The sequence below is a fragment of the Coregonus clupeaformis genome, unplaced genomic scaffold (assembly GCF_020615455.1).
Source record: "Coregonus clupeaformis isolate EN_2021a unplaced genomic scaffold, ASM2061545v1 scaf0226, whole genome shotgun sequence".
NCBI classification, from domain to species: Eukaryota; Metazoa; Chordata; class Actinopteri; order Salmoniformes; family Salmonidae; genus Coregonus; species Coregonus clupeaformis.
The window spans coordinates 91624-379981 of record NW_025533681.1 but is presented as its reverse complement, the minus strand read 5'-3'; the positions used below and the strand labels follow the sequence as shown (position 1 = coordinate 379981).

General features: G+C 43.7%; 3 protein-coding genes and 1 long non-coding RNA gene across 8 annotated transcripts; 2 read left to right on the top strand and 2 right to left on the bottom strand.

Moving 5' to 3' along the window:
* Nucleotides 1-69388: 69388 nt before the first annotated feature.
* Nucleotides 69389-81023, top strand: LOC123484203. 2 transcript variants are annotated; one of them, XR_006658429.1, is made up of 5 exons: nucleotides 69389-69487; nucleotides 79204-79241; nucleotides 79398-79540; nucleotides 79640-79754; nucleotides 80014-81023. It is a non-coding gene; the product is annotated as an uncharacterized LOC123484203 (long non-coding RNA). The 2 variants fall into 2 exon arrangements; XR_006658428.1 differs by having other exon boundaries at nucleotides 79640-81023.
* Nucleotides 81024-112422: 31399 nt separating this feature from the next.
* Nucleotides 112423-115394, bottom strand: LOC123484202 (transmembrane protein 121-like). Its single transcript, XM_045214266.1, has one exon. It carries the CDS (start codon nucleotides 114099-114101, stop codon nucleotides 112848-112850), a length of 1254 nt encoding a protein of 417 aa, XP_045070201.1. The 5' UTR covers nucleotides 114102-115394; the 3' UTR covers nucleotides 112423-112847.
* A 21977-nt stretch (nucleotides 115395-137371) lies between these two features.
* On the bottom strand, nucleotides 137372-212693 carry LOC121572372 (procathepsin L-like). 3 transcript variants are annotated; one of them, XM_045214263.1, is made up of 9 exons: nucleotides 212345-212693; nucleotides 211623-211710; nucleotides 153094-153216; nucleotides 152292-152450; nucleotides 151538-151759; nucleotides 151137-151302; nucleotides 150396-150495; nucleotides 137538-137667; nucleotides 137372-137410 (listed from the first exon to the last, which is right to left on the bottom strand). In XM_045214263.1, coding segments are annotated over exons 1-8 (966 nt in total). In that variant the 5' UTR covers nucleotides 212347-212693; the 3' UTR covers nucleotides 137372-137410; nucleotides 137538-137561. The 3 variants fall into 3 exon arrangements, with proteins under 3 accessions (XP_045070198.1, XP_045070199.1, XP_045070197.1); XM_045214264.1 differs by lacking the exons at nucleotides 211623-211710; nucleotides 212345-212693 and adding an exon at nucleotides 155201-155289; XM_045214262.1 differs by lacking the exons at nucleotides 137372-137410; nucleotides 137538-137667; nucleotides 211623-211710; nucleotides 212345-212693 and adding exons at nucleotides 149867-150066; nucleotides 155191-155317; nucleotides 155480-155532.
* On the top strand, nucleotides 159917-264268 carry LOC123484199 (phosphofurin acidic cluster sorting protein 2-like). Of its 2 annotated transcripts, XM_045214260.1 has the most exons (25): nucleotides 159917-160332; nucleotides 205920-206007; nucleotides 213519-213608; nucleotides 213955-214080; nucleotides 216466-216628; nucleotides 217744-217835; nucleotides 218192-218275; nucleotides 227115-227174; nucleotides 240025-240176; nucleotides 240645-240738; nucleotides 245412-245501; nucleotides 247402-247553; nucleotides 248503-248635; nucleotides 248765-248869; nucleotides 249434-249540; nucleotides 249852-250006; nucleotides 250338-250448; nucleotides 251550-251652; nucleotides 252143-252175; nucleotides 254850-254892; nucleotides 256278-256320; nucleotides 256708-256846; nucleotides 257517-257740; nucleotides 258082-258195; nucleotides 261384-264268. In XM_045214260.1, the coding sequence occupies exons 1-25, from the start codon at nucleotides 160100-160102 to the stop codon at nucleotides 261500-261502; spliced, it is 2853 nt and encodes a 950-aa protein (XP_045070195.1). In that variant the 5' UTR covers nucleotides 159917-160099; the 3' UTR covers nucleotides 261503-264268. The 2 variants fall into 2 exon arrangements, with proteins under 2 accessions (XP_045070195.1, XP_045070196.1); XM_045214261.1 differs by lacking the exon at nucleotides 252143-252175.
* Nucleotides 264269-288358: the final 24090 nt, after the last annotated feature.

Here is a 288358-nt window from a genome sequence, read left to right as displayed (position 1 = left end):
CGGTAGCAGAGAGCGGTAGCAGAGAGAACACCTCATTTAATGTGTCTCTCCTCAGGCCGGTGGTGGTTGGTCCACTCCAGGAGTCTGAGGTGCGGGAGGTTCCTCCACCTCCTCTGGACATCGAGGGGGCCCCGGCATACTCTGTCCGTTCCATCCTGGATTCGAGGCGTCGGGTGGGGGGCATTCAGTACCTCGTGGAGTGGGAGGCGTATGGTCCGGAGGAACGGTGCTGGGTCCCGGTGAGGGATATCCTCGATCCCTCCCTGTTGCAGGATTTCCACCGTCGCCATCTGGCTCGCCATGCTCCGCGTCCTCCTGGCCGTCCCCGAGGCCGGGGTCGGCGCGCTGCTGGAGCTGCGCGTCAAGGGGGGGGTACTGTCACGACTTCCGCCGAGGCTGCCTCCCCTCCTTGTTCGTGCAGGCTTCGGCGTTCGTCGTCACCGGCTTACTAGCCACTGCCGCTCCATATATCATCATTCCATTTGTCTTGTCTTGTCAATTACACACACCTGGTTCTTATCCCCTCATTAGTCCATGTATAAGTGTTCCCTCTGCCCCCCTTGTCCTTGTTGGTGATTGTTATTTGTGAGAGTAGTGTAGCTCGGTGGAGCTACTCGCACTTTGTATTGCCGGGGTAGATATTTCCCCTGTGCCTGTATATTGTTGGAGTATCCCGTACTGTGTATTGCCAGGGTAGATAGTTTCCCCTGTGCCTGTTTTCGTGTGTCGCTATCTAGCGCAATTGTCACGATCGTTGAACGGAGTAGACCAAGGCGCAGCGTTGAAGGCAAACATACTTTATTAACCAAAGTGATAAACACGAACAAAACAATAAACGATAACGTGACGTCCTAGGTTAAACACAACCAACACGGAACAAACCAAAAGGAACAAGATCCCACAACACCTGTGGGAACACAGCCTGTCTAAATATGGCTCCCAATCAGAGACAACCAGCAGACACTCGTTGCCTCTGATTGGGAACCACTCTGGCCAACATAGAAATACAAACTAGACTGTGCACAATGAACAAAAGCACATAGAATCTACACACCCTGGCTCAACATATAGAGTCCCCAGAGCCAGGGTGTGACAGTACCCCCCTAAAGGCGCGGACTGCGACCGCGCCTCAACATAAACCAAACAGGGGAGGGCTGGGTGGGCATTCCTCCTCGGAGGCGGTTCCGGCTCGGGCTTGCCCACCACCCTCCAATAATCCCCGTAGCGCCCTGGTCCGGTCTGGCCCCGCTGGCTGGAGCTGGACTGGACATCGTAGGAGCGGATTGCTTAAGCTCCGGTGTGGAGCAGCTGACCGGTACCTGACCAGGCACCGGTGACCCAGCACGGGTTGTGCCGACTGACGACGCCCGCACCCTGGCTTGATGCGTGGAGCAGGAACGGGCCGACCGGGCTGACGATGCGCACCCCAGGCTTGGGCGTCGGGCCGAACGGGCCGTACCGGGCTGACGATGCGCACTCAGCTTAGTGCGTGGAGCAGGAACGGGCCGGACCTGGCTGACGACGCGCACCCCTGGCTTGGTGCGTGGAGCAGCAACGGGCCGGACCGGGCTGACGATGCGCACCCTGGCTTGGTGCGTGGAGCAGGAACGGGCCGGACCTGGCTGACGATGCGCACCCCCTGGCTTGCGCGCAGTGGCAGGAACAGGCCGGGCCGGGCTGGCGACGCCGCACCGTGAGGCTTGGTGAGAGTGGCAGGAACAGGCCGGGCCGGGCTGACGACGCGCACCGTAGACTTGGTGCGTGGAGCAGCAACGGGCCGGACCGGGCTGACGATGCGCACCCCTGGCTTGGTGCGTGGAGCAGGAACGGGCCGGACCTGGCTGACGATGCGCACCCCTGGCTTGGTGCGAGTGGCAGGAACAGGCCGGGCCGGGCTGGCGACGCGCACCGTAGGCTTGGTGCGAGTGGCAGGAACAGGCCGGGCCGGGCTGGCGACGCGCACCATAGGCTTGGTGCGTGGAGCAGGAACGGGCCGGACCGGGCTGACGATGCGCACCCCTGGCTTGGATGCGTGGAGCAGGAACAGGCCGGGCTGGCGACGCGCACCGTAGGCTTGGTGCGAGGGGCAGGAACAGGCCGGGCCGGGCTGGCGACGCGCACCGTAGGCTTGGTGCGAGGGGCAGGAACAGGCCGGGCCAGGCTGGCAACGCACACCGTAGGCTTGGTGCGAGGGGCAGGAACAGGCCGGGCCAGGCTGGCGACGCACACCGTAGGCTTGGTGCGAGTGGCAGGAACAGGCCGGGCCGGGCTGGCGACGCGCACCGTAGGCTTGGTGCGAGGGGCAGGAACAGGCCGGGCCGGGCTGGCGACGCGCACCATCAACTTAGTGCGGGGAGCAGAAACGGGCCGGACCGGACTGGTGACGCACACCACTTGCTTGGTGTGAGGAGCGGGACTGGGTTTCGTCATAACCCTCCGCTCCCTCAGCTGCCTACACAGTTCCTCTCGCCGTGCCTCTACTCTCACCTTCTCCCTTATCGCCTCCAGTAGCTCCACCCTCTGAACCACTAACTCCTGCTCCCTCTGGACCACTAGCCCCCTTAACCTGGTGGCCTCCTCACCTAACCTCCTAATACGCCCTGTAGCTGGCTCCTGCTGCCCCGTCGCCCATGCCGTGTGCCCCCCCCCTAAAAAATGTTTGGGGTTGCCTCTCGTCCGTCCGACGACGACCCTGTTGACGCCGTTGCTCCTCTCTCCGTCGCGCCTCTACCGTCTCCTTCCATGGACGGCGATCCATCCCGGCCTGGATTTCCTCCCAGGTCCAGGACCCCTGCCCGTCCATTATCTGCTCCCACGTCCAGGCTGCCTGCTCCTGGACACGCTGCTTGGTCCTGGTATGGTGGGATCTTCTGTCACGATCGTTGAACGGAGTAGACCAAGGCGCAGCGTTGAAGGCAAACATACTTTATTAACCAAAGTGATAAACACGAACAAAACAATAAACGATAACGTGACGTCCTAGGTTAAACACAACCAACACGGAACAAACCAAAAGGAACAAGATCCCACAACACCTGTGGGAACACAGCCTGTCTAAATATGGCTCCCAATCAGAGACAACCAGCAACAGCTGACACTCGTTGCCTCTGATTGGGAACCACTCTGGCCAACATAGAAATACAAACTAGACTGTGCACAATGAACAAAAGCACATAGAATCTACACACCCTGGCTCAACATATAGAGTCCCCAGAGCCAGGGTGTGACAGCAATTGTGTACGACGGAATAAACTCTGTATTCTGTGATTTACCCTCCTGCGCCTGACTCCTTCTATCACACTCATCACAATCAGAGAATTCTACAGGAGAATGTCAGGCCATCTGTCTGTGAGCTGAAGCTGAAGCGCAGCTGGGTCATGCCGCAAGACAATGATCCAAAACACACAATCAAGTCTACATGAAAATGGCTAAAAAGCAACGAATGTAAGTTTTGGAATGGCCTAGTCAAAGCCCTAATCCCAATTGAGATGTTGTGGCAGAACTTGAAACCCAGAAATGTCGCTGAGTTAAAGCGGTTCTGCATGCAAGAGTGGACCAAAATTCCTCCACAGTGATGTGAGAGACTGATCAACATCTACAGGAAGCATTTGGTTGCAGTCATTGCAGCTAAAGGTGGCACAAACAGTTATTGAGTGTTAGGGGGCAATTACTTTTTCACACAGGAGAATTGGCTGTTGCATAACTTTGTTAATTAAATAAATAAAATAAGTATCTATTTTTGGGGTTATTTATAAACTCAGGTTACGTTTATCTAATATTAGGCTTTGGTTGAAGATCTGATAACATTCAGTATCAAAAATATGCAAAGATAGAGAAAATCAGAAAGGGGCAAATACTTTTTCACGGCACTGTATGATTGCTAAAGTATGGTTACAATTGCATTTGCTATGTTAAACCTTCTATTTGGAATGACTTTGATAGCAACAGTGAATATATGTATTTTTTAAGTGGAGATCTCGCAAAAATCATTCTCAAAATAGCACATTGATAATGGTCAGTGACAAATGTGAAAGCTAAACAGGGCTTGTTTAAATACAATTATTTGTATAATAAAATTACACTGAACAAAAATATAAACGCAACATGCAACAATTTCAAAGATTTTATTTAGTTACCGTGTGATTAGAACACTTCATTAGACCGTCTAGTTACGATTGATGCAACAGTCAGCGTTTGAGCTGGCCACACAGTTTTTTCACAGAAACATTTTGGCAAAAACACATTCTTTACAACTATTATGTCGTCAATGTGAGCAGTTTATTCTGGGATGTAGATGTTCAGACATTGAACAGCATAACACAATTGTCATCCAAATCGGAAAATGTAGGCTGCATTAGTCCGAGCGCTAACTGGGGAAAGAGTGAGCCAACACAAGTGGTCATATTTAGCTAGCTAACTCACGACTGACAGAAACCATAATATGAATGAGCTAATAGTAATTACTATTTACAATTTATCACATGATGGGTGAGCTCACCAGTGGTCGAAATAATTGAGTTAAACACTTTCTAAAAGTCGAAAGTAATCTGACGGTGGGTAGAGTTTGTGCGCCGAACATGTTTGCTTTACCACGTCAACCAAAGACAAGACAAGGTGACAAGATGAGTTGGGTCTGTTTGCAGTATGCATGTTGAAGGCGAAGGAGGCGTGTCGTCTACCATCATTCACTTCCCATCATTCACTTCCGGAAGTGTACTCGAAAGACGAGTGAAATATCCCTTCACCTCATTTTGCTATAACATCTTTGGTCTGACAGACGTTTACTTGACACCCAGAATGCATTGAATGATGTCAACAAACATAGCCTGTAAATAGCTTAGCATTAGCTCATCATAATCAGTACAACCTTCAAAAAAGTATATTACACACATCATATGTGTCCATTACAATCTATGCAAGAATCGGAAAACAGTAAATAAATAAATGATTACCACACTAGTGATGTGCAGTTCGCAAAGATTTGTTCTTTTTGGAGGGCTGCAGTTCGCGAACGATATTGTGCTTATCACCCTCACGGCAGTCAAGCAATTAATTCCGGCAAGAGTCGTTCACAATCTAGTCCGGTTGCGGCCACAACTAGACCTCGTTTCAAATACATCGAGAAATAATCTTATTTGTAAGCCTAACCAGAAACAAATGTACATTGTTTAAAGCACACTTTTACAAGTCTCAGTTACAAATGACAGCTTCAATAAGCCCCTTACGGTGAACGAGAGGCTTGTAGAATCATGACTCTATTGAGTTTTCAGTTCATTGTTTGCTGGCAGGGGGTCCTGCGTGCTCTGGGCATTACTGACTCACGAAATATTCATTATTTTGACTAAACGAGTTGAAAAGATCAGACTCAGTAAAAAGAGCTGAACTTCCCATCACTATACCACAAAAACTATTTTCTGATAGTGATTTATTGATACAAGTGGCGCGTGCCGGTGTTATGATACTGATGATTTGTCGCCACATATGGTCTGTTTACGTTTCTACCATTGTGGTTAGATCAACCTTTCTCCAACTGTTTTTGTGCTAGGGACCAGCAAGGCATGGCCTTCTTCCTCTGGGGAACGCTTTGGTAAAAAATTATTGACAAAAACATAAATTAATGAATCATGTATTTACTTGGCTGCCTTCATGGTTTGTCTATATGTCTGCCTCTCTGTCTCTGTACTCATGGGCAGTCTCTCTCTGTGCTTTCTTCATGGGCTGTCTTCAGGGGCTGTCTGTTTGTCTGTCTGTCTTTCTGTCTGTTTGTCTGTCTGGGCTGTCTTCAGGGGCTGTCTGTCTGTAAATGACAAAACAATAATACATTTAATTAAAATAATTATACCTGTGCTGTCAACAAAAACAATGTAAGAACCACTGAATCTTTATACACAAATAACTTTCTTTCCATATATACATTATTAAACTAATACAATAATACAATATGTTTGACTCACCTAATCAATGAGACGGGTGTGCCTGTCTCTTGGACACCAACAGTTCAAACCTCGAAGGGAAGGAGGAGAGGGACACTCAAGGTGTTTTCAACAGCCAGTATGTTGCAATATTTTGATTTTGTTGCCGCAAGAGTGGAGATGCTGGACATAAGTAGGTAGAATGAAAGGGGAATAACGTCTTCACTGCCATCTCGCTGAGTTGCGGGTATTCTCTGCTGCTGTACAGGCCAGAATGTGGACAAGTGCATCTCATTAAAACGAGCGCGCAGGCCTTGGGTCTCAGGACAGCTCCAACAATTGAACCTCAAGAACTGGTGACAAGCTATGAGTCTGTTCAGTGCTGGTGTACTGATCACGCATCCACTACATTCAATGGATCAGAATGTGACGGGATAATCCTCGGCTTTGAGCAGAGTTTTGCTCAGATGTGACCCCATCAATTTATGCATGTGATCCATGTTTACATCACCCTCGTCAGCCAGAGTTGAGAATAGGGGCAACATATAAAAAATGCCTCTATACTCCGTCTCTCCAGACGCGCAGCTTTTTCTTGAAAGCAGCAATTTTATCATTTTTTTTGGTAAATGTCACTTGCACATCCCTGCATGGATAGGTTGGGCAGCAGTCTCGTTGGTAGGCCTATGATCCCGAGACAACGGTCCAATCGTTATCCATGTCCCCTTATGTACTAGTTCAGAACACACAATATTTCACCTGTACTTGAATTTTGAGACAACTATTTGAAACAAAGACATTCTTCATATATGCAGAGAATATATACAAGAAGTAGGCATTTGAAATGTCAGTGGTCTCATTTAATTGTATTGCAAACCAATTTGATGTGAAGGCTCTTTCTAAAACCTGTGATTCAATATCATCTGCCATATCCTGGATTCTACGTGTGACCGTGTCATTGGAAAGTGGGATTTTATTTCACTGATCTTTGTAGCATCAGTTGGGCCTAAAACTTCTCGGCAAGCATCCACGACTGAGGGCATGACCACATTTTCAACTATAGTGAAAGGAGTCTGGCACTTGGAAATGTTATGAGACAGGAAGTATGAAGCCTTCAATAAACTCTCCTTGTCTGTGAAATTATTGTGCATAATTTTTGCTTGCTAAATCTGGTTCATCCTTTAATGTGGATTCTTTGTTTCGAAATGTCTGCGCATTTTCGATGGCCTCATAGCACCTTTGCTGAGGCAAGTCTGAGCAATCACACAGAGCGGTATTGGCAGGCAGCTGTTATTTTGAGAGAGAGAGAGAGAGAGAGAGAGAGAGAGAGAGAGAGAGAGAGAGAGCAGGCCTAGCTTGTGTGTGTGGTGTAGCTATACTTAGTCATGTCAACACAATTTGTTTACTGCGGCATGCATAATTCAGCGCATTGCACAAGTAGGCCTATAGCAAGTATTTATTGGAGTCAAATATGCCACGGAACCCTCCAAAAAACAACAATCATATTCAAGACAAATATGCCGCGGACCGGCAAGCATTCCACCATGGACCAGCGCCATTCCTCCATTGTCCGGCGACCGGTCCACGGACCAGGGTTTGAGAAAGGCTGGGCTAGATGGAGTAGTTAGTCCTACAACATCTAGTGGTCACGTCGGGGACAACAGTTGTTGACAACTGTAGCATTGTAGCTAACCCTAACCCTTTTCCTAGCCTTAACCTCATTCTCTTAACCTCCTATGTTAATTCACCTCACCTGCTGTGTTAGTTCTCCTAACCTGCCACGTTAATGATCCTAACCTGCCACGTTAATTATCCTTACCTGCTATGTAAACAAACCATCTGTGGAGACAAATCATCAGTATCACTACAACGGCAGCAAATCACGTCAGCCATTCAGTGTTGCTGTTTATGTATGTAGCTGGTGGGCTAAGCTTTAGCATGAGCAATGTCTTTCAAAAGGAGAACACTCACAAATGCGGTAAGTCTGGAGATTTTTGTAAATTCTTACTATGAATCTGAGTATGAAAGTGAGGAATCAGATTCCCAACAGTGAGCGTGAGGAGCTGCCTCCCAACTTTGTGGCCATTGAGAACCCTGAATCTGAGGACCGCTTGCCCACAGACTAAGTCACAGGTCCCGCTGAAGATGCTTGTGGTGATGGTGGTAGACCAACAGTGGGTGAAGTACAGGAGGTCTGCGGTAGCCAGCCATTTCACCCCTCCTGGCCCTGCTGTCTGGAGTGCAAAGCCCCTTGCCATTTCCATCTGAGGCAGAATGCTTCAAGCTTTTCTGAAAGAGGATCTTGTGGGAGACATAGTGGAGGAGACTAATCACATGAAAAGGTTAATGCTATAAAAAAAAAAGTATATTCCTAGGTGACTTTATCTTTGCCAGAATCTCCCAATTTTTCATACCTCTTCATTTTTTAAAGCACTGGACTCAACAATCCTGCCATTTATTTGGGGTTACCTGCAAATGCCCAAGGAAAGGTGAGTCTTAGGCCTATCCATCTTTAAATATTACTACTAGGCTGCAACTACCAGGGCGTTAACCTACTGGCAAGTGGGCTTCCCTGATGTGTTAGACACTGATGCCCCCCTGTGGCTAAATATGGAAGCCAGGACCACAAGAAATACCACTACTTTTATCCAAAGCAGAGTGCCCAAACAAATTGACAGACAACAACTTTGTTTTGAGAAACTCTTTAAGAACTCTAAACTACATTAAGCATGTTTATAAGGTGCCTGTTACCTCTGTATACACCCTAATATGTTTTAATCATTATTTAGTTCCATCCCCGTCTGATAAGTTATTGTTGAATGGAAAAAGAAGCGTCTGGACACAATTGAAAACCTATACATAGACAAGCAATTTGCATAATTTAATCAGTTAAAATAACACATTTGAACTCTCTAATTAAAAAATTTTCCCACAATTTACAAGTCAGACACTATATCAAAGGGAAAATTCCAAACTTTGAAACCATCCATGTGCAACCCCACTGGCCACACACTGGTTGAATCAACATTGTTTCCACGTCATTTCAATGAAATAACGTAGAACACCAATGTGGAATATATGTTGAATTGACGTCTGTGCCCAGTGGGACACTCATTTTATGACCTGTTAAAGCGCCCTCCCAACTCAGAACACCTAGTCTCCCAGTTTGTATCCTTTTTCTCCAACTATATGGAGGCCTCTACTAGTCATCTCGAGGAGACCTGGGGTGAAAAGTCAATATTGAGATTTTGGATGAGATCTGGTGTGAAGCCCTGTCTAGAATTTGCTCTTGTTCCAATAATGCCAGGTATCAATTGACACAATATAACACATGCACAGACTTCACTACTCCAAAATCTAACTACATAGAATCTAGCCCCAGGTTTCCCCAATATGTGACAGATGTAAAACCTCAGTGGGCTCATGTAAAACCTCAGAGGGCTCATCGACTCATCTTTTTTGGATCTGCTAAATGACTTCTGGGTGAAATGTTGTTGAATCGAATTCAAAGGTGTATGAGAGGGCCATTCAACTTGACCCACACTTGTGCTCTACTGAACTATACTCAAGATTGCTCTACTGCTCTAGTGGTATTGAGACCATTCTGTCTTTAACTCATCATGGTCTCAACTCACTGGGTCTGGATCTTGGGACCTTAGTCTTTGGTTGGTCTGTGTCTAGGTCTAAGTCTTGTTTTTCTGTATTTAAACTGGTCTTGGTCTGGTCATGGACTTCATACGCGGATTCAAATAGTTGGTGTTATTCATTGTGGCCACTGGATGGCGGTGATGTTGCCTTAAGCCATTTGCAAACCATAGGCAAACCAATTTGAAGAAGAAGACAATGCTCTTTGATCACTGGCTGATCGCTCCCAACCCATAGGAATGTATCTATTAATCCACCGTATTTCTTTACATTTCTTGAAAAAAACAACCTGATATGATAATATACATTACACACATAGATCATTATTTATATTTTGGATTATTGAAGGACAGGGACATCCGTAATGTCATGCAGTAAATTACAGCAGAGAGCACAGAAGCAATGGTTAAACCTTCAATAAACATGTGGTTGTCGTCATCACTATCTGATCGGGATTTGTTGTGTCATAAAATAGGTTTGTTATCTGCCCTCTGTGTCACATTGTGACCAGATTCCTGGGCCCCTCCCTGTATGCAAATTAATTCCAACCTGCCTTGGACCTCCCCTTATGACACAATCTGTTTAAATCAACAGAAAACAGCACACTTTCATAGTCAATAGTTGTAAACTCTCATCATTACAGCCTACTTTTGTTATCCAAATATTTAAGAATGGGTGTAATACTGTCCTGATAACCTGTCCACAGCTGTACAAATAAATATGCAGAGAATCTCTCCCATCCCTAAAAAGTCACCACTCAAATGAGCTGAGTATCTGGATGTGTGTAATCAAATCAAATAGCACATTTCAGACATGAATGCAACACAATTCACAGAAAAAAGAACAAATAAAAAACAATGAAAATATTTATTATACAACAAACATAAGAGGATAAATGTGCGGCCAGATTCTCTCTCTGTGCTTTGGCTCCAATAATAAGTACCTCAGTCTTGTCTTGATTTAGCTGGAGGAAGTTGTGAGCCATCTAAGTATTTAAATCACTAATACAGTCTAATAATTTATCTGTGGAGCTAAAATCCTCTGGTGACACAGAAATTTAAAGTTGTGTATCATCTGCGTAGAAGTGAAAATCAATGCTGTGCTTTCGATTAACGCTGCGAAGGGGTAACGTATATAAACCAAACAGTACCGGATGCAAAATCGAATTTGTGAAACGCCACGTGATATCTTTTTTCTCTGAGTTACGTTTACCAAGGGTGACAGAAAACTCTCGATCGGTTAAATAGGTCCTAAACCAATTTAGAACTGGACCAGAGAGGCCAACCCACCTCTCATGTCTGTCCAGAAGGACATCATGTCAACAGTGTCGAGTGCAGCACTTAAATCCAAAAGTACAAGGACAGAGAGCTGTTCGGCATCTGTGTTGGCTCTAAGGTAGTTTATCACTTTAACTAAGGCTGTCTCTGTGCTGTGGTGGACACGAAAACCAGATTGACATTTTCCTAAAATACAGTTGGCACTTAAAAAATAATTTAGCTGTTTGAAAACCATTTTTTTTAAATTAAGAAATATTGGAGATTGGCCGAAAATTGCTAAGAGCTGAAGGATCTAGATTACTTTACTTCAGAAGGGGTTTTACCATAGCAGTTTAGAGCAGTGGGGAAAGTGCCTGTGAACAGGGAGTATATCATCAAACTTCTCATCAGGTCTTGCTTGACTGATACCCAGCCTAATGTTTGTAATCTTTTCTCTGAAAATATGGTGCAAACTCATCACATTTAGATGTGGAGGAAAGTTCATATAGGTTTGTGGGGGTACGATTTATCAGACCATTAATGGTTGAGAAGAGCACTCTCAAATTATTCTGATTATTAGTGATCAAGTTGGAAAAATTAGCCCGTCTGGCATTTCTAATTGCCTTGTTATATATATCCAAATTGCTCTCTCAGAATATCATAATGGAACTGCAACTTTGACCTTCTCCACTTTTGCTTTGCCTTTCTGCAATTTCACTTTCATTGATTTGTTTCCTCACGCATCCAAGGGGCAATCCGTTTGGATGCTATACTGGAGCTATGGCATCAATGGTTGCCCTTAATTTGCTATTAAAGTTATCAACTAAATCATCACAAGAGGAAGACATAATAGGTGATGGTGTATTGTTCATACACTCAATAAAATCTGTAGCAACTGTAGTGTTTCTTAATAGTGCATTCAGTATTACCCTGTGCTATGGGCAACAAGGTAGTAAAAAATACACAGTGGTGATCAGATAAAGCAACATCAAAAACAGAGGTTATGATTGCTCTAACATTTAAAAGCGCCATATTCAATGAGTTTGGGCCACTGCCCGGTGGCATATGCCTCGAGGTGACCAATAGAATAACAACCAAATTATTTACGTTGCAACCATGATTTCTGACAGTCTCCAATCTATCAGAATGGTAAGAAATGACAGTTTGTATAAACTCACTAGAAGGTGGAGTTAGAGGAACCTAAATTGGGTTACTCACAATAACCATAGTGCCATTTCTATGGGTTTATATGCTTTCCAAGTCCTCTGTTGCTTATTCTGACAGGGAGGACTGGAGCGCTACCAGACCCTGCCAGTCAGTCTCTAAAACAGTTTGCGATGTTGCTGGAAATAATCCTGGAACCACTTAGGGTGAAACCAGTGTCTTTTAAAAAGTGCTTTTATCTCCCACAACAAATCAAAGTTGTCACAAAAGGAGATATTCCTGTCGTTGAAAAGTTTCTTCAGGTACTAGTTTAGGGCAACGAGTTGGCAGAAACATTCCTAACCCCTACAATATCATGGGAGGGGGCCAGAGATAATGGCTATCTTCCCTGTGCTAGCGAGCGTGTTAAAAAAAAAGGTACACAAGAGCGAGCTGGAGGTCAAGTCAAAGACAACACAGCGCAGCAGTGAAAAGACAGAAAGACACAGACAGAAAGACAAAGTTATTATGTGATTTGTTAAGCCACATTTTATTCCTGATCTAATTTAGGCTTACCTAAATAAAGGGGCTGAATACTGATGTAATGACTATATTTTAATCATGATTTTTGTTATCCCCCTCAAAATAAAAAATTACAAAGTATTTTGTGTAGATTGTTGACAAGAAATGACAAATCAATCCATTTCAATCTGACTTTGTACACAATCAAATGTGAAGAAATCCAATGGGTCTGAATACTTTTGGCTCACCGGCCAGTTTATTAGATACACACATCAAGTACCGGGTCGGGCCCCACTTTGCCTCCAGAACAGCCTGAATTATTTGGGGCATTCTACAAGGTGTCGGAAACATTCCATAGGGATGTTGGTCCATGCTGACGCGATGGCATCATGCAGTTGCTGCAGATTGGACGGCGGTACATTCATGCTGTGAACAGCCCATTCCATCTCATCCCAAAGATGCTTTATTGGGTTGAGGTCTGGGGACTGAGCAGGCCACTCAAGTAAACTGAACTCGCTGTCATGTTCCAAGCGATGTTGTTCCAAGCGATGTTTTTCCACTCCTCAATTGTCCAGTCTTGGTGATCGCTTGCCCACTGGAGCCGCTTCTTCTTGATTTTACCTGATAGGAGTGGAACCCGGTGTGGTCGTCTGCTGCAATTGCCCATCCGTGACAAGGATCGACGAGTTGTGCGTTCCGATATGCCGTTCTGCACACAACTGTTGTACTGCGCCGTTATTTGTCTGTTTGTGGCCCGCTTGTTAGCTTGCACAATTCTTGACATTCTCCTTCAACCTCTCTCATCAATGAGCTGTTTTCACCCAAATGACTGCACTGACTGAATGTTTATTGTTTGTCGCACCATTCTCGGTAAACCCTAGACCAGCGGTTCCCAAACTAGGTGTCGCGACCCATGCGGGGTCGCCTGATATGGGGTCGTGGGAGAATTTCTAAAATCCTTTAAAAACATATATATATACAAAAATATATCTAATATCGTCTTTGTATTTCAAAACCATTGTAATGTGGTTAACCTTAAAAATCTTAATGAAAATTATTCATATCTAAATGATACATTTCAACCAGAGAGCGCCCTTAGATCCTGGGAAAAGGCCACACTTGACCATTGCACTTGGATCATTCCTATGGTGAATGGCTAGGCCTGCTACAGTATGAAACCACTTGACTTTCTGTGTAACAAAAAGAAAATGTGTCTCCTTGCTTATGTAACAGGCATATATGGGAAACTGAATGCAAGCATGCAGTGAAATACAAAACATTCTACAGATGAGTGACCAAATCAGTGGATTCAGAGGAAAGAATTCTCATTGGACAGAGAGTCTTTCAAAAGCGAACCATGCCACCTTCCCTCAGCTGTGCATGTTTCTAACAGAAAACATCATTAGTAAGTGTCCCACACGAGTGATGACTGCTCACCTCCAACGCTTGGAGGAGCAGTTTGGGACTTACTTCCCAATCCGTTTGACCGTGATCCTTGCTCAGTTGGCATGCCGGTAAGTGAAATCGAACAGCTGATCGAGCTGTCATGTGACCGAATGCATTCACAGGTCACTACGGAGGAGTTTTAGTTCCTGACTCAAAGGGAATAAATACCCTGCCATCTCCTTCTGAGCATTAACAACTGGGAACTGGGAACTCTGACATTTCTGACTTCCAACTTCAGTGCGTTTAAGACAACTGGGAACTCTGAAAAAAACAAGGTCCGACTGGGAAAATTCATTTTGAACGGTCATCCAACTCAGAATTCCAACTCAAGAACTCGGGCCTCTTTCCAGAACACTGACTTTCCGAAGTGAAGATCACTGACGTCTTGATTTGACTGCGTAATTTTCTGAGTTCCTAGTTGTCTTGAAAGCACCATCAGTGCTCTTGTCTGCATTAAAACCAAATATCAATCCAGGTTGGATGTGACAGCAGAGATGAGGTACACACTGTCGACCAAGCCCCTTTACTTTGAGAAGTTCAGACGCGACATGCATCAAGCACACCCATCTCATTAGTGGTGGTGAGATAAGATACATTATGTCACTCTAATTTGCAATTGACTGTCATGACCCCACATTAAAAGTGAATGTCAGTTGAGAAGACCATCAGAAATACTGTTAGAATTTTTTTCAATTGACTGCCATAGCCCCAGTTACAAAAGTAAACCTTGGCTGTTAGTTACATAATTGTTTCACATGGTTGGGGTCGCGAGAATTTTCAGATATCAAAATGGGTCGTGGGTCAAAAATGTTTGGGAACCTTGCCCTAGACACTGTCACACATGAAAAGCCCAGGAGGGTGTCCGTTTCTGAGATACTGGATAAGCGCAGACAAAGAAATGTTCTAAGATTCTTCCCAATGAGCTCTCCAATCTCATAAAACATTTTAGAAATAGGCTCAGTGTCATTATTGAAAACAGGGATGCCAATAAGTATTACTTGTTTAACAAAATCTCTCAACAATTGTATTAGTATAAAATATAAATGCAAATTTTGGGGGGGGGGACCATACAATAATTTATAGCTCAGTATTGTATTATTTATTTTATACAGTCACTTTATCAAGGGAGCCAATAATTGTGTACCTTTCTGTAAGTGATTTCTGACTAACTGTAATTTAAATCAAGGTAAGACAGAGGTCCGCTGTAAAACCCAGGTGTTAATGACAGTGCAACCAGGTTTAGGAAATCACTAGCCCTGTTCCCAAAGATGTGTGTGTAAACTAGTGGAGACTGGTGGGGGGAGCTATAGCAGGACGGGATCATTGTAATGTCTGGAATGTGATAAATAGAATGGTATCAAACATATGAAACCATGTTTGACTCCGTTCCATTAATTCCATTCAAGCCATTACAATGAGCCCGTCCTCCTGTCGCTCCTCCCAACAGCCTCCTCTGGTGTAAACCCATTTTGAAGGCTCAAACGTAGTTACGCTAGCGACACTGCAATAGCCCCAGCGAGTGCAGGCATATTCATAGGCTGGCTAGGTGGTTTCATAACAATTGTGAGGTGCATTGTGTGTGGTTTTGTATGGTCATGTTAACATTGTAACACTGAATGAAAGGGAGTGCTCCTAATCTCAGTTTGTTACCTGTATAAAAGACACCTGTCCACAGAAGCAATCAATCAATCAGATTCCAAACTCTCCACCATGGCCAAGACCAAAGAGCTCTCCAAGGATGTCAGGGACAAGATTGTAGACCTACACAAGGCTGGAATGGGCTACAAGACCATCGCCAAGCAGCTTGGTGAGAAGGTGACAACAGTTGGTGCGATTATTCGCAAATGGAAGAAACACAAAAGAACTGTCAATCTCCCTCAGCCTGGGGCTCCATACCAGATCTCACCTCGTGGAGTTGCAATGATCATGAGAACGGTGAGGAATCAGCCCAGAACTAAACGGGAGGATCTTGTCAATGATCTCAAGGCAGCTGGGACCATAGTCACTAAGAAAACAATTGGTAACACACTATGCCATGAAGGACTGAAATCCTGCAGCACCCGCAATGTCACCCTGCTCAAGAAAGCACATATACAGGCCCGTCTGAAGTTTGCCAATGAACATCTGAATGATTCAGAGGAGAACTGGGTGAAAGTGTTGTGGTCAGATGAGACCAAATTCGAGCTCTTTGGCATCAACTCAACTCGCTGTGTTTGGAGGAGGAGGAATGCTGCCTATGACTCCAAGAACACCATCCCCACCGTCAAACATGGAGGTGGAAACATTATGCTTTGGGGGTGTTTTTCTGCTAAGGGGACAGGACAACTTCACCGCATCAAAGGAACGATGGACGGGGCCATGTACCGTCAAATCTTGGGTGAGAACCTCCTTCCCTCAGCCAGGGCATTGAAAATGGGTTGTGGATGGGTATTCCAGCATGACAATGACCCAAAACACACGGCCAAGGCAACAAGGGAGTGGCTCAAGAAGAAGCACATTAAGGTCCTAGAGTGGCCTTGCCAGTCTCCAGACCTTAATCCCATAGAAAATCTGTGGAGGGAGCTGAAGGTTCGAGTTGCCAAACGTCAGCCTCAAAACCTTAATGACTTCGAGAAGATCTGCAAAGAGGAGTGGGACAAAATCCCTCCTGAGATGTGTGCAAACCTGGTGGCCAACTACAAGAAACGTCTGACCTCTGTGATTGCCAACAAGGGTTTTGCCACCAAGTACTAAGTCAGGTTTTGCAGAGGGGTCAAATACTTATTTCCCTCATTAAAATGCTAATCAATTTATAACATTTTTGACATGCGTTTTTCTGGATTTTGTTGTTGTTATTCTGTCTCTCACTGTTCAATTAAACCTACCATTAAAATTATAGACTGATCATGTCTTTGTAAGTGGGCAAACGTACAAAATCAGCAGGGGATCAAATACTTTTTTCCCTCACTGTACATACGTGATGCTTCCTCTTCTGCAATGGCTTTCACAGCTCCATTCTCCGACTTCTCCATGGCACTATCCTCTTGGGGAAGATTTGTCATCATTTCAAATTATTTCAGATTAAAACCAACAGTATTAGTAGTACACACACACACGCACACACACACACACACGCACACAAAATACGTACCTTTCTCAGAGTTATCGCTATTGAGTGAGCTTGCTAACAGCGCGTCCACTAGAGAAAACAGCAGTAACACACTCTGGATCTTCATCCTGAAGCACATAGAGCATGGCATGTTAAAACACACACACACTGGGTCATCATCCTCTAGCAAATGAGATAAACCATGTTGTTAGGATGTCACATTATACAGTTGTCCACTAATATACTATTGTAAACAACAGTCCACCTACACCAGTCTAGCCATACACACCTGTCCACCTAAATACTCCTGTCCACCTGTATACACCAGTCCACCCTTAGACACCTATCCACCTGTATACATCTGAGAATATGCTCAGTGAAAGCAAACTAACCTCTGATAGTTGGAAGATGCTGACTGATTGATGCCTGGTTGTCTTGGTGATGTCTTCTGGACCTCAGTAGTAGATGAGTGTCTCTCTGCCCCTTGCAGTCCTGTCTTATACTCTTTCTGCAGCTTACTGCCCCACCTGGCCACACCTCTCACAGTCGAATAACAAACAAAATGACATTACAGCCGTGACAATAACCACAGTCACACACCCTGGAGTGTATTCCCTCCCTCCAGGCAAAACTAGGCTGAATCAACATTGGGGTTTCCTCGTAATTGAACTGACTTTATCAAAGTAATCATGTTGCATCAAAATGGCTAGTTGGTTGGATTTGCAAAAAGTATGAGTTGTCTCATTTCTACCAAGATTTTGAGCCAAATCAACGACAGGATTGAACCTATAAATGAAGTAGCTTGCAAGTTTACTAGATAGCTACAGTAGTTGACGTGGTAACCAAACAAACTGATTTGTTAGTTTAGCTAACCAAACCATCAATTCTAGCTTGCTATTATGAAAATCGAATTCAACAATACCATACTGTTTTCAATTCAACTTTTTCTTTCAAAAGCAGCTCAAACAAAACATGTAAAAACGAACTATAACCATTGATTTGGCGGATGCCAGGAGAACGCTACCTGCCCCAATACATAGTGCCCACTGTACAGTTTGGTGGAGGAGGAATAATGGTCTGGGGCCAGTGAAGTGAAATCTTAACGCTACAGCATACAATGACATTCTAGACGATTCTGTGCTTCCAACTTTGTGGCAACAGTTTGGGGAAGGCCCTTTCCTGTTTCAGCATGACAGTGCCCCCACGCGCAAAGCGAGGTCCATACAGAAGTGGTTTGTCGAGTCGGTGTGGAAGAACTTGACTGGCCTGCACAGTTCCCTGACCTCAACCCCATCGAACACCTTTGGGATAAATTGGAAAACCGACTGCGAGCCAGGGCTAATCGCCCAACATCAGTGCCCGACCTCACTAATGCTTGTGGCTGAATGGAAGCACTCCATATTAATGCCCATGATTTATGAATGAGATGTTCGAAAGCAGGTGTCTACATACTGAATTTTGTATGACATCAGTGGCCTAGTCAAGGAAGCATCATGCAAAAATATATTGGCACACCACTTAGACCATGGGTAAGAAATTAAACCAAGCAGTTGGATGGTTTAACAATCTGCCTTTGGTAGCCAAATTGACCTGTTGAACAAGTACGATTGGATGGTGGTTCTACCATTTAAGGTCTCTGATGGTTGATTTGGTATTTTGTTACCAGATATAATGATCTGCTCAGCTGGCCGTCCTCAGCATTGTGGCTTATTTGGCCAGGTTGGTTTATGAGAAAAGCTAACAGCTAGCCATTTTAGACCCATGGTCTAAGTAAAGGTTCACAACTATTGCCCCAAAGTGTTAACTAAATGCTTTTGTTTAGACAAAGTATCAAATCAGAACAAAAACATAAACAATGAAACCATAGGTCCTTAGTTTTAGCATTAAGATGATGTTGTAGTTGTACATCTGTTTGGGAGACTGGGGGCAATTGTACTTTTTCAGTCTTTTACTCTGTGGCTCAGAGACCTCTTAAAGTAGGGCAGTCATTTTTTGATATAAGAAACGTACATCTGTCTCCTAATCATTCATATCATGTATAGGTCTGTAGATAAGATGGTCAGATCACAATATTGATGTTAATCCGAATAGTCCTGACCTTACATTTGCCCCTGTGCCAAGGGTCAAATATAACATCTATAAAATAAACCAAATTAACTCAGTTAACTTAAAAAACATTCAAGTTCATGAATGATCATATTATCATAGACATATTTAATGATTTTGCAATAAATATTAGTATTTTTATGTACGTAACCAATATTTACAGTAAGACCCCTGTTTGTGCATGGCCATTCGGTTCCTCTCAATACATCTTGAATAGTCTGATGGTGCCCAGATCATACAGTGCCTGCAAAAGTATTCATCCCCCTTGGTGTTTTTCCTATTTTGTTGCATTACAACCTGTAATTTAAATGGATTTTAATTTGCATTTCATGTAATGGACATACACAAAATAGTCCAAATTGGTGAAGTGAAATGAAAAAAATTACTTGTTTCAAAAAATTCTAAAAAATAAATCATGGAAAAGTATTGCGTGCATATGTATTCACCCCCTTTGCTGTGAAGCCCCTAAATAAGATCTGGTGCAACCAATTACCTTCAGAAGTCACATAATTAGTTAAATAAAGTCCACCTGTGTGCAATCTAAGTGTCACGTGATCTGTCACATGATCTCAGTATATATACACCTGTTCTGAAAGGCCCCAGAGTCTGCAACACCACTAAGCAAGGGGCACCACCAAGCAAGCGGCACCATAGGGCGGCAGGTAGCTTAGTGGGTAAGAGCGTTGTGCCAGTAACCGAAAGGTCGCTGGTTCTAATCCCCGAGCCGACTAGGTGAAAAATCTGTCGATGTGCCCTTAAGCACTTAACCCTAATTGCTCCTGGAAGTCGGTCTGGATAAGAGCGTCTGCTAAATGACTAAAATGTAAATGAAGACCAAGGAGCTCTCCAAACAGGTCAGGGACAAAGTTGTGGAGAAGTACAGATCAGGGTTGGGTTATAAAAAAATATCAGAAACTTTGAACATCCACGAACACCATTAAATCAAAAATATATATTTTTAAAGAATATGGCACCACAACAAACCTGCCAAGAGAGGGCCACCTACCAAAAACTCATGGACCAGGCAAGGAGGGCATTAATCAGAGAGGTAACAAAGAGATCAAAGATAACCCTGATGGAGCTGCAAAGCTCCACAGCGGAGATTGGAGTAGCTATCCATAGGACCACTTTAAGCCATACACTCCACAGAGCTGGGCTTTACGGAAGAGTGGCCAGAAAAAAGCTATTGCTCAAAGAAAAAAATAAACAAACACGTTTGGTGTTTGCCAAAAGGCATGTGGGAGACTCCCCAAACATATGGAGAAGGTACCCTGGTCAGATGAGACTAAAATTGAGCTTTTTGGCCATCAAGGAAAATGTCTGGCGCAAACTCAACACCTCTCACCACCCTGAGAACACCATTCCCACAGTGAAGCATGGTGGTGGCAGCATCATGCTGTGGGGATGTTTTTCATTAGCAGGGACTGGGAAACTGGTCAGAATTGGAAGGAATGGTGGATGGCGCTAAATACAGGGAAATTCTTGAGGGAAACCTGTTTCAGTCTTCCAGAGATTTGAGACTGGGACGGAGGTTCACCTTCCAGCAGGACAATGACCCTAAACATACTGCTAAAGCAACACTTGAGTGGTTTAAGAGGAAACATTTAAATGTCTTGGAATGGCCTAGTCAAAGCCCAAACCTCAATCCAATTGAGAATCTGTGGTATGACTTAAAGATTGCTGTACATCAACGGAACCCATCAAACTTGAAGGTGCTGGAGCAGTTTTGCCTTGAACAATGGGCAAAAATCCCAGTGGCTAGATGTGCCAAGCTTATAGAGACAACCCCAAGAGACTTGCAGCTGTAATTTCTGCAAAAGGTGGCTCTACAAAGTATTGAATAGTTATGCACACTCAAGTTTTCAGTTTTTTTGTCTTAATTCTTGTTTGTTTCACAAAAAAAATATTTTGCATCTTCAAAGTGGTACGCATGTTGTGTAAATCAAATGATACAAACCCCAAAAATATCAAGTGAGAATTTGTATAATTAATGTATAATTCATATAATCTTAAAGCGTCAGAGGATGTCGTGACTGTACCCCCCCGTAGTGCCGGAAGACATGTGTAAACAGGGCCTCCGCAGTCTACAGGGCCGTTGGTAGACCGGGCAGAAGAAGGAGGCGGCAAGCTTTGGAAAAGTGGTCCACAACAACCAGGATAGTGGTGTTACTTTGAGAGAGGGGAAGATCAGTAAGGAAGTCAATACACAAGTGGGACCATGGCTGTTGTGGAACTGGTAAGGGCTGTAACTTACCCGCTGGGAGGTGCCTAGGTGCCTTACTCTGGGTGCACACCGAGCAGGAGGAGACATACACCCTCATGTCCTTAGCCAAGGTAGGCCACCAGTACTTTCCGGTCAGGCAGCGCACTGTACGACCAATACCTAGGTGACCAGAGGAGGGGGACGTGTGCCCAATAGATCAGACGGTCACGGACAAGAGAAGGCATGTACTGCAGCCCAGCTGGACACTGAGGTGGAGATCGCTCTGTTCGTAACGCCCGCTCTATGTCCGCGTCCATCGCCCATACTACCGGCGCCACAATGCGGGAGGCCAGGAGTATGGGGGTGTTGTCCATGGGCCTCTCCTCTGTGTCGTACAACCGTGACAGTGCGTCTGCCTTCACGTTCTTCGTACCCAGGATGTAAGATAGTGTAAAATCAAAGCTGCAACTTTGCCAAAGGCCCGGATAAACCTCCGATAGTAGTTGGCAAAGCCAATAAGGCGCTGCACCTCCTTAACCGTGGTTGGAGTCGGCCAATTACGCACGGCTGAAATGCAATCTCCCTCCATCTCCACACCTGAGGTGGTAATGCAGTATCCAAGGAAGGAGACGGACTGTTGGGAAAACAGACACTTTTCTGCCTTGGCATAAAGGTCATGTTCCAACAGTTGGGCCAGCACTTTGCGAACCAGGGACACATGCTCAGCGCACGTAGTGGAATACACCAGAATATCATCGATGTAGACCACTACACCGCAACCAAGCATGTCCCGAAGCATGTCCACCAGTTGATCGAAAGACAACATGGTGTCCCGGCAGGCTAGCTCCCTTCGGATGTCCTCTCGTAGATGGCACCGGAAGTGGTCGATGAGGGCCCGTTCGTTCCACCCGGACACAGCCACTAGAGTCCGAAACTCCAGGGCGAAGTCCTGCGCGGTCCTCGTCCCCTGCCTCAGGTGGACCAGCCGCTCGCCCGCCTCTCTACCTTCGGGCAGGTGATCGAAGATGGCCCGAAAGAGGCGAGCGAACTCCCCGTAGTTGTCCAACGTGGCTTCTCCTTCACTCCAGACCGCGTTGGCCCACTCAAGGGCTTTCCCCAAGAGGCAGGAGACAAGGGCGGACACCTTCTCCCGCTCTGATGGGGCCGTGCTTAAGTTTGAATAATATAGCTCCAGTTGTTGGAGGAATCCCTGGCAGAGAACAGCTGTCCCTTCGAAATCCTGTGGTCGGGATATATGGATCCCTCTGGGTGCTGGGTTGTGGGTGGCTGGATCCGGTCGCCCAGCTGGTCCCGACAGATCGGGTCCTCTCCTCTCCAGGCGTTGGACGACCTGGAGAACCCGATCCATCGCTTCTCCCAAGCTGGCTATTATCGTTGAATGCTCCCGGACCCGTGCCAAGACTCTAGGCATGTGCTCCTCTCCTGCTGACTCCATGGCGGGTGTGTGATTCTGTGATGGATGATTTGAAGGAGTCAGGCGCAGGAGGGTAAATCATCAGAATAACAGGATTTATTCTGGAATACAGAGTTATGCAGTAAAGCGTCAAAACAGTCAAGTGCGCAAAACAGGCGCACTGGAACCAACAACAAACACAGGGAAATTAACCTGGCGATACAAAATACAAGGAGCTCCACCAAGCTTCTCTATCCTCACAATAAACAATCACACACAAAGACAAGGGGGCAGAGGGAACACTTATACAGGTACTGATGAGGGGATATGAACCAGCTGTGTGTAATAAACCAGACAAAACCAATGGAATGATGAGATGAGGTGCGGCACTGGCTAGAAGGCCGGTGACGATGAACGCCGAAGCCTGCCAGAACATAGTGTGTATAGAGTTATGTATGCTGCCAAGCCGTCTTGTAATTCAGAAGGATGCCACTGAGTAAATAGTCCTTGGAATTTCTGTAGAAAATAATTAAGTTTAATTAGCCAATATGCAGTATGAGGGGGATCTGAAGTATGATGCAAATGCAATACCTGGCCTAGAGCGTGTTCTGGGCAGGACAACCTGGGGTAACTGTAATGTCAGGCCTGCAGCAAATATCATTCATTGGTAAGGTAAAGAAAGTGGTAAATATACTGTATAAATGAATTAACTTCACCACTGTTTTTATTTTACCATGTTCCCAGCATATAATGGGCCTTTGAAGACCACAACACTATGAACAGAGCCTCCGCAATCACATTAAAGACCACAACACTGTAAGGGCTTTCACATAAGACTGTTATGATCCAGATGGATTGTATCAACATCGATATGCAAAACAACATTTTAAAAAGGGGTGTTCTGGCCCGGAGCACCAGGTCCGGTGTAACTGTAATTTCAGGCCTAGCAGGTTGGCTTACTGGGAACTCATAATATTGGCTTATCTTGGCAGAGACCACGCTTTAGGCCAGGTATCTGCCTCCTACTGAACATCAACAAAAATACATTAATATATATATATATATATTTGCGATACTTCCCAGGACCGTTTACCGAGCAGCATCCTTCCTGTCCAAATTGAAAGACAACATGGATACATACAATTCTATGCACACAGTCATTAAAGCAACAGCGTGCCCAGCCTTTAGGTCCAGACCTGATCCTGGAAAGCTTCAACCTGTGAAGGCGGCCCCACTCTAAACAAACTACAACATATAAAGGATTTTATATAGCATATAAAATCTCTTCATAAGCACTAGATGTTTAACGAATCATCTAGTGTTGTTATACTGAATAAAGAGCACCTTTAAGTTTCCACTGCTTGTGGCATATGAACCCTGCTACAATATAGTTAATGGAGTACAGATTTATTGATTTCTTGTTTTTTATTGTTATTTGTGTACTTGTTTGACATTGTTGCTGCACTGTTTGGAGCTATTAACACAATAATTAAACTGCATCCGTTATAACATCTGCTAAACTGTGTATGCGACCAATAAACCTAGATTTGATTTATATTTTTGTGTTTATTTTTGTGTCTGTGTGTGTGTGTGAGTGTGAGTGTGTGTAGATGTGTATGTGTGTGTTAGGTGGGTGAGGGGATGGTGACTGGGCCCATCTTTGCGTCTGTGCATGTTGGCATTGAAGAATGAAGTAACTTGGTTTGAGAGATTCTTTGATAAATGTAGTCACAAACCACAGTTAGGTCACATGCCACTGTCCTTCCTTCCACTGGCATACTGTTATGTTCAGCTGATAACTGTTTTTATTTCTGTCATCTGGTGGTCAAACCAAGAGTGTTAAAAGTCTGGACAACCCCGCTCTCTCTCCCTCCCTCTCCTATCTCTCTCTCTCCATTTACTGTAACTAGCATCCTCACCCACTGAGCACCGAACGACACCAGATCTCCATGGACGTTGAAAAGTAGAAATTTGGTCAGTCCACCCTGGCCTTGATTTCAACGTCCACAGACGTCTGGACTGGCATTCATTTGGCCCAAACATAGACGTCATGTGTTTCACACATTTGGACAATACAGTACAGTACAGTTCAGTACATTACAGTACAGCAGAATACAGTACATTACATTACAGTAGAGTACAGTACTGTAAAGAAAAGTAGAGTATAGATCAGCACAGTAAAGAAAAGTAGGATAGAGTTCAGTACACTATAGTCAAGTGGAGTATTGTTCAGTCCTGTACTGTTCAGTAGAGTAGAATAGAGTAGAGCAGTTGCTCGCCAGAGTTCACGGGGGGTGGGGGGGGGGGGCGTGATCTCATTTGCTTTGAGGTCAAACATGCATAAAATGTTCCACTATAATTGAATTGTAAAATTAATACATTTAAAAATGTTATTAAAAATCCTATACTTGCAATGCCAAGGCCAATCTAAAACATGATAATAATGACAGAGAAACTTAAAAGCGGGAATTCCCCAGAAAGAGCTCAATCAGTTTCAGCTAGCAGCTCGTTTTTCCTGCAGTCAGAGCATCACTATTTTATGAATAAAACAACATGTCTAAGAAACGTAAAATTGCTGATGACTCATCATCAAAAAGAAAGTAAGGCTATATCTCGAAAATAATCTTATCTTCGGTTTTATTGAAGGACAGGACAGGACTCGGCCAGAATGTGTCATTTGTGGCGAGAAGCTAGCTAATGACAGCATGAAGCCAAGCAAAATGCAACGACACCAGGAAACAAAACACCAGGTGACTATTGGTGAAGGTCAGGATTTTTTTTAGAGGAAGAAGCAGTTGGCACTATCAAAAAGATCCACAGACATCAGAAAAGCGTTTGAAAGAGCAGGCAGTGATTTACACAGAGCCACGAAGGCGTCATTTGATTGTTCGCTATTAATTGTCAAGGCTAAAAAGCCACACAATATTGGAGAGCAGCTAATCAAACCCGCCTGCCTGAAAATTGTAGAGAGGCTGTGTGGCCCACAGGTGGTGGATAAAGTGAGACAAACAAGCGGATGCAGGGTCCTGAATCAAACGTCATGCAGTGCAAAGACTCTCTCAACGCTTTTGTGCGGAAACTGGAGTACAGAGTTGGAAAAATGTCAAAAGGGGAGCTACAACAATTTCCACTGCTGATGAAACAGTCTGGTGGCACTGTGCCTGCGTCTTTACGCACTGAGTTTACCAGGCATATGAACATGCTTCGGGAGGAAATTAAATCCTGTTTTGCCGATGTTGACGAATACTTATCAAAGCGTTCGTGGGTGATGGACCCTTATATTTACAGTCTCGAAGGATGTGGAATACCAAGGCTGTGAAGATGAGCTTGCTGACCTTCAAGCCGATTCTATGTCAAATAAATATTTCCACAAAAACGGATACAAAAAGTTTTAGATTGTCAAAGGACACATTGTTGCACCCAGACTGGCCAAACACGCAGCTACAAGGGTTATTCTACCATTCAGCGCTATGTACATGTCTGAGACGGCCTTCAGCGCACTTGTAACAATAAAAACAAAAGCCCGTAACAGGCTCAATGTCCACCAGGACTTTAGGCTGGCTGTCACTAGCATCACACCTGACGTCCCATCCCTGGTCAGAGGTATGCAGGCCGAAGGTGGCCATTAGTTTTTTAAGGAAGGAACAAGTTATTAATTGTAACGTACTGTTTGTTATTGTTACTTATTGTTATTTTTTATAACACATACATTATAGCTGTGTCAAAACCAGTGAATTGGACCAATTTCCTGTCCTGCTAAGCACTCAAAATGTAAGGAGTACTTTTGGATGTCAGGTAAAATGTATGGAGTAAAAAGTAAATTGTTTTCTTTAGGAATGTAGTGAAGTAAAAGTAAAGGTTGTCAAAATATAAATAGTAAAGTAAAGTACATATACCCCAAAAAATGAGTTCTACTTAAATACTTTACACCACTGATTTTAGAGTGGCCTTTTATTGTCCCCAGCACAAGGTGCACCTGTGTAATGATAGTGCTGTTTAATCAGCTTCTTGATATGCCACACCTGTCAGGTGGATGGATTATCTTGTCAAATTAGATATGCTCACTAAGAATATGTAAACAAATTTGTGCACAACATTTTAGAGAAATAAGCTTTTAGCGCGTGTGGACAATTTCTGGGATCTTTTATTTCAGCTCATGAAACATGGGACCAACACATTTTTATTTTTGTTCAGTATATTATGTATTTTTAAGGTGTCTAGTATGATTCAGATAAGTTTCATATGATCTCTCAAAATGGTCACTAGACCACAAGCATAAATCTCCATGGTGTACTTTTACAGACGAATTTGGCACCAGAAGTCTGTATTCAACAGCTTAAAAAACAAATACATTATTGAAATTTACAAATATTTTCTTTTTAAATATAATGATTAAAGTGTCTAGTTCACATACACCACATGACCAAAATTATGTGGACACCTGCTCGTCGAACATCTCATTTAAAAATCATGGGCATTAATATGAAGTTGGTTCACACTTTGCTGCACTGGGTCCTCATTTAAAAGTAGCATCATACGGCATCACAGCTTGCGGGATGCTGTGCAATGTTATGCCATGTTGGAGTGCATGAAGTCATTGTATTTTACTGTCAGCCATTGTTGCCATTGATGCTACAGTAAATTGACCACCAGAGGGCATCTTTGAGGGCGTCTTTATGCAGCTTGTTGGTGCTTGCTTACTTTTCCAAATAATCCTACAGATGTCCATGCAGGCCAGACGTTTTGATTGCTGTACCCTATCCAAAAGATCATATTCCAAGGTTTTTAATTAACCTAGTTTTGCCAAACAACACAAAATGTTTTACAGATGGTCTCTCTTTCAGCGCGAAATGGTGCTGAAATATTGCTTCAAATCCTATTATAACAATTGGATGACTTTGGGTGTTTCAGTAAGCAACAATTTGATGCCTTCAATTGCATTAGCCTACTTTATTCCAATATCTCTGTCATTCAGTGATATTTATTCCCATAGTAATTTATTATGGATCCATCCAGATGTGGTTAGAAAACACTGCATGTGGTGGGCTATGCGAAGAGATGGGTGAAGTGACGCCTCGCAAACCTCCATTAATAAATGTAAAGTCCCTAAGCTCGGCAAGAGTATATTGTCCTGCTGATAGCCCATCAAGGGTGGATGGCTTCTCTTTGAATTTCAATTTCTTGGAAAGGCTGATAAACCATTTACACCTGGCCCACAGCCTTGTTGCGTACTTACAGTACTGTGCACTTTCACTCCATTCTCACCCAGATGCTTCTTTCTATTGTTGTTTTCTATTCGGTAACATTCCACAAGTAAATGTAATAAATAAAACACATACAATAGCTCAGGTCTGGAAAATATGTTAAACCTTTTTTTGAGTTTTATTTATCTGTGCTTAGTAGCTGAGGCTTTATGGCTTTGCCATCAACTTGTTAATTTACATTTTTACATTTTCGTCATTTAGCAGACGCTCTTATCCAGAGCGACTTACAAATTGGTGCATTCACCTTATGATAGCCAGTGGGACAACCACTTTACAATATATGAATTATTATTATTATTTTTAATTTTTTTATTTGGGGGGTAGGGGAGGGTAGAAGGATTACTTTTATCCTATCCCTGGTATTCCTTAAAGAGGTGGGGTTTCAAGTGTCTCCGGAAGGTGGTGAGTGACTCCGCTGTCCTGGCGTCGTGAGGGAGCTTGTTCCACCATTGGGGTGCCAGAGCAGCGAACAGTTTTGACTGGGCTGAGCAGGAACTGTGCTTCCACAGAGGTAGGGGGGCCAGCAGGCCAGAGGTGGATGAACGCAATGCCCTCGTTTGGGTGTAGGGACCGATCAGAGCCTGAAGGTACGGAGGTGCCGTTCCCCTCACAGCTCCGTAGGCAAGCACCATGGTCTTGTAGCAGATGCGGGCTTCAACTGGAAGCCAGTTGAGTGTGCGGAGGAGCGGGGTGACGTGAGAGAACTTGGGAAGGTTGAACACCAGACAGGCTGCAGCGTTCTGGATGAGTTGTAGGGGTTTAATGGCACAGGCAGGGAGCCCAGCCAACAGCGAGTTGCAGTAATCCAGACGGGAGATGACAAGTGCCTGGATTAGGACCTGTGCCGCTTCCTGTGTAAGGCAGGGTCGGACTCTGCGAATGTTGTAGAGCATGAACCTACAGGATCGGGTCACCGCTTTGATGTTAGCGGAGAACGACAGGGTGTTGTCCAGGGTCACGCCTAGGTTATTTGCACTCTGGGAGGAGGACACAACAGAGTTGTCAACCGTGATGGCGAGATCATGGAGCGGGCAGTCCTTCCCCGGGAGGAAGAGCAGCTCCGTCTTGCCGAGGTTCAGCTTGAGGTGGTGATCCGTCATCCACACTGATATGTCTGCCAGACATGCAGAGATGCGATTCGCCACCTGGTTATCAGAAGGGGGAAAGGAGAAGATTAATTGTGTGTCGTCTGCGTAGCAATGATAGGAGAGACCATGTGAGGATATGACAGAGCCAAGTGACTTGGTGTAAATTTAGCAGACATCACTTGCGTACATTCAGTCAACACATACAGTGGGGAGAACAAATATTTGATCCACTGCCGATTTTGCAGGTTTTCCTACTTACAAAGCATGTGGAGGTCTGTAATTTGTATCATAGGTACACTTCAAGTAGAAACCGACCACAAACCATTGGTGTCAATCATGTCTAAGCCACTGAATGATTGTCCAATGAGAATCCAGAGAATGTTGATCAGACTGCAAAAGTATGATGTGAAGATGATCTACGTCGACATGGTCGTTGCATCACTTCCTGTGTCTTCTGAGAGAATGGCGCGATCAAAAGAGAGACAGCAGCTGACCAAACAATGACAGAGTTGAAATAAATAATACTGATAGGATGGCCTGCACAGAAAAACAACTGTCCAAGGAGAATACAGGATTACTGGATGTGCAGAGCAGAGCTTACTGTTGTGGATGACATAGTATTCAAAGGCAACAAGATTGTCATTCCCACGACACTATGCAAAGAAATGCTACAGAAAATATACGAGGGCCACTTGGGTGAGGAAAAATGCTAATGACGAGCACGAGAAGTAATGTACTGGCCAAGAATGAACCAGGAAATCAGCCAGACCACTGCTTCATGTGAATTGTGTTTGACCTACAGGCCAAAGCAGCAAGCAGAACCGCTAATGCCTCATCCAGTACCCAACCGACCCTACTGCAAAGTTGGAGTTTACCTTTTTGACTGCAATGGCAAAAGTCACACTGTTGTTACCGACTACTACTCAAACTACCCTGAAGTAGCAATACTGCCAACTACCTCCAGCAAAGCTGTAATCACCTACCTGAAATCAGTCTTCGCAAGACATGGGTTTGCGTCTGAACTGTACTCAGACAATGGCCCGCTGTTCTCAAGTTCTGAATTCCGATCGTTTGCTAACGACTGGGGATTCCGACACAACACCTCCAGCCCCAACTGTCCAAGGTCCAATGGCTTAGCAGAAAGTTCAGTCAAAATTGTCAAAGGTCTGATGAAAAAGGCACATGATGGAAAGGAGAACTTCCTAAAAGGTCTGCACCGCTGCAGAATGGACTTTCACCTCCACAAATGTTGATGGGACGTCGTATCAGAACCAACCTACCTATCCATGAGGACTTGCTAACACCCAGTGGTGCTCACAACGTCAAACTCGCAAAGGAAAAACAGAAAGACAGACAAAAACAGCGACACGACAAAAGTGCAAGACACTTACCTGAACTGAAACCTGGAGATCATGTACGACTCCGAGACATCACTACAGGAACCTGGTTGCAGCAAGGGTGCATGCAGAGAGAAGTTGCACCGCGATCCTATGAGATCCAAACGGAGCATGGATCACAACTGAGACGAAACAGAGTGGATCTAAGGCTTCAGCCATTCACTCAAGGGACTGAGGATCATCAGGAGGATACTGCTGAAGTGTCAAATGCCTTTACCAATGGACAATTCAGTCAGAACACCCTGACTGACAATGAACACTGTCCAACTGCTTCAGGAAGCACTTCAGCAGAACGACCAAATAGGACTGTCAGAGCCCCTGAAAGGCTTATTGAGAATTGCAACAAAACAAAAATATATATATATATGGGAGAAAAAAAAGGGGCTTCTGGATTGGACGTTTTTGTTTATGTGAAAAGAAATAGAGCCACAATAGATTATTGTTGGACAGAGACTGCATTTAGTTGAGAGAAAAAAGGGGAAAGAAATTTGTGTTATTGAAAAGTTGGAAGTATTTCTTGCATGGCTACACAAGGAGATTGCTAGCTAGAGTTTCAGTTTATTAGAAGTAGTTCAACCTAAGCCCCGGTTTGTCATTATTCAAAGGAACAAACATAACAGAAACATCACATATAACATAGTTATAGCTTATGCAGAGGGTGTGCAGTTAGTTCGATAAACATGGAATCAAGGTTTTATTACAGGCTAAGAGCAGTAAATATGTGATGAATATATGTACAAAAAAAGGTAACATTTAGCCACGTGGTGAAAAGAATGCATGGGACATTAACTGTAAATCAGAAAATGTGCTTTTATTAATTAATTTAAGCCTATAGGCTTTATACATATTTTCTGATTAAGGGATTGCCAATCATAACCCGAAAATGTTTGACTGTCGATTGTTAGGCTATGCCTAAAAGATGTGAAACGTGCCTCCCACAGGTGAGGAATGATTATGCATCGAGAGAAGGCAGCATTTTGACACTCCTCTCCAGTCAGCATGTACACCTTCTGACGATGTATCAAAATGAGTAGGGAATATGTCGTTTTGGAGAGCGTTTGCACATCGGCAAGACGACGCCGAGACGTCAGAATAGAATGTTGATGCCTGCCCAACGTATAAACGATGTAAAACTGTAGAATTTAGAATGTAGACATTCTAAATACATCTGCAAGACGTCTTGCCAATGTATCATGTATACATCGTGCCTACGTTGGGCAGACGTGTGCTATCTGGGTCCCAATTTCGATGTCTACACGATCTACGGCCAACTCTGTGATGCTAAGCGGCCATGTGACGGTACAACACGCATGCATTTTGACCTCCCACACTCACAGCCGTCCTCCCGCCGACCTTCTAAATGGAACGCGATCTACAAATGATATACCGCCGACGTTGGCGAGATGTATGTGTGCTGTCGGGGGGATTTATCACCACTTTAGTGCACCACTATCCCACAGCCGATAGAGGGCGGCTTGAGAACGTTCATAACAATGGCATGAAAATAATGCACACTCTAGAATGCCCTTCAAGCCAATAAGAATGGAATACTCAACAATGCCATGGTATAAGTACACGTATATATACATGGTATAAGTGGGACTTTAGTGTAGCCTACATTTCAAATATTTATTAGGCCTACACTAATTGTGGTTGTATTGTGAATCGAAGAACAGGCAACACGTAGTAAATTAATAATATGAAAGGAGCATCTTGGAGTCACTCAGAACAAAATACAGGCTATAGGATAGGCCTAATACAGAAATATGTGTCACTAGGAGGGAGGGACCAACTCAATATTAATGCCCATGATTTTGGAATGGGATGTTCGACGAGCATGTGTCCACATACTTTTGTATGACATCAGTGGCCTAGTCAAGGAAGCATCATACTAAAATATATTGGCACACTCCACTTAGACCATGGGTAACAAATTAAACCAAGCTGTTGGATGGTTTAACATTCAGCCTCTGGTGGCCAAACTGACCTGTTGAACAAATACGATTGGATGGTGACTCTACCGTTTAAGGTCTCTGATAGGTTGATTTGTATTTTGTTACTGGATATACTTATCTGCTCAGCTGGCCGCCCTCAGTATCGTGGCTAATTTGGCCAGGTTGGCTTATGAGAAAAGCTAGCAGCTAGCCATTTTTAACCAATCGTTTAAACCATGGTCTAAGTAAAAGTTCACAAGTATTGCCACAAAGTGTTAACTAAATGCTTTTGTTTACATACAAAGTATAAAATCAGGGGCAATTGTAACAGTAGCTGGGGTCATTTGTAACATCTACAAAATACTCAGTTAACTTAAAAAAGATTCATGTCCATGAATGATCATATTATCATAGACATATTATATGATTTTGCAAGAAATATTAGTATTTTTATGTACGTAACCAATATTTACAGTAACACCCCTGCTTGTGCATGGCCATTCGGTTCCTCTCAAAACATCTTGAATAGTCTGATTGTGCCCAGATCATATCTGTTTACAACTTCTTTGTATAATTAATGTATAATTTATACCACTTTAAGTTAAAATCACTTGTTTTCATCATTTGGCTGCTTGGCTCAGAGTCATTTTAACACTGCGTTACAATTGCCCCCAACAATAGCAGCCATGACAAAACCTCATGTGCCTAGTGAGAGACAATAATCATGACGTGTCAATCATGTCAATGTTTAGCCAAAATATAGTGAGGAAAATTATGCTAGTTTGAATTCATGGACATTAATACTCAGGACAGTATAAAACACATATAGCCGGTGGAAAAACCTACTTTCACCCTTTAAAAAAATAATTGAATGTCCATAAAACAAGCAAATAGTGAGATATTTGCCTGAAACCTTTCAAGCAGGGAGAGAACCTGTATAGCCATGTACTGAGTGAGATGTATCACTTTTCTTGTTTCTTTTTGGAGAAATTGAAAGTGTTACAATTGCCCCCCAATTGCCCCTGGTCTCCCCTACTAAGCTCAGAAAGGCATTCATAAATTAGATTAAAAAGTTGAGGGGAAATTACGTGAAAATGTTACACATTGCACCTTTCATGTGACTTAGAGACCACTTATAAATGTGGGAAGCCCTTGATTACATTTACATTTTACATTTTAGTCATTTAGCAGACGCTCTTATCCAGAGCGACTTACAGTTAGTGAGTGCATACATTTTAATTTTTTTCTCCATACTGGAATCGAACCCACAACCCTGGCGTTGCAAATGCCATGCTCTTGATCTCGCTTTTTGTGAATATCTATTTCCTCAATTGCTTTTGCAGACACAGTGTATCAGCCATTTTGTTAGAAATTATTATTTTTCACAGGAAACGGGAGGGAGCTTGGTCAGGAAATATTAGGATCCCGGTTTCTGGCATTAATCCCTAGTGTGCATAGAGTTATGTTTGCTGCCACGTCGTCTTGTAATTCAGAAGGATGGCACTGAGTAAATAGTCCTTGGAATTTTCTTAGAAAATAATTTCAGTTTAATTAGCCAATATCCGGTAGAAGGGGGATCTGAAGAATGATGCAAATGCAGTACCTGGCCTAGAGCGTGTTCTGGGCCGGACAACCTGGTGTAACTGTAATGTCAGGCCTGCAGCGAGTTCTTTGACAAGATCAGCAAATATCATTCATTAGTTCCCAGAAAGTGGTAAATATACTGTATAAATGAATTAACTTCACCACTGTTTTTATTTTACCATGTTCCCAGCATATAATGGTCCTTTGAAGACCACAACGCTATGACCACAGCCTCTTTCACATAAGACTGTTATGATCCAGATGGATTGTATCAACATCGATATGCAAAACAACATTAAAAAAAAGGGGTGTTCTGGCCTGGAGCACCAGGTCCGGTGTAACTGTCATTTCAGGCCTACCAGGTTGGCTTACTGGGAACTCATAATATTGGATTATCTTGGCAGAGAACACGCTTTAGGCCAGGTATCTACCTCCTACTGAACGTCGTCAAAAATACATGGGCCGTTTACCAAGCAGCACCTTCCTGTCCATTGATACATAGCATTCTATGCACACAGTCATTAAAGCAACAGTGTGTCCAGCTTTTAGGTCCAGACCTGATCCTGGAAAGCTTCAACCTGTGAAGGCGGCCCCACTCTAAACAAACTACAACATATAACATATTTTATATAGCCTATATAATGTCTTCATAAACACTAGATTTTTGAGGAAACATATAGGGTTGTCATACTGAATAAAGGGCACCTCTAAGTACTGATTTCTTGTTTTTTATAATTATTTGTGTACTTGTTTGACATTTTTGCTGCACTGTTAGGAGCTATTAATACAAGAATTCAGCTGCATCCATTATAACATCTGCTAAACTGTGTGTGTGTGTGTGTGTGTGTGTGTGTGTGTGTGTGTGTGTGTGTGTGTGTGTGTGTGTGTGTGTGTGTGTGTGTGTGTGTGTGTGTGTGAGGGGGTGAGGGGATGGTGACTGGGCCTGTCTTTGCATCTGTGCATGTTGGCACTGAGGAATGAAGCAACTTGGTGTGAGAGATTATTTGATACATGTAGTCACATGGCACTGTCCTCCCTTCCGCTGGCATACTGTCATGTTCAGCTGATAACTGTTTTCTTTCTGTCGTCTGGTGATCAAAGCAAGAGTGTTAAAAGTCTAGACAACCCCTCCCTCTCCCTCTCTCTCTCTCCCTCACTCTCTCTCTCTCCCTCTCCCCCTCTCCCCATTTACTGTAACTAGCATCCTCACCCACTGACCACCAAACGACACCGGATGTCCATGGACGTTGAAAAGCAGAAATTTGGTCAGTCCACCCTGAACTTGATTTCAACGTCCACAGACTTCTGGACCGGCCTTCATTTGGCCCAAACTTTGACTTTGATGATTGGTTCAGATTTGGTTCGGAACAAATCTGAACCAATCATAGATGTCTATGTTTCACACATTTGGACAGTACAGTACATAACAGTACAGTATATTTCAGTACAGTACAGTACATTACAGGACAGTAAAGTACAGTACAGTAAAGAAAAGTAGTATAGTTCAGTACAGTAAAGAAAATTAGGGTTGAGTTCAGTACAGTAGTGTTCACTATAGTATAGTCAAGTGGAGTATAGTTCAGTCCTGTACTGTACAGTAGAGTATAATAGAGTGGAGTAGAGTACAGAGTAGAGCACACTAGAGTTGAAAACACTATAATTGATTATCCTGTACTGAACTCTACTGTACTGTACTGTACTGAACTATACTCTACTTTACTATACTATACTGAACTCTACTGTACTGAACTCTACTGTGCTGTACTATGCTGTACTTTGATGTCCAAACTTCTGATTCATAGTCGTCTCTTCAATGGCTGTGCGAAGTTGCTGGATATTGCCGGGAACTGGAACACGTCGTCGTACACGTCGATCCAGAGCATCTCAAACATGCTCAATGGGTGACATGTCTGGTGAGTATGCAGGCCATGGAAGAACTGGGACACTTTCAGCTTCCAGGAATTGTGTATAGATCCTTGCGACATGGGGCCGTGCATTATCATTCTGAAACATGAGGTGATGGTGGCAGAAGAACGTCATGACAATGGGCCTCAGGATACCTCTCGTCACGGTATCTGTGTATTCAAATTGCCATCAATAAAATGCAATTTTGTTCGTTGTCCGTAGCTTAGGCCTGCCCATACCATAATCTCACCACCAACATGGGGTACTCTGTTCACAATGTTGACATCAGCATTCCGCTTGCCCACACATCTGCCATCTGCCATCTGCCCGGTACAGTTGAAACCGGGATTGCAATCAGGTCAAGACCCTGGTGAGGACATTGAGCACGCAGATGAGTTTCCCTGAGACGGTTTTTGACAGTTTGTGCAGAAATTATTTGGTTGTGCAAACCCACAGATTCATCAGCTGTTCGGTTGGCTGGTCTTAGACGATCCCGCAGGTGAAGAAGCCAGATGTGGAGGTCCTGGGCTGGAGTGGTTACACGTGGTCTGCGGTTGTGAGGCCGGTTGGACATACTGCCAAATTCGCCAAAACGACGTTGGAAGCGGCTTATGGTAAATAAATGAACATTCAATTCTCTAGCAACAGCTCTGGTGGACATTCCTTCAATCAGCGTGACTATTGCACGCTTCCTCAAAACTTGAGACATCTGTAGCATTGTGTTGTGTGTCTAAACTGCACATTTTAGACAGTGGTGGAAAAAGCACCCAAATGTCAGACTTGAGTAAAAGTATAGATACCTTAATAGAAAGTTCCTCAAGTAAAAGTTACATTCACCCAGTAAAATACTACTTGAGTAAAAGTCTAAAAGTATTTAGTTGTAAAAATAGTTACAGTAAGTATCAAAAGTAAATGTTATTGCTAAAATATACTTAAGTATCAAAAGCAAAAGTTAAAGTATAAATCATTTAAAATTCCTTATATTAAGCAAAGAAGACGGCACCATTTTCTTGTTTTTTTAATTTATGGAAAACTTGGTGCACACTCCAACACTCAGACCTCATTTACAAAAGATGCATAAGTGTTTAGTGGGTTCGCCAGATCAGAGGCAGTAGGGATGACCACATGTTCTCTTGATAAGTGTGTGAATTGGACCAATTTCCTGTCCTGCTAAGCATTCAAAATGTAACGAGTATTTTTGGGTGTCAGGTAAAATATATGGAGGACAAAGTACACTATTATCTTTAGAAATGTAGTGAAGTAAAAGTAAAAGTTGTCCAAAATATAAATAGTCAAGTAAAGTACAGATACCGAAAAAAACGAGTTCTATTTAAATACTTTACACAACTGATTTTAGAGTGGCCTTTTATTGTCCCCAGCACAAGGTACACCTGTGTAATTATAGTGCTGTTTAATCAGCTTCTTGATATGCCACACCTGTCAGGTGTATGGATTATCTTGGCAAATGAGATATGCTCACTAAGAATATGGAAACAAATTTGTGCACAACATTTTAGAGAAATAAGATGTGAGTATGGACAATTTCTGGAATCTTTTTTTTCAGCTCATGAAACATGGGACCAACACTTTACATGTAGCATTTCTATTTTTGTTCAGTATATTAAGTATTTTTAAGGTGTCTAGTATGATTCAGAGAAGTTTCATATGATCTCTCAAAATGGTCACCTGCCACAAGCATAAATCTCCATGGTGTATTTTTACAGACGAATTTGGCACCAGAAGTCTGTATTCAACAGCTTAAAAAACAAATACGTAATTGAAATGTACAAATATTTTCATTGTAAATATAATGTTTAAAGTTTCTAGCTCACATACCCTACATGAACAAAACTACTTACTGTGCATTCGGAAAGTATTCAGACCCCTTGACCATTTCCACATTTTGTTACGCCTTATTCTAAAACTTATTAAATAAATACAAATGCTCATCAATCTACACATAATACCCCATAATGAGAAAGCAAAAACAGGTTTTCATAGATTTTAGCAAATTTATAAAATATATAAAATACAGTGGGGAAAAAAAGTATTTAGTCAGCCACCAATTGTGCAAGTTCTCCCACTTAAAAAGATGAGAGAGGCCTGTAATTTTCATCATAGGTACACGTCAACTATGACAGACAAAATGAGAAAAAAAATCCAGAAAATCACATTGTAGGATTTTTTATGAATTTATTTGCAAATTATGGTGGAAAATAAGGATTTGGTCAATAACAAAAGTTTCTCAATACTTTGTTATATACCCTTTGTTGGCAATGACACAGGTCAAATGTTTTCTGTAAGTCTTCACAAGGTTTTCACACACTGTTGCTGGTATTTTGGCCCATTCCTCCATGCAGATCTCCTCTAGAGCATTGATGTTTTGGGGGCTGTCGCTGGGCAACACGGACTTTCAACTCCCTCCAAAGATTTTCTATGGGGGTTGAGATCTGGAGACTGGCTAGGCCACTCCAGGACCTTGAAATGCTTCTTACGAAGCCACTCCTTCGTTGCCCGGGCGGTGTGTTTGGGATCATTGTCATGCTGAAAGACCCAGCCATGTTTCATCTTCAATGCCCTTGCTGATGGAAGGAGGTTTTCACTCAAAATCTCACGATACATGGCCCCATTCATTCTTTCCTTTACACGGATCAGTCGTCCTGGTCCCTTTGCAGAAAAACAGCCCCTAAGCATGATGTTTCCACCCCCATGCTTCACAGTAGGTATGGTGTTCTTTGGATGCAACTCAGCATTCTTTGTCCTCCAAACACGACGAGTTGAGTTTTTACCAAAAAGTTCTATTTTGGTTTCATCTGACCATATGACATTCTCCCAATCCTCTTCTGGATCATCCAAATGCACTCTAGCAAACTTCAGACGGGCCTGGACATGTACTGGCTTAAGCAGGGGGACACGTTTGGCACTGCAACATTTGAGTCCCTGGCGGCGTAGTGTGTAACTGATGGTAGGCTTTGTTACTTTGGTCCCAGCTCTCTACAGGTCATTCACTAGGTCCCCCCGTGTGGTTCTGGGATTTTTGCTCACCGTTCTTGTGATCATTTTGACCCCACGGGGTGAGATCTTGCGTGGAGCCCCAGATCGAGGGAGATTATCAGTGGTCTTGTATGTCTTCCATTTCCTAATAATTGCTCCCACAGTTGATTTATTCAAACCAAGCTGCTTACCTATTGCAGATTCAGTCTTCCCAGCCTGGTGCAGGTCTACAATTGCGTTTCTGGTGTCCTTTGACAGCTCTTTCGTCTTGGCCATAGTGGAGTTTGAAGTGTGACTGTTTGAGGTTGTGGACAGGTGTCTTTTATACTGATAACAAGTTCAAACAGGTGCCATTAATACAGGTAACGAGTGGAGGACAGAGGAGCCTCTTAAAGAAGAAGTTACACGTCTGTGAGAGCCAGAAATCTTGCTTGTTTGTAGGTGACCAAATACTTATTTTCCACCATAATTTGCAAATAAATTCATTAGAAATCCTACAATGTGATTTTCTGGAAAGAAAATTCTCAATTTGTCTGTCATAGTTGACGTGTACCTATGATGAAAATTACAGGCCTCTCTCATCTTTTTAAGTGGGAGATCTTGCACAATTGGTGGCTGACTAAATACTTTTTCCCCCACTGTATAAATACCTTATTTACATAGGTATTCAGACCCTTTGCTATGAGACTCGAAATTGAGCTCAGGTGCATCCTTTTTCCATTGATCATCCTTGAGATGTTTCTAGAACTTGATTGGAGTCCACCTGTGGTAAATTCATTTGATTGGACATTATTTGGAAAGGCACACACCTGTCTATATAAGGTCCCACAATTGACAGTGCATGTCAGCGCAAAAACCAAGCCGTGAAGTCGAAGGAATTGTCCGTAGAGCTCCGAGACAGGATTGTGTTGAGGCACAGATCTGGGGAAGGGTACAGAAACATTTCTGCAGCATTGAAGGTCCCCAAGAACACAGTGGCCTCTTAAATGGAAGAAGTTTGGAACCACCAAGACTCTTCCTAGAGCTGGCCACCAGGCCAAACTGAACAATCGGGGGAGAAGGGCCTTGGTCAGGGAGGTGACCAAGAACCCAATGGTCACTCTGACAGAGCTCCAGAGTTCCTCTGTGGAGATGGGAGAACCTTCCAGAAGGACAACCATCTCTGCAGCACTCCACCAATCAGGCCTTTATGGTAGAGTGGCCAGATGGAAGCCACTCCTCAGTAAAAAACCACATGACAGCCAGCTTGGAGTTTGCCAAAAGGCACCTAAAGAACTCTCAGACCATGAGAAACAAGATTATCTGGTCTGATGAAACCAACAAAGAAAAATAAGTGTTATGTAAAAAAATAGATAAGTAAAAAATTCAAAATAATTAAAGAGCAGCAGTAAAATAAAAGAACAGGTGGGAGGCTATATACCGGGGGGTTCCGGTACCGGTACGATTCAATCTTAGTCCTGTATTGACGCTTTGCCTGTTTGATGGTTCGCCGGAGGGCATTGCGTGATTTCTTATAAGTGTCCCGCTCATTGTTAGTGGCAGCTCTACCGTTAGCTCAGTGCGGATGTTGCCTTTATTCCATGGCTTTTGGTTGGGGTATGTACGTACAGTCACTGTGGTGACGACGTCATCGATGCACTTATTAATGAAGCCAGTGACTGATGTGGTGTACTCCTCAATGCCATCGGAAGAATTCCGGAACATATTCCAGTCTGTGCTAGCAAAACAATCCTGTAGCTTAGCATCTGCGTCATCTGACCACTTCCTTATTAACCAAGATCCTTAATGAAAACCTGCTCCAGAGCACTCAGGACCTCAGACTGGGGTAAAGGTTCACCTTCCATCAGGACAACAACCCTAAGCACACAGCCAAGACAACGCAGGAGCGGCATCGGGATAAGTCTCTAAATGTCCATGAGTGGCCCAGCCAGTGCCCGGACTTGAACCCGATCGAACATCTCTAGAGAGATCATAAATAGCTGCGCAGCAACGCCCCCCAGCTGCAAGTCTCTTGGAGTATGTCTCAATAAGCTTGGCACATCTAGCCACTGGGATTTTTGACCATTGTTCAAGGCAAAACTGCTCCAGCTCCTTCAAGTTGGATGGGTTCCGCTGGAGAACAGCAATCTTTAAGTCATACCACAGATTCTCAATTGGATTGAGGTTTGGGCTTTGACTAGGCCATTCCAAGACATTTAAATGTTTCCCCTTAAACCACTCAAGTCTTGCTTTAGCAGTATGCTTAGGGTTATTGTCCTGCTGGAAGGTGAACCTCCATCCCAGTCTCAAATCTCTGAAGGACTGAAACAGGTTTCCCTCAAGAATTTCCCTGTATTTAGTGCCATCCATCATTCCTTCAATTCTGACCAGTTTCTCAGTCCCTGCCGATGAAAAACATCCCCACAGCATGATGCTGCCACCACCATGCTTCACTGTGGGGATGGTGTTCTCAGGGTGTTGAGAGGTGTTGGGTTTGCGCCAGACATACCGTTTTCCTTGATGGCCAAAAAGCTCAATTTTAGTCTCATCTGACCAGAGTACCTTCTCCATATGTTTGGGGAGTCTTCCACATGCCTTTTGGCGAACACCAAACGATTTTGCTTATTCTTTTCTTTAAGCAATGGCTTTTTTCTGGCCACTCTTCCGTAAAGCCCAGATCTGTGGAGTGTACGGCTTAAAGTGGTCCTATGAACAGATACTCCAATCTCCGCTGTGGAGCTTTGCAGCTCCTTCCGGGTTATCTTTGGTCTCTTTGTTGCCTCTCTGATTAATGCCCTCCTTGCCTGGTCCGTGAGTTTTGGTGGGCGGCCCTCTCTTGGCAGGTTTGTTGTGTAGTAGAGACTAGCACACACATAACCCGATTAAATAATGCTTTCCCCCAGAGTTATTATGGCCCCTGCCAAACTAGCATGTTCATTGCAGTTCTCTAACGAGTCATGCGAGTGGTTTTTACAGAGTACCGGTCTGTGCTAAGATTAGGCCTCGCTACTAATCCTCATGGCTAACACCAGCTAGCTAACCAGTCTGGCTATTGCTAGCTTAGCTCTCATATTTAGTTAGCCTAGAATTTAGTGTGTTGTGCTCACTAACTGAACCGGCCCCGCTATGCGTTGATCCAGTCCTTGAGATGGCTTGAAATATACTAGCTTGGCTCTCAAGCATAATTCACATAATGCTTACTTACCTGTGCTTACTTACTCAAGTTAAAGCTCTTCTGAGGTTCAAACAGAGGCTGGGTGAGTTAAATGTCAGTCGCCAACAAGCACTGTCCAGACTCCGTGCCTAACAGCACTGTGCCTCCAGAAATACATCTCTCTCTGTCCCCTCGTAACAGAGGAACATGCCCATGTTATTTCGATAAAAGTGCCACTACACTACCTCTGGTGAGTCATCAGGCTTGTGGACAGCTCTTTCTCATAGCGGAGAATTGACACACATAAACAGTTACTCCCTAAGGCCTGTCTACTATTACGAGGGGATACAAGCTTCAGTTCGCTATAAAATCACCCATTTTCTACTGGGTTCTATTCCATGCGGCAGAAGTGTGCCATACGCATGAAAGAAGGCAAAGCTTTCAACTTCTGCCTGCAATGCAGACTCGGGCCCTGTGGCAGCTCGTTGGTTCCTGCATCTTGCCCCAGCCTCACAGCTGGAAGGGGGCAACAAGCTGGCCTCCAAAACTCAGGCTAGGCCCCTGAAGCAGGACAAACCTGTAGGGAAGCAGTCTTACGCTGAGAGCCCCTCTAACCCTCCTAAGAAGGGTTGGCCAACCTAGGCACGGCTCTATGCCCTACACTCTCTCTTCAGGTTTAATAGTTGCTACTCCTTCACCTCTCAGAGTTTTGCAGCAATGGGAAGGCAGGGCTGCGTTAAGAGAAAACGGAGAAGACGCACGTTTTGTTCCTCCAGAGTCCCTCCCTCCCTCAGGCTTTCCCCCCGGCTCCTTCTCAGGTTTTCAACCAGGGGCTTAAGTCAGCATGTCAGCCCTCCCTCCAGTCTCATGACTCACGGAGCAGGACAGGAATCTGTCTTTCTCCATCCACTGTGGCCCTTTTTCCTCTTGCTTATGGCCCTTTGCCTCTGACTGCTATGACATGGGCTATCACAGTCAAGACAGTTCTGGTATGCGCCGCTCCGGTTTTCCCGCCAGAGGGTGCTGCTACTCTGTTCTACAGGAGGACAGGTTTCCAGGGCTCACTGGTGTTTTTTCCTCTACATGGCAAAGACGACTTGGCTCTGTTATGGAGAACATTCTCCATTTAGCTACAGATCAGTCAGTATAGTAATTCTGGATCTTAGGGAAAAGGGTAGTGGCCTTTTTTCTTCTTGTAAGATGAATTAAGAGCAGACTCTGAAAATCAGAAAAGAGCAGGTTTTGGGTCAGGTTCAGTGGCCCTCTCATACACCTTTGAATACCATTCAACAACATTTCACCCAGAAGTCATTTAGTAGTGGGCAGAGCCAAAAAAGATGAGTCGATGAGCCCACTGAGGTTTTACGTCTGTCACACATTGGGGAAACCTCGGGATAGATTCTATGTAGTTTGGTTTTGGAGTAGTGAAGTCTGTGCATGACTTTATATTGTATCAATTGATACCTGGCATTGATGGAACAAGAGTGAATTCTAGACAGGGCTTCTCCCCAGATCTCATTCAAGATCTTAATATTCAACTTTTCACCCCAGGTCTCCTCGAGATGATGACTAGAGGCCTCCGTATAGTTGGAGAAAAAGGATACAAACTGGGAGACTAGGTTGTCAAGGTAGATGTAGGTGGATGTGGGTGGAATCAGGCGCAGGACGCAGTACGTTAGTCCAACAGACTTTAGTGAGGCACAGCAAAACAAACACAAAATAAATGCCCTGAGGCAAAAGCTCCGCACGTAGGCGTAAACACAAGCGCACAAACAGGTGCGACAAAATACTCCAAAAACTAAGGAGCAAACTAGCTCAACCGAGCAAACAGTAAATATCCAGCCTACCGGCACGACAGTAAAACAATCACACACAACACCTGACAAACACAACGAGAACTAAATAGGACACTAATGACACTAAATGATAACAGGTGTGACAACAATCAGACAAAAGCAAACGAACATAGAAACATGCAACGGTGGCAGCTAGTATTCCGAGACGACGAACGCCGAAGCCTGCCCGAGCAAGGAAGAGAGGCAGCCTCGGCGAAACCGTGACAGTACCCCCCTTGACGCGGCCCCCAGACGTGCGCCCGACTCCGGCCTCGGGGGACGACCAGGAGGACGCGGAGCAGGATGCGTCGGGTGCCCACGATGGAATTCCGTCAGGAGAGACGGGTCCAAAATGTCTCTCCTCGGCACCCAGCACCGTTCCTCCGGGCCGTACCCCTCCCACTCCACTAGATATTGGAGACCCCCATCCGACGTCTCGAATCCAAGATGGACCGCACAGAGTACGCCGGTGCCCCTCGATGTCCAATGGGGGCGGAGGAGTCTCCTGATCTCACTTTCTTGGAGTGGGCCAGCTACCACCGGCCTGAGAAGAGACACATGGAACGAGGGGTTAATACTTTTCCATACTCCACAGGCAGTTGTAATTTGTAACACACCTCGTTCAACCTTCTCAGGACTTTAAATGGCCCTACAAACCGCCGACCCAGTTTCCGACAGGGCAGGCGGAGGGGCAGGTTTCTGGTAGAGAGCCAGACTCGATCACCAGGTGCGTACACCGGTCCCTCACTGCGGTGGAGATCGGCGCTCGCCTTATGACGACGGATGGCCCGCTGCAGGTGGACGTGTGCAGCGTTCTATGTCTCCTCCGAGCGCCGCACCCACTCATCCACCGCAGGAGCCTCGATCTGGCTCTGCTGCCAAGGTGCCAGAACCGGCTGGTAACCTAACACACATTGGAAAGGGGTTAGGTTAGTGGAGGAATGACGTAGGGAATTCTGGGCCATTTCGGCCCAGGGAACGTACCTTGCCCACTCCTCCGGCCGGTCCTGGCAGTATGTTCTAAGAAACCTACCCACATCCTGGTTCACACGTTCCACCTGCCCATTACTCTCCGGGTGGTAACCCGAGGTGAGGCTCACCGAGACCCCCAACCGCTCCATAAAAGCTCTCCAGACTCTGGAGGTAAATTGGGGACCTCGATCAGACACAATATCCTCGGGTACCCCGTAGTGCCGGAACACATGGGTGAATAGTGCTTCGGCAGTTTGCAGGGCCGTAGGAAGGCCCGGCATGGGGAGCAAACGACAGGCCTTAGAAAACCGGTCCACAACGACCAGTATAGTGGTATTCCCCTGTGAAGGAGGAAGGTCAGTGAGAAAATCCACCGAGAGGTGAGACCATGGTCGCTGTGGAACGGGCAGGGGTAGTAACTTACCCCTAGGCAGATGTCTAGGCGCCTTACACTGGGCGCACACCGAGCAGGAGGAAACATAAACCCTCACATCCCTCGCCAACGTGGGCCACCAGTACTTGGCACTAAGACAGTGCACTGTCCGGCCGATACCAGGGTGTCCAGAGGAGGGTGACGTGTGAGCCCAATAGATCAATCGATCCCGAACCTCGAGCGGAACGTACTTCCGACCCTCCGGACATTGAGGTGGACTAGGGTCGGTGCGTAACGCTCGCTCGAGTTCAGCATCGACCTCCCACACTACCGGTGCCACCAGACAAGACTCCGGCAGTATGGGAGTGGGCTCCACGGACCTCTCCTCCGTGTCATACCGCCGAGACAGTGCGTCTGCCTTACCATTCTGTGACCCAGGGATGTATGTGATCTTAAATGTGAACCGAGTCAAAAACATATTCCACCTCGCCTGGCGAGGGTTCAGCCTCCTCGCTGCCCGGATGTACTCCAGGTTACGGTGGTCCGTCAAAATGAGGAAAGGGTGTTGAGCCCCCTCAAGCCAGTGCCTCCACACCTTTAGGGCCTGTACCACGGCTAACAGCTCCCTGTCCCCTACGTCATAGTTTCGCTCCGCCGGACTGAGCTTCTTGGAATAAAAAGCACAGGGGCGGAGTTTAGGTGGCGCGCCGGACCGTTGCGAAAGCACGGCTCCTATACTGGCCTCTGACGCGTCTACCTCTACCTGAAATGGCAAAGAGGGATCCGGATGCGCCAGCACCGGGGCCGAGGTTAACAGGTCCTTCAACCTCCCAAACGCCCTGTCCGCCTCGGCTGACCACTGCAGACGCACCGGACCCCCCTTCAAAAGAGACGTTATGGGAGCTGCCACCTGTCCAAAACCCCGGATAAACCTCCGGTAGTAATTCGCAAACCCCAAGAACTGCTGCACCTCCTTCACAGTGGTTGGCGTTTGCCAATTACGCACGGCCGACACCCGGTCTACCTCCATCTTCCCCCCTGACGCAGACAACTGATAACCCAAAAAGGAGACCGACTCCTGGAAAAACAGACACTTCTCTGCCTTGACATACAGGTCGTGCTCCAACAGCCTCCGCAACACTCTGCGCACCAGGGCCACATGCTCGACTCGGGTAGGCGAGTACACGAGAATGTCATCTATGTACACGACCACCCCCTGCCCCTGCATGTCCCTGAAGATCTCATCAACGAATGATTGGAAAACTGAAGGAGCGTTCATCAACCCGTATGGCATGACAAGATACTCGTAATGACCCGAGGTGGTACTAAAGGCTGTCTTCCATTCATCGCCCTCCCTAATGCGCACCAAGTTGTACGCGCTCCTGAGATCTAATTTAGTGAAGAAACGCGCCGTGCAATGACTCCGTCATGGTCGCAATCAGCGGGAGTGGATAACTGTACTTCACCGTGATCTGATTGAGACCACGGTAATCAATGCACGGGCGTAATCCTCCATCCTTTTTCTTCACAAAAAAGAAACTCGAGGACGCAGGGGAAGTGGAAGGCCGTATGTATCCTTGTCTCAGAGATTCGTCTATGTACGTCTCCATAGCTCTCTTCTCCTCCTGAGACAGAGGATACACATGGCTCCGTGGGAGCTCAGCTCCTGCCTGGAGGTCTATCGCACAATCTCCCTGCCTATGGGGCGGCAACTGCGTCGCCCTCGACTTACTGAACACAATAGCCAAATCCCCATACTCAGGGGGAACGTGCAATGCGGGCACCTGGTTTGGACTCTCCACCGAGGTAGCCCCTATGGAAACGCCTAAACATCGACCCACACACTGGGCAGACCACTCCATCAGAGCCCTCTCCTGCCACGAAATAGATGGGTTATGGGTACTCAACCAGGGCATGCCCAGCACCACCAGATACGCAGGCGAGTCGATCAGAAATAGCGGGATCATCTCCTGATGACCCCCCTGCGCACACATCCTAAGTGGCGCAGTGACCTCCCTGATCAAGCCCGCACCCAACGGACGGCTATCTAGGGCATGAACGGGAAAGGGAACGTCAACAGGGAGAAGGGGAATCCCTAAGGCTAAACAAAACTTCTTATCAACAAAATTCCCTGCCGCGCCTGAATCTACCAGCGCCTTATGCTGGGAATGAGGTGCTACCTGTGGAAAACGCACAGATATACAGAAATGTGCAACAGAGAGCTCTGGGTGAGTGGGGCGCCTACTCACCTGGAAGGACTCCCAGTGCGGGACCTGTCGTCCTCTCCCCGAGGAGGCCATCCCCAGCACCTAGCCGCGGTGTGTCCTCCCGACCACAGTTGGTGCAGGAGATGGACCCCCTCGTAAGCCGACCCCTCCTCTCTCTAGCGCCAGCGCCCCGAGCTCCATGGGGCACGGCTTGGAGGCGCTGGAGGGTGAAATGGACGGACCCCCTCGGAACGTCCGCGGGTAGCTAGCAGGGTATCCAGCCTGATGGACATGTCGACCAACTGGTCGAACGAGAGGCTGGTGTCCCTACAGGCCAGCTCCCTACGGACGTCCTCGCGTAGACTACATCTGTAGTGATCGATGAGAGCCCGCTCATTCCACCCCTGCATCCGCCGCTAGGTACGGAACTCCAAGGCGAACTCCTGGGCACTCCTCTTCCCCTGCCTGAGGCCGACCAGACGCTCCCCCGCCGCTTTCCCCTCCGGGAGATGGTCAAACACCGCCCTGAAGCGGCGGGAGGACTCGTCGTAGGTGATGGTGTTAGCGTCGATCCTCCTCCACTCTGCGTTGGCCCATTCCAACGCCTTCCCGGAAAGGCAGGAGATCAGGGCGGACACACTCTCGTGTCCCGAGGGCGCCGGGTGCACAGTGGCCAGGTAAAGCTCCACCTGGAGAAGCAATCCCTGACACCCGGCCGCGGTCCCATCATAGGCCCTCGGGAGCGCGAGTCGAACTCCTCTGGGTTCCGGAGCGGGAATGGGCTGAGTGGCCGATGGTGCGGGCAGGGAGGATGGCGGTGGAGGAGTCCCTCGGGTCTCCCAGCCTCGGATGGTGGTGATCACCTCCTGCAGTGCGGACCCCATCCGCAGGATCTGGTCATCCTGCTCACGGATCCTGTCATCCAACGTCGCCTGTGCTGCTGCGGCTCCCGCTGATTCCATCGAGTATGGTGTGTGATTCTGTCAAGGTAGATGTAGGTGGGTGTGGGTGGAATCAGGCGCAGGACGCAGTACGTTAGTCCAACAGACTTTAGTGAGGCACAGCAAAACAAACACGAAATAAATGCCCTGAGGCAAAAGCTCCGCACGTAGGCGTAAACACAACCGCACAAACAGGTGCGACAAAATACTCCAAAAACTAAGGAGCAAACTAGCTCAACCGAGCAAACAGTAAATATCCAGCCTACCGGCACGACAGTAAAACAATCACACACAACACCTGACAAACACAACGAGAACTAAATAGGACACTAATGACACTAAATGATAACAGGTGTGACAACAATCAGACAAAAGCAAACAAACATAGAAACATGCAACGGTGGCAGCTAGTATTCCGGAGACGACGAACGCCGAAGCCTGCCCGAGCAAGGAAGAGAGGCAGCCTCGGCCGAAACCGTGACATAGGTGTTCTGTGTTGGGAGGGCGCTTTAACAGGTCATAAAATGAGTGTCCCACTGGGCACAGACGTCAATTCAACGTCTATTCCACATTGGTGTTCTACGTTATTTCATTGAAATGACGCGGAAACAATGTTGATTCAACCAGTGTGTGGCCAGTGGGGTTGCACAGGGATGGTTTCAAAGTTAGGAATTTTCCCTTTGATATAGTGTCTGACTTGTAAATAGTGGGGGAGTTCAAATTTGTTATTTTAACTGGTTAAATTATGCCAATTGCCTGTCTATGTATAGGTCTTCAATTGTGTCCAGACGCTTCTTCTTCCATTCAACAATAACTTATCAGACAGCGATGGAACAAAATAATGATTAAAACATACTGTATTATTGTGTATGCAGAGGCATCAGGCACCTTATAAACATGCTTAATTTAGTTTAGAATTCTTAAAGAGTTTCTCAAATCAAAGTTGTTGCCTGTCATTTTGTTTGGGCACTCCTCTTTGGAGAAAAGCATGGCTGGAAGGAGAGGTATTTGTTGTGGGCCTGACTTCTATATTTAGCCACAGGGGGGCATCAGTGTCTAACAACATCAGGGAAGCTCACTTGCCAGTAGGCTAACACGCTGGTACTTGCAGCCCAGTAGTAATGTTTAAAAATTGATAGGCCTAGGTCTCACCTTTCCTTGGGCTTTTGCAGGTCAGCTTTACAAACCCAAACTAAATGGCATGATCGTTGATCCCAGTGCTTTAAAAAATGAAGAGGTAAGAAAAATTGGGAGATTCTGGCAAAGATAAAGGAACCTTGGTAGATACATTTTTTTATGGCATTAACCTTTTCATGTGAAAGTTCAAAATATCTCTAACGTTCCCCCCAACGTGAGTTTTATTATGCGCGTGATGTCCAAATGCGCTCACTGTTCCAAAATGTTATTGATACACAACAGGACAGTTAACCCGTGCTGCCCTCAAACCAAGGCATGCTGCCTGCTAGTTATCTATATGCTATGTTTCAACTTGTCAATTTCAAATGAGTTTTTAAACAACTGTTTTATTTTCAAACAGCAGTTTGAAATGAGGTGCGTTCCGCCTCCTCATTAATTCACATAGAAGTAGCCTATTTCACTGTGGCAGACAATTTACGTTTGAGGCATGCTATGCTAATGTAAGGTGAGGATTAGCTAGATGAGCCGGACAAACTTCTCTCTTCGATGAGAGCCCAAGCACTCCTCCAGTGTTTTGCCCAGGTCAAGTATGCAGACATTTGCGCATCTCCAGTCAGAACAGAACCTGCACAAATGTTTTCCCCCTGGCTCGGGCTCATTTTCCGGCAGGCGCCTGCAGTGCCTTCATTGTTGATATCCTTACTAATAATTACTTTGTATATGTGTGCATTCCTATCAAAGTAAGTGCCATATTACCTTATCATAATACAGTTTCTGTATATCATGTTATGTCATTTCTACTGTAGCACACCGTACGTACGTATGTATAGTACATACAGTGAGGGAAAAAAGTATTTGATCCCCTGCTGATTTTGTACGTTTGCCCACTGACAAAGACATGATATGTCTATCATTTTAATGGTAGGTTTATTTGAACAGTGGGAGACAGAATAACAACAACAAAATCCAGAAAAACGCATGTCAAAAATGTTATAAATTGATTTGCATTTTAATGAGGGAAATAAGTATTTGACCCCTCTGCAAAACATGACTTAGTACTTGGTGGCAAAACCCTTGTTGGCAATATCAGAGGTCACATGTTTCTTGTAGTTGGCCACCAGGTTTGCAAACATCTCAGGAGGGATTTTGTTCCACTCCTCTTTGCAGATCTTCTCCAAGTCATTAAGGTTTCGAGGCTGACGTTTGGCAACTCGAACCTTCAGCTCCCTCCACCGATTTTCTATGGGATTAAGGTCTGGAGACTGGCTAGGCCACTCCAGGACCTTAATGTGCTTCCTCTTGAGCCACTCCTTTGTTGCCTTGGCCGTGTGTTTTGGGTCATTGTCATGCTGGAATACCCATCCACGACCCATTTTCAATGCCCTGGCTGAGGGAAGGAGGTTCTCACCCAAGATTTGACGGTACATGGCCCCGTCCATCGTCCCTTTGATGCGGTGAAGTTGTCCTGTCCCCTTAGCAGAAAAACACCCCCAAAGCATAATGTTTCCACCTCCATGTTTGACGGTGGGGATGGTGTTCTTGGGGTCATAGGCAGCATTCCTCCTCCTCCAAACACGGCGAGTTGAGTTGATGCCAAAGAGCTCAATTTTGGTCTCATCTGACCACAACACTTTCACCCAGTTCTCCTCTGAATCATTCAGATGTTCATTGGCAAACTTCAGACGGCCCTGTATATGTGCTTTCTTGAGCAGGGGGACCTTGCAAGCGCTGCAGGATTTCAGTCCTTCACAGCGTAGTGTGTTACCAATTGTTTTCTTGGTGACTATGGTCCCAGCTGCCTTGAGATCATTGACAAGATCCTCCCGTGTAGTTCTGGGCTGATTCCTCACCATTCTCATGATCATTGCAAGTCCACAAGGTGAGATCTTGCATGGAGCCCCAGGCCGAGGGAGATTGACAGGTCTTTTGTTTTTCTTCCATTTGCGAATAATCGCACCAACTGTTGTCACCTTCTCACCAAGCTGTTTGGCGATGGTCTTGTAGCCCATTCCAGCCTTGTGTAGGTCTACAATCTTGTCCTTGACATCCTTGGAGAGCACTTTGGTCTTGGCCATGGTGGAGAGTTTTGAATCTGATTGATTGATTGCTTCTGTGGACAGATGTCTTTTATACAGGTAACAAACTGGGATTAGGAGCACTCCCTTTAAGAGTGTGCTCCTAATCTCAGCTCGTTACCTGTATAAAAGACACCTGGGAGCCAGAAATCTTTCTGATTGAGAGGGGGTCAAATACTTTTTTCCCTCACTGTATATATATACAAAAGAATGTGGATACCCCTTCAAATGAGAGGATTCGGCTATTTCAGCCACACCCGTGGCTCACAGGTGTGCCAAGCGTCGGCTAGAGTGGTGTAAATCTCGCCGCCATTGGACTCTGGAGCAGTGGAAACGCGTTCTCTGGAGTGATGAATCACGCTTCACCATCTGGCAGTCTGACGGACGAATCTGGGTTTGGCGGATGCCAGGAGAACGCTACCTGCGCCAATGCATAGTACAAACTGTAAAGTGTGGTGGAGGAGGAATTATGGTCTGGGGCTGTTTTTCATAGTTTGGGCTAGGCCCCTTAGTTCCAGTGAAGGGAAATCTGAACGCTACAGCATACAATGACATTCTAGATGATTCTGTGCTTCCAACTTTGTGGCAACAGTTTGGGGAAGGACCTTTCCTGTTATAGCATGACAATGCCCCCATGCACAAATAGAGGTCCATACAGAAATGGTTTGTCGAGATCGGTGGAGAACTTGACTGAACTGCACAGAGCCCTGACCTCAACCCCATCGAACACCTTTGGGATGAATTGGAACGCCGACTGCGAGCCAGGCCTAATCGCACAACATCAGTGCCCGACCTCACTAATGCTCTTGTGGCTGAATGTAAGCAAGTCCCCGCAGCAATGTTCCAACATCTAGTGGAAAGCCTTCCCAGAATTGTGGAGGCTGTGATAGCAGCAAAGGGGTGACCCACTCCATATTAATGCCCATCAGTTGAAGCTCCTCAGAGGAGTAAGGGGAGGACCATCCTCCTCAGTGAATTTCATAAAAATAAAAATGCTATCCTTTTTTTGATAAAACTATACTAAATATATTCACTTGTCACCAAATAAGTTATTAAAACACACTGTTTTGCAATGAAGGTCTACAGTAGCCTCAACAGCACTCTGTAGGGTAGCACCATGGTGTATCCGGAGGACAGCTAGCTTAAGTCCTCCTCTTTGTACATTGACTTCAATACAAAACCTAGGAGGCTCTTGGTTCTCACCCCCTTCCATAGACTTACACAGTAATTATGACAACTGTCCTCCAACCTATCAGAGCTCTTGCAGCATGAACTGACATGTTATCCACCCAATCAAAGGATCAGAGAATGTACTGAAGCATACGCTACAGCTAGCTAGCACTGCACTGCATAAAATGTGGTGAGTAGTTGACTCATAGAGAGAGAAAGACAATAGTTGAAATACATTTTTTCAAAAATGAAGGAGAAGCAAGAGTGAGAGAGAGATATTGCATTTCTTTTTTAGAACTTCCAGTTTCACTTACTTAGCTAGCAAATGCAGCTGGCTAGTTTATCCTAATCAAACACCCAGCTCAAACAGAGGGATGCTATGTTAGCTAGCTGACTATGACTATCCAACACAACACTTGAACTCTTCCAAGTCAAGGTAAGCTTTTGGTTTTATTAATTTATTGCCATCGGGCCCATTACTGCTAAACTGCTTACTAATGATTAAACCCTAGATAAGCTAGATGCAGGCAAGAGTGTGCAAGGCAGTGTTGTCTGTCACGTCAAAATTTTCTCTCGACCTGTGTGCACCTACGTTGTAAACATTAATTCATAGGCTAGGTTGTAGCAACCTCATGATGGTTATTGGGAAAATTTGAGTTTCATGTAGTAGCCTACAGCTATTGATGTTACATTGAACTGGGTGAATGGAATATGAATGACAGTCATCCAATATGCTGTAATAGAAATAAGGCCATGCTCATGAGAAAAAAATATCTTCCTCCCTCATCATAAACGGCGCTGACCGCCACTGTTGCCCATGATTTTGGAATGAGATGTTCGACGAGCAGGTGTCCACATACTTTTGGTCCTCTGTAGCTCAGCTGGTAGAGCACGGCGCTTGTAACACCAAGGTAGTAGGTTCGATCCCCGGGACCACCATACACAAAAAATTTATGCACGCATGACTGTAAGTCGCTTTGGATAAAAGCGTCTGCTATATGGCATGTTATTATGTAGTGTATGTATGTACAGTGAGGGAAAAAAGTATTTGATCCCCTGCTGATTTTGTACGTTTGCCCACTGACAAAGACATGATATGTCTATCATTTTAATGGTAGGTTTATTTGAACAGTGAGAGACAGAATAACAACAAAAAAATCCTGAAAAACGCATGTCAAAAATGTTATAAATTGATTTGCATTTTAATGCGGGAAAATAAGTATTTGACCCCCTCTCAATCAGAAAGATTTCTGGCTCCCAGGTGTCTTTTATACAGGTAACGAGCTGAGATTAGGAGCACACTCTTAAAGAGAGTGCTCCTAATCTCAGTTTGTTACCTGTATAAGACACCTGTCCACAGAAGCAATCAATCAATCAGATCAATCAATCCTCTCCACCATGGCCAAGACCAAAGAGCTCTCCAAGGATGTCAGGGACAAGATTGTAGACCTACACAAGGCTGGAATGGGCTACAAGACCATCGGCAAGCATTTTGGTGAGAAGGTGACAACAGTTGGTGCGATTATTCGCAAATGGAAGAAACACAAAATAACTGTCAATCTCCCTCGGCCTGGGGCTCCATGCAAGATCTCACGTTGTGGAGTTGCAATGATCATGAGAACGGTGAGGAATCAGCCCAGAACTACACGGGAGAATCTTGTCAATGATCTCAAGGCAGCTGGGACCATAGTCACCAAGAAAACAATTGGTAACACACTACGCCGTGAAGGACTGAAATCCTGCAGTGCCTGCAAGGTCCCCCTGCTCAAGAAAGCACATATACAGGGCCGTCTGAAGTTTGCCAATGAACATCTGAATGATTCAGAGGAGAACTGGGTGAAAGTGTTGTGGTCAGATGAGACCAAAATTGAGCTCTTTGGCATCAACTCAACTTCGCCGTGTTTGGAGGAGGAGGAATGCTGCCTATGACCCCAAGAACACAATCCCCACCGTCTAACATGGAGGTGGAAACATTATGCTTTGGGGGTGTTTTTCTGCTAAGGGGACAGGACAACTTCACTGCATCAAAGGGACGATGGACGGGGCCATGTACCGTCAAATCTTGGGTGAGAACCTCCTTCCCTCAGCCAGGGCATTGAAAATGGGTTGTGGATGGGTATTCCAGCATGACAATGACCCAAAACACACAGCCAAGGCAACAAAGGAGTGGCTCAAGAAGAAGCACATTAAGGTCCTGGAGTGGCCTAGCCAGTCTCCAGACCGTAATCCCATAGAAAATCTGTGGAGGGAGCTGAAGGTTCGAGTTGCCAAACGTCAGCCTCGAAACCTTAATGACTTGGAGAAGGTCCTGAGATGTGTGCAAACCTGGTGGCCAATTACGAGAAACGTCTGACCTCTGTGATTGCCAACAAGGGTTTTGCCACCAAGTACTAAGTCATATTTTGCAGAGGGGTCAAATACTTATTTCCCTCATTAAAATGCAAATCAATTTATAACATTTTTGACATGCGTTTTTCTGGATTTTGTTGTTGTTATTCTGTCTCTCACTGTTCAAATAAACCTACCATTAAAATTATATTTTGCAGAGGGATCAAATACTTTTTTCCCTCACTGTATGTATGTATGTATGTATGTATGTATTCCTTTATAACTGTGCTGATGTAGCTACATTCTTCTATTAGTTCTGTAAAACTATGCTAATGGCGTCAGAGAAGTATTTGCTTGTGTGTATTAATTTGTCCTGTTTAGCATAGCTCTCTGTCCTGCCCCCTTGTGAAGCCCTTGTGGTGCTCTTCAGTTACTGTTCCTTATCATTTATAATTGTCATGTTGTCAATGCAAATTATTATTTTTATAGCAGTGTTATTATGTTACTTCATTGTAATATTGTTTTAATGCTATATCCTGATATTGTATTCTAATGACTAATAATATATCTTTATTCTCTACTTTCAGAAACCACACACACAAACAGTATTGAACATAATTTGCCAACATCAAATCTGGAAATGGACATATTTCTTCTTTTGTATGCTAGCAACACACTGTTTGGAGAGGGAGTGGAGAGGATGATGAGGGAGTGGGGAGGTGGGTGAGATATTGTCAGTATTGTCAATATAATTGCATAATGGAACTGTATTTGATTTGTCTGTGAACTGTATGTCCAATTACAAAAAAAAAAATGTGTTCAGTAATCATCTCACTTATTAACTGGATGTGAACTATGTGGCCATTGAGGTCAGCAGTGTCAATCTTATACCACTTGGGGGTTTTCCGAGCACATGCCACAAAGCTGTATTTCATGTCCGCCTTATCCACTACCCCCATTTTGCGATTATAGTCAAGCACACAGTCTGGTTTGATCTTTCTCTCTCCCGTCAGGTGGTCCAACTTCCCAGTGGCTCTCTCTTCTTCTGTAGCTCCAAGGCATAGTGAATAGACTCCTCCACTATGTCTCCCACCAGCTTCTCTGTCAGAAACAGCTTGAAACACTCTGCCTCAGAAGGTGATGGCAAGGGGCTTTGCACTCCAGACTGGGACTCATCAAAGCCAGGAGGGATGAAAATTTTGGCAGCCTCTCAGCTACCACAGACCTCCTGTACTTCACCCCACTGTTGGTCCGCCTCCATCACCACCAGCATCTTCTAAGGGACCACGACTTCGTCTGTGGGCAAGGGTTCCTCAGATTCAGGGTTCTCAATAGCCACAAAGTTGGGGGGAAGCTCTTCACTCTCACTGTCAGAATCCGATTCCTCACTTTCATACTGTGAGACTCATTGTAAGAATTTTAAAACATCTCCAGAATGTCCTTATTTGTGAGCTGTCTCCTTTTGAAAGACATTGCTAATGCTACAGCTTAGCCCACCAGCTACATACATAAACAACAACAACGAATGGCTCCAAGTGAGTGTCAGGGGTGACGTGATTGGCTGCCGGTGTGGTGATATTGATGATTTGTCTACACAAATGGTTTGTTTACATAGCAGGTAAGAATAATTAACGTGGCAGGTTATGATAATTAACGTGGTAGGTTAGGTGAATTAATGTGGCAGGTTAGGAGAACTAACACAGCAGGTGAGGTGAATTAGCGTAGGAGGATGAGGTTAAGGTTAGGAAAAGGGTTAGGGTTAGGCTTAGCTACAATGCTACAGTTGTCAACAACTGTTGTGCCCGACGCGACCGCTAGATGGAGCTGTTGTAGACCTAACTACTCCATCTAGCCACAACGGTCAAACGTCAACAAACCATATGTGGCGACAAAACATCAGTATCACAACACCGGCACGTGCCACTTGTATCAATAAATTACTATCAGAAAATGGTTTGTGTGGTATAGTGATGGGAAGTTCGGCTCTTTTTACTGACTCAGATCTTTTCAACTCAATCAGTCAAAATAACAAATCTTTTGACTAATTTCATTCATTTGAGTCAGTAATGCCCGGAGCACCCAGGACCCCCAAACGATGAACTGAAAACTCGATAGAGTCATGATTAAACAAGCCAATCATTCACATCTCGTTCACCATTAGGGGCAGGCAGGACCCCCTACCGGCGAACAATGAACTGAAACCTCAAAAGAGTCATGATTCTACAAGGCTCTCGTTCACATGTGGTTCACCATAGGGGGCTTATTGGAGCTGTCATTTGTGACTGAGACTTGTAAAAGTGTGCTTTAAACAATGTATATTTGTTGATTGCTTGGCATACAAATAAGATTATTTGAAACGATGTCTAGTTGTGGCCGCAAACGAACTAGATTGTGAACTACAGTGGGGAAAACAAGTATTTAGTCAGCCACCAATTGTGCAAGTTCTCCCACTTAAAAAGATGAGAGAGGCTTGTAATTTTCATCGTAGGTACACGTCAACTATGACAGACAAAATTAGAAAAAAAAATCCAGAAAATCACATTGTAGGATTTTTAATGAATTTATTTGCAAATTATGGTGGAAAATAAGTATTTGGTCAATAACAAAAGTTTCTCAATACTTTGTTATATACCCTTTGTTGGCAATGACACAGGTCAAACGTTTTCTGTAAGTCTTCACAAGGTTTTCACACACTGTTGCTGGTATTTTGGCCCATTCCTCCATGCAGATCTCCTCTAGAGCAGTGATGTTTTGGGGCTGTCGCTGGGCAACATGGACTTTCAACTCCCTCCAAAGATTTTCTATGGGGTTGAGATCTGGAGACTGGCTAGGCCACTCCAGGACCTTGAAATGCTTCTTACGAAGCCACTCCTTCGTTGCCCGGGGCGGTGTGTTTGGGATCATTGTCATGCTGAAAGACCCAGCAAACTTCAGACGGGCCTGGACATGTACTGGCTTAAGCAGGGGGACACGTTTTGCACTGCAGGATTTGAGTCCCTGGCGGCGTAGTGTGTTACTGATGGTAGGCTTTGTTACTTTGGTCCCAGCTCTCTGCAGGTCATTCACTGCAGGTCAGTCCCCCCGTGTGGTTCTGGGATTTTTGCTCACCGTTCTTGTGATCATTTTGACCCCACGGGGTGAGATCTTGCGTGGAGCCCCAGATCGAGGGAGATTATCAGTGGTCTTATATGTCTGCCATTTCCTAATAATTGCTCCCACAGTTGATTTCTTCAAACCAAGCTGCTTTCCTATTGCAGATTCACTTTTCCCAGCCTGGTGCAGGTCTACAATTTTGTTTCTGGTGTCATTTGACAGCTCTTTGGTCTTGGCCATAGTGGAGTTTGGAGTGTGACTGTTTGAGGTTGTGGACAGATGTATTTTATAGTGATAACAAGTTCAAACAGGTGCCATTGATACAGGTAACGAGTGGAGGACAGAGGAGCCTCTTAAAGAAGAAGTTACAGGTCTGTGAGAGCCAGAAATCTTGCTTGTTTGTAGGTGACCAAATACTTATTTTCCACCATAATTTGCAAATAAATTCATAAAAAATCCTACAATGTGAATTTCTGGAATTCTTTTTCTCAATTTGTCTGTCATAGTTGACGTGTACCTATGATAAAAATGACAGGCCTCTCTCATCTTTTGAGAGTGGGGGAACTTGCACAATTGGTGGCTGACTAAATACTTTTTTTCCCCACTGTAGTTGGCGGAATGCGTTGCTTGACTGCTGTGAGGGTCATAAACACAATATAGTTCTTGAACTGCAGCCCCCCAAACGATTCGTTCTCGAGTTTGAGTATGTTGAGCAGAGGCTGTGTATATTTTGGTTCTACAAAGTTGTGTCCATCCTAACATTCAATAATCAATGAATTGCATTCATTCTTGCACCATGCAATAAATGATCAGTTCTAAACGCCTTTTTCTTCTCTATGCTGCCTGCAGCATGATCTAATTTCCTTTGTGCATATCTGCTAGACAGAGCACGTCTCTCTGGAGCCGCTGAGCCGGAGGAGCGTGTATTAATCCTGCTGTAGGACTCTTCGCGGTCAACAGGTCAAACGAACAACTAAAATTAACGAGTCACTCAGACAAACGAATCATGACTCTCAAGTCAGTAAAAAGAGTCGTTCAAAAAGAACGAATCGTTCGCGAACTGCACATCTCTAGTATGGTAATAATTGATTTATTTACTGTTTTATTGACATGTTTCAAGTACTGGTGACAAATCATGCATTCCGATTCTTGTATGGATTGTAATGGACACACATATTTTTTGAAGGTTGTACTGATTATGATGAGCTAATGCTAAGCTATTTGCAGTGTATGTGTGGAGCTATGTTTTTTGACATCATTCAATGCATTCTGGGTGTCAAGTAAATATCTGTCAGACCAAAGATGTTATAGCAAAATGAGGTGAAGGGATGGTTCACTCTGCTTTTGAGTAAACTTCCCGGAAGTGAATGATGGTAAACGACACACCTCCTTCGCCTTCAACATGCATACTGCAAACAGACCCAACTCATCTTGTCACCTCATCTTGCAGAAAAACAAACATGTTGGCGCACACAAACTCTACCCACCGTCAAATTACTTTAGACTTTTAGAAAGTGTTTTACTTAATTATTTTGATAACTGGCGAGCTCATCCGTGATGTGATCATTTGTAAATAGTTATTGCTATTAACTAATTCATATTATGGTTTCTGTCAGCCAAGAGTTAGCTAAATATGACCGCTTGTGTTGGCTCACTCGTTCCTCAGTTAGCACTAGGACTAATGTAGCCTGCATGTTCCGATTTAGATGAGAATTGTGTTATGCTGTTGAGTGTCTGAACATCTGCATTCCCCCAAAAACTGTTCACATTGAGGACATAAAGTTGTAAAGACTGTGTTCGTGGCAAAATGTTTCTGTGAAAAAACAGTGGCCAGCTCAAACGCTGACTGTTGCATCAATCATAACTAGACCTTCAAATTAAGTGTTCTAATCACACCGGTTTGAGCGTAAGCTGGAGGGACTAAAGTAGAATGATCACACCTGTGTGCTCATGTGAAATCTATAGATTAGGGCCTAATTTATTTATTTTAATTTACTGATTTCCTTATATGAACTGTAACTCAGTAAAATCTTTGAAATTGTTGCATGTTGCATTTATATTTTTGTTCAGTGTAATTTTAGTATACAAATAATTGTATTTAACCAAGCCCTGTTTAGCTTTGATATTTGTCACTGACCATTACTAATGTGCTATCGTGAGAATGATTGTTGATAGATCTCCACTTAAAAAATTAATATATTCACTGTTGCTATTGAAGTCATTCCAAACAGAAGGTTTAACAGAGCAAATGCAATTGTAACCATACTTTAGCAATCATATCATCAGTGATGCTATTTAGGCCTCAACAGCTATTGTTTCAATTCAATCCAGGATTCAAATAAAAATAGACAATACATATAGGTGTAGGGTTTCAAGATTTGGTTGATTTCAACCAAAATCTAAGTTATGGAACTATCCAAGCAGTAGATCTCCTTCAAATGTTGGTATTTGGTTGTGTAGACAACCAAACACAAGTCAATACTATTTTTGTAATACAGTAAATATCCTTAAGTGAAGGCTATCTTACAAAGTAATGTTACACAGTATTTATTCAACCTTAAAATGAGGAAATCATCCATGGCTACATTTTGTTGTTACTGTAACTATAAATGTATTTTGATGTAATGATAGAAAGCGTACATGTTCAAGATAGCATGCAAAGGTCGCAGGTCTGTGGAGATCTTCACAATAATCTGTGCAGAATCTCAAAAAGTATTGATCACTTGCACTATGTACTTTTAATGCAATGCAATTTTGGTCATTTGGTTGTGCTATTATATGAAGCACACATCCCTTGTTGTATAAATAAAGCAATTCATCTGATATTGTTTTCCCACTTGAACTTTGTTGTGCTTTTAAATGGTTAAAAGCGCAGTGATCACACATTTAGATGACTAAACCAAAAATCAGACATTGCTTTTTCATTGGAATTTGGTTGTGTTTTTAGATGGTTGAAAGGATCGTGATAACACATTGGGAATTTAACAAACCTTTGGCTGTCTTTTTGAGTGGTTGAATATATACTGAACAAAAATGTAAACGCAACATACAACAATTTCAAAGATTTGAATGAGTTAGAGTTCAAATAAGGAAATCAGTCAATATAAATAAATTCATTAGGCCCTAATCTATAGATTTCACATGACTGGGAATACAGATATGCATCTGTTGGTCACAGATACCTTAGAAAAAAAGGTAGGGGCGTGGATCAGAAAACCAGTCAGTATCTGGTGTGACCACTATTTGCATCTTGCAGTGCAACACAACTCCTTCACATAGAGTTGATCAGGCTGTTGATTGTGGCCTGTGGAATGATGTCCCACTCCTGTGTGAAGTTGCTGGATATTGGCGGGAACTGGAACACGCTGTTGTACACGTCAATCTAGAATATCCCAAACATGCTCAATGGGTGACATGTCTGGTGAGTATGCAGGCCATGGAAGAACTGTAACATTTTGGGCCATGGAAGAACTGGGAAATGTTCAGCTTACAGGAATTGTGTACAGATCCTTTCGACATATGGCCATGCATTATCATGCTGAAACATGAGGTGATGGCGGCGGATGAATGGCATGACAATGGGCCTCAGGATCTTGTCACGGTATCTGTGCATTCAAATTGCCATCAATAAAATGCAATTGTGTTCATTGTCCGTAACTTATGCCTGCTGTTGATGATCACAAGTTTACTGGAGAACGGAGACCAAGTAGAGACTTTCGGACAAGGTGGATAATTGTATAATATAAGGCAGTTTATTCAGAGGTAAAGATATCTGTAAATAGCGTGCACGGACCCGTTCGTCAATCTCGTAGGGAGATATCTGAGCGAGAGCCCCTAAACATTGTGTGCTGACATTTTATACAATAAAATGAAGTAGGTTGATTCTAGTAGTTCTGATCTTCTGATTGGTCCTGATGAGTTGGGCGAGGTCACCTCCAGGCTAGTGTCACTGTTGCATTGGCTCTGAGTCGGGTTCTCTGTCTTCAGATGTTCAGCCTAAGAGAAGGGGGTTTTTTGTGTGTGTGTGTTTGTGTGTGTTTAACAGTGGTGTGTGTGTGTGTGTGTGTTTATCAGTGGTGTGTGTGTGTGTGTGTGTGTGTGTTTATCAGTGATGATGTGTGTGTGTGTGTGTGTGTGGGTGTGTGTGTGTGTGTCCTCAGAGCAAGAACTCGTGAGTTGGAAGAACTGAGAGACCTATGGCGTGGGTGTTGTCCATAGCCACCTGCTGATAAGGCTGACAAGATAGAAGTCTTTTGTGCATTGTATTAAATACAAAGGCCCAACACAAGATGGGTCATGCACAAGATTTTAGTCAGACCAAGCTATAACATTATATATTTACTACGACACTGCCCATACCATAACCCCACCGCCACCATGGGGCACTCTGTTTTCAACGTTGACATCAGCAAACCACTAACCCACACGACGCCATACACGTGGTCTGCGGTTGTGAGGCCGGTTGGATGTACTGACAAATTCTCTAAAACGATGTTGGAGGCGGCTTCTGGTAGAGAAATTAACATTACATTCTCTGGCAACAGCTCTGGTGGACATTCCTGCAGTCAGCATGCCAATTGCACGCTTCCTCAAAATTGGAGACATCTGTGGCATTGTGTTGTGTGATAAAACTGTACATTTTAGAGTGGCCTTTTATTGTCCCCAGCACAAGGTGCACCTGTGTAATGATCATGTTGTTTAATCAGCTTCTTGATATGCCACACCTGTCAGGTGGATGGATTATCTTGGCAAAGGAGAAATGCTCACTAACAGGGATGTAAACAAATTTGTGCACAACATTTGAGAGAAATAAGCTTTTTGTGCATATGGAACATTTCTGGGATCTTTTATTTCAGCTCGTGAAACATGGGACCAACACTTTACATGTTGCGTTTATATTTTTGTTCAGTGTAGGTTGTAATCTCATTGATCAACGTCTCAACCAAATATGACCCAATTTTTCACATTGAAATAATGTGATGTGTCCAGTGGGTAGACTATTAAGCTCAACCTGGGTATGAGTATAAGAAAACTCTGTGGTATAAGGCACACATACACCCATTTATAGAAGAGAGGCGACGCTGCTAAGGGGTCCATTCATTTCAATGGGAAGTTGGGCGGTGGGCGGTGGGCTGTGAAACCCTAAGAAGTACATCAAAATACACTTTTATAGTATACTTTAAATACATATGGTAATTATTATTTTTAAATATTCTTTAAATGCATAATTTTGGGTTGGAAAATAAACTGTTTTGGGACTTTTCTGCTTTGCATTGGCCCACTTAGTATTATTTGATACTTTATTATTATTATGTAGTTGGAGTTATTATTATTATTGTAGGATCTTAATTTGTCAATTTTCTCACAGCAGGAAAATAATCCTGCAGCAACAGCAAATGTGAATTATTTTGTGGATTATAATTAATGGACATTTTTGTAGGGGTTGACACATTTTTAGTTAGGGCAAATCAAGCCTGAAATGTTAAAGTGGTCATTACAAACTTTAGAAACCTTTTTAAACCTCAAAAACACTAAAAGTTTGCAACAACAGGGTGATCAAATTAAGATTCTACATCTGTAGGCCGTACTTGCCAGCTAAAAGCTGAACAGCACATACAAGTAAACAAAAATAATTTTAAAAAAAACAATTGAATACTAGAAAAGGACATTTCCTAAAGAAAATATGTGCTTGCTAGTCTTGAAGTATTAATGGTTGTGAAATAGTAGTGGTAGTGGTAGTGACTGCAGTAGTAATGGTAGTAATAGGGTTGTCATAGGCTACGGGTTAGTTAAAGTGAGTTATTTGGGGGTGTGGAGTTATTATAGTGGGTTAAAGTGGGCTAATACAGTAGGCTAGACTGAGTACTATAGCACTAGGTTGAAGCTAACAATGGGTATCTTCAACCTAGCATAAGCCATAAAATGTGTTTTTAAGCTCTCAAAATCATTTAGTTTAGAATGTTGAAGCCTGCATTCCGCCATTGAAATGAATGGGGATACAACAAGCTTTCTATCTAGGGCGACAGGTAGCCTAACAGTTTGAGAGGCGTGCCAGCAACCGGAGGGTTGCCAGTTCAAATCCTGGGTCTGACAGGAAAGATCTGGCGGGAAGTGAGCTGGCAACCGGAGGGTTGCTGGTATCAAATCCTAGATGCCATTGCCTGCCGCTGTGCCCTTGAGCAAGGCTCTTAACCCCCACAACAATTGCTCCACGGACGCCCAGTGTGGCAGCCCCCTGCTTCAACCTCTCCTTGTCTGTCTTTGTCTGAACTTCAGTAGAGTGAAAGGGGGAGATGAGTAGAGGATGATGGCATGAGTAGAGGGTGTAACATGGCTAACTCTATTTCTCCTGTTGATTAGCATCATGGTTCAGACTTGGACCAGAAATAGTTACCTTAGTTTATTTGTAAATAGCAACTTTTCCAAATACAGTGGGGAAAAAAGTATTTAGTCAGCCACCAATTGTGCAAGTTCTCCCACTTAAAAAGATGAGAGAGGCCTGTAATTTTCATCATAGGTACACGTCAACTATGACAGACAAATTGAGAAAAGAAATTCCAGAAAATCACATTGTAGGATTTTTAATGAATTTATTTGCAAATTATGGTGGAAAATAAGTATTTGGTCACCTACAAACAAGCAAGATTTCTGGCTCTCACAGACCTGTAACTTCTTCTTTAAGAGGCTCCTCTGTCCTCCACTCGTTACCTGTATTAATGGCACCTGTTTGAACTTGTTATCAGTATAAAAGACACCTGTCCACAACCTCAAACAGTCACACTCCAAACTCCACTATGGCCAAGACCAAAGAGCTGTCAAAGGACACCAGAAACAAAATTGTAGACCTGCACCAGGCTGGGAAGACTGAATCTGCAATAGGTAAGCAGCTTGGTTTGAAGAAATCAACTGTGGGAGCAATTATTAGGAAATGGAAGACATACAAGACCACTGATAATCTCCCTCGATCTGGGGCTCCACGCAAGATCTCACCCCGTGGGGTCAAAATGAACACAAGAACGGTGAGCAAAAATCCCAGAACCACACGGGGGGACCTAGTGAATGACCTGCAGAGAGCTGGGACCAAAGTAACAAAGCCTACCATCAGTAACACACTACGCCGCCAGGGACTCAAATCCTGCAGTGCCAGACGTGTCCCCCTGCTTAAGCCAGTACATGTCCAGGCCCGTCTGAAGTTTGCTAGAGTGCATTTGGATGATCCAGAAGAGGATTGGGAGAATGTCATATGGACAGATGAAACCAAAATATAACTTTTTGGTAAAAACTCAACTCGTCGTGTTTGGAGGACAAAGAATGCTGAGTTGCATCCAAAGAACACCATACCTACTGTGAAGCATGGGGGTGGAAACATCATGCTTTGGGGCTGTTTTTCTGCAAAGGGACCAGGACGACTGATTCGTGTAAAGGAAAGAATGAATGGGGCCATGTATCGTGAGATTTTGAGTGAAAACCTCCTTCCATCAGCAAGGGCATTGAAGATGAAATGTGGCTGGGTCTTTCAGCATGACAATGATCCCAAACACACCGCCCGAGCAACGAAGGAGTGGCTTCGTAAGAAGCATTTCAAGGTCCTGGAGTGGCCTAGCCAGTCTCCAGATCTCAACCCCAAAGAAAATATTTGGAGGGAGTTGAAAGTCCGTGTTGCCCAGCGACAGCCCCAAAACATCACTGCTCTAGAGGAGATCTGCATGGAGGAATGGGCCAAAATACCAGCAACAGTGTGTGAAAACCTTGTGAAGACTTACAGAAAACGTTTGACCTGTGTCATTGCCAACAAAGGGTATATAACAAAGTATTGAGAAATTTTTGTTATTGACCAAATACTTATTTTCCACCATAATTTGCAAATAAATTCATTAAAAATCCTACAATATGATTTTCTGGAGAAAAAAAATCTCATTTTGTCTGTCATAGTTGACGTGTACCTATGATGAAAATTACAGGCCTCTCTCATCTTTTTAAGTGGGAGAACTTGCACAATTGGTGGCTGACTAAATACTTTTTTCCCCCACTGTAGTTGAGGTAGTCAAATACTGGTCTTACAACAATAGGTTTTTATAAGGTAGTCACTTATAAAGTTGAAGTCGGAAGTTTACATACACTTAGGTTGGAGTCATTAAAACTTGTTTTTCAACCACTCCACAAATTTCTTGTTAACAAACTATAGTTTTGGCAAGTCGGTTAGGACATCTACTTTGTGCATGACACAAGTAATTTTTCCAACAACTGTTTACAGACAGATTATTTCACTTATAATTCACTGTATCACAATTCCAGTGGGTCAGAAGTTTACACACACTAAGTTGACTGTGCCTTTAAACAGCTTGGAAAATTCCAGAAAATCATAGCTTTAGAAGCTTCTGATCAGCTAATTGACATCATTTGAGTCAATTGGAGGTCTACCTGTGGATGTATTTCAAGGCCTATCTTCAAACTCAGTGCCTCTTTGCTTGACATCATGTGAAAATCAAAAATAAATAAATTGTAGACCTCCACAAGTCTGGTTCATCTTTGGAAGCAATTTCCAAACGCCTGAAGGTACCACGTAAAAACAATAGTACGCAAGTATAAACACCATGGGACCACGCAGCCGTTATACCGCTCAGGAAGGAGACGCATTCTGTCTCCTAGAGATGAACGTACTTTGGTGCGAATAGTGCAAATCAATCCCAGAACAACAGCAAAGGACCTTGTTAAGATGCTGGAAGAAACAGGTACAAAAGTATCTATATCCACAGTAAAACGAGTTCTATATCGACATAACCTGAAATGCCGCTCAGCAAGGAAGAAGCCACTGCTCCAAAGCCGCCATAAAAATGCCAGACTACAGTTTGCAACTGCACATGGGGACAAAGATCATACTTTTTGGAGAAATGTCCTCTGGTCTGATGAAACAAAAATAGAACTGTTTGGCCATAATGACCATTGTTATGTTTGGAGGAAAAAGGCGGTGGCTTGCAAGCTGAAGAACACTATCCCAACCGTGAAGCACGGGGGTGGCAGCTTTTCTGCAGGAGGGACTAGTGCACTTCACAAAATAGATGGCATTATGAGGAAGGAAAATGATGTGGATATATTGAAGCAACATCTCAAGACATCAGTCAGGAAGTTAAAGCTTGGTCGCAAATGGACAAATGGACAATGGCCCCAAGCATACTTCCAAAGTTGTGGCAAAATGGCTAAGGACAACAAAGTCAAGGTATTGGAGTGGCCATCACAAAGCCCTGACCTCAATCCTATAGAACATTTGTGGGCAGAACTGAAAAAGCATGTGCGAGGAAGGAGGACTACAAACCTGACTCAGTTACACCAGCTCTGTCAGGAGGAATGGGCCAAAATTCACCCAACTTATTGTGGGAAGCTTGTGGAAGGCTACCCGAAACGTTTGACCCAAGTTAAACAATTTAAAGGCAATGCTACCAAATACTAATTGAGTGTATGTAAACTTCTGACCTACTGGGAATATGATGAAAGAAATAAAAGCTGAAATAAATCATTCTCTCTATTATTATTCTGACATTTCACATTCTTAAAATAAAGTGGTGATCCTAACTGACCTAAGACAGGGAATTTTTACTAGGATTAAATGTCAGGAATTGTGAAAAAACGAGTTTAAATGTATTTGGCTAAGGTGTATGTAAACTTCTGACTTCAACTGTAATTGGGATCTTTCTTGAAAAGGTTTTTACAAATATATTTTCCATAAAGCATTTCTAAAGTTTGGGACGAAGTTTAGAACACATTTTTGGGTGAGGAGTAGACCAGAATGGAGATGCAAGGATCCTATCCAGTCTTCATATGGAATCAACTATCCCCTCTGATGTAATCCCTAACATTACTTCAATCAATTCCATCATCCACCTATCAATGATTGACTAACAAATAAAAACAAACAGTAACACAGTACTTCTGAAGAATGTACTGTATGTTTTATTCATAAACATGTACTTTGCCCTGATACTTTATGTCCTGAAACAGGATAAATGATTGGTAAAGTTAGTGGATAAATGATGATGATCAGAATTTATGGTGGCAATGTTGTATGGTTGATGTGTTGTATTGTGATCCTCTAATAAAGTATCAAGCATCACACATGTTTACCGCTTGACCACAGGCTCTGAACTGGTTTGTCATCTAACATTTCAAGACAGTCAATGGAGTTTATTATCAAGGTCGCAAGGCTTTAACATTAAGTTGACTGTAGAACTTCCAGAATCTGGTTAAACGGAGGTTGTTAGCAAAACGATTCTGTCAGAAACGTCTTGATTCTGCCTTTTGAAATGTAAAGCTTATGAAATGTTATGCATATACAAACTGTTTCTGGGTAACAAGCCATGTTCTTATTAAATTGTGAGATTAGGACAGGATGCAGCAGTAGAACAAAATGGAAACAGGTAATAGCATTTTCCAGCTTTGATGCCACTTTATTTCATAGTTAGTGCCTTCTCTGTTGCTGCATCTTTTATTTTAAAAAATTGTGAAACTGCAGACTGTCTAAACTTGTAATAAGGTAATTGTCTTTCTTGTAAATGGTAACTACTGGTAATTGTAATGGTTATCACCATGTTATTACCCAATTACTCCAAGACGGAAATTGCTACCACAATTTGTTACCACAAAATCTATAGTTTGAAGGAAGAATTATTAGTGTCTTAAATGCACTACAAGCTCAATATGAATTGAGTACCACAGTATGAGTCATAATACCCATAAAACCTAGCGGTAAAACCCGGAAATGATTCCAATCGTTTTTTCACCATTAATTATTGCGTCTAGGATTTTAGAACTACTTCATATAAGGTCTGTGTTTCATGTAGGCTTATCCTGGCGTGATGTTTTGATAACCGCGCAAATCTCTCTTGGACAAGGTAACTTTTATTAATGTATTCACCTATAATTACCCCCCCAAAACGAAATGCTAATTATCCACTAATGTGGCTATCATACAGAACTAAACATCTTTGACGTCATCACTCAAGGCACATTTCTCCATGCAAATTCATCGACAAGTAGCCTAGCAAGTAGCATAGATATTATATAGCCTTTTTAGTTTCTCATGTGTATTCTTGTTTAGCATTTTTCAAATTACCTAGGTTAGCTACCGTAGCATTTTTTAATTACTAATTTTTTTCGATTACCCTCTGCCTTTGTAGCGAAATAGCTAACCTTACGTCTCTCCTTTGATCAGAAGCAAGGATGGTTCTGTGCTATGTACCTGATTGTAACCACTACTCCAATAAGCAAATGTGCATTTTCTCGTTTTCCGACCTCTGTAAGTGAAAGGCGTCGCTGGAGCCATGTGATAAGGTAAGCCCTCTTTGCTAGCGGCTAAGAAGCAATTTTGGTTAGGTTAAATATCTGTTGTTAGCTAGGTGCTTATGAAAATTAACTTCCTTACAAGTAAAAAGAAAACCAGCATAGGCTAGCATAATGACTGTAGCCAGCTACTTTTTCACGTGGTGACATACTAGCTAGCATTAGCCCACCAGGGAAGGGATATTTAGCTAGCTAGTTAACTCACCGTTCGTGTAGTCAGACTTGCTAGCTAACATTAGGCCTGCACCATGGCAAGGATAGTTGGTTAGCTAGCATGTCACCATTTAGAAAGGTCTGACTACACGAACAGTGAGCTACTGTTAACTAAACTCAGCAAAAAAAGAAACGTCCTCTCACTGTCAACTGCGTTTATTTTCAGCAAACTTAACATGTGTAAATATTTGTATGAACATAACAAGATTCAACAACTGAGACATAAACTGAACAAGTTCCACAGACATGTGACTAACAAAAATTGAATAATGTGTTCCTGAACAAAGGCGGGGTCAAAATCAAAAGTAACAGTGTCACGGTTTCGGCCGAGGCTGCTCCTCCTCCTTGTTCGGGCAGGTTTCGGCGGTCGTCGTCCCCGGAGTACTAGCTGCCACCGATCTATGTTTCATGTTCGTTTGGTTTTGTCTTGATGTTGTACACCTGTGTCTAGTTAGTCCTCGTTAGTGTCCTATTTAGTTCTCGTTGTGTGTGTTTGGTGTTGTGTGTGATTGCTCTTCTGTTTTGGTGTTCTGAGCTACGTACTTCCCTCCGTTGTTTGGAGAGGTTTTCGCACATGTTTGTGCGCCTTTTGTTTGACGCCTGTGTGCGCCGTTATTTCGCCTCCGGGCTTATTGTGCTCGTTTACTATGTGAATATTTCACTAAAGTCTTTTGGACTTAGCTTCTGCGTCCTGCGCTTGATTCCTGCACCACACCCACCTTCAGCACCCCTGACAGAATCACACACCATTAATAATGGAATCAGCAGGAGCAACAATCACGCCTGAGTCGTTGGAGGAGCATGTCCGCGGCCAGGATGACCAGATACGACAACTGGGGACCGCTCTACAGGACGTCATCAACACCCTGCACCGATGGGAGTCCAGAGGGGTACCCACACCTCCACCTACCCTGCCACCCCCATCGGCCGGTCCACCAGTCCCAGGTCCGGAACCCAGTGGGATTCGGCTCTCGCTCCCGAGGGCGTATGACGGAACAGCTGCCGGGTGTCAGGGGTTCCTCCTGCTTGTGGAGCTCTACCTGGCCACTGTACACCCGGTGCCCTCGGGACACGAGAGCGTTTCCGCCCTCATCTCCTGTCTCACGGGCAAGGCGTTGGAATGGGCCAACGCCGAGTGGAGGAGGATGGACGCCACCACCATCTCCTACGCCGAGTTCTCCCGTCGCTTCAAGGCCGTGTTCGACCATCCACCCGAGGGCAAAGCGGCGGGGGAGCGTCTAGTCCACCTGAGACAGGGGAGGAGGAGCGCACAGGCGTGCGCGCTGGAGTTCCGGACTCTAGCGGCAGACGCAGGGTGGAATGAACGGGCCCTCATCGACCATTTTCGATGTAGCCTACGGGAGGACGTTCAACGTGAGTTGGCCTGCAGGGATACCAATTTCACCTTCGACCAGTTGGTCGATATGTCCATCCGTCTGGACATCCTGCTGGCCTCCCGTGGACGTCCCGAGTGGGGTCCGTCCATTACACCCTCCGGCACCTCCGAGCCGAGCCCTATGGAGCTCGGGGGTGCTGGCGCTAGAGGAAGGAGGAGGAGGAGCCCGAGGGGGCCTGTCCCCTGCACCAAGTGCGGTCGTGGAGGGCACACTGCGGCCAGGTGCTGGGGAGGGTTCCCCGAGGGAGGAGACGGCAGGCCACGCACTGGGGAGCCCTCCCAGGTGAGTAGACGCCCCACTTACCCAGAGCTCTCTGTTGCGCACTTTTGTATACCTGTTTGTTTTCCACAGGTTGCACCTCATTCCCAGCATAAGGCGCTAGTAGTTTCAGGTGCAGCTGGGAATTGTGTTGATCGGAAGTTTTGTTTAGATTTAGGGATCCCTCTCCTACCTGTTGACAAACCTTTTCCCGTTCATGCTTTAGAGAGCCGCCCGTTGGGGTCGGGGTTGATTAGGGAAGTCACAGCGCCACTTAGGATGTGTGCGCAGGGGGGTCATGAAGAGACTATACAGTTGTATCTGATCGACTCTCCTGCGTACCCGGTGGTGCTGGGAATTCCCTGGTTAAGCACCCATAACCCTACTATTTCGTGGCAACAGAGGGCTCTCAATGGGTGGTCTGCTCAGTGTGAGGGGCGATGTCTGGGTGTTTCCGTAGGGGCGACTTCGGTGGAGAGTCCAAACCAAGTGCCCGCACTGCACATTCCGCCTGAATATGGGGATTTAGCTCTCGTGTTTAGTAAAGCTAGGGCGACGCAGTTGCCTCCTCATAGACAGGGTGATTGTGCGATTGATCTCCAGGCAGGAGCAGCGCTCCCACGGAGCCACGTGTATCCTTTGTCTCAAGAAGAGAGAAAAGCTATGGAAACTTACATAGCCGAATCTTTGAGACAGGGATACATACGTCCCTCCACTTCTCCCGCCTCCTCGAGTTTCTTTTTTGTGAAGAAAAAGGATGGAGTGTTGCGCCCGTGCATTGATTACAGTGGTCTCAATCAGATTACTGTGAAATACAGTTATCCACTCCCTCTGATTGCGACCATGACGGTGTCATTGCATGGAGCGCGGTTTTTCACAAAACTGGATCTCAGGAGCGCATATAACTTGGTGCGCATTAGGGAGGGCGACGAATGGAAAACAGCGTTTAGTACCACGTCAGGTCATTTCGAGTATCTCGTCATGCCATATGGGTTGATGAATGCTCCATCAGTCTTCCAATCCTTCGTAGATGACATTTTCCGGGATATGCAGGGGCAAGGGGTGGTCGTGTACATTGATGACATTCTAGTGTACTCGTCTACCCGAGCCGAGCATATAGCCCTGGTGCGTCGTGTATTGAGGAGGCTGTTGGAGCACGACCTATATGTCAAGGCAGAGAAATGTCTGTTTTTCCAGGAGTCGGTCTCCTTTTTGGGTTATTAGTTGTCCGCGTCAGGGGTGAGAATGGAGGTGGATCCGTGTCCGCTGTGCGTAATTGGCAAACCCCAACCACTGTCAAAGAGGTGCAGCAGTTCTTGGGCTTTGCGAATTACTACCGGAGGTTTATCCGGGGTTTTGGACAGGTGGCAGCTCCCATCACGTCCCTTCTGAAAGGAGGTCCGGTGCGCCTGCAGTGGTCAGCTGATGCGGACAGGGCCTTTAGGAGACTGAAGGACCTGTTTACGTTGGCTCCGGTGCTGGCGCATCCGGACCCCGCATTACCCTTTCAGGTCGAGGTGGACGCGTCTGAGGCCGGTATAGGGGCCGTTCTCCCTCAACGGTCCGGCACGCCACCTAAACTCCGCCCCTGTGCTTTTTACTCTAAAAAGCTCAGCCCGGCGGAGCGTAACTATGACATCGGGGACAGGGAGCTGTTAGCTGTAGTTCAGGCCCTTAAGGTGTGGAGGCATTGGCTTGAGGGGGCTCAACACCCTTTCCTCATTTTGACTGACCATCGGAACCTGGAGTACATCCGGGCAGCGAGGAGACTGAACCCTCGCCAGGCTCGATGGAGTATGTTTCTCACCAGGTTCGTATTTAAAATCACGTACATCCCTGGGTCCCAGAATGGTAAGGCAGATGCGCTGTCCCGGCGGTATGACACGGAGGAGAGGTCCGTTGAGCCTACCCCCATACTACCGGAGTCTTGTCTTGTGGCACCGGTGGTGTGGGAGGTCGATGCCGAAATCGAGCGAGCGTTGCGTACCGACCCCAGCCCTCCACAGTGTCCTGAGGGTCAGAAGTACGTTCCGCTCCAGATTCGGGATCGACTCATTTACTGGGCTCACACGTCACCCTCCTCTGGACATCCGGGTATTGGCCGGACAGTGCATTGTCTTAGCCAGGGGCGGTGTGTTCATTAGGGCGATATGGGCGACGCACTGCCAAACGGGAAAAGGAAGGGATTTTTTTTCTAATCAATTATATATACATTTAAGTCATTTAGCAGACGCTCTTATCCAGAGCGACTTACAGTTAGTGAGTGCATACATTATTATTTTTTTCATACTGGCCCCCTGTGGGAATAGAACCCACAACCCTGGCTTGCAAACACCATGCTCTACCAACTGAGCTACATCCCTACCGGCCATTCCCTCCCCTACCCTGGACGACGCTGGGCCAATTGTGCGCCGCCCCATGGGTCTCCCGGTCGCGGCCGGCTACGACAGAGCCTGGATTCGAACCAGGATCTCTAGTGGCACAGCTAGCACTGCGATGCAGTGCCTTAGACCACTGCGCCACTCGGGAGATCCTGGGGAGATCCCGGGAGATCCTGGTTATATATATCATGGCAACAGTAGTTATCAGTGTTCTAATCTAGACGTCTGATCTGCCACTAAATGTCCAATCAGGCTAAAGTCGTGCTTCAAATGGCCCCGCCCCTTTTGGGGCGATTTCAGTCAGGTTGAAAATCGCCCAGGAGTCTCTCATAGACTCTCATGTAAAATCTTTTTTTTTTTCAAATATCAGAGCTTTCAATACAATCTCTATGGGTTCCGGGAGGGCTTGCACTTACGCGCTTTCGTCATACGTAACATAAGTAACCATGAACATAACTAAGAAAAGAGCGGGTAGCAGCGTCAATCAATTCACGTACTACTGTCAAGATGGCTAGCTTTGCGAGGCAAAGATGAAACTGAGGGTTCCACCAACCCTGGTATTTTTCTTGGACTTGTCAACATTGTGGCACAATTAGATGAGGTGTTTGATGACCATCTTAAAAATGCTAAAGTTTTCAAGGGCACATCAAAGACCATTCAAAACGAGCTACTGGAGTGTATGCTAGCGGTCATGAGGGAAAATATTGTGGAGGAGGTGAAGTCGGCGAACTTCGTAGCTATCCAAGCTGACGAGACCACGGACGTTTCTACACAGACACAGCTGGTGCTTGTGCTGAGGTACATAGATAGCAACCACAAAGTGCAGGAGCGCTTTTTTGAGTTCCTTCCCATCTCGGAATCAACCTCAGTCTCAATCGCCAGTGTGCTTTTGGAGAGACTGAACGGTCTTTTGCAGACGACGAGAAAGTCAAACTCATTGCGCAAGCTTACGATGGAGCCAGTGTGATGAGGGGAGAGAAGGCTGGTGTGCAGCAAAAGGTGCGTGAGCATTTCAAGAATGCCCATTACGTGCATTGCTATGCGCATCAGCTGAATTTGATCATGCAGCAAGCTAGAACAGTTTCAGTACAAGTAATGTAGCCTCTCTCTCTCTTTGTCCCTCCCTGTCTGTCTCTTTAACACACACACGCCCAAATCAGTTTTTTTTTAAAGTAAAAAAATAGAAAAAATCTGTTCATGTTCATTTTTACAAATCTATACAATTGGCCAGAATATGGTTGTTCATATTTACAAATCTATACAATTGGCCAGAATATGGTTGTTCATTTTTACAAAGCCATACAGATAGCTGTGTTTACCTTTTCTAGAAATTATTTTCAAATTCTGTTTTCAGGCAAAATGTCTATCACTGTTCATTTTCACAAATCTATACAAGAGGGCAGAATATGGAAGTCTATAAACATTTCTTATTACCAATAACTTGCATCAATGTTTTCAGTAGCCTCTATCAAAAGCTCCTGCTTGCTTGTTGTGAATTATGCTCAGGTGCACATATTTCCAATTCAACCATGAGGCCTTTTTGAAGCAAGTAATGTGTATATGTATTGACTTATATGCTGCCCCTGTCTTCATGTTGTTGCTGGACATATCTTTTTTAAAATGTGTGTAGGTCATCTAAATCATCAGAAAAATTGCCCCCCCTGAGAATGTTTTCAGGAGCCGCCACTGGTCTTAGCACTAAATACTGGTGGCCCACGTTAGCCAGGGATGTGAGGGTTTATGTCTCCTCCTGCTCGGTGTGCGCCCAGTGTAAGGCGCCCAGACACCTGCCCAGGGGTAAGTTACAACCCCTGCCCGTTCCACAACGACCATGGTCCCACCTCTCGGTGGATTTTGTGACAGACCTTCCCCTCTCTCAGGGGAATACCACCATCCTGGTCGTTGTGGACCGGTTCTCTAAGGCCTGTCGTCTTCTCCCTATGTCGGGTCTTCCTACTGCCCTACAAACCGCAGAGGCCCTATTTACCCACGTCTTCCGGCATTACGGGGTACCCGAGGATATAGTGTCTGATCGAGGCCCCCAGTTTACCTCCCGAGTATGGAGAGCGTTCATGGAGCGTTTGTGGGTCTCGGTGAGCCTTACCTCAGGGTACCACCCGGAGAGTAACGGGCAGGTAGAACGAGTCAACCAGGATGTGGGTAGGTTTCTGAGGTCGTATTGCCAGGACCGGCCTGAGGAGTGGGCTCGGTACATTCCCTGGGCCGAGATGGCCCAGAACTCTCTCCGCCACTCCTCTACCAACCTAACCCCCTTCCAATGTGTGTTAGGTTACCAGCCGGTTCTGGCACCTTGGCAGCAGAGCCAGATCGAGGCCCCTGCGGTGGATGATTGGATGAGGCGCTCGGAGGAGACGTGGGAACGCTGCACACGTCCACCTGCAGCGGGCCATCCGTCGTCACAAGGCGAGCGCCCGATCTCCACCGCAGTGAGGGGCCGGTGTACGCACCCGGAGATCGAGTCTGGCTCTCTACCAGAAACCTACCCCTCCGCCTGCCCTGCCGGAAGCTGGGTCGGCGGTTTGTGGGCCTTTAAAGTCCTGAGAAGATTGAACGAGGTGTGTTATAGGTTACATCTGCCTGTTGAATATAAGAATATTAACCCCTCGTTCCATGTGTCTCTTCTCAGGCCGGTGGTAGCTGGTCCACTCCAGGAAGGTGAGATTGCAGAGACTCCTCCGCCCCACTGGACATCGAGGGGGCTCCGGCGCACACCGTTCGGTCCATCTTGGACTCAAGACGCCGGATGGAGGGTCTCCAGTATCTCGTGGAGTGGGAGGGGTACGGCCCGGAGGAGCGGTGCTGGGTGCCACGGAGGGACATCCTAGACCCATCTCTCCTGTCGGAGTTCCACCGGGACCATCCCGCGCGCCCTGCTCCGCGTCCTCCTGGTCGTCCCCGAGGCCGGGGTCGGCGCACGGCTGGAGCCGCGCGTCAAGGGGGGGGTACTGTCACGGTTTCGGCCGAGGCTGCTCCTCCTCCTTGTTCGGGCAGGTTTCGGCGGTCGTCGTCCCCGGAGTACTAGCTGCCACCGATCTATGTTTCATGTTCGTTTGGTTTTGTCTTGATGTTGTACACCTGTGTCTAGTTAGTCCTCGTTAGTGTCCTATTTAGTTCTCATTGTGTGTGTTTGGTGTTGTGTGTGATTGCTCTTCTGTTTTGGTGTTCTGAGCTACGTACTTCCCTCCGTTGTTTGGAGAGGTTTTCGCACATGTTTGTGCGCCTTTTGTTTGACGCCTGTGTGCGCCGTTATTTCGCCTCCGGGCTTATTGTGCTCGTTTACTACGTGAATATTTCACTAAAGTCTTTTGGACTTAGCTTCTGCGTCCTGCGCTTGATTCCTGCACCACACCCACCTTCAGCACCCCTGACAAACAGTCAGTATCTGGTGTGGCTACCAGCTGCATTAAGTACGGCAGTGCATCTCCTCCTCATGGACTGCACCAGATTTGCCAGTTCTTGCTGTGAGATGTTACCTCACTCTTCCACCAAGGCACCTGCAAGTTCCCGGACATTTCTGGGGGGAATGGCCCTAGCCCTCACCCTCCGATCCAACAGGTCCAGACATGCTCAATGGGATTGAGATCCGGGCTTTTCACTGGCCATGGCAGAACACTGACATTCCTGTCTTGCAGGAAATCACACACAGAACGAGCAGTATGGCTGGTGGCATTGTCATGCCGGAGGGTCATGTCAGGATGAGCCTGCAGGAAGGGTACCACATGAGGGAGGAGGATGTCTTCCCTGTAACGCACAGCGTTGAGATTGCCTGCAATGACAACAAGCTCAGTCGATGATGCTATGACACACCGCCCCAGACCATGACGGACCCTCCATCTCCAAATCGATCCCGCTCCAGAGTACAGGCCTCGGTTTAACGCTCATTCCTTCAACGATAAACGTGAATACAACCATTACCCCTGCTGAGACAAAACCATGACTCATCAGTGAAAAGCACTTTTTGCCAGTCCTGTCTGGTCCAGCGATGGTGGATTTGTGCCCATAGGCGACGTTGTTGCCGGTGATGTCTGGTGAGGACCTGCCTTACAACAGGCCTACAAGCCCTCAGTCCAGCCTCTCTCAGCCAATTGCGGACAGTCTGAGCACTGTTGGTGCGTTCCTGGTATAACTCAGGCAGTTGTTGTTGCCATCCAGTACCTGTCCCGCAGGTGTGATGTTCGGAAGTACCGATCCTGTGCAGGTGTTGTTACTCGTGGTCTGCCACTGTGAGGACGATCAGCTGTTCGTCCTGTCTCCCTGTAGTGCTGTCTTAGGCGTCTCACAGTACGGACATTGCAATTTATTGTCCTGGCCACATCTGCAGTCCTCATGCCTCCTTGCAGCATGCCCAAGGCACATTCACGCAGATGAGCAGGGACCCTGGGCATCTTTCCTTTGGTGTTTTTCAGACTAAGTAGAAAGGTCTCTTTAGTGTCCTAAGTTTTCATAACTGTGACCTTAATTGCCTACCGTCTGTAAACTGTTAGTGTCTTAGCGACCGTTCCACAGATGCAAGTTCATTAATTGTTTATGGTTCATTGAACAAGCATGGGAAACATTATTTAAACTCTTTACAATGAAGATATGTGAAGTTATTTGGATTTTTACGAATTATCTTTGAAAGACAGGGTCCTGAAAAAGGAGACGTTTCTTTTTTTGCTGAGTTTAGCTAGCTAAATATTGCCTGGTGGGCTAGCTAGTTAGGCACCTTGGTTGGCTAGTTAGCTACATTCGCTAAAGTTGGATAGCTAGGTCACAAAGGACTTGTGGGCTCAATGTTTTCCCCATACAAAACACAGAAACGGTTTTGTTCAATGAGTGCATCTGTTGTATATGACTAATCAAATGACGTGTGAAGTCTGTTAGAAATGTCAGCAGGGATGAAAATTAAGCTAGACCGAGGCTAGTAGTTTTCAGACTGGGCTGGTAGACAATGTGCCAAACTAGCCTGACACTGCAGTGAAATTTTGCCTTTACCAACATCGCATGCCACAGATTTAGGACCTGAATGTAGAAATCGTGGTCTGCTGGCCAGTGCCCAAAATTCTTATTTTACATCCCTGCATGTCAGTCACTTTCAGACGATCACCCTATCGCTGTTGGTCCTCCTCAGTGACCTTACGGCTGAGGGTTTTAACTTTCCTCTTGAGAATTCGAATCAGAAGTACAGTCCTATAGCTCATTGCAATAATTTACCTCTTCGGGCAAATAGTACCCTAGACTGTCCTGATCATCTAGTTGAGCATTCCAGATGATTCCTCCATCCGAGCAGAAATGTCCCATCTACATAGTAGGATTTTAGATGTGCAGATAGGCCAAAGCCCAGACTATTTTACTGTTACTATAGTCAGGTCTGTGGGTTATGTGTTTTTAATATATATGTTACCATTTCAGGAATCAACTTAGCTAGCTAGTAAAAGTAACTTGTTTTGTCTTTCAGATGGGCGGACTGGAAACCCAGTGACAACATTCGGGTCTGTAGGTGCCATTTTCCGGTGGTGTATTTACCAGAAAAGATAGCTCATCCACCATGGTAGACGAGGAAGATCCAGACTGTTGATTGGGGAAAAATAACAAACAATGAGGCATGAGGATTGGGTGTTGAGTATGATAAAAAATTTATTTTCTATCCAGATAAAGATGGTGATACAGCATTGGAAAAAGACCTACCACTGACCAAAGGTAGTGCATCCCTCAGGCCATCCGGTGCATGGACATCCTGTGCCAGTGTGATCCAGTTGTGGAGACTACAGCAGATCGAGCCTGTGGACGGACAGGTCAGTAACTCATCAAATATGATACAATATTGTGTAAAACATTTTGTTTGTAGATGCATAAAAATATTGACTTTATGTCCCCTTTTCCCCATGTTTTAGACATGAGGCGTGACATGTGGAACATCAGGCTCACCCCATGAGAAGCAGTGCATGATCAAAGCCACCTTCAGCAAGTTGATCTGTTGGAAGTGATGTACTCTCTCTCTCTCTGGGGGTAAGACATAATTTAAACATCACAGATAGAAATTCCCAGTGTGCCCATGATAAAATGCAATGTGAATTGTGTTGTACCACTGAATGAAACTGTGAGGAGATGCACTCAGACCAGCCTTTGTGATTGAACTTGCGTTAACTACTGTACATTACTTTAGTTGGCTCTTTTGAGCAAAACTTGTATGTAATATAGCCTATTCTGGCAGCCTAGTGTGTGTGTATGTGGAATATTTCTGGACCATTGGCTTCCCTGAAAACAGTTACTGACAGGAGGAGCAATATGAGTCTGTCAGAGGTCATCACGCTGATGGGGATGGTGATGGAGGCTTTGGTGGTCCACACAACGAAGAAGCAGGTGTCCCTTCCAGTGATGTGGAGCTGACCTTAAGGATTGTCTTCACGGAGGCTGTAAGAGCCTCCCTCCTTGATATAGCAATCCTTCGACTTCACTGCCTTTTCAATGGTAAGGTCCACCACTGCTGTGGTGCCCACCAGACGATTCGGTGAGGTACCCAGGATCCCAGACCCCGTGACCCAAAGCCTGGACTCCTGCACATCCATCCCTGTAGCCGTTTGCCTTGATGCCTCACTGGATGGTCTGGTGCCCTCCTCTTCGTTATATGTCTCCCACTTTACAGACAACACCCCATCCAACAACTGTGATCTGTGGACCCTTTTTAGCAGCAGCAGAGTTAGCTTGGCCCTAACCATTGCTCCATAATTGCTGGCCATTAACCATTCTCTCCTCATGGTGTGCCAGTTGGGGTTGGTGCGCTGTCAAACTGTTGCCTGCCCTATAGCCTCATGCAGCCATGATGCCTGCATGCCCCAGGTGCCCTTGCTTTTTAACAATGTCCGGTACAGACAGGGGTGACAGGGATGACAGGGAGGGTATCGGTTGTTCTGGTTCAGGTTCAAGGAGACATGCCATTCCACTGAACCTGCCCCGGAGACGGTTCCTTAGCGACTGAAGATCCTCCTCTGTGGTCTCTCGGGACAGAGGGTGGTAGTCTTCGGCCGGGTACAGGTCATCCACTGACTGCACCTGGTTGGGCACGGCTGGCTTCCTCCACTCGCATTCCACATCCGTACGGACGATATTGTGAACCGCCAAAATAGGCTGCATGGCTATACTTATGAGGTCCATGGAGGCATTCGCATGTGGTAGAGAGAATCCCCTAGTCACCTATAGAGACCTGCCAAGAGGAAGAATGTTAAGTGCCACGCCTTTCAATGCATGACTTTGAACACCTTGAAATGCATTCGTTGTAAGAAATGTGCTATATAAATAAAGTTTGATTTGATTGATGACATCACAGCTGTAGAATATTTAATAAACTAATTTTCACATGAGGACAAATGCAGTTTTTCCATAAACTTTGAATTGATAACTTGGGATTTTATCATTTGACATATCAATCATATTCCTTGTAGAATGTTGACAGCTGTATAGAACACACTGTATTGCTAAGATGCTCAAACTTAACTTAATAGCTACACTCACCAACACAGGATGAACTGTATTCCTCATGCTGGCCCTGACCAAACTGGTAAATTGCCCCTCACTAAAGCTGCACTTCTCCACATGGCCAGACTTATAGTGGTCTTCTCCCTTTTAATGCTCTTATGCTCAGCCTTGAAAAATGGCATAAGTTTTGAAATAAACACAAAAGTCGACATACTGTACAAACAATTATCTAGGCTAAGTAAAACAAAATATTTTTTTGATCTATTGCTCTGCTAACTAGCTAGCTAAAGTGTAGTCAGTGGCTAGCTAAGACAGAAAGGGGATGTAAGAAGTTCATGGATTGGACACAGACATACTATACAAACAATAATCTAGGCTAAGTAAAACGAAATAAAAATTGTGTCTACTGCTCTGCTAACTAGCTACCTAAAGTGTAGTCAGTGGCTAGCTAAGACAGAGAAAGGGGACATAAGAAGTTAATGGATTGGACACAGTTCTCTGATCGTGCTGGTGAACAGTATCTGACAGTGTCGGCTAGAGATTACATGCAGGCGCTTCCTGCAGGAAGTTGTAGTCTTGCTGTGGTCTTCTCTGTTGCTAATTAGCATTTCACATTTTTGAGAGTAAATTGAGGTGAATATATGAATAAAACTCACCTTGTCCGAGAGAGAATTACACAGTTATCAAAACTTCATGCCAGGGTAAGCCTACACGTGTCACGGTTTCGGCCGAGGCTGCCTCTCTCCCTTGTTCGGGCAGGCTTCGGCGTTCGTTGTCTCCGGAATACTAGCTGCCACCGTTGTATGTTTCATGTTCGTTTGCTTTTGTCTGATTGTTGTCACACCTGTTTTCATTTAGTGTCATTAGTGTCCTATTTAGTTCTCGTTGTGTTTGTCAGGTGTTGTGTGTTATTGATTTTGTCAGTCGTGTATTTCGCTCGGTTGAGCTTCTCTCCACTGCGCTGGAGTTATTACGCACCTGTTTTGTGCGCTGTTGTTTCGTTTCGCCTTTGTGCGTATTTCGCCTTCGGGCAAGTATTGTCCGTTTGCCGTGTTTTGGCATTACTAAAGTCTGTTGGATTATCCGTCTGCGTCCTGCGTTTGATTCCACCACTGCACCTACAGCACGCTTTGACAGAATAACACACCACATGGAATCAGCAGGAGCCGCAGCAGCCCAGGCGACTCTGGAGGACAGGGTCCGGGAACAAGGTGACCAGATCCTGCAGATGGGGACCGCACTGCAGGAGGTGATCACCACCATCCGAGGCTGGGGGACGCCTCCACCGCCACCCTCCGTGCCAGCACCATCGGCCAGTCAGCCTATTCCCGCACCAGAACCCCGAGGAGTCCGACTCTCGCTCCCGAGGGCTTACGATGGGACCGCGACCGGGTGCCAGGGTTTCCTTCTCCAGGTGGAGCTGTACCTGGCCACCGTGCACCCGGCGCCCTCGGGACATGAGAGCGTGTCCGCCCTGATCTCCTGCCTGTCCGGGAAGGCGTTGGAATGGGCCAACGCGGAGTGGAGGAGGATCGACGCGGACACCATAACTTACGACGAGTTCTCCCGCCGCTTCAAGGCGGTGTTTGACCATCCCCCGGAGGGGAAAGCGGCGGGGGAGCGTCTGGTCTTCCTCCGGCAGGGGAGGAGGAGTGCTCAGGAGTTCGCCCTCGAATTCCGTACTCTAGCGGCAGATGCAGGGTGGAATGATCGGGCCCTCGTCGATCACTACAGGTGTAGTCTACGAGAGGACGTCCGTCGGGAGCTGGCCTGTAGGGACACCAGCCTCACGTTCGACCAGTTGGTCGACATGTCCATCAGGCTGGATAACCTGCTAGCTACCCGCGGACGTTCCGAGGGGGGTCCGTCCATTTCACCCTCCAGCGCTTCCGAGCCGTGCCCCATGGAGCTCGGGGGCGCTGGCGCTAGGGAGAGGAGGGGTCGGCTTACTAGGGGGTCCATCCCCTGCACCAACTGTGGTCGGGAGGACACACCGCGGCTAGGTGCTGGGGATGGCCTCCTAGGGGAGAGGACGACAGGTCCCGCACTGGGGATTCCCTCCAGGTGAGTAGGCGCCCCACTCACCCAGAGCTCTCTGTTGCACATTTTTGTATGCCTGTGCGTTTTCCACAGGTAGCACCTCATTCCCAGCATAAGGCGCTGGTAGATTCAGGCGCGGCTGGGAATTTTATTGATAAGAAGTTTTGTTTAGCTTTAGGGATTCCCCTTCTTCCTGTTGATGTTCCTTTCCCCGTTCATGCCCTAGATAGCCGTCCGTTGGGTGCGGGCTTGATCAGGGAGGTCACTGCGCCACTTAGGATGTGTGCGCAGGGGGGTCATCAGGAGATGATTCAGCTATTTCTGATTGACTCTCCTGCGTATCCGGTGGTGCTGGGCATGCCCTGGTTGAGTACCCATAACCCATCCATTTCGTGGCAGGAGAGGGCTCTGATGGAGTGGTCTGCCCAGTGTGTGGGTAGATGTTTAGGCGTTTCCGTAGGGGCTACCTCGGTGGAGAGTCCAAACCAGGTGCCCGCATTGCACGTTCCCCCTGAGTATGGGGATTTGGCTATTGCGTTTAGTAAGTCGAGGGCGACGCAGTTGCCGCCCCATAGGCAGGGAGATTGTGCGATAGACCTCCAGGCAGGAGCTGCGCTCCCACGGAGCCATGTGTATCCTCTGTCTCAAGAGGAGAAGAAAGCTATGGAGACTTACATAGACGAATCTCTGAGACAAGGATACATACGGCCTTCCACTTCCCCTGCGTCCTCGAGTTTCTTTTTGTGAAGAAAAAGGATGGTGGTTTGCGCCCGTGCATCGATTACCGTGGTCTCAATCAGATTACGGTGAAGTACAGTTATCCACTCCCGCTGATTGCGACCATGACTGAGTCGTTGCATGGGGCGCGTTTCTTCACTAAATTAGATCTCAGGAGCGCGTACAACTTGGTGCGCATCAGGGAGGGCGATGAATGGAAGACAGCCTTTAGTACCACCTCGGGCCATTACGAGTATCTGGTCATGCCATATGGGTTGATGAACGCTCCGTCAGTTTTCCAATCATTCGTGGATGAGATCTTCAGGGACATGCAGGGGCAGGGGGTGGTTGTGTACATAGATGACATTCTCGTGTACTCGCCTACCCGTGTCGAGCATGTGGCCCTGGTGCGTAGAGTGTTGCGGAGGCTGGTGGAGCACGACCTGTATGTGAAGGCAGAGAAGTGTCTGTTTTTCCAGGAGTCTGTCTCCTTTTTGGGGTATCAGTTGTCTGCGTCAGGGGTGAAGATGGAGGTAGACCGGGTGTCGGCCGTGCGTAATTGGCAAACACCAACCACTGTGAAGGAGGTGCAGCAGTTTTTGGGGTTTGCGAATTACTACCGGAGGTTTATCCGGGGTTTTGGACAGGTGGCAGCTCCCATAACGTCTCTTTTGAAGGGGGGTCCGGTGCGTCTGCAGTGGTCGGCCGAGGCGGACAGGGCGTTTGGGAGGCTGAAGGACCTGTTTACCTCGGCCCCGGTGCTGGCGCATCCGGATCCCTCTTTGCCGTTCCAGGTAGAGGTGGACGCGTCAGAGGCCGGTCTAGGAGCCGTGCTTTCACAACGGTCTGGCGCGCCACCTAAACTCCGCCCCTGTGCTTTTTATTCTAAGAAGCTCAGTCCGGCGGAGCGGAACTATGACGTAGGGGACAGGGAGCTGTTAGCCGTGGTACAGGCCCTAAAGGTGTGGAGGCACTGGCTTGAGGGGGCTCAACACCCTTTCCTCATTTTGACGGACCACCGTAACCTGGAGTACATCCGGGCAGCGAGGAGGCTGAACCCTCGCCAGGCAAGATGGAATATGTTCTTGACCAGGTTTACTTTTAAGATCACGTACATCCCTGGGTCACAGAACGGCAAGGCAGATGCGCTGTCTCGGCGGTATGACACGGAGGAGAGGTCCGTGGAGCCCACTCCCATACTGCCGGAGTCGTGTCTGGTGGCACCGGTAGTGTGGGAGGTCGATGCTGAACTCGAGGCGGGCGTTACGCACCGACCCTAGTCCACCACAGTGCCCGGAGGGTCGGAAGTACGTTCCGCTCGAGGTTCGGGATCGATTGATCTATTGGGCTCACACGTCACCCTCCTCTGGACATCCGGGTATCGTCCGGACAGTGCACTGTCTTAGTGCCAAGTACTGGTGGCCCACGTTGGCAAGGGATGTGAGGGTTTATGTTTCCTCCTGCTCGGTGTGCGCCCAGTGTAAGGCGCCTAGACATCTGCCTAGGGGTAAGTTACTACCCCTGCCCGTGCCACAACGACCACGGTCCCACCTCTCGGTGGATTTCCTTACTGACCTTCCTCCTTCACAGGGGAATACCACTATACTGGTCGTTGTGGACCGGTTTTCTAAGGCCTGTCGTTTGCTCCCCATGCCGGGCCTTCCTACCGCCCTGCAAACTGCCGAAGCCCTATTTTATTTATTTTTATTTCACCTTTATTTAACCAGGTAAGCCAGTTGAGAACAGGTTCTCATTTACAACTGCGACCTGGCCAAGACAAAGCAAAGTAGTGCAACAAAAACAACACAGAGTTACATATGGGGTAAAAAAAACATAAAGTCAGAAATACAACAGAAAATATATATACAGTGTGTGCAAATGTAGCAAGTTATGGAGGTAAGGCAATAAATAGGCTATAGTGCAGAATAATTACAATAGTATTAACACTGGAATGCTAGATGTGCAAGAGATTATGTGCAAATAGAGATACTGGGGTGCAAAATAGCAAATTAAATAGCAATATAGGGATGAGGTAGTTGGGTGGGCTAATTTCAGATGGGCTGTGTACAGGTGCAGTGATCGGTAAGGTGCTCTGACAACTGATGCTTAAAGTTATTGAGGGAGATAAGAGTCTCCAGCTTCAGAGATTTTTGCAATTCGTTCCAGTCATTGGCAGCAGAGAACTGGAAGGAATGGCGGCCAAAAGGAGGTGTTGGCTTTGGGAATGACCAGTGAGATATACCTGCTGGAGCGCAGACTACGGGTGGGTGCTGCTATGGTGACCAATGAGCTAAGATAAGGCGGGGATTTGCCTAGCAGTGATTTATAGATGGCCTGGAGCCAGTGGGTTTGACTTTACGAACATGTAGTGAGGACCAGCCAACAAGAGCGTACAGGTCACAGTGGTGGGTAGTGTATGGGGCTTTGGAGACAAAACGGATGGCACTGTGATAGACTACATCCAATTTGCTGAGTAGAGTGTTGGAGGCTATTTTATAAATGACATCGCCGAAGTCAAGGATCGGTAGGATAGTCAGTTTTACGAGGGCATGTTTGGCAGCATGAGTGAAGGAGGCTTTGTTGCGAAATAGGAAGCCGATTCTAGATTTAACTTTGGATTGGAGATTCTTTATGTGAGTCTGGAAGTTGAGTTTACAGTCTAACCAGACACCTAGATATTTGTAGTTGTCCACATACTCTAGGTCAGACCCGTCGAGAGTGGTGATTCTAGTCGGGTGGGCGGGTGCTAGCAGCCTTCGATTGAAAAGCATGCATTTAGTTTTACTAGTGTTTAAGAGCAGTTGAAGGCTACTGAAGGATTGTTGTATGGCATTGAAGCTCGTTTGGAGGTTTGTTAACACAGTGTCCAATGAAGGGCCAGATGTATACAAAATGGTGTCGTCTGCGTAGAGGTGGATCTGAGAGTCACCAGCAGCAAGAGCGACATCATTGATATACACGGAGAAAAGTGTCGGCCCAAGAATTGAACCCTGTGGCACCCCCATAGAGACTGCCATAGGTCCAGACAACAGGCCCTCCGATTTGACACACTGAACTCTATCTGAGAAGTAGTTGGTGAACCAGGCGAGGCAGTCATTTGAGAAACCAAGGCTATTTAGTCTGCCAATAAGAATGCGGTGGTTGACAGAGTCGAAAGCCTTGGCCAGGTCGATGAAGACGGCTGCACAGTACTGTCTATTATCAATCGCGGTTATAATATCGTTTAGGACCTTGAGCGTGGCTGAAGTGCACCCGTGACTAGCTCGAAACCGGATTGCATAAGCGGAGAAGGTACGGTGGTATTCGAAATGGTCGATGATCTGTTTATTAACTTGGCTTTCGAATACTTTCGAAAGGCAGGGCAGGATGGATATAGGTCTGTAGCAGTTTGGATCTAGAGTGTCACCCCCTTTGAAGAGGGGGATGACCGCGGCAGCTTTCAATCTCTGGGGATCTCAGACGTTATGAAAGAGAGGTTGAACAGACTAGTAATAGGGGGTTGCGACAATTTGGCGGCTAGTTTTAGGAAGAAAGGGTCCAGATTGTCTAGCCCAGCTGATTTGTAGGGGTCCAGATTTTTGCAGCGCTTTCAAAACATCAGCTGTCTGAATTTGTGTGAAGGAGAAGCGGGGGGGGCATGGGCAAGTTGCAGCAGAGGGTGCAGAGTTGGTGGCCGGGTTAGTGGTAGCCAGATGGAAAGCATGGCCAGCTGTAGCAAAATGCTTGTTGAAATTCTCGATTATTGTAGATTTATCGGTGGTGATAGTGTTTCCTAGCCTCAGTGCAGTGGGCAGCTGGGAGGAAGTGCTCTTATTCTCCATGGACTTTACAGTGTCCCAAAACTTTTTGGAGTTAGTGCTACAGGATGCAAATTTCTGTTTGAAAAAGTTAGCCTTTGCTTTCCTGACTGCTTGTGTATATTGGTTCCTAACTTCCCTGAAAAGTTGCATATCGCGGGGGCTATTTGATGCTAATGCTGTACGCCACAGGATGTTTTTGTGCTGGTCAAGGGCAGTCAAGTCTGAGGAGAACCAGGGGCTATATCGGTTCTTAGTTCTGTATTTTTGAATGGGGCATGTTTATTTAAGATTGAGAGGAAATTACTTTTAAGGAACAACCAGGCATCCTCTACTGACGGAATGAGATCTATATCCATCCAGGATACCTGGGCCAGGTCAATTAGGAAGGCCTCCTCGCTAAAGTGTTTTAGGGAGCGTTTGACAGTGATGAGGGGTGGTTGTTTGACCGCGGACCCGTTACGGACGCAGGCAATAAGGCAGTGATCGCTGAGATCCTGGTTGAAGACAGCTGAGGTGTATTTAGAGGGTATGTTAGTCAGGATGATATCTATGAGGGTACCCATGTTTAAGGATTTAGGGTTGTACCTGGTAGGTTCGTTGATAATTTCCGTGAGGTTGAGGGCATCTAGCTTGGATTGTAGGATGGCTGGGGTATTAAGCATATCCCAATTTAGGTCACCAAGCAGTACAAACTCAGAGGATAAATGGGGGCAATCAATTCACATATGGTGTCCAGGGCACAGCTGGGGGCTGAGGGGGGTCTGTAGCAAGCGGCAACAGTGAGAGACTTATTTCTGGAAAGGTGGATTTTTAGAAGTAGAAGCTCAAACTGTTTGGGCACAGACCTGGATAGTATGATAGAGCTCTGCAGGCTATCTCTACAGTAGATTGCAACTCCACCCCCTTTGGCAGTTCTATCTAGACGGAAAATGTTATAGTTGGGGATGGAAATTCAGAATTTTTGGTGGCCTTCCTGAGCCAGGATTCAGACACTGCTAGAACATCAGGGTTAGCAGAGTGTGCTAACGCAGTGAATAACTCAAACTTAGGAAGTAGACTTCTGATATTTATGTGCAAGAAACCAAGACTTTTGCGATTACAGAAGTCAACAAATGATAGCTCCTGGGGAGTAGGAGTGATACTGGGGGCTACAGGGCCTGGGTTAGCCTCTACATCACCAGAGGAACAGAGGAGGACTAGAATAAGGATACGGCTAAAGGCTTTAAGAACTGGTCTTCTAGTGCGTTGGGTACATAGAATAAAGGGGGCAGATTTCCGGGTGTTATAGAAAAGATTCAGGGGCATTATGTACAGACAAGGATATGGAAGGATATGAGTAAAGTGGAGGTAAACCTAAGCGTTGGGTAACACTGAAAGAGATAGTATCTCTAGAGGCATCAATTGAGTCGGTCTCTGAGTGTATGGGTGGAGGGACAAAGGAGCTAACTAAGGCTGGTTTAGCTAGGCTGGGGGGTCTACAGTGATATAGTACAATTAGAAATAACCGAAACAACAATAAACTAACCATGTTTGGGCTGAGGCTAAACATAAACAGGATGTAGTACCGTAAAAAGGAACAGTCCAGCAGATATCAGCTGTATAGCTGAGTTATCATAAGGTCCGGTGGTGAAGTGCTAGTGAGTAAGAGGCCACGGCTAGCGTGTGCTACGTCCGTTTTGTTGTAGCCAGCTGGTAGCGAAGAATCCGGAGTTAAAGGTCCAGTAATTCCGGCGGAAAAACGGATATGTTCTGGGTCGATAACGCGCAGTGCTGACTGGCCGAATATCCGGTGATCAAAGTCCAGTGATTAAAATTAATCCCGCGGGAAAAAAATCAAATGTTCTGGGTGAAACACTGCTAGCTGTGGCTAATAGCAAGTAGCTAGTTCAGTAGCTAGTTCAGTTTAGTGAGTAAGCGTGTGCTAACGGGCCAGGGCTAGCAGATGGATGGAATCTTCGTGGTTACGTCGTAACCACATCAGACGATTTCGTCGGCAGACCAGTCGTGTAGGATCGGCGGGGCTCCGTGTCAATACTATGTGGTCCCGTCCGGTTGATAGAGAGGTAGATAGCCGGGAGATGGGCCTAGCTCAGGTTGATTAGCCAGACCACAGCATCCGTTTTGTTGTAGCCAGCTAGTAGCGATGAATCCGGAGTTAAAGGTCCAGTGAATCAGTGATTCCGCCGGAAAAACTGATATGTTCTGGGTCGATAACGCTGTGCAGACTGGCCGAATATCCGGTGATCAATGTCCAGTGATTAAAATTAATCCCGCGGGAAAAAATCCAATGTTCTGGGTGAAAACACCGCTAGCTGTGGCTAATAGCAAGTAGCTAGTTAGCTGGCTAGCTAGTTTCAACTGGAGATTCTAGATTCTAGATAAAAGGTAAGTCAATAATAGAATCCGTTCCACATTGAGTGAGGCGGGTTGCAGGAAAGTATATTTTGTAGAAGGATGAAAAGTCTGATAGGGAAATATGTACGAAAAATACAAAAAAAACAGGGTATTTACAGGCTATTTACAGACACACGACAGAAACAGGACTGCACTACTTCGCCATCTTGGAATTCACCCATGTGTTCCGGCACTACGGGGTACCCGAGGATATTGTGTCTGATCGGGGTCCCCAATTTACCTCCAGAGTCTGGAGGGCCTTTATGGAGCGGTTGGGGGTCTCGGTGAGCCTCACCTCGGGTTACCACCCGGAGAGTAATGGGCAGGTGGAACGTGTAAACCAGGATGTGGGCAGGTTTCTTAGAACATACTGCCAGGACCGGCCGGAGGAGTGGGCAAGGTACGTTCCCTGGGCCAAAATGGCCCAGAATTCCCCTACGCCATTCCTCCACTAACCTAACTCCTTTCCAATGTGTGTTAGGTTACCAGCCGGTTCTGGCACCCTGGCAGCAGAGCCAGATCGAGGCTCCTGCGGTGGATGAGTGGGCGAGGCGCTCGGAGGAGACATGGAACGCTGCACACGTCCACCTGCAGCGGGCCCTCCGACGTCATAAGGCGAGCGCCGATCTCCACCGCAGTGAGGGACCGGTGTACGCACCCGGTGATCGAGTCTGGCTCTCTACCAGGAACCTGCCCCTCCGCCTGCCCTGTCGGAAACTGGGTCGGCGGTTTGTAGGGCCATTTAAAGTCCTGGGAAGGTTGAACGAGGTGTGTTATAAATTACAGCTACCTGTTGAATATAAAAGTATTAACCCCTCGTTCCATGTGTCCCTTCTCAGGCCGGTGGTAGCTGGCCCACTCCAAGAAAGTGAGATCAGGGAGACTCCTCCGCCCCCCATTGGACATCGAGGGGCACCGGCGTACTCCGTGAGGTCCATCTTGGATTCGAGACGTCGGATGGGGGGTCTCCAGTATCTAGTGGAGTGGGAGGGGTACGGTCCGGAGGAGCGGTGCTGGGTGCCGAGGAGAGACATTTTGGACCCGTCTCTCCTGACGGAATTCCATCGTGGGCACCCGACGCACCCTGCTCCGCGTCCTCCGGGTCGTCCCCGAGGCCGGAGTCGGCGCACGTCTGGAGCCGCGCGTCAAGGGGGGGGGTACTGTCACGGTTTCGGCCGAGGCTGCCTCTCTCCCTTGTTCGGGCAGGCTTCGGCGTTCGTTGTCTCCGGAATACTAGCTGCCACCGTTGTATGTTTCATGTTCGTTTGCTTTTGTCTGATTGTTGTCACACCTGTTTTCATTTAGTGTCATTAGTGTCCTATTTAGTTCTCGTTGTGTTTGTCAGGTGTTGTGTGTTATTGATTTTGTCAGTCGTGTATTTCGCTCGGTTGAGCTTCTCTCCACTGCGCTGGAGTTATTACGCACCTGTTTTGTGCGCTGTTGTTTCGTTTCGCCTTCGTGCGTATTTCGCCTTCGGGCAAGTATTGTCCGTTTGCCGTGTTTTGGCATTACTAAAGTCTGTTGGATTATCCGTCTGCGTCCTGCGTTTGATTCCACCACTGCACCTACAGCACGCTTTGACAACACGAAACACAGACCTTATATGAAGTAGTTCTAAAATCCCAGACGCAAAAATTAATGGTGAAAATATGATTGGAACCATTACTGGGTTTTACCACTAGGTTTTATGGGTATTATGATGCGACCACTGTGCCGGACTATATATTAATGAATCACTAATATTGTTTAATGCTTATAATGTTTATAGATGTGTAATGTATGTTTTATGAAGGTATGTTTAATGTAAATTGTTGCAGAGTACTAATGCTGATTTCCTGTGCATATAGCTTTGGTGTGGAGGCTCAACTCTGTCATACAGAGAGAGGTAGAGAAGTTCAATTATATGGTTTCTAAGGAGTCATTTCCTTCAAGGTCATATAATGTCGACTTTGAATGCTGCTTTGATAATTGGAAAAAATATTTTCACAAACCAATAAATGAGAATTCTTTGACACTCATTGTTTTTTCACCTCGAAGCATGGTATTTTGTATCTATACACACCATTCTAACAAGCTTGCATTTAAGGAGTACTGTAATGCAATGCAACATTTCACAGATCTTTACGTTTGTACTGAAGTGCTTTTTAAAACTTTAACATCCCAGCACCCGTTGTTGTAAACAGTGACCCACTTGGGTTTGTGGATGACTTCAAATACCTGGGCAGCCTCAACAGCAAGGACAGTGGGGCTCAAAAAGGACATCAAGGCGAGATTGGGAAAAGCTTGGGGTGTCTTCTCCCAACTCCATACCATCTTGATATCCAAACAGTACACAGCCTTAAAACAAAGGTCCACCTATACAACAGCAATGAAAAGTCCATCCTGTTGTATGGGTCTGAATGCTCACGGGCCGTCAAAGCGAACATGAAGAAGGTTGAGGCATTCCATAATGGATGCCTCAGAAGAATCTGCTGCATTTTCTGGCCAAATAAAATCACCAACCTCGAACTCTACAGGAAGACCAAAAGCAAGAGCATCACCCATCAAATCAAGATCAGAAGAATGCGTTGTCTTGGCCATGTTTTCCGGATGGAGCAGGATCACAATCCTCAAAATTGCCCTAAGGTGGACTCCACCAGGGAAAAGAAAACCTGGTAGGCGTAAAACTACCTGGCCCATAACTGTGGTGGATGAGCTGGCCAAGATTAACCTCTCGTAGGGCGAAGTGCAACACGGGGCAAGTACAGAGAGCAGTGGAAGAACCTAATTGTAAACTCATGCCCCATATGGGTTGAAGAGGAGTAAGTACACTATATATACAAAAGTATGTGGACACCCCTTCAAATTAGTGGTTTTGGATACTTAAGCCACACCCGTTGCTGACAGGTGTTTAAAATCAAGCACACAGCCATGAAATCTCCAAAGACAAACATTGGCAGTAGAATGGCCTTACTGAAGAGCTCAGTGACTTTCAATGTGGCACCGTAATAGGATGCCACCTTTCCAACAAGTCAGTTCTGCCCTGCTAGAGCTGCCCCGGTCAACTGTAAGTGCTGTTATTGTGAAGTGGAAACGTCTACATTTACATTACATTTTCGTCATTTAGCAGACACTCTTATCCAGAGCGACTTACAAATTGGTGCATTCACCTTATGATAGCCAGTGGGACAACCACTTTACAATATATATATATATATTTTTTTGTTTTTTGGGGGTAGGGGGAGGGTAGAAGGATTACTTTTATCCTATCCCAGGTATTCCTTAAAGAGGTGGGGTTTCAAGTGTCTCCGGAAGGTGGCGAGTGACTCAGCTGTCCTGGCGTCGTGAGGGAGCTTGTTCCACCATTGGGGTGCCAGAGCAGCAAACAGTTTTGACTGGGCTGAGCGGGAATTGTGCTTCCGCAGAGGTCGGGGGGCCAGCAGGCCAGAGGTGGATGAACGCAATGCCCTAGTTTGGGTGTAGGGACTGATCAGAGCCTGAAGGTACGGAGGTGCCGTTCCCCTCACAGCTCCGTAGGCAAGCTAGGAGTCTAGGAGCAACAACGGCCACACAAGCTCACAGAACGGGACCGCCGAGTGCTGAAGCGTGTAACGCGTAAAAATTGTCTGTCCTCGGCTACAACATACACTTCCGAGTTCCAAACTACCTTTGGAAGTAACGTCAGCACAATAAATGTTCCTCGGGAGCTTCGTGAAATGGGTTTCCATGGCCGAGCAGCCGCACAAAATCCTAAGATCACCATGCGCAATGCCAAGCGTCAGCTGGAGTGGTGTAAAGCTCGCCACCATTTGACTCTGGAGCAGTGGAAACGCGTTCTCTGGAGTGATGAATCACGCTTCACCATCTGGCAGTCCGAAAGACGAATCTGGGTTTGGCGGATGCCAGTAGAACGCTACCTGCCCCAATGCACAGTGCCAACTGCAAGGTTTGTTGGAGGAGGAATAATGGTCTGGGGTTGTTTTTCATGGTTCGGCCTAGGCCCCTAAGTTCCAGTGAAGGGAAATCTTAACTCTACAGCATACAATGACATTCTAGATGATTCTGTGCTTCCAACTTTGTGGCAACAGTTTGGGGAAGGCCCTTTCCTGTTTCAGCATGACAATGCACCATGCACAAAGTGAAGTCCATAAAGAAATGGTTTGTTGAGATCGGTGTGGAAGAACCTGACTGGCCTGAACAAAGCCCTGACCTGAAACCCATTGAACATCTTTGGGATGAATTGGACTGCAAGCCAGGCCTAATCGCCCAACATCAGTGCCCAATCTCACTAATGCTCTTATAGCTGAATGGCAGCAAGTCCCCACAGCAATGTCCCAACATCTACCTACACTCGATCCCTCCGATGTCAACAACTACAGACCAGTATCCCTTCTTTCTTTTCTCTCCAAAACTCTTGAGCGTGCCGTCTTTAGCCAACTCTCTTGCTATCTCTCTCAGAATGACCTTCTTGATCCAAACCAGTCAGGTTTCAAGACTGGTCATTCAACTGAGACTGCTCTTCTCTGTGTCATTGAGGCTCTCTGCACTGCTAAAGCTAACTCTCTCTCCTCTGCTCTTGTCCTTCTAGACCTGTCTGCTGCCTTTGATACTGTGAACCATCAGATCCTCCTCTCCACCCTCTCCGAGTTGGGCATCTCCGGCGCGGCTCACTCTTGGATTGCATCCTACCTGACAGGTCGCTCCTACCAAGTGGCGTGGCGAGAATCTGTCTCCGCACCACGTGCTCTCACCACTGGTGTCCCCCAGGGCTCAGTTCTAGGCCCTCTCCTATTATCGCTATACACCAAGTCACTTGGCTCTGTCATATACTCACATGGCCTCTCCAATCATTGCTACGCAGACGACACACAACTAATCTTCTCCTTTCCCCCTTCTGATAACCAGGTGGCGAATCGCATCTCTGCATGTCTGGCAGACATATCAGTGTGGATGATGGATCACCACCTCAAGCTGAACCTCTGCAAGACGGAGCTGCTCTTCCTCCCGGGGAAGGACTGCCCGTTCCATGATCTCGCCATCACGGTTGACAACTCCGTTGTGTCCTCCTCCCAGAGTGCAAAAAGCCTTGGCGTGACCCTGGACAACACCCTGTCGTTCTCCGCTAACATCAAGGCGGTGACCCGATCCTGTAGGTTCATGCTCTACAACATTCGGAGAGTACGACCCTGCCTTACACAGGAAGCGGCACAGGTCCTAATCCAGGCCCTTGTCATCTCACGTCTGGATTACTGCAACTCGCTGTTGGCTGGGCTCCCTGCCTGTGCCATTAAACCCCTACAACTCATCCAGAATGCCGCAGCCCGTCTGGTGTTCAACCTTCCCAAGTTCTCTCACGTCACCCCGCTCCTCCGCACACTCCACTGGCTTCCAGTTGAAGCTCGCATCTGCAACAAGACCATGGTGCTTGCCTACGGAGCTGTGAGGGGAACGGCACCTCCGTACCTTCAGGCTCTGATCAGTCCCTACACCCAAACGAGGGCATTTGTTCATCCACCTCTGGCCTGCTGGCCCCCCTACCTCTGCGGAAGCACAGTTCCCGCTCAGCCCAGTCAAAACTGTTCGCTGCTCTGGCACCCCAATGGTGGAACAAGCTCCCTCACGACGCCAGGACAGCGGAGTCACTCGCCACCTTCCGGAGACTACCCCCCCCCCTTACCCCACCCCCCAGAAAAAAATAAAAAACATATTGTAAAGTGGTTATCCCACTGGCTATAAGGTGAATGCACCAATTTGTAAGTCGCTCTGGATAAGAGCGTCTGCTAAATGACGTAAATGTAATGTAAATGTAGTGGAAAGCCTTCCCAGAAGAGTGTAGGCTGTTATAGCAGCAAAGGAGGGACCAACTCCATATTAATGCCCATGATTTTGGAATGAGATGTTCGACAAGCAGGTGTCCACATACTCATGTAGTGTAAGTAATATGGCAAACCTCAAGTTGAAACTCTGTAATTGCTTTCTGTAGATCTTTACAAATTCATTTTTTCTTCAAATTTACTCACAAAATTTAAGTTTGTGCTAGTGCAGAATATAAAACTTTATGAAATGGTGAATTTGCTATCATATTACAAGCCAAGCCGAAGAAAGAAAAACCTGCAGTTTATTCAGCAGTCCATCCTATACCAAAGGTAATGGCAGTATGGAGTGATATTAGTGCCAACAGAAAATTACTCTGAATTTAAAAAGATACAAAATTCAAAACTAAATTATCATTTTCCATGAAATTATTTTGTGGGACTTCCTTTAGCTCTTCAAACATATTTGTGTGGTAGTGGAATAAGTGTTTTGATTTTAGATTTGCAAAGCAGAGAAGTAGATAGATCGCATACGCTCTAAGTTTTTGCTTAACTGGTTGGGAAAGTGGTCAACATTGTTGTTATTTTTATTTTTTATGTTGATGTGGTTAGTAACACAGCTGTAACGTTTGATTGGTAGAATACATTTCTGTTCTTATTTTAGATTTGAAAAGCAGAGAAGTAGACCAAGATATAATACGCTCTAAGCTGTTGTCTAACGTGTTGGGAAAGTGGTCAAAGTAGCTGATTTGTGTCAAAAGTAAAAATAAAATTACAATGAGTAGAATGTTGGAAGTCTGGGAGTTTATAACATTGGGACCTTTAGAATGTTGAAGAAATCCCATGAAAGTGGTTTTAAGAAGGACAAAACATTTAATAGTTTAGAAAGTATAAATGTTATCAAAAAGTTGTACACAAGCAACTCAATCCAGACCGGTCTGCACATTTTAAAGTTTGAATGTCATTTCTAGCTTAAACGGTGTACGGAAAATAGTGTTCTAAATATTTTTACAATATTTAAAGTGGTACTTTTGCTGTCGCAAGTCCTATTAATGATTCAATTCACAGTCAATTTATGTTGGTACTAAAATCACTCCATCTGGCAGCCCGCACCTTCAGTCCTCTTGTTGTTGTTGTACAAGGAGTATATGCCTCCCTGTGATGGTTCACTCATTGTGTTATTACTGGAATGAAAGGTAACTATAGCAACATGACAGAGACGTGTGAGAGCAAGAAGGAGTGCCGATAGGAAGACGTCAGATTCCCATCTCAGTGAAGTCGGTGATGACTCAACCCATGACTAGGGCGAGAGATTATATTAATGATGATGACCCTACCCGATTGCTTCTGCCAAAATGAAATAGCTGCTGGTCTCTCTCTCTCCCCAGCTTACTGCGCTGCCCCCTGCTCCCTACGCTCTGCGTGTGTGAGTATCCATAGACGGGTGGGATTTACAAAAATGATGTGCGCTCATCCAAGAGTCCGGAAACAGACAGGGTTGGTTTACAATCATAGGATTATTGACATGTAATCTATATTTTGTCTCCAAATGTTTATTGAAAACATAAATACATTTGCACAATAAGCACTTCTTGGCTCTGAAATAAATTGTTACAGTTGTTGTTACAGCTAGTTGTTAGCTAGCTAGCGAATTTTACCCATATAAGCATAGACGTGACATAACTCAAAACACTTCAACAAGGTGAAAAAAGGCTGTGAAAAATCCCACATGATTTAAGAAAATCTAATTTACTGCATTTCTCCACAATTTAAAAACCCTAAAATGCAATTTGAAGAACAGCAAAAACAAGCATGACCCCTCTGACGTCAAAAACTACAAACCGATATTCCTTCTTTCTTTTCTTTCCAAAACACTTGAGAGTAATGTCTCTGACCAACTCTCTCGTTATCTCTCAGAACGATCTTCTTGACCCTAACCAGTCAGGCTTCAAGGCGGCTCACTCAACTGAGATCGCTCTCCTCTGTGTCACAGAGGCTCTCCACTCTGCCAAAGCTAACACTCTCTTCCTGTGTTCTCATCCTCCTAGATCTATCCGCTGCCTTCGACACTGTGAACCATCAGATTCCCTTCTCCACCCTCTCAGGGTTGGGCGTCTCAGGCTCCGCACACTCCTGGATTGCATCCTACCTAGCAGGTCGCTCCTACCAGGTGGCGTGGAGAGTATCTGTGTCTGCACCACGTGCTCTCACTTCTGGTGTCCCCCCAGGGCTCGGTTCTAGGCCCTCTCCTCTTTTCTTTTTACACCAAGTCGCTCAGTTCTGTCATATCCTCACATTGTCTCCCTATCATTGTTATGCGGATGACACTCAACTACTCTTCTCCCATACCCCCCCCACCCCACTTGACCTCTCCATCACAGTTGAAAAATCCACAGTGTCCCCCTCCCAGAGTGCAAAGAACCTTGGTGTGACCCCGGACAACACCCTGTCATTCTCTGCAAACATCAAAGCAGTGACTCGCTCCTGCAGGTTCATGCTCTACAACATCTGTAGAGTACAACCTTTCCTCACACAGAAAGCAGCGCAGGTCCTAATCCAGCCACTTGTCATCTCCCGTCTAGACTACTACAACTCTCTGTTGTCTGGCCTTCCCGCTTGTGCCATCAAACCCCTGCAGCTTGTCCAGACAAAGCTCACATCATCTTCAAGACCCTGATGCTTGCCTATGGTGCAGCTAGGGCAAATGCACCTCATTATCTTCAGGCTATTCTCAAACCCTACGCGACCTCTGGTCTCTTGGCCCTCTCTCCCCTACGGAAGGGCAGCTCCGCTCAACCCAGTAAGCTCTTCTCTGTCCTGGCATCCCAATGTTGGAACAGGCTTCCCCCTAAAGTCAGGACAGCAGAGTCCCTGCCCATATTTCGAAAACATCTGAAACCCAACTTCTTTGAAGAGTGTAGTATACGTCAATCGTAGGTGTTACCATCAATTAAAGAGTCTGCTCATACTGAACGTTGATCATAAGGTTTATTCAGATCACAAGCTTCAGCATGAGTAACAGGTGACATGACACCAGGAGAGCAGTGTCCTCTAATTCTAATGTCTGCTCTGCCCTATCTTCTTCGTGTACCCCTATTTATAACCAATGCAACAAGATGGGCTCCCTCTTCTGGCCAGTTTTACAATACACTTCCTGTCTATTATATGTGGTATTACACCTAAAACATTCCCTCTGGATAGCAATAATCAACCTTCCATTTCTTCATGAAAAACATTTAACAAAGACATAATTTTAATACACTACATATTCCCCCCTTCGAGACAAAACTAAAAAGTCTCGACAACAATAGGATTATGACCAGTAACAATTTATCTTATTGAGTATTTTTAACCTTAAACCAAAAACATTCTTCTCTAGAGTGTAAATACCTTTCTTATGAAATAACTGTTTATGAAGTGTGAATACCTTACTATGACATATGAAGAAATCTCTATGGAGTGTAAGAGCGAAAAACTGTCCGGCAGCCATCTTTTCAGATATCCATCCATCAATCAAGACAGTAAAATTCTCTCACGGTCCCTCTGCCCCAGGCAACCACCGTCGGTACTCCAGATAACCTCCTAAACCATGTAAATACATTTGAAACTATAATACAATTAACTACACATGTAAGCCCCTGTAAACAAAATCCTATCCAGAAATATCCATTGTACGGCTGGTCAACCCATCGAATCGTACAATGAATCTCTCCCTTCCTAGACCTTCTATCCCTAAACCCCATCGAAATAAACAAAAGCATCTAAGATCCTCATCTGCATTCAATAACATCAAACATCATTCTACTAAAATCAATACCTAAGAATATGACACAATTATGTATTACACATCCAATATGTCTATATTTCATTGCTGACACTGGAATGTAATCCACTACACTTCATCTCCTCCGTAGTTTCCTCCTCCAATGGACTTGTTGATGATGGAATCAGCCACACCCTCCTTATTTCATCTCCTCCAGTCATATTGTCCCTTCATATTGTCTTTGTTTGAGTATTCCAATCTCCACATGTTCTCCCAAATGCTTCTGGAATGACAAGAAAATAAACGACCAAACAGTATCTTTTGCAAAACCACATTTTGAAATTAAACATCAATATCCACTAACAATCTAAAAATGATATATAAATGATGCATGAATCACATTATCCATCCCCCCTTTGATTCATAAATCATACTAAAAATCATACTAATATTGAAAAAACAATTTGAAAAATCATCAAATAATCCAAAATGATATTTATCCATCAGTAGGCCACTTGTCCCTCTTCGTCCAGATCCGGAACAGTCAACAATGGCATCTGAGTGTTGCCTCCAGGCACCACTTCTCCAACCTATCTCAATCTCATAACTTTCTCAAAAGTCAGTAACATATTACACAGTGCCTTAAAATGTACCCCATCACTGCCCCCTACTGGCCTAACTGATTTTGCATCCAAATGCATCGCTGATATTTTCCAAATGTTACACCATACCATGAATGAAGTCCCCCTTCTCCCTTAAACCTACCCTTCAATGATAGGCTTGAAGACTATAACATGTAGCCATGTCACCCTTTTAACCCTAGATTTAGCTGTGTCCGATGCTAGCTCTCTTTTAATAGTAAAAGCCTCATATGGAAGCTTCAACGTTGACACATACCCAAATCCTATCCCTCCATAGGGTAAAAATATATATACTTTATCATCACAAACCCACCAAATATCTCTAAAATTCCCCATAGTCACCCTGTCAGTCAAAAGCTAATCTTTTAACCATCAAAGTCCTGCTCTTCTTACTACCTGGTATATAAAAAATAACCTATTATTTCCATAAACATACCCCTACCTCATATGTTTTATTAGAACAACAATAACTTTTAGCCCTCACTGTTTCACCTGAATACTTCAGGGTTCCGTTGTTACCTGATTTTCCTTTCCATCTAACAATTCCCATAGGGTAATCCATTTACCCAAGAACACTTAAACCCTACTGTTCTGACAACTACATTATTTTATCGGTCAATGACTGTTGCCGATACCACAGTCATGACAAAGCATAACCCTGACCCAGACCCGCCAGAGGCCGCGCGACCGTCTAACACGTCCTGGGCTGGCATCCCCAACAGACATCAACCCTCAAGATTCCTCACTGATTCTCACAGAATGAGTTAATCTATCTCTAATTTCCACAACAGAGGAACGAGCAGCACTGATCAGATGCCCCCCCCCTCTGTCATCAAAATCAAAAGACCTCATCCTGCAGCTTCCATGATGAATCTCTCTTCTCCATTTCAGATTAATCTATATTGCTCTCTCTCTGCCCTCCTATTTTCCATAACCTCCTGAGTCCCTCTTGCTACCTCTAATTTCAGAAAAGTTGTCGTCCTCCTTCCTACATTTGCTATTACCATCGTATCATTAATCCCTTCCCAAAGTTACCATTAACGTTGTTGATTTAGTTGATGAATTAAAACCCTTAATTCCCTCTAGTGGGAAACTACCAACATCCTATTCGATTATTCCCTGTTGGAGTGACTACTGTAATAAACTTATCCTTAACTCCCTCTGTGACTGTGGAAAGTTTTACAGACTTCAAATCTTCCATTATAAGCATCACCTTACAAATTACATAGCCCTTTAACCAATAATTCTTACCCAAAACAAATTTTAATGCTTTCACTAGATAAGTACACCTATTCTCCCTGATCTTTATCTGTAACCTTACGCAAAATAATCCCTTATTTGAGTAGGTGCAACAGCTCCTACTTCTGATCCTGCTAACAATACTTATCCTCCCTAATTATCTCTCTCTCTCTCTCTCTGTGAAAGAAACGTCATCATCCTAAATGGCATATTATAATTATTATTATCCTAACTCTAATAACAGTATTTTCCCCCTATAATTGATGCTGGACCCTTATAATCAAATGCGCTATATTTATGGCTTTAATAACTATCAATGTTGAAAGAGTTAAATTACTTCTCACTGTTGTTTTAATAGACTCACATGGTGATGTCATTATTGTTACTACCTCATCCCAAAGCTCTGGACTCTTTACTTGTACTTCCATCCATCACCACTAGTGTCACTTTTTCCCCCTTTCAGTTCTACCTCTAAACTTTAAACCTTTTGATTATAACAAAAAGTACCCACAATTACCTTGATCTTCCTATTCTAAAGTGTCATTTATTACTGTTCTCTCTCTCTCTTACTACTAACTTTGAACTTAGCTCACTGTCTCAGAGTTCCTTCACCCCTAGTTCTCCTAACTTATTTTAATCTAATCTTTTCTCTCATAACATTTAAAACCTTTTCCCACTGATTTATTGACAAAATTCCTTCCCCACCAATTTTTAGAATACGTGATTGGGAATTCCCCACCTGCTCCTGACTCATTACACACAGACTTGGCAAATGACTAAACACCTTTTAGCCTAACCTCAAATCTCTTAGTGTAAGAATGTAACCCAAAATAACAGTCACCCCTATTAAGTTTATTTTCCCAGACAGATTGTCTAACAGGCAATCTAATACATTATCATCCTTCCTATGATATTATCTTTTAAGCAAATGATTCCCAAAAACCCTACTTCTTAAAATATTCTACCAGACAGTCAGTCATTTAGTGTGCCTCTGATTGAACCCTTCAATTTAAACCATGCATCTCTTCCCACAATATCCTTGATATATTGTCCTAATACTAGTATGTCTATTGTAATTCCTATTTGACTTCTATAGCAGAGCTCAATTGATTCCCGAAGAGTAAACTGTTTTACTACTTCAAATCCCTATCCTAACCTAATTAGTTTATTTTACAGAGTGATATGTTTAACCTCTTTAGGCTGAACCCAGATAAGTTTTTCCCCTATTCACTATCACTTCTAATGGTCGGTTGTTTTTACTTCAATTGTTGGCTATTTTCTCTTCTTCTCTAATCGATGCTCTCAGCTGATACCCCCCTTCTGGATATTCTAGACACTCTAGAATATTTAGTGTTCACCTGGAGAACAGGTGATCTTGAATTGCCCCTGTATCTTCCTTAAAAATGTTCTCTTGTTTCCTCCTGACTTGTTGCTGTGGATAAGGAACATCTGGTACCCCCCTTTGGCTGGTACAATTGCATTTGATATTGTTCAGTTGAAGCTGTGACAGTGATTGTTGATTTGGTTCACTCTGATTCTTCATACTTTTCTTCTTCTCCACCACCAGTTATAAGTTGTATTTGATTGAGTTTTCTTCGTCCAGTTCTTCTCGTTGTGGACCTATCAGTATTCTTCAAAAGGTTATCTTCTAAGTTCTGTTCTTGAAATATCATCTTCCATCATCTTCTTACTTTTCTTCCTCAGAACTCAAATCTCTTGTCTCCTTCTTCGTTCAACTTTCATCAGAGATCAAGTCTCCAGTATCCTTCTTTCCTCTCTTGCCACTTCCTTCTGATCACAGAGTCACCTCCACCCATGGCCTCTCATCAATCACTCTCATCTTCATCTCCTTAAGTTCCCAGACATCCCGATTTTCCTTCCTTCTGGAGTTTTGAATTCATCTTCAACGTCGTTTCTGCTCGTATTCGTCTTCATCTCTGATGCCATAATCACCCTGCTAGATGATCACTGAAAGCTTCCTTCTCGTAAGGTGGGTGTCTTTCTGCTGAATCCGTATGTGAGAAAGGTGTACTAACATCTGCCATTTGTCTTTCTAACACTACTCTCTAACCCTACTTAGATTAAAAAATGACTATTTTAATCAATTTTCCCCTATATCAAGCCTTTTATATTCCTTTATTGTGAACTATGTTATTCTAGACTGTATAGCCTAAGGCTTACCCCCTTAAATTATTAATATAACCCTAAACAACTCCAAATAAATCCTGAATAATTAAACCCAATTTTATTCCTATATCCTATGTCACCAACTTATCAATTAGTGTTGAGTATATTACCACAACCCATCAAATGCAAGTAAATTAGTCAACTTCAAAGCAATCCCAAAAACAAAGCCTCTAACCCTTCAATACTACAATCCACATAAACCCCCTTGCTCTATAGGCCCTTGCACTATAAGCACCTAATTATCTTAAATTTAAAGAATAATGTCAGTCCTTGATTCCCAACCCAACTGTAATTAAACCCCCGTGATGCACATAGCCTCCAAAATGCAATTTTTAATGAATCAGTTTGCCAAGCTTATGCGAAATGGTCATAACATCACATATCCTGTTAGGGAAAGATTTTGTAACCATAATCAGTACCAAAACCTTTTTGACTTGATCCTCTGCCACGTGTCGTGACATGCACGTCCTCTCTCTCTCTCCTCTGCTCTCGTCTGTCGTCTAGTCCTATTGCTCCTCTCATATGACAGAAGAACATACACAGAAAAAGACTTTAGTAGTTAATGCAATCACTGAGTATTTCCAACCGTTCAATATTCATTCGTTCTACATTCGCTCTAAGACTTTAACTCAGGACTAATTATAGATCGCCCAAAAACCTTGATTTTAATCCGTCATTTAATTATCTAATTCCCTCTATTATAATCCGTTACCATATATTTAATTTATAAATTCAATAGGTACCCAAACAAGTTTCATCTTAACCCACCACCGTTTAAACTAGAATCATCGTCTTAAAATCTCCTTGTGCCTATTTGTTCCGTCGTCTGTGTTCCTCTGTCTCCCCCTGCAGTTTAACCAATGTGTTGTTTTGCAGAATCCCACGCATGCGCAAATATCATTTATTACATAGATCGCTCCAAAACATTTCAGTTAATTTTAATCGTCTTTTAATTTAATTAATTATACTCCGTCAACATATATTTGATTTATAAATTCAATACATATCGCCAAATAGTTTCCCGTTCGAACAACAGCCGTTTAACACCTAAGAGATTTTTCCCCAAAAAACCCCCCACATGGGACCTATGACCCTTACCCATAATGCCGTGCTTTGTAGGCTTAGCACATAACCACATGTTGTAGTTTTTAGCCCCGTAAAATCACGCATGCGCAAATATCATTTTAACCTCACTTGAGTCTCAGCATCCCCTCATGATGCCGTAAAACAAAACGTTCCCTAATCTCGTGCCATAAACTCCAACTCCCACGTTTGGTACTGTAGTGTCGCAAAATTAAACGCATGCGCAAATATCATTCCTCAATACAATTTCACCGTGAAAGGAAGACTCTCTACTCTCTCTCTCCAAACAGAATACCAGTCCAGCTGTAATTCCCCATTTCCCCCTTATAGTCAAACAACATTTACCAGCGCTCACAAAACATACAACCTGACTTACAGACAGTGACAAGTTTAAGAGACTTTAATCCATCGCAATGGAATCTCTAAGGATATCCGTTAGCATGTAGCATGCAACACAATTAGCATTAGCATTTAGCCACAATGTACCACGTGGGCCGAACCATACAATCAAGCCTTAGCCCCGAGGCACCACGTGTCCTGAAACAATCCATCATTAACACCAACCTCCAGCTAACTGCAGCCTACTAGCTATACAAATGAACACCCCGCACCGTGGCCCAATCATTGTCCATGATTATCAATAATATCTCCTTCTAACTTTGTGTTGCCGTAAGTTCTGGATAATCATAGAGAGGTTACCCCAAGCATTATAGTTCGTCAACCATACGATGAGTATATAACATACATATAATTCATCCAGCTTAATAATTCCCAGAATTAACCTTCCACCACATAACGCGTTGCAAGGATTTTATGGCCCATTCCTAAAGAACCGCCTCGATTCGAGGGCTTTTCCAGATCCCCCGGTGCCCTAATTATGCAGACATCTCCCAACATATATTCTCTACCAATCCATTGTCCTAAACATGCTATTATTCCCCATTTACCCATCAACCAAATTTAGACCACGACCCAAGTACTTTTAACTGTACACCGTCAAAGCCCTCTCATGAATCAGCGGGATAACCAATGACCAAATTTCTTTGTGAGTAATCTCTCACCTTTAAGCCGGCTTGGACAGTAGTCACCTCGCGAATCCAGGAAAGGGACCAACAACGATGCAATCAATATCTCAGCGGAGCCTCCAAATGTAGTATACGTCAATCGTAGGTGTTACCATCAATTAAAGAGTCTGCTCATACTGAACGTTGATCATAAGGTTTATTCAGATCACAAGCTTCAGCATGAGTAACAGGTGACATGACACCAGGAGAGCAGTGTCCTCTAATTCTAATGTCTGCTCTGCCCTATCTTCTTCGTGTACCCCTATTTATAACCAATGCAACAAGATGGGCTCCCTCTTCTGGCCAGTTTTACAATACACTTCCTGTCTATTATATGTGGTATTACACCTAAAACATTCCCTCTGGATAGCAATAATCAACCTTCCATTTCTTCATGAAAAACATTTAACAAAGACATAATTTTAATACACTACAAGAGTATCTTAAATGACTCTCATAGCGCCCCCTTCTCTTTTCCCACTAAAACTGACTTTGCTGATAAATAATTTGTTGAGGGAAAATGTACTTGATACGATTGCGATGTGTTGTTGTCTCACCTACTGTAGCTATCTTAAGATATATGCACTAATTGTGTGTACTACAAAAACAAAACAACCCGCCATTTTCACATATGTTGATGTTGGGTGGTGCTGGAGATGATGAATATGAGGTAGAAAAATTATGACATTTTCCTTTGAAGCTTTACTTACAGCTTACATCATTGTGGGTTTGATCCTCAAATCATGCAGTTGTTTCAATTTCTGTTTTGTTTCTGTTTTGTCTTTCTGTTTTAAAGGTAGATTCAGTGATATGACGTAGATGCACAAAGTAAACAGCATAGTGGGTCAATTTCTGCAACAACTAAGAGCTTTGACATCTCGGATGTTTTGGTCCCATTGCTACCACGCTGTAACAGCATGAAGCGAACCCATGCACATGCGCAGATACTATGTGACTACAGTATGTGAGAGAGGTCTTGCATCTCACTCATCGAAAATTGGAGAGCAATTTCTGCATTTGCACCTTTAACCTCACAGGAGTTAATGCCTCAACTTTATCCTCAAGGTTATTGCGTCCTAGAGGCGAATGAGCCCGATATCTTGGTCGCACATTTCGGCAAGCTGGTCTCACATTTCAAGGCGTTATCAAATGAAAGTTTATTTGTTGCGTGCACAGCACACAACAGATGGAAAACAGTCTCGCGAAATGCTTACTTACAAGATCCTTCTCAACAATACAGAAGTACAGATCAAGGTTGGGTTATAAAAAAATATCAGAAACTTTGAACATCCCACGGAGCACCATTAAATAGATTATTAAAAAATTGAAAGAATATGGCACCACAACAAACATGCCAAGAGAGGGCCGCCCACCAAAACTCACGGACCAGGCAAGGAGGGCATTAATCACAGAGGCAACAAAGAGACCAAGGATAACCCTGAAGGAGCTGCAAAGCTCCACAGCGGAGATTGGAGTATCTGTCCATAGCACCACTTTAAGCCGGACACTCCACAGAGCTGGGCTTTAAGGAAGAGTGGCCAGAAAATAGCCATTGCTTAAAGAAAGAAATAAGCAAACACGTTTGGTGTTTGCCAAAAGGCATGTGGGAGACTCCCCAAACATATGGAAGAAGGTACTCTGGTCAGATGAGACTAAAATTGAGCTTTTTGGCCATCAAGGAAAACGCTATGTCTGGCGCAAACCCAACACCTCTCATCACCCCGAGAACACCAGGGACTGGGAAACTGTTCAGAATTGAAGGAATGCTGGATGGCACTAAATACAGGGAAATTCCTGAGGGAAACATGTTTCAGTCCTCCAGAGATTTGAGACTGGGACGGAGGTTCACCTTCCAGCAGGACAATGACCCTAAGCATACTGCTAAAGCAACACTCGAGAGGTTTAAGGGGAAACATTTAAATGTCTTGGAATGGCCTAGTCAAAGCCCAGACCTCAATCCAATTGAGAATCTGTGGTATGACTGACAGATTGCTGTACATCAGCGGAACCCATCCAACTTGAAGGAGCTGGAGCAGTTTTGCCTTGAAGAATGGGCAAACATCCCAGTGGCTAGATGTGCCAAGCATATAGAGACATACCCCAAGATACTTGCAGCTGTAATTGCTGCAAAAGGTGGCTCTACAAAGTATTGACTTTGGGGGGGGTGAATAGTTATGCACGCTCAAGTTTTCTGTTTTCTTTTGTCTTAATTCTTGTTTGTTTCACAATAAAACATATTTTGCATCTTCAAAGTGGTAAGCATGTTGTGTAAATCAAACACAAAGACCAGGGAGGTTTTCCAATGCTTTGCAAAGAAGGGCACATATTGGTAGATGGGTAAAAAAAAATCCCTTTTAGCATGGTGAAGTTATTAATTACATTGGATGGTGTCGCAATACACCCAGTCACTACAAAGACACAGGTGTCCTTCCTAACTCAGTTGGCAGGAAGGAAGGAAACCGCTCAGGGATTTCACCATGAGGCCAATGATGACTTTAAAACAGTTGAATTGCTGTGATATGAGAACTGAGGATGGATCAACAACATTGTAGTTACTCCACAATACTAACCTAAATGACAGAGTGAAAAGAAGGAAGCCTGTACAGCATAACAAATATTCCAAAACATGCAACTTGCAATAAGGCACTAAAGTAAAACTACAAAAAATGTGGCAAAGAAATGAATTTTATGTCCTGAATACAAAGCGTTATGTTTGGTGCAAATCCAACACATCACTGAGTATCTCTCTTCATATTTTCAAGCATGGTGTTGGCTGCATCACGTTATGGGTATACTTGTCATCAACAAGGTCTAGGGAGTTTTTTAGGATAAAAATAAACAGAATAGAGCTAAGCACAGGAAAAGTCCTAGAGGAAAACCTGGTTCAGTCTGCTTTCCAACAGACACTGGGAAACAAATGCACCTTTCAGCAGGACAATAAACTAAAACACAAGGCCAAATATACTCTTGAGTTGCTTTCCAAGACATAAATGAATAGTCCTGAGTGGCCTAGTTACAGATCTGACTTAAATCAGCTTGAAAATCTATGGCAAGACTTGGCTGTCTAGCAATGATCCACAACCAATTTGACAGAGCTTGAAGAAGTTTTAAAAGAATAATGTGCAAATACTGTACAATCCAGGTGTGCAAAGCTCTTAGAGACTCACTCAGAAAGGGGGTTGAATACTTATGTAATCAAGATATATTAGGGTTTCTTGGCCCAAGCAGGTCTCTTCTTATTATTGGTGTCCTTTAGTAGTGGTTTCTTTGCAGTAATTCGACCATGAAGGCCTGATTCACACAGTCCCCTCTGAACAGTTGATGTTGAGATGTGTCTGTGACTTGAACTCTGTGAAGCATTTATTTGGGCTGCAATTTCTGAGTCTGGCAACTCTAATTAACTTATCCTCTGCAGCAGAGGTACCTCTGGGTCTTCCATTCCTGTGGCAGTCCTCATGAGAGCCAGTTTCATCATGGCGCTTGATGGTTTTTGCGACTGCACTTGAAGAAACTGACAAAGTTCTTGAAATGTTTCGTATTGACTGACCTTCATGTCTTAAAGTAATGATGGACTGTCGTTTCTCTTTGCTTATTTGAGCTGTTCTTGCCATAATATGTACCTGGTATTTTACCAAATAGGGCTATCTTCTGTATACACCCCATACCTTGTCACAACACAACTGATTGGCTCAAACGCATTAAGAAGGAAAGAAATTCCACAAATTAACTTTTAAGAAGGCACACCTGTTCATTGAAATGTTTTCCAGGTGACTACCCCATGAAGCTGGTTGAGAGAATGCCAAGAGTGTGCAAAGCATATTTGAAGAATCTCAAATATAAAATATATTTTGATTTGTTTAACACTTTTTTGGTTGCTGCATGATTCCATATGTGTTATTTCATAGTTTTAATGTCTTCAATATTATTCTACAATGTAAAAAAATGTGAAAATAAAGAAAAACCCTTGAATGAGTAGGTGTGTCCAAACTTTTGACTGGTAGTGTAAATTACGAACAAATGTTGAAATGGCAAACTTATATCAGCCAAATTACTAAAATTAGAAACCACTTAGAAAGCTGTTATTTGATGTGCTAATGCTTTGTTAGTGTCTCTATATGAATGACCTGTAAAATATTCTCCACTGTATTTAAACATATCAGTTTTATCAGTAAGATGGGGTCTTTTGATTGGTATAGTTCATGACAACAATAATTATTGTATTTTTAGTACAGGCTCCTATCTTGTTGTCTATACACATCAAATATGAATGTTCGTCAACGGTTGACATTGTACTTTATTTATTGATTGCATATTTGGTTTTCCGTGACTTTCAAAGTCAATCAAATGAATTTGTGACTTTACAAGTTTGCCAATCAAAATGTTACTTTTGTTATTATTATTGTTAATAGTATTATTGTTATTATTATTACTATTATTCATAAGAGAATAAATGGGACATTGAAGATTCCTACAGGAACCTTAAAACCTAGAAGGTGATTTGAGGAACCTTTTTAAAAGATTCCTCAGGGAAAAGGTTCCTGGAAGCACATTTTGGGGTTCCGCTGGTGCCTCCAGGAACATTTTATTTTTAGAGTGTAGGCTGTCTCATCATTGTCCGTGCCGTCAGCAAACTTGATGATAGTGTTGGAGTTATGTGTGGTCACGGAGTCGTGGGTGAACAGGTAGTACAGGAGGGGGCTAAGCACACACCCCTGAGGGGCCCCGTGTTGAGGGTCAGTGTGGCGGAGGTGTTGTTGCCTACCATCACCACCTGGGGTCGGCCTGTCAGTAAGTCCAGGATCTGGTTACAGAGGGAGGTGTTCAGTCCCAGGGTCCCGAACTCTGTTGTTGCTGAGAATTTTCCTCCGCCGCAGGATTTACATAAATTCATGAACGCTGAGCTGTAGTCAATGAACAGCATTCTCACATAGGTATTCCTCATAGGTATAGTTTGACTGCAGCCTCGCAGTGTGATGTTTGCATCTTTTGGACAAACATCTGTTTTTGCAGTGAGATCATTGGTCAAAAGAAAAACTTAATTTCCCTGGTGATGATGAGGATGAGTGGCATTTGTTATTTCAATTTTCTGCAGGCGATTTTGACCCAGGTGAGTGTGGCATGCTGTGTGGTGCTGTAACATGTGCCAAAAAATACTGCATCTGTATTTGTGCATATGTAATATACTTGTGTGAGTATGGGTCATATTTTTGACCCGTCATAGGACCTCAAGACCACTGCACTCCATATTAACTGCATTCCATAATGAAGGCTTATTAACGGTCAATGTTCTTTCAATGAATTCCATTTCACTTACCCATTCCTTATAGACAACCTCAGCAACAGACACCTCCTAAAACATTAATAACCGCCCAGCAGCAGTGTACATTGTGTCCTTGATCATATTTAAATGAAGTTTATCGTATTTTATTTTTCCTCTTTACCCCTTAGGGTCTAAAAAGTGAGGGATAAATAGTGAGCTGGAATATTTTGTTTGAACATTGCCTGCATACTGTAATACTTACCCTATAAATAATGTGCTTTTAAGGGTTCAAAGCCTAACCGCAAACAAAGTGTGCTGATGTAAAGGCATTGTAAAACAGTATCAGAGAACAATACAGAAGGAAATGTAATGATCCAGCTAGTGACAGTTAAATAATCATTAACTTATCTTCCTCACACTGCAGATATCATAGTCATTACAAGATATTGGGTAGCCATGGATACCACACCAATTATGCAGCATGGTCTTTCTGAGAAAACTGTAAACAGAATTTTGATATTGTGGATTAGTTACATTTCTCAAACATAGAGCTCATACTGTGAGTAGGAATATATTCTCTACCAACTCTGAATGCAGAGGCGTCATGCCCTTATTTTTTGAGGGAGCACTGATTGCCAAATGTAATGTCTTAGTATTAATTATGCACTTGATATAGTTTTTCTTATGTATACTGAAATTGTACTTTTGAAAAAGGTGAACGCATCTTCCAAGGGTGAATGGAGGAAGTGAAGAGAACAGTAAAAATCTGTAGTTTTCACAGGACAGAAGTTGTCTTGTGATTTCTCTGTCTGAACACAACTGTGTGTAGAATACCTCTCTTTGATAAAATGTCTTCTTTCAATACAAATATCTGTCTTTGTAGTCATACACGTACAGCTTAGCTCAAAAGCTCAGCTTCATAACCGCGTGTCAGAACAAGTTAGCAGACATCGCTCATTTTCATTTTCAATACATATTTGATAAAGGCCTATTTTCGGGCACACATATTCCAGTCGCATTAAAGTATTTTCTTCAATCTTATTTTGTTGACCACGGTGAACAGTAAGAAATTGTCTATGGTAGAAGCCAACTTTTCCTAGCAAAAGGAGAGAAAAAAATGTTAAAGAAAATGCTTCAAATTGTTCCTTTTTCTTTTTAAGCTCTTCAGTGTTACGCATATCGCTTAATCGAATGCAAAATACATAACAATCACAACCTGAACTCTTTCAATGCAGGGCTCATTTATCAAAGACAAGTCATTCAATACAAATGGTTCACATTGACACTCAAACAGCATTAGAACGAAAACAGTCTGGAAAGGAGGGCAGGTCAGAGTGAAAGTACTCTACTGTTAATTGAAATGCCTCTTTACGATGCTGAAATAATGCGGAATGACTTCCATTTACTGTATCCAGCACCTCACATTCATATTTTTAGGTCGTTTTACAGGTGCACAAAGAGACACAAATCATCCCCAAATTAAAGATACATCATAATTTGTTCTGCACAACACCTTGTAAAAATATAAGTATCCCTTTAGCCTTTTTTCTTTTTTTTTCTTCGTTAGATCATCATCTTTTATAATGTCCTATAATAAAGCTTATAATATGTTATGTAACTTTATTACTTTCTCACCAAGACCTGTGTCACGTTTGCTCAACCTCGGTATCACTCACACACACCATCTCTTCGGGAAACGTTGTGAAGTCTTGAATCACTACTTGGGGTGGCATGGGCATCGTCATGGGCACAGGCATAGTCACTTTCGGGCCATGGACAACGCAATTCTTCTGCATATCTACCCCAAGGGCGGGAGATGGGACCTCGTCGAGATGCCTACGATACTGGACAAAACTGCATGTCTTGAGAACAATGGCGATCACATTTTTACCCATCAGTATCCCAGACACCCTGGAGTCCCTATAGAAAACCATGTTCCCGCCTCGAATGAAGAGAGTGATAATGTTAACAGTAACCAGGCTGAGAATCGGGTAGAGCATCATCTTATGGGGCACGATGTTCACCCCTTGCATGCTGATCTCGCTCAGCGACACGCACGGCAGCACCAGCAGCAGGATGTAGCAGTAGAAGAACATGAGTCCCTCCACCCATAGGGGGAGCCCTTTCCTCTGAGGCTCCCATAGGTTGGCCTGCACGTCCAGGACGTCAAGCAAGTCCACCACCACCCAGAAGAGTCGACTCCGGATCTCCTCCTTCTTCTTGTGCGACCGCACGTACTCCATGTGGTCGATGGCCACCAATGTGATGTAGACCACGGGCACGCAGATGGACAGAAGCAATGTCAGCATCTTCCGTGCCACCCCGTCCACGCCACCGCCGCCAGTCCAACCATTCGAACTTCCCCCCTTCCCGTCCTCGGCCTTGTAGTTCTGGTAGACGAAGTAGACCTTGATCTCCAGGACGAAGACGTAGAAGAACCATAGGATCATGGCGTAACCACGCTTGGAGGTCCGCACCTCGGAACCCACCCACACGGCTACGTAGCGTAGGACGATGAGGAAGCAGATGTCCCCCACGAGGACCATGATGCACACACCGATCTTCCTGGGCCCCTGGTTCTGCTCCACCAGGTAGGCGTCCATCAGCGCCATGCTGCCCATGATCAAGATGGAAGACAAGCACACATGAGGCATGTTGGCGGGCGGTGGTGGCACCATACTGACCAGGTGGCGAAGGTCCAAGAGAAAAATAGGTCCAAGAAAGAAGTGAAACAAAGATCCAAGACAAAAGATGAAACAAAGGTCAGAGAAAAATGAAGTTCCAAGAAAAATACAAATGTCAAAGAAAAAAAGAAGAAAATGAAACTGTACTGTTGGTTGATCAGGTATACTGTAGGTAATTGTGGTACCACAAGTTGGTTCAGATAGTTGTAGTCCCATCAGATGAGTGTTTGTACAAAGTCAGGTCCACTTGCATGACCCGACATCAGTTCCCCCAAAATACCTCCATAAATACGAACAGTTATCCTTCAACCTCTATTCAGTACCCAGCAAGTCAAGGGAAACAGTCAAGCAGAGGAACTTTGAAACTGCATTACTGCCTAGGTATCCTAATAAATAAATAAAAATCCTTACTGCCAATAATATTTTTTTGCCCTAACTCTATAAATCTACACTCTAAACATAATACTTCCACGTCATTGATTTGTAGTCCTTTAGTATCTGCAGTAACTGTGAATTGCTCTTGTATTAGTTTAATGTTCTTGTAATTCTGTTAGTGGTTGATATCATTTTAGATGTCGGACATTGTTGATAAGCTGCCGCATACAAAAATTATCCCGGAGCTCTTCCTAGCAGTAAGTAAAAGCACCATGGACTCAGCAATGCACTTACACTTACGTCTCTAGTTATAATCAATCATAACGATTCGCAGCATTATATTTCCGGTTTGATGCCAATGTGGAATTGCGAACCCCAGCACTAATTCCATACAGTGGCACAGAGTGAAAAAACATGATGGATAGGGTTCATTATGTGAATATTGGATATCCACTGCAAAAAAAAAAATGGTTTCGTCTCCATTGTAATCCTCACACGTCCCCAGCACTGTGATATTCCCAATATATTGTGTTGACAAAAGGAAACAAACAATTCCAATGTTCTCTTTCTGTTGACCCACAAAATCATCCCCCGAACTCCCCTTTTCACACATAAAAGGGAACAACCTCAAAAAGAAAGGACAGAGAAAAGTTTATCTTTCAAGTTGAATCCCTGAAAAACAACAAGCCTCTTGTCCTTTTCAATAACAAGTGCTCTCACTTCAAAGATGCTCTCCCCTTGACAACTGAAAGCGCTTAATGCGGAGACTCAGGTGGAACGTTAAAAATAATGTGTCCCTTTGATCGACGATACGTTCTAGGTGAGTGTCCTAGAATGTCCACCGGAGTGCGGTCAACCCTCGAATGCCTGACGTGCCCCTTCTGCCCATTGAGACACACACGGCCATCAACAAAAAGCCCTTTTCACTCCTTTCTCATCTTCTTTCCCCCTCAGAAAAGGACTTACGAATGGCCATCACATTGTCACAGCATTGTCAACTCTCCCTGTTTCAAATGTCCTCTAATGTGAAAATCTCTAAATATTTGCCCTCCTTGCTCCTACTCGAGGTGCTATTTGTCTGTGCTTTCTCAAACTAGGTCTGCTGGAATCTCTTTTCACCCCTCCTCTCTTGCCTCTCTTCCTTCCCCCACTCGTGTGCGCTCAGCCGTTGGATGTCGAAGAGGCATGCTCAGAAAGCCACAGCTGCAGGAGGAGAGAGAGAGCGAGGGAAAGAGAGATAGGGATGTAAGGGAGCGATGGGGATGGTCATGTGTGAGCTGCCTCCTGCCATCAAGTTCTCTTATCTTTTTTCATCCCTTCTTTTCCCCTCCTGGCCCATGCTCTTTAAAGCTCTCCATCCCTCTCCTTCAGAGTGATACGATTCATAGACTTATGATGTGAAGTCCACCCAACCCGTCAGATGTCGAGGTCCTGGGATTCAATGACATACACATCACACACACACTCCACTGAGACGAGTGACACACACACCCCCACACACACTCCAGTGTAATGAGTGATCCACATGTCCCCTCCAGTGTGTGTGTGTGTGTGTGTGTGTGTGTGTGTGTGTGTGTGTGTGTGTGTGTGTGTGTGTGTGTGTGTGGAGAAGGGGAGGGTAAGCCTTGGCTGCTCTTTCAGAACCTTTACGCTTAATTCTTCAAGGGACCACTGAATCACAGGGGAGAGAGACAAGAGATACTCAGAGCACTTAATATACCACCATCCATCCAAAATGTGGGTGCAATTATGCACAATATATAACAATAGCGATAGGGGAGCATAAAAACTTATTTCGATTTCTGACAACTTAGAAATAGAATCATGGAACATTGACCTGAACATTGACTTAAATGAGGATGTCTGTTCCAGAAATCATATTTCTATGACTGATAATTCATGCTGACTCATTACAAGCCATAATCTGTACCTCAACATCACAATCTCTCTTTTTGAACGGACAGGCTCATTCACAATTGAAGAAAGACTTCTCCTTTCCAGAATTAACAGAGGGATCGTCAAGCGTAAATAATAAATGGGCAAGAGGGAGGGCTAGCAGTGTGTGAAGGAGCTAGCTGACTAGCCCCAGCGCTAGGCTAAGGCGAGAGGGCTAGCGCCACACTAGCTCTTTGAGCCAGTGTGTGGGGGAGCGTTAGCCCCAGCGCTAGGCTACGCTAGGCTGATAAGGCATGTTTGATCACTTGGCATCAATCCTAACATCGGACTGTTAAGACACCCCCCAGGCCATGAGTTAATTGGATCGCATGTCATTGACTGCAGACACACTCCCTGTCGTGAATGCTTATATTAAACTATCTAAACACCAGTGAAGCAGAGACAGCCTATCGTCCTTACCCACTGTAGTGAGGCACTATCTGTATCCGAGTAGAAATGGAAACCAAGTAGATACATATGTCAATTGTGCTTTGTAGCCTTTCTCTGTGCAGGGAAATCATTTAGTCTCTTTCTGCCCTTACTGTAAGTTCCTTTTTCTAAGAAATACTCCCTGAAATCAGGATTGGTGTATCATTGAGGTAACCACTTCTTTTTCATTAATGTAGACTTAATTGTATCTCTTAAATGTTTTTATGTGTGTTTAATCTGTCAATTTGAATGTGCCATAACAATAAAATCATTTTAATTACTAATAAAAAGAACACTTTGGTTCTATTACATGTTTTGTTATGACTTGGTTGGATGTTCTTATGGTTTTTCTCACTAGCAACATTATCACAGCCAAAACCACTTAAAAATATATAATTATGTATAATCAATCGCAATGACATTGTAAAAGCTTTCAGCAAGAGCTAAAGTGTTTTCTTACCTACGATGTAATTATATTTTAACAGGTAAAATGGGAGTAGGGATATTAGAACATATCAAAAGAAATAACAGCGTGTTTGTATGTCATTTCCGAGTGATTATAACGCCAATGTCTTATGCCGTTGGTTATTGCTATGGAAACTCCAAGGAGTGGCTTCTCAATTCCAATTTTGTCTAACTTCCTTTAATTGCAACTGGCACCAGCCCCTTTCTTCTATTCAATGCAGTAAGTGCACAAAGTAGAGCTAACTCCATTACTGTAATGAAACAGGAGACACAAATGCAAATTGTGAGGTTCTCAAATCGTATTATCTCAAAGAGGCAATAAACTATGAGGGCGATATAACAGTTCCACAGCAGCCAACAACATGCATTACACATATGACATCACCCTCCAATAAATTGGATGAACCAATGAAAAAATGCTTTCTAGCTGAGAAAAAATACCTTTGGAGGATTTTGGAGTCTCAAGGACTGTTTGAAACAGGGGTGGAATTTCTGTTGCTCGCATAATTGCATCAACAGACTTAAAGGTGTCAGTGAGCAATTTGGGCAACATCGCACTCAACACCATCCAAACACAACATAATCTGATACCTGATACAGCTCAAATAGCACATCATAAGTCTATGAATCGTATCATCCCAGTGACAACTTTTGTGAGTAGGGGTGGAATTGGAATATGTCGTTTGAAAGGGAGTTCGGTACGGTGTACGGAAATCATTTTGACTCTGAACATTTTACAACGACAGTTCTCAAAGTGACTTTTCCCAATTCCACCTGTCTGTGAGCATTAGGTTGTCTTATTGGCTGGGCAAACACTGGAAACTCACGACAGAGTAGTCACCTGTACCTTGTGGAGAGAAAGTACTTAAAATTGTCCTATAATGTCCACTGGGGCCAGCGATATTCTTAGCAACAGCTTGGCTACTACTTGGCGCTGACCTATTTCTTCCTTTACCGTGAAATATTGGTCCTGCCAGCTGGGAGCTATTACTGGTCCCTTCATGCGGCTTACCTTTTAAAGGCCCTGCCTGCCTCCAACCAAAAGCCCATTTTCCAGCTGGTGCGAGCCCGGGTCCCGTGCCGCCAAGAGTAATGGCCATGGTCATGGTCGGTCAGTAAAGCATACCGTATCCATCTGCCGTGCTGTGGTTGAGGGTGTGGATATAACATCTACCATCTAGAAAATTGTGCTACATGTTTGCTGTGATACATATTTGTATCTGTATCTGACAAAAGATTTAAGTGGCTTTGAACGGGGTATGGTAGTAGGTGTCAAGAACTGCAACACTGCAGTCCATGCTCCGATGAATTGAGGCTGTTCTGAGGGCAAAAGTTGTGTGGGTGGTATACTCAGTGTATAAGTATGTTAACAACTGTAGTAATAACAGCATTACATAGTGTTACCATAACTTTCATCCAAATGGATTATGTCCAACCATAGAGAGAATCCATATGGAAGAAAGTGGTGGTAAGATTTCGTTATGGTAACATTGTGATGGTAGCATTGTTATTACATAGTACTTTAGTAATTGTATAATAATGGAGTTTAGTTGTTTTTGTTATTATAAAGGCAGAATAAGCAGCAGTCTGTTTTCCTCTTGTGTTATTACAAAAAACACTCAACTCCGTTACTACGTTTTTTACCTTAGGTCCCCTCTTCATTAGGTGTTTTGGTTCTGCAATTAATAAGGTACCTTATCAATACGGTGTTGCAACTACTTTAATTACAGTGTTACTACACAGGAATAAGAGCAACTTAATGTTGGAACTCATAAAACGAGTGTACAAAGTCAAAATTGGGACAGAAATGAGTCATCAGAATGTTCATTTTTCATTTTAATGACCACGTGAGTCAGTAATCAGCCTAAGATTCCCAGACACCAGAAATCTTACAAATGCATCATCTGACCCACAAATGTGTTATTTTTAAAAGTTTTAGATGGGATGGAAACATTAAAAAGTCATGAAAAGATGCTCTGGAAATGCAAACGGATTAATCAAATTATCCCAACTTTCTCCGCCATAGATTTCCTCAGAAGCACACCCAAAACTGGTGTCTAGGTCAAAATAGTCTTATAGCTTAGTTTTTTCCCTAGTCTACTTTCCAACTTGGCCCAATGGGTCTGGACTAAATAGGTGCCAGCAGTGACGTGGAAACATGCGGTGCATGTAAAAAGTGGCCTCCTCTCTTCCTCTCTTCTCCTTTTTCTGCACTGACCTCAAAACACAGGATAGGTCAGAGTAATGTTGTGGTTACCACCAGGAATGTGCTTTTGTCCTTCAAGTTATTTCACGTCAATGGAGAAGAAGGAAAGGAGATGAGGAGAGGAGAGGAAGCCACTTTAGACTATTGAGATGTACCCCTATATACAATCCTTTCCTCTCACCTATCACTTAAAAAATATATATTATGTTTTCAAGGGTTATACTGTTGTAATGGAAGTTTGATTAGCATTGTTTGTAAGGTGTTCAGACATTTGATTGTGCTACTCAATGTCATTCATATAGGGGAAATCAGATATAGAACATATTTTGCTAGCCTGACATTGCATCTCCTTTGCAAAAACAAAACTGAAACTGTATTGGTGCTTCTAATGCCTTAAGCTGTTTATGAATGTGTTATATGGTTCATATGCACAGTAGGGTGCCTGAAGCGTTACCTACGTACAGTGGGGGAAAAAAGTATTTAGTCAGCCACCAATTGTGCAAGTTCTCCCACTTAAAAAGATGAGAGAGGCCTGTAATTTTCATCATAGGTACACGTCCACTATGACAGACAAAATGAGGGAAAAAAATCCAGAAAATCACATTGTAGGATTTTTTATGAATTTATTTGCAAATTATGGTGGGAAATAAGTATTTGGTCAATAACAAAAGTTTCTCAATACTTTGTTATATACCCTTTGTTGGCAATGACACAGGTCAAACGTTTTCTGTAAGTCTTCACAAGGTTTTCACACACTGTTGCTGGTATTTTGGCCCATTCCTCCATGCAGATCTCCTCTAGAGCAGTGATGTTTTGGGGCTGTCGCTGGGCAACACAGACTTTCAACTCCCTCCAAAGATTGTCTATGGGTTTGAGATCTGGAGACTGGCTAGGCCACTCCAGGACCTAAAATGCTTCTTACGAAGCCACTCCTTCGTTGCCCGGGCGGTGTGTTTGGGATCATTGTCATGCTGAAAGACCCAGCCACGTTTCATCTTCAATGCCCTTGCTGATGGAAGGAGGTTTTCACTCAAAATCTCACGATGCATGGCCCCATTCATTCTTTCCTTTACACGGATCAGTCGTCCTGGTCCCTTTGCAGAAAAACAGCCCCAAAGCATGATGTTTCCACCCCCATGCTTCACAGTAGGTATGGTGATCTTTGGATGCAACTCAGCATTCTTTGTCCTCCAAACACGACAAGTTGAGTTTTTACCAAAAAGTTATATTTTGGTTTCATCTGACCATATGACATTCTCCCAATCCTCTTCTGGATCATCCAAATGCACACTAGCAAACTTCAGACGGGCCTGGACATGTACTGGCTTAAGCAGGGGGACACGTCTGGCACTTCAAGATTTGAGTCCCTGGCGGCGTAGTGTGTTACTGATGGTAGGCTTTGTTACTTTGGTCCCAGCTCTCTGCAGGTCATTCACTAGGTCCCCCCGTGTGGTTCTGGGATTTTTGCTCACCGTTCTTGTGATCATTCTGACCCCACGGGGTGAGATCTTGCGTGGAGCTCCAGATCGAGGGAGATTATCAGTGGTCTTGTATGCCTTCCATTTCCTAATAATTGCTCCCACAGTTGATTTCTTCAAACCAAGCTACTTACCTATTGTAGATTCAGTCTTCCCAGTCTGGTGCAGGTCTACAATTTTGTTTCTGGTGTCCTTTGACAGCTCTTTGGTCTTGGCCATAGTGGAGTTTGGAGTGTGACTGTTTGAGGTTGTGGACAGGTGTATTTTATACTGATAACAAGTTCAAACAGGTGACATTAATACAGGTAACGAGTGGAGGACAGAGGAGCCTCTTAAAGAAGAAGTTACAGGTCTGTGAGAGCCAGAAATCATGCTTGTTTGTAGGTGACCAAATACTTATTTTCCACCATAATTTGCAAATAAATTCATAAAAAATCCTACAATGTGATTTTCTGGATTTTCTTTTCTCAATTTGTCTGTCATAGTTGACGTGTACCTATTGTGATGTCACGAGAGGCTGTGTCCTGGAGGGACGTTACATCCCCCTGAGATGGCTGCAAACCCAGACAGCTATGGCTCCATCTGCTGGTATGGTCGGGAACTCCACCCCTCTATGGCCAATCTTCCCACGCAGCTGAAACAGATCAGGAGCTGATGAGCTGGAGGTTTTTGAAGGGAAGAGACACACTGAGAGTGAGTGTGTGGGTTGTGAAGTAACACAGTCTCCAACCTGGGCTCTCTGGAGGACAAGAGTGCTGCACGTCCACTTCCATGAGGAATATAAGGATTTGGAGATACTTACCTTTGGGAAATACTCACCTTTGGATATATGCACCTGTGGAAATACGTGAGAGACATTTGGAAGGACTTTTTGCTGGGTTGGCCACTAGCTGCGACGTGGACTACAGTAAGGCTGGGGAAAAGTTATCTGAGCGAGTGAGAATTATGATTTTGGATGTGAAGAGACATCCCTGAACTGTTAACCCTTAAAGAGCCACAAGAGAACAGAATTTTGTTATATTTTCGTTAATTTCCCAAGACCTATAATAAAATCCTTGTTTTGTTTGAACCTCGTCTCCTTGCACTACTTGAGCAATCCCGCTGAAAGCTGTGTAGCCTCTCGTGACGTCACAGATGGTGGAGAATACAGGCACGCTCAAGCGTTAATAGTGCATGTCAGAGGAGGATACCGAAGGTTTGATCACCCAGTTTTCCAAGTTGGCCGTAGGCTCCCCGCCCGACTGAAATGGAGGACATATTGAAAGCCCTTGTTGCTGGCCAGCAAGCCCAGATGCAAGCAAACGTGGCTCTCTTGGAGGAGCAAAAGAAAGCCAACCTTCTGAAGGCAGAGGAATTGCAGTTGCAGAGACAGAGGGTGGTCCAAAATACCCGCCCAATAAAGGCAAGTGACTTTATATCTAAGATGGGAGCTACCGATGACATTGAGGCATACCTGCATGCATTTGAGGCCACGGCCACTAGGGAAGCCTGGCCCAAGCAACAGTGGGTTGGTCTGTTAGCCCCCTTTCTAACCGGGGAATCGCTGAATGCTGTCCGGGACCTGGGCCCTGACCAGGTTACTGACTATGATGCCCTGAAGTCTGAGATCCTCAGCAGATATGGACTCACAAAGTTTGGTATGGCCCAGCGCTTTCACAGCTGGACCTTCCAACCAGACCAACCTCCTCGGGCGCAGATGCATGAACTTGTCCGAATCGCAAGGAAATGGCTGGATCCGCAGAGGAATACAGCAGCGGCGGTGGTGGAGGCCGTTGTGGTGGATCGTTACCTACGCGCCCCTGCCTTATGAGGCAAAACGGTTCATCAGTCAACAGGCCTTGACCACGGCTGATCTGACCGTGGAAGCTGTGGAAAAGTACCAGGCCACAGCGGAGATGCTGAATGCTTCCCGAAAAGACCCCAGGAGTGCGGCCCCACCACAAATGGGAAGAACCCGTCCAAAGGACCCCAGGTCTCGAACCCAGCCACGTCAGGACTTATCCCGGCCCAGGGGGAGCCAGAAACCAGGCGGGTCCAAGAAGAGTACACCAGGAGGGGGAAACTCGACAGTGTTACCGGTGTGGGGAGATGGGACATATCTCCTGGCAGTGTGGGAAACCAGCCGATGAACCTATGCCCACTGCGGAGTCCTCCAGCTCAGCACCCACACACCGTTTTTGCCTCGCTCTTGGGAGTCGTAGATGGCGGCCCAGATCGACTCCCCCACCTGCCCGGTAACTGTGAATCACCATGATGTGGAGGCCTTACTGGATTCTGGTAGCCGGGCCACCCTGGTGCGTATGGGATTTGGTGGGCCCAACGTGTCTGACCCCGGGGAAAGTCCTCCCAGTTTCCTGTGTCCATGGGGACACCAGGGAATACCCCATTACTGAACTTACAATGACCAGCACACGGGGAACCATACACACGACGGCGGGGGTGGTTGATTCCCTCCCCGTCCCTGTCCTAATTGGGACGAGACTGCCCAGCCTTTTACCCACTCTGGAGAGAGTCTCAGGAGAGGATAACCCGAGTACCTCGGAAACGGAGAGGCAAGACTCATCCTGGGAAGGCTCCCGGTGCAATCCTCCGAGTTACTCACTCCCGCCCGGGCTCTGATAGGGATGGCAGGTGCCCAGACCGACACAGAGACGGAGGTACAGAATCTGGACAAAGAACTGTCTGGTCTGAAGGGGACCGCTGAGAGGTATCGTTTGATAAAGCAACAGTTAGACATGAAGACAGAAGAGTTAGATATCCTCCAGGCTAAACTCCAACATAGCTCCTTCCCTAAGCAACAGGAGGAGCTGGAGAGGCTGCGCAGGACCATCGAGGAGTGTGAGGAGACCCTGCGCAGTAGTAAGGAGGTCCAGAAGAAGGCAGAGGAGAAGTACAAGGTGTTGGAGAACAAGATGAAGAATGCGGAGGCAGATAGAGAGAAGGAACTGAAAGCTGCTCAACAGAAGCTAAACTCTGCTAAAACCAAGGCTGATGCGTTCAGTAAGAAACTCAAGGAGAGACAACAGGAGGCTGAGTCCCTGGTCCTAGAGGTGGAGGAGTTGAAGAGAGAGCAGGCTGGCAAGCACCACGGCAATGCGGACGCCCTCTCCCGGCGTGATGCCTTCTTCGCTGCCTTTACCCGACGAGGACGCCGGTCCCGAGGAGGGGGGATGTGTGATGTCACGAGAGGCTGTGTCCTGGAGGGACGTTACATCCCCCTGAGATGGCTGCAAACCCAGACAGCTATGGCTCCATCTGCTGGTATGGTCGGGAACTCCACCCTCTATGGCCAATCTTCCCACGCAGCTGAAACAGATCAGGAGCTGATGAGCTGGAGGTTTTTGAAGGGAAGAGACACACTGAGAGTGAGTGTGTGGGTTGTGAAGTAACACAGTCTCCAACCTGGGCTCTCTGGAGGACAAGAGTGCTGCACGTCCACTTCCATGAGGAATATAAGGATTTGGAGATACTTACCTTTGGGAAATACTCACCTTTGGATATATGCACCTGTGGAAATACGTGAGAGACATTTGGAAGGACTTTTTGCTGGGTTGGCCACTAGCTGCGACGTGGACTACAGTAAGGCTGGGGAAAAGTTATCTGAGCGAGTGAGAATTATGATTTTGGATGTGGAAGAGACATCCCTGAACTGTTAACCCTTAAAGAGCCACAAGAGAACAGAATTTTGTTATATTTTCGTTAATTTCCCAAGACCTATAATAAAATCCTTGTTTTGTTTGAACCTCGTCTCCTTGCACTACTTGAGCAATCCCGCTGAAAGCTGTGTAGCCTCTCGTGACGTCACACTATGATGAAAATTACAGGCCTCTCTCGTCTTTTTAAGTGGGAGAACTTGCACAATTGGTGGCTGACTAAATACTTTTTTCCCCCACTGTATATGTTTCTCTCAGCATGTTTCCCTTTACTTTGAATGTCCACTCTTATATCTTGAGCTTATATTTCATAGTGTGTGGGTGTTTATTTTGCAAAGAGGTACTGTAGATGCACATATGCATACACACACACATCCAAAATCCTCTGTTTTCCACTCATGAATGTAAAATTGCATCTGGCACCCAAAGGCATTTACACTGCGGACACACCGCTTCCCACAGTTCTTTGCATTTCACGCTGTCACATGATATAAAACTTTTACAAATGTATCTGGCATTTTCTCTGCTCGTGTACTTGGCATACTGAAGGAGGTAGACTATCTGTTTTCTTCAACTCCAAATCAAATACAGACTATAAGACTATTATCCTGGAGATAAACTTCACATAATTAAATTAAAGCAACATGCGCCGAATACAACAGGTGTAGACATTACAGTGAAATGCTTACTTACAGCCCTTAACCAACAATGCATTTATTTTTTAATAAAAAAAGTAAAATAAAACAACAACAAAAAAGTGTTGAGAAAAAAAGAGCAGAAGTAAAATAAAATAACAGTAGGGAGGCTATATATACAGGGGGGTACCGGTGCAGAGTCAATGTGCGGGGGCACCGGCTAGTTGAGGTAGTTGAGGTAATATGTACATGTGGGTAGAATTAAAGTGACTATGCATAAATAATTAACAGAGTAGCAGCATGATGGGGAAAAAGATGGGGTGGGGGGGCATTGCAACTAGTTCGGGTAGCCATGATTAGCTGTTCAGGACTCTTATGGCTTGGGGGTAGAAGCTGGTGAGAAGTCTTTTGGACCTAGACTTGGCACGCCGGTACCGCTTGCCGTGCGGTAGCAGAGAGAACAGTTTATGACTAGGGTGGCTGGAGTTATTTATTTTTTTTGTCATTTAGCAGACGCTCTTATCCAGAGCGGCTTACAGTTAGTGAATGCATACATGTTATTATTATTTTTTTTTTATATATATATTTTTTCATACTGGCCCCCCGTGGGAAACAAACCCACATCCCTGCCGGCCAAACCCTCCCCTATCTTGGAAGACGCTGGACCAATTGTGCGCCGCCCATGGGTCTTTTTTTGAGGGCCTTCCTCTGACACCGCCTGGTATAGAGGTCCTGGATGGCAGGAAGCTTGGCCCCAGTGATGTACTGGGCCATATGCACGACCCTCTGTAGTGCCTTGCGGTCGGAGGCCGAGCAGTTGCTATACCAGGCGGTGATGCAACCAGTCAGGATGCTCTCGATGGTGCAGCTTTAGAATTTATTGAGGATCTGAGGACCCATGCCAAATCTTTTCAGTCTCCTGAGGGGGAATAGGCTTTGTCGTGCCCTCTTCATGACTGTCTTGGTGTGTTTGGACCATGATAGTTCGAAGTATTATAAAGTTTTAAATCGTCATCCGTTTTGGTAAAAAACGTACGTAAGGAAATGTACCTAATTTAAGCAACATATAACAATTATTCATCGATTGGCTTTATGAATTAAATATAAGGGGGCTATTTATATTGTTAAGTGCGTGTATATGTGAATTACTGATTATATAAATCTGGCTCATTAGGACTCGAGGGACAGTGCCTGCATCAGTCTCCAGGCACATGCTTCCTGATGCTAGCTAGTCCAAACTCTCAACCATCCACTTGCCCTAGCTTACTTCAAAGCAGCGGGAGAGGAAAGAGGCCATTCATTAGCATATATTTACATACCTGCAGATGCACCCTAATTTGTGGCAGCTGTTGGTTTAAATACTTCTCATTGGGAGAGATGCATGGGCGTAATTTCCACTAGGGACTAGACCTGGGTTCAAATATTATTTGATATCTTTCAAATACTTTGAGCATTTGCCCTAGTCAGCCTGGAGTGCCCGATGGGTGGGGTTTGCAGTTTTGTGGCTATTCTATTGGTCCATTAAGCCAGACAAGCTCAATCAAGCACATATAAAGTATGTGAAATGACTTCAAATAGTATTTAAATCCAGGTCTGCAAGGGACTAGGGACGCACACACATACATTTAAAAGTTAATGTTTCTCCCCAACACTTTTGTCTAGTGATGTCATCATTTATTGCCCAATTAGATAGTGTAGAAATGCATGAAATTAGCTTTGAATGGCAATTTGGCAAAAGAGCTTTGAATAGAAATGGGGGAGGTCCCCCAGAACCCTTGTCTGATGTTGCTCCCCTGCATTTTAAATACACGTTTTGTAGGAATGCTAATTTAAGGGCCTTTTAAAAAGGTTACATGGCCATGGAAGTCCTAGATCAGCCCTTTCAAGCTGAAGAGAGTAAAACAGAATGGGACTTTCTGTATTTTCATTCTAAAGTACATGTAAGATGAATGTTATGTTTCAATTCCCTCTCTAACCCCCATCTGCTGAAAGCACTGCAGAAGTCAAAGAGCTAATAGAACTCATTATAAACCCAGGAATGTTCCAGTAACTCACACTGTCTTTGTCTACATTTTTTTACATTTTAGTCATTAAGCAGACGCTCTTATCCAGAGCGACTTACAGTTAGTGCATACATTATTTTATTTTTTATATACTGGCCCCCTGTGGGAATCGAACCCACAACCCTGACGTTGCAAGCGCCATGCTCTACCAACTGAGCTACACGGGGCCCTCTATTATTTCCGTCTTTGAGCTTGCAACTGTCAGTCAGCAATAAACCGAAAGTAGTGTGTAAAACCGGACATCTTTTCACACAAAACAAATCGGCTACTTTCGTTGTCTCGTCCCTTGCATCCGGGCTCAGAAATCAATTTCAATCTCCATTAAATGTGGGTGTGTTTAGCGGTAAACCGATTAGTGTTTGATGTTACAGTATCTATCCTTAGACCAATATACATCCCCTCTAGATTTTTTAAAAATGTGTGTGTGTGTGTGTGTGTGTCTGTTTGTGTGTGTGTGTCTTTCAAAAGACCAGCCTGCTCCCATAAGACACAATAGTTGTTAGAATAAATAAAGTCAAGATACAAGGCTTTCACATTCAGTATAAAAATTTTCTCGGGCATTTCTGGAACACGTATCAGGGACAATGAAATATCAAACAAATCATACAAATGTCGGAAGACTGTAGACACAACACTCACATCATCAATCAATTACACAAAGTATGACAGTCAGCTTTGAAAGCTTTTAACCTGTCTGTATATCTTTCATCTTCAAACCAAAATGGCCGCCTCCATCAACTCCTTGGCCTTCCGGTTGTCGAAAAGCTTTCTGTATATACCAGGTCTTCCCCTTAGGAAGTGCTTTGGACTCTCATCTGAAACAGTGTGTGTATATACAGTATGAGACTCTGAGCACACAACCAGGTCAGAAGGACTGTTCAGGTGTTCTGGAGTCAGGCGGGTAATTGCCTCTCGGCTCCGGAGGATGACATCCTTCTTCTTCACGCTTCAGTGAGTTTTGCCTGCCTCTGCTTTTCCCACAGTTGCACAGGTCATCTGAAAACCCTCGCACGGTGCTTGGGACCCTTCGTTTCCGTCCATTTCCTCTGCAGTCTGCACAGGTTACTTTAATGGATGTGGACGGCCCTTGACACTACGTGGTTTTAATGTGTTTGGGTTGCCTTCGTGTTTAGACTGAGATCATTCTACTAAGATCCATCTGCTGTTGTGGGAAACATTACCCGAACCTTCTTGGTGAGATGGTGGTAACGCAGTCATAAGCATGTCATAACAGAGTTATAAGCAGTTATACACTCTTAGAAAAAAGGGTTCTAAATGGGTTCTTTGGCTGTCCCCATAAGAGAACCCTTTGTGGTTTCAGGCAGAACCCTTTTTGGTTCCAGGTAGAACCCTTTTGGGTTCCATGTAGAACCCTCTGTGGAAAGGGTTCTACATGGAACCCGAAAGGGTTCTACCTGGAACCAAAACGTTTCTACCTGGAACCAAAAAGTTTCTTCAAAGGGTTCTGCTATGGGGACATTCGAAGAACCCTTTTAGGTTCTAGATAGCACCTTTTTTTCTAAGAGTGTACATGCCCTTCAGTTTCAATCCTTGACCTACTTCTGCCAGGGCAGGGGGCATCAGGGTAGTAGCCTAATCACTGGGGCTACAGGTAGAAGTTGCCATTTGGCACAGATCTAGAATCCTAACCTTAACCATTGTCGGGAAATAAGCTAAACTGACCTTAGATCAGCTTCCAGGGGCAACTTAACCCTACTCCCCACTGGGGCAGACAGCAAAGGATGAAAGCATGTCAGGGCAAGAACACTACACTTCAAAGTACCAGGGAACACAAAATTTAGAGTTTTTTTGAACATCCTGATAAAAAGATCCAATGACACAACCATCTAAAAGCCTTAATAATTTAAAGTTTCATTATTTGAATTTGCAATGTTAATCAGTCATTTTGTTACAATACATGGTAAAAGATAGTGGGGCTCCTTTTAATTGTATTATTTTGTAGCAAATGAGCAATTTAATTTGGTCTATCAAGTTCTGATGTCTTAAAATGGATCAAATATTCTGAGCTTGAATAAAATAAATGCACTTCAAGAACTGGCACGGAAGCAATGAAAAATGCTTTTGGGGGGTCGATAAAGAATCATAAATAAGTTATTTTGAGAATACAGTCGCTGTTAAAGGAGACATCATGCATGCCCAGTCATTGCATTGTACTGTATTTATATAGTTGATCACACTGCGGTATAAATAGCTGGGGACTGCGTCCAAGATGCCAGACCGTTGTTTTCAACATAATATACTCACGTTCACATACGCTGATTCATGGACCGTCTATATCCGGGTTGCATCCTGTTTACACGGCCCAAATTCACATTTGCACTAGCACTCAGTGCGCACAGGGAGCAGCGCAAGCAGCGACGACGTCATCAAGTCATCCAAAAACATGGCAGGCATTAGATTATTATGAAATTGTAATATCTTCGGCCGTGACTGATGAAAAAGAAATCGGCCTCAGCAACAATTATTTCAATGATTCAATGGATGTTTTGTGCACAAAGGTGATGAGTAAAGTGTCTTATTAAGAATGTTCAAATATGACTTCTCTATGTGGCTGTCTACGGAAATTGTCTTTCTGGGCCGGGTGTCAGTTAAACTCCAGTAGGAGCAGTTGAAACTGTGCTTCTAGACCGGAACCCTGGTCCCTTGGCTGATCATGATGATTCATGATATATCTGAGGACTGTAATAGCGATCATGACAATAACGTTTTTTTAAATGTATGTCTCACCAATGGGTTTTGAGGGTTTATGAATCATTGATAGCTTCCTTGTGAATTCAACGCTTTCTAGTTCAAATTATAGTGCATTTTTAACATGACACCACATTCTTATGATCTCATAGTCATAGGCTATAGTCGAAGTGTTAATGTCTTACAAAAATGTACATAAAAGTCTAAATACATATGACTTGAAAAGAGAGTAATAAATACATTTAATTGTTCATGCTTAAACTTTTACTGTGTTCTCCCTCATAAGGTAGTATTTTCCCCCTGAACACTCAATCCAAAATGACCGCCAATTCTGTCAACAAGGTCCAGAGCATTATCCGGCACCTTCCCCTCACCCCTGCCTCCATCCCAGACTCTCTCCTAATCCACTAAATCCTTTCCTCAGCTCACCTCTCCTAACCCACCATATAATAATTTATAATTTCCACCCACCCCTCTTATGCAATGCATATTGAATTAAAGCCTGTCTTCAAGCCTCTCCCTCCCACTCCCTCAACCCTAAAGACCATCATTTAAGAGCCTGCTGAGTCATTGATTGGATTGTGAAGGGGTCTCAGAGCAAATTAGACTATACCAACCCGCCGCAGTTATAAAATGGCCGACCACGTGACAGGACATCCTCTCAGCCAATCACCATTGGAGCGTGGCTAATGGGATGTCTGCATTGATTTTGCTGCTTCGTGGTCGTTGCCTCAGTACTTTACATTTACATTTTAGTCATTTAGCAGACACTCTTATCCAGAGCGACTTACAGTTAGTGAATGAATACATGTTTTTTTTCATTTTTTTTTTTTCATACTGGCCCCCCGTGGGAAACGAACCCACATCCCTGCCGGCCAAACCCTCCCCTACCTTGGACGACGCTGGACCAATTGTGTGCTGCCGCACTGATCAAACATCAATCTAGAATATTTCGAATATTATGGCAATCACATCCATTTCAGAAGCCAATAGCACCCATTTGACCAGGATGGATGGAGAACTTTGGATGGATGTTTTAGCCATGCACGTTATTGTCAATAGGGGCAGAGTAATGGAAGGTTTAGTCAGATAGATGACATCAATTACAACATCAATACTTTTTAAAGAGATACTTGCTGTCAAGGAATTGAACACACACTATAATACACCATAAAAAGGAATTGAGGGTCATTCCATTCCAAATCAATAGCATGTTGACCTTGACCCCTTTTGATTGGTAAAAAATGTCAGTTCATATTTTGCTCATGGTATAAAACTACTATTCCCAGACCAAAAAAGTATTAACTATGAACTAATCAGGAACTAGACATAATCAAAGTACTGTAGGCATGATCTATTCCTATTAATTAATGCTGTAACCCTTATGTAAAGACCATCTCAGACTTTTAAGGAAATTGTGGAGTACGGTGTGTATGTTAGGAGGCATATCAGAGGCAACTCCTACTGAGAATGAAATAACTTATGCTGAGACTGAGGCTTTCCTAATATGGAGACCGTAGTGGAGGATTCTCACACATTGTCCTGCTGCCAGTCAGCTAGGCCCTACAGGAGGTTAAGCCCTTTGGGCCAGCTGGCTAACTCACTCAGCTCACCAGCCCTCTAGCACTAATGGACCTCCAGGGAACCTCAATGTCAGCCAGAGATCGCAGGCCATTATCTATCATTGTTCAATACTACTGCATATAAAGTAGTATTTCCTTACACATTTTGTGCCAAATTTCTGCAGACTCCATCATTATCTGGTTCCAGGAACCAGCAGGTAGATTTTCAATCTTTCATTCTCTGAAATGATGCTATGCAGAGTAGCCCACTGTGTTACTGTAACTACATATTTTGGAGATTAGATTATCCCACCCCCGATCTAACCTCAACCATTAGAAGATTGAGAAAATATCTGATCCTATGTCAGTTGTGGGGTGGCGGTAACCTCTCTACCTACTCCACACCACTGTTTTCCTCATAAGTGTAATTTGTTGCACAACACTACCTGAATGACTTGTGGGGAAAAAGATACCTGCATGTTTCTCTCTCCTAAGCATGCTACAATTTCCATTCCTCATTCAAACTAGGCAAATGCTTACCGTAGAGTTGGTATTGTAAATTGCAAGGTGTTAGACCGCCTCAAAACACACACACACACACACACAGTCACACACACCAACTAACCAAGCGCTGACTCCCTGGGAGACCCCCTCTGATGTTTTTTAGGAACGTCTCCATCCTCCCAGCATGCAACAGTGCCCGGAGCAAGAGCTTCAAAGCTTTGGCAATGTGTGAAACAATACATCTCATATCTCACACGTCTTCCTGTGCCATTCTTCTCCTGTGTGTGTGTGTGTGTGTGTGTGCATTCAAACTCCTGTATCATCGCTTGTAGGATCGATTGTGTGTTTCGACACAGCGATCTGTCAGTCACGTTGGCAACTGTACACTGCCTATCATGGGTGGGAGCAAACATCCTGTTAAAATTCTGTGCACATCTCTCGTATTAAGAACCAAAGTGGTTTTGATGGCACCAGTTTTGACAGACATGCTGGGTAAATACAGCTTCAGCTAGGTTATCTCCCAGGAGTACCTATTACAAACTGTAGAGTAGGGCAAGGTTGCATTCCAAATAGGTCTAGGCCCGTATGGGCCCTGGTCAAAAGAAGTGCACTAAAATGGGAATAAGTGGTATTTGGGACAAAACCCAAGGGCTCCTCTTTACATATAGTCTTCATAAAATATTCATAGCACTTCCATATGGAAACCTCTAAAAGAGCAGCGTACAAAAAATGTATAATAAGTTGCGTGTGTGTGAATTATTTACAGTGAGCACACGAGAGTGTTGGACTCTGTGTTGGTGTTGGACTCTGCACACGGTTAACATTTAGTGCTAATTAGCATCCCTGGTGTATTGGTGCGTCTGTCTTGTAGTGTGAAAGTGAAGGTGCTTTTTATTGATTTGGGGCACCAGACAGCAGTCAAAAAGCATCCAATACTGTCGCCATATTACAGAGCCTAATAGCCATGACGTTAAAGGCACAGTCCTTCATTTGTTTTTCGGTCAAATGGCAGCTATGCCATCACTTGTTTTGGTAGAGGCGGGAGAAATGTAACCACTCTCCAATTCATAGATGGAACTATGGATTCAAGGACTGTTAGTCCATGAGATCAAAATGTTAGTATTAAACATGTTTTAAGCTTTAGGAGAGAGTGGGGTAAGTTGAGCCATTTTTTACATTCAGCTTTAATCCATCATGGGAAATATAGTATTATTTCTTACAAAGATATCTACATATATTTCAGGATGTTGTGTATCCCTGGAAATAATCAGTTTTTAAAATATAGGTTGTCCCAAAAAAGTTGTCTCTTGGCACAATTTACCACTGTCATGGGGTAAGTTGACCCACAGGTACTAAATTAAATATTACCTCTACTTTTTAAAAACCATGTCAATCTTTATTTCCCAAAGACAATTAAACACAAACACAATTGCTTTTTTGTCTTTGAATCAATTTAAGCATATTTTAAAACAGGCTTAACCCCTAACAAACATTTTGTAAGAGATTTGACATAGGCCAGGCCCTGTTGTTATAGTACATTTGGAAAGTATTCAGACCCCATTTACTTTTTCCACATTTTGTTAGTTACAGCCTTATTTTAAATTGATTAAAAAAACAATACATCTACACACAATACCCCATAATGACAAAGCAAAAAATCTGAAATAGCACATTTACATAAGTATTCAGACACTTTACTCAGTATTTTGTTGAAGCACCTTTGGTAGCGATTACAGCATCGAGTCTTCTTGGGTATGATGCTACAGGCTTTGCACACCTGTATTTGGGGAGTTTCTCCCATTCTCTGCAGATCCTCTCAAGCTCTGTCAGGTTAGATGAGGAGCGTCGCTGCACAGCTATTTTCAGGTCTCTCCAGAGATGTTCAATCGGGTTCAAGTCCGGGTTCTGGCTGGGCCACTCAAGGACATTCAGAGACTTGTCCCGAAGCCACTCCTGCATTGTCTTGGCTGTGTGCTTAGGGTTGTTGTCCTGTTAGAAGTTGAACCTTCACACCAGTCTGAGGTCCTGAGCGCTCTGGAGCAGGTTTTCACCAAGGATCTCTCTGTACATTGGTCCATTCATCTTTGCCTCGATCCTGACTAGGCTCCCAGTCCCTGCCACTGAAAACATCACCACAGCATGATGCTGTCACCACCATGCTTCACCGTAGTGAAGGTGCCCGGTTTCCTCCAGACGTGACGCTTGGCATTCAGGCCAAAGAGCAGAATCTTGGTTTCATCAGGCCAGAGAATCTTGTTTCTCATGGTCTGAGAGTCTTTAGGTGCCTTTTGGCAAACTCCAAGCGGGCTGTCATGTGCCTTTTACTGAGGAGTGGCTTCCGTCTGGCCACTCTACCATAAAGGCCTGATTGGTGGAGTGCTGCAGAGATGGTTGTCCTTCTGGAAGGTTCTCCCATCTCCACAGAGGAACTCTAGAGCTCTGTCAGAGTGACCATTGGGTTCTTGGTCACCTCCCTGACCAATGCCGTTCTCCCCCGATTGCTCAGTTTGGCCAGGCGGCCAGCTCTATGAAGAGTCTTGGTGATTCCAAACTTCTTCCATTTAAGAATGATGGAGGCCACTGTGTTCTTGGGGACCTTCAATGCAGCAGAAATGATTTGCTACCCTTCCCCAGATCTGTGCTTCGACACAATCTTGTCTCGGAGCTCTACAGACAATTCCTTCGACCTCATGACTTGGTTTTTGCTCTGACATGCACTGTCAACTGTGGGACCTTATATAGACAGGTGTGTGCCTTTCCAAATCACGTCCAATCAATTTAATTTACCACAGGTGGACTCCAATCAAGTCGAAGAAACATCTCAAGGATGATCAATGGAAACAGGATGCACCTGAGCTCAATTTCGGTTCTCATAGCAAAGGGTCTGAATACTTATGTAAATACATTTTTTATATTTTTCATTTTTAATACATTTGCAAAACTTTCTAAAAACCTGTTTTTGCTTTGTCATTATGGGGTATTGTGTGTAGATTGCTGCGATTTTTTTTTTTTGCTATCCATTTTAGAATAAGGCTGTAATGTAACAAAATGTGGAAAAAGTCAGGGGATCTGAATACTTTCCGAAGGCACTGTACCTCATATCCGAGCGATAATGCTTTGTATTACACCTTGGAAGAAACACTTCAATTTGCTCAACATGCCATTGGCTCAACCATTGCCACAAGGATGCACTTTCATGCTAGGTTTAGAACCTCACATTGAAGCTTATAGAGACCCCAACTGATGTATAGAAAAATCTTAAAATTATCCACATTGGTTTAGATAAAAGCTTTTTTTTTTACATTACTTTCTTATCACTTTTTTTCCCTGTGTGGTTTCTTCCTTCAAAAACTTGATGAAATGATGACCTCTTCCGAAATATTTGGTCAAATGATTAATTTTGTGTATGGTTTCCAAGAAACAAGGGTGGCTCAATTTACCCCGTTATTAGAAGGAAGTAAATATTGCAGATTGTACCTTTAATGCATTACCTCTAGCACTCGAATTGGGCAGCTGTTTTTGTTTATGCACCCATCCAGCATCTTGTAGAAAGCCAAAGTCCTGGGGCCTCATTCATAACTGTTGCATACAGTACATTTAACACTAAATCAGATCTGTCCTAAAACGGTGCGCGCGAGAATGAGCATTATTACTCCACCTGAAAAACACCCATCATACACCTTTTATGGTGACAATAAAGCCCTTATTTGCTGTATACTTTGGAAGTAGTGGAATTAGGCCAAGACAGTATCTAAAGGAAATACACTACATGACCAAAAGTATGTGGACACCTGCTCGTCGAACATCTCATTCCAAAATCATGGGCATTGATATGGTCCCCTCTATGCTGCTATGACAGCCTCCACTCTTCTGGGAAGGCTTTCCACTAGATGTTGGAACATTGCTGCGGGGACTTTCTTCCATTCAGCCACAAGAGCATTAGTGAGGTCGGGCACTGATGTTGGGCGATTAGGCCTGGCTCGCAGTCGGCGTTCCAATTCATCCCAAAGGTGTTCGATAGGGTTGAGGTCAGTAAAGTTCTTCCACACCGATCTCGACAAACCATTTCTCTATGGACCTCACTTTGTGCACGGGGCACTGTCATGCTGAAACAGGAAAGGGCCTTCCCCAAATTGTTGCCATAAAGTTGGAAGCACAGAATCGTCTAGAATATCATTGTATGCTGTAGCGTTAAGATTTCCCTTCACTGGAACTAAGGGGCCTAGCCCAAACCATGAAAAACAACCCCAGATTCGTCCGTCGGACTGCCAGATGGTGAAGCGTGATTTATCACTCCAGAGAACGTGTTTCCACTGCTCCAGAGTCCAATGGTGGCAAGCTTTACACCACTCCAGCGCATGGTGATCTTAGGCTTGTGTGCGGCTGCTCGGCCATGGAAACCCATTTCATGAAGCTCCCGACAAACAGTTATTGTGCTGACGTTGCTTCCAGAGGCAGTTTGGAACTCGGTAGTGAGTGTTGCAACCGAGGACAGATGATTTTTACGCGCTAAATGCTTCTATGGAGATTGCATGGCTGTGTGCTTGATTTGATACACCTGTCAGCAACAGGTGTGGCTGAAATAGCCAAATCCACTAATTTGAAGTGGTGTCCACATACCTTTGTATATATAGTGTATAATGACGAACTTGATCAAATGTCTTTGGAGATGTTGGCAGAATATGTTTTCTTTTTCAGTGACATTTGCTGTATCTGACCGTTTCTGAAAGACAAAAACAATTGCAAATTGTCGTGGACCTGTAAACAGATCGTTTGAATGCAATAATGTTTTGCATTCACTTTTTCCCTAACCTAAATATGCTGCACTGCCCACGAATTCTGAAACATTGTCTACTCGGGGGAAAAAATAAGTACAGCAGGTCTACACACTTCAATGCAAAAGATCAGCTGTGTGTTCACCTGTAATTTCTACTGTATGTTATAAACCGCGCACCCTGTCATCTGCATAGAGCAAAAACTAGAAATTATAATAGCCTATAGGCCCAATTAAATAAGAGATGCGCATGGTAATTTGTTGTATGGCTACTTCGGGAATATGAACTCATCATGGCCAGAAACGGTGAGGAATTTATTTAGCAATGGTTATGATATATGTAGCCAGGTGTGCACATTTTGTTCATATCCTTTGCTAGTTAGTGAGTTATTAGCCCAGTTATAGATCATTTGTAGTCAGCAATAGGGGAGTGATTGCTTCCTACACTCTAAAAAGAAAAGGTTCCTGGAGTATCCTTTAGGTGTTCTTCAAATTGAAACTGTGGGGGAACCCCTATAAGTACTTTGAAGAACCCTTTTTGATGGATCCTCTAAGAACCTTTCGGGGTAAATTTTTGAACTACCCCCCCCCCATTATTATTATTAATAATAGACATAACAATAACACAATATTTCAGTGTTGATGTTCTCCGTATCCATAGCCAGAATGATTTTGCAGTGCATGGTGATCGAACAGGTTTCCTGTTATATTCATCAGAGGTGTAGGGAGGGTGAAGTCTGTGAATCCCAAAAATAGTAATTATACAGATGTTTAATAAAACACCCACACAGTATTCATACCTTGGTTTTTGTGGTAAATGGGAATAAAAAAAAACTGTTTTGATAATGGTTTTCACACACATACCTTGTCAATAATGTAGAGAGAGGCCTATGGGATTTTCATTGAAGAAATAAAGGAGGAGGATGGTACATGTGATCTGCATAACATACCAATACCGATTGGCATACCTTTGCATGCCTCGTCGTCTGTATACCTGCAGACACAGATACAAAAGTGAGAAGTTCAGTCATCTACACCCAATCCAGCTAGCCTTCAACATATTCTTATAGCATACATATTCTTACCTCTTTGTTGATTGATATCTATTGAATTGTGTCAATTTTCTCTTTTAGAAAGATGTGCACAAATATCAAAAGATAGATGGTATCATCACAAAACAATATCAATTTAGATCATATATGGGACATACCTTACCTTAAATTAAGGAGACCTTGACAGTGGCTGCACCTGCTGTCCTTTCAAATTTTAATCCAAATGTTTCAGTTGGGCAGTTAGGTTCCTGCAAGAACCCCCACCAACTAAGGAGGTTCCTTGATGAACCCCACCTCCTATGGGGTTCTTAGAATAACCTTTTTGGGGCAATTTTCAGTGCCAAGAACCCTAAGGTTCTTCAAATAACTTTGAGGATCTTAGAAGAACCCTTGTTGAACCCCTAATTTTTAGTGTACAAAATACACGAAACGTGTACATTTCAAGACATCTTTGAAAAACAAGTAACGTAAATAGCTTTTTTTTCTTTTTTTCTTAAAGGGGCAGTGTTGTAATTTGAAACAGGCTTGAACAAGCTAAGTAGCCAATAGGCAGAGGGTAGCATAATTTGTCTGATTCTCTGTTATAATGGTATGGGAATAATAATGCATTTTATTTTGTAAAGTGGAAGTTGCACAGAATTTTCACAACATTCAAGTTTGCGCTCAGCAGACCTGAAATTTGTTCAGTGCCTAAAGAAATGAGAGGGAACATTGTGTATTATGTATTATGTTTATACATTACAGTATTCAGACGTAGCCTACAAACGTCAATGGAAAAGGTGAACTGTCTGTTGTACCATTAAACTGTGCTTCGGATTGGATCGCATAGAGCAAAATAGGCTGCTTGAAATAGCTTATCTACAGTATTTACTACTGTGAAGTGGGTCCAATTAAATGAGAGATGGGACGAATGATAGCCTATTCTAACTTGTTGTAGTGCCTGCCTATAGGCTATTTCGCAAGTAGCCTATGAAACCATCACAGTCAGAAAAGCTGAGGAATTTATCCTGCAATGATCATGGAAAATAATTAAATAATAGCAAATATGTGCTAAATAATTTAGATGATTGCGTCTTGTTATTATATTTAACTAGGCTTACCTGTGCTTTTGTTTTGAATAAGTGTCATCATATATTCCCCATTTGCACAAGGCTACTATTAGGCTACTTTTGCCTTCTTGCAATGCAAGACTTCAACCAATAGAAACTGTGCATACGCATGGTCTAAAGCTTGTGGGAGGATAAGCACATTCTCACATCAAGTTCAGTTTTTATAAATGCAAACTTTTGCGTGAAAACTGGTGCACGCATGTTTTGGTGTATATATTGTGCGTACACAATGTTTATAAATTAGGCCCCTGGTGTGCTAGGGCTTAGTCATTTCCATTGACCTGAGAAAAAGATGATTAGATGAACTGAGACAGAAATGCAAGTGTTTGAGCACAGTGTTACGTAGATGATTTGTCATTCAAAAAGTAAAAGGGTGCTCTCTACTGGTGGTGCTATAGTAAAGCTGTGAGTGTAACTCATAGACTTAGATAGACAGCGCTAGTGCCCCAAAGCCTATTTTAGCATTGGCAGCGCCATTGAGGACTTTAACCATTTTGAAGTAGTCAATTGGGTGGGACTTCCTATGGGTTACGGAAAGGAGGGATCAACAAATGAATATTACTCCTGAGCAAACATTACATAACTGCAGGTGGCAGTAAATCCCCAACCATGGCTTTATACCTGTTCAGACAACTCACTCCAGGTGGCAGTATGCTCCCTTTCAGTTTCTCCGACTAATAGAAGTAGGAGTAAAATAAATGGGCTACTTTGAAATGGAGAAAGCCCTCAATGGCGCTGCCCATGCGGTCACAGGAGCCATTATGGCACAGATGCAAAGAAGCCCCCTCTATCGACCTCTATGGTGTAACATCAATCAGCAAAGCACAACTGCTGGACAATTCTGCCATCTGTTGGCAGACCATGAGAGTCAAATAACTGACTGGAATTCAATCCAAGCCGTCCTAGTAGTGTTTAGGAACTGTCTTGTTCACATCTACTGCAGGCATGCAAACATGCACATGCACGCACACACACACACACACACGCACACACTACCTGTAAAGGGAGTCTACCTGAGGATAAATTTGACCCACAGTAGTTTATGAAGTAAGTCCCTATTGATAATACTTTAGCGAGAGAGAGAGAGAGAGAGAGAGAGAGAGAGAGAGAGAGAGAGAGAGAGAGAGAGAGATAGAGAGAGAGAGAGAGATACAGAGAGATACAGAGAGATACAGAGAGAGAACATACAGCATGATAAAATAAATACCTTAAAAGTTGAGTGATGAGCCTAGAGAAATGTAACCATTCTCAAATTCATAGACAGAGCTATGGATGCAAGGACTGACCAACAATGACATCAGAATTATAGTGTTAACCATGTTTTGAGGCTATACAGTGTTTGTTACATTTACATTGTTTACAAACATTGGAGAAAAAAATGTACAGTATATATTTTGAGTTCTGATGGGGTACGATAGTTGAACTAGCTCATGAGGCATTTATTAGTTATATTCTTCAAGAATCAATGGGTATATATAATTAATTTATAAGTCCAAAAATTTATATATTAACTAAGGATTCTATCTTTAACTTCACACAATACAATTTATGGTACAATGGCTGTGAATTTATTAGATTTTAAATTAACTCAATGTGCTCTTAATCAAACAAACATTTTAATCAAACAGGTTTTTAGAAATTGTTGCAAATGTATTAAAAATACAAAATGGAAATATCACATTTACATAAGTATTCAGACCCTTTACTCAGTACTTTATTGAAGCACCTTTGGCAGCGATTACAGCCTAGAGTCTTCTTAGGTATGACGCTACAAGCTTGGCACACCTGTATTTGGGGAGTTTCTCCCATTTTTCTCTGCAGATCCTCTCAAGCTCTGTCAGGTTGGATGGGAGAGTCACTGCACAGCTATTTTCAGGTCTCTCCAGAGATGTTACATCAGGTATTGGTATTTGGTATTTTATTAGGATCTCCATTAGCTGTTGCAAAAGCAGAACTACATAAAATAATTTTTTTAAGGCACACGTAGCCTACATATCAATACATACACACAAACTATCTAGGTCAAATAGGGGAGAGGTGTTGTGCCGTGAGGTGTTGCTTTATCTGTTTTTTGAAACCAGGTTTGCTGTTTATTTGAGCAACATGAGATGGAACGGAGTTCCATGCAATAATGACTCTATATAATACTGTACGCTTTCTTGAATCTGTTCTGGATTTGGGGACTGTGAAAAGACCCCTGGTGGCATGTCTGGTGGGGTAAGTGTGTGTGTCAGAGCTGTGTGTAAGTTGACTATGCAAACAATTTGGGATTTTCAACACATTATTATTTCTTATAAAAAGAAGAAGTGATGCAGTCAGTCTCTCCTCAACTCTTAGCCAAGAGAGTCTGGCATGCATAGTATTTATATCAGCCCTCTGATTACATTGAAAAGAGCAAGACATGCTGCTCTGTTTTTGGCCAGCTGCAGCTTAACTAGGTCTTTCCTTAAAGCACTGGACAATAATCAGAATTAGACAAAACTAGAGCCTGCAGAACTTGCTTTTTGGAGTGTGGTGTCAAAAAAGAAGAGCATCTCTTTATTACGGACAGACCTTGTTGTGTATTGATATTCTAGTTTTGTCCCTTTAGGGCACCTGTAACCCCCCCTTGCTTACTTACGTTGAAATGCTTGGAATGTTCTTCCTGTGAAACACATTAAAATAATGCCCACGTTAATATCTACTCCCGTCTCATGTCCTGTCCTTGTATTAGTTGTATAAGTAATACCGTGTGCTATACAACAAAACTGGCGACGAGGAAGAAACGTTCTCACGTTTGTGCTCATCGTCTTCGGCAGAAAGTCTGAGTTAAATTCGTTATTTATTTATTTTTGTCGCTGTAGAAAGACGCAAACATAACGTGGAGCTAGCCAGTCGAGTGATGCTAGCTAGCCTTTGATGTCACGTAACGAGAGCCTCGAGGGATAGGAAGAGTTTCGCTGCGGGAGAAAGTGAAGTCATCGTGAGTTAAAAGAAAGAAAAATAAACTGAAAATGTCTGCAATGATTGGAAATATAGGAACATTTGATGAATCTGTGGAACAATGGAATTCTTACACAGAACGTTTTGAGTACTTTGTGTTGGCAAATGGAATTAAAGCAGAAGTCGTTGTGCCAACATTTTTGACTGTTGTGGGAGGAAAAACATTAAATGTACTGCGCAGCCTAGTAACGCCTGAAAAACCTGATGATAAACCATATGATGAAATTGTGGCTACCTTAAAAGGACATTATTCTCCCAAACCACTGATAATCGCAGAGAGATTCCGGTTTCATAAGAGAAACCAAGAGGAGGGGGAATCAATCTCACAGTTTGTGGCTGTATTGAAACAGTTATCTGAACACTGTGAATTTGGGCGATCAATGAGTGACACTATACGTGATAGGTTAGTGTGTGGCATGCGCAGCGAGGCAATTCAGAAACGCCTTTTGACTGAGAGTAACTTAACATTGCAGAGAGCAATAGAAGTGAGTACGTCAATGGAAATGGCAAATAAAGACGCACAACAGCTAAGTGAATCGACCAAAGTGCATAAGGTGTCTATGGAGTTAAAAAACAAGGCAGGAGGTGGGAAGCCATGCTATCGCTGTGGGAAACCAGGTCACCAAGCAGAGGAGTGTTGGTGCAAAGACTTAGACTGCAGAAGTTGTGGTAAAATGGGTCACATCGAACGTGCATGTAAAAACAAAAAGACACAATCAAACAAAAGTACTGAACAAAGGAAAAGCGACTTCAGGAAGTACAAAAAGAAAGTGCATAAAATGGAGCACACAGAGGATGAACAAAGTGATACCCTGTCTGAAGGGGAAGAATCTTTGCATGTTATGTCAATTTCAGACAATGGATACGGGTACTGGGGTGACACCGCTACTGGATGGAAACGCAGTACTGGATGCAAGATGGACACTGGAGCAGCCATATCTTTGCTGTCTGAGGCTGTATACAAGGAGAAACTACATCACCTCACACTACAGCCCACAAAGATGACGCTGAAAACATACACCGGTGAGATTGTTCCAGTGAGAGGAAGTGTGATTGTTACAGTGGAGCTCAACAAACAGAAGGTAAAGCTACCACTCTACATCGTGAAAGGCAACCATCCAGCATTGCTAGGACGCACATGGCGGGAAAAGATCAAACTAAATTGGCAGGAAATTCACATGGTTGCAAAAGAGGACACAAACCTACAAGGGATATTGAGGAAACACGCGGACATGTTCAAAGGAGAACTTGGCAGTATGAAGGACATAACAGTTAAACTGACCGTGAAACCAGACAGCAAGCCAAAATGCTTCAAAGCTAGACCTGTCCCATACGCCATAAAACCAAAAGTTGAAATTGAGCTAAACAGACTAGTCGAGAGTGGGGTATTGGATCCAGTGAATGTTAGTGAATGGGCTACAGCTACCAGTCATAAAAAAAGATGGATCACTGAGACTCTGTGGTGATTTCAAAGTCACCATTAACCCAGTCTTGACTGCTGAAAAATATCCACTACCCCTCATTGACAACCTCTTTTCTGGTTTAGCTGGAGGACAAAAATTCAGTAAGATAGACTTATTTCAGGCCTATCTACAGATGCATGTGGACCAAGAGTCACAAGAACTGTTGACCATAGTGACTCACAAAGGACTGTTCAGAGTGGGGCTTCCTTTTGGAATCACCTCAGCTCCGGCCCTTGATTCAGAGAGCTATGGACCAGATACTAAGCGGGCTCACTGGGGTCCAATGTTACCTCGATGATCTACTCATCACCGGCAAAGACGAGCAGGAGCACCTGAGAAACCTGAGCACAACACTACAGAGATTGATACGGTCTGAGGTCGGAAGGACAAATGCGCTCTGTTGAGTACCTAGCGCCACGTCTATCGACAGTTCGGGGCTCCCAAGGCGCCATCGAAGGTGAAGGCCGTTGCAGAAGCTCCATCCCCACAGAACGTGAGTCAGCTGAGATCATTCTTAGGACTACTGACATACTACGCAAAGTTTGTGCCAAACCTAGCTAACATGTTAAAGCCACTGCATGAACTTTTGAACAAAACCAAACAGTGGAAGTGGACAGACAGATGTGAGGAGGCCTTCAAGAAAGTGAAAACAGCCTTAGCTCAGTCAGAGGCCCTAACCCACTTCAACCCCAACTTGTGATGCATCGCCTTATGGCGTTGGTGCGGTTGTCTCACACATCATGGCATCAGGTGAAGAAAGGCCAATTGCTTTCGCATCACGGACCTTAAGTAAAGCCGAGAGCAATTATGCACAGATAGAGCGTGAAGCACTCGCCATTGTGTTTGGAGTTAAGAAATTTAATCAGTTTCTGTTTGGCTGACAATTCACACTGCTGACGGACCATAGACCCCTCACCTCCATCTTTGGTCCCCACACCGGCATTCCGTCGCTTGCAGCCAGCCGCATGCAGCGATGGGCGTTATTGTTATCTGCTCACCAGTACGATATCAAGTAGGGCTGAACGATTAATTGCATTCGCGATAATATCGCGATTTGACTGAACGCGATTTTCTAATCGCAACGTGCGCGATTTGAGGTGGTCACGTGACGCGACTTTTCATGCTGTCCAGCGCAATGGCCTCTTGCTCGACGGAACAGTCAGAAACTGACACAGCTGATACTTTAATATCGAAGAGGAACAGCACGTCGGTGGTGTGGAACTATTTTGGTTTTAAAAAAGAAGATGCTGAGCAGCGTCAGGTGTTGTGCAGAGCATGCCGTGCTCCGATTGCTACTTCACGGGTAACACTACAAACCTGTTTCAGCACTTAAAAAAATACCACAAATCAATGCATGACAGTTGTATGACCAAAATGCCGAGCATCAGTGCGCGAGACAAGCCAAATACCTCAAGACAGGGATCACTGACAGAAATGTTCGAAAGTGTCCTCCGTATGAACGTAATTCAAAACGGCACGGAGAAATCACTCGGACAATAACGAGTTCATAGCCAAAGATATGATGCCTCTCAGCACGGTGACCAAGCCTGGGTTCATGGCATTAATACATACGCTTGATAAACGTTACAGTATACCCTCCCGCATACTTCAGTCAGACTGCCATACCGGAGCTGTACAAAAGTGCAAAGAGAAAGTCCGCGAACTTAAAACGGTGGAGTTTTTTTGCTAGCACTACTGATATGTGGTCAAGCCGCACAGCTGAGCCGTACTTCAGAGTCTTACAGTCCATTTTATTGATCAGAACTGTTGGATAAGTATGGCTGGCAGTGCCATACTTCGTAGTGAACTTTAGTCTGTGTGGTGTGTTATTGTTTGTGTACTTGAGATAAGTGAGGCTCATCTATTTTATATTATAATATTCAAATCGTTTATAAAAAATAGTTTGTCTAAATTAAAAGTGCATTTCTCATTTTTTATTTATAACTTTATTTACTTTGATTTTACAAAATATTTTCAAAGCAAATTCCTTGTTTCAGTTGTGTGAAATGTTACTGACTTGGGAGCAGTAAGATACATACAATTTAAAATTATTTTTTTCTTAAGACTGTACCTTTTGCACACGTGTTTACAAAGTTCATGCCTTTGTTTAAATTATTTAAATGCACAGTGGCAAAGCCACAGATGTTTCTGTAATGAGCAGTTCAATAAAAATGTCATTTATTTCAAGTCATACATGTTTGAATTTAATTCTAACAAATAGACCCAGCCTATGGGAAAGAACATTTCACACTAAATGTATATACTATTGTGTTGGTCATATTTAAATCATTCATTATGTTTTGTAGGGGAAAAAGGATAAATAAATTAAATCGCATATTAAATCGCAATCGCAATATTGGGGGCAAAAAATCGCAATTAGATTATTTTCCAAAATCGTTCAGCCTTAATATCAAGTACAGAAGGTCTGAGCAGCACTGCAATGCAGATGGCCTCTCAAGGCTTCCCTTACCTGTCGCACACACTGAGCACTCCCAGGCTGAAATCTTCTACTTCAAGGAAGTGACGAACGCCCCAGTTACATCTGTCCAAGTGAAAAAGTTCACCCACACTGATCCTTTGATGTCTGAGGTCGTGGACATTGTCACTCGTGGAAAAGAAGGAGAGACGTCGGACAGCCTACAACCTTACCTAGTGAGGAGAAACGAGCTCACAGTTCAGTTTGGATGCTTGCTATGGGGTTTTTGAGTCATCATACCGCCGCCACTGAGAAGGCAGGTGCTTGAAGAACTCCATTCAGAGCACTGTGGCATGGTGCGAATGAAGGAGATTGCACGCAGATACTTTTGGTGGCCAGGTCTGGATGCAGCTATCGAAGACAAGGTCAAGTCATGTTCTGCATGTCAAAAGATGAGGAACATGCCTCAGCTAGCGCCACTACACCCATGGGACTTCCCAGAGGAGCCTTGGCAGCGAGTCCACGTAGACTATGCAGGCCCACTGGAGGATTGTATGTTCTTAGTCATAGTTGACGCACACAGCAAATGGCCTGAGGTCACAGTGATGAAGAGCACCACAGCAGAGAGAACCATCGAAGAGCTACGGTCAATTTTCAGTCGCTTCGGCTTGCCAACACAACTCGTTAGTGATAATGGCCCCCAACTGGTGTCTGAAGAGTTCCGGTCATTCATGGAAGCAAATGGAATTCAGCACATCAAGTCAGCGCCGTATCACCCTGCAACGAACGGCCTCGCTGAAAGGTTTGTCCAAACAATGAAGCAAGCTTTAAAATCATCACAAGGGAACGGCTCCCTCAATAGGCGTCTAAACACCTTCCTGTTAACCTACAGAAACACTCCCCACGCTACAACCAAAGTGGCACCCGCGTCAGCCATGATGAAAAGACAGCTTCGCACGCGACTCGACCTCCTGAGACCTCCAAAGACGAGACAGGTTGTACAGACGCAACAGAGAGCACAGGTGGAGAGACGGAGCAAAGCAAAAGACAGAAGCTTCATAGCTGGAGAGAGAGTTCTTCCTCGGAACTACTGCAAAGGTCCAAAGTGGATACCAGCCACAGTGGTTGCCCAAACAGGGCCTGTGTCCTACACAGTTCACACACCGGAAAACATTATCTGGAGGAGACACATGAATCAACTGTTGCCAGGAACCAACCTCAGAGATGACACCTGTCAAGTGACAAACCAAGATCAGCTACTGGAGACCTACCATGACTACGAGCTATCACCTGAACATCCACTGCAGCAACCTACCAACGTGGAAAGTGCTCCAGACTCACCTGAACCAGCCAGAGTGCCTACTCAGGGTACTGTTGCACCCCAGTCTGCGCATACACCATCACCACTCAGACTCAGAGATAATGTGACTGTAGACTCACCTGTAAGTCGTCATTACCCTGCAAGAGAAAGACGACCCCCTGACAGGTTGACTATTTGGTTCAGACTAACCTCCGACATTGGGGCAGAATACACCCCAGGGTTAAGTCTGGGGACTGAGGCAGTCTACCCTCTATCCCTAGTTTAGAAAAGGTTATTCTGAAAAGTTCATTTATTTACATTAAGAAAACAATAGGCAAAACAGTGAATATTTACTTTTTTCTTATGAGTCATCAAAGGTAAAGGGGGAGGAATATGTTGTGTATTGATATTCTAGTTTTGTCCCTTTAGGGCACCTGTAACCCCCCCTTGCTTACTTACGTTGAAATGCCTGGAATGTTCTTCCTGCGAAACGCATTAAAACAATGCCCACGTTAATTTCTACTCCCGTCTCATGTCCTGTCCTTGTATTAGTTGTATAAGTAAAACAGTGTGCTATACAACAGACCTCTCCCCATCTTTACAACCATTGAATCTATATGTTTTGACCATGATAGTTTACAATCTAAGGTAACGCCAAGTAATTTAGTCTCCTCAACTTGTTCAACAGCCATACCATTCATTACCAGATTCAGCTGAGGTCTAGAACTTAGGGAATTATTTGTACCAAATACAATGCTCTTAGTTTTAGAGATGTTCAGGGCCAGTTTATTAGTGGCCACCCATTCCAAAACAGACTGCAACTCTTTGTTAAGGGTTTCGGTGACTTCATTAGCTGTGGTTGCTGATGCGTATATGGTTGAATCATCAGCATACATGGACACACATGCTTTGTTTAATGCCAGTGGCAGGTCATTGGTAAAAATAGAAAAGAGTAGAGGGCCTAGAGAGCTGCCCTGTGGTACACCACACTTTACATGTTTGACATTAGAGAAGCTTCCATTAAAGAAAACTATTTGAGTTCTATTAGATAGATAGCTCTGAATCCACGATATGGCAGAGGTTGAAAAGCCATAACACATACGTTTTTTCAACAACAGGTTATGGTCAATAATATCAAAGGCTGCACTGAAATCTAACAGTACAGCCCCAACAATCTTCTTATTATCCATTTATTTCAACCAATTATCAGTCATTTGTGTCAGTGCAGTACATGTTGAGTGCCCTTTCCTATAAGCATGTTGAAAATCTGTTGTTAATTTGTTTACAGAGAAATAGCATTGTATTTGGTCAAACACAATTTTTTCCAACAGTTTGCTAAGAGCTGGCAGCAAGCTTATAGGTCTACTGTTAGAACCAGTAAAGGCCGCTTTACCATTCTTGGGTAGCGGAATTACTTTGGCTTCCCTCCAGGCCTGAGGACAAATACTTTCCTCTAGGCTCAGATTAAAGATATGACAGATATGAGTGGCTATAGAGTCAGCTACCATCCTCAGTAGCTTTCCATCTAAGTTGTCAATGCCAGGAGGTTTGTCATTATTTATTTATTTATTTATTTATTATTAATTTTTCCACCTCTCCCACACTAACTTTACAAAATTCAAACTTGCAATGCTTTTCTTTCATTATTTGTTTTTTATTCATGAATACGATGGCTCACTGCTCATTGTTGGCATTTCCTGCCTATGTTTGCCCACCTTGCCAATGAAGTAATCATTAAAATAATTGGCAACATCAAATGGTTTTGTGATGAATAAGCCATCTGATTCGATGAAAGATGTCTTTCTACCCATCATTTCATTTAAAGTACTCCAAAGTTATTTTCCATCATTCTTTATATCATTGACCTTGGCTTCATAATACAGTTTATTCTTCTTTTTGTTGAGTTTAGTCACATCATTTCTCATTTTGCATTAAGTCAACCAGTCAGATGTGCAGCCAGACTTATTAGCCACTCCTTTTGCCCCATCTCTTTCAACCATACAGTTTTTCAATTCCTCATCAATCCATGGAGCCTTAACAGTTCTAACAGTCAGTTTCCTAACAGGTGCATGTTTATCAATAATTGGAAGAAGCAATTTCATAAATTCATCAAGTGCAGCATCTGGATGCTCCTTATTAATCACATCAGACCAACAAATATGTTTTACATCATCCACAAATGAGTCACAGCAAAATGTTTGGTATGATCTCTTATACACTATTTTAGGCCCAGCTGTTGGAACTTTGGCTTTCCTGGATATAGCCACTATATTTTGATCACTGCATCCAATGGGTCAGAGTGACCACAGGGTTCTTGGTAACCTCCCTGACCAAGGCCCTTCTCCCCCGATTGCTCAGGTTGGCCAGGCGGCCAGCTCTAGGAAGAGTCTTGGTGGTTCCAAACTTCTTCGATTTAAGAACAATGGAGGCCACTGTGTTCTTGGGGACCTACAATGCTGCAGAAATGTTTTGGTACCCTTCCCCAGATCTGTGCCTCGACACAATCCTGTCTCGGAGCTCTACGGACAATTCCTTCGACCTCATGGCTTGGTTTTTGCTCTGACATGCACTGTCAATTGTGGGAGCTTATATAGACAGCTGTGTGCCTTTCCAAATCATGTCCAATCAATTGAATTGACCACAGGTGGACTCCAATCAAGTTGTAGAAACATCTCAAGGATGATCAATGGAAACAGGATGCACCTGAGCTCAATTTCAAGTCTCATAGCAAAGGGTCTGAATACTTATGTAAATAAGGTATTTCTGGTTTTTATTTGTAATAATTTTGCTAAAATTGATAAAAACCTGTTTTCACTTTGTCATTTTGGGGTAATGTGTGTAGATTGATTAGGAAAAATATGTAATACATTTTAGAATGAGGCTGTAACATAACGACATTTTGTCAAGGGGTCTGAATACTTTCCGAATGCACTGTATCTCTAGCTAAGATTCCAAGTGTGTCAACATACACAAATCACATAATAGGGTAGACTGGGCGTTTGGCAATACCACACTGGTTGTATCCTCTGGCTATGAGAATGTACCCGTCTCTTCCCCAACCTGTCCCCCAGCTGCAAAACCAATGGAGAAATTAAAGAATACTTAGTACCGAGTGTGTGTACATTTACATTAGATATGTACATGACGTGTGAATACAATTAAAATCCGTTAAAACCTGGCAGTACAATTTAATTTGGAACTTTTCTTCGACAGTGTGCGTTATAAAATGGGGATTATTTAACTAGATTTTTTGTAAACTGAGCAATGCGTAAATGGTGGCCTTTTTATAACACAAAAGTGTCGAATTAAATCACACTGTATTTTCTGCATCGAAAAGGTTGCCCTATGTCATTAATATTGAGTTGTTGGATGACTTTATACTGTCAAAGTAAACACTGACCTGTTTTTCACAATCCAGTAGTCCAGGTAAGAACTACCATACCCGACAGCCAGTACAGCATGGTTGGTTCTTGTTGAACAGTCAGGCTGGTAGAGGACTCCTAAAGAAGAAACACTACAAAAGTTAATGTGCAATTCATATGTATTTATTTACAATTTAATAGAGGTAATAGTAACCCTTTACTTAAAGCATCCAGTTATAATGCATTACAACTTGTCATGAGGATGTATGTATACATTATAATAATTTCATAGTGATACGGGCTAAATGACCAGTTGAAAATGTATGCATAGAAAGACATAATATAAGCCTTGATATAAGACATTATAAAGACTCATACATGGTTATAACAAGTTATGCCTGGATGCTTTAAGTAAAGTGTTTCCAAAGTAATTTTTGTATGTGTCTCCATGTGTAAAGTATGAGTTATTTCACTGTATGACCAATCTGGGCTGTAAACCTTTGTCAACAATGACACTTTTTACTCCTCAGACTAGCTTGTTAAACATGACCTGGTATTGGTAAGACTAGGGCTGTTTTCTCTTCTTATTTATCTGTTGCTTAATGGTTCACACCTAAAATTGTAGTAACACGTTTGCAAAAGAGTCCATGCAGTAAAGTCGAACTACTACAATCTCAAAAGAGATAATCTATGACCTCTTTTTGGAGAGCATACCCTTGACATGAATGTACATGTATACTTGTTCACATCTAATAATAGGAGTGTGACACCAAGCTCACCATCTTTGTAGAGTTTGAAGGAGGGATGTCTGGCGTTCACAGACACAGCGATAGGGCCGACCTCATACAAAGTGTCTCGAAACGCTTTTTCATCCAGAGAAGGAACTCTGTTGAAGCCCTTGCACCAGGCTTCCTTTGTTGCATTCTGGTATTTACAAGGGCCCACCTGAAAACAGTTTAATTTGATAATCTCAAGCTTTACAGTGAGCTTTTCACTCATCTATTCTATGTACTTTCCAAAATTCCCACTTTTTCCAGAAATACTGGTTGGAGGATTCCTGGTTTCCTGGTTATTCCCTCATGATTCCAAGAATATTCCAACTGGGATTTCTGGAAAACCTGAGAATTTTGGGAAAGTTACCAGAATTTTGCAACCCTAATGGTAACATATTGTATTGTACCTCTGCAGTGTAAGGATATTTCCTCTCCGACATAATCCCATGATCTGAGACATAACTAAAACACGTCATGGCCAAGCCACCGTCACAGCCATTATTGTCATAGTCTCCACTGCAGTCCACCAGGTTCTGCTCACTCAGAGGCAACAATTTGCCTGTCTGCTTAAACAACTGGCCCTCCAGGGCTCCGACTGCAGCAAATGCATAGCAAGATCCACAATGCCCCTAGATCAAATAAAATCATTTTCATTTCTACTGTTTTGCTTTGAAGTTATTGCCTAGAAGTAAATGCAAAGCCCACAATGCCCCTAGATAAAATACAAGTTGTATTTCCCCTAATGTGCTTTTGTCCTGGAGGGCTAAATGACGTAAATGTAAATGTAAATGTAAGTTATCCCCTAGAAGTAAGGCGGCATGTTTTTCCTGGTAAAGTGCTCAGGAAAAACTCCTGTCCCTACTCATCATATCAGGCCACTACCACAACAGTTTTCTCACCTTTCTAAATGCATAGAAAGTGGCTTTTCATGTCATGTCTAATAAGTGGCACCTAGACTACCCACTCCTTTAATCCTTTCTATATCAGTCAATCTGTACAATACCAGAAAAATGAAGGGGCGAATCCTAACTTCCAGTTAAGTCACATTTTTACTTAGTCATGCATGATGTCAATGGGAGACTAAGTGAAATTTCGACTTAAGTGGAAGTTAGGATTCGCCCCAAAGTGAGAGAGAACAAATGAAAGAGGCTGCTCTTCAACCTGGTTCTTCACTGGAGTCACATATCCATATTGACGCCAGTCCCACGTCTCGGGAGCTGCTGAGAGACTGCTGTTCCACTCAGAGAGGGGGATCCCATCCAGGCTTTTCTCCTCCTCAGCAGCATTAACAGTCAGCAAGGTGTTGTACTCTTTATCTGTCTGGAACACAGAATTAAATAGAACACTAGAATGGTTCGGCATCCTAATGGATCGCAATCTTAGTCAGGAAAACTTTAATTCTAGAAATTGATTAAATATTGTATAAAACAATGAATGTGTAGATATATCTGCATTGTACCTCTGTGGTCTGGACAAATTGGGGCAGGGGGTGTCATTGATTACAACAATACAGCATATACAGTATTTCCCACAATATTGCCTAGTCATATATGTTTTGTGTCTTGCTGGAGCGAACTGACATCTAATGTCTTCAATGGGAGAAACAGGTAGGCCTAATATGTACCTCTGTAGTGATAACATTTCAAGTTATGTTAAATCTCACATAACTCAGTTTTGGAAAAGACTGACTTTATGACGAAAGTTATCCTACTTACACTTTTTGATCACTAGAATTTATGTTTATGACTACTATCGATGACACATAGGCCGTTTTCAACCAGAGAAGTTGTTTATTCAGTTCAGCTCTTCTTTAATATTAAGTTGTAAAATACTGAACTTCCCCTTTATCTGGGACTTAATAAAACAATCTGTAAAAGCTGCTCTCTTTCCTATTTATATTTCTTAAATTCATGTTTCATGCTCATCCAATTGCTGGCCCAATTACAATTGTGGGTTGTCTTACCATGTCTCCAAACTGGTTCATTCCCAGGGTGAAGGTGTGCTTGCCAATTTCTGCCTCCAGGTTGTGTTGACGGATGAGGCCTTGGTTTGTCTCCCAGATCATCCTTCTGAAGCCCTCGTCCATCTGAGAAAGATAAGCCAAAGGCCCCACAAGTTATTGACGTCATGATTAACCTCTATGGGGCAAATCTTAACACATCCTAAACTTCCACTTAAGTCACATTTTCACCCAGCTAGCACACTTGGTTCCTTGGAAGTTGTGGGAACGTACATTTTTGGTTTCCCATTGGTTCTGGGCATGAAGGCATACGTTTCCTGACCGGTAAAACTGAACAGAAATGAACATTTTGCCTGTTCTGGGAATGTTAATTTATTGGTTGCAGAGAGGTTCTGAGAACATTTTACTATGGTTCCCTGAATGTTTTCCTGGGAAGTTTTATTAACGTTCTGAGAACGGAAATTCTAGGTTATTTGAAGGTAATTAAATAACGTTGTGAATGTTTTGAACAAAATGTCAAAGTTATTTGGAGTTTTTTAAATAATTTCCTTAAAACTTTCACTGAATGTTTCAGTAAGACGGCTAGCTTAGTTTGGGTTAACTGTTTTGAACTCCAAGCAAGGAGAGGACACATGGAAATGTATTTGCTTAGGCATTAATCGTGCAAACACATTTATTTTGTATTGTGACTCGGCATCAGTGTGATTCAAACCTATGATTTCTAGTCTCTATCCATTGAATTAGTCCACTGCGCCACCAGGAGGGAGCAAGCATGCCATGTTTTTTTTTATTCATACAAAGCTGTTCATTTTAGTCTGTTCAAACAGACCCTATTTCAAAGGAAACAAGCACTCATTAAGATCAGGTGTGGAACACACTTAACAAGATAGAGGATGGAGAGAGTTTTGTTGACGCTGAGAACGGAATGTATATGTTTTTAAATAGCATTCTTAGAACGTTCTTTGAACGTTACTACAGTTTTCTTGTGTTTTTATGGAACATTTTCTTAATGTTCTGAGAACATTAATGTTCTGAGAACACTTTAAATAGAACTATGAGGAAATCTGTAGGAAACGATATGCTGAAGTACTGAAATTCCAATAGAAGTATGTTTCTTAACATTCTCAGAATGATTTGAGAACATTACTTTAAATAGAACCATGAGGAAACCGGTAGGAAACGTAATGCTGAAGCACTGAAATTCCCACAGAAGAACGTTGTTTCATAACGTTCTCGGAACAATTTGAGAACATTACTTTAAAAGAGTCATGAGGAAACCTGTAGGAAACGTTATGTTGAAGTACTGATATTCCCACAGAAGAACGTTGTTTCTTAACCTTCTCTAAACTATTTGAGAACATTCCCAATAACAAACCAGTTGGAGAACGTTCCTAGAACATTACCAAAAATTCAATTAAATGTAACCATGTTTGAACTTTTAGGAAATGTTCTGTTAAAGTAATGAAATACCAAGAAAATAAAGTTATTTTGTCAAGTTCCTTAAATGTGCTGAGAATGTTTCAAAGCCACGCAACTATCCTGTACCATTCCCAGAACATTGTGGGAAGGTTGTATGCAAAATAACCATAGGACAACCACGCTTTCACCAAGCTCTAAGAAACATATGGTTCTCAGAACATTATGTGCTAGCTGGGCACAATATTTGACTTTAAACTGCAATATGTGACTTTTTGGGCGACCTGACCAAATTCACATAGAAATGTGTGTTATAGATCTGTCATTCTCATTGAAAGCAAGTCTAAGAAGCGGTAGTTCTGTTCTATGTGCACTATTTCTATGCCTCCCATTCTTACGTTTCGTTTTTGCGTCTTCTACTTTTGGTTTTGTACACCAGCTTCAAACAGCTTTATATAAACATATTCTTGGTTCTGGAAAATATATTTCACAGAGGTTTAGATGGTACAATGATTCTCTACACTATACTTGCTTGTTTTGTCACATGAACTGAAGTTAGGCAAACTATTAGAATTATAGCAACCAGGAAATCATGGAGCGATTTCTGCATAATGCATCTTTAAGTGAAAGTTAGGATTAACTCATATGATTGGCATACTGTGTTTGCCATAGGCTCTAAGTAACCTTGGCATACTGTTTGCCGTGTTGGGTTTTCCACTCCTCCCAGACGCCATCCAGCTCAGTGCTCAGTGGTTGTTTGAAAGAGGACACCACAGCACACAATGCCATTAGTATGAGTTTCACCTGCATCCTGCACACACACACACACACACACTGTTAGTATTTACAGCTACATTTCTCTATCATTTGTAAACGTGAAAAGTTTCCTGAGTTTAAATTTTTTTACCTCTAATAAGTACCTTGTGAAGATAGCACAATAATGTAGCGCTGAAAAAATACATCAAGTCGTTACCTGGGTTTGAATGCTCCTGCCTGGATGTGAGGGGAAAATGAAAGCAATGTAACGGTTTATAGTTTTTAGGCTTCCTCTTTACTGTAACAAGCCTATTTCTGATGTGGGTGGGTGTTATAGAAAGATCGTAGTAAACCTAGTTCCTGTATTTGGTATGAAAGAACAAGTTCCTCTTCATGAGAGTTAGTTTCAATCATCATCTCTATAAAGGTTTCTATGGTCTAGTTCGTAATATTCTCCCTGGAATATGTGTTATAATGATACAGGCATGTGCTTTAATTATGGGAATTGATATTATGGAGGTACATTGGGGCCCGAAATGATTGACACCCTTGATAAAGATTAGCAGAAATTACTGTATAAAATAAATAATTCAAATACTGAGCTATATTGTATGTGTAATGAATACTCGGACAGAGTGGTAAGATCCAATCGCAATTCATTATATTATTTTATACTAATACAATTGCTCAGAGGAAGAGATTTTGTTTAACAAGTAATACAAAAAAATCTAAAAAGAAAGGGGTAAACATGATTGACACCACTGTTTTCAATACCTTTCAGGACCTCACCTTGCGAGGATAACGTCTCTGAGCCTCTTTCTAAAATGTTTATTGAGTTTGAGAACACATTGGGAGGGATCTTAGAGCATTCCTCCATACAGAATCCTTCCAGATCCTTGATATCCTTCGTCTGTGCTTATGGACTGCCCTCTTCAATACAAACCACAGGTTTTCAATGGGTTTCAAGTCCGTAGACTGAGCTGGCCATTGTAAAATGTTCATTTTGTGGCCAATTAACCATTTATTTGTGGATTTTGATGTGTGCTTGGGGTTATTGTCTTGCTGGGAGATCCACTTGTGGTCAAGGTTCAGTCTCCAGGTTCTTGGCTAAAATGTCCTGGTACTGGGTAAAGTTCATGATGACCTTAACAAGGGCCCCAGGACCAGTGGAAGCAAAATAGACCCATAACATCAAAGATCCACCACTATATTTTACAGTAGGTATGGGGTTCTTTTCTGCTTATGCATTCTCATTTCAACGCCAAACACACCACTGCAGTGCGTGGCCAAAGAGCTCTATTTTCATGTCATCCAACAAATGTAAATGCCTGAAGTTTGATAAACGGCATTGGCACTTGGATTGGAACCGCTGCTTTGGTCAGATGACATGAAAATAGAGCTCTGTGGCCACCCACACCAGTGGTGGGTTTGGCGTCGAAATGAGAATGCGCAAGCAGAAAATAACCCCATACCTACTGTAAAATATGGTGGTGGGTCTTTGACGTTATGGGTCTATTTAGCTGTCACTGGACCCTCCCAATATGTTCTCCAACTCATAAAACATTTTAGAAAAAGGCTCAGTGTCATTATCCAGGTTAGGTATTGAAAGGTATTGAAAGGTCAATAATTTTGTGTCAATACGTGTCAATAATTTTGACCCCTACCTTTTTGAGAAATGTTTGCATTACTTGTTAAACAAAATATATTTCTCTGACCAATTGTATTAGTATAACATAATATAATCCCCCAATTTTTGGGGGCATACAATATAGCTCAGTAATTCTTATTATTTTATACATTCATTTTTGGTCATCTTTGTCAAGGGTGTCAATAATTTTGTATCCCACTGTATGTCCCATTGAAGCACAAGACAAGCATATATTTGGCATACTGTACATACAGTATATTTGGCATATTTGGCATTCACTCATACATTGGCATACAAATGACCACATGGTGGTACTAGCTAGGGAACATCCTTCAGCTGCTTCTGAGTTTGACATCAGTTAACTGAAACCACGCTATATATCTATTGCTCAGAATCTACCATGTATCCTAAACTACTGAGGGTGATTACATTTCGGATTATGTTGGGATGTTAGATAATCAAATAGACAAATCAATGTTTTGAGAAACTGCTGAAGAGATATAACATTGCTTAGCAAGTTATATTATTGCTAAATCTTTAGCATATGGAAAAGTGTTATTCTGCAGTGTATTATTTTAGAAGTCAGGTGTTAAATACTAATAGGTTTTAAATACTAATAGGTTTTACTGCCATCTGATTGCGGTTTGTTTGATGTTAAGGAACCTCATTTTTCAAGTTAAGTCTGCTTTCGACAGCCGTTGGAACTCAGGTGTAAGATGTAGTGAAATGTATGGAAAATAAAACAAGTTCTTCAAAATATCAAGGTTGTGAACTCTGATTTGATTTTGCAAGCTGGCCCTGGTGTACGACACCGTTTGTAGCCTATTTGCACATAAATTGGGCTTTATACCATTTGAAAGATAGGGTAAAATGTAGATTTCCGCCTAAATAGACATACCCAAACGTAATAGTTTTTCATGAGATGGCCATGAACAATAACTGGTAATGTTGCATAGTTTTAGAAAGGTCTGGAACTCATCTTTCTGGTAAAACAATAGTTATAAATTGGTGAGGTGTACACACTTTTGAGGACTCAAGTACATAGTATAAATATTATGTAAATATAACAAATCCTATATAATTTTTTCCTTATCTAACCGAAGTGGGGCAATAGGTTTTGAAATGACTGAAATGCTTTCTAAATATAGTTACAATCAAATTATAGATGACTTACTATAAGATTTTATATTTCTTATAATTGTAAAATAAATATGATCATACTTAGTGACAGTATAATATTGGCACTATTTAATTTAACTGTCAACAGAGAATTTTCTCCTAAACGTCCACTGAGCGGCGTAGAGACACCATTCAAATGTGTGCAGACTTGTTACAACTTCAACTTTAAGCACGAAGTGATTTCGTCCCTCTGTGACCAAGAGAAAGGGGTCTTCATTCAGTTCTATTAAATTATTTCATTATTATTTTTTATGTTGAGAGCTTTAAATCTGGCTGAGAATATCTCTATGGCCTGTTGTTCACACGCGTATCTGCGCCTCCTCCCGCCTGCCTTCCATCTTTGAGGACATGTATTTCCATTGTTAGAGCGATCAAGATAGTCAATCGACTATCTTGTCAATATAATAGACAATCCTTGGTACAGCACCGTTTCTGTTCAATTGAACGTTCTAGAACGTGAAAACATACTGAACGCAGCCCTGGGCTCACTCGCTCAGAGCAAGAGATAATCGATTCTTTGCCTGCATAGGCCAGAAAATGTTACACCCCCTAAAGGGTGGTGGCAGTTGTTGTCTCTCATTCATTTAGTGATGGTGAACTGTCTGAGCTGGTGCACTTGTCTACCCAGTATATTTGGTTTAGAAATATGATTTTCTTTGAGAACTGCAGTAACACTTGACGTAAAGCCAACAGGTTTAATGCTTTATTACTTGACATAACCATGTGTGAGCCCTTGTAATTTTAATATCTTATCACAAGGCTTATAATATGTCTCTCTGTGTAGCACATGTTCAACTGACTCAAATTATTTTAGTCAGGATCATTATAAGAGGGTAATAAGACATTCTGAGGGGGTCATATACATGCGTATGACCCGTCTTACAGTGCATTATAACTACACTAGAATGCTTTACTCCTGTTAATGTCAGATATGAGCAGAAGAGAAGATATGCATGCAATGTCCCTATCCAAGCTATAATCACATATAAATACAGTAGTAGCAGCAGTCAATGTATCTTTGATTGCCACTGGAGGGCACTACATCATACTAAACAAGGTGTGGGTGCTCCTTATGGGTAAATTGGGACCAAGTCAAGCCCTGTCCTAGTCAGTGCTCAGCCTGCTCACCAGCAAAAATATTGACAGAAATTACAGCTGGGGATCAGACCTGAGTCAGATAGGCCTACATGTCAACTAATTTAGTTTGCCCAGTACAATGGAACCAATGGAATAGTCCCAAAAATACCAACCTAAATTAAGCACACACAAAATAAACTATGTAATAAACTATATAATAAACAGATTACAAGCAGACCTTCAAATGAAGTATAACAGAAGCATATTTTCTCCAACTGTTGATGGAATGTGCAAGCGACATAGTGGATTTTTTATATCTATAAAATAACATTTTAATATGACTTGCTTCTAATGAAAAGTTTTATATCACCATAATATCACAATTTCCGTCTAAATAATGGATTGTAGGCTAGTAGAGGAGTAGGATTTTATATTAAGGAATACATCATTGGTTGTTGCAGAAAAAACAAATATGAATGAATGATCCCTGATATAAAGTATCATTAGCCTATATAATATATAACGTGTCTTACTATGGTCATAAAATGTCCAATCAATAATTATGCATAGACCAATAATTGTCTACTAGCTATAATCACAGTGTGGTTAATTAAAATGAATTAATGTTATGATAATCCAATAATATTCAGCTCTGATTTTGTATTTACAATCAACCAATGACCAGCCCCTTTGAAAAATCAGATGGTCTGCGGGCGCCCCTAGCGTTCAATAGTAGAACCTTGCCTCGTTTTTGTGTGTGCGTGCTGAATAACGCCCGCCCAGATTTGTGTTCGAATGCCTCTGTTTCAGCACTATCTCGATATGCTAGCTTTGAGCTGCCTGCTACATTGAGAAGTTTCTGTGATATAGCGGAGAGTGGCTACGCGAGCGAGCATCACAGCCTGATAGCCTGCTGCTACCCCGGGAGAGGCGATGATGGCGGCGGCCGTAGAGAGAGGAGGAGTGCGGGCCGCTTTCCTGAATCCAGGCAGCGGCGGCGGGATCGGTGGACCACCTCCGGCACCTATGCCCACTGCTCCCGGAGCCGTGGTTGGAGCAGGAGGCATGGGTTCGAATTCGGGTGGGTCGGATGGTCCCATGCCCGTGCCTATGAACCTTTTTGCAACATGGGAAATAGACCGTTCTTCTCCAAGTTGTGTTCCAAGGTAGGCTAAGCCACTTACATTGCCCAGCACATATGTAATCCTTTTTCTTTGTGAGTGGGCGTCTGTAGTAATGTTTCCAATTCGGAGTGGTTGTTACAAGATAGCTAGGCTACATTTTGAAGACTGTTCCATGGTCTCTAGCAACAACCTCACACGTCCATAATTGAATGACATTTGGTTGAGTTTGTTGTTGGTATAGGTCACTCGGACTAGACAGTCAATTGCTCGGGATTTATCAAATCAAAGTCTGCCCTCGTAGTTTGCTTTGTTTATGTTTATTTTAAGAATGTACGACAAAGAACAACATGACGATAAAGCTATCTTAATCCCACAGAAGGTTAGGCTATACGCAGACTGAACAACCGTTTTCTAGACAAAAGAATATGCAATTGCATAGGCTACATTACTAGCTTGTTGGACAAGTTATAACCTACTTTTATTATTGTTTTGCTCTCCATAGAAAGGGTTTGCCTGGCATAGTCCCCTTTTGACTTTCACAGGGACACTTTCCCGTTATTTGAAGAAGATAACCGTTATTCTAGGCTACATGGAGTTATTTTCACCGAGTTAAACCGTTTGTTATGAATTCTATCCACCCATAGCCTACATTCCAGAGCTGCATGGCAAAACAGACTTGATATGTAGCTAGAAAATCTGTTCGCCAGTCAATGAAACTGCCTCGGGAATCTACAGGGAACTGTCAAAATAACGGAAACACTTGAGGAAATGAGGGATACAAAGTATATTGAAAGGATGTGCTTCCACACAGGTGTGGTCCCTGAGTTAATTAAGCAATTAGCATCCCATCATGCTTAGGGTCATGTATAAAAATACCCATTGCCCATTATTATTGCTAGAAGAAGAGATCTCAGTGACTTTGAAAGAGGTGTCTCAAAGGAGCATAGGGTGTGTGTCTGTCACCAGATCTCAACCTAATGGCAAACGTGCGTAAAAATGGCAGAATTCAGATATGACGTCATTGTTTTAGCACTATCCACTGAGTTTAACTACAGCCAGCGATATGGTTCAATGTGCCAATAAATCAGCACAATCTACTTTTTCGTTTTTTTTAAATTGCCCCCGTCTTGAAGCTAAAATTTGGATCATGTAGGCTATACTTCTCTAATGGCCATACAAAAAAAAGAGCGACAGAGAGCAAAACGAGGAATTGTGGTAAGTGCATGGGGGCCACCATCTTTATGCACCTCTGTTATTGAACACTTATGGGACCTACCTGAATTTGGCCAATGGAAACTCTTGTTTACTGTTTGGACTAATGGCCCTGGTGACATCGCCATGCATTAAATTAGTTAATAGACCAATAAGACAAAGAATTCCAAATCTCTCTGCCATTAACAGCTAATTTTCCGTTTCCTCTCCCCACCCAGACCACACCCAGACAGTCCTAGCAAAATTCTTGTTTGAAAATTGCTCTTTGCTAAGATGCTATTTTTGTTTGTTTTTACATTTTTTTATTGAAAACAATCACAGTAAGGTACTTCATTGTTACCCAGAAATGATTTGATATTGTGATAAAAACGGCTGCATTGGACCTTTAAGACACTTTATGTTGGTGTTTCCTTTATTTTGGCAGTTACCTGTATACAGTATGCCAGCCTAATCTAATTCCTCTAATAACCCAGAAATCCCGGGCTCAATGATGACAGTAGAATAGGCTAATGATTACTCCCAATGGCTCTCTTTTATTTATAGGCTTTAATGGAAGCCTCTCAAACAGAATCCAGGTAAAATCAGGAATTCCCCATGGCAGCTGTCTAGGCACCTTGCTTTTTTCCATCTTTACTAACGACATGCCACTGGCTTTGAGTAAAGCCAGTGTGTCTATGTATGCGGATGACTCAACACTATACACGTCAGCTACTACAGCAACTGAAATAACTGCAACACTTAACAAAGAGTTGCAGTTAGTTTCGGAATGGGTGGCAAGGAATAAGTTAGTCCTGAATATTTCCAAAACTAAAAGCATTGTATTTGGGTCAAATCATTCACTAAATCCTAAACCTCAACTACATCTCGTAATGAATAATGTGGAAATTGTGCAAGTTGAGGAGACTAAACTGCTTGGATTGTAGACTGTCATGGTCAAAACATATTGATACAACAGTAGCTAAGATGGGGAGAAGTATGTCCATAATAAAGCGCTGCTCTGCCTTCTTAACAACACTATCAACAAGGCAGGTCCTACAGGCCCTAGTTTTGTCGCACCTAGACTACTGTTCAGTAGTGTGGTCAGGTGCCACAAAGAGGGACTTGGGAAAGTTGCAGTTGGCTCAGAACAGGGCAGCACGGCTGGCCCTTAAAAGTACATGGAGAGCTAACATTAATGACATGCATGTCAGTCTCTCCTGGCTCAGAGTGGAAGAGAGATTGACTTCATTACTGCTTGTTTTTGTAAGAGGTGTTGACAAGCTTAATGTACCGAGCTGTCTGTTTAAACTACTATCACACAGCTCGGAAACCCATGCATACCCCACAAGACATGCCACCAGAGGTCTCTTCACAGTCCCCAAGTCCAGAACAGACTATGGGAGGCGCACAGTACTACATAGAGCCATGACTACATGGAACTCTGTTCCACATCAGGTAACTGATGGAAGCAGTAGAATCAGATTTTTTTTTTAACAGGTAAAAATACACCTTATGGAACAACGGGGACTGTGAAGAGACACACACAAGGGTATAGACACATGCATACGCACGCGTTGTGATGTTGTTGTATGGTGGTATTAAACATTTTGTATTGTAGATAGGTAGTGGTGTAATAATGTCATATGATGTACTGTTTTATATTTTGTTTTATATGTAATGGAAGTGCTTTAATATGTTTGGACCCCAGGAAGAGTAGCTGCTGCCTTGGCAGCAGCTAATGGGGATCCCTAATAAATACAAATAGGCTACTTAGCATTGTTTTTCGGTCCAACCCACTTACAATACGCTTAGGCCTATTCACTCAACATTTGATTTGATGGAACAATCTTTGCCAACACTTTATTTGAACTGTACAGTACCAGTCAAAAGTTTACACACCTACTCATTCAAGGGTTTTTCTTTATTTTGACTATTTTCTACATTGTAGATTAATAGTGAAGACATCAAAACTATGAAATAACACAATCATGTAGTAACCAAAAAAGTAATCAACAAATCAAAATATATTTTATATTTGAGATTCTTCAAATAGCCACCCTTTGCCTTGATGACAGCTTTGCACACTCTTGGCATTCTCTCAACCAGTTTCACCTGGAATGCTTTTCCAACAGCACTTGTTGGCTGCTTTTCCTTCACTCTTCCATATGTGTTGTTTCCTAGTTTTGATGTCTTCACTATTATTCTACAATGTAAAACAATAGTAAAAATAAAGAACCCTTGAATGAGTAGGTGTGTCAACTTTTGACTGGTATTGTATATGTGCAAGCATTGGTGAATGTAGGCATTGTATTAGTACATCGTCATTTTTGTGTCAAATCAAAAAACATAATAGATGTGGTAGTAATTGACATAGATTATAGCATGAGTAGGTATATTATTACTCCATTGATATTTATATGAAGAGGTGGCCATTTGAGTTTGGACCAATATTGGAATCAATTTAGCCTTTTCTCATATAGAAACTGTTAGTTGTAACCTTCGTGGTGAAGTTTCCCATAGGGACAGATCTAGGATGAACTTCCCCTCCCCCAATCCTAACATTAACCATTAGTGGGAAAAATGCTAAACTAACTCAAGATCAGCGTCTAGGTGCATCTTCACCCATCCCTGATTCCTCCATCTGTGGGTGGACTAGTATCTGTTCATCCATAAAAGGACATTCCAGACATTTGAAACGGCTGTATGTTTAAAAGGAAGAGCTCTGCTTGTCTTCTGACACAAAAATCAGTCCAATCCACCCTTTCATCTCAGTCAAAGGGAACAGAAAGGGTAGCCCATTCTAGATCAGGTCAGGGACCTCCACATGCACGTACGCGTACATGTGCATCGCACACATACACACAAAGGCTGGGAGATATTACCTAAAAATCATATCTCAATCTTTTTCGAAGTTATGGGCGATTCACGATATACTGTATTCACGAGTCACTGAGCTTTTCAGTAAGGCCATTCTACTGCCGATGTTTGTCTATGGAGATTGCATGGCTGTATGCTCGATTTTATACACCTGTTAGCAATGGGTGTGGCTGAAATAGCGAACGGGAAGGTGCACACGGCATAGAAGGAGCGAAGGAGACAAGACCAAAAAGAACGCTCATAAAAACGGAAAAATATAAAAACCTTGATTCTCGCGATACAGGCATCTGAAGCATTGCGCTAAAACATAAATTTGAATGAATCTAATTAATTAGATATATCACCCAGCCCTAATACATACACACAGACACACACATTATAAAAAATAAAAAACACTGTCTCTGATATACCACTCACACACACACCCCGACCCCGGTTTCTCCTCAGAAGGTAGAGATAAATGACGGAGAACCCACCCAGGAATAGATGGACCCACAGTAATTAAACATGTGCGCTGGAATGAGGTTAGCCAGCCAATAGCGCCTCTATTATTCATGCTGTTTTATTGGTGTTTAATTGGTGCAGGGCCCATTATTCCTGATGGAGTGGGGTAGCTGGGTTTAAAAGGGATGGGGTTGACATGATTGAATGTGCTGTAGGATAGGGAGTGACATATTTAATATTGGAAACAATGAAAAGCCTATATTGGCTAATGTATAGTACAACATCCAGTGATTCTCAATGGCTACCTATGGAAAATGGAATAAGTTTCACAACTAATGGTGTTAAGGTATTAACTGAGTTGAATATGGTACATCCTTTGTAAGGTGCAAATCAAAACCAACCCACTGTTGCATACTTGCTTATTGGTTAAAGGCAAACGTTATACCCTTACATTTACCCTGCAAACAGCAGGGGTGATCCCAAATGGCACCCTATACCCTATATAGTGCACTACTTTTGAGCAGGGCCCTACTAGGGAATAGGGTGCCATTTGAGACACAGCCCATGAGTTACCCTGCAAGGAGGTCTTTGTAAAGCATTGCCCCAAAAAGTGGTTGAACTTTGGAGCCAATGCCCTTTAGCTTTAGTCTTTTTCCCTTCAATTTTAATGCTTAAAACACATCAACCTACAGAATCCACTTAGTTTAGTAATGAAGCATGGCACTTTTGTCACCAAAGAAAAACCTCTTCTATTACTTGATCTGGCGCTTAGCGCAAATCCCTGATTTTAAAGTTCCTGATTCATTATCCCCTGTCAGTGGATTTGATGTCTTCATTCAGCTGGTGCTGATCTCTCGCTCTCTCTCACTCTCTCGCTCTCTCTCCATTTACATTTTAGTCGTTTAGCAGACGCTCCTATTCAGAGTGACTTAGTTAGTACATTCATCTTAAGATAGCTAGGTGGGACAACCACATATCCTAGTCATAGTAAGTACATTTTCCTCAATTAAGGTAGCTATCAGCAAAGTCAGTGCTAGTAAAAAAAGAGTCAAGTCTCTCTGTCTCGCTCCGACTCCTCTTCAATATTTAAAACTACTATGGTAGGCAGACCTTGTTAGGAATTAATTGCAATTGGAAAGGGAGAGCTTATGGACCTCGACTGTGCTCGTTTTTCATCCCGTGCTCTCCGAAAGCCTACTACTGGCTTGAAAGCAGATAACTGAACCCCACGGGTTTGACTAAGTTGCGAGTTTCTGATGTCATCGCCTCAGGCCCCTTTTAATGTGTGGAATGGATCATGGTCAGAGCATTCGCCCTCCTGACATTAACCTAGTTAGCATTCGATACACATACACACAAATGTTATTGAATGATAATGCTTTTGACATTTTGTTGTTATTTGTGGCCTGTTTTTGTGGTGAATATTTCAGAATCTGGTCCTTGGTCAACAGAAATGTCAACATATTATGCATTTTATGCAGTTGTTGTTGTTATACCATCTATTGTTTTACCCTCTGAGCCACAGTGGACAATCGCTTGTGTATTTTTTTCAGATCAGCTTTTGGGGCGTATATGCATGTGTGTCCAAGTGAAAGAGGCCCAGCTTCATATTGTTATTGGAGGAATTACCAAAAAGGCCTCACCCCAAATCAGAAGCACATGCTCTCTTTTCCGAAAACTATCACAGAACTATGGCAAGCACTTACAGGATCTTTGTTGTGCTTTAGAATGTGGAGGTGTGTGTGTGTCAGAAAAATAGTCTGGTCCAGTGTGGATTAGCTGAGGTTTACAACCCCTGCTGTAGCATGTGTTTCTTTCTGCAGCTGTTCCGACACCAGAGTGCTAGCCAGCTAAGCTAATATTTGTGTGCAATGTGAAACCAGGGCGTGAACTCCCCTTAAAGCCACTACAGTAGAGCAAAAGAGCACCAGCCGTTCAACACTATAAAGTTGGACTCACTGTAGTAAAATTGACTATGTTGTTCCTCTGTTCACAGATATTTTGTTGGTAGTCCTACTACACCAAAAATACCAAATTGAAAAATGGCCTACAATGACTCAACCAGTGAATGGTTATGACTCATTGCAAATTCAATCAACTAGCCACGATGACACAAGGAAACATACATTAAAATGTTTGTTGAAAGACACAAGGAATCTATGTTGACTCAACCAATTTCTGCCAGGGATGAGACAGTTTTGGCTTCTTCCCGCCGTTAAAAGAAAACTCCACCCAAAAACGATCAATTAGTATTTGTTTCATTAGTCCATTGTTGATATTGTCCCAAAATGTTTTGCATGTCACCAATCAAGTTCTCAAGATATATAGCTTCCCCAAACTGTTGCCACAAAGTTGGAAGCACAGAATCGTATAGAATGTCATTGTATGCTGTAGCGTCAAGATTTCCCTTCACTGGAACTAAGGGGCCTAGCCCGAACCATGAAAAACCGCCCCAGAACATTGTTCCTCATCCACCAAACTTTACAGTTGGCACAATGCATTGGGGCAGGTAGCGTTCTCCTGGCATCCGCCAAACCCAGATTCTTGTCGGACTGCCAGATGGTGAAGCGTAATTCATCACTCCAGAGAACGCGTTTCCACTGCTCCAGAATCCAATGGCGGCTGCTCCAGAGTCCAATGGCGGCGAGCTTTACACCACTCCAGCCGACGCTTGGCTTTGCGCATGGTGATCTTAGGCTTGTGTGCGGCTGTTCGGCCATGGAAACCCATGTCATGAAGCTCCCGACGAACAGTTATTGTGCTGACGTTGCTTCTAGAGGCAGTTTGGAACTCGGTAGTGAGTGTCGCATGCGAGGACAGACGATTTTACGCGCTTCAGCACTCGCCGGTCCCGTTCTGTGAGCTTGTGTGGTCTACCACTTCGCTGCTGAGCCGTTGTTGTTCTTAGACGTTTCCACTTCACAATAACAGCACTTACAGTTGACCGGGACAGCTCTAGCAGGGCAGAAATTGGTATCCTATGACTGCCATCACTAGCAGTCAAAAGTTTGGACACACCTACTCATTCAAGGGTTTTTCTTTATTTTTACTATTTTCTACATTGTAGAATAATAGTGAAGACATCAAAACTATAAAATAACACATATGGAATCATGTTGTAACCAAAAAAGGGTTAAACAAATCAAAATATATTTTATATTTGAGATTCTTCAAATAGCCACCCTTTGCCTTGATGACAGCTTTGCACACTCTTGGCATTCTCTCAACCAGCTTCATGAGGTAGTCACATGAAATGCATTTCAATTAACAGGTGTGCCTTCTTAAAAGTTAATTTGTGGAATTTATTTCCTTTTTAATGCGTTTGAGCCAGTCAGTTGTGTTGTGACAAGGTAAGGGGGTATACAGAAGCTAGCCCTATTTGGTAAAAGACCAAGTCCATATTATGACAAGAACAGCTCAAATAAGCAAAGAGAAACGACAGTCCATCGTTACTTTAAGACATGAAGTTCAATCAATATGGAAAATGTCAAGAACTTTGAAAGTTTCTTCAAGCGCAGTCGCAAAAACCATCAAGCGCCATGATGAAACTGGCTCTCATGAGGACCGCCACAGGAATGTAAGACCCAGAGTTACCTCTGCTGCAGAGGATACATTTATTAGAGTTACCAGCCTCAGAAATTAGAGCACAAATACATGCTTCACAGAGTTCAAGTAACAGTCACATCTCAACATCAACTGTTCAGAGGAGACTGTGTGAATCAGGCCTTCATGGTCGAATTGCTGCAAAGAAACCACTACTAAAAGACACCAATAAGAAGAAGAGACTTGCTTGGGCCAAGAAACACGAGCAATGGACATTAGACCGGTGGAAATGTGTCCTTTTGTCTGGAGTCCAAATTTGAGATTTTTGGTTCCAACAGCCGTGTCTTTGTGAGACGCGGTGTGGGTGAACGGATGATCTCCGCATGTGTAATTCCCACTGTAAGGCATCGAGAAGGTGGTGTGGGGGTGCTTTGCTGGTGACACTGTCTGTGATTTATTTACAATTCAAAGCACACTTAACCAGCATGGCTACCACATCATTCTGCACCGATACTCCATCCCATCTGGTTTGGGCTTAGTGGGACTATTATTTGTTTTACAACAGGACAATGACCCTACACACCTCCAGGCTGTGTAATGGCTATTTTACCAAGAAGGAGAGTGATGGAGTGCTGCATCAGATGACCTGGCCTCCACAATCCCCCGACCTAAACCCAATTGAGATGGTTTGGGATGAATTGGACTGCAGAGTGAAGGAAAAGCAGCCAACAAGTGCTCAGCATATGCAGAAACTCTGTCGGAAAAGCATTTCAGGTGAAGCTGGTTGAGAGAATGCCAAGAGTGCAAAAATGTCATCAAGGCAAAGAGTGGCTATTTGAAGAATCTTAAATATAAAATATATTTTGATTTGTTTAACACTTTTTTGGTTACTACATGATTCCATATGTGTTATTTCATAGTTTTGATGGCTTCACTATTATTCTACAATGTAGAAAATAGTAAAAATTAAGAAAATCCCTGGAATGAGTAGGTGTGTCCAAACTTTTGACTGGTACTGTATATAAATATACAGTTGAAGTCGGAAGTTTACATACACCTTAGCCAAATACATTTAAACTCAGTTTTTCACAATTCCTGACATTTAATCCTAGTACAAATTCCCTGTCTTAGGTCAGTTAGGATCACCACTTTATTTTAAGAATGTGAAATGTCAAAGAGATAATTATTTATTTCAGCTTTTATTTATTTCATCACATTCCCAGTGGGTCAGAAGTTTACATACACTCAATTATTATTTGGTAGCATTGCCTTTAAATTGTTTAACTTGGGTCAAACGTTTCGGGTAGCCTTCCACAAGCTTCCCACAATAAGTTGAGTGAATTTTGGCCCATTCCTCCTGACAGAGCTGGTCTAACCGAGTCAGGTTTGTAGGCCTCCTTGCTCGCACACGCTTTTTCAGTTCTGCCCACAGATTTTCAATAGGATTGAGGTCAGGGCTTTGTGATGGCCACTCCAATACCTTGACTTTGTTGTCCTTAAGCCATTTTGGCACAACTTTGGAAGTATACTTGGGGTCATTGTCCATTTGGAAGACCCATTTGCGACCAAGCTTTAACTTCCTGACTGATGTCTTGAGATTTTGCTTCAATATATCCACATAATCTTCCTTCCTCATGATGCCATCTATTTTGTGAAGTGCACCAGTCCCTCCTGCAGCAAAGGACCCCCACAGCATGATGCTGCCACCCCCGTGCTTCACGGATGGGATGGTGTTCTTCGGCTTGCAAGCCACACCCTTTTTCCTCCAAATATAACGAGGGTCATTATGGCCAAACAGTTCTATTTTTGTTTCATCAGACCAGAGGACAGTTCTCCAAAAAGTACGATCTTTGTCCCCATGTGCAGTTGCAAACCGTAGTCTGGCTTTTTTATGGCGGTTTTGGAGCAGTGGCTTCTTCCTTGCTGAGCAGCCTTTCAGGTTATGTCGAAATATAACTAGTTTTACTGTGGATATAGATACTTTTGTACCAGTTTCCTCCAGCATCTTCACAAGGTCCTTTGCTGCTGTTCTGGGATTGATTTGCACTTTTAGCACCAAAGTACGTTCATCTCTAGGAGACAGAACGCATCTCCTTCCTGAGCGGTATGACGGCTGCGTGGTCCCATGGTGTTTATACTTGCATACTATTGTTTGTACAGATGAACGTGGTACCTTCAGGCATTTGGAAATTGCTCCCAAGGATGAACCAGACTTGTGGAGGTCTACAATTTTTTTGGCCCACTCCTCCATATAGACCTTCTCCAGATCCTTCAGGTTTCGGGACTGTCGCTGGGCAATACAGACTTTCAGCTCCCTCCAAAGATTTTCTATTGGGTTCAGGTCTGGAGACTGGCTAGGCCACTCCAGGACCTAGAGATGCTTCTTACGGAGCCACTCCTTAGTTGCCCTGGCTGTGTGTTTCGGGTCGTTGTCATGCTGGAAGACCCAGCCACGACCCATCTTCAATGCTCTTACTGAGGGAAGGAGGTTGTTGGCCAAGATCTCGCGATACATGGCCCCATCCATCCTCCCCTCAATACGGTGCAGTCGTCCTGTCCCCTTTGCAGAAAAGCATCCCCAAAGAATGATGTTTCCACCTCCATGCTTCACGGTTGGGATGGTGTTCTTGGGGTTGTACTCATCCTTCTTCCTCCAAACACGGCGAGTGGAGTTTAGACAAAAAGCTATATTTTTGTGTCATCAGACCACATGACCTTCTCCCATTCCTCCTCTGGATCATCCAGATGGTCATTGGCAAACTTCAGACGGGCCTGGACATGCGCTGGCTTGAGCAGGGGGACCTTGCGTGCGCTGCAAAATCCATGACGGCGTAGTGTCTTACTAATGGTTTTCTTTGAGACTGTGGTCCCAGCTCTCTTCAGGTCATTGACCAGGTCCTGCCGTGTAGTTCTGGGCTGATCCCTCACCTTCCTCATGATCATTGATGCCCCATGAGGTGAGATCTTGCATGGAGCCCCAGACTGAGGGTGATTGACCGTCATCTTGAACTTCTTCCATTTTCTAATAATTGCGCCAACAGTTGTTGCCTTCTCACCAAGCTGCTTGCCTATTGTCCTGTTGCCCATCCTAGCCTTGGGATGGGTCTACAATTGTATCCCTGATGTCCTTACACAGCTCTCTGGTCTTGGCCATTGTGGAGAGGTTGGAGTCTGTTTGATTGAGTGTGTGGACAGGTGTCTTTTATACAGGTAACGAGTTCAAACCTGGTGCAGTTAATACAGGTAATGTGTGGAGAACAGGAGGGCTTCTTAAAGAAAAACTAACAGGTCTGTGAGAGCCAGAAATCTTACTGGTTGGTAGGTGATCAATAGGGGCGTGCTCCTTTTGCTGTGTCCTGAAGTCCACGATCAGCTCCTTTTGTTTAGTTGACGTTGAGTGAGAGTTTATTTTCCTCGCACCACACTCCCAGGGCCCTCACCTCCTCCCTGTCTCGTCATTGTTGGTAATCAAGCCTACTACTGTTGTGTCGTCTGCAAACTTGATGATTGAGTTGGAGGCGTGCATGGCCACGCAGTCATGGGTGAACAGGGAGTACAGGAGGGGGCTGAGCACGCACCCTTGTGTTGAGGATCAGCAAAGTGGAGGTGTTGTTCCCTACCTTCACCACCTGGGGGCGGACCGTCAGGAAGTACAGGACCCAGTTGCACAGGGCGGGGGTTCAGACTCAGGGCCCCGAGCTTAATGATGACTTTGGAGGGTACTATGGTGTTGAATGCTGAGCTATAGTCAATATAGTCAGCGTTCTTACATAGGTATTCCTCTTGTCCAGATGGGATAGGGCAGTGCGATGGCGATTGCATCGTCTGTGGATTTATTGGGGCGGTAAGCAAATTGAAGTGGGTCTAGGGTGTCAGGTAAGGTAGAGGTGATATTATCCTTAACTAGCCTCTCAAATAACTTTATGATAGATATTTAGTTCAGTTACCTTTGCTTTCTTGGGTACAGGAACAATGGTGGACATCTTGAAGCAAGTGGGGACAGCAGACTGGGATAGGGAGAGACTGAATATGTCCGTAAACACTCCAGCCAGCTGGTCTGCGCATGCTTTGAGGACGCGGCAAGGGATGCCGTCTGGGCCGGCAGCCTTGCGAGGGTTAACACTCTTAAATGTCTTACTCACGTCGGCCATGGAGAAGGAGAGCCCACAGTCCTTGGTAGCGGGCCGCGTCGGTGGCACTGTGTTATCCTTAAAGCAGGCGAAGAAGGTGTTTAGCTTGTCTGGAAGCAAGACGTCGGTGTCCGCAACTTGGCTGGTTTCCCTTTGTAGTCTGTGATTGTCTGTAGACCCTGCCACATATGTATCGTGTCTGAGCCGTTGAATTGCGTCTCCACTTTGTCTCTGTACTGACGTTCTGACAGTTTGATTGCCTTACGGAGGGTATAACTACACTGTTTGTATTCGGCCATATTTCCAGTCACCTTGCCATGGTTCAATGGGGTGGTTCGCACTTTCAGTTTTGCGTGAATGCTGCCATCTGTCCATGGTTTCTGGTTTGGGTAGGTTTTAATAGTCACAGTGGGTACAACATCTCCTATACACTTCCTGATGAACTCAGTCACCGTATTCGTCAATGTTATTCTCAGAGGTTGCCCGGAAGATATCCAAATCCGCGTGATCAAAACAATCTTGAAGCATAGATTCCGATTGGTCAGACCAGTGTTGAATAGTCCTTAGCACGGGTACTTCCTATTTGAGTTTCTGCCTATAGGAAGGGATGAGCAAAATGTAGTCGTGATCAGATTTGCCTAAGGGAGGGTGGGGGAGGGCCTTGTAGGCATTTTGAAAATCTGAGTAGCAGTGGTCCAATGTTTTCTCAGAGCAAGTGGTACAGTCAATGTGTTGGTAGAACTTCGGTAGTGTTTTCCTCAAATTTGCTTTGTTAAAATCCCCAGCTACAATAAATGTGGCCTCAGGATATGTGGTTTCCAGTTTGGATAAAGTCCAGTGTAGTTCTTTGAGGGCCGTCGTGGTATATGCTTGAGGGGGAGTATACACGGCTGTGACTATAACCTTTGATAACCTTTGATTGTGAGGTATTCTAGGTCGGGTGAACAAAAGGACTTGAGTTTCTGTATGCTATCACAATCATACCATGAGTAGTTAATCATGAAACATACACCCCCGCCTTTCTTTTTCCCGGAGAGTTCTTTATTCCTGTCTGTGTGATGTACTGAGAACCCAGCTGGCTGTATGGACGGAGACAGTATATCCAGAGAGAGCCATGTTTCCGTGAAACAGAGTATGTTACAATCCCTGATGTCTCTCTTGAAGGAGGTCCTCGCCCTGAGCTCATCTACTTTATTATCCAGAGACTGAACATTAGCGAGTAATATACTCGGAAGCGGTGGATGGTGTGCTCGCCTCCTAAGTCGGACTAGAAGTCCACTCCGAATACCTCTTCTCCGCTGGCGTGTTTTGGATCAGCCTCTGAAATCAGTTCAATTGCCCTGGGGGGTACGAACAAAGGATCCAAATCGGGAAAGTCGTATTCCTGGTCATAATGCTGGTGAGTTACCGACGCTCTGATATCCAAAAGTTATTTCCGGCTGTATGTAATAACACAAAAGAATTCTGGGCTAGCAATTTATCCAGAACGCTGCAGCCTGTCTGGTGTTCAACCTTCCCAAGTTCTCTCATGTCACCCCGCTCCTCCGCACACTCCACTGGCTTCCAGTTGAGGCTCGCATCTACTACAAGACCATGGTGCTTGCCTACGGAGCTGTGAGGGGAACGGCACCTCCCTTACCTTCAGGCTCTGATCAGACCCTACACCCAAACGAGGGCACTACGTTCATCCACCTCTGGCCTGCTAGCTCCCCTACCTCTACGGAAGCACAGTTCCCGCTCAGCCCAGTCAAAGCTATTCGCAGCTCTGGCTCCCCCACGACGCCAGGACAGCGGAGTCACTGACCACCTTCCGGAGACACTTGAAACCCTACCTCTTTAAGGAATACCTGGAATAGTATGAAGTAATCCTTCTTCCCCCACCCCCCATTAAAAAAAAGAAGGAACAAAAAAAAAGGTGGTTGTCCCACTGGCTATCATAAGTTGAATGCACCAATTTGTAAGTCGCTCTGGATAAGAGCGTCTGCTAAATGATGTAAATGTAAATAACACACAAAAAAACAAAATTCTGCAAAGTTGCTTGGGAGCTAGAAGCAGAGCTGCCCTATCTGTCGCCGCCATCTTGCCATAGGAAGAGAGACGGGGGAGAGGGAGAGAGATGGGTGTATATATTATATATATATATATATATATATATATATATACATACATACATACATACATACATACATACATACATACATACATACATACATACATACATACATACAGCATTTCGCTACACCCCTAACTGGGGAATTCTTACTAGGATTAAATGTCAGGAATTGTGAAAAACTGAGTTTAAATGTATTTGGCTAAGGTGTATGTAAACTTCCGACTTCAACTGTGTATATATAGAGAGAGAGCGCGGTAGGGAGAGAGACGGGGAGATACAGTATCTTAGCATGTATCTGACATGCAAAACATTTTGGGACTATATCAACAATGGACTAATGAAACAAATACCAAAAGATAGTTTTTGGGTGGAATTTTCCTTTAAGATTGAGCCCTATGCCACTTTAAAAGGATTCCTCCCCATAATGTGCACTACCATTCGGTAGCATCAGTTTCCTCTTAGTTTCCCCATCGGCTCCCTATCCGTTCATGTTAGCAGCAGCACATGGCACAGCAGATAGCGGAGCTGTGATCTGACATTCCTCTGAAGTGGAGGGAGAGAAAGAACGAGGGGGGAAGTAAGGAAACAGGAACAGTCGAGCTCTCCACTTCAAATGCGAGCGGTCGGAAGAGAAATTGAGCCGTAGCTTTAGCGGTTAGTGAGCTTTTTCCGGGCCCTGTTAAGATTATCCAAGGAGACCAGAGCACTGACCAAACTGCTGTTTCACAGCAACAGTCTGTTGTTTTTTAGTAGTCTGGGTTCATTGTTTCTCCTACTATTACTTAGGCATGGCAGGGCTCCCTTCCCAAGCATTTTGATTTTACATTTTGACTTATGGAATTCTCTGACAGGCAGCAGGATAAGCATGGGGAAATAGTGCATTCCAGTATCCCAGGCTTGCTTACTCTTGAGTTCCGACCAGCCATTAGTGGCATTAGTGACACTGCGTGTGTATGTGTGCGCGTGCGTGCATCCTTCGATCCCGTGCCTGCCTATTCACTCCCCAAATCCTTGTCGTCTACTGTTTATTCCCAACCAACACAACTACACAGACTTCCCCAGCTGTCCAAACATTGTCAGGCTAGAAGTGCTGAGTGATCAATACTATCATCTGTTAACTAAAAACTGGTCTCTGATCAGTTTGGATGCCTATATGAAGAGACACGAGACAGACAAATCGATACGAATGCTTGGCTGTTGTTTAAGAACTGTCCTCCAATCAGTTTTGGATGCCTATATGAAGAGACAGATACAGACAGATCGATACGAATGCTTGGCTCTTGGTTTTAGGCCGGGGCTGTCAGACTCATGTCATTGTTCTGAAGCAGCAGTGTGGAATTGATGTGCTTAGTCTGTGGTCCTGTGGCTAAGGCCACAGATACAAAGCCTCTCATTTGTTATCATTCCATCCAAGCCATTAGAGCCAGGGCCATATTCTTTGGGGCATAACGTTTAAAAAAAGATTTGCAACAGACAATAAAAATGAGCCCGGGTCCAGGTAGTTCCGTCCTGTTTCAGCATGTTTTCTTCCATTTGGTGCCTAATAAAAACTGCCCTGTTGATTTTGTGCTGGGTTACTGAGTCCAATCATCATTGCGTGTCTATGGAGCACAAAGGCAGGGAGGAAACCACAGACTCGGAGAGGGAAGTAGGAAGTGCCACTATCTATCTATCTCGCCACGAAACCAGCCATCAAGCCTGGCAGTCAGTTTACTTGAAGATGTTCATTCAAGCATTTCCTGTGCTACAGCAGACTTGCATAAGGTTTTTTGGCTCCCACTTAAAAGGAACAACTGTATAAAGGCTTTATAGAGCATGCATAAGCAGTACATGGATGTTTCATAAATGACTACATATGGTGCTTTGCCAAATGTGCCATAAGTCTTTGTTGTTGTTAAATAGATTGTTAAATAGAAATGCTCATATTTAGCCTGTTGTTGTTGTGATTATTGATATAATCATCATGATATGGATTTGTATTAATTTCGCCCAGCACCAATATGTGCACTATGCCAAAGGAATTTATGTAAAACCTGAACTCAACTCCTATCTTCCTCCCCCAGCCAAACACTATAACTGTTATCACTGCAGCTATTGTGCTTGAAATGTGTTTTAGTCCAACCCTATTCAAATACACCAAAGCCTGCTACACTAAAGTTTGACCTAGCTTGTGTCACTTCCTGTTTGACTCACTTCCTGCCCTCGGGGTGGCACGGGCAGGAGTTAGAAGTGAATGGGCCCGACAGAGAGTGGCTGTGGCATCAATTCTCTCTCGGCCATAAAACACACACACGTACACACACCCAGTCTGTGTCTGCGATGACTCCGCTCTTGTTGTTTCATTCACATTTAGCTGGACTTGTCTCTGCATTGCAGAACACAATGTTTCACTGCCGCAGGAATAGGGTCAATAAGGCTGGCTCAGTAAAAGGGTCAGTTAAAGTCTCAGGGCACTTGGCTGGACACTACAGAGTTGACCTACCTTACTGTAAATACTGTTAGATTTTTCCACAGAATGATTACCATATCAAAATAATCATTACATTAAATACTCACTGATATTGTAATGCAAGTGTGACTGATGTCACTTACGCATCTCTTTTTTATTTGGTTCAACTGGGATCCAATGTTACAAGAGGAATGTTAAAGATGCGTTATAAAGGATTTGTATAATTTCAGACAGTAGTTTTGAAAGTAGCACTCATGAGCCAAAGCGGGTCCCTGAAAATTGTGCACAGTTGTGTACAACGTCATTGTTCTTTTGCCTCTGTAGCGTGTGCCCGAAAAAAAACTCTGTGGGGTGTGCATGTTGGGCTCACCCCGCAACCTTATTGGACAATACGGTTCTGACCTGATCCTTCCTCCCACTTTAACCTTGTAACCTCATTGGACATAATTTCACCTGCCAATCAACATTGTCCATCAAGTTTGATTGTTGCAGGTACCACCAATTTACCACAACATGCTTTTTCTTCCATTGCACGTCCTTCGTCCTTAGGTAGGCTGCTGTGAGTTCATGTTTTGGTTTCCCCCTGAAAGCATAGATTCCTCTCATGCACTCAGATAACTCTCTCTTATTATGAAACCAAACAATCCCCTTTCCCTTTGTTCTGACCAATGATTTATAAATATACATTAGATGACTGACAGGGGAGCGCTGTTTTGAAGCCACCGCGCTTCCATCTTGGCACTCCGACACCATTGTAAAAAATATTTTGGAAGCTATAGAAATGCATTTATTACTGTTTACATTTGTTTTTGCCGTGTTTATTCTATTACAGAAACCTTCATGCATACTTTTCAATTATATTAATAAAAAATATATACACTACCGTTCAAAAGTTTGGGGTCACTTTGAAATGTCCTTGTTTTTGATAGAAAAGCATTTTTTTTTTGTCCATTAAAATAACATCAAATTGATCTCAAATACAGTGTAGACATTGTTAATGTTGTAAATGGCTATTGTAGCTGGAAACGGCTGATTTTTAATGGAATATCTACATAGGCGTACGGAGGCCCATTATCAGCAACCATCAGTCCTGTGTTCCAATGGCACGTTGTGTTTGCTAATCCAAGTTTATCATTTTCAAAGGCTAATTGATCATAAGAAAACCCTTTTACAATTATGTTAGCACAGCTGAAAACTGTTGTTGAAAAACAAATGATAGTCCCACTCTGCCCAAACCAGATGGGATGGCGTATCGCTGCAGAATGCTGTGGTAGCCATGCTGGTTAAGTGTGCCTTGAATTCTAAATAAATCACAGACAGTGTCACCAGCAAAGCACCCCCACACCATTACACCTCTTCTTCCATGCTTTACGATGGGAAATACACATGCGGAGATCATCCGTTCACCCACACAAAGACACGGCGGTTGGAACCAAAAATCTCCAATTTGGACTCCAGACCAAATGACAAATTTCCACCGGTATAATGTCCATTGCTCGTGTTTCTTGGCCCAAGCAGGTCTCTTCTTATTATTGGTTTACTTTAGTAGTGGTTTATTTGCGGCAATTCGACCATGAAGGCCTGATTCACATAGTCCCCTCTGAACAGTTGATTTTGAGATGTGTCTGTTACTTGAACTCTGTGAAGCATTTATTTAGGCTGCAATTTCTGAGGCTGGTAACTCTTATGAACTTATCCTCTGCAGCAGAGGTAACTATGGGTCTTCCATTCCTTTGGCAGTCTTCATGAGAGCCAGTTTCATCATAGTGCTTGATGGTTTTTGCGACTGCAATTGATGAAACTTTCAAAGTTCTTGAAATGTTCCGTATTGACTGACCTTCATGTCTTAAAGTAATGATGGACTGTCATTTCTCTTTTGCTTATTTGAGCTTTTCTTGCCATAATATGGATTTGGTCTTTTACCAAATAGGGCTATCTTCTGTATACCCCCCTACCTTGTCACAACACAACTGATTGGCTCAAACGCAATAAGAAGGAATGAAATTCCACAAATTAACTTTTAAGAAGGCACACCTGTTAATTGAAATGTATTCCAGGTGACTACCTCATGAAGCTGGTTGAGAGAATGCCAAGAGTGTGCAAAGCTGTCATCAAGGCAAAGGGTGGCTATTTGAAGAATCTCAAATATAAAATATATTTTGATTTGTTTAACACTTTTTTGGTTACAACATGATTCCATATGTGTTATTTCATAGTTTTGATGTCTTCACTATTATTCTACAATGTAGAAAATAGTAAAAAATAAAGACAAACCCTGGAATGAGTAGGTGTGTCCAAACGTTTGACTGGTACTGTACAGTGGGGAAAAAAAGTATTTAGTCAGCCACCAATTGTGCAAGTTCTCCCACTTAAAAAGATGAGAGAGGCCTGTCATTTTCATCATAGGTACACGTCAACTATGACAGACAAATTGAGAAAAAAAAATCCAGAAAATCACATTGTAGGATTTTTAATGAATTTATTTGCAAATTATGGTGGAAAATAAGTATTTGGTCACCTACAAACAAGCAAGATTTCTGTCTCTCACAGACCTGTAACTTCTTCTTTAAGAGGCTCCTCTGTCCTCCACTCGTTACCTGTATTAATGGCACCTGTTTGAACTTGTTATCAGTATAAAAGACACCTGTCCACAACCTCAAACAGTCACACTCCAAACTCCACTATGGCCAAGACCAAAGAGCTGTCAAAGGACACCAGAAACAAAATTGTAGACCTGCACCAGGCTGGGAAGACTGAATCTGCAATAGGTAAGCAGCTTGGTTTGAAGAAATCAACTGTGGGAGCAATTATTAGGAAATGGAAGACATACAAGACCACTGATAATCTCCCTTGATCTGGGGCTCCACGCAAGATCTCACCCCGTGGGGTCAAAATGATCACAAGAACGGTGAGCAAAAATCCCAGAACCACACGGGGGGACCTAGTGAATGACCTGCAGAGAGCTGGGACCAAAGTAACAAAGCCTGCCATCAGTAACACACTACGCCGCCAGGGACTCAAATCCTGCAGTGCAAGACGTGTCCCCCTGCTTAAGCCAGTACATGTCCAGGCCCGTCTGAAGTTTGCTAGAGTGCATTTGGATGATCCAGAAGAGGATTGGGAGAATGTCATATGGTCAGATGAAACCAAAATAGAACTTTTTGGTAAAAACTCAACTCGGTCGTGTTTGGAGGACAAAGAATGCTGAGTTGCATCCAAAGAACACCATACCTACTGTGAAGCATGGGGGTGGAAACATCATGCTTTGGGGCTGTTTTTCTGCAAAGGGACCAGGACAACTGATCCGTGTAAAGGAAAGAATGAATGGGGCCATGTATCGTGAGATTTTGAGTGAAAACCTCCTTCCATCAGCAAGGGCATTGAAGATGAAACGTGGCTGGGTCTTTCAGCATGACAATGATCCCAAACACACCGCCCGGGCAACGAAGGAGTGGCTTCGTAAGAAGCATTTCAAGGTCCTGGAGTGGCCTAGCCAGTCTCCAGATCTCAACCCCATAGAAAATCTTTGGAGGGAGTTGAAAGTCCGTGTTGCCCAGCGACAGCCCTAAAACATCACTGCTCTAGAGGAGATCTGCATGGAGGAATGGGCCAAAATACCAGCAACAGTGTGTGAAAACCTTGTGAAGACTTACAGAAAACGTTTGACCTGTGTCATTGCCAACAAAGGGTATACAACAAAGTATTGAGAAACTTTTATTATTGACCAAATACTTATTTTCCACCATAATTTGCAAATAAATTCATAAAAAATCCTACAATGTGATTTTCTGGATTTTTTTTCCTCATTTTGTCTGTCATAGTTGACGTGTACCTATGATGAAAATTACAGGCCTCTCTCATCTTTTTAAGTGGGAGAACTTGCACAATTGGTGACTGACTAAATACTTTTTTTCCCCACTGTATATACTCTCTCTCTCTCTCTGCTGTGCCCTACATTATGCCCACAGCCTCGGGGGTTGCGTAATCCCGTGGTCGTGCCACACAGTCATGGCACAACATCAACAATCCTCAGCTTGTGACATTTACAGGGGGTGGCCATGACTCTTCAGGCTTTACAGGCTACTGTACTACTAAATTCCTTCCAAAGCAAGTCCAAACATGCTAGCTCTGACACATCTAGAGCAGTGATGGCTTCATCACCTTTATTGTTCAGGTTCGGTTGAATGACAGGTTTGGTTGCACTTTACTTCACATGACTAATGCAGTAATATGATGCAATTGCTTCTTACTTACAAATGAGTCAACATAGTGAAAATGGGTAATCTCCGGCACTAAATGCATGTACATAAGCCGGTTTTAAACTTTGTAACTGTAACTATGAAATGGTACTTAAAGGTCATATCATGCTAAAATGGTACTTAAAGGGTAATATCACTGCCTGGATAAGAATTGCTATCATATAATTTTAAAATACATGTAATAGTGTATTGCAAGATAAAGTGCAAACAAATGTTTCTAACCAAATGTTTAATCTAAGCCCAGTTCTGTTGTGAATGGGATGGCTATTTGCTTTGACTAACACTGTGGGACTGAGCAGCCTGCCTATTTCTGTTGGAATCAAGCAATCAATAGGAAATGCCTGCGCCGAGCGCCAAGAAAAGGTGGGAACACTATCTTCCTTATTGAGACATACAGGACAATAACTGGGAGGGATATTACAGCAAACAATTGGTTTTACTACTAAACCTACAATGTTACTTGCTGCTGGCCACAAGAAAGTCTTGACAATATCGTTTCTATGGGGTATTAATTCAAGGGGATACTTGAGCTGTACTTAAAAATGTTAACAGCTAAACCACAGGCATTTACTCCAATAAAAAACAGGTTAACCGCTAAAGCTACTAGCCTAGCTTTGCACATGAGAACAACAGTCATTAACAACAAGAACCAATCAATTCCTTCCATTACAGTAACACTAGCGCTTAGCAATGACAGAGATAAATTGCAGCCTTTGGGTTGTCACTCGGTCAGGCAAAATCACATGAGCCACACAAACCAAGAGAATGTGGTTCTGTGTGGCTCACTTAAGAGTATGTCGTTAGCAACGCCACAGTCGTCGGTTCAAATCCCGCAGGGATCACATATATTAAAATATATGCACTCAATGTATTGTAAGTCACTTTGGATAAAAGTGTCTGCTAAATGGCATTTAAAAAAAATCATATTATGAATGGGGGGATGATAATAATTTGCTAGTGATGAATGCTAATTGCTAAAAAGCATAAATTATCTGCATTTGGGAGTGCAAATGGGAAGGCTGATAGAACTGTTTTTGTTTACTGCTGAACCATAACAAGCCTCGGAGAGATTTAAATACATCCGAGATATTGGAGTCAGAGCAATGATGTACAGTGCCTTCAGAAAGTATTCACACCACTTTACTTTTTCCACATCTTGTTGTGTTACAGCCTGAATTCAACCTTTTCACGTGTGAGTTCCAAATATCTCTAACGGTCGCCCCAGCGTGAGTTTTTTTATGTGCATGATGTCAGAATGCACTCCCTGTTCCAAAATGTGATTGTTACGAACAGGACAGTTCACCCACGCTGCCCTCAAACCAAGGCACGCTGCCTGCTAATTATCTATAGGCTATGTCTCAACTTGTCAATTTCTAATTATTTTCTAACAACTTTGATTTTCTAACAACAGTTTGAATTGAGGTGTGTTCCGCCTCCTCATTAATTCACACAAGAAGTAGCCCATTTCACTGTTGCGGACAATTTATGTTTGAGGCTTTACTGAGCAGGACAAACTTCTCTCTTCTGTTGTGGGGGGGTGGGGATGTTGGGGGGGTATGGGATGGACCGCAGGAATTATTTGCTAGGATAATAATTGCTTGTCAATGAATTAAATGTAATACAATGGCAATCCGGGTTATATGTTAGAATCCTATGCGTGAACTGCCGACATTATTACGCATATTAATTGATAATGATGGAAAATAGGATATGCATAATTAAAAAAATAATAATAGTTATATAGATATATATATATATATAGAGGTGAAAGCATTGGAAATGCTTTTGGCGGTTAACCTGCTTCTGTTTTGTGGGTGGCACTGTGTGCTGTTTTCGATGGATGGGTCCTGGCCTCTCATGGCCTTAGGGATACGGAGGGACGTGGGTGGGATGCTGATCACTGGGATGACGGCTCAACTTGGGATGGGGAGGGGCTTTAGCGGGGGAATTAGTGGAGAACAATTGAAGGGTTACTCCGTAGCAATGCAAATATCACGGTACAGCTATATGGACACTCAATCATTACGCTATTTTTTATTGGTACATTTACAAACATATATAATGATAAATAGACTTGAAACTTGTATCTCATTATGGTGTATGGTGAAATAAGTATAGCCAGTTATAATTGTAATGGCTTAGCTGATAATAACAAAAGAAGAACAATATTTACATGGCTCAAAGAGAAGGAATATAATATCTATTGTATACAGGAAACTCATTCAACAATTCGAGATGAAGTAGCGTGGAAAAAAGAATGGGGGAATATACTTCTCCCATGGGCAAAGAAATTCAAAAGGGGGTGATGATATTAATTAATAGTAATTTCGATCCGAATGTGCAAATTGTCCAAATAGATACGCAAGGTAGATGGATTATTTTAAATATGGTATTGGACCATAAACAGATATGGCTCATTAACCTTTACGGACCAAATAATGATGATCCACAATTATTTGACAATATATATAATAAATTATCAAGCCTGCAAGCAACTCAAGACAATATTATTATGGTGGGGGATTATAATACTGTTTTAAATAGCTCAATGGACCGAAAAGGAAATCACACCACAAACAATCACCCACATGCTCTTAAGGAAATTGTGAATGTCATGGATACATTAGAACTAGTAGATATATGGAGGCTTAAATATGCTGATCTAGTGAGATATACATGGCGGAGACTGAATCAAGCTAGTCGTCTTGACTTCTTTCTTATCTCATTCTCGTTGGCACCAAAAGTAAAAAAAAGTGTTGATAGGGGACAGAATGTGGTCGGACCATCATATAATAGGCATATACATTACTCTGACTGAATTTCCACGTGGGCGAGGATATTGGAAATTTAATCAAAGCCTATTGGATGATAATATATTCAGATCAAGTGTAATATATTATAAAAATAAAGCAAACTGGATGGAATATGGGGAAAAATGCACAAAATTATTTTTTAATCTTCAACATAGGAATGCTACCAAAAAGAACTTAATGAAACTGGTTACAATTGACGGAGTCACCCATAATTCACCTAATGATATTTTGAAGGAAGAAACAAAGTACTTTAAGCATACGTTTTCTTTTCAGTCGCCTCCATCTCCTCTAACTGAAGCTAATTGTAGAGATTTTTTTTCTATTGATAATGTCAAATTAACAGCCACACAGAAAGACTCATGTGAAGGTGAAATTACAGAGGAGGAACTTCTGGATGCAATTAAAGACTTTAAGTCCGGGAAAACTCCAGGGTTGGATGGCATACCAATCGAGGTATACCAAACCTTTTTGATATACTAAGAGGACCGTTATTAGCATGTTTTAACCACTCCTATGTAAATGGTAGATTATCTGACACTCAAGAAGAAGGTCTGATCTCATTATTACTGAAACAGGATACAAGTGGAAAATATAAAGATCCAGTCCATTTACAAAATTGGAGGCCCCTTACACTTCAGTGTTGTGATGCAAAAATCCTAGCAAAATGTATAGCGCATAGAATTAAAAAGGTATTGTCGGATATTATTCATTCTAATCAGACAGGTTTTTTACATGGAAGATACATTGGAGATAATATAAGGCAAGTATTGGAAACAATAGAACACTATGGAAAATATGGGAAACCAGGCCTGCTATTCATAGCAGACTTCGAAAAGGCATTTGATAAAGTTCGACTGGGATTTATATATAAATGCCTGGAGCATTTCAATTTTGGAGAATCTCTTATAAAATGGGTCAAAATCATGTATAGTAACCCTAGGTGTAAAATAGTAAATAATTGCTATTTCTCAGAAAGTTTTAAACTGTCAAGAGGAGTGAAACAAGGTTGTCCACTATCGGCATATCTATTTATTGTGGCCATCGAGATGTTAGCTATTAAAATCAGATCCAATAATAATATCAGAGGATTAGAAATACAGGGCTTAAAAACAAAGGTGTCATTGTATGCAGATGATTCATGTTTTCTTTTAGATCCACAACTAGAATCCCTCCACAGCCTCATAGAGGATCTAGATACATTTTCTAACCTCTCTGGATTAAAACCAAATTATGACAAATGTACTATATTACGTATTGGATCACTAAAAATACAATTTTTACATTACCATGTAGTTTACCAATAAAATGGTCTGATGGTGATGTGGATATACTCGAATACATATCCCAAAGGAAATAAATGATCCCACTTCAATAAATTTTAATAGAAAGTTAGCAAAAATAGATAAGATCTTACTACCATGGAAAGGAAAATACCTGTCAATTTGTGGAAAAATCACCCTGATTAACTCTTTAGTATTATCCCAGTTTACCTATTTGCTTATGGTCTTGCCTACGCCTAGCAAACAGTTTTTTAAATTATATGAGAAAAAAATATTCAATTTTATTTGGAACGGCAAGCCAGACAAAATTAAAAGAGCATATTTATATAATGAATATGAATTCGGAGGACAGAAATTATTAAATATTAAAGCATTAGACCTATCACTAAAATCTTCAGTCATCCAAAAGTTATACTTAAATCCGAACTGGTTCTCAAGCAAATTAGTAAGATTGTCTCACCCACTGTTCAAGAAAGGCCTTTTTCCCTTTATTCAGATTACAACCTCTCACTTTCAGTTATTTGAAAAGGAAATAATCTCCCAAATGTCACTATTTCTAAAACAAGCCATAGAAAGTTGGTTGCAATTTCAATTTAATCCTCCAGAAACGACAGAACAAATAATGCAACAAATATTGTGGTTAAATTCAAATATACTAATTGACAAAAAACCTTTATTTTTTGACAGAATGTTTAAAAAAGGTATAATCTTCGTAAATGATATCATCGGTAGGACTGGTGGAGTTATGTCGCACATGCAGCTAACAAAAACATATGGAAATGTCTGCTCTACCCAAAATTACAACCAAATAATTGCAGCCTTACCGCAAAAGTGGAAGAGGAAAGTTGAAGGGGGAGAAAGTAAGGAACTTGTCTGTCGGCCTTGCATTAAAGAACATAATTGGTTAAGGAAAACTGTGATAAATAAAAAAGTATATCAGTTTCACTTAAGGACCAAAGGATTGACAGCCGTCCCATATAGATTGCAAAATAGTTGGGAAGAGATCTTTGACGTACCGATCCCATGGCATAGTGTTTATGAACTGACACGCAAAAGCGACACCGGATTCAAAAATTAGAATCTTTCAATTTAAATTATTATATAAAATTCTTGCTACCAATAGAATGTTATTTATATGGGGGATACAATCTTCCCAGCTCTGCAGATTTTGCTGTGAAGAGATAGAATCATTAGATCATTTGTTTTGGTTCTGTCCATTTGTAGCTTGTTTTTGGACACAGGTCCAGGAATGGCTAAAGGATTGCAATATTTACCTGGAACTAACCTTGCAGATAGCATTACTGGGTGATCTGAAAAGTCATAGTCAATCAATCAATAATATAATAATACTTTTAGCAAAAATGTTTATTTTTAATTCACAATCTGTAGAAGCAATGAGAATAGAAAGGTTCAGAACCTTTGTAAAACATCACAGTACGGTTGAAATATATATGGCAAATAGAAATCCTATATGGATGGTGTTAAGAGATAGATGTGAGGTATTGAATAGAGTTGAAGGATGGGACTAATAACAAATAACAACAAATAATAACAAAGATAGCTAATAATGTAAGCATACTGTGTCCATAATAAGTATATAGGTTGTATGTTGGGAGCTTTTGGGAAAGAGCACAGTTAGAAAGATATGGCATTTAGAAGCAAACCGGATGGACATCATGAAAATGATCGGAGAGGTTGAGAGTAGAAGAAGTTCAGGAGCAAAAAAATAAATAAATATATATATATATATATATATATATATAATTATTGTAAAATTAACTCTGTCCATAAGGTGTAGATAGTAAGTATAGACCGGAAGTAGAGGCCTGGGCGTTGTTGTTCACTAATTTACTCCAAGTAGGGAAAGGATGGTGGGGTTGAAAAGTAATAAAGGGGCATATATATATAAAAAATAAAATAAAAACATGGGGGATTGGAAGTGATGCAGACAATTACATTGATAGAAGATACAATCTATCTGCAATATTAAGCTGATCCATTAAAAAAAAAAAAAAAAAAACATCTCTCTTCGACGAGGGCCCAAGCACTTCCCCAGTGTTACCCCTGATCAAGTATGAAGACAATGCGCATCTGTAGTCAGAACAGATCTTGCACAAACGTTTTCCTCCTGGCACATTTTATGGGTGGCGCCCGCATTGCCTTCATTGATGTTTTCCTTACAAATAATAACTGTGTGTGTTCCTATCAAAGTAAGTTCCTTATTTTCTGTATATCGTGTTGTCGTTTCTACTGTAGCATACCGTATGTATGTATGTATGTATGTATGTATGGATCATAATGTACAGTTCCCTCCACTAATATTGGCACCATTGGTAAATACAGTTGAAGTCAGAAGTTTACATACACCTTAGCCAAATACATTTAAACTCAGTTTTTCACAATTCCTGACATTTAATCCTAGTACAAATTCCCTGTCTTAGGTCAGTTAGGATCACCACTTTATTTTAAGAATGTGAAATGTCAAAGAGATAATTATTTATTTCAGCTTTTATTTATTTCATCACATTTCCAGTGGGTCAGAAGTTTACATACACTCAATTAGTATTTGGTAGAATTGCCATTAAATTGTTTAACTTGGATGAAACGTTTCGGATAGCCTTCCACAAGCTTCCCACAACAAAATTTTGGCCCATTCCTCCTGACAGAGCTGGTGGAACTGAGTCAGGTTTGTAGGCCTCCTTGCTCGCACACGCTTTTTCAGTTCTGCCCACAAATGTTCTATAGGATTGAGGTCAGGGCTTTGTGATGGCCACTCCAATACCTTGACTTTGTTGTCCTTAAGCCATTTTGCCACAACTTTGGAAGTATGTTTGGGGTCATTGTCCATTTGGAAGACCCATTTGCGACCAAGCTTTAACTTCCTGACTGATGTCTTGAGATGTTGCTTCAATATATCCACATAATTTTCCTTCCTCTTGATGCCATCTCTTTTGTGAAGTGCACCAGTCCCTCCTGAAGCAAAGCACCACCACAGCATGATGCTGCCACCCCCGTGCTTCTCGGTTGGGGTGGTGTTCTTCGGCTTGCAAGCATCCCCTTTTTCCTCCAAACATAACGATGGTCATTATGGCCAAACAGTTCTATTTTTGTTTCATCAGACCAGAGGACATTTCTCCAAAAAGTATGATCTTTGTCTCCATGTGCAGTTGCAAACCGTAGTCTGGCTTTTTTACGGCGGTTTTGGAGCAGTGGCTTCTTCCTTGCTGAGCGGCCTTTCAGGTTATGTCGTTATAGGACTCGTTTTACTGTGGATATAGATACTTTTGTACCCGTTTCCTCCAGCATCTTCACAAGGTCCTTTGCTGTTGTTCTGGGATTGATTTGCACTTTTCGCACCAAAGTACGTTCATCTCTAGGAGACAGAACGCGTCTCCTTCCTGAGCGGTATGACCGCTGCGTGGTCCCATGGTGTTTATATTTGCATACTATTGTTTGTACAGATGAACGTGGTACCTTCAGGCGTTTGGAAATTGCTCCCAAGGATGAACCTGACTTTTTCTGAGGTCTTGGCTGATTTCTTTTGATTTTCCCATGATGTCAAGCATAAAGGCACTGTGTTTATATATATATATATATATTTTTTTTTTAAAAGCAGTTTGTAATCAAAATATGTATGGTGCACACAGATATCACTCCTAATTCGTTTTTTGCTGTGTCATCGGAGGTAGTCAATCTATTGACAGACTACAGCCAATAGTCTTAGACAGCTTCCCACTTTGAAATATTCAAATGTAACCACTTGAAATCACAGCAAGTGGGAGGGAATCGATGGTAAAGGCTTGGGAAACACTGAGGTAATTGTCACTCACAGGGTGGGTTGATATGACTTTGATTTAATTGATTAAATCATTTTTAAAAAACACTTGTGCAGCCACAGCATAATACAAAGGCAGAACAATAACACAACCTTAGCCGCAGATTTTCATGACATCCAAAAGTAGAATCAATCCAACGTCCAATCCTCTTCCTGGCGGGAGGCGGGGAGATTAGGAGCCGTGTGTTTTTGTGTCCCTGTTTTGGTGCTGAAAGGGGACGAGCTAGACCAATCATAGTTAATCTTCTTAAAGCCTTGGACAACTCAGTCAGGAAGCAACCTGCTTCTCTCTCTAATGTGTCAAGGCCCTTACAGAGAGATTAGCAACTTCATGGACAATGTATTGGGTCATGATCAAAGGCAGAAAGAATATAAAGAAATTATAGAATATTTTGGGAGCTACGATTTCAGGTCAAACCTATGAGAGGATTGCAGAAATTTCCTCTTTTGACATTTGTCCCCTCTTCTTCAGTACAGTTGTGTGGTGATTTGTGTGCTTCATTCTGTCAAATGATTGCCTATACAAGTGTCTGTGTGTGTGTTTTACTCCATATTCTGACCATGCGTAAGCATCATACAGTATATTCTAACTCTGTTTTTTACTTCTCCTTTAAACTCCTTTGGGGTGAAGAGAAGAGTCAGCAAACACACTCCGAGCTGCTTTTTCAGCCAATCACAACCCTCCTCCCCACATCCTTCCATTATCATCAGCCAATCACAAGCCTCCTCCCCATGTCCTTCCATTATCGTCAGCCAATCACAACCCCCCTCTCCACTTCCTTCCAGTATCATCAGCCAATCACAAACCTCCTCCTCACGTCCTTCCATTATTTATAGCACCCCCCTCTAGTAATAAGAGATATGGGCACAATGTATGAATGGGCCACAAAGAGACTCCCTGTGTGTGTGCGCGTGTGTGTGTGCATGTGTGCGCGTTTGTGTTCTAATTCGTAGAGCTTGCATGGATGTGTGTGTGGGTGACACTTCAATCAGCCCCTCTTGTGTTCCGACTGCTCTGAATGCCCTTTCTCTTTTCTATAAATCTGTGGTGCGACTCGGGGGAATACAGTAGTGAGGAGCAATTCTGCCACTGTCCTTCAATGTCACACACGGCTCGGTTAATTCAAGAGCATCGCGGTGCTTTCAAGGGTCAGGGGTGTTTTTTATTAGTGTGTGTGTGGGTTGGTGTGTGTAGGTTGGTGTGTGTCTGTGGTGTACGTGTGGTAGTGTGTGTTTGCACAAGGTGAGGGATATCACTCATTCACTGAGCCAAGTGCTGGGGGAAAATACTACATTGACAAGAACCACATATAATGCATTGTAAAATTAAATACTATAGGACTCCATTAATGGCTTCATACAAGTCCATATATTCAGAAACACATGACTTTATCCATGTGTATTGGGTCTTATGGTAGTGTCACTGTCTCTATGCAGTCATACTGCACAGAGACATAAGGGCCGAATTCAATCCTGCTGCATTTACATTATCTTTCATTTAGCTGTAATTCCCTTGACATTTTCCAAAGAGGAAGCCAAGATGATGTGTTGTTACTATTAACATAAGGGGAGAGTACAATATAATAGCATAAGAAATGGTAGATAAGACTACAGTGCAGTAGAATACAGAACTAAGAGGGTTCAATACAGAACCTTGCGGTACACTTCAGTCGGAAAGGGTTCAATACAGCAGCGTTTCTCCATTCATTATTTCTCTCACTCACATATGCCACACACACACACACACTGTAAATAAGTAAGTACAGCTTTTAGTTTTCCCATTAACCCACAAACATTTCCCCGGGGACAGAGACTAGCCTTCTTTCTTCCCTGATGCCACAGCTAATCCCCCGTTAACAACCTTCTGCCTTCAATAACCCTCCCGAGTGGCGCAGTGGTCTAAGGCACTGCATCGCAATGCTAGCTGTGCCACTAGAGATCCTGGTTCGTATCCAGGCTCTGTCGTAGCCGGCTGCGACCGGGAGACCCATGGGGTGGCGCACAATTGGCCCAGCGTCGTCCAGGGTAGGGGAGGGAGGGAATGACCGGCAGGGATGTAGCTCAGTTGGTAGAGCATGGCGTTTGCAACGCCAGGGTTGTGGGTTCGAAAATGCACTCACTAACTGTAAGTCGCTCTGGATAAGAGCGTCTGCTAAATGACTAAAATGTAAAATGTAAATGTGGGTTCAGTTTTACCTACCCTAATGTTAACCATTATTAGTAGTTCTGCCAATAACAACTGATGTTGGATCACCTCTCCCAACCCTAATATTAACCATTATGAGTTGTTCTGCCTTAACCTTTTACTGCAGTGGACTAAATCAGGGTCACACAGAGTGTTTCTTGGTAGTCTTAAACAAATCCACTTTGAAACAAAAGTGTACACATGGTTATGGGCTTAACAAAAAGAAGACTCCTGTACCATGTGAGATATAGAGTTGAAATGTATTCAATTTTGAGTTTGCATCCCAATATTACACTTTAAAAACATCACAGAAGACTGAAATATAACAAAACAGTTTGACACAGAAACACCGAATTTGTATCAAATCAAATTTTATTTGTCACAGATGTTATTGTGGGTGTAGCATAATGCTTGTTTCTAGCTCCAACAGTGCAGGATATCTAACAATTCACAACAATTACGCAATACACACAATCTAAAAGTAAAAGAATGGAAATAAGGAATATATAAATATTAGGATGAGCAATGTCGGACTGGCATAGACTAAAATACAGTAGAATAGAATACAGTATATACATATGAGATGAGTAAAGCAAAAATATGTAAACATTATTAGAGTTACTAGTGTTCCATTATTAAAGTGTCTATGTATATGGGGCAGCAGGGTTACGTAACCGGGTGGAAGCCGCCTAGTAATTAAGAAATAATGGAAGAATTTATAACTTTCCACCCATGATCCAACTAGGTCATTTGACTGCAGGAAAGGGCTACAAACTACTGATGTGGGGTCAGCATTAGACTCAATCTCAGTCCTCCAAGTTGTGGCCACACTGTTGAATACGGAGTACGGAGTGCACCTTTTTAAGGACCTATTTCTAAGACATGGGTGGTATACCGTATACCAGGATATTTGGAAATAGCCACGGGATGGTTTTTAAATACTGTCAAAACGACTTATTTTAAGTTTCTGTTATAAATGTGAATATTTGTAGCTACTTTTAAAGTAAATACCTGCAGTCAACTTGTGCAATATTTTAGAAGAAAAAGATTGCGTTCTTCATTTCACCTGTCACATCATTTTGCATTATTAAGCTTACTGGTAGTACCCAGTCACGTGGTGTTTGTTTACAAGCTCACAGCGATGAGAGACCAGAGTTTTGTGAATCACTCACTGTTGTGCAACACGCACCAGGTGATCTAGTTACAGTATGGAATTCACAACTAAATGTTTGCCTGATAGACAGTTAACTTAATAGTTATAAGATGTGCTAAATGCTCTGCAGTTTGCATTTGGTTTGCTAATTTAGTAGATAGTTATCTAACTAAGTGGTTAGCTTCTTCCAAAATCAAGCTTAGCTTTCCTGTAACAGCAGGGAATCCCCTCATGGATCAAGAGCCTTGCTGTCTAATATAAAGTTTTGTGCGTGCAGCCATCTGTGAGTAGCATTTTTGAGTTATGTGTATAACTTTATTAGCTGGGATGTCTGTCCTGAAAATTGTTTAGGTCAGAGACTGTATAAAATGTTCGCAATGCGCTCGTTAGCATTTAGTTAGTATTCTCTATGGCATTTTACATGTACTTGTTAGCATTGCTAACCTTCGGATTACAAAGGCTCAGTGGGGTTTGAAAATAGCGTCCCTTGTGTTCAGTACCGGTATTACCGAATATGGCACAAGGTCGGTATGAAGGTATGACAATCTGGATACCACCCAAGCCTATTGTAGTGCTCCACCGGCTGCCATGTTAATAGTCACAAGTGCATTAATCATTATTTTGACAGATGCAACGTGTTCCCTGTAACTGATTGCTTAACGGTTACGCATAATCTGTAATTTTACCTCAACGCGTTTCCCCTCGTCTCCAGGGAATTGGGGTTTGGGAGCACATGCTCTTCCTGTCATGCTAATGAAACACAATTCATCGGAGGTGCAGTTTGCTGTTACACTCCCCCTGTTTGTCTTTGGGCGCTGTCAGGCAGAGTGGACCTAATGGTGTTATGAGAAAATGGGTTTGGCATGAATAAAATGCTTCTCGATACAGTTCATCATTACTAACACAGGGGGATGTATTGAAGACAAGTAGCATCTGTCACACAGATGTGTCCATGTTATAGGCTGCAGATTATTGGACGCTTGCCCATAGGAGCATTTGACATAACGGCATTTGCTATATCCAAATTGGGACACACTTTCAAATACATCAAGTTAAAGTTGTTACAGTATAGTTACTAAGCCATAAATAATGCCAAAGTAATGCAAAAGTGTTGGGCAAATTTTTTACGTAAGGTTGGTTTGGGATATGTAGGATGTAGCAATGGACTATTCCTGGTCTTGTATGGGCTACTACTGAAGTCAAAGTGCTTGGAGAAGAGAAACCATAACAAGAGATACTGTATTGGTATTTATTAAGGATCCGAATTAGCTGCTGCCAAGGCACCAGCTACTCTTTCTGGGGTCCAGCAACATCAAGGCAGTTATATACAGTTTAAAATATTACATGACATTACATTTCATAACATTTTTCACAACACATTAAGTCTGTTCCCTGTGTGTATTATCCAACAGGAAATATTTTGTTAGGAGAAAATCAGATCCCCTGAAATAGCAGAGCTTTTTGGTAGATCAGCTTTCTGCATCATTTCCAATCCCCCATATATTGTTTTTGTATGTAGGTAAATTATGTGTATATGTATGTGTGTATATAGATAGAGATATATAGATATAGATAGATAGAGTGCATTCGGAAAGTATTCAGACCCCTTGACTTTTTCCACATTTTCTTACGTTACAGCCTTATTCTAAAATAGATTTTAAAAATTGTTTTTTTTCTCATCAATCTACAAACAATACCCCACAATCACAAAGCAAAAACAGGTTTTTAGAAATGTTTGCAAATTTATTACAATAAAAAAACAGAAATAACACATTTACATTTTAGTCATTTAGCAGACGCTCTTATCCAGAGCGACTTACAGTTAGTGAATACATATATATTTTTTTATACTGGCCCCCCGTGGGAATTGAACCCACAACCCTGGTGTTGCAAACGCCATGCTCTATCAACTGAGCTACATCCCTGCCGGCCATTCCCTCCCCTACCCTGGACGACGCTGGGCCAATTGTGCACCGCCCATGAGTCTCCCGGTCGCGGCCGGCTGCGACAGAGCCTGGATTCGAACCAGGATCTCTAGTGGCACAGTTAGCACTGCGATGCAGTGCCTTAGACCACTGCGCCACTCAGGAGTTAGACCACTGCGCCACTCAGACATTTACGTAAGTATTCAGACCCTTTACTCAGTACTTTGTTGAAGCACCTTTTGGCAGCGATTACAGCATTGAGTGTTCTTGGGTACAAGCTTGGCACACCTGTATTTGGGGAGTTCCTCCCATTAATCTCTGCCGATCCTCTCAAGCTCTGTCAGGTTGGATGGGGAGCGTCGCTGCACAGCTATTTTCAGGTCTCTCCAGAGATGTTCGATCGTGTTCAAGCCTGGGCTCTGGCTGGGCCACTCAAGGACATTCCGAGACTTGTCCCAAAGCCAATCCTGCGTTGTCTTGTCTGTGTGCTTATAGTTGTTGTCCTGTTGGAAGGTGAACCTTCACCCTAGTCTGAGATCCTGAGCGCTCTGGGGCAGGTTTTCATCAAGGATCTCTCTGTACTTTGCTCTGTTCATCTTTCCCTCGAACTTGACTAGTCTCCCTGACCCTGCCCCTGAAAAACATCCCCACAGCATGATGCTGCCACCACCATGCTTCACCGTAGGGATGGTGCCAGGTTTCCTCCAGACGTGACGCTTGGCATTCAGGCCAAAGAGTTCAATCTTGGTTTCATCAGACCAGATAATCTTGTTTCTCATTGTCTGAGAGTTAGTTGCCTTTTGGCAAACTCCAAGCAGGCTGTCATGTGCCTTTTACTGAGGAGTGGCTTCCGTCTGGCCACCTTTCCATAAAGGCCTGATTGGTGGAGTGCTGCAGAGATGGTTGTCCTTCTGGAAGGTTCTCCCATCTCCACAGAGGAACTCTGGAGCTCTGTCAGAGTGACCATCGGGTTTTTGGTCAACTCCCTGACCAAGGCCCTTCTCCGATTGCTCAGTTTGGCCGGGAGGCCAGCTCTAAGAAGAATCTTGGTGGTTCCAAAGTTCTTCCATTTAAGTATGATGGAGGCCACTGTGTCCTTGGGGACTTTCAATGCTGCATAACTTTTTTGGTACCCTTCCACAGATCTGTGCCTCGACACTATCCTGTCTCGGCGCTCTACGGACAATTCCTTGGACCTCATGGCTTGGTTTTTGCAATGTCAACTGTGAGACCTTATTTAGACAGGTGTGTGCCTTTCCAAATCATGTCCAATCAATTGAATTTACCACAGGTGGACTCCAATCAAGTTGTAGAAACAACCTCAAGGATGATCAATGGAAACAGGATGCACCTGAGCTCAATTTCGAGTCTCATAGCAAAGGGTCTGAATACTTATGTAAATAAGGTATTTATGGTGTTTTATATCCATGTAAATTTGCTAAAATTTCTTAACCTGTTTTTGCTTTGTCATTATGGGGTGTTGTGTGTAGATTGATGAGGACAAGTTTTTAATGTAATACATTTTTGAATCAGGCTATAACATAACAACATTTGGAAAAAGGGAAGGGCTCTGAATACTTTCTGAATGCACTGTGTGTGTGATATATATAATATATATATATATATATATATATATGTGTGTGTATATATACAGTGAGGGGGAAAAATATTTGATCCCCTGCTGATTTTGTACATTTACCCACTGACAAAGAAATGATCAGTCTATAATTTTAATGGTAGGTTTATTTGAACAGTGAGAGACAGAATAACAACAACAAAATCCAGAAAAACGCATGTCAGAAATGATATAAATTGATTTGCATTTTAATGAGAGAAGTAAGTATTTGATCCCCTCTCAATCAGAAAGATTTCTGGCTCCCAGATGTCTTTTATACAGGTAACGAGCTGAGATTAGGAGCACACTCTTAAAGGGAGTGCTCCTAATCTCAGCTTGTTACCTGTATAAAAGACACCTGTCCACAGAAGCAATCAATCAATCAGATTCAAAACTCTCCACCATGGCCAAGACCAACGAGCTCTCCAAGGATGTCAGGGACAAGATTGTAGACCTACACAAGGCTGGAATGGGCTACAAGACCATCGCCAAGCAGCTTGGTGAGAAGGTGACAACAGTTGGTGCGATTATTCGCAAATGGAAGAAACACAAAAGAACTGTCAATCTCCCTCGGCCTGGGGCTCCATGCAAGATCTCACCTCGTGGAGTTGCAATGATCATGAGAACGGTGAGGAATCAGCCCAGAACTACACGGGAGGATCTTGTCAATGATCTCAAGGCAGCTGGGACCATAGTCACCAAGAAAACAATTGGTAACACACTACGCCGTGAAGGACTGCAATCCTGCAGCGCCCGCAAGGTCCCCCTGCTCAAGAAACCACATATACATGCCCGTCTGAAGTTTGCCAATGAACATCTGAATGATTCAGATGAGAACTGGGTGAAAGTGTTGTGGTCAGATGAGACCAAAATGGAGCTCTTTGGCATCAACTCAACTCGCCGTGTTTGGAGGAGAAGGAATGCTGCCAATGGCCCCAAGAACACCATCCCTACCGTCAAACATGGAGGTGGAAACATTATGCTTTGGGGGCGTTTTTCTGCTAAGGGGACAGGACAACTTCACCGCATCAAAGGGACGATGATGGACAGGGCCATGTACCGTCAAATCTTGGGTGAGAACCTCCTTCCCTCAGCCAGGGCATTGAAAATGGGTCGTGGATGGGTATTCCAGCATGACAATGACCCAAAACACACGGCCAAGGCAACAAAGGAGTGGCTCAAGAAGAAGCACACTAAGGTCCTGGAGTGCCCTAGCCAGTCTCCAGACCTTAATCCCATAGAAAATCTGTAGAGGGAGCTGAAGGTTCGAGTTGACAAACGTCAGCCTCGAAACCTTAATGACTTGGAGAAGATCTGCAAAGAGGAGCGGGACAAAATCCCTCCTGAGATGTGTGCAAACCTGGTGGCCAACTACAAGAAACGTCTGACCTCTGTGATTGCCAACAAGGGTTTTGCCACCAAGTACTAAGTCATGTTTTGCAGAGGGGTCAAATACTTATTTCCCTCATTAAAATGCAAACCAATTTATAACATTTTTGACATGCGTTCTTCTGGATTTTTTTGTTGTTATTCTGTCTCTCACTGTTCAAATAAACCTACCATTAAAATTATACACAGATCATTTCTTTGTCAGTGGGAAAACGTACAAAATCAGCAGGGGATCAAATATTTTCTACGTTGTAGAATAATATTGAAGACATCGAAACTATGAAATAACACATATGGAATCATGTAGTAAACAAAAAAGTGTTAAACAAATCAAAATATGTTTTATATTTGATGATCTTCAAATAGCCACCCTTTGCCTTTATGACAGCTTTGCACACTCTTGGCATTCTCTCAACGAGCTTCACCTGGAATGCTTTTCCAACAGTCTTGAAGGAGTTCCCACATATGCGTCTTACACAGCCTGGAGGTGTGTTGGGTCATTGTCCTGTTGAAAAACAAATGATAGTCCCACTAAGCCCAAACCAGATGGGATGGCATATCGCTATAGAATGCTGTGGTAGCAATGCTGGTTAAGTGTGTCTTGAATTCTAAATAAATCACAGACAGTGTCACCAGCAAAGCACCCCCACACCATAACACCACCTCCTCTGTGCTTTACGGTGGAAAATACACATGCTGAGATCATCCGTTCACCCACACCGCGTCTCACAAAGACACAGCGGTTGGAACCAATAATCTCCAATTTAGACTCCAGACAAAAACCACACATTTCCACCGGTCTAATGTCCATTGCTCGTGTTTCTTGACCCAAGCCGGTCTTCTCTTCTTATTGATATCCTTTAGTAGTGGTTTCTTTGCAGCAATTCGACCATGAAGGCCTGATTCACACAGTCCCCTCTGAACAGTTGATGTTAAGATGTTTCTGTGACTTGAACTCTGTGAAGCATTTATTTGGGCTGCAATTTCTGAGGCTGGTAACTCTAATGAGCTTGTCCTCTGCAGCAGAGGTAACTCTGGGTTTTCCATTCCTGTGGTGGTCCTCATGAGAGCCAGTTTCATCATAGCGCTTGATGGTTTTTGCGACTGCACTTGAATAAACTTTAAAAGTTCTTGAAATTGTCCACATTGACTGACTTTCATGTCTTAAAGTAATGATGGACTGTAATTTCTCTTTGCTTATTTGAGCTGTTCTTGCCATAATATGGACTTGGTCTTTTACCAAATAGGGCTATCTCCTGTATACCCCCCTACCTTGTCACAACACAACTGATTGGCTCACATGCATTAAGAAGGAAATACATTCCACAAATTAACTTTTAAGGCAGAACTGTTAATTGAAAGCATTCCAGGTGACTACCTCATGAAGCTGGTTGAGAGAATGCCAAGAGTGTGCAAAGCTGTCATCAAGGGTGGCTATTTGAAGAATCTCAAATATATTGTGATTTTTTTTAACACTTTTTTTTTTTTTACTACATGATTCCATATGTGTTATTTCATAGTTTTGATGTCTTCACTATTATTCTACAATGTAGAAAATAGTAAAAATAAAGAAAAACCCTTGAATGAGTAGGTGTTCTAAAACTTTTGACCGGTAGAGTGTGTGTATATATATATATATATATATATATATATATATATATATATATATATATATATATATATATATTTCTTAACAATAATGTTTTTTATCAATTATTGTATTTTAGTTTAACCATAATATTTGTTGTATTATTTTTTGTCTTTTCTGGTGGATTAAACTGAAATTGCAACCAACTTTCTATCGCTTGTTTTAAAATTAGCGATATTTTGGAGATGCTTTCATTTTCAAATAACCGAAAGTGAGAGGTTGTAATCTGAATAAAGGGAAAAGGTACATTCTTGAACATGGGGTGAGACATTCTTACTAATCTGCTAGAGAACCAGTTCGGATTTAAGTATAACTGTTGTATGACTGAAGCCTTTAGTGAGAGGGCTAATGCTTTAATATTAATTATTTCTGCCCTCCGAATTCATATTCATTATATATATAAATAAGCCTGTTTAATTTTGTCTGGCTTGCCGTTCCAAATAAAATTGAATATTTTTTGCTCATATCAGATATTACTAAAGAGTTAATCAGGGTATTTTCCTTTCCATGGTAGCAAGATCTTATCTATATTTGCTAACTTTATATTAAAATGTATTGTAGTGAGATCATTTCTTTCTTTCGGGATATGAATATAGAGTATGTCTACATCACCGTCAGACCATGTTAATGGTAAACTACACGGTAATGTAAAAGTTGTATTTTTTTTTGTGATCCAATACGTAATATAATATCTAGATCCTCTATGAGGCTGTGGAGGGATCCAAATTGTGGATTTAAAAGAAAACATGAATCATCAGCGTACAATGACACCTTTGTTTTTAAGCCCTGGATTTCTAGCCCTTTGATTTTATTGTTGGATCTGATTTTAATAGCTAACATTTCGATAGCCATAATAAATGGATATGCCAATAGTGGACAACCTTGTTTTACTCCTCTTGAGAGTTTAATACTTTCTGAGAAGTAGCCATTATTTACTATTTTACACCTAGAGTTACTATACATACATTTAACCCATTGTATAAGAGATTCTCCAAAATTGAATTACTCCAGGCATTTATATATAAATTCCAGTTGTACTTTATCAAAAGCCTGTTCAAAGTCAGCTATGAATACCTGGCCTGGTTTCCCATGTATCGTCCATGTAAAAAACCTGTCTGATTAGGATGAATAATATCCGACAATACCTTTTTAATTCTATGCGCTTTGCATTTTGCTAGAATTTTTGCATCACAACACTGAAGTCTAAGGAGCCTCCAATTTGTGTATGGACTGGATCTTTATAGTTTCCGCTTGGGTCATGTTTCAATAATAATGAAATCAGACCTTCTGATAATCTACAATTTTTATAGGAGTTGTTAAAACATGCTAATAACGGTCCTTCGAGTACATCAAAAAAGGTTTGGTGTACCTCAACTGGTATGCCACCCAGCCCTGGAGTTTTCCCGGACTTAAAGGCTTTAATTGCATCAAGAAGTTCCTCCTCTGTAATTTGGCCTTCACATGAGTCTTTCTGTACAGCTGTTAATTTTACATTATTAATAGAAAATAAATCCATACAATTAACTTCGGTTAGTGGAGATGGGGGAGACTGAAACGAAAACATATGCTTAAAGTGTTTTGCTTACTCTTTCAAAATATAGTTTCAGTAAATTATTTTTGGTAGCATTTCTATGTTGAAGATTAAAAAAGAATTTGATGTATTTCTACCCATATTCCATCCAAGCTTGCTTTATTTTTATAATGTATTACACTTGATCTTTCTTGAATAAGTTCCTCAATTTTTTTGTTTTTCCTCTAACGTATTCTGTGCCTCTATGGTACTGTGATAGTTTTAGTGTACTGCAGTGAGTGAGTATTTCCTGCAAATATACTGTATCTCTTTTCCATGGTCTCTGTGTTGGAATGTCCAGACCTTTCAATCTCCCTCCCCCTAACTCTCTCTCTTTTCATCTCTCTCTGTCCATCCCCCCCTCACCCCGCTCTCTCTGCCTCTGTCCTTCCGATGAATGGCCGGTACAGAATGCGTTCAATCAGGTGGTCTGGCTTTTTGCTGAGTTAGCGCGAAGTTTTCTCCATGACTGCTTCCGAACATTCCAGCCCCTTTGTGTCCAAGTGTGTTTGTGTGCATCTCTTTATGTGCGTGTTTGTATTTGTGTTTGTATGGTCTGTGTGGGAGCGTGTGAATGTGCATGCATGTGCTTGTCTCTTGTAGTGTGTGTGCTGTCAGTGCTGGATGTTGAACTGGCCTGTTTGTGTTTGCCTGTCAACTACACTCCAGAGTCTCTGTCTCAAAGACAGAGACTGTGACCCCAACTTCCCCTCGGAAGTGTGTGCTTGCGTGTGTGTGTGTGTGTGTGGGGGGGGTTTAGCTGTGTGAGGGTCCGAGGATGTGTGTATGTTTGTGTAAGTCTGTTGAAAGTGCTTGCATTTCCATTGTATTTTTTTGGTGTCTGTAAGTAAGTGTCTGTACGCATGGGGAATTGGAAAGTTATTATTTTTCTACTCCGCTGACCAAGGTTGCCACCCCATCACAGAGAGTGAGAGAGAGAGTGAAAAGGGGAGAGAAAACACATTAATTCAACCCCAGCTCTACTTTCTCCTCCAAATGCACTAGAGTACACTGAAAGACTACAACCGTAATGCAGATTCTCAAAACACAATACAAAGACGTCTACAAAATTCCCCTGCAAGAGGCTACTATTGACAAGAATGATCTTTCACTCCCTAGTGGCGCAGCGGTCTAAGGCACTGCATCACTACAGACCCGGGTTCGATCCCAGGCTGTGTCATAACCGGCCATGACCGGGAGTCCCATAGGGCGGCGCACAATTGGCCCAGTGTCATGAGGGTTTGGACAGGAGGGGCTTTACTTGGCTCATCGCGCTCTAGCGACTCCTTGTGGCGGGCCGGGCGCCTGCAGGCTGACAGCGGTCGTCAGTTGAGCGGTGTTTCCTCCAACACATTGGTGCAGCTGGCTTCTGGGTTAAGCGGGCGGGTGTTAAGGGCGGTTTGGCGGGTCATACAGTGTGCATCCTTGTTGATATGCAAGTACATATTTCATATCTTTCAGGTGTTTATGTCTGAAGATGCACTCTGTGACGATAATGTCATATTTATGGTTATGCTAATTAGTTGTTTATACTGCGAGCTAGCTATTGTGAGCTGGCTAGCTCTGGTTTGGTTGTCATATCATTTCGGACATTTAACCCTGTATTTGTAAAGGATAATGTCCCTCAGTGCGTTGTTTATATGCCCTGTAATTGTATAGGTGTATGGTACATCATTATATGGGTATTCCATTGTATTTCACTGTTTAGAGGTATTCATTGTGCAGTTGTAGCCCTGTACTGAAGATGATGGTGCTATGCTTTGTAGTACACGTGTGGCTGCATCCCTTTGATCTCAAATTAGTGCAGTCACAGTCATGTTGTATTGCTCCGTCTGGTCCTGTATAGCATTAAGTCATCATAGTCATGTTATAGCCATGCATATTGTTTATAAGAGATGTGAATTGGAGATTGTATTCTGTCAGTATGAAAAAAAAATATATATATATGCACTCACTACCTAACTGTAAGTCGCTCTGGATAAGAGCGTCTGCTAAATGACTAAAATGTAAAATGAATGGAAGAATAGGAGCTGTCTCAAGCTTCCTGTATGACTCATACTCTGGCAATGCAGTACTTCGATAAAGGTTACATCCCAAATGGCACCCTACTCCCTATTTAGTGCACTACTTTTGACCAGGGCCCATAGTGCACTTTAGGGAATAGGGTGCCATTTGGGACGCAGTTACAGTCTGATTGGAAACTAAAAGCTCAGGGCCACCGTGAGATTTTAATGAAGCTCACAGCAGCACTCCTATTCAGATCTGAACTGACAATACAATATCTGTTTTGTTTCCTACTTTTTTGTCATGTTTTCATGTTCTGCCAACGTACATTGGTTTCGTGGTCTCCTGACGAAGACCCATTGCAGTTTTGAAATGTTGTAATAATTAAAAAGATATGTCTTCGGAGCATGCAGTTAGTTTGCAGATTTTTTTTTATTTGCTACCTTGTTTTCATACATTGCGGTGCAATGGTTCACTGCCTGCAGTTTTTTGTGTCATGTTAATGTTGCTAGACTCGCAAACAGTGTCTTTTTATATTTCCTTATGGATAGGGCTTTTTAACCAATAATAAACGATCTGGTAAGAGTGCCTTGGTCTATTGGATGAGTAATGTTCACACAATTTAAGTCCTCCAGGTTTTGCCAGTACCCACTTTTAATAAAGCCTTATAAACATTTATTAGCAATATAAACATTCAAAATCCTAAGCATTATAGGCATTTCTTATCATTTGTAAATTCAAAATATGGATTCATAACCATTTATTTATTTATTTATTTATACAGTATTATATTGTAATAAGCCTATGTAAGCCTACGATCCAATAGCATATCCTCTCTTTGAGCTGTTAGATTAATGACAGAGAACTAATTAGGTCTCAATACAGGGTTCGATACTGCGACCAAAACAGTCGCATTTGCGACCGTTTGACTTGGCAGTGCGACACACATTTTTAATTGGTCGCAAGGGTGCCAGGGCAAAAAAAGTACCTGGCCACGTTAGTTTTCAGTTCAAAAAATTTTATTATCATGATTTATTCAAATAGTAATATGCAATTGACCAAATACCCTGGTTTTAATGTCTATGCAAGTACCACATAGATTGTTGAGTTGTGAATGTCAGTGAAAAGTAGAGCGGTCATGTCAGGATGAGCATGCAGGAAGGGTACCACATGAGGGAGGAGGATGTCTTCCCTGTAACGCACAGCGTTGATTGCCTGCAATGACAACAAGCTCAGTCCGATAATGCTGTGACACACCGCCCCAGACCATGACGGACCCTCCACCTCCAAATAGATCCCGCTCCAGAGAACAGGCCTCGGTGTAACACTCATTCCTTTGACGATAAACGCAAATCCGACCATCACCCCTGGTGACACAAAACCGCGACTCGTCAGTGAAGAGCACTTTTTGCCAGTCCTGTCTGGTCCAGCGACGGTGTGTTTGTGCCTGTAGGCGACGTTGTTGCCGGTGATGTCTGGTGAGGACCTGCCTTACAACAGGCCTACAAGCCCTCAGTCCAGCCTCTCTCAACCTATTGCAGACAGTCTGAGCACTGATGGAGGGATTGTGCGTTCCTGGTGTAACTTGGGCAGTTGTTGTTGCCATCCTGTACCTGTCCCACAGGTGTGATGTTCGGATGTACCGATTCTGTGCAGGTGTTGTTACACGTGGTCTGCCACTGCGAGGACGATCAGCTGTCCATCCTGTCTCCCTGTAGCGCTGTCTTAGGCGTCTCACAGTACGGACATTGCAATTTATTGCCCTGGCCACATCTGCAGTCCTCATTCCTCCTTGCAGCATGCCTAAGGCAAGGCATGTTCACACAGATGAGCAGGGACCCTGGGGATCTTTCTTTTGGTGTTTTTTAGAGTCGGTAGAAAGGCCTCTTTAGTGTCCTAAGTTTTTATAACTGTGACCTTAATTGCCTACCTTCTGTAAGCTGTTAGTGTCTTAATGACCGTTCCTCCATGCATGTTCATTCATTGTTTATGGTTCATTGAACAAGCATGGGAAAAGGTGTTTAAACCCTTTACAATGAAGATCTGTGAAGTTATTTGGATTTTTACAAATTATCTTTGAAAGACAGGGTCCTGTTTCTTTTTTTGCTGAGTTTATTATCCTCTGACCTGTGCGTTGTCGGCTTCAATTGCAGTTCTTACTTTCGCCACTAAGGGGTAGTCAGACAATTTCAGGGGAACTCTATTTGGCAAGCTTGCCCTCCCGAAGTTGTTGACTTGTTGTGTTAGCAAGTTAGCTAGAAGTTCTCAGCTGTTAGCAGTTTCTTACTGGCAATAAAAAAGGGTAATTACTGAATGATTAAATGTAATAAATCAAACATTAAAATAGTGTTATAGAAGGTCAAGTAAAAATCCAAACCAGTCCGTGAATGAATACCGGTATCTATTTTACGGTTTACCGCCCAGCCCTAACACACACACACACACACACACACACACTGGGAATACAGAATGCCTAGTCTGAGTAGAATTATGCCCACAGACATTATGGCTATGAAAGTGCTACTCATCTCATGTAGGGGGCTGAGTACCTTTTGTTCAACCCACGTGTTTTTCTATCCTTTTGATATACATGATCCTTCCTCAGGACAGCAGCTGTTGAGAGGGATGAAGCAGTGCATCAAGATAATGATGCGATTATCATGAAAAATACAAACGGTTTTGTTATGACAGGCAGTCATGACTTTATTTCATTATTACCGCCAATTTATTTTGTGTGTGAAATAATTAAATATGTATATATATGTAATGTGTATATATTCATCATTTCTTTGACGTCTTTCTCAATTTCCAAGTTATCATAATTCGAGGGTTGCCAAATATTAATATATACATTTTTACACTCTCTCTCAGCTGTACATTTTCATTTTTATCCATGACTACTTCATATTTTTTCTTCCTTCAGCTCTATTAGTCATTTTACTATATGTGCACATGTTGCATTTGCTTTGAAAGTACTCTGCGCATTGCCATTCATACCAGTAAAGCAGACTTCCTTTGAATTGATGTGTTCATACATTGCTAAAAGTTCCATTGAAGACCCTAATGGAATATGCCTACCATAGCTTTGTTTACATGCTATCATTTATCATATATGACGATGTTTGTGTATCATTGTGCATGTTTGAAATTATCTAAATGAATGAAACTAAACTAAATCCCTTCCCTGTCTCCCCTGTTGACCGCAGATTGTGCAGCCTGACCCTCAAGAAGCTGATTGTCCTGAAAGAACTGGACCGAGAGCTTAGCTCCGTGGTGATAGCTGTCAAAATACAGGTGAGTCCAGGTTAAGAAGATTATGACGATTTTAAGTAATGTGCTTTGGATTGTATTAGTATCAAATGGAGTGTCCATAAAAACACAGGAACTTGGATTGCTGTTGACCATTGAAGTCTTGTGTTATGGGATGGTTTGGGAACAACTGTTTGCGTCAATTGGCCGATACTATTTTCTGAAATAAACAACACAAAATCAAAGGACTATATCAAGGTCAATACTACTAGTCAATTTACTCAAATATGGCAATAACTAACAAAAGCTAATGGCCAACGAAAGCTCATGGTCGGAAATATGTTTCACTTCTCTGTGGTCCTCCTTACAAGCTATTTCTATAGCCCTTGCAGATATTTTGCACATCCTTTATTTCATGCACCTTGGCAGAACTGCGACGTAGCTACATACTTTTTCCTTTCACACCTGACAACCTCCCCAGAATCTCTCCTTCCACTAAGCTCAATAGTCTCAGAGGACTGCCCAGGCGGTTACCAAGGTGACAGCTTGTTCGATAGGAACAGAGAGAAAGGAAAAAGATGACAGTTATGTGGGAATGGGAGTCATTACCGACCGTTACTTTAGGCACTCTGCATTCCAAAGTGGTCGCTTTGGTCACGGTATGGCCCAGTGCTCGCGTATTGCTCAGGGTTCTGTGCAGTCAGAGAGAAAGAGCATTGTGTGGTTGAACTGTGTTCTTTCTGTTCTCTCTAATTACTGGTGGTAAATTCACTGGTCATTTGCACTTCAAGAGTATTAAGCGGTAGATTATCAGAAATCTTTGCAATAATTCTATATACTGTACATGGCATGCTTACCTTTCAGATGCACACAGAGATCTGACATTTACTATATTGGTTGGATTGATTTTTAAATACATAAATATATTTCACTTTAATCTAAGAGGTCCCCAACAAGTCCGAACCTTTTGACATGGTCACTGGTGTTGTACAAGGACAACGAACCTCAAGAAATCGAAAACATGTCAGCATGACAATTACAGTTCATCAGGAGGTTGAAAACCTGACCTGAAAACCCTAGATGGCTGTTCCCTAAAAGACCCTGAAGTGTCAGTCAATATTGCCCACCACTGCTCTGTCCTCAAGTAACTAGGTACTTCAGCACATTTCTGAGAACATCATTCCGGTCTATTCATTTCCTCCTGTGTTGATTGTGATGGCTAGCTAGCGCCTGTCTCAGCAGCCTGCCTGCTACGAGTAACTCGATACTTCAGCACATTTCTGAGAACACCAATCATTCAGGTCTATTAATTTCCTCCTGCTTGCTACTTGTCAGAAAAGGCACTTAAATGGCCACATCTGATCCTCTGATGACGGCATGTTGAGCGGCAACACAAAATAACCAAAAGTTGCAGTGTAGGTAGGAGTTAAGACTGGTCTCGACTGCTCTCTATTCCCCATTGACAGGAGGAAAAAGAGTGTGAAAAATGTTTATTCTTGGTCACTCTGAATCTCTAGCTACAGAACTCAGAAGATTGTGGTGGTTTTTTTCCGTATGTTAAAAGCCGCTAATGCATACTTGTGTTTGGTCCTTTCCGTTTTTTGAATGCGTTCAGAAATGAGTTAATTGTATTGTCATTGGGCTAACCAATAGCTTTGGTTGCAGACTTGTCTGAAGTCGACACCTACCTACGCACTTAGTTGTCTGTCAGTGCCTGATGGGGCTACTCTTGGAAGCCACATGTCTTTTCTTCCTGCTCTGGTATCAATTAGCATTAGTGTCTTGAAGTAGCTAGCACCCTTTTGAGTTTGCTGAGTCACCATGAGAGGAATGCAGATCCGAATCCAGATTTTTCCATGTTTTGTTTTCCTCACAAACTTTCCTCCTCCCTTTCGTCTCTAAAGACTGAATGTATTGTGAAGTTTCATCACTTTGATAACTGTCTGCTGGTCCATTTTAGTACAGCTGTGTGCAACAGCTCAATAGGAGTTTGATGCTGACTGCTGCTTTTCCCTGTTGTCTTGTTAGCAATTAGCGTGTTGCGTTTCCAGTCAGTTGATTTGGATGTCAAGCTAGACTATCCTCCAGGGGCGGTGTGTTCATTAGGGCGATATGGGCGACGCACTGCCAAACGGGAAAAGCAAGGGATTTTTTTTCTAATCAATTATATCACGGCAACAGTAGTTATCAGTGTTCTAATCTAGACGTCTGATCTGCCACTAAATGTCCAATCAGGCTAAAGTCGTGCTTCAAATGGCCCCGCCCGTTTTGGGGCGATTTCAGTCAGGTTGAAAATCGCCCAGAAGTCTCTCATAGCCTCTCATGTAAAATCTTTTTTTTCAAATATCAGAGCTTTCAATACAATCTCTATGGGTTTCTGAGGGCTTGCACTTACGCGCTTTCGTCATACGTAACATAACCATGAACGTAACTAAGAAAAGAGCGGGTAGCAGCGTCAATCAATTCACGTACTACTATCAAGATGGCTATAGCGTTCAGTGCAACTCGATTGTCTCTTTGAAAGAAGTTCACATCAAAGACCATTCAAAACGAGCTACTGGAGTGTATGCTAGCGGTCATGAGGGAACATATTGTGGAGGAGGTGAAGTCGGCGAACTTCGTAGCTATCCAAGCTGACGAGACCACGGACGTTTCTACACATACACAGCTGGTGCTGAGGTACATAGATAGCAACCACAGAGTGCAGGAGCGCTTTTTTGAGTTCCTTCCCATCTCGGAATCAACCTCAGTCTCAATCGCCAGTGTGCTTTTGGAGAGACTGAAACTGAGAGTCAAACTCATTGCGCAAGCTTACGATGGAGCCAGTGTGATGAGGGGAGAGAAGGCTGGTGTGCAGCAAAAGGTACGTGAGCATTTCAAGAATGCCCATTACGTGCATTGCTATGTGCATCAGCTGAATTTTATGCCTGATTTCAATGAGAAAGTCATTGACCGCTTTGCTGCATTGAAAGAGAGAAGAGAACAGTTTCAGTACAAGTAATGTAGCCTCTCTCTCTCTTTGTCCCTCCCTGTCTGTCTCTTTAACACACACCGCCCAAATCAGTTCACAGTTGATGTTGTTTAAAATAGTTATTTTTCATTTAAAAAAAGTAAAACTTTTTTTTTACAAATCTATACAATTGGCCAGAATATGGTTGTTCATATTTACAAATCTATACAATTGGCCAGAATATGGTTGTTCATTTTTACAAAGCCATACAGATAGCTGTGTTTACCTTTTCTAGAAATTATTTTCAAATTCTGTTTTCAGGCAAAATGTCTATCACTGTTCATTTTCACAAATCTATACAAGAGGGCAGAATATGGAAGTGTATAAACATTTCCTATTACCAATAACTTGCATCAATGTTTTCAGTAGCCTCTATCAAAAGCTCCTGCTTGCTTGTTGTGAATTATGCTCAGGTGCACATATTTCCAATTCAACCATGAGGCCTTTTTGAAGCAAGTAATGTGTATATCAGTATTGACTTATATGCTGCCCCTGTCTTCATGTTGTTGCTGGACATATCTTTTTTAAAATGTGTGTAGGTCACCTAAATCATCAGAAAAATTGCCCCCCCTGAGAATTTTTTCAGGAGCCGCCACTGCTATCCTCCCACAAGAAAACCAAACAGTCAGCATGGAGACTAAGAGTTAGTGAAGCGCTAACTGACCATGATAGAAAGAAAATAAAACAATCTCTATCTTTGTTGTTGAGTTTTTCCCCCTATTTTTTTCTGCATGTCACTGGACTTTTCCCACGAATTCCCTGTTGTCTTAAATGCACCGTCAGTGATGGCTACGCGTATGAACTGGAAAGGATCGTCTGTAGCCCCACCCAGTGACCTTTCACTACAGCAGAGTGCCGTAGTGTTGTTGTTTTGGGCTAACGTTAGCTAAGTAGCTAGCATTTGGAACAACGTATTTGGAGTAAACTTGAGTTTCAACCGTAGGCCTAAGCATGTATCAATTGAAGAGTCAGCTGAAGCTTGAGAGGAGTGGGAGATGCAGTAGAGGAATGAGACAGAGAGCTCGTAATGAGGGCGACTGGCTACCTACTACTCTGAACCGTGTGTGGTGATCTCCCGAGTGGCGCAGTGGTCTCACTAGATCCTGGTTCGAATCCAGGCTCTGTCGTAGCCGGCCGCGACCGGGAGACCCATGGGGCGGCGCACAATTGGCCCAGTGTCGTCCACGGTAGGGGAGGGAATGGCCGGCAGGGATGTAGCTCAGTTGGTAGAGCATGGCGTTTGCAACGCCAGGGTTGTGGGTTCGATACCCACGGGGGGCCAGTATGCAAAATACAAAAAAATAATGTATGCACTCAGGAGAAGTCCAGTGGCTACACGACTCGGGGAACTAGCCCTCTACAAGATCATCACCAGACTCTCCCCTTAGCAGCCTCCTGTGGTATATGTACACATCAATCATATCCCTGACCTTCCTCTGATCAAGCCATGAACTGTACATCTCCATCTTTGAGGATGCATGCACTCAAAGCCTTGGCCTCTATTAGTTGATCTAGCCAACTATAGGTAGACTACTAGTGATGATGTATTGCTTGTTTTTTTTGCTTTTGGTGCACTTTCAGAAAATTATGAAAAGCGCTATAGAATTCTAAAAATAAAATTATTATACTAAATATGGAGTGTGCAAAGCTGTCATCAAGGCAAAGGGTGGCTATTTGAAGAATCTCAAATATAACATATTTTTATTTGTTTAACACTTTTTTGGTTACTACATGATTCCATATGTGTTATTTCATAGTTTTGATGTCTTCACTGTTATTATACAATGTAGAAAATAGTAAAAATAAAGAAAAACCCTTGAATGAGTAGGTGTTCTAAAACTTTTGACCGGTAGTGTACATATACCACAGGAGGCTGCTAAGGGGAGAATGGCTCATAATAATGACCAGAATGGAGCAAATGGAATGGCGGAGCAAATGGAATGGCATCAAACACCTGGAAACCATGTGTTTGATGTATTTGTTAGCATTCCACTAATTCCGCGCCAGTCACTGCCACGAGCCCATTTTCCCCAATTAAGGTGGAACCAACCTCCTGTGACATACACACACACAAACACACACATTGAGTGTACAAAACATTAGTAACACCTTCCTAATATTGAGTTTCACCCACTTTTGCCCTCAATTTGTCGGGGCATGGACTCCACAAAGTGTCGAAAGCGTTCCACAGGGATGCTGGCCCATGTTGACTCCAATGCTTCCCACAGTTGTCAAGTTGGCTGGATGTCCTTTGGGTGGTGGACCATTCTTGATACACACAGGAAACTGTAGTTCAAAGGCACTTAAATATTTTGTCTTGCCCAATCACCCTCTGAATGGCACACACACACAATCCATGTCTCAATTGTCTCAAGGCTTAAAAATCATTCTTTAACCTGTCTCCTCCCCTTCATCTACACTGATTGAAGTGGATTTAACAGGAGGTGACATCAATAAGGGATCATAGCTTTCACCTGGATAGTCTGTCATGGAAAGAGCAGGTGGTGTTCCTAATGTTTTCTACACTCAATGTATATCTTCACACTTACATAAATGTGCCAGTGAAGCATAGGAAATAAATAGAAAAGTGTTGTTGCTCTCAGAGAGCACAGCACAACAATAAATGTCAAAATAGCATACAGTAGCGTACCGTGTATTTTTGCTTAAGGTTCTCCCACTTCTTTTTCACCCATGCAGGTGACAGCAGCCCCTCCAGCTCACACTCCTTCACGTAGATCCTGAAAAGACATGATGAAGTACAACATTGACCAAAACATGAGCAGAGTTGTAGAGATGTGTGACCTTTCTGTAGATAGCTAGACTGCCACATACTTCATCAAATTGGAGTGCCAAGGTGAAACAGTAACGAGTGCAGCTTACCATTACTTTTACCATAACAGGTTATGTGCAATGAACTAGCTAGCTAGACCCATTCAGGCTGTAACTTTTCCAGTAGAAACTAATATTGCATAGCATGAACATTATAATCAGCTCAACACAGATAAACCGACGTGACAAATCAGGAGAACTAGAAGAAAAGAGAAGTGTTGGGACCATCACCGCTATGGAAAATAGGAATGGAGGGTAACGCGTTACTAACGTTAGCTATATTGTCATCAGACGCGGCAACCCTGGTATTTACCACAAGTAGCTAGCTAGCTAACTAGGCTAATACTAAATGGGAAGTTGCCGCTCAACAGCAAGCAAGTAACCCTGTAGCTAACGTAACTGTTCGTACAGTTATAACTTCTGGTCCTACTAAGGCATGTAGCTAGCTAAAGGCACGGCTGGCAGCAGGCTGCAGATCTGTTTTCAAAGATGTAACGTTACGATGAAATAGTGGTCATTTTAAGGAGAACAAAAACGACTTACATTTGAACACCACCGCAGAAGCATATTTATTCGCCATCTTCCAAGTTGTTTTGATGTTTACTTGAAGAGATCTAGCTATCAAACCTCACAGCCCCCTTCTTCCAATGCATTGTGGCTGTGAAATTCCCGAAAAGTGTGCAGCGAATTCTACTAGATGAAAATCCAAAATTAGTATAACATCCTGGCATTTAAAGCAAATTAAATCACGTTTTATTTGTCACATGTTTTGTAAACAACATATGTGGACTAGCAGTGAAATTCTTACGGGCCCTTGCCAATAATGGATATACAATGAGTAACGATAACTTTGCTGTATACAAGAGATACCAGTACCGAGTCTGTTGATTTTCGAAAATTCCCATACTATAAAACGTTCTATTTTCGCATATTGCGATTGCGTTGTTTCCCGCTATTCGTTGATTTCGGTAGCGCATCCCCATATCTAATTGATCAGCTGTTGTCAAAGCCGAAATGAGTATGACATCCAGGTATTTAAAGTATACTTGATTTTCAAAATGTCACATACTATAGAACAATATTTTTTTCGCATACTCAAACAGCCTGCTATTTAGGACGCAAGTATGGGTTTTCGGACACGGCCACTGATACACGATGAAAGCAAGCTTGTATTGGGAGTGGGGTGAGATGATAGCGCATGCTGGGAAAGACTCAGCGAAATGACTTTGCCACGAGCAGCACCGGAGATATTGAGATGAGCGAGATGCTCTCACACAGTCACACACAGTATCTGTGCACGTGTTCGCATCACGCTGTTCACAACGTGGTAGCGAGGGCACCAAAGAAGTTGAGCCTCGTGCTTCAGCGCTCTTAGTTGTTGCAGAAATTGATCCATTATGCTTTTTACTTTCTGCATCTACATCATATCGCTGAGTCTACCTTTAAAGTGTCTGGATCAGTAGGTTACTGAGGTAACATGCAACTCCAAGACCCTGTCCAGAAACAACCCTAAGCTTTAGCCCCTACCCTCTAGGCATCGTTGGCAAACCCTCCTTCTTTGACACAGGGATGTGTGAGTTTTAGAATTGAGTTTCTGTACACGTTTCTCAGGGAAAGGAGCATTGCAAAGTCAAGTGTTACCACCAAATGTCTTTGTTTCAGTCACCATTACATCCCTAACTCTCACTGTGCCTCTCTTTAAATCTTCCGCAAACAGGGCTCCAAGCGCATCTTGAGGTCCAATGAGTATGTCCTTCCCCCAGACGGACTGATGGAGACTGACCTTGAGCTAACCTTCTCACTCCAGGTATGGCCAGGTTAACACGGCTTTCAAAACTATTATATCAATGTATCAAAGAGTGATCCGTTACGTGACTGAAGTACATATTTCAGTAGCCAACGGTTGATGTACAGTGCTTTTTGCTAAATTAATGGTAGTGCCTATGTAAACAAATCATACCCCCTTTTTAGTTATAGTGTATTTCCCACACCCCAGGTTGGCGTTCAAAGCCCATCTGAGGTGGTGGATCTGAAGGCATCAAAGAAATGACAGACTAAGGAAAAACGTTGTTATGGCTACAGACATGATGTAAGGTGTGATGTAACCTCCTTTAACACCTAATGTGTGTTACACCCTTTTCTGTCCCCCCTAGTATCCCCACTTCCTCAAAAGGGACGCCAACCGATTGCAGATCATGCTGCAGAGGAGGAAGCGATATAAAAACCGCACCATCCTGGGGTACAAGACCTTGGCTGTGGGCGTCATCAATATGGCAGAGGTAAAGACAACAGCTTAATATTTGTGACCAATTTTTTTATGACAACAGCATATGAAGTCAAACACATGTTGCTTGTCATGGGGTTATAAATCTGTAACTTTGGAAAACAGGGCCCATGGTGCGAATTATGGGGGAGCCAGGCGGGGCTCAGCTCCCCTGAATGAGACGTTAGCTCCCCTAAATGCAGCAAAAGTTAAACTTTGGGTGTCTCTAAATAATGCTAATTTGTTTTACAGTGGTAAATATGAAAATAAAATCTTCCAATGAAACGAACACCTCTTTGTCATGGTTTGAACCATTTATTTCTGTGGCGGCGCTGTCCATCCAGTAGTGCTGAATTTCGGCTTCAGATGAGCTCCTTTACGCATAGATTTTCCTTTGTACTTCCTCATTTTTCGCCATTTGTTTGCCATGCGTCCTTGATAAAAAATAGCCTTTATTCCAATGCATTTCAGGTGTCCTGACTTTTCAGGCGACAAAAAAGCTCAGTTTGTCAGCAAGACGCATCAATTAATGTATTATTGTACTATTTCCGTTCATAAAATGGCACGAGTATGCAGTTTGGATGCTGGAATTATTTTGGAGGGGACCAACATGCCTACTTTTTGAAGTGATTTGTTTGACAATCAGATGAAAATATCATGACTGGTTGTGTTCATGCCACATTAAAAGGTAATACATTTTTACAGTTTAAATGATGTCTTGCCGCCTGGGGGCGGCAGGTAGCTTATTGGTTAAGAGCGTTGTGCCAGTAATCGAAAGGTCGCTGGTTCTAATCCCCGAGCCGACTAGGTGAAAAATCTGCCGATGTGCCCTTGAGCAAGGCACTTAACCCTAATTGCTCATGTAAGTCGCTCTGGATAAGAGCGTCTGCTAAATGACGTAAATGTAATGTAAATGTCTTTATTATTAGGTGCGTGCACTCAAAAGAGGTGTAATTCGCACTCTGGCAGGGCCCACACCTCAACACATACCCCAACACACACTCATACCTCAACACATAGCCTACCTTTATTGGTTTGCAGGAGGCATAGACAACTCCACCTAACCTGGTCTCAGAGCATTTCGTATTATGCTGTTCGTAAATATCATCCATTTCGCATGATATGTTACGAATTCCAATTTGTTGTGGCTAACATTGGCTAGGTGGTTAACGCTATTGTATATCATAACTAGGCTAGGGGTTAGGGTTAAGGTTAGGGTTAGGAGGTAGGTTAGAGTTAGGAGTTAGGTTAAAGGGTTAAGGCTAGGGGAAGGGTTAGCTAACATGCTAAGTAGTTGCATAATAGCTCAAAAGTAGTAAGTAGTAGCAAAGTTGCTAATTAGCTAAAATACTAAAGTTGTCCATGATGAAATTCTAACACGCTAGATGTTTGCGTTATACGCCTACCCATCCACCCTCCTTTCATTTTTGCGTTAAGTAACCTTCTGTCTTATGTAACCATACCAAACATAACAAATCATCCTAATTTGATTCACGTACATTATGTTACGTCTAGTCTATGAGATCAGGCTGCTCTACCAGTTCCTATTCAGAATAATTTTTTAGCAAGGTCTGTACTAAATTCAAAGCTGCCAAAGCAAGAAGGAACCTATTAACCGAATGCATAAAGTGAACAGAAGCGATATCCAGAAACCCACTATTTGAAATGTACTGAACACCAGCCAGTGTAATTATATGCACTTCCATGAACTATTCCACACAGCGACCAGCCAACATTAAACCATGTCCCCGAATGTAGGCATGCTTCCTCATTCCCCAAATCACATTACAGGACTACCATAGCTACAATTCCTCAGGTCTCCATCTGCAATACACTTGCAATTAGTTTCACAACTTTCCTCAGGTCTCCTCCGCAAACAGCTGAATAATACAGCATGCCGGGGAGAATGACAGAGAATATGTCAGTAGAGATGTGACTGTTTGAACAAAGTGCCGTCAGACTTTGCCTTGGGTTTGAATGACAGCAGTGATTGGAGAACATTTGGGCCTTTCATTTTCGACGCAACTTGCCCCAGTGATTGATGGGTAATGAAACTCCAGGGCTGCCTTTCAAATGGCACCGTATGCAATTTGGTACACAGCCTAGAGCTTAGAGCGAAGATAGAGAAGTGCAGTGTGGTGGGAGTAGAGGCGTCGCTGTGATGGGGTTTCTGTCATGGTGAGACGCACAAATCCGATTTGGCGTGACATGAGGAAGAAAACATGGGGAGGAAAATAAAGCTGCCCCGTTTCGAATAAAAACTGTGTGCTTCAGTTGAAGGTGTGCGTGCGTGTGTGTGCAAATTTACGAATGTGTGTGTGTGTGTTTGCGCCTGCATATGAATGAACGCAACAACATTTGTATGTCGCTCACACACTTCTCTGTCCTGACTTCTGTTTAGGTGATGCAGCACCCGACAGATGGAGCCCAGATCCTGGGTCTCCATAGCAACGTGAAGGAGGTGCCGGTGCGTGCGGCCGAGCTCAGCGTGTATTCCCTGTCCAGTCAGCCCATTGACCATGAGGACGGCAGTGGGCAGCCAGGGACCAAGGCCAAAGCCTTAGGTGGGGACCTGGAAACCAGTGCTTGTCATCACAAGTGTTTGCCCGCACACTGAGGAAAGCTATTCATCCCGAAAACAGTTGTTTTTGGCATAATGTTATTTAACTGCATAAAGTATCCTTGTCCGAGCCAGAACGGCCCTTGGGGCAAGAGCATATCTCTTGTTTTTGTAGCATGAGTAAGCTTGATGTACAAGTACACCCCCTAGACTGGAAGCTAGTCTATCGCATGGCTTTTAATTGCATAATAAGTGCATATTTGCATTGCACTTAGCCTGACAGTCACGTGAGTGAAACCATTTCCTTGGCAATTGCACATTTTAATAGACATTCTTTTCTATATTGACAACTCGTTTTCACAAAGGGCTTGACACAGAATGGCTGAGGTTAACTTTTCTGAAGAAAATGCTTTTGAAAAGAACTTGTTCTGTGTAGCCTTTCAACGTTTCACTCGTCCTTGTGTCGCTCTATAGATTTCCATACATTCACTACTCAAAAGTCTATTTACTGAAGTGCATTAGGCCGACCACAGACCCACTATTGGCCCCATGGGAAGGGTCCTTCAAACATATTGCCTGTGTCCACAGGCCACCGTTAGTACCGGGGCCTATATCCCTAACCATGACACCTTAAGTACATTAGGACCAATGTTACTGAGGGAAAATTGAGGATAATAATCGCAGTGGTTCTTAAGGTGGTTACAGCCTGGCACCTGACGCTCCCTTAGGATCCTCATGCTCCCAGAGCGAAAATGGACGCCCAGTAAACGATACAGATGTCAGCTGCACTAATGTAAAGGAATTCACTGTGAAACTTGACAGCCCGCGCCCCACAATGAAATCATCTGTCAAGGATGAAATATTAGCCAGATGGCCGGCAAGCTATATTTAGAAAAATGTTACTGAACTCTCTAATTCATTCATTCTATTTTCCCGTCCTTGAGGAAGTATGGAGTGACATTAGAGGCATTAAAACTTACTTGACCTTGTCCTTTTAGCTCAGAGCCTCCGAGTGGAGCAATGGGACATAGCCATTTAAAATCAATGCTAAATTCTCCAGTGTCACAGTGAGTGAAGGGAGAATTGACATGTAGCTTATGTTCCTGTCTTTCACCCCAGATCGCTCCCCGGATATGGACAACTACTCAGAGGATGACGACGACAGCTACTCCTCGGAGCAGGAAGCTAGCGACGATGCTGTTCAACCAGTGGTGAGACACAGCATATCTTACAGTTTGCTGTTGGGGAAGATCTCCAGTTCTAATTATCTGTAATGGATATTTGCAGTCACGAACACAAAAATACACACTATATACCAATACAGTAAATCCCTGCATACTAGTTCTCCTGGGTTCTAGTTGTAGTTATAGACCAAAATGTCATTGGCCTAGTGTTTCTCAATCTATAGCTCACAGAACTGCACTTTATTGTTCTAGCCCAGCATTAACACACCTGATTCAACTAATCTTGATGATCATGTGTGTTAGTGCTGGGCTGGAACAAAAAGGTACATTCCCATGGGTTGTAAAACACTGATCTCTATGACACAAAACTATTTATTTCATAGGACCTGTACGATGAGGATGATGATGTACAAAGGAAGCCAAAGAAAAACCGGAGGAAAATGATTCGGACAACATCCATGACAAGGGTAAGGATGGGGGAGCCTCCCTACATCAACAACTTTACAATGTGGTTGGATAAATTCATTCAAATACACATCAAACCTAGCATGTACGTTTATTTTAGTGCAGAGAATGAGATTAGCCCCAGCATAGAGCCCTGAGCAACGCTTCCTCTAAGCTGCGCACCTGCGCGGCCGCACACCTCCTCCAGGACTACCACGCCGCACAGAGACGCAAGAGATTGAACTTCACTGAGTTCGCCCCATTAGTTTGCACTATATATATTAACGTTTTTTCTGTGATCGAATCAACATTATATCAGCCCCTTTTCAATGCAACAAATCAAAACAAGTCTAACTTTGCAAGATTGAGTCTGTGATTTTGTTGTAGCCAGAGCGCAACGGAGTAGAATTCTATTGGCAGGGGTAGCACATGAGCTGTCTTTCAATCACCCACGAGTGAATGCGTTTTTCAGATCAGTTCAGATCAGAGCCGCGCTTGTGCACATTTTTGATATTCTTTGTTAGTTAGTGAGTTATTAGCCAAGTTATAGATAAGTATAGATCAGCATTGGGGAGTTACTGCTTCTTACTAGAGCACAAAACGTGTAGGCCACATTTCAAGCTGTCTTTGGAAAGCCAGTCACATAAAAAGCTTATGTCTTAATTAAAGGGGCTGTGTCATATTTTGAGACAGGCTTGTAAACTCAGCAAAAAAAGAAATGTCCTCTCACTGTCAACTGCGTTTATTTTCAGCAAACTTAACATGTGAAAATATTTGTATGAACAAGATTCAACAACTGAGACATAAACTGAACAAGTTCCACAGACATGTGACTAACAGAAATTGAATAAGCTGCATTAAGTACTGCAGTGCATCTCCTCCTCATGGACTGCACCAGATTTGTCAGTTCTTGCTGTGAGATGTTACCCCACTCTTCCACCAAGGCACCTGCAAGTTCCCAGACATTTCTGGGGGGAATGGCCCTAGCCCTCACCCTCCGATCCAACAGGTCCCAGACTTGCTCAATGGGATTGAGATCCGGGCTCTTCGCTGGCTATGGCAGAACACTGACATTCCTGTCTTGCAGGAAATCACACACAGAACGAGCAGTATGGCTGGCGGCATTGTCATGCTGGAGGGTCATGTCAGGATGAGCATGCAGGAAGGGTACCGCATGAGGGAGGAGGATGTCTTCCCTGTAACGCACAGCGTTGAGATTTTCTGCAATGACAACAAGCTCAGTCCGATGATGCTGTGACACACCGCCCCAGACCATGACGGAACCTCCACCTCGATCCCGCTCCAGAGTACAGGCCTCGGTGTAACACTCATTCCTTTGACGATAAACGTGAATCCGACCATCACCCATGGTGAGACAAAACCGCAACTCGTCAGTGAAGAGCACTTTTTGCCAGTCCTGTCTGGTCCAGCGACGGTGGGTTTGTGCCCATAGGCGACGTTGTTGCCGGTGATGTCTGGTGAGGACCTGCCTTACAACAGGCCTACAAGCCCTAAGTCCAGCCTCTCTCAGCCTATTGCGGACAGTCTGAGCACTGATGGAAGGATTGTGCGTTCCTGGTGTAACTCGGGCAGTTGTTGTTGCCATCCTGTACCTGTCCCGCAGGTGTGATGATCAGCTGTCCGTCCTGTCTCCATGTAGCGCTGTCTTAGGCGTCTCACAGTACGGACATTGCAATTTATTTCCCTGGCCACATCTGCAGTCCTCACGCCTCCTTGCAGCATGCCTAAGGCACGTTCACGCAGATGAGCAGGGACCCTGGGCATCTTTCTTTTGGTGTTTTTCAGAGTCAGTAGAAAGGCCTCTTTAGTGTCCTAAGTTTTCATAACTGTGACCTTAATTGCCTACCGTCTGTGAGCTGTTAGTGTCTTAACGACCGTTCTACAGATGCAAGTTCATTCATTGTTTATGGTTCATTGAACAAGCATGGGAAAAGGTATTTAAACCCTTTACAATGAAGATCTGTGAAGTTATTTGGATTTTTACTAATTATCTTTGAAAGACAGGGTCCTGAAAAAGGGACGTTTCTTTTTTTGGTGAATTTATATGCAAATAAGCTAATAGGCAGAGGGGTAGCCTACATTGTCTAATTCTCTGTTTGGTAATAATAATTAATTGTATTTTGTAATGGAGTTTCTTGCATCATACAACACAATATAATGTAATTTAAAGTCACGTATTTGGCCCATGGTGTTACAGACCAAGTAAAAAATTATGAATATCAAGCCCTTCATAATGTAAAAATGTTTTTAAAAGTCTCATGCAATGTAGGCCTGCATTGAACACCACATACAGTGCGTTCGGAAAGTATTCAGACCCCTTGACTTTTTCCACATTTTGTTACTTAGCCTTATTCTAAAATTGATTAAATTGTTTTTTTTTCCTCATCAATCTACACACAATAGATTACTGCCTCAAGTATTCTTGGGTATGACGCTACAAGCTTGGCACACCTGTATTTGGCGAGTTTCTCCCATTCTTCTCTGAAGATCCCCTCAAGCTCTGTCAGGTTGGATGGAGAGCGTTGCTGCACAGCTATTTTCAGGTCCCAGAGATGTTCGATTGGGTTCAAGTCCGGGCTCTGGCTAGGCCACTCAAGGACATTCAGAGACTTGTCCCGAAGCCACTCCTGCGTTTTCTTGGCTGTGTGCTTAGGGTCGTTGTCCTGTTGGAAGGTGAACCTTTGCCCCAGTGTGAAGTCCTGAGCGCTCTGGAGCAGGTTTTCGTCAAAGAACTCTCTGTACTTTGCTCCGTTCATCTTTCCCTCGATCCTGACTAGTCTTTCAGTCCCTGCTGCTGAAAAACATCCCCACAGCAAGATGCTGCCACCACCATGCTTCACCTTAGGGATGGTGCCAGGTTTCCTCCAGACGTGACGCTTGGCATTCAGGCCAAAGAGTTCAATCTTGGTTTCATCACACCAGAGAATCTTGTTTCTCATTGTCTGAGAGTTAGTTGCCTTTTGGCAAACTCCAAGCAGGCTGTCATGTGCCTTTTACTGAGGAGTGGCTTCCGTCTGGCCACCTTTCCATAAAGGCCTGATTGGTGGAGTGCTGCAGAGATAGTTGACCTTCTGGAAGGTTCTCCCATCTCCACAGAGGAACTCTGGAGCTCTGTCAGAGTGACCATTGGGTTCTTGGTCACCTCCCTGACCAAGGCCCTTCTCCACCGATTGCTCAGTTTGGCCGGGCGGCCAGCTCTAGGAAGAGTCTTGGTGGTTCCAAACTTCTTCCATTTAAGAATGATGGAAGCCACTGTTCTTGGGGACCTTCAATGCTGCAGAAATGTTTTGGTACCCTTCCCCAGATCTGTGCCTCGACTCAATCCTGTCTTGGAGCTCTACAGACAATTCCTTCGACCTCATGGCTTTTTGCTCTGACATGCACTGTCAACTCTGGGACCTTATATAGACAGGTGTGTGCCTTTCCAAATCATGTCCAATCAATTGAATTTACCACAGGTGGACTCCAATCAAGTTGTAGAAACATCTCAAGAATGATCAATGGAAACAGGATGCACCTGAGCTAAATTTTGAGTCTCATTGCAAGTGTGCGAATACTTATGTAAATAATGTAGTTCTGTTTTACATTTTTAATACATTTGCAAAAATGTCTAAAAACCTGTTTTTGCTTTCTCATTATGGGGTATTGTGTGTAGATAGATGAGGAACATTTTTCATTTAATCCATTTTAGAAAAAGGCTGTAACGTAACAAAATGTTGAAAAGGGGAAGGGGTCTGAATACTTTCCGAATGCACTGTATAGGCTACTGTAGGCTATATCATAGAAATCAAAAGCTATTTCCATGTGAAAATGTTATGGGATTTGCTCCATTGGTTTTGTTGGTAGGCCTACCTTGTGCTCAAATAGCCACAATATCCTATTGGCTACTGTCTAAAACTGTAAGGGTATAGCCTCAGTGTTCACTGTAAACGCGCGCCAGAAGTTGCACAAAATTCTCACAACGTTCAAGTTTCCGCTCACAAGACCTAAAATTTGCTCAGTGCCCCATAAAATTTGAGGGAACATTGGCCCTGAGGTACACCACCTGTTCATGTGATGGCAGGGTCTGCCGGTACAAACTCTTGGAAGGGGATTATTTTCAATGATGATGTGCTTTTCATACTATGCACTGCACGCATGTTGGATGTTGACTCACTTAGAACAGCACAGTCGAATCCATTTGAGTGCCCTTCAGAAAGCATTCACACCCCTTGACTTTTTCCACATTTTGTTGTTACAGCCTGAATTTAAAATTGATTATATTGAGATTTTGTGTCAATGATCTACACACAATACCACACAATGTCAGTGATGTCACACCTAAATATGTTCAGGAGTAAAAATGTGCTTAACGAGTCACATAAGTTGCATGGACTCACTCTGTGTGCAATAATATTGGTTAATATGATTTGTGAATAATTACTCCCATGTCTGTACCCCACATATTTATCTGCATAGATAATTTCAAGCATAGATTCAACAACAAAGACCAGGGAAGTTTTCTCATGCCTCGCAAAGAAGGGCACCTATTGGTAGATCTTTTTTTTTTTTTTTAAGCAGACGTTGAATATCCCTTTGAGCATGGTGAAGTTATTAATTACACTTTGGATGGTGTAGCAATACACCCAGTCACTACAAAGATACAGGAGTCCTTCCTAACTCAGTTGCCAGAGCGGAAAGAAACCGCTCAGGGATTTCACCATGAGGCCAATGGTGACTTTAAATCAGTTACAGAGTTTAATGGCTGTGATAGGAGAAAATTAAGGATGGATCAACAACATTGTAGTTACTCTACAATACTAACCTAAATGACAGAGTGAAAAGAAGGAAGTCTGTACAGAATCCAAATATTCCAAAACATGCATCCTGTTTGCAATATCGCACTAAAGTTATACTGCAAAAGATGTGGCAAAGAAATTAACTTTTTGTCCTGAATACAAAGCATTATGTTTGGGGCAAATCCAACACAACATATCACTGAGTACCACTCTTCATATTTTCAAGCATGGTGTTGGCTACATCATGTTATGGATATGCTTGTCATCGGCAAGGACTAGGGATTGTTGGGGGGGAGGGGGATAAAAAGAAACAGAATAAGCCACAGGCAAAAGCCTAGAGGAAAACCTGGTTCAGTATGTTTTCCAACAGACACTGGGAGACAAATTCACCTTTCAGCAGGAACATAAAACTCAAGGCCTAAATATACACTGGAGTTGCTTACCAATACGACATAGAATGTTCCTGAGTGTCCTAGTTACAGTTTTGACTTAAATCGGCTTGAGAATCTATGGCAAGACTTGAAAATGGCTGTCTAGCAATGATCAACAACCATCTTGACCGACTTGAAGTGTTTAAAAAAGAATAATGGGTAAATGTTGTACAATCCAGGTGTGCAAAACTCTTAGAGACTTACCCAAAAAGACTCACAGCTGTAATCGCTGCCAAAGGTGATTCTAACATGTATTTACTCAGTGGGTTGAATTCTTACAGTTGAAGTCGGAAGTTTACATACACTTAGGTTGGAGTCATTAAAACTCGTTATTCAACCACTCCACAAATTTCTTGTTAACAAACTATAGTTTTGGCAAGTCGGTTAGGACATCTACTTTGTGCATGACATTGTGCATGTAATTTTTCCAACAATTGTTTACAGACAGATTATTTCACTTATAATTCACTGTATCACAATTCCAGTGGGTCAGAAGTTTACATACACTAAGTTGACTGTGCCTTTAAACAGCTTGGAAAATTCCAAAAAATGTTGTCTTGGCTTTAGAAGCTTCTGATAGGCTAATTGACATAATTTGCGTCAATTGGAGGTGTACCTGTGGATGTATTTCAAGGCCTACCTTCAAACTCAGTGCCTCTTTGCTTGACATCATGGGAAAATCAAAAGAAATCAGCCAAGACCTCAGGAAAAAAATTGTAGACCTCCACAAGTCTGGTTCATCCTTGGGAGCAATTTCCAAATGCCTGAAGGTACCACGATCATCTGTACAAACAATAGTACGCAAGTATAAACACCATGGGACCACGCAGCCGTCATATCCTGTGGTCCTCTGTAGCTCAATTGGTAGAGCATGGCGCTTGAAACGCCGGGGTAGTGGGTTCGATCCCCGGGACCACCCATACGTAAAAATGTATGCACACATGACTGTAAGTCGCTTTGGATAAAAGCATATTATTATATTATTATATCGCTCAGGAAGGAGACGCGTTCTGTCTCCTAGAGATGAACGTTCTTTGGTGTAAAAAGTGCAAATCAATCCCAGAACAACAGTAAATGACCTTGTGAAGATGCTGGAGGAAACAGGTACAAAAGTATCTATATCCAAAGTAAAACGAGTCCTATATCGACATAACCTGAAAGGCCGCTCAGCAAGGAAGAAGCCACTGCTCCAAAACCGCCATAAAAAAGCCAGACTACGGTTTGCAACTGCACATGGGGACAAAGATCGTACTTTTTGGAGTAATGTCCTCTGGTCTGATGAAACAAAAATAGAACTGTTTGGACATATTGACCATCGTTATGTTTGGAGGAAAAAGGGGTGCCTTGCAAGCCGAAGAACACCATCCCAACCGTGAAGCACGGGGGTGGCAGCATCATGCTGTGGGGGTGCATTGCTGCAGGAGGGACTGGTGCACTTCACAAAATAGATGGCATCATGAGGAAGGAAAATTATGTGGATATATTGAAGCAACATCTCAAGACATCAGTCAGGAAGGTAATGCTTTGTCGCCAATGGGTCTTCCAAATGGACAATGACCCCAAGCATACTTCCAAAGTTGTGGCAAAATGGCTTAAGGACAACAAAGTCAAGGTATTGGAGTGGCCATCACAAAGCCCTGACCTCAATCCTATAGAAAATGTGTGGGCAGAACTGAAAAAGTGTGTGCGAGCAAGGAGGAGGAATGGGCCAAAATTCACCCAACTTATTGTGGGAAGCTTGTGGAAGGCTACCTGAAACGTTTGACCCAAGTTAAACAATTTAAAGGCAATGCTACCAAATACTAATTGAGTGTATGTAAACTTCTGACCCACTGGGAATGTGATGAAATAAATAAAAGCTTAAATAAATCATTCTCTCTACTATTATTCTGACATTTCACATTCTTAAAATAAAGTGGTGATCCTAACTGACCTAAAACAGGGATTTTTTACTAGGATTAGATGTCAGGAATTGTGAAAAACTGAGTTTAAATGTATTTGGCTAAGGTGTATGTAAACTTCCGACTTCAACTGTATCTAATCAGTATTAGTGTTTTATTTTTCATTAATCTTAAAATGAATCTTTGATATTACCAAATATTTAGTATGGATCTTAAAAAAGAAGAAAATTCCATTAAATCCATTTTAATCCCAATTTTTAACACAACAAAATGTGGAAAAAGTCAAAGGGTGTGAATACTTTCTGAAGGCACTGTAAGTACAAACTACATTTGAATGCAATACAGTTTTTCGGTCCCAATTCCTTGCTCCTGATAACTGCATGCTCAGGTTTAGTGTGTGCTGTCTCAAGTTCCAAGCCAGTGCAAATGGGTGCAGTCATCAAGAGTCGACTGTAATCTCTTTAAGGTGTGTCTATGTTAGGTCTGCTCCTCAGTCTTGTTATTTTCTGGGATGTCACAGAAGATGTCTACATTCTTCTAAATCCTAAATCCTTAGCTAAGCAGTAGTGACAGGAAAGTTGTCCTGGAATGAGTTCAACATCCTCTTTTAGACCATAACACTGCGTAGATGGCGCAGACTAAAACACCAACTAAGGATACAAATTAAGCAGGCACCAACCCGCACAAACTGAGACCCACACATGGGAGCTGGTAACACATTCAGACATACACACACAAACATCAATCACAAATAAACACACACTTTTCAAATATTATTCTCTAGGCCCGGGTATTTGCTTCAATCAGTAATCCTTGGCATTGTTAATAATGACACGTCTGGCTCTGTCCAATGACCTAATGTGCCATTGGTGAATCAGCGAATCATGCAGCACGTCACGGTCACATAAGGTCACCGATGTCGAAGCCACTAAGCCGTGTGAACATTAACTGACTTTTAATGGTGCAGCCAAGTGCTCTTCAGATGCTGGCACTCTTCAGATAAGCATATTAATGGGAGTAGGGTGAAATTGCCCCTAGACATTGATTTTGGGTCAGTTTAGCATTTTCCCAATTAATTAATATTGTTAGGATTGGAGGAGGGGAAGCTTATCCTAGATCTTTACCTAGGGGAAACTTCACTCCGGAGCGTAATACAATTTGGCTGTGAAGACTAGACTCAGAAGTCTATTGTGACTCCCGAGTGGCGCAGTGGTCTAAGGCACTGCATCGCAGGGCTAGCTGTGCCACTAGAGATCCTGGTTCGAGTCCAGGCTCTGTCGCAGCCGGCCGCAACCGGGAGACCCATGGGCGGCGCACAATTGGTCCAGCGTCGTCCAAGGTAGGGGAGGGTTTGGCCGGCAGGAATGTGGGTTCGTTTCCCACGGGGGGCCAGTATGAATTATTTTTTATTTTTTTTATACGTATGCTTTCACTAACTGTAAGTCGCTCTGGATAAGAGTGTCTGTTAAATGACTAAAATGTAAATGTTAACTTCACTGTGATTTATTGAGCTCTCAATATTATAGAGCTGTCATCACATGAGTTTGAAGAAAGCTTTGTTGGTTACACTGACGTCTCTGAAAGATTAGCTTACGGCATGGCGTCAGGTAATGGGGATCCTAATAGAAATTATAATTCTGACAAGTTCTTGGTGTACTCTTGTTGACACCAAACTCTCTCTTCCTCTCTCCCTCCCTCTCTTTCTCCCTCTATCTCACCCTCCTTTTACAGCAACCCAACTTCAAACAGAAGTTTGTGGCCCTGTTGAAGAGATTCAAAGTGACAGATGAGGTTTGTATTGCACGCTTCAACTGTTCTGTTTTATACACTGCCTTGCAAAAGTATTCGTCCCCCTTGGCGTTTTTCCTGCTTTGTTGCATTACAACCTGTAATTAAATAGATTTTTATTTGGATTTCATGTAATGGACATACACAAAATAATCCAAATTGGTGAAGTGAAATGAAATAAATAACTTAAAATAAATAACGGAAAAGTGGTGCGTGCATATGTATTCACCCCTTTTGCTATGAAGCCCCTAAATAAGATCTGGTGCAACCAATTACCTTCAGAAGTCACATAATTAGTTAAATAAAGTCCACCTGTGTGCAATCTAAGTGTCACGTGATCTGTCACATGATCTCAGTATATATACACCTGTTCTGGAAGGCCCCAGAGTCTGCAACACCACTAAGCAAGGGGCACCACCAAGCAAGCGGCACCATGAAGACCAAGGAGCTCTACAAACTGGTCAGGGACAAAGTTGTGGAGAATTACAGATCAGGGTGGGGTTATGTTAAGTGAATTATTTAACAAACTATTTTAGTGTCTCTGTGCGTCTCCCAAAAGGTTGTAAGTCTTTTGGGATTTAAGTAACGCCCAGAGTCCCGGTCTGCATGGTCAGAGATATTTATTCATTGAGAATTCTGCCATCACAATTTCAGAGTCCATCTTTTATACTCATACGTCATACAAAAAGAAATCCCTTCCCTCTGTAGGCGGGCTGTAGTTTTCCACTCTAAAACTGCTCTACTGACCTTCAGTTCACACACACACACATATACACACATGCATACACACATACATACACACACACACACACATATCCTACTCCCTGCTTTACTCAGTTATTGCCGTTCTCACAATATTCTGCACCATGTTTTCATAAGTTTCTCCCCTCCCCTAAATTGGGAGGCCTCTTTATCTTAGTTTCTCAGTTGTCTTTGTTGTCTGGCCTGACTCTTACTCACATTGCTAAATAGTGGCTCAATGCCATAGCCTTTACTGGTCCTACACTCACACATTATACACAGTTTCAGGGTGTAATAATTAGTCATTAATAATTAATCTATCAATTCCACCCTTTGACTAAATATTACACACATACAAAATATATGTTGTTATAGAAATGAATCACACTCATTGAAGTATATAAGTTGGTTTGCATATTAAAACATTACAGGTTCATCAGGGTTACCCCATGATTAAAAGCATAACGTTACTTTTTAGCAATGGTAACTAGTACATCATACTTAAAACGAGACTTTAATACACAAAAGATCATTACAATAACTTTTAAACTAGAGATTTATAGTTCTAGGAAAACATCCAGTCTCAAATTATCTGGATCGTCGTCGTCCTCCACCAAGCCTGGTAGGTCATATCCTTCAGTCGGAGTCCGGGATTGGGCCGTATCTCATCATCTGTTGGGAAACCGCCTTGCTCACCAACCCGTTTAGGGAGCTATCAATACCAGAGTTCTCAGCCAGTTCGTTCGCCAGCGTGGTGAGTCCCTGAAGCGCTTTGGTCACGGACCCGTCCGGTGCTGTATTGTTTGGGGATGAAAGTACAGCACATAGATCCAAACAGAACACAAACCCCGTCCCGCTCAGCCAAAAGCATATCTAAAGCTATTCTATTCTGCCATGTCATTAAGCTAGTTGCCGCTGTCTGCTCAGCTAATCCCTTTATTGCATCACAAGTGTGGTTTATAAATCTTTGCTGGTTATAGTAAACATAATTCATCCAATCTACGTTTTTTATTAATTGTTGACCACCAAAAAATACTTGATTCAAACCCAGCTGCGATCTGATTCCTAGCTTTGAATTGTTCTGGAACCCCTCGAGGTACTCCTATCCCATCAATATATATATCCTTTCATCAAAGGATCCCGGGAGGAGGTTCTACTTTCTACGTGACAACTCACCAGTCTCTGACACGTTTGATTGTTTGCGTATGTAGGTGAGTTCACAATCAGTTATCACCACACAACCATCAGATGTCAGCACGGGCCTGGTTTTGGTTCCTAAAATCCTCTGGCTGCAACAAAGAGGAGAGATTAGTCATGGTCTCTTTTAGTTGTGATATTCTCTGTGTGGGAGCAGGAGCTAAGATGCCTTACCCTGTATCCTATCTTATTAGTCATAGAAAAACAATAAGAATCCCCTGTGACTTCAAACTGAGGCAACCCAGGTCGGGATGACTTTGTTTTCGGGGGATACAGATAGTGCAAGTTACTACAAGACTCTTTCACCACATTCCCAGGTGGCTTGCATGGAACCTGACAGAGAGTTAAAGCCTGTCAAGGGGAACGGAGTAGTTGTTAACCTTGGTTTGGCTGTCCTACAGGCATAACAGTCCTCTTTAGACCGTATACTGAATCCATTCCAACCACAGGTTAAAATCTATTTACTCCGTCTCCATCTGTACTACTTCCTTCAGGTCTATAGTTTGCACTGTCTCACTACCTCCCTCAGAGAGGTTTACTCTATAGGGTGCCCCAGTTGAAGAAGATATCTCACTTGTCAGGTCTGTAATCTGTTTTAGCATAATTCAGACTTTCAGACAGTACCTACCCTCATATGGGTCGCACTGCCATTTCTGATAATTCCCTACTTTCACAATACTACACCTGTCCCTAAACTGTGTATGGAGATTGACATATCCCCCCCGCTTGGTATAAGCAACTACATAGTCCCAGGATGTACATGGTGACATACATATGGTGATGTCCTTCCCTAAAGTCCCTAGTATTTCCCCTTTCCCTACGTCTAGCTGTCTCCTATGCCTTTTCAACTTGTGTTAGGTTAACTACCACTTCTGGCTGAAACAGGAGGGTCCGTGTGTGTTAGGAATATGGCCCCCACAATCAGACAGCTACCTACCGTCGGGAGACCTGTGAATCCCCACCCTCGCCCTGAGAACATGTCAGATGCCAGAGGCCAACCCATTGCTTTACCTTCTATCGAACTCACACAGGGATGATCAGACAGGGTAAGGGAATCTTCGTTAAGGAGCCAACCCCCGAGCCCTAGTGTTGATCGGATCTTTCTCCTAACTCTGTGTTTGTTCGTCAGGTGTAGCTGGTTTTACCTTTTTACAGTGTGTGACATGCACCCAGATGGATCTCTCAGCTATTCTGCTGGCAAAGGCAGTACTTGGTAGGGCCCTTCCCGCCAGGCCTGCTTCAGTCTCCTGGTTAGATAGAGTGGGTCACCTTCTCCTTTAATTCACCTGTGGGGGCACAAAACCTCTGACATACAGGTGTGGTTAATAAACGACCTTCTCACGTGTTCTGCTAGGGTGCTCTCTAGTTCTATGTCTGCTTGTCTGGTCCTGCCAACTGTGGCATTCTGTAAGGTCTTCCAAACACTTTCTCAAAGGGGGATAACCCATCTTTATCTGGGGTTACTCTAAATTTCTTCCCTTCACTCCGTGATAACACTATAAAATCCATTTCCAATTGCTGGAAAGGGTACTTAGCCGGAGGATACTCACCCTGAGGTGCCCTTTGTCTGCCCTGGTGATTATTTTGAGCACAGATAACACATCTTTTTTTTTTTATATAATTAGTAATCCCATGTGCAACAAAGTGTTGTCTAATCTGTTCTACCATCCATCCCTCCTTTTGACACATGTCACTGCCCATGTGTCAATATTATCACCTACCTAACAATCACTTAGGTAATATTGGTAATTTATCATCCAATTGCCATCCCTTATTTTTATTTATTGGTAAAATAAACTATCTTAATGTCCTCCTCTCATGCCTTTAGAATTTACCCGTGTGGATGATTAATTAACACCAGAAAGTTAAAACAGAGTTCAGAGGCAATTGAAATACCATCCCATAGAATACCAAACATTACCATTATTCTAAATATTTAATAAATGTTACTTATCCCAAGTGTTCATTAATCCTCATGACATTCATTCTCATAAGAAATCATATATACCCCAAACTCAGCCAAAACCTAAAAAACTCCATAAAATTCACTGTGTGCTCCTCTAAGACCTATCACCCTTGACCAAAATTGAAACAACAAGGCTTTATAAACATCATACTAGGTGTGTTGTTTTTTATTTGAAAACCCCAATTAAAAAACAACAACCAAACAGCCAGGTCATGAGGACTCCTGATTTCTCTCTTCCCCTTCTGCCTACAGTTTCTTAACTGGTGCCCTTTCCTTGCACAGTAACTACACGGTTCCTCACATTCTCTAGCAAAATGTCCCGTTTTTGTCACAATTGTAACACTTCCACTCACTCCTGTCTCCCACTATTATCATTTCCTTCTTGTCTGTCTTTGCTACCGTAACCTCTCTTCTCTCCTAGCTATTGACTAATAGTCTCACTGTCTCTAATTCAACACAAAACCCCATCATCCAATGTACTCCCAGCAGAACTGAAAAAAACAAAACAGACTGTGATTTCCAGGACACTGCACCTTTGTTTCTGGCCTCACTATCTCCCCGGGAATTGGCCCTCCCTCAAGGTCCCTCCCAATCTGCTCTTGGTAAACTGCAAACCTTGTATTGCTTCTGGTTACATAGGGTATTGCTTCTGATATGGCCTATGATTAGATTTGGGTATCACCTGTACTGGAATTACCCCTTTTATTAATCCTACGTCTGCTGGACCCCGGGACCACAAATGCTCTGGAACTTCTTTTAAGTCTGACTCCTGTTGTTCTGTCAACAGGTATTCCTCTCCTCAGCATCTGCTATTCTCATCTAAATGTACTATCTGTGGATGGGCTGTGTTGATCGCCACTCACAATATTGACCCAATCAGTGATCCTCTTACCCTTGGATACCCACTGGCCCATGTCTTTCCAGTCCTCTGCTGGCTCCTTTGCTAGGGACACATGTGGGCTCCATCTTTCCCTGAACAGTCTCTGACTTTGGGGCCCTATTTCCACCTCCACTACTGCGTGGGTGTTGTCATAGTGAAACCATTTCAAGGCTATAGTCCTTTCTGTGGTTTTAAATAATGCTTTCTCATAGATTGCATCTGGACCTGGGTGTTTGTTATACCAGAGAGTACAGTGTAGGTCATCGGGGGACATTTTAGTGGGGCCTGGTACTACATCATCAACAAGTTCCATCAAGGTTCGGGAATATCAGTTATTCCCACCCTAAACAAATCTTGCCTATCCCAATAACATGGCTCCCCTTCCCCACAGACCACCATATTGTCTCTGACTATGTGTACTTTCATTCCCCTCTCAGCGGAAATGACAGCCACATTCAATTTAGTCATTACATCACGTCCTAGTAAATTTACCCGACACAGCTTAGATATCAGGATGGGTATGGTTGCCTCTCATCCTGATTGGTCATGTTTTAGGGTTATTGGGGCTGATAACCTTTCAATAAATTGATGACCAGAGGCAGATCGCATGATTTTCTCCCCATCAATCCTGACTCCATCTGGCTTGTCTGTTGCACAGGTTGCTGTCCTGCAGGCTCCCGTATCACAAAGGAATTTAATTTTCATACCCATTACTGTCAATGTCAAATAAGGTTTCTGTTCCTGTTGAAGTGCTAAGTCAATAGTAGCCAATTCAAACACCTCACAATTTGGATCAAAGGGTTCCTTAGTCTTCCCCCCACTAGAGTCTACTATTTCTCCCTCAAGGACTAGTCATGCCTTATCTTCCTCTTCCTCACGCTCAAAGCTGGGGGATGGACTTCTCTCTCCCTCTCTTCTCTCTTTTCTTCTCTTCCTGTCTGACTTTCTCTGCCCTTGTCTGGTACTCCTCTACCTCTGGCTCTTCCTCACCTTCATCTTCCCTTCCTCCTCCAGCCCCTTCTTCCTCATAGGGAGGTGGGGCCGGTTGGGGGGCAACATTATTCCCCTGCACTCTCCTTCTCCTCCCCTACGTATTCATCATCTGGATTTTCTCTCCATGCCTGGTCTGCCAAGTTTGGATATAACCTTTCTGCCCTCTGCTCTGGGGGAGGCACGGAGACCTCAACCTTCACTTCTCTTTCCCTCTCACTCACTTCTCTTTTCTTCCTGCCTTATCTCCTCTCTCTCCTAAGTTTCTAGTTCTACCCGCCATCTCTCCCAGAGTGGCAATTAGTTACTCTGCATCTTCCTCTTCTTTCTTGGCTCTGTCCTGTCTGTTATTCTGCTCATGATGGATTGCATGTCTCTCTGAGGCTATTACACAATTCAGTTATTTTCCCAACATACTCTCCGTAATCGGCCCATGGCAAAAGTGTCCTCTGGGCATCCCCTGAAACCCACTGCCCTCTAACGGCAGCCCAAACCTTACTATTCCTGTTTCCGGGGTGGGTCATTCCTTCTACCGCTCTGGCCACGTCCTCTGTGTTCATGGCCTGTCTGCTAAATGGCATATTATTATTATTACTGTATACATCTAAGGTTGCTGGGGCCCCTTTCATTCCCCGCCAATAGATTAGGTAAGGCTATCAGTGGGTACTGGCCCCCTCCTACTCTCTCTCTCTCTCACTGCTTATTTCTCCTTTACACACCTTATGTATCTGTTTAAGCATGGATTCGAGTTTATCTGCGTCTAGACGTCCCTCAAAACCATACCTCTCCCTCCACCTGGTTACATAATGGACATTTCTTCTATCCCTGGATTCCATTTTAATTACATCAAGTATTTCGCGTCCCCAGTAAATTCTGGGACCTCTTGTGAGGATTTGCCCCCCCATGGTTGGTACTGTTAAAAATCCCTTAGCCACCTCTTCTATATAACAAGTCAATTTAACAAGTAATTCAAAATAGCTTCACACAACAACACCTTGAATCACCCCTTCCTGTATATGTAATCTTGACTAGTCCCCCAGAATTATCTCATACTTTTACAGAGGGATTGATCCCCACAATGTAATCTTGATAATTCCTGACAGTCTCATACAACAGGAATGGGTTCTCCCTCCTCTATACAACCACCTGGAATTATTCATGTGACTTTTGAGCAAACATTAGGTCTCACACGTATACAACCTTACATGATTATTGGTGTTGTATCGGTAACCTGGAGTTTATAAGGCTCCAGAACGGATAGAGTTACAGCAAAATCTACAGTTGTTTGTGACTTTTGACTTAACTAATATTCTATTTCTCACACATGCTATTTTAATTCCTTCTGGTGTACTTTTTGTATTTGTTTAACCCGGATTATTTGTTGACTGCTCAATAATCTCTTACAGGTTACATCCCATAGGTGTACTTTTAATAGTTCCTTCTATTTCAACACCGGGTAGTTTCTTTTGGTAATGGCCTATTACCGTGAATCATTACGGACCCACCACCAGGTTGACTAGTCCCCCAGAATTATCTCATACTTTACGGAGGAGTCTATCCTCACAATGTAATCTTGATAATTCCTGACAGTCAACCCCACATTTCACTTAAAATGGCTACGCATTGATCAATTTGCTACTTTTCAATATTTTAGCAAGTCCTCAAATCAATTTCACCAAGTTAATGAATAAAGACTACTGACCTTATCCTTGCAGCCGAGATTCAATGTAGGTTTGGATTCCGTCACCGTCTCTGTCATTAATCAGGTGTCCTCTGGCCTGTTTTAACCCTTAATGTCAAAGGGCAGGACTTTCTATTTACGAATGTATCATTCGCCCGTCGACGGTTTTCAGAGTTACCTGGAATGACAGAAACAGGGTATTGGAGTCCGGCTCAGAAGGACCAAGCTGTTAAGTGAATTATTTAACAAACTATTTTAGTGTCTCTGTGCGTCTCCCAAAAGGTTGTAAGTCTTTTTGGGGATTTAAGTAACGCCAGAGTCCCGGTCTGCATGGTCAGAGATATTTATTCATTGAGAATTCTGCCATCACAATTTCAGAGTCCATCTTTTATACTCATACGTCATACAAAAAGAAATCCCTTCCCTCTGTAGGCGGGCTGTAGTTTTCCACTCTAAAACTGCTCTACTGACCTTCAGTTCACACACACACACATATACACACATGCATACACACATACATACACACACACACACACATATCCTACTCCCTGCTTTACTCAGTTATTGCCGTTCTCACAATATTCTGCACCATGTTTTCATAAGTTTCTCCCCTCCCTAAATTGGGAGGCCTCTTTATCTTAGTTTCTCAGTTGTCTTTGTTGTCTGGCCTGACTCTTACTCACATTGCTAAATAGTGGCTCAATGCCATAGCCTTTACTGGTCCTACACTCACACATTATACACAGTTTCAGGGTGTAATAATTAGTCATTAATAATTAATCTATCAGGTTATAAAAAAAATATCTGAAACTTGGAAAGAATATGACACCACAACAAACCTGCCAAGAGAGGGCCGCCCACCAAATCTCACGGACCAGGCAAGGAGGGCATTAATCAGAGAGGCAACAAAGAGACCAAATATAACCCTGAAGGAGCTGCAAAGCTCCACAGCAGAGATTGGAGTATCTGTCCATAGGTCCACTTTAAGCCGTACACTCCACAGAGCTGGGCTTTATGGAAGAGTGGCCAGAAAAAAGCCATTGCTTAAAGAAAAAAATTATCAAACACGTTTGGTTTTCGCCAAAAGGCATGTGGGAGACTCTCCAAACATATGGAAGAAGGTACTCTGGTCAGATGAGACTAAAATTGAGCTTTTTGGCCATCAAGGAAAACATTATGTCTGGCGCAAACCCAACACCTGTCATCCCCCTGAGAACGCCATCCTGTGGGGATGTTTTTCATCTGCAGGGACTAGGACACTGGTCAGAATTGAAGGAATGATGGATGGCGCTAAATACAGGGAAATTCTTGAGGGAAACCTGTTTCAGTCATCCAGAGATTTTAGACTGGACGGAGGTTCACCTTCCAGCAGGACAATGACCCTAAGCATACTGCTAAAGCAACATGTGATTGGTTTAAGGGGAAACATTTAAATGTCTTGGAATGGCCTAGTCAAAGCCCAGACCTCAATCCAATTGAGAATCTGTGGTATGACTTAAAGATTGCTGTACACCAGCGGAACCCATCCAACTTGAAGGAGCTGGAGCAGTTTTGCCTTGAAGAATGGGCAAAAATCCCAGTGGCTGGATGTGCCAAGCTTATAGAGACATACCGCAAGAGACTTGCAGCTGTAATTGCTGCAAAAGGTGGCTCTACAAATTATTGACTTTGGGGTGGTGAATAGTTATGCACGTTCAAGTTTTCAGTTTTTTTGTCTTATTTCTTCTTTGTTTCAACAACAAAAAAATATTTTACATCTTCAGTGGTAGGCATGTTGTGTAAATCAAATGATACAAACCCCCAAAAAATCCATTTTAATTCCAGGTTGAAAGGAAACAAAATGCCAAGGGGGTGAATACTTTCGCAAGCCACTGTAGGAATAACAAGCTGCAAGGGATTCCTCTGCCACTGCTTCAAAGTTCTTGTAGAATGCTACAAGGTTCATAAAGTGTTCTTCATCTGTCCCTGTAGGAGAACCCTTTCTTGTTTTCAGGTAGAACCATTTTTGGTTCTATGTAAAACCCTTTCACCCAATGAAGAACCCTCAAATAACAATTTTGTGAAAAGGTTCTACCAACCAAAAAGGGTTCCCCTACTACAGTGCCGGGACAGCCAAAGAACCCTTTATGGGTCTAGGTAGCCCCTTTTTGCAAAAGGTATAGCATTATACCATGCTATCTGTTAATAAAGTCCCAGATACAGTAGGGGAAAAAAGTATTTAGTCAGCCACCAATTGTGCAAGTTCTCCCACTTAAAAAGATGAGAGAGGCCTGTAATTTTCATCATAGGTACACGTCAACTATGACAGACAAATTGAGAAAGAAAATCACATTGTAGGATTTTTAATGAATTTATTTGCAAATTATGGTGGAAAATACGTATTTGGTCAATAACAAAAGTTTCTCAATACTTTGTTATATACCCTTTGTTGGCAATGACACAGGTCAAACGTTTTCTGTAAGTCTTCACAAGGTTTTCACACACTGTTGCTGGTATTTTGGCCCATTCCTCCATGCTTCACAGTAGGTATGTTGTTCTTTGGATGCAACTCAGCATTCTTTGTCCTCCAAACACGACGAGTTGAGTTTTTACCAAAAAGTTCTAGTTTGGTTTCATCTGACCATATGACATTCTCCCAATCCTCTTCTGGATCATCCAAATGCACTCTAGCAAACTTCAGACGGGCCTGGACATGTACTGGCTTAAGCAGGGGGACACGTCTGGCACTGCAGGATTTGAGTCCCTGGCGGAATAGTGTGTTACTGATGGTAGGCTTTGTTACTTTGGTCCCAGCTCTCTGCAGGTCATTCACTAGGTCCCCCCGTGTGGTTCTAGGATTTTTACTCACCGTTCTTGTGATCATTTTGACCCCACGGGGTGAGATCTTGCGTGCAGCCCCAGACCGAGGGAGATTATCAGTGGTCTTGTATGTCTTCCATTTCCTAATAATTGCTCCCACAGTTGATTTCTTCAAACCAAGCTGCTTACCTATTGCAGATTCAGTCTTCCCAGCCTGGTGCAGGTCTACAATTTTGTTTCTGGTGTCCTTTGACAGCTCTTTGGTCTTGGCCATAGTGGAGTTTGGAGTGTGACTGTTTGAGGTTGTGGACAGGTGTCTTTTATACTGATAACAAGTTCAAACAGGTGCCATTAATACAGGTAACGAGTGGAGGACAGAGGAGCCTCTTAAAGAAGAAGTTACAGGTCTGTGAGAGCCAGAAATCTTGCTTGTTTGTAGATGACCAAATACTTATTTTCCACCATAATTTGCAAATAAATTCATTAAAAATCCTACAATGTGATTTTCTGGATTTTTTTTTTCTCAATATGTCTGTCATAGTTGACGTGTACCTATGATGAAAATTACAGGCCTCTCTCATCTTTTTTAAGTGGGAGAACTTGCACAATTGGTGGCTGACTAAATACTTTTTTCCCCCACTGTATATGGAGCGTATAGTCTTTGACCCTTTCTGTTTACAGATCAGTTTAATTGATTTAAGCGCGTTAGCTAGGCCCACTGTTGTCTCTTTAACCTAACCTTGCTAGCTGTCTACCAGTCTCGTCCTGAGAGCGCCGCTCTCCTTTATCACCTAACTCCTTAACGATATTACCTCTCCTTCAAGCAGGAAGTGACCTAAATAGGAAAGGCAACTGTGGTACCATTGGTATGTCCCAAATTGCACCTTATTCCCTATATAGTGCACTACTTTTGACCAGTGCCCATCTCTCACTATGTAGGGAATAGGGTGCCATTTGGGACACACCTCATGGTTCAATGTGTACAGGGCTGGCTAGGTTTATTAATGGTTGGTTATGTGCAGGATTGGATCAACACATTTATTTTACTGACAGGACATTCTATGGACCAATTGGTTGACCCCGGTCACAGCTTTGTCATGCATCCTGTCGTCGGAAGAAATACATTTTTGAAAACGGTTGAAAAAGTATTGTCCACGAGAGCCAGTGTTTCACATTGTTCGTTTTCCCTAACCCAAAGTTGTGCTTCAGCACCTGCCAATATATTGAAACATAATTACATACTCATAAATTACTCATTGAGTGTCACTTCACTTGGAACTGATGAGAGTAGCAGGTGTGTGGGAACCCTTGAACCCTTGATTGGCAGCACCAACCGCACCAATCCAGGTTCGTTTGTATAAGCCAATCACAAACTATGAGTGTCACTTGAATCAAATTTAAACAGAGATATTCAACTAGTGAGTATATAAGGGGAAATTAATTATTCTTCCTGCAACAAAAACAAAATTCAAGATATACAGCAGAATGCAGATTTTTTATCGCTTAGCAGTGAGTTTTAGGTGTATTATTATATTTTATTTTTTGTGTGGTTTTTTCGGTGATATCCAATTGGTAGTTACAGTCTTGTCACATCACTGCAACTCCCGTACGGACTCGGTAGAGGCGAAGGTCGAGACCATGCGCCCGCCGAAAGACAAACCTGCCAAGCCACACTGCTTGCTTAACCCAGAAGCACCAGTGGCACCAATGTGTCAGAGAAAACACTGTACAACTGGCGACCGAAGTCAGCATGCATGCGCCCGGCATGCCACAAGGAGTCACTAGAATGCGATGGGACAAGGACATCCCAGCCGGCCAAACCCTCCCCTAACCCGGACAACGCTGGGCCAATTGTGCGCCGCCTCATTGGTCTCCCGGTCGCGGCCGGCTGCGACACAGCCTGGGATCGAACCCGGGTCTGTAGTGACGCCTCAAGCACTGCGATGCAGTGCCTTAGACCGCTGTGCCACTCGGGAGGCCCTAGCAGTGAGTTTTTAATTGATGTTTCAATATTTTTAATGCTGCTTACACTAAATCCTGACAGAACTGGGATTAATCGGACCAGGCAATGTTTTTCCACTCCTTATTTGTCCAGTGTTGGTGATCGCGTGCCCACTAGAGCCGCTCCTTCCAGGAGGCTGGCCGTTTCTGAGATACTGGAACCGGCACGCCTGGCACCGACAATCATACCATGCTCAAAGTCGCTTAGGTCACTCGTTTTGCCCATTCTAACATTCAATGGAACAGTAACTGGATGCCTGTCTGCCTGCTTCATATAGCAAGTCATGGCCACGTGACTTACTGTCTGCAGGAGCAAACCATTTTCGTAAATGGGGTGGTGTGTTTAACAAACTGGCCAATGAGTGTATGTATACAATTATTTTCTGAGTTACCAATGCTACTCTGAACTTTCAACCACATCAGCCAGAGGAGTTATTCCTTGCCAGTGTGCTATTACTTGCTATTTGGAAGTGATTTGATTGGATGGATGGATGGATGGATGGATGGATGGATGGATGGATGGAACGGATGGAAGGAGAGATTGACTGATTGACTGATAGATTGACTGATTATTTCACTGTCCATTTGTTGTTGCTAGGTTCTGGACTCGGACCCAGTGGACCAGACCCAGGAGGTGGAGGAGGATCTGGACCTGCTCTATGACAGTCTGGAGGTCTACAACCAGAGTGACAGCGGCCCTGAAATGGAGGACAACGAAAGTGTTCTCAGCACGCCCAAACCCAAACTCAAGTAAGGTTCTGCATAATGTTATCAGTACTGTACACCTTAACTAAAGTAAGGCCCCACAAAATGTCCCAAATACAGCTAAACCCAAACTCAAGTAGGGCCCCACATCATGTCGCCAGTAAACCCACACTTAAATATGGCCTCACAAAATGTTGTGAGTACAGCTAAACTTAAACAGGGCCCCATATAATGTTCACACTCTAGTCAAAGTGAAGACCCCGCATATTTTCCTCAGTGTTAAGGGGAGTTTATTTGTGCATTGTTACTGTACATCAAATCAAAGAGAAAGAAAATAAAGTTGCTGCAGGGGAGAAACGTGAGAGACAATTGCAGCTGAATTACTAATATGAAAACATCACCTAAATGGGTACACAAGTTAGTGTCACTGCTACCCACCTCAGCTCAGTTATTATCGATCAAGTATGTATGTGAAAGTTTAAGATATGTTTTTTTTATGTGGTTGACACCCAGGCCCTTCTTTGAGGGAATGTCCCATTCGAGCTCCCAGACTGAGATTGGGAGTCTGCACAGTCAGAAGAGCCAGCCCAGGGACCTGGCCTGCATCGTAAGTACACACACACACACACACTCCTCTTTGCTACCAGTGGAGCATAAGGCCACAATAAGCCCATGCCACACACACACACACCAATGTTTTTTTAAATAATTTGGATTAGCATGCTAATGCTAACATGAGTCTTACCGCTCCCATTGCTTTTTTAACCCAACAATGCTCTAAAGCTATGCAAACATGGGTAGGTTGCTGACTATCCAGATACCATTATCTATTTAGATCTCCAGGTTTACTGTCTATTTAGCTATCCATAAGATGAGGAACATTTGTAGCTTGGATGAACTATCCCTTTAAATAGTAGTGATTTGTGACATCCATATACAGTGGGGAGAACAAGTATTTGATACACTGCCGATTTTGCAGGTTTTCCTACTTACAAAGCATGTAGAGGTCTGTAATTTTTATCATAGGTACACTTCAACTGTGAGAGACGGAATCTAAAACAAAAATCCAGAAAATCACATTGTATGATTTTTAAGTAATTAATTTGCATTTTATTGCATGACATAAGTATTTGATCACCTACCAACCATTAAGAATTCCGGCTCTCACAGACCTGTTAGTTTTTCTTTAAGAAGCCCTCCTGTTCTCCACTCATTACCTGTATTAACTGCACCTGTTTGAACTCGTTACCTGTATAAAAGACACCTGTCCACACACTCAATTAAACAACCTCCAACCTCTCCAACCTCTCCACAATGGCCAAGACCAGAGAGCTGTGTAAGGACATCAGGGATAAAATTGTAGACATACAGGACAATAGGCAAGCAGCTTGGTGAGAAGGCAACAACTGTTGGCGCAATTATTAGAAAATGGAAGAAGTTCAAGATGACGGTCAATCACCCTCGGTCTGGGGCTCCATGCAAGATCTCACCTTGTGGGGCATCAATGATCATGAGAAAGGTGAGGGATCAGCCCAGAACTACATGGCAGGACCTGGTCAATGACCTGAAGAGAGCGGTGACCATAGTCTCAAAGAAAACCATTAGTAACACACTACGCCGTCATGGATTAAAATCTTGCAGCGCACGCAAGGTCCCCCTGCTCAAGCCAGCGCATGTCCAGGCCCGTCTGAAGTTTGCCAATGATCATCTGGATGATCCAGAGGAGGAATGGGAGAATGTCATGTGGTCTGATGAGACTAAAATATAGCTTTTTGTTCTAAACTCCACTCACCATGTTTGGAGGAAGAAGAAGGATGAGTACAACCCCAAGAACACCATCCCAACCGTGAAGCATGGAGGTGGAAACATCATTCTTTGGGGATGCTTTTCTGCAAAGGGGACAGGACGACTGCACCGTATTGAGGGGAGGATGGATGGGGCCATGTATTGCGAGATCTTGGCCAACAACCTCCTTCCCTCAGTAAGAGCATTGAAGATGGGTTGTGGCTGGGTCTTCCAGCATGACAACGACCCGAAACACACAGCCAGGGCAACTAAGGAGTGGCTCCGTAAGAAGCATCTCAAGGTCCTGGAGTGGCCTAGCCAGTCTCCAGACCTGAACCCAATAGAAAATCTTTGGAGGGAGCTGAAAGTCCGTATTGCCCAGCGACAGCCCCGAAACCTGAAGGATCTGGAGAAGGTCTGTATGGAGGAGTGGGCCAAAATCCCTGCTGCAGTGTGTGCAAACCTGGTCAAGACCTACAGGAAACGTATGATCGCTGTAATTGCAAACAAAGGTTTCTGTACCAAATATTAAGTTCTGCTTTTCTGATGTGTCAAATACTTATGTCATGCAATAAAATGCAAATTAATTACTTAAAAATCATACAATGTGATTTTCTGGATTTTTGTTTTAGATTCCGTCTCTCACAGTTGAAGTGTACCTATGATAAAAATTACAGACCTCTACATGCTTTGTAAGTAGGAAAACCTGCAAAATCGGCAGTGTATCAAATATTTGTTCTCCCCACTGTAAATGCCAGGGGCATCATTTATCAATATTGCGTAGAATACTAATTACGAACGGAATTTAGAATGTTCGTACGCATAGAAAAATTGTGATTTATCAAACAATCCTACGAGCGTCATATGCACACCGGTTGGAGATAACCGTTGATAAATACCAATTGTTCTCAGCCTCAATGCTTGTGCACGACCTTGGCTATTTGCATTTTGAAACGCCCCTATGGGAAAAATCATCCCTTTAATGCCAGTGGTTAATATACAACACCGTAAATTATTTTTGGCATCCGTATGCCAGGCATTTTAGATCAGGTACATTTGTAGCTATCCCTTTAAATAGTCAATTATGTGTGGCATTTTAGATGGCCATTCCTGGATATTCTCTGTATTGTATGTACAGTGAGGGAAAAAAGTATTTGATCCCCTGCTGATTTTGTACGTTTGCCCACTGACAAAGACATGATCAGTCTATAATTTTAATGGTAGGTTTATTTGAACAGTGAGAGACAGAATAACAACAAAAAAATCCAGAGAAATGCATGACAAAAATGTTATAAACTGATTTGCATTTTAATGAGGGAAATAAGTATTTGACCCCTCTGCAAAACATGACTTAGTACTTGGTGGCAAAACCCTTGTTGGCAATCACAGAGGTCAGATGTTTCTTGTAGTTGGCCACCAGGTTTGCACACATCTCAGGAGGGATTTTGTCCCACTCCTCTTTGCAGATCTTCTCCAAGTCATTAAGGTTTCGAGGCTGACGTTTGGCAACTTGAACCTTCAGCTCCCTCCACAGATTTTCTATGGGATTAAGGTCTGGAGACTGGCTAGGCCACTCCAGGACCTTAATGTGCTTCTTCTTGAGCCACTCCTTTGTTGCCTTGGCCGTGTGTTTTGGGTCATTGTCATGCTGGAATACCCATCCACGACCAATTTTCAATGTCCTGGCTGAGGAAAGGAGGTTCTCACCCAAGATTTGACGGTACATGGCCCCGTCCATCGTCCCTTTGATGCGGTGAAGTTGTCCTGACCCCTTAGCATGTTTCCACCTCCATGTTTGACGGTGGGGATGGTGTTCTTGGGGTCATAGGCAGCATTCCTTCTCCTCCAATCACGGTGAGTTGAGTTGAGTTGATGCCAAAGAGCTTGATTTTGGTCTCATCTGACAACAACACTTTCACCCAGTTCTCCTCTGAATCATTCAGATGTTCATTGGCAAACTTCAGACGGACCTGTATATGTGCTTTCTTGAGCAGAGGGACCTTGAGGGCGCTGCAGGATTTCAGTCCTTCACAGTGTGTTACCAATTGTTTTCTTGGTGATTATGGTCCCAGCTGCCTTGAGATCATTGACAAGATCCTCCCATGTAGTTCTGGGCTGATTCCTCACTGTTCTCATGATCATTGCAACTCCATGAGGTGAGATCTTGCATGGAGCCCCAGGCCGAGTGAGATTGACAGTTATTTTGTGTTTCTTCCATTTGTGAATAATCTCACCAACTGTTGTCACCTTCTCACCAAGCTGCTTGGCGATGGTCTTGTAGCCCATTCCAGCCTTGTGTAGGTCTACAATCTTGTCCCTGACATACTTGGAGAGCTCTTTGGTTTTGGCCATGGTGGAGAGTTTGGAATCAAACAAACTGAGATTAGCAGCACTCCCTTTAAGAGTGTGCTCCTAATCTCAGCTCATTACCTGTATAAAAGACACCTGGGAGCCAGAAATCTTTCTGATTGAGAGGGGGTCAAATACTTATTTTCCTCATTAAAATGCAAATCAATTCATAACATTTTTGACATGCGTTTTTCTGGATTTTTTTGTTGTTATTCTGTCTCTCACTGTTCAAATAAACCTACCATTCAAATTATAGACTGATAATTTCTTTGTCAGTGGGCAAACGTACAAAATCAGCAGGGGATCAAATACTTTTTTCCCCTCAGTATGGTAGTACTGTGTACTGCACCAGACACTTTGTAACTGTGTGGGTGGTTTCTTAGTTTGAGGGTCAGATATTGAGTAAGGCCAGATCGATTCTGCGTGCACAGTGTCCTAAGGCCTGCAGAAATTATTTGTACTGAGGAGGAATTGTCGTTAATTCAAGCGAGTCAAACATTGCCACAAAATATGGATCTATTCTGCCTAGAGCATTGATCGTCTCATGAAATATGTAGGCACCAGCTATGAAAGTATCGATAAAGGCATTTCAGAGTTTGATTCTGGCGCACGTTAAAGATGGAATCCGCAGTAGGGGAAACAGTTCCACTGTGCGCCCCACCGCCGTTGTTATTGATATTGTTTTGTTGACAAAGCGGTGAGGAGCGTTGCGAGACGTGGTAAAACCAATGTGCAGTACATATTCTGCTGTTCTATCGCACATGCAATGATGTCAGAGGGAAGAAAACAGTTTTCATTGTTTGCAGTAACTTATTTGTTGTTGTAATATCACAAAATACAGTTTCACCATTAAGGAATCCAGCTTTAAGTAAGCAAACTTATGGAATGTTGCAGATAGAAATGTCATGAATACAGTGTGCTCCTGAAAATCTGATGTAGCTTGTGTCATGAAAAAAGTAGCCAGCTAGGGGGGTAGCCAGCCACCTAAGGGTTAGTAGTCAGCTATTTCGCTGCCAGCTGGCGCATATGTAAATAGAGTTAATGTGATTTCTTATTCTATATTAGAGACATGGAATTAGGATATGCTCAAGGGCGTCCCCTAGCAGGCGGTTTTGGTAACTGTGTCCTGGGTTCTGCTCCTTTTAGGGTGGAGATCTGCTGTCCCCGGACAGGGCCAAAGTCCTACTAGGGACCAAGTATACAGACGACAGCACCGGATTGGAGTCTCCTGCAGGGGTGAGTGGGCATCCTGCGCCGAGGTGAAGTTTCCCCTAGGTACAGCTTTAGGATCAACTTCCATTCCCCCAATTCTAACCTTAACCATAAGTGGGGGAAAACTGACCCAAGATCAGTGTCTAGGGACAACTTTACTCTACACAGGGCAACCTCTGGAGGATCCCTGTAGGCTTAACATATTTTGTGCTCTTCCAACGTGCTCTTTCTCTCTTTCTTTGTCTCTTTTGCTGTTCTCTCTCTTTCTCAATGGCTGGGCCAGTCTCTCTGTCTCCAGATTTCTAGTACCTCTCTCTTTCTTTCCACTCTGTCTCTGTTTTTGCCTGTCTCTTTGCCTCAACTCGCTCCTGTTCTCTCCTTTGATGTCTGTCGTTCTCTCTACCGGTCTTTATTTTTTTTAATTCTCTCTCTTTCTCACCAACCATGTTTCCATCAAACAATTTTTGTGAGTAAAGTACCTGTCGGATAAAAAACTCACGACAGGCCTGATGGATACAGCAATTGTCAGTAAACATTCCTAAAATGTAGACAGAACAAAATACGGTAGACATGGTTGGATCACTTTTTGGTCGGTGAAATAGATCAGGGGTTCCCAAACATTTTGCTTCTCGCTCTTCCCTCTCACTCTGCGCTGCTGTTTTGTCCATTATCATAAATCAGCTCCCATCTATCTTCCACTCGACCAATTTGATGCGAACAAGAGGACATTTACACTGTTACCACAAAGACCTCCATTATTACATGCACACACACATACATTGTGTACACACACACATACACACATGAGCATGCACTTACACACACACACACACACAATGTATACACACACCGACACCACTCTGAGGCCCAGGTCCAGCTGGCTGTAGAGAGGGCGTCAGCGTGCGTATTGGTCCGTGAGAAGAGCAGTGCTTTACAGACTGTTTGTTATTCTTTACCGTTGTCTGTCGCGCTCCGATGCCTCCTCTGCACTCGTTCACCCCAGGAACCCCGGCAACGAGGGGCACCTGACGACGCATTTCTTGAGAGAGAGAGAGAGAGAGAGAGAGAGAGAGAGAGAGAGAGAGAGAGAGAGAGAGAGAGAGAGAGAGAGAGAGAGGAGAGAGAGAGAGAGAGAGAGAGAGAGAGAGAGAGAGAGAGAGAGAGAGAGAGAGAGAGAGAGAGAGAGAGGAGAGAGAGAGAGAGAGAGAGGAGAGAGAGAGAGAGAGAGAGAGAGAGAGAGAGAGAGAGAGAGAGAGAGAGAGAGAGAGAGAGAGAGAGAGAGGGCTTGTGTTTGGGGCCCAAGGACAGGATGTTCAGTGGCCAAACACATGATACTTACATGCACACACTGAGCTTCATGTTAATGTGTTCACGGACATCTGCCAGGCGTTATGTGATGTTGTCACGTTCACCATGACAGCACATTGAAATGCATCGACAGTGGGTACCCTGCACAGAAATAGCTGATTTCTAGGTACTGTGTGCATTTCATAATCTGTTACGTATTGGTTTTGGTTGCTACCTCTTGGCCATGGAATCAATGAAAATATTATCACAATGGGTACGTCCCAAATGGCACCGTATTCCCTTTGTAGTGTACTAATTTTGAACAGGGCCCATAGGGATCTGTTCAAAAGTAGTGCACTATAAATCGAATAAGGTGCCATATGGGATGCAGATAATTGAGTTCACCTGTAAAACAGGTGTTCTCAACTCGCACAGGGTGAACCTTCATGACTTGTGTCTCTGGTGTCAGTGAATTCCCACTGACAATACCAACTGTAAAGTGTTAATTAATCTCTAGGGAGAGAAATGAACCAGCGGTAACATGGTGCCGCAGATGGAAATCCATGGAATGAATGAAATACCCTGTACATTCCTATTGAAAATATATTTTGAACTATATTTCTCCCATTATGTACAGGACGCAGAGGATGAGGAGACTAGGGCTGGCACAGGGCCAGGGGAGGCTAACCCCAACCCCACCCCCACAAGCTGGGACCTGAGCACGGACAAACTGCCCGGCCCAGTGGCCAAACTCTGCAAAACCGAGTCCCAGACACTCATGTCGCCCAGGTAGCCGCCCACAAGCACAAACGCTCACTTGCATTTATGACATTTATGCATTCACGCACACACACACGCATGCAGGCACACACAGTCACACACATAGTCACACACACACGCACACACAGTGCTGCTTATTAACCTTTACACTCTGACTAATAAAGGATGGGTGTGCACGCTTTATTCCAACCCAGCACTAATATACCTGATACTACTAACTGTGATCCAGATTGATCATGACTAGTTCATTATTTGGAACTGGTGTCTCAGTGCTTGGCTGGAACAAAAGCCTGCACACCCAGTAGCTCTCCAGGCCCTGAGTTGGATGACACATTCCCTAAATAAAATGGATGGGATGAGAGAGAGAGAGAGAGAGAGAGAGAGAGAGAGAGGGAAAGAGAGAGAGGGGGGAGAGAGGGAAAGAGAGGAAGAAATCAGGTCTACCTCTCTGATTCAGCATCTGGTATCTTGGTTGTTCAGCGCAATACAGTGATTTCCCCTGCTACACCTATCTATAAACAAACTAATCAGCAGAAGGACGTCCCCTAGCACCACTTCCACCTACGCGTCTGATGAATCAAGGTCAGATCCATTGAATAAGCAATCTGCCTAGTACAGACATTGCACATTTGTCTTTGTACATTTCTCTATTGTGCAAGGATAATTTAACTCAACCATGAATGTGTAGCTAGCTAGTAGCAACCACATAGAGAATGCGTGGCAGCCATTTTGTGCTCACAAAATGTTTCCAGAACAAAATCTTGAAAAGCTTTTGCTGTGGAGAGTCAAAGGGGATGATTAGATGGCCAGGATTGTCTGAGGAGTTCTGCTGTAGGCATATCTACAACTTAGTATTTGTGAAGATTCTTTTTTTTACTAAGATTTCTCAGCAGTGGCTCAACCTGGCTCAGTTGTGGCTCAGTGCTTCATTGGGTCCGTGCCTGTTTGTGGTCCACAGTAAAACAGAGAACAAGCTGCAGAGGCGTCCTAGGAGCACGTCCATGAAGGACCGACAGAACTCCAAGGCCCAGAGTGACAGGACCAGCAGCATCGACAGCGAGACATCCCCGGAATCCAAGATCGCTGTCCAGGTGTGTGTGAGTGTGTGCGCAATAGTAAAGTAAGCTTGTGTGTGTGTGTGTGTGTGTGTGTGTGTACAAGATGTACATATGTGTATACAGATAGATCATCTCTTTGACTTCTGCCTCTTCCTCCGCCAGGTCCCCAGGAAGTCCGTGTACGACCAGCTGAACCAGATCCTTATCTCTGACGAGCAGCTCCCCGAGAGCATCATCCTCATCAACACCATAGACTGGCAGGGCCAGGTAGGCTACCTCTGTGTGCCTAATGTTGTAAGAACAAAGGGGCACTATCTGGTCGTAGAAAAGCATTCTAAACAGTTGGTATCCACATGGTACCAAATGGTGCACTTTTTGGAAAGATACAAAATCGTAATTGCAGTATTGTATAAATACTATGAAATGACCCTCTTACCATGTTATTTCTAGTGTATTATGCTACTCATTCTATCAGTAGTATTCGCATCAGCTGTGCACTCAACAAACATACTCCTTTTAGGAACATGAGCAAGATCAGGTATTTTTAGACATTCATATCTCTAAGCCTAGCTGGAGAAAGGCTTAGCAATCAGGGGGAATCCATTGCTTATGTGAACATAATGCAACTCTGAAGCATGTGCACTCACAAACACAGGCGCACGCGCATGTACACTCACACGCACAGACCTGAGGTCTTCTGAGTCGGCTTCTGGTTGACTAGCTCAGTTGATCCCAAGCCCCCTCTCACCTCTGTCTTGAAACCCCTTTCACCCCTTTTCTCGCTCTCTCTCTGCCCCCTCTCTCTCTCTGTCTCTCCCTCCCTCCCTGCAGTATCTATCTGAGATTCTCCATGAGCACAGCCAGCCTATCGTGTGCACCATCTCTGGTGCGGATGTCCATGCAGCCTTCAACACCATCGTCACCAGGATCCAGAGATTGTAAGAACTCGCTTCCTCTGCAGAACACGGTCTCTTTCTAATTCAATGGTTGTAGTTGAGAGAAATACATCTATTTAACTTTAACTTGGCTTCATTGTAAAAATGTACCGGTTTCTTGTAGACTTTTTAATGTGAATTTAAATTCAGTGGTCACCAAGGCAAGTGGATCTTATGATGATCATGATTAGGGACGTAACATTTTTGATATGTGAAACGTTTTGGTAGCCCTTTCCATTACAGTGCAGAATAAAGGCGTCATAACATGGTAATAAAGTGGAAACAAGTTACTGTTTCCCCACTTCTCTGGCTAGCTGTAACTGCAACGCCCAAACACCCCCCACCATCAAAGTGGCGGTGGCCGGAGACCAGAGTTACCTCAGCACCATCCTCAGGTGCTTCGTGGAGCAGCTGGCCAACAAGACGCCTGATTGGCTCAGCTACATCCGCTTCCTGGTCATCCCTGTCGGTAAGCAACAATTCAGCCAATCGCCATGGAGTCCAAGGTCGGGTTAGTCGTCAATTCCATTTAAATTCTGTAGATTTAGGGGATAAATTGAAACTCTCATTCGTGCATTGGAAAAGTCCACAAACTGTAGAAAAGAATGGCCTATTTCCAATTCTGCACGCATAACTCATGACTCCCATAAATCATGCATTGACGTCAAACGGAAAACTGCACGCAAAACAATAGTTACAGGAACAGATCTGATATAGGACCCTGGGTATCATAGCAGGCTAACAACATACAGACTAGAAACGTTTTCCTGTTTCTAATCAGTCTGCTCCTCCCTCTGCAGGCACCCACCCTCTGGCCAAACACATGTCTTCGTTCGACAGCAAGTTCAACAACATCTTCATGGACGCCGGCTGGAGGGACTTGTTTGGCAGACTGGAGGCCCCAACATCAGGTACGGCAGACAGCTAGAGCAGCAATCACTTACTATGAGCCACAATACCATGTATGATAGGGATCTACTCATAATGCGTCATAAATGCAGTTATAAATGTATTTGTATTTATTAAGGATCCCCATTAGCTGCTGCCAAGGCAGCAGCTACTCTTCCTGGGGTCCTGCAATATTAAGGCAGTTATATACTATTTAAAATATTACATGACATTACATTTCATAAAACCTTACCCAATACATTTAGTGTGTTCCCTCAGGCCACTACTCCACTATCACATATTTACAATACAACATCCATGTGTACGTATGTGTAGAGTGAGTGTCTAAATGTATGTGTGTGTCTCATCACAGTCCCCACTGTTCCACAAGGTGTATTTTTACCTGTTTTTTAAATCTGATTCTACTGCTTGCATCAGTTACCTGATGTGGAATAGAGTTCCATGTAGTCATGGCTCTATGTAGTACTGTGCGCCTCCCATAGTCCGTTCTGGACTTGGGGACTGTGAAGAGACCTCTGGTGGCACGTCTTGTGGGGTATGCATGGGTGTCCGAGCTGTGTGCCAGTATTCCAAACAGACAGCTCAGTACATTCAGCTCGTCGACACCTCTCACAAAAACAAGCAGTGATGAAGTCAATCTCTCTTCGACTCTGAGCCAGGATAGACTGACATGCATGTTAGCTCTCTGTGTACTTTTAAGGGCCAGCCGTGCTGCCCTGTTCTGAGCCAACTGCAATTTTCCCAGGAACATCTATCAGCATTATGGTGCATTATGCATCACAAGTCTTTCTAAATGTTCTTAAATGTACTAGTTTGTTATAATTATTATATTGTGTTTATTATTAAAAACATTATTACAAAAAATATAAGTTATTATTTATGTACAGGGTATTCATAGCAGGAAGTTTTATAAAATATTTCTTTAAGTGTAATATGCTCACATCCACACAATATTAGTATATTATGATGCTTCTACTGTTGCCTTACTGTAGGTGTTGTATGATAATACAATACATGAATAATAAAAATAAATAAATGGGATTTAAAAAGGGTGTAAAAACAAAAACATGACAGGTTGTGCCCTCCACTTTGTGTTTCCTCAGACAACATAGATGTGGCAGGCCGCGTGTCTCAGTACCTGGCCGGGGCAAGCGTCTCGCACCAGTGTCCCATCTCTGAGGCCATGCTCACCTACAAACAGAAAAGGTAAGGTGTGTGTGTGTGCAAGCATGCGAGTGCAGCATGAATGGGTGATATTTAAGGGTGTGTGTGTGCGCATGCATGCGTGTGCGTGTGTGTGTTTATGAAATGTCTGGTAAAATGTAGATATTGTGTATGTAGATATTTTTGTATGCTATTATTCTCCAATAAACTATATTTGGATGATCTATTGTATTGCAAGTTCTCCCTCTACACTTCAGATGTGTCTATTTAGTGGTTACATTCTCATGAATGCATTTTTGGAAAAAGCAACACCAGTATTGCTAATTTCAACCACATTCAATCACATTCATCGACAACATTCGCTTATTCAAATTAGCACCGACAGAATATCAACATGTCGACTCCACTTTGACGGCACATATTTTGCGACAGTTGACTGATAACTCATGAACTCATGAAGAAAGCACAACGACGACTCGTACCATTTTACCACACTGAGTTTTTCTACCTTTTTCTTTCATTTGCATTCAAGGAAGAGAAGCTTGTATTTTGATTTTTACATCAGGTACCTGGCCGCAGCCTTTCGTTTGACCCCGCCCCATTGCTGTGTTGCATTTTGTCCACCAATATAACCTGTAACCCCTTGTTGTCTAATGTCTAACTCACCCACACATCACTCACTGTTCGTCTTAACTTCATATCTGGTCTGCATCGACTACCCCCGTATTGATTTGAGTTTTTGCATGTCTTAATGTCTTAACCACTTGTTTGTCTGGCTTGGTTGGCTTTTGGTTTGGATTTGGTTTGGATATGTGGATTTTGGATAATATACAACCGCATTAAAGGTACAGTCAGCAATATTACATCATCATACACTGCGGGGTGACTTCCTGCTTACAGAAGTCAACAACAAAAGTCAAATCTGCCAAGGCTGCCGTTATTGGATCTTTCCAATGCCGGCATGCCTTAAAGGAGTGCCGAAATTGCAAATTGGGAAAAGCCAATAGTGGCCGTCTTGGTGGATTGAAACCCTGTTATCGTTGAAGTCTGTAAGCAGGAAGTCGCCCGCTGTGGTTGATGAAGTCACATTGCTGACTCTACCTTTAAGGTCTCCCACACACTTTCCTCTTTAAAGTTGGGAACAGTAGGGCAAACTGTTGACGCCATGAGATCTAAGAGAGAAAGGTTGACATTGATGTGTTCTTTCCTATTACCTCCGAGAGAGAGAGAGAGAGAGAGAAGTGGAGGACATCAGGAAAGAGGGGATAAAACAAGATTAAGAATAAGGTGGAGGACGAGTGTAAAGAAGGAGAGATGACAGTGGAGATCTAATTAGGTGGTTTGAAGAGATGGAAGGAAGGAGGGAGGGAGGAAGCGTGGGTAGTGCGGAGGTAGAGAACACCAGCCACGTGACACACTCTCTCACGCACACACACACACACGATACACACACCTGTGTGTGTGACCGTTATTTTCAAATCTCTGCTCAGATGTCACTGTTGACCCACCTCAGAAACAATTCTGGCCTTGTAAGAGTGTAATGAGACACACACACTTTAAATCCACCAGGGAGGATGAGCACGGAAACATTTAAAGGTCACCTTATCAATGACCAGGCGTATAACAGGCGCAGTGCACTGTATTATAGACACAAAGGGGCACTGAAGGGTGACTTTTGATTGACCAATATTATAAAAGGCGCAGTGCACTGTATTATAGACACAAAGGGGCACTGAAGGGTGACTTTTGATTGGCTAATCCCGGTCTCTCCCGGTCTCCCCTTGGTGACAGGGACAGAGTCCACTGAGCATTGTCACAACATCGAGTCTGAACTCTGCAGAGAGGGTTAATGCTTTCATCTATCATGTGTTTTCAGATCAGTGCCATTGAAGAACAGGAGACCAGGAGAGGAAGCCGCGTTAGAATATTGAGACGCACCTGCAGATTATCCTAGATCAGGGCTCTCCAACAATGTTGCTGGGTTGTTCTTGCTCCAACCCCAATTATAACTAATCTGATTCATCAACCAGCTAATTATTAGAATCAGGTGCGCTAGATTAGAGTTAGATTGAAAACCTACAGGATCGTAGCTCTCCAAGAACAGGGTTGGAGAGCCCTGTCCTAGATAATATTCTGGTCAGATAGGCAGGGGAAGCTGTACTGTACACCAAGGGCCCGACTGAGTTTGCTTACTGTGCAATGTTTGTACCTACTTGTCTTCTTTCTCTTTGAAAAGCAAGGGTGCAAAGTCTCAGATGTGTATACTCAATATTTTAGTCAATGCTTCTTCCATCTCTAAAAACTCTAGAAAACCCTCAATGCTACTCTCAAGTGTGTCTCGCGAGGGAGATGAACTTGTCATGCTCTGTTTGTCCTACCTCTTTGCTGTCCTAACATGCTTTTCTCACAGCTCTTTTAACCATGCTCTCCAAAAATACACCCTCTCTGGCCTCATTTTGCAGGTTATTTTGGTTTTGCACCAGCCATATCCAGCTTTTTGAGCTAATTTGTAGGAGATTTGTGAGTAATAGGCCAGGATAGCTTTGGTAAGACGACGGCAGCACTACCAACTTCACAAATAAGTAGTTGACTGGGACCGAACATATGAAATATGCTAATTGTACTTTAACCCTCTGTCTATAAAGACCCCTTTACAAATACTCCCATTGACATCAATAAATGACTAAGTGAAAATGTACCTAAATGGAAGTTAGGATTTGCCCCACAATGTATAGCGGGTGTGCACGGCTCCAGTCCTTGAGTGCCATAGTTCTGTAGATTTTCGTCCTTGTTGATTTTTTTTTTCAGACAATCAGTAACCTCAAGTACTGAGAAACCAAAACCAGTGGGATTGCAGAACTCACCCTGTATATTGGGTTCACATTCAATGTCACCAACAATGTTAACCCACTCATTCACTCCACCCCTCCTCCACTGCTCACGTCACGGCAGGCTTACAACGCACCTGTTTAGGGGTCAGTTGTAAGGAGCGTTCCCTGGCATTCCCATCACGGCATGATCTTAATTCCCAAAATGTATCGGGTTTTCCAGAACCACTTGGGAGCTGCCATGTCTCATCAATTCCGATTGGACATGCCTTAGCCACACACACACTCACACTCATTCTTCCTTCAGACCCATCACGCCACCACATCCAAAACAGGGAGTGTGTTGATCCTGGAGCGTTGCGTTAACGCGAGACTAACGTTATTATGTGTTATCCATTCTCTCTCCCTCAGCCCTGATGAGGACTCCTGTCAGAAGTTTGTGCCATTTATTGGGGTAAGAATATTCACTTGCAACTAAATAATGTGAGCGTTATCTTTCAGCGCTTATCTCCAGTTAGACTGGCAATTACCTGTCATTTATTTGAAGCTGTAACAATAATACACAATGAGAACAGATTTTTATTGATAGCTGCTTTATTGAGGAACGTTTTACTTGCAATGACTGTGATATGTGGTTGTTCTTTTCTTACACTATATATACAAAAGTATGTGGACACCCCTTCAAATTAGTGGATTCGGCTATTTCAGCCACACTCGTTGCTGACAGGTGTTTAAAATCGAGCACACAACCATGCAATCTTCATAGACAAACATTGGCAGTAGAATGGCCTTACTGAAGAACTCAGTGACTTTCAACGTGGCACCGTCATAGTATGCCACCTTTCCAACAAGTCAGTTTGTCAATTTCTGCCCTGCTATTGCTGCCCTGGTCAACTGTAAGTGCTGTTATTGTGAAGTGGAAACTTCTAGGAGCGATAACGGCTCAGCCGCGAAGTGGTAGGCCACACAAGCTCACAGAACGGGACCACTGAGTGCTGAAGCTCATAGCATGTAAAAATTGGCTGTCCTCTGTTGCAACACTCACTACTGAGTTCCAAACTGCCTCTGGAAGCAACGTTAGCACAATAACTGTTCGTCGGGAGCTTCATGAAATGGATTTCCATGGCCGAACAGCCGCACACAAGCCTAAGATCACCATGCGCAATGCCAAGCGTCGGCTGGAGTGGTGTAAAGCTCGCTGCTGTTGGACTCTGGAGCAGTGGAAATGCGTTCTCTGGAGTGAAGAATCACCCTTCACCATCTGGCAGTCCGACCGACGAATCTGGGTTTGGGGGATGTCAGGAGAACGCTACCATAGTGCCAACTGTATAGTTTGGTGGAGGATAAATAATGGACTGGGGCTGTTTTTCATGGTTCGGGCTAGGCCCCTTAGTTCCAGTGAAGGGAAATATTAACACCACATCATACAATGGCATTCTAGACGATTCTGTGCTTCCAACTTTGTGGCAACAGTTTGGGGAAGGCCCTTTCCTGTTTCAGCATGACAATGCCCCCATGCACAAAGCGAGATCCATACAGAAATGGTTTGTCAAGATCGGTGTGGAAGAACTTGAATGGCCTGCACAGAGCCCTGACCCAAACCCCATCTAACACCTTCGGGATGAATTGGAACGCCGACTGCGAGCCAGGCCTAATCGCCCAACGTCAGTGCCCGACCTCACTAATGCACAAATGAGATGTTCGACGAGCAGGTGTCCACACACTTTTGGTCATGTATTGTACCTTGATTAAATGTACTGACTGTACGTCGCTCTGGATAAGAGTGTCTGTTAAATGACCAAAATGTAAATCTCAATTGTGGCTTTTGTCCCCCCTCAGCTGGTGAAAGTGGGCATCGTTGAGCACAACCTCTCGACCTCAAGTAAGACATCCTACTCTTTATTTTCCTTTGACCCTACGTTTGCTTTGTATTGTCTGGTAATCCATTGATTCGAATGAGATCGGTGGAAGAAGGGAAGACTGAGAGAGAAGGGGTCCAGCGGGCAAAATACTGTATGCATAATGTTTCAATAATTTAATATTTTGCCTGTAAAGTGGTTTTCTGGTTAAAAGACATCATATAACTAGATTACAACCATGGTTACAACCAGGTAAAGCGACCTTTTCATGACGAGATCAAGACGCCATGGGACAGACGTCATATTTTGGTTGTTAACTGGTTAGATAACCAGATTTTAAACCAGATAAAGATGTATTTTTCTGGTTGCTGAAAAGACGTTAACAAAACCTCCTCCTCCCTAATATCCAGTGGACTCTGATGATGCCGTGATGGGGAGCATCAATATGCTGGCCTCCCCTCCCCCCCAGCCGGGACCACCCTACATGAAGGACCTGACCTGCACCCCGCCCCCCTCCCCCTCCGTCTCAGCCACCCTTGCCGGAGCCGGGTACGTACTGTACCCTAGCTGTCTTGTTAATGAATTTCTCTTTCCTTCTCTCAACCATTATTTGATCTGAAGGTTCAACTTTATAACTATGGCTACAACCCCCACAGAGGCCCATTGGCCACAGTAGCCAATAAAACAATTTCACAAGGTACAGACCACACCTTCCACATGAATTAGTTTCTTATTGTATTTTGGGTTCTGATGGGGTATAGCAGTTGAACTATGCTCATGAGGTATTTGTAAACTATATATGATTAATTTAAAAGGCCAAAGATGGACCAATCTGGAGCGAGTGAGATAGGATAGCCATCCTTCACCACCCCACCCCACTTTCCTGCCACTCCACATACTCTGCATACTTCCCAGATTGAATGACGTTTCTCCATCCAGATGTTCCTTGGAGACCAGATGTTGGTTGGGGAAGGGGGAACGATCACTTGTGTTCTGTACTGTCTTTCACTGGAGCTCTACTGTACCCTTTCTCTTCTTCCTTTTTATGACTTGACCTGTAAGTTGGTCATAATAAACTTGCTACAGCCCCCCACAAGTTCAGATGGTACTATACCTGGCAGTTTGGGCCTTTTTCTTCCCTTTCATGCCTACAAAACGTTCCTATGACGTTCCGTTACGTTCCTAAAATGTTTTTCTCCCATATACCTCCGCCGTGCAGTTCTCCGGTGACGGGCGGGGAGGTGATGGGGCTCCAGGTGGACTACTGGACATGTCACGGCGCCGACAAGAAGAAGGAGGGCGAGAAGCGCGACGTGGGCATCAAGAATACCCTAAAGAGCAACTTCCGCTCGCTGCAGGTGTCCCGCATCCCCAACGGGGGCGAGCTGACCCCCCCTCCTGGCATGGCCATGACCGTCGTCATGAAGGAGAAGAACAAGAAAGGTTGGTGGCGCTTTACTGAAAGCCAATGGGTTGAATGCGTTATTACCCGTTATAAGCATGTATGCGACCTTACAACTCATAGCGTGTTATGTCTTTCTATATGGAAATTTCTACCTGATGAAGAAGACGTCTTTTTCTGGTTGTAATCTAGTTATCTGGCCAAATACAGCAACAACTAGATGTTGTGTTGATGTCGTCATGAAAACGACGTCTTTACCTTTTACCTTTACATCTTTAGTAAAACAAATGTTTCTTTTATTTTGTAGCCTGTATGGCAAATTATCTCTTTACTTCACTGATGTCCTCTCTCTCGCTTCTCTTTCTCTTGCTTTGATGAGCAGTGATATTCCTGAGTAAAAAGCCCAAGGAGAAGGAGGTGGACTCCAAGAGCCAGGTGATCGAGGGCATCAGTAGGCTGATCTGCACTGCCAAACACCAGCACACCATGCTGAGAGGTACAGGCCTGACAAACACACACACACACGTAAGCATACACACACACCCACACATAGGGCTGTTGCAGTGACCGTCTGTGCTTGACTTGGGCAGGAGCTCACCGGAGCTGAGTACTGGCGCATCATATTTTCTACTGCTTGAGCTCCTGTTCCTCTAATAGAAAATGTTCTCAAAAGTATTGTGGAGCTCCTGCACCAAAATATAAACAGTACCTGCACCCAAAATGAGTACTGGCACCTATATCAGTCCAAGTCAAGCACTGGTGACCATATTATCGCCACACCTGCAGTCACGAGTCATGACCGCAGTCAAATTCCACGTGACCGTTGAGTCACGGTAATCTCCTCTGGCCAGTGTTGGTAGTACCCAACTCCCTATCAACCATTAGGTCCTAATGGCCTGGGACTCAGCGCTCTATTGTCCCTCTAACCACTCTGACATCAATGCAAATACAATCGAAAATCACATCAAACACTTATAATCAAAACAGTATCATGCTTTTAAAACTCACCTCACTGTGATTGATCAATTTGAAGAAAGAAGTTCAACAACAGGTTGAAACTGAGGGGAAAACGTGGTTGTTGTGGATGTTGTTTCAAAGCCTGACATAACGAAATGGACAGCGCTTTCTAAGGTGATGATTAATTCAAAACCCCCTATGCATATTTCAGCTTTTGCATACGCATAGGCCTATACAGTATTCATCCCCCTTGGCGTTTTTCCTATTTTGTTGCATTACAACCTGTAATTTAAATTGATTTTTATTTGCATTTCATTTAATGGACATACACAAAATAGCCCAAATTGGTGAAGTGGAATGAAAAAAATAACTTGTTTCAAAAAAGTATAAAAAATAAATAATTGTAAAGTGGTGCATGCATATGTATTCACCCCCTTTGCTATGAAGCCCCTAAATAAGATCTGGTGCAACCAATTAGCTTCAGAAGTCACATAATTAGTTAAATAAAGTCCACCTGTGTGCAATCTAAGTGTCACATGATTAGTCACATAATCTCAGTATATATACACCTGTTCTGAAAGGCCCCAGAGTCTGCAACACCACTAAGCAAGGTGCACCACCAAGCAAGCGGCACCATGAAGACCAAGGAGCTCTCCAAACAGGTCAGGGACAAAGTTGTGGAGAAGTACAGATCAGGCTTGGGTTATAAAGAAATATCCGAAACTTTGAACATCCCACAGAGCACCATTAAATCCATTATTAAAAAATTGAAAGAATATGGCACCACAACAAACCTGCCAAGAGAGGGCCGCCCACCAAAACTCACGGACCAGGCAAGGAGGGCATTAATCAGAGAGGCAACAAAGAGACCAAAGATAACCCTGAAGGAGCTGCAAAGTTCCACAGCGGAGATTGGAGTATCTGTCCATAGGACCACTTTAAGCCGTACACTCCACAGAGATTGGCTTTATGGAAGAGTGGCCAGAAAAAAGCAATTGCTTAAAGAAAAAAATAAGCAAACACGTTTGGTGTTCGCCAAAAGGCATGTGGGAGACTCCCCAAAAATATGGAAGAAGGTACTCTGGTCAGATGAGACTAAAATTGAGCTTTTTGGCCATCAAGGAAAACGCTATGTCTGGCGCAAACCCAACACCTCTCATCACCCTGAGAACACCATCCCCACAGTGAAGAATGGTGGTGGCAGCATCATTTTGTGCGGATGTTTTTCATCGGCAGGGACTGGGAAACTGGTCAGAATTGATGGAATGATGGATGGCACTAAATACAGGGAAATTCTTGAGGGAAACCTGTTTCAGTCTTCCAGATATTTGAGACTGGGACGGAGGTTTTCCTTCCAGCAGGACAATGACCCTAAGCATACTGCTAAAGCAACACTCAAGTGGTTTAAGGGGAAACATTTAAATGTCTTGGAATGGCCTAGTCAAAGCCCAGACCTCAATCCAATTGAGAATCTGTGGTATGACTTAAAGATTGTTGTACACCAGTGGAACCAATTCAACTTGAAGGAGCTGGAGCAGTTTTGCCTTAAAGAATGGGCAAAAATCCCAATGGCTAGATGTGCCAAGTGTTCTTATAAGACCAGACATCTATATGCAGTCCTGTGTGAAAGCAGAGTTTGGATGGTTGCCCTCAAAAAGAGGAGGATCCCAGCTGCTACTATATTTATTTCTCAGCTGCTAATATTAAGTACATGCTCCACCATAAAACCAGAATAGCCTACCAGGCATGATTGAAAAACAAACCGGGGAAGGCTGTCTCCATTTACTATTCGAGGCACTTGATGAGAGCGCAGCGTGTGAAGCCTGAGGCAAGGAACAGAGCGCAAGCTTTTTTTGCTACTTTCTTAAATCATCAATAGGCTATAGTCGCATCATGCAGCCCATATATGTTTAAATTTCTAAGACATTCTAAGGTTTGTATCAACACAACTAAAGTTGCCATATAAATCTAAATCTAACATATAGGACCTGTTTCAAATTATCACATTTACGCTCAACATAGCCACTTCATATGCGCACTCGCTCCGGAATAGGAAAAATATCCTTTCTATTTAATTCAGCTAAGTTCAATTATATTCTTCTTACTATAAAATCATATAATATAAAATAATGGCACGGGACTTATAAGCATATCTTGTCTGCTAAATGAACTAGCTGACAGTCTATGACATGGCGCATAGCCAGATGACATATATTATCTTCTTCTGAAATACATTTTCTTCATATCATGTTTCTTTAGACCTGCCTAAAATAAATAATGGATTTATTGTGATGGTGTATATTAAATGGATTTTGATGGTGTATATTAAATGTAGATGTTCCAAAGTCGCACATCAGCGGCTTGTATGCGTGGAGGCTAAACGTGTTTATGTTAATTAGCTGTCAATTACCGTGAGACCGACAGTAATTCGACAATAAACGGTTGATAAAATGTCATGACCGCAACAGCCCTACCCACACACCCCACTCTGCAACCCTTCAACGCAAGCATGCACCCACATGTTCAATCATACATGTATACTACATACTCATTCTGTTTATACACATACTGTAGAGTAGGTGCTGAAGACACACACACACATAGGTTAATGTGAATTCCCTGAATAGCCTCAATTCAATCTTTGAGACTTTAAGAAGTGCAGTATCGCCACCAAGTGGTTGAAAATTAACACTTTTGCATCTTTTTCTCCTTTCTCTCTCTCCATAGTGTCCATTGACGGCGTGGAGTGGAATGACGTCAAGTTTTTCCAGCTGGCCGCCCAGTGGCCCACTCACGTCAAGCACTTCCCTGTTGGCATCTTCGGCTACACCAAGCCCACCATGTGACATATCACTGCCACCTAAACCCAAGTATGGGTAGCTGCAGCCCAATATGGCGACTGGAGTATGGGCGAGTGGGTGTGTCGAAAGGAGTGGGTGTATTGAAAGCAAATCAGCTAATTGGGCAGATTTGTTGCCACTCAAGACCGTTTTGCGTGGCTGATTGGGCTGCTGATTGCTCAATCAAAACCATCTAGCCTATTGCAGAGCGCTTTCGACACACCCACTCATTTCTACACGCCCACTACTTTCCTTTCGACACACCCACTCGCCCATACTCCGGTCGACATATTGGGCTGCAGCTACACCCTCCCTAAACCCTGACCCCAGAACAGCCCTTATCATCTCCCATAGAGAGAGACGGGCTGGATTCCATTCTGAAATATCACTCCCTTCCTTCTGTCCTTTTAAAATGGTCCTCATCTCCCATAGAGAGACTGGGGCTGGGTTCAATTCTGAAAAAATCACTCCGTTCCCTTTGTCCTTTGAACAGTCCTCATCTCCCATAGAGAGAGAGAAGCTGGAGTCCATTCTGAAAAATCACTCCCTTCCTTTCTGTCCTTTTGATATTTGTATTTACTAGGTATTGAGGATATCAATATGGTAATGGCTCCATCAAGTGAAGATTATAGGTCCTTATATGCTGGTTCCCAATGTTTCAAAATGCAATTATTAGAAATATATTTCTATGTTTGAAATGAATCCAACTCCAACTCTTTCAGCTCTCCGTGGGCTCTCCTAGTTACCAAAGGTAGTGGGGAAGGCTGGGAATAATCCACCAGATTGGAACCCAGCCAAGGCTGCTCTGACTAAGCAAAAAACGTAAACAAATCCCCTAGTCCTTTTCCTGTGGAAACTGTCCAGTTACAAACCTGTGTTCCCAGTATAAAATGGATGTTGTTGTCAACGTCAAATGTTACTGTTTTATACACCAACACAAAAAAAGAAGGAAATAACAACACGTTTTGTACAAAAATGTATGCTGCCTTTTAAGTATAATAGTGTATATTGTGGTTAGACACTTTTAATGGCCACCTGTAATGGCAGCTTTGTTGGCACTTTGTTTTGTTACTATATTATTATTTCTGTGAAATCCTATGTGGGTAAATGTCCTGTATATAATGTAAGAGGATCAAAGGGGTGTGTTGGAGTGTGTGTTCGCAATGTGTGCCGGGTGGCAGTGTGTGTTACTGATTTTTAGGGGAACGGGTGGGATGCTAAGAGAGGAATTGCTGTGAAAGTTGCAGAGGAACCCCTGTTGCTATGGAGAGATGTATTTCGTTATCATTTTTTTTGTGAGAAAAGTGACTTACTCTAGTTTTTGATACACTACTTTCTAGCTAGTATACTTGCCTTTTTGATTTAGAAGCACATTGTACGGAAACAGAATAGGGACAATCAGTAACCAAGAAACTTGGCACTGTATAACGAGAGACATTCTTTCCGAACACAGGCGTAAGTGAGTGGGATGTATCCTTAGGCGAGTTCAATGCAGTGACTTCACTTGTGAATTTGTGAAGAGGGCCCTAGGTGCATGCAAGAATTTATGGACACAAACGTGAATAGGAGAGAGAAGAGTGAGGGAGGGAGAGGAAAGAAGGAGACAAATGTCTTGTAGCCCTGCTCTAACACACCTGGTTAGCCTACTGTCTCTGCAAAGGGTTCAGCAGTGCAGTTTTCAGTAATACCCTTTTCACACTACTACTGAGTCGATCCAAGCCGAGCTGTACTGCACTGGCCTGGTTACGCATCCACTATAGTTGCTGGAACTGTGTTCAAAATGACCATGTGAAAAGAAAATACAGTTAAACACAGTACAGTTTGGGTTGGTACAGTAGTGTGAAAAGGGTATAAGTCTTCCCCAGTGCGGTGCTCTGTTCTTAAACTATTTACCAGTGACTTTGAAGTGGTGTTCTTTTTTCTAACTTCACCCATTCTGAAAGACAGGAATCCCTTTACGAAACTAGCGTGCCGTATTCAACAATGAACGAATTGCTGTCTACTGTCCTCTGTTTTTATACTCTCTTCAAATATAGACCCACTCATAACATTGAGTCAAAAAGGGCCACAGGCTTCATTGGTTTTGAGGGAATTGCCAGGATTGAGTCTGGGTGCTGTGTGAGGGACCATTTTAATGTCAGGAATGTTGTTGTATTGTGTGTTCTTTTTTCATGAGGTGTGTTTTCTCATAGACCTATGAGGGAAATAACGTCCTGTGCCTCTTCAGTCGAGGCTATGAGGAACATTGGAAGGAACCTGGAAGTCAAAACATCAAAGATTCCTTCCTTAGTTATTTTGCCTCCATCTTTTGACCTTGTATGTTTGTGTTGTCTAATGTGACTGGACACGAAAATGCATTTCATTTGGATGAAAGTGTGTTTTGGAGATTTTAAGTGTGTGTGCATGTGCTGAGAAGGGATACTGTGTAACCCCATTTGTCAATTTCAACCCTTTGAAAACTATGGCTTCTCTTGCGATTAGATACTACATGTATAGTATTACATTTGACGTATTTTTTGTTCATCTTCACCATGGTAGCTGAGTATTAACAACAGTGTATGTTACCGTATATTTTACCCTTTCTTCATGCATTTCAGATGGTCAAGGTGTCTCATGTTTTTGCCTCGGAAAGAGGGAAGGTGGTCAATCCCACTCATTTGACTGTACAATGTTCCACTATTTCATGAAAACAAATATAGACTATATATACAGAAGTATGTGGACACCCCTTCAAATTAGTGGATTCGGCTATTTCAGCTACACCTGTTGCTGACAGGTGTATAAAATCAAGCACACAGCCGAGCAATCTCCATAGTCAAACATTGGCAGTAGAATGGCCTTACTGAAGAGCTCAGTGACTTTCAACGTGGCACCGTCATTGGATGCCACCTTTCCAACAAGTCAGTTTGTCAAATTTCTGCCCTGCTAGAGCTGCCCCGGTCAACTGCATATTCATGCCCATGATTTTGGAATGAGATGTTCGACGAGCAGGTGTCCACATACTTTTGGTCATGTAGTGTATGTATACATAACTGATACATAAATATGTTCCACTACTTCATAATACATATTTATATTATAGCACTACTTTTGGGAAGTCAAGCGGCACCAAGTAATACCAGGAAAAACTGGACAGTCAAATAACTCCAACATTGAGCTTTACAGCTCTTTTAAGTATAGTTAAAGTTTGCAGATGTTTTTGCACAAACATTATTTAAAATGATGTGACAGACAGTATTCTTTCTTTTTTAAATGAACCACTAAAGAATGCAAGGTAAAATCTCTTGTTTTTATGATGTCAGTATGTATTGTTTCATATCAGTTTCTGTTTATTGAAATATCTTTTGTTTTATTTACATCTTACTCTTTATTAAGTTTTTGTATGGCCATTTTATGATTCTAACCCTTTTTAAGAAAAGAGTTGAGCTCTTTTGTAAAGAAATTCTGTTTAGAAATTGGGTTTTGAAGTGTTGTAAGTGAAAACAGGCTATTAAATGAGTGTTGAGAGAATTTGTGTTGTTTTATTACTGTTTCATTTTGGAAAGATACTCATGTTGTCATAATACCATGCACCTATTAACCATACTGAGACCTGTCTTTGCATACAGAACACACACATACAGAATATGAGCTCATGTCTGAGGCTGGACAGTGTTACATGGTGTTGGATTCCCCTTACCAACAGCAGATGGCAGAGTCATTGTACAAATCGGAATCATGATCGGAATCTTTCAATTTAATGTTAATAAGGTCAGATATTCCACACACCAGAGCTAAATTTCATGTTTGGATTGAATATTAATTAAATCCGATCCAACTTTGGTTGTCAAATAGGAAGCCTGCACCCTCCCTCTCTGCCAACTGTGCCACTCATAGGCATGTTCATCTTCTCATAAGCACAATCAACAATCGCTGACTTGGGGAAGCGTCCAGTCCCACCATCCGTATCTGATACAGATTCCAAAGAAGGCGAAGGCCAGGATTCAATTAGATCACGCATTGTAGAGCGCTGTCAACAATGTGGCTCTTAAAGGCATCTATATGAACCCAGGTCTGCTGACGATAGTCCTCCAAATATACTGTATGGTTAAAATGTTTTGCAGATACAAGCAAGTCTACAAGATAAACACAAATGGCTTCTAGTAAATCATTTGGTTTTAAATCAGAGTCCCATATCATACTGTTTGGTACACGACAAAGAATAAACTCCACAGCTGGCAATTATTTTCATTCATGCAATTGATGTGTTGATTTTTTAGAAGTATTTGGATTTGTTTGATTCATCTTTTGTAAAGCATATTGATTATCTAAGAAAAACAATTACAGTGGGGGAAAAAAGTATTTAGTCAGCCACCAATTGTGCAAGTTCTCCCACTTAAAAAGATGAGAGAGGCCTGTAATTTTCATCATAGGTACACGTCAACTATGACAGACAAAATGAGAAAAAAAATCCAGAAAATCACATTGTAGGATTTTTTATGAATTTATTTGCAAATTATGGTGGAAAATAAGTAAAACACCGGTCGCAACGTCAACAGTGAAGAGGCGACTCCAGGATGCTGACCTTCTAGGCAGAGTTGCAAAGGAAAAAGCCATATCTCAGACTGGCCAATAAAAATAAAAGATGGGCAAAAGAACACAGACACTGGACAGAGGAATATTGGAAAAAAGTGTTATGGACAGACTAATTGAAGTTTGAGGTGTTCGGATCACAAAGAAGAACATTTGCTGGAGGAGTGCTTGATGCCATCTGTCAAGCATGGTGGAGGCAATGTGATGGTCTGGGGTGCTTTGGTGGTGGTAAAGTGGGAGATTAGTACAGGGTAAAAGGGATCTTGAAGAAGGAAGGCTATCACTCCATTTTGCAACGCCATGCCATACCCTGTGGACGGCGCTTGATTGGAGCCAATTTCCTCCTACAACAGGACAAGGACCCAAAGCACAGCTCCAAACTATGCAAGAACTATTTAGGGAAGAAGCAGTCAGCTGGTATGCTGTCTATAATGGAGTGGCCAGCACAGTCACCGGATCTCAACCCTATTGAGCTGTTTTGGGAGCAGCTTGACCGTATGGTACGTAAGAAGTGCCCATCAAGCCAATCCAACTTGTGGGAGGTGCTTCAGGAAGCATGGGGTGAAATCTCTTCAGATTACCTCAACAAATTGACAACTAGAATGCCAAAGATCTGCAAGGCTGTAATTGATGCAAATGGAGGATTCTTTGACGAAAGCAAAGTTTGAAGGACACAATTATTATTTATATTAAAAATCATTATTTCTAACCTTATCAATGACTACATTTCCTATGCATTTTGCTATATTTCCTATTCAAACTAATTTCATGTATGTTTTCATTGAAAACAAGGACATTTCTAAGTGACCCCAAACTTTTGAACAGTAGTGAAAGTAGTGAAAGTTAGAAGAAGTATAATATTATCATAAGGAGACGTATACTTGGAATACGGAGGAGGAATGGAGGGAAAAGGAGAGGCAGAGGTTGAAGAGAGAGAGGGAGGAAGAGGGTGAACTTGAGTCGGGGAAAAATGGCGGGGAAAAGAGAGATGGTTTGTCGAAGAAGAATGGTAGAAAGTGTAAGCAGAGTGAGCCGTCCGCCGGATCGAGGTCTGGAGGAGAAATGGAAGTGAATGAGGGCGAATTATCGGAGGTGGCAGGTGTGGTGAAGTTCTCAGAGCCCGAGGCTTGCACTGATGGTCAGGATAAAGATGAGTCTGTGACGGTACGAGTGACATTTTGGGAGAAATTGGACCCCTGCCTTTTGTCTGATCCATTTGTGGTTTCAGGGTGGATGAAAAAGGTGTTTGGTGCTGTGGAATCGGTGAAGGTAACCTAAAGTGTTCTTGTGATAATTGTTTGTGCATCTGCTGGTTAGAGGGACAAGGCACCAAACGAATTTGGACAAGAGATGTAACTTGTTTTGCTCTCAAGAAAAGGGCACCATTGAAAGGAGTGATTACTGGGGTAGCGGTAAATTTGAAAGTGGACTAACTGTAGGGAAAGATTCACTGTGTTTGTGATGCTCAACGTTTGGTGCGACGCAGACAGAGTGGCGTGAGTGGTGAAACAGAAGAGTCATTGTATGTTCTTTTGAGTTTTGATGTTGTCTTTGCCCGACAAAGTGATGTTAGGATATTTCAGTTATCCCGTACGAGCTTATGTGCAAAATACATTACGTTGTTACAGGTGTCAAGCTTATGGGCATGTGGCAGCAGTGTGTAGGAGGGAGGTTCCTAGGTGTGATAAGTGTGCAGAAGGGCACAAAGGAATGTGTAGCATTGGGGAAAGAAGCGGTATGTGTTAATTGTAGGTGCCTATTGGGCTGGGGATCAGAAATGTCCGGTGCGAGAGAGGCAGGTTGAGGTTACCAGAGTTAGAGTAGAGCAGAGGATGTCGTATGCTGAGGCAGTGAAGAAAGTTGAGGAAGATGGGTCAAGGGGAGGGATCCTGAGAGGATTCGTGTGAGTAGTAGATCTGTATCAGTACAGAGTGATATGTCAACGAGTGATATATGCTTCAGTAAGATTGGCTTTTTAACGTTCATACCAATGGTTATCAACTGTACTGCAGGGATGGAACTACGCAGAAAATAAAGGTTGTGGTGGCAGCTGCAGAGAAGTATTTGGGTGTACGAGATTTGACGTCAGAAGAGTTACAGGGTGTGTTGAGTGGTGGTGTCCCGTCCTTTCAGGCTGTTGGCCTGAGGTAGGACTAGATAGGTTTAAATAGTGGAGTAAGGTGGTGGGTTTTTAATGAGTGTAGGGTTGGATGGTATGGTATTTGTTGATTTATTTTCCTTTTTTTCAAGCAAGTCTAGTTGGTGGCGGTAATGCAACATTTATTAGCTGCCAATCGAAGAAGAAGAAGAAGAAGACGGACCTGTTGGTTCTGACCTGTTGCACCCTCGATAACCACTGTGATTATTATTTGACCCTGCTGGTCATCTATGAACGTTTGAACATCTTGAAGAACGATCTAGCCTTAATGGCCATGTACTCTTTCTTTGATATAACATCTTTGGTCGGACAGGCTTTTACGTGACACCCAGAATGCATTGAATGATGTCAACAAAATAGCTTAGCATTAGCTCAACATAATCAGTACAACATTCAAAAAAGTATTTTACACACATCATATGTGTCCATTACAATCTATACAAGAATCGGAATGCATGATTTGTCACGTACTTGAAATAAATGTGAATTAAACAGTGAATAAAGAAGTGATTACCACACAAAGAAATTCTGATAGTGATTTATTGATACAAGTGACCCGTGCTGACGTTACTGATGATTTGTCGCCACAGATGGTTTCTTTACGTTTCTACCGTTGTGGCTAGATGGAGTAGCTAGGCCTACAACAGCCCTATCTAGTGGTCGTGTCGGGGACAACAGTTGTTGACAACTGTAGCGTTGTAGCTAAGCTTAACCCTAACTCTTTTCCTAACCTTAACCTCATTCTCTTAACCTCCTACGTTAATTCACCTGACCTGCTGCGGTAGTTTTCCTAACCTGCCACGTTAATTATCCTAACCTGCCACGTTAATTATCCTTACCTGCTATGTAAACAAACCATCTGTGGATATTTCACCACACCAGCAGCCAATCACGTCACCCCTGACACTCATTTGGAGCCAATCAGTGTTGTTGTTCATGTATGTAGCCAGCTACCGCATTGAGAAACCTGAATCTGAGGACCCCTTGCTCACCAACGAAGTCTCAGGTCCCTCTGAAGATGCTGGTGGTGATAGAGGCACACCAACAGTGGGTGAAGTACAGGAGGTCTGCGGTAGCTGGAAGGCCGGCAGCCATTTCATTCCTCCTGGCCCTGCTGTTGGCTTTGATGAGTCCCAGTCTCGAGTGCAAAGCCCCATGCCATCTCCCTCTAAGGCAGAGTGCTTCAAGCTGTTTCTGACAGAGGAGCTGGTGGGGAACATAGTGGAGGAGACTAATCGCTATGCCTTGGCGCTACAGGAGAAGAGAGACACGGGGAAGGTGGACCCCTTGACAGGAGAGAGAAAGATCAAACCAGAATGTGTGCTTGACTATAATTGCAAAATGGGGGCAGTGGATAAGGCGGACATGATAAACAGCTTTGTGGCATATGCTTGGAAAACCACCAAGTGGTATAAGACTATATTTTTATATCTGATCGACACTGCTGTCCTCAATGGCCACATAGTTCTCCGCCAGCGAACAAGTGAGTTGATTACTGAACAAGGTTTTTTGTAATTGGACATACAGTTCACATTCAAATCACATACAGTTCCATTATTGTGGTCCTCTGTAGCTCAATTGGTAGAGCACGGCGCTTGTAACGCCAGGGTAGTGGGTTCGATCCCCGGGCCCACCCATACGTAAAAATGTATGCACACATGACTGTAAGTCGCTTTGGATAAAAGCGTCTGCTAAATGGCATATTATTATTATTATTATGCAATTACATTGACAATATCTCACCCACCTCCCCACTCCCTCATCATCCTCTCCACTCCCTCATCCTCCCTACTCCCTCTCCAAAAAGTATGTTGCTATCATATAAAAGCTATCCTCAATCTTCGGCATGAAAGATTTCCAGTTCCAGTTATGATATTGGCAAGTTATGTTCAACACTGTGTGTGTGTGTGTGGTTTCTGAAAGTACATAATAAAGAGGAATTATTAGTCATTCGAATAAAATATCAGGATATAGCAATAAAACAATATTACAAGTAACGTGATAACTGAAGAGCTCCACAAAGGCTCCACAACGGGATAGCACAGAGCTATGTAGGCCAAAGGAATACACAGGCCAATGCAATGGTCGTGATAAGGCCAGGGCAGCTTCAAAGGATACAACACAAGCTAATACTTATTTGACGCCATTAGCATTAGCATTGTTTCACAGAACTAATATAATCTACATCAGCACAATTGAGTGTAACACCATAAAGGTTATGAAATCACGTGTCCGCGGTTTTAAAGGAATACACACAGAATACATTATGCTCCCTACATAAATATGGTGTGCTACAGTATAAATGACATAACACAATATACAGAAACTGTATCATGATAAGGTAATAAAGCACTTACTTTGATAGGAACGAACACAGTAATTATTATAGGAAAACAACAATGAAGGCAATGCAGGCGCCAGCCGGAAAATGCGCCAGGGGGAAAACGTTCAGGCAGGTTCTGTTCTGACTCAATGCACGACTGACTGACTGATGCACAAATGTATGCATACTTGACCTGAGGAAACACTGGTGTAGTGCTTGGGCTCTCATAGAAGAGAGAAGTTTGTCCGGCTCATATAGCTAATCCTTGCCTCACATTAGCATAGCAAACGTAAGTTGTCCGCCACAGTGAAATGGCCAACTTCTATGTGAATTAATTAGGAGGCGGAACGCACCTCATTTCAAACTGTTGTTAGAAAATCATGTAAAATTGACAGTTTGAAACATAGCCTATAGATAATTAGCAGACAGCGTGCCTTGGTTTGAGGGCAGTGTGTGTTAATTGCGTAACAATCTCATTTTGGAACAGTAGCTAGGTTTCCATCCAATTGGAGACAGATTGTCATGCGAATATTCTCAAATATAGTCTAGACCCGGACCCATTTGGGTATGGGTCTAGGTCTGGTTGTCATTGGGTCCATTTGGGTTCGGGTCTGATTGTCCTCGGGTCCGTGTGAGTTCCATATATCTCTAACGGTCCCCTTAATGCGCAAATATTGATATAATAACCATCATATTGAAGTAAACTTGGAGTCACGCGATGACATGGCATGTCATCCTCCCACTATGACTCGGGAAACTATGCAGTTTATTAGGCTACAGATTAAATAAGTTATGATGAACTTCACAGGGTGGTGAAAGTGCACGGTGATGAGCTTGATCCTCCTATCCAATAAATATCAAGGGTCTTATTCTGGTGGAATGATGATCAATACTTGACTGTCGCTTGACAAATACAAATATTCTCACTCTTATCCATAATAATCTCAAATGTATACTAGCCTACCTGCAGAGCCTACCCGCACTGCGAGTTGTTGGCTAGAGCGCACATACCAAGACAAGAGTAGGCACATTTGCTATTTAACGCAACAGTTTCTGTGACAAAACTATCGGTAGAGTTGAAAATGCGATGGAAACACATTGAACATTAGACTTTTATTCAGTAAATGAAAACGTAAGCAATAAAATTAATGTTGTGTGCATTATGTCATCACACACTGATTTGTATCTGCAACAAGTCAGTGGAAACACACAACTGTTGGAATATTTGCATTAAAATCTGTCGCTAATTTGAAGGAAACCTAGCTAATGACATGTGATCACGCTCTCCGTAGCCGATGTGAGTAAGACCTTTAAACATGTCAACGTTCACAAGGCCGCAGGGCCAGATGGATTACCAGGACGTGTACTCCGAACATGCGCTGATGTCACGTTCGTTGAATGACGGGACAGACCAAGGTGCAGCGTGATATGCGTACATGTTTATTTTCTATTAAACACAACGACAAAACAACCAACGAAACGAATCGTGAAGTTCAAGGTAGACGACACAACATACCTTAACCGGAATCAGAGACAACGAACGACAGCTGCCTCTGATTGGGAACCACACCGGCCAACATAGAACCATACATACTAGATCGACAAACAATGACCAAACACAACAAGGAATATACACACCCTGACTCAACATATAATGGCTTGGTGCGAGGAGCAGGAACAGGCCGGGCCGGGCTGGCGACGCGCATCACTGGCTTGGTGCGAGGAGCAGGAACAGGCCGGGCCGGGCTGGCGACGCGCACCACAGGCTTGGTGCGAGGAGCAGGAACAGGCCGGGCTGGCGACGCGCATCACTGGCTTGGTGCGAGGAGCAGGAACAGGCCGTGCCGGGCTGGCGACGCGCACCACTGGCTTGGTGCGAGGAGCAGGAACAGGCCGGGTCGGACTGGCGACGCGCACACTGGCTTGGTGCGAGGAGCAGGAACAGGCCGGGCCGGGCTGGCGACGCGCATCACTGGCTTGGTGCGAGGAGCAGGAACAGGCCGGGCCGGCGACGCGCACCACTGGCTTGGTGCGAGGAGCAGGAACAGGCCGGGCCGGGCTGGCGACGTGCACCACAGGCTTGGTGCGGGGAGCAGGAACGGGCCGGGCCGTACTGGGAACACACACCCCTGGCTTGGTGCGGGGAGCAGGAACGGGTCGGGCCGGGCTGGCGACGCGCACCACTGGCTTGGTGCGAGGAGCAGGAACAGGCCGGGCCGGACTGGCGACGCGCACCACTGGCTTGGTGCGAGGAGCAGGAACCGGCCAGGCCGGGCTGGCGACGCGCACCACAGGCTTGGTGCGGGGAGCAGGAACGGGCTGGGCCGGGCCGTACTGGGTACACGCACCACTGGCTTGGTGCGGGGAGCAGGCACGGGCCGGGCCGGGCTGGCGACGCGCACCATTGGCTTGGTGCGAGGAGCAGGAACAGGCCGGGCCGGACTGGCGACGCGCACCACTGGCTTGGTGCGAGGAGCAGGATCAGGCCGGGCCGGACTGGCGACGCGCACCACTGGCTTGGTGCGAGGAGCAGGAACAGGCCGGGCCAGACTGGCGACGCGCACCACTGGCTTGGTGCGAGGAGCAGGAACAGGCCGGGCCGGACTGGCGACGCGCACCACAGGCTTGGTGCGAGGGGCAGGAACGGGCCGGGCCGTACTGGGAACACGCACCACTGGCTTGGTGCGGGGAGCAGGAACGTGCCGGACCGGACTGGCGACACGCACCACTTGCTTGGTGCGAGGAGCAGGACTGGGTTCCTTTATTAACCCCCGCTCCTTCTGCTGCCTAACCAGCTCCTCTCGCCGTGCCTCTTTCCTTCTCCCTTTTAGCCTCCTGTAGCGCCTCCCTCTGACCAAATAACTCCTGCTCCCTCTGAACCAATAGCCCCCGTAACATGGTGGACTGCTCTCCTAACCTGCAGATCCGCCCTTTAACAGCCTCATGCTGCCTCGTTGTCCACACCGTGTGCCCCCCCAAAAAATGTTCTTGGGGTTGCCTCTCGGGTCTCCGTTGTCGGCACTGTTGGCGCCGTTTCTCCTCTCCTACCTGGGCATCCTCCTTCATCGCCTTCCGATAACGGACGGCCTCCTCCTCCGTAATTCTCCCCCAACCGAGGAGGACATCTACTAATGTAACCTCCTGTTGAGTCCCAGGCGTTTGCTCCTTTTCGGCACGCTGCTTGGTCCTCGTTTGGTGGGATCTTCTGTCACGTTCGTTGAATGACAGGACAGACCAAGGTGCAGCGTGATATGCGTACATGTTTATTTTTCTATTAAACACAACGACAAAACAACCAACGAAACGAAACGTGAAGTCCAAGGTAGACGACACAACATACCTTAAACGGAACAAGATCCCACAACCCACTAGTGCCAATAGGCTGCCTAAGTATGGTCTCCAATCAGAGACAACGAACGACAGCTGCCTCTGATTGGGAACCACACCGGCCAACATAGAACCATACATACTAGATCGACAAACAATGACCAAACACAACAAGGAATATACACACCCTGACTCAACATATAAGCGTCCCCTGAGTCAGGGCGTGACAGCTGACCAACTGACAAGTGTCTTCACTGACATTTTCAACCTCTCCCTGTCTGAGTCTGTATTACCAACATGTTTCAAGCAGACCACCATTGTCCCTGTGCCCAAGAATACTAAGGTAACCTGCCTAAATGACTACCGACCCGTAGCACTCACGTCTGTAGCCATGAAGTGCTTTGAAAGGCTGGTCATGGCTCACATCAACACCATTATCCCAGAAACCCTAAACCCACTCCAATTTGCATATCGCCCCAACAGATCCACAGATGATGCAATCTCTATTGCGCTCCACACTGCCCTTTCACACCTGGACAAAAGGAACACCTATGTGAGAATGCTATTCATTGACTACAGCTCAGCATTCAACACCATAGTGCCCTCAAAGCTCATCAGTAAGCTAAAGACCCTGTGACTAAACACCTCCCTTTACAACTGGATCATGGACTTCCTGATGGGCCACCCCCAGGTGGTATGGGTAGGTAACAACACATCCGCCACGCTGATCCTCAACACGGGGGCCCCTCAGGGGTGCATGCTCAGTACCCTCCTGTATTCCCTGTTCACTCATGATTGCATGGCCAGGCACGACTCTAACACCATCATTAAGTTTGCCGATGACAGTGGTAGGCCTGATCACCGACAACGACGAGACAGCCTATAGGGAGTAGGTCAGAGACCTGGCCGTGTGGTGCCAGGACAACAACCTCTCCCTCAACGTGATCAAGACAAAGGAGATGATTGTGGACTACAGGAAAAAGAAGAGGACCGAGCACGCCCCCATTCTCATCAACAGGGCTGTAGTGGAGCAGGTTGAGAGCTTCAAGTTCCTTGGTGTCCACATCACCAACAAACTAACATGGTCCAAGCACACCAAGACAGTCGTGAAGAGGGCACGACAAAACCTACTCCCCCTAAGGAGACTGAAAAGATTTGGCATGGGTCCTCTGATCCTCAAAAGGTTCTACAACTGCACCATCGAGAGCATCATGACTGGTTGCATCACTGCCTGGTATGGCAACTGCTCGGCCTCCGACCGCAAGGCACTACAGAGGGTAGCGCGTACAACCCAGTACATCACTGGGGCTAAGCTTCCTGCCATCCAGGACCTCTATACCAGGCGGTGTCAGAGGAAGGCCCTAAAAATTGTCAAAGACTCCAGCCACCCTAGTTCTCTCTGCAACGGCAAGCGGTACCGGAGCGCCAAGTCTAGGTCCAAGAGGCTTCTAAACAGCTTCTACCCCCAAGCCATAAGACTCCTGAACATCTAATCAAATGGCTACCCAGACTATTTGCACCCCTCTTTTATGCTGCTGCTACTCTCTGTTTATTATCTATGCATAGTCACTTTAATAACTCTACCTACATGTACATATTACCCCCTGTCTATAGCCTCGCTATTGTTATTTTTACTGCTGCTCTTTAATTTAATATTTGTTACTTTTATTTTATATTATTTTTATTATTTTTTGATATTCTTTCTTAAAACTGCATTGTAGGTTAAGGGCTTGTAAGTAAGCATTTCATTAAGGTCTACACCTGTTGTATTCGGGACACATGTGACAAATACAATTTGATTTTATTTTATTTGATTCCAACATACAATTTTACTATCAACCTTGAAACAAGGTCAAATAACATACTGTATGTCTAATCAAATGTGAAATTCAACACAATTTCAACCACCCAATATACAGTATATTGAATATAGGATTAAAAAGATTTTGAACCGTTCTACGTGGAATTTTCTACGCAATTTCAACGTATACATACATTACATGACCAAAAGTATGTGGACAACTGCTCATCGAACATCTCATTCCAAAATCATGGGCATTAATATGGAGTTGGTCCCCCCTTTGCTGCTATAACAGCCTCCACCGTTCCTCCGGACCGTACCCCTCCCACTCCACGAGATACTGCAGGTCCCCCACCCGATGCCTCAAATCCAAGATGGAACAGACCGAGTACGCCGGTGCCCCCTCGATGTCCAGTGGGGGCGGAGGAACCTCCCGTACCTCAGACTCCTGGAGTGGACCAGCTATTACCGGCCTGAGGAGAGACACATGGAACGAGGGGTTAATACGGTAATTAAGAGGAAGCTGTAACCTATAACAAACCTTGTTCAATCTCCTCAGGACTTTAAATGGCCCCACAAACCGCTGACCCAGCTTCCGGCAGGGCAGGCGAAGGGGCAGGTTTCGGGTCGAGAGCCAGACCCGGTCCCCCGGTGTATGCCTCAGTGCGGTGGCGATCGGCGCTCGCCTTTTGTCGCCTGATGGCCCGCTGCAGGTGTACATGAGCAGCGTTCCAGGTCTCTTCCGAGCGCCGAAACCACTCATCCACCGCAGGAGCCTCGATTTGGCTCTGATGCCAAGGTGCCAGGACCGGCTGATAACCTAACACACACTGGAAAGTAGTAAGGTTAGTAGAGGAGTGGCGGAGTGAGTTTTGGGCCATCTCTGCCCAGGGGATAAAACCCGACCACTCCCCCTGCCGGTCCTGGCAATAGGACCGCAGAAACCTACCCACATCCTGGTTAACTATTTCCACCTGCCCATTACTCTCGGGGTGAAAACCTGAGGTAAGGCTAATCGAGACCCCCAGACGTTCCATGAACGCCCTCCTGACCCTTGAGGTGAACTGGGGACCCCGATCCGACACAATATCCTCAGGTACCCCGTAGTGCCGGAAGACGTGTGTAAACAGGGCCTCAGCAGTTTGTAGGGCTGTAGGGAGACCTGGCATAGGAATGAGACGGCAGGACTTGGAAAACCGATCCACAACGACCAGGATCGTGGTGTTCCCTTGTGAGGGGGGAAGGTCCGTCACAAAATCCACCGATAGGTGGGACCATGGCCGTTGTGGAACGGGTAGGGGTTGTAATTTCCCTCTGGGCAGGTGTCTAGGTGCCTTATACTGGGCGCACACCGAGCAGGAGGAAACATAAACCCTCACGTCCTTGGCTAAAGTGGGCCACCAGTACTTCCCACTAAGACAGTGCACTGTTCGACCGATGCCAGGATGACCAGAGGAGGGTGACGTGTGAACCCAATAGATCAATCGATCACGAACCTCGAGCGGCACGTACATCCGACCCTCTGGACACTGGGGGGGGAGTGGGCTCGGTACGTAACGCCCGCTCGATGTCCGCGTCAACCTCCCACACTACTGGTGCCACCAGACACGACGCCGGAAGTATGGGAGTGGGCTCAATGGACCTCTCCTCTGTGTCATATAGTCGGGACAGGGCGTCTGCCTTAGCGTTCTGGGAACCTGGTCTGTAAGTGAGAGTAAACACAAAACGAGTGAAGAACATGGCCCACCTTGCCTGGCGAGGGTTCAACCTCCTCGCCGCCCGGATGTACTCCAGATTACGATGGTCAGTCAAAATGAGAAAAGGATGTTTAGCCCCCTCAAGCCAATGCCTCCACACTTTCAGAGCTTTAACCACAGCTAACAGCTCCCGGTCCCCCACATCATAGTTGCGCTCCACCGGACTGAGCTTCTTAGAAAAGAAAGCACAGGGGCGGAGTTTTGGTGGCGTACCCGAGCGCTGAGACAGTACAGCTCCAATCCCAGCCTCGGACGCGTCCACCTCAACCTGGAATGCCAAGGAAGGATCCGGATGAGCCAGCACCGGAGCCGAAGGAAACAGGTCCTTCAGATGGCCAAAAGCCCTGTCCGCCTCAGCTGACCACTGTAGACGCACCGTTCCTCCCTTTAGCAAGGAGGTAATGGGAGCCGCTACCTGACCAAAGCCCCGGAATAAACCTCCGGTAGTAGTTGGCAAAACCCAAGAATCACTGCACCTCCTTCACCGTGGTTGGAGTCGGCCAATTACGCACGGCCAAAATGCGGTCAATCTCCATCTCCACACCTGACGCGGACAGGCGGTGTCCTAGGAAGGAGATGGACTCTCGGAAGAACAGACATTTCTCCGCCTTCACATACAGGTCATGCTCCAACAGTCGACCAAGCACCTGCCGCACCAGGGACACATGCTCGGCCCGGGTAGCGGAGTATATGAGAATGTCATCAATATACACCACTACACCCTGTCCGTGCAGGTCCCTGAAAATCTCATCAACAAAAGATTGGAAGACTGAAGGACATTCATCAAACCGTATGGCATGACGAGGTACTCATAGTGCCCAGAGGTGGTACTAAATGCTGTCTTCCACTCATCTCCCTCCCGGATACGCACCAGGTTGTACGTGCTCCTGAGATCCAATTTTGTGAAGAAGCGCACCCCGTGCAATGACTCCGTCATACTCGCAATCAGAGGTAGTGGATAGCTGTATTTTACAGTGATCTGATTAAGACCACTGTAGTCAATGCATGGGCGTAAGCCACCATACTTCTTCTTCACAAAAAAGAAACCCACAGGGGAAGTGGACGGCCAAATGTATCCTTTTCTCAGAGATTCAGTGACATATGTTTCCATAGCCGCTGTCTCTTCCTGTGACAGAGGATACACGTGACTCCGGGGAAGCGCAGCGCCTACCTGGAGGTTTATCGCACAATCCCCCTGTCGATGGGGTGGTAATTGAGTCGCCTTCTTTTTACAGAAGGCGAGAGCCAAATCGGCATATTCAGGCTGAATGTGCATGGTGGGAACCTGGTTTGGACTTTCCACCGTAGTTGCCCCTACGGAAACACCTCCACACCTCCACAAGCACTGACTTGACCATCCCTTGAGAGCCCTCTGTTGCCATGAAATAGTGGGGTCATGAGAAGTTAACCAGGGAAGCCCCAACACCACTGGAAACGCAGGAGAATCAGTCAGATATAGACTAATTGTTTCCTCATGCCCCTCCTGCGTCTTCATCCAGAGTGGCGCTGTGACCTCCCCAATCAGACCTGACCCTAAAGGGCGACTATCTAGGGCATGTATAGGGAAGGGCACAACAACTGGCACAATAGGAATCCCTAACCTACGGGTAAACTGACGATCAATAAAGTTCCCAGCTGCGCCTGAATCTACTAGTGCCTTATGCTGGGAATGAGAAGAAAACTTGGGAAATACAACATCTATACACATATGCGCAACAGGGAGCTCTGGGTGAGTTGGGTGCCTACTCACCTGAAACGGTCCACCAGTGCTCTGCCTACTGCCTCGACTCCTTGAAGGCCCACCCCTCATAGCAGCACCTCTGAGCTCCATAGGGGTAGGGTCGGAGGTGTTGGGGGATGGAATGGACGGCCCCTGATCCGGACATCCGCGGGTGGCCAGGTTATCCAGTCGGATTGACATATCCACCAGTTGGTCCAGGTTTAGGTTGGTGTCCCTGCAGGCCAGTTCCCGACGAACGTCCTCCCTTAAGCTGCAACGGTAGTGGTCGATGAGGGCCCTCTCATTCCATCCTGCGCTGGCAGCCAGAGTCCGAAAGTCCAATGCAAACTCCTGCGCGCTCCTCTTCCCCTGTCTGAGGTGGAATAGACGCTCACCCGCCGCTCTCCCCTCTGGTGGATGATCGAATACCGCCCTAAAGCGGCGGGTAACTCAGCATAGCTTACAGCTGCGGCGTCTATTCCCCCCCACTCGGCGTTGGCCCACTCCAGCGCTTTACCGGACAGACAGGAGATGAGGGCGGACACGCTCTCGTCTCCCGAGGGAGCCGGGTGGATGGTTGCCAGGTAGAGCTCTACCTGGAGCAGAAAACCCTGACACCCGGTGGCTGTACCATCATCTGCCCTCAGGAGCGAGAGCCGAATCCCACTGGACCCAGATGGTGAAGAGGTGGACAGCGGTGTTGGTGGTGGTGTAATTGGAGGAGGTATAGGGATACCTCCTCTCTCCCATCGCTCCATGGTATTAATCACTCGTTCCATCGCGGTGTCCCGAGAGCCTGGATCATGGCCGCTTGTTGTTGGACGCGTTCCTCCATCGATCCGGCTGGCATTGCTGTACCTGCTGACTCCATGTTAAGGTGCGTGTTTCTGTCAAAGCGTCAGTGTAATGCGGTAGGCGAAGTCAGGCGCAGGACACAGAGCTAATCAAAAGGCGTACTTTACTCGTAGGTAAAATAATGAACAACAACCTCCACGCAGGGAGGGAACAAATCCGCACACTAACGACAACCAAAACATGAACAAACACGCACAACACACAGTGTGAGACAGAGGGTTAAATAGGGAAGACATAACTACATGATGGGAAACAGGTGTGACCAATTAAGACAAAACAAGTCGAACATAGATACATGGATCGGTAGTAGCTAGTACTCCGGTGACAACGAACGCCGAAGCCTTCCCGAGCAAGGAGGAGGGGCAGCCTCGGCTGAATCCGTGACATTGAAGTCAGGGTTCTGTGCAGGCAAGTCAAGTTCTTCCACACCGATCTCGACAAACCATTTCTGTATGGACCTCGCTTTGTGCACAGAGGCATTGTCATGCTGAAACAGGAGGGCCTGCCCCAAACTGTTGCCACAAAGTTGGAAGCACAGAATCGTCTAGAATGTCATTGTATGCTGTAGCGTTAAGATTTCCCTTCACTGGAACTAAGGGGCCTAGCCCGAACCATGAAAAACAACCCCAGACCATTATTCCTCCTCCACCAAACTTTACAGTTGGCACAATGCATTGGGGCAGGTAGCGTTCTCCTGGTATCTGCCAAACCCTGATTTGTTCTTCGGACTGCCAGATGGAGAAGCATGATTCACCACTCCAGAGAACGCATTTCCACTGCTCCAGAGTCCAATGGCAGCGAGCTTTACACCACTCAAGCTGATGCTTGGCATTGCGCATGGTGATCTTAGGCTTGTGTCCGGCTGCTCAGCCATGGAAATCCATTTCATGAAGTTCCCGACAAACAGTTATTGTGCTGACCTTGCTTCCAGAGGCAGTTTGGAACTCGGTAGTGAGTGTTGCAACTGAGGACAGATTATTTTTATGCGCTACGCGCTTCAGCACTCGGCGGTCCCGTTCTGTGAGCTTGTGTGGCCTACCACTTCGTGGTTGAGCCGTTGTTGCTCCTAGACGTTTCCACTTCAAAATAACAGCACTTACAGTTGAGCGGGGCAGCTCTAGCAGGGCAGAAATTTGACAAACTGACTTGTTGATAAGGTGGCATCCTATGACGGTGCCACATTGAAAGTCACTGAGCTCTTCAGTAAGCCCATTCTACCACCAATATTTGTTGTGACGTCACGAGAGGCTACACAGCTTTCAGCGGGATTGCTCAAGTAGTGCAAGGAGACAAGGTTCAAACAAAACAAGGATTTTATTATAGGTCTTGGGAAATTAACGAAAATATAACAAAATTCTGTTCTCTTGTGGCTCTTTAAGGGTTAACAGTTCAGGGATGTCTCTTCCACATCCAAAATCATAATTCTCACTCGCTCAGATAACTTTTCCTCAGCCTTACTGTAGTCCACGTTGCAGCTAGTGGCCAACCCAGCAAAAAGTCCTTCCAAATGTCTCTCACGTATTTCCACAGGTGCATATATCCAAAGGTGAGTATTTCCCAAAGGTAAGTATCTCCAAATCCTTATATTCCTCATGGAAGTGGACGTGCAGCACTCTTGTCCTCCCGAGAGCCCAGGTTGGAGACTGTGTCTCTTCCCTTCCCAAACCTTCAGCTCATCAGCTCCTAATTTGTTTCAGCTGCGTGGGAAGATTGGCCATAGAGGGGTGGAGTTCCCGACCATACCAGCAGATGGAGCCATAGCTGTCTGGGTTTGCAGCCACCTCAGGGGGATGTAACGTCCCTCCAGGACACAGCCTCTCGTGACATCACATCCCCCTCCTCGGGACCGACGTCCTCGTCGGGTAAAGGCAGCGAAGAAGGCATCACGCCGGGAGAGGGCGTCCGCATTGCCGTGGTGCTTGCCAGCCCTGTGGACAACAGAAAAGTTAAACGGTTGCAAGCTCAAAAAACCATCTGGTTACTCTACTGTTTGATTCCTTGTTCTTGGCCATCCACTGCAGAGGGGGCGTGATCAGATACCACCATGAAACGTCGGCCCAGGAGATAGAACCGAAGGGACTCCAGGGCCCAGACTACAGCCAGACATTCTTTCTCCACCGTTGAATAGTTCTTCTCTCTTGGAAGTAACTTTCTGCTTAGGTAGAGAATGGGATGTTCTTCACCGTCATGTGCCTGGGTGAGGACAGCACCCAGACCCACCTCCGAAGCATCCGCTTGGACAATGAATTCCTTCTTGAAGTCTGGTGCCACCAGGATCGGACTGGAGCAGAGTGCTCGCTTCAGGTTGAGGAAAGCCGCCTCCGCCGCAGGGTTCCACTTCACCATTCATGAGTGGCGTTTGGTCGTCAGCTCCGTCAACGGTGCAGCTATGGTAGCAAAATCTGCAATAAAGCGTCTATAGTAGCCAGCGAGGCCCAAAAATGACCTTACTTGCTTCTTGGTGATGGGCTGCGGCCAGTCCTGTATGGCCCGCAGCTTGGCTTCCTGTGGTTTGACCAACCCCCGCCCAATGGTGTACCCCAGGTAGTTTGTCTCACTGAAGGCCAGCTTGCACTTCTTCGGGTTTGCCGTGAGCCCTGCTTCCCTGAGCGAATCCAGCACCGCTTGTACCCGGGGTATGTGGCTGGCCCAATCCGGACTTTGTATAACAACATCATCCAAATAAGCCGCTCGTGCCTCTTGTGGGGTGCAAGGACTCGATCCATCAGGCGTTGGAACGTGGCAGGTGCCCCGTGGAGACCAAACGGAAGTCGGGTATACTGGTAGAGCCCCTCCGGGGTGGCAAAGGCTGTCTTCTCCTTAGACGCCGGGGTCAGGGGCACCTGCCAGTAGCCTTTTGTGAGATCAAGAGTGGTTAGGAAACGAGCATGCCCCAAGGAGTCTATTAAATCATCGACACGAGGCATTGGGTATGCATCAAATTCAGACACTTCATTCAACTTTCGATAGTCATTACAAAATCGTACTGAACCGTCTGGCTTGGGAACTAGTACGATGGGACTTGCCCAGGCACTGTGGGACTCTTCGATTACTCCCAACTCCCGCATCTTCCTTACCTCCTTCTGTATAACCACTTTACGAGCCTCTGGCACGCGGTACGGGCGCTGGTTTACCGTTCGGCCAGGCATGGTGCGGATCTCATGTTGGACCACCTCTGTGTGACCGGGAAGGGAGGAGAAGACATCCTGGTTCTGCTCCACGAGTTCCAGGGCCATCTGTCGTTGATGTGGGGACAGATTTGGACACAGCTGAACCTCTTCTCGCGCCGGTTCCTTGGTCTCTGTGGGGGTAGACAGCTGAACAGCGCCTCTCTGGCGTGCCACTTCTTTAAAAGGTTAACATGATAAATCTGCTCAGTTTTTCTTTTATCTGGTTGCCTCACCTTGTAGTTTACTTCTCCCATGCGTTCAATGACCTCATATGGTCCTTGCCAGGTTGCCAGGAATTTACACTCAACGGTTGGCACCAGGACCAGCACTCTGTCCCCCGGCTTAAACTCCCTGGGTTGAGCAGATCTGTTGTAGGAGGCTTGCTGTTGCCGCTGACTGGCCTCCAGGTGTTCCCGCATCATGGGATAGATGGCCTTCATTCTCTCCCTCATAGCCCCGACATGGTCGATCAGTGTCCGCTGTTGGCATGGCTGCTCCTCCCAGGCCTCCTTGGCGATGTCGAGCAGTCCTCTGGGTCTGTAGGAAAGCAAGAGCTCAAAGGGTGAAAAACCAGTAGAAGACTGAGGTACCTCTCTCACCGCAAATAATATATAGGGTAACAGCTGATCCCAGTTGCGCCCATCTTCCCCTACCGCTTTCCGCAGCATGGATTTTAGTGTTTTGTTAAAACGTTCGACTAGGCCATCTGTCTGGGGGTGGTAGACCGAGGTTCTCAGCTGTTTGATTTTCAGTAAAGCACAGAGTTCTTTCATCACCCTGGACATGAATGGAGTCCCTTGGTCCGTCAATATCTCTTTTGGGATTCCCAGACTAGTTGAGAGACGGAACAGCTCCTTGGCGATTTGTCTGGATGTAGCCTTCCTCAGCGGAATGGCCTCCGGGTACCGGGATGCATAGTCCAGCATGACCAGAATGTATTGATGTCCCCTGGAACTTTTCGGTAAGGGCCCGACTATGTCTAATCCAATCCTCTCAAAAGGAGTTTCGATAATGGGCAAGGGAATGAGCGGGTTTCTATATGTGGGCTTTGGCGCAACCTGCTGACACTCAGGGCAACTACGGCAGTAGTTCTCTATCTCTTTGTGTACTCCTGGCCAAAAGAAACGTTGCATGATTCTTTCCTTCGTCTTCTCTACCCCCAAGTGGGCCCCTAGCGGGTGTGTGTGTGCTAGGTTGAGTACTGTGGCCCGATAGGGCTGTGGCACGAGGAGCTGTTCATGCACTTCATCATTTTTCTTGACTATCTGATATACTAACCCCGGTTTACTGCGAAATGGGGGTAAGTAGGGTTTGTCTTATCACCTAACACTACACCTTCTAATACCTGCACATTTCTTAAGGCATTTGCAAGAGTAGGATCTTGTAATTGAGCCGTACCATACTGGCCTGTGAGAGGGGGAAGCTCTTGGGTGCCTGGGACGTCTTCTTCACTGGAGAACGGAGCACTTTCCTGGGCTGCGTTCTCTTCTCCCGTATCCGGACCAGTCTCGGTGTCGGTCTGGGCACCTGCCATCCCTATCAGAGCCCGGGCGGGAGTGAGTAACTCGGAGGATTGCACCGGAGCCTTCCCAGGATGAGTCTTGCCTCTCCGTTTCCGAGGTACTCGGGTTATCCTCTCCTGAGACTCTCTCCAGAGTGGGTAAAAGGCTGGGCAGTCTCGTCCAATTAGGACAGGGACGGGGAGGGAATCAACCACCCCCCGCCGTCGTGTGTATGGTTCCCCGTGTGCTGGTCATTGTAAGTTCAGTAATGGGGTATTCTCTGGTGTCCCCATGGACACAGGAAACTGGGAGGACTTTCCCCGGGGGTCAGACATGTTGGGCCCACCAAATCCTTACGCACCAGGGTGGCCCGGCTACCAGAATCCAGTAAGGCCTCCACATCATGGTGATTCACAGTTACCGGGCAGGTGGGGGGTCGATCTGGGCCGCCATCTACGACTCCCAAGAGCGAGGCAAAACGGTGTGTGGGTGCTGAGCTGGAGGACTCCGCAGTGGGCATAGGTTCATCGGCTGGTTTCCCACACTGCCAGGAGATATGTCCCATCTCCCCACACCGGTAACACTGTCGAAGTTTCCCCCCTCCTGGTGTACTCTTCTTGGACCCGCCTGGTTTCTGGCTCCCCCTGGAGCCGGGATAAGTCCTGACGTGGCTGGGTTCGAGACCTTGGGGTCCTTTGGACGGGTTCTTCCCATTTGTGGTGGGGCCGCACTCCTGGGGTCTTTTCGGGAAGCATTCAGCATCTCCGCTGTGGCCTGGTACTTTTCCACAGCTTCCACGGTCAGATCAGCCGTGGTCAAGGCCTGTTGACTGATGAACCGTTTTGCCTCATAAGGCAGGGGCGCGTGAGGTAACGATCCACCACAACGGCCTCCACCACCGCCGCTGCTGTATTCCTCTGCGGATCCAGCCATTTCCTTGCGATTCGGACAAGTTCATGCATCTGCGCCCGAGGAGGTTGGTCTGGTTGGAAGGTCCAGCTGTGAAAGCGCTGGGCCATACCAAACTTTGTGAGTCCATATCTGCTGAGGATCTCAGACTTCAGGGCATCATAGTCAGTAACCTGGTCAGGGCCCAGGTCCCGGACAGCATTCAGCGATTCCCCGGTTAGAAAGGGGGCTAACAGACCAACCCACTGTTGCTTGGGCCAGGCTTCCCTAGTGGCCGTGGCCTCAAATGCATGCAGGTATGCCTCAATGTCATCGGTAGCTCCCATCTTAGATATAAAGTCACTTGCCTTTATTGGGCGGGTATTTTGGACCACCCTCTGTCTCTGCAACTGCAATTCCTCTGCCTTCAGAAGGTTGGCTTTCTTTTGCTCCTCCAAGAGAGCCACGTTTGCTTGCATCTGGGCTTGCTGGCCAGCAACAAGGGCTTTCAATATGTCCTCCATTTCAGTCGGCGGGGAGCCTACGGCCAACTTGGAAAACTGGGTGATCAAACCTTCGGTATCCTCCTCTGACATGCACTATTAACGCTTGAGCGTGCCTGTATTCTCCACCATCTGTGACGTCACGAGAGGCTACACAGCTTTCAGCGGGATTGCTCAAGTAGTGCAAGGAGACAAGGTTCAAACAAAACAAGGATTTTATTATAGGTCTTGGGAAATTAACGAAAATATAACAAAATTCTGTTCTCTTGTGGCTCTTTAAGGGTTAACAGTTCAGGGATGTCTCTTCCACATCCAAAATCATAATTCTCACTCGCTCAGATAACTTTTCCCCAGCCTTACTGTAGTCCACGTTGCAGCTAGTGGCCAACCCAGCAAAAAGTCCTTCCAAATGTCTCTCACGTATTTCCACAGGTGCATATATCCAAAGGTGAGTATTTCCCAAAGGTAAGTATCTCCAAATCCTTATATTCCTCATGGAAGTGGACGTGCAGCACTCTTGTCCTCCCGAGAGCCCAGGTTGGAGACTGTGTCTCTTCCCTTCCCAAACCTTCAGCTCATCAGCTCCTCATTTGTTTCAGCTGCGTGGGAAGATTGGCCATAGAGGGGTGGAGTTCCCGACCATACCAGCAGATGGAGCCATAGCTGTCTGGGTTTGCAGCCACCTCAGGGGGATGTAACGTCCCTCCAGGACACAGCCTCTCGTGACATCACATTGTCTATGGAGATTTATACACCTGTCAGTAACGGGTGTGGCTGAAATAGCCAAATCCACTAATTTGAAGGGTGTCCACACACTTTTGTATATATAATGTAGTTCTGGGACCAGTTTTTCAAAAGTTATCTATCTGGATTTTGCCTATCGAATACAATAGGTGGAGTATGCATTCTGTGTTTGGCCAAAGTCTTTTGTTGAGGTGGTAGCTTCCCGAGGAGGTCGATGATGGCATTCATGAATCGTTCATCCTCGTTGTCAGCAACATTCTCTCCCTGTTGATCCTCTCTGGCCTCCTCCCCTGGACTTATATGCTTCTTCCTTTTTGCAGGTCTATCTGCCTCAGGTCTCACAGGTTTTGTGGTGTTAGTAGTAGCTCAGGACAGAGGTGACAGAACAATTCAAAAATGGGAATCTGCTGTTTCATTTGGTGGTGTGGTTACTAAATTGGTTGACAATCAAGTAGCTCCATATAAGATAATGAGGATTGTACTTACATACAGATGGTGGAAAGGCTGCTGCAGGTGCTGGCTGGTGAGTGATGGGTTGCTTGTTGAGGTTGGGGTGATTGTCACAAGAGAACCAGGTTCGATCAGGTCGTTGTCTGTGACGATGTCATTATACAGGTCTTCTGTGGTGTCCATCTCCTCTGTCTGGAAATACAACCTTTAAGGTCCAATCATTTGAAAAAACATAGCAGTATTTAGTAAGGTAACAGTGAGTAATCCACTGCCAATTTTTTGAAGGTGCATGTTCGAGCTGCGTGTCCACAGTAGGTATCCACTGATGACGATAGGGGGCGATGAAAAAACAGAAGCCATTAATTTTCCATGCAGGGAAGCGAAGTGGGCAGGGGACCGTTGGGCAATGTGAGCATGGGCGAGGGAACGTGAACAGGGCGGGATACTCTGCAATATGGTGGCGTGATTGACTAATCGAAGTTCACTATAGCTTCCAGCCCCTGCTGGATTCGGTGTTGATACCTAGCATGCTGTCGGTTTGCTAGCAACCACTTGGCTAGCAACCACATTTTGAGCCACTCTGGGCAAAGCTAGCGTGGTTAGACAAATTATCGCTGAAAGTGGATCACATCTGTCAGCTAAGTCACAATGGGACACCGGACTATCACGTGTCTGTGGACTCTGAATTACGCTTATGCTGTGTTCAAGACAACTTGAATTTGCGTACGTTTTTTTGCATAGAGCTTCCTATTGGTTGATTCTGATCATTTCCAAGTGGGAAACTCAGACCTCATCTCTCTACAACTAGTTTACTAGTCTCAAATTCCCGAATTCCAAGTTGTCTTGAACACGGTATTAATGTTGTTCCTCAAGTAATGTGTGGTTTACCCCGCAACTCTTATGCCGCGTTCAAATGTAGGAGTTTCCGTGTTCCTAATGGTCTTAAACGTGGCATGAGAACGTTCATAGCCATTTTATCATTTGTTGTTTTTTGTTTACATATTTCTAAAATATCATATGAATAAATGCATCACACAATGATTTACTAGAAACTATTGATCTCTTTCCTTCTTGAGGACCGCTTGTTTAATA

Coding starts and splice junctions, on each gene's coding strand:
- LOC123484202 (XM_045214266.1), bottom strand. CDS start 114,101: ATGGGACTACAACTATCTGAACCAACTTGTGGTACCACAATTACCTAC.
- LOC121572372 (XM_045214262.1), bottom strand. CDS start 155,316: ATGCAGGTGAAACTCATACTAATGGCATTGTGTGCTGTGGTGTCCTCT. Junction 153,217..155,190: donor ACGGCAAACAGTATGCCAAG/GTTACTTAGAGC, acceptor TATCTTTCTCAG/ATGGACGAGGGCTTCAGAAG. Junction 152,451..153,093: donor TGAACCAGTTTGGAGACATG/GTAAGACAACCC, acceptor TCTGTGTTCCAG/ACAGATAAAGAGTACAACAC.
- LOC123484199 (XM_045214260.1), top strand. CDS start 160,100: ATGATGGCGGCGGCCGTAGAGAGAGGAGGAGTGCGGGCCGCTTTCCTG. Junction 213,609..213,954: donor AGCTAACCTTCTCACTCCAG/GTATGGCCAGGT, acceptor TGTCCCCCCTAG/TATCCCCACTTCCTCAAAAG. Junction 256,321..256,707: donor GCACAACCTCTCGACCTCAA/GTAAGACATCCT, acceptor CCTAATATCCAG/TGGACTCTGATGATGCCGTG.